This window comes from Cetorhinus maximus, chromosome 20 (genome assembly GCF_964194155.1).
Source record: "Cetorhinus maximus chromosome 20, sCetMax3.hap1.1, whole genome shotgun sequence".
Taxonomy (NCBI): Eukaryota; Metazoa; Chordata; class Chondrichthyes; order Lamniformes; family Cetorhinidae; genus Cetorhinus; species Cetorhinus maximus.
Window position 1 is genome coordinate 60111273 of NC_135898.1, and position 269506 is coordinate 60380778.

A 269506-nucleotide genomic window follows, 5' to 3' on the forward strand; every position below is an offset into this window, starting at 1 on the left:
ATCTCCATTTGTATCATTAATTTTGACAAATTACAAAGAGCTTAGAGCTCAAAAAACAAGCCACGCAGTCCATGCCAGCATTTATGCTCCATATAGACCTCTTCCCACTCCTTTTCATCCAAACACATCAACTTTCCTTCTATATCTTTCTCCTGTTTGTCCTCATTTGGCTTAGCTTGGACTACATCTATGCTATTCACCTTAATTACTCCCTTTAGTAGCAAAATACACATTCTAACTTGTCTCAGACTGAAGCAGTTTCTCTTGATTTCCATATTGGATTCATTAAGTATTTATTGAACATCAGTGTGGGCGGAAGAATGGGCACAAACCTGGTGCAAGTAGGCTCTACCCCAATTTCCCGTCTCTGCATCAAAGCCACCTAACCTCGACCACACAATTAAATACAAACTCTAGACTGTAAATTGCTTAAGCGTCCTCAAGGATATTAAAAATGCAACAAAAAGTATTTACATGATGTAATCATATATCAGAAGCTTTGACTTCAGCCCATTGTCTTTATCCTGAATATTTTTACACATTTAATACCCAGAATTATTATTTACTCATATCAATGTTAGGATTGCTCAAACCTACCTTCCTCTTCTTTCAACAGGGAAGGCACTTACGGTATTAACATTAAGTAGGACAGAAATTCCAAACTGTGGTAACTTCAGTGAAAAATTGGCTCTTCTTACTAAAATCCAAATTTTCTTTAAATAGACAACGGAAGGAATTTCAGCTCCAATATTTCTGTTTTCATTCAGAAATACCTGTTGAAAATTTAACATTGATACATCATTGCTTTTATCCTGCATCGAAAAATCAAATCTTAACAGAGAAGTTTTATCATCAAAAATAAGAACTTTATCAGTGCTGCATCCTCCTTGTACAATGACACTGAGGGGCACTTTAGCTGGGCAATGCTATGCCTAGTGATAGAGTTTTGAAATTATGCAGCTTCCATCCAACAAGATTAAGTGTTTTATTTCTTGAAAGAATGAAGGAATCCCTCCTCCATGTTAAGGTTGTTACCTTCCAAAGTAAACAGTCGCAGATTTGGAAACAATGATTGGACACAGGACTCTATAGTGCATAGACTGCCACAGGGGCGGGCGAGTGTTGATGCAGTCTGTTTACAAGGCCCACATTGGTTATCTGGGACTTTGTTCCAGTTGTCTAAGAACTTGTTCGACCCTCTAGCTCTCCCCTGTCACACTCCCTCAACCCCCATCACCATCCCCATGTCACCTCAAGCCTTTCATGCCACCTGCATAGCAACTCATCCAGTATCCACTATATGCAGACCTCAGGGGAAATTGAACTTCCAACAACTTAATACAGCTCTCAGTCCTACACACTTGATATTGAAATGCTACCCATTCATTAAATCCATGCAAAGTTTTTAAATCTCTTCAAATGGTTAAACTTTGATTAAGTTTTTTAAAATCTATTCTGTTTCAACATTAAAGAAAGCTAACCCTGCATTAGCCCCTTTGAGCTGTAAGTCAAACTGTGGTCTCAGAACACCCTGTTGTAACAACTGTAGACTTGGAAACTCAACCAAACACCTATCGGGGAGAATCGGCTGCGTGCCACCTGAGGTTGAAGCCCATGTCATTTTCAAGTTTAGGTTGAATAGGTGGAAAAGGAGATGAAGGGATATGATAACAAATTGTATATATGAATCGAATTATTTGCCTATGTGAGGGGTTGGGGTAAATATTGTCATGGGCTTATTGGGATGAATAGCATGTTTTCATATTGTAATTTCTACATATTGTATCTTTTATCTCATACCTGGAAAAAATATTTTTTCATTATTTGTTCATGGTTCACTAAATAATTTTCCTCATTTTAATCTGTACTTTTAGAAATCTTCACAACACCAACATCAGGTAACTATTTTTAAATGTTCATCATCTTCTTCTTTAAAAATCAACTTCAGGCAGAGGAGTTTCTGAACATAGATATATCAGGGCTGAGTTGACATGACCTCCCATTTCATGAACACTGTGATTGTGCTTGGGTACAGTTATGTACACAGAAGCAACCATCTGCTACTTCACCATGTTGTCACTCTTCATGTCTGAGCCTGAAATGTTGATGAGCTCAACAATGGAACCAATATTGTTAAAAAATTTGACTCAGCTGAGCAATGAAAATTTGACACTATTGGGGAAAGACTCAATATCAAAAGTTGAAATGCTAGCAATGTTGCAAGTGTTAGTAGGAGAAATGTCTTTTAAATACAGAAATCTAATGGTCTGCAGTAAAGTAACAAAAGGATACAAGTCATTGAAGAATGGGCACAGTAAATTTGATAAGAAATGTCACATTGCTGCAGAATGTCAGTTCATCAGCTATTCAATATTAACATTCTCATCTGAAAATCACAAAGCTCACCTTTTTATGCATGACGGAATAAAAAATCCGCACGTTGATATGTGGAATACTTTGTGTAATTTTTTGTATTTATATTTACATGTTAGAATATATATCTGGCTCCACCAAACACACTGCAAGCGTATTCAGCAAATTGCTGAACCACACAAACAGGAAATTTCCAGATTTGATTGCCAATTGGGTGATCTGGTTGCAACCAAAGCAATGGCAGGGTGGCTCTGGGCCTCAGAGCCCACATAAGCTACTGAAGTGAATAAAGAGGTCCTATCAGGCTTCCCACTAGCTGCCATTGGTAGTCCGTGTGTATGGACATCTGGTGCAATCAGAATCAGGCTCAGTTGTGATAGCCCAATAATTAACATGTGACCAATCACTGTCAATACGATCAACAGGGACATAAAGAAGGTGACTGGTGACCAGTAGCTGTGGAACCTTATAGGAACAATGAGTGAATGGTTTTAAGAAATATTATGAGAAAAGGAAGATTATCCACGATCATAATGAATGGCGAAGCAGGCTCCAGGGCCTCTATGTCCTATTCCTGTTTAAATTTCTTATGTGCAGGAAAATTGGCAAAGAATTTTGGTAGAGAATAAAAAAGAAATAGCTTGTTCTTTTATCATGTATTGCACTCGTGAACTTATCCATTTTCTTACTGTTGATAGGTGGATCTTGTGGAGGGTATCTTGATGCTGCCTATGGGTCTATTTTCAGTCCCAATTATCCATACCCCTATCCAAATAGTGCACAATGCTCTTGGTATATAAGAGGGGACAGAAACCAAATCATAAAGCTACAATTCACTTACGTTGAGTAAGTAAAAATATTTCACTTCTATAATTTAATTTAAAGAATGGCAGGAGTATTTGCTGCCAATTAACCATTGCTAAATGATTCACTTCACTTAAATTACAGCAAGGACGTATTCCCCATTTTGTTGACAAGAAACAATATTATAGAATGCTGTTAGGTCTTCCCAGTAAAATAAAACTCATATGACTAACTGAAAGATCTGATCTGAGATATTTCCCTGTCTGGAATAGAGATCAGCAGTCAGCTGTTACAAAATGTACTATGTGATCATGAAACAAGTGTAAATGTGTCTGGAATAGTTCAACGTGATATAGATCCTTTAATCAGGTAGAGGTGTGAAAGATGGACAAATCTTATTGAGATAAATATAATTTCATGCAATAATAACAGACTGGAGGAAATGGTGCAAAGATCGTACTTAGATCAAATATAATAAAAGCAGAAAATGCTGGAAACACTCAGCGGGACTGGCAGCATCTGTGGAGAGAGAAACAGAGTTAACATTTTGAGTCTGAAATACTCTTCCTCAGAGGTAAATGGAGGTAGAAATGTGTGAGAAATTACACAGTTGAAGAGGGAGGGCCGGGGGCGCGGGGGAGTGGTGGAGCAGTGTAAAAAATGTAGGAAGCCATTGATGGGTTGGAGCTCAGTAGAGATTTGACAGATATGTCATGGACACACGACAAAATGAATGTTAATGGTAGTGTTAAAGTCTAAAGAATGTACTAATAGTGGCGTAACGGTAAGATAGCAGAACATGTTAATAACAGAACAAGGGTTAGCGCTCTGTGAAAGCAAAGCATAAAAAAGCTACAAATGGCCCTGTGGGTAGTGAGAATTGGAAAAAAATTAGAAAAAGATCAGAATGGAGAATAATGGTCTGAAGTTGTTGAACTCAGTGTTAAGTCCAGAAGGCTGTATAGCACCTTATTGAAAGATGAGGTGCTGTTCCTCCAGTTTGCATTGTACTTCACTGGAACATATCACCCACACCACATGGGCTGCAGCGGTTCCAGAAAGCAGCTCACCACCACCTTCTCAAGGGCAAGAAGAGATGGGCAATAAACACTGGCCCAGCCAGCGAAGCCCACATACCGTGGATGAATAAGAAAAAAAATTATTGGAGGTAGCTTCTTATGGATGAGATGATAAACTGAGGTCCTGTCTGCCCGCTTGGCTGGATGTAAAAGATTCAATGATCTCAAAAAATAGCAGTGAAGTTATCCCCGGTTAATCAACATCACCAAAACAGATTGGTTGTTATCGTAATGCCGTTTGTGGAAATATGCTGTGCATTACTTGACTGCCATGTCTCCTGCATTATTGTAAGGGTTACACTTCCAAAGTGATTCGTTGGCTGTAAAATGCTGCTGGTCATGAAAAGTGCTACGTAAATGCAAATCTTCATTTTTCACTTGTCCAATATGTTCTCATGTTTTTTGTTTAGGACCTGAAACGTCTTCTAATGGTGCTTATAGATGCAGGCATGCTTATCATTATCTGATTTATTAAGGAAGTTGACTGTAAACAATGTTTTACTGCAACATTCATTTTCAAACTATGATCATTCACTCAACAGGCTGGAATATACATCAACGTGCTCATACGATTATATTGCAATATACGATGGGCCCACAACAAATTCTGTTTTGCTTTCGAAATTTTGCAATGGATCAGATGAGATATTTATATCATCATCGAACAGTATGACAATATATTTTAGATCTGATTCCAGTGTTACTAGACGTGGGTTTGCTGCAAACTACTCCTCTCTGCCAAACAATGATGGTGAGATTTGTTACATTAGTGTCATATTGCAATGTGCTTTAAACTAGAAGAAATGTAGAGAAATTAGGACTTGATGTATCTCAACCCATTGAAATCTCAACTAAAGCTCTTTATCAGTATGTTTAACCAAAAATCTAGCCAAAACGTTCAAAAATAAAGCTTTTCAACTTAGCGCCCAGGTATAATTCTGGCCTTGCAGTCGGACCATATAATTATAGCTTATTTATTATTGTAATTATTATAATTACAATTATAGAAGCCGCCTGATTGGTGTTTCCATTGATTTCTATCAAAAATAAGTGTCACATAACGGCAACGAGTTGAAAATGTATCCACATTTTCAAAGTAGTTGTAGTCAAATTTTGTCTTTTCCTGTGAACACTTTTCCTGGCTTTCTTCTTGATTTACTCAGAAAAGCAGCTTATAATTGTATCCACTCCTAGAAAAGATTGAAGGCCGAGTGTGTAGTTTTATATTTCATTCTGTTTGGAGATGTAGTTAACCGTTATTGTCGGCGTAATGACATAGTAAAGGTGCCTTTAGTAAACTGAAAAAGCTGATTTTGAGTGTCCTAATCTATTCCACCTCTGAGCTTCACATCCAGCACCTTACTGAATCCAACAATTCTCAAAGAAAATCATAGAATTAGTTGATGTAGAGTTTGGCTGCTATGGTGTTGGGAGCTTACAAAATGGTTGTCAGCTGAGACAATGAAAAGCCACTGGTCTGTGTCTGTTTGGCCTAAACACTGCTCTGTGCAAAATATGTTTCCATCTCTGCTGTGCAAAATTTCACTCTGGGTTCACCTAGACTGAAGGCAAAAAAAATGGAGCGAAAATGGCCAGATAGCAAATTATCTCCATTTGTGTCAGTTATTTTGACAAATCTCAAAGTACTTACAGCTCAAACAACAGGCCACTCAGTCCATGCCAGCATTTATGCTCCATATAGACCTCTTCGCCCTCCTTTTCATCCAAACACATCAACTTTCCTTCTATATCTTTCTCCTGTATGTCCTCATTTGGCTTAGCTTGGACTACATCTATGTTATTCACCTTAATTACTCCCTTTAGTAGCGAGATTCACCTTCTGACCAGTCTCAGATTTAAGCAGTTTTTTTCGATTTCCCAATTGGATTGATTAATTATTTATTAAATATCTGTGTGGGTGGAAATTGCTGAAGTGTCCTCAGAGACATTAAAAATGCAACGAAAAATATTTATATGATGTGATCATACGTAAGAAGCTTTGGCTTCAGCCTATTGGCTTTATTCTGAATATTTTTACATATTTAATACCCAGAATTATTGTTTACTCATTTCAATGTTAGGGTTGCTCAAACCTACCCTCCTCTTCTTATAACAGGGAAGGCATTTACTGTATTTATATTTATACTGTATCTATTCTGCATAGATTGCCACGAGGGCGGGCGTGTGCCAATGCCCTCTGGTTAGAAGGCCCACGTTGGTTGTCTGGGACTTTGTTCCAGTTGTCTTAGAACTTAGTCAGCCCTCTAGCTCTCCCCCCTCAGACTCCCTCAAACCCCATCCCCTACTCCATGACACCTCAAGACTTCCAAGCCACCTGCATAGCAACTCATCCAGTATCCACCATATGCAGACCTCAGGAGCCTTGTGGAGATGCAAGAAAATGAACTTCTAAGAAGCTAATTCAGCTATCACCCCAACACACTTGACATCGAAATACTACCATTCGTATAATCCAATAAAGTTTTTAAATCTCTCAAATTGGTTAACCTCTGATTAATTAAAAATCGCCTATTCTCATCCAACAACAGAGAAAGCCAATTCTGCATTAGTCTATTTGAGCGGTCAGTCAAACTGTGGTCTCAGAACGCCCTGTTGCAACAATTGTAGATTTTGAAACTCAACCAAACATCTATAATGTCATAATGATAGTCCTGGCAGAAATGTTAACAAAAGCTGTATTGAAAGCTGTATTCGAACCTCCGCCTATCAATGAAAGCAATCCAACAGAGGGCTTTTTTGAACTTTGACTGACAGCTGCAGCCTTTTTTTGAAGCTTAAAGAGCAGGACAAATAATGAAACTTCAGGCCATGTTCTTAGCTGCCCTTCAAGAGCATTTACGTCTTCTCCATCAATTTGTGACCCCCACACTGCAAGTTGAGGCCCTCACAACATCCAAAATGGGGTGTGTTTGTGTTTCCCTCCTGTGTGAATCACACCCTGCAGCCTTTCCACTGCCGGCAACAATTGGGTCATCGGAAATGGGGGCGGGACTTCCACATCCCAGGCTCAAAGCAGTGTTTTGTTTTATAATGCTCCTGTGAAGCACCTTGGGTTGTTTTATTCTTTCAAAGGTGCTACATCAATATAAGTTGTTGCTGGTGTTGGCTCTGTGCATGTTTTATCAAAATATTTCATAAATTTGAAGTCCAGTGCTGGGTCACCCCTCAGCTTTACCTTCTCAAGAGAGAAGGGGCCCAGCCTGTTCAACCATTCCTGATAAGTAGAGCCTTGCAGTTATGGTGCCATTCTTTTTTTGCACCTTCTACTGTCTCAATGTCTTTTTTAATAATATGACAGCCAGAAGTGTAAGCATTGCTCCAAGTGTGGTCCAAATAATGTTCAATACAGGCTTAGCATAACCTTTGTACTTCTCAAATCTACTCTTCTAGAAATACACCCGAGTGCTTGGTTTGAAGTCACCTTATTTAATTGTGTGGCTAGTTTTAGTGACTTGTGTACTTGGCAGTCTGCCAGACAGACTCCTGTCTTTTTCAGGGAGCTTGGAGGAGTCCAGCTCCAAGGTGGCACAGGGTGTCACGCCAGCCGGTGGGGCCATGTGACATCAGGATAGCGCTCCTTCTGAGGTTTCTACTGACTGCCTGGCTCACCTACAGGGGGGACTGCTCAAGAGGGTGCATCATGTGGGCCATAATGGAAACAGCTAGAGACTCTGTGTGTGCCACCAGGAGGGCACAAGGTGTGGGGTACAGTCAAACAGAAAAAGAATCAGATTAATGTGGTCTTTCTGCATCTTTGGTTCTAGAAAAAGACATGTCCGTGGGACCCAGAGGGGCACTCCAGCTCTCTCCTGGACTGGCAATTATGACCAGCATTTCCAGCATTTTTGAATGAGGAGTGGGATGGCAGGAGGTGCAAGGGGTGTATCTGGCTCCCCTTGTCCCCCATACTTGACCATGTGAACTTTACCCGGGGCAACGGCAGATTTCACTGGTGAGGATGTCACCTTCTTGAGGAATTTTCTGGCCAAAGTTTCTTGATCAATGTTTCTCAAAGGTTTACATCATGTTGTTGCTTGTTTAATTGTGAAAAGTGATTATGACCTTTTTTAATACTTGTTTTGATTGATATGGCGAGATTAAAAGGACCAGAAGGAAATTTAAATGCCTTCAACATTATGTCCTTTCCAGTCAGCAGACACTGGTTTTTGTCTATTGTCATGTAGCACAGAGCATCTTTTCTGAGCAAGATGTACCAAACATTTGTTGATAGATTCTCCTATTTTACTGAACATGTCAGATAGTAGATGGGTCTGAAAAATATTTTTTTTATTCATTGATTTTTTAAAAATATTTTAACAGGCACTACTAAAACTACATCTATAGGTACAGAAAATACCATTTAGAAAATGTTTGATCCACTTTTGAATGATAAATGTTCTTTTCATTTCTTTGTAAATTGTAATCTGCATCCTTGTTAACGATCAACATAATATCAGATCTAACTTGCCATTTACTGTATAACAGGACACGGCTCATGCAGATACAACTGTGGGGGATATTCATCAGGTTGTTCCTGTGATTACAGCTGTCAATATCATGGCAACTGTTGTTCTGATTTCTGTGACCACTGTTCTTACATTAATTACGGTGAGAGAACTTCCAGCAAATGAGCTAATATTTAAAGTTATGTTGTTAGTATATTATGATTATGAAAAACGACAGTCAAACATCAGAGTGGAATGAAGATTCAATGAAAATTGCAGTTCATATTGCGAATCAGTATAGCTGAGTTCTGATAGTGTGAGGTTTTTTCTGCAGTGTGTCTTGTGATCTGTGACATTATGGTCAGGACGGATCGGTGCTTTGCTATTTCAAATATTCAAACTGGGTCAACCTGAAATACGGTGACTGTAAAATCTCTCTCCATAGCGACCATATTTTCAGTGAGCCGTGCCTGGCCTGATTTTGACAAGGGCATTGGGTGGGCATTAGGAGCGTGTGCTGGAAGTATGCAGACAGATCGTGACATCAGTCAGCGTATAAAGCCAGTGTGATGCTCACTCTGGTGCATCTGACATCATTATTCCAGCTCATGTCGTCTCTTAACCTCACACAGCTGAACAGGCATTCAGGAGCCGACAGGACCACCCATCAACCCGATAGAAAAGGATCATCAACAACTTCCATGTTACTGTCAGGAGTGCAGGGGGGGTTGGCAGCAGGGCGGGGGGATGAGTCTTAGTGGGCTCCCACTTCCAGATCTCCTGTCCTCAATCAGACTCTGAGTGTCCATGATCGATGGAACCCCCTTTACCCATCACCACCCCAAGGGTCGACAAGCGGTCGCAAAGTTTTAGCTGCAACGCATGGTGACAGGGCCACATGCAGCTGGGTCAAGACCAACGGTGGGGGGATGAGGCTCTCAAGTAATCATTAATTGGCCCCTTAAGGTCTGTAAGTGGCTGTGGGAAACGGAGGTTGATGATGGGCCTGTCCGCTCAATAGTTAATTCTGTCAGAGGTAGGTGTGCGGTGAGATTCCCCTGCGTCCTTGCCACCTTAGAGCTCTCCACCAGCGAAAGCAGAAGTTTCCGGCAAAATTGTGTGAAATCTCTGTTTTCCAGAGCAGGTGCTCCTTGAAATCTATTGAGTCTGGCGGGCAGAGCTGCAGCCCCAGAGCAGCGCAAGGATGGCACTGTCAGTGACACTTTTAACAAACTCTCAGTTTGTCATGTACTGCAATGAAGGAGGTGACTGGCAGTCAGTAGTCTAGGGCAGGGGAGGTCAGTTGCTTCCATCTTGTGCACCTTGGCTTCATCAGGATAGCAGCTTTCCCCATTGTGCAGGGTGCCATTGACCGCACACATGTGGCTTTGTAGGTTCTGCATCAAAATGCAGAGATGTATCACGACCGCAAGGGGTTTCACTCACTGAATGTGCAGTGGAGAGCGGCCATCCTGAACACATTGTATTTTGTTTTATTTCTTGATGGCGGGGGGGCTGTATATCTTGTATACCTTGTGTGACAGGCTCGTTGCACCAGTGCGACTTTATCTGTCCACTTGTTCGTAATTGTCAATAATACCTGATGTTAATAATTTAATAATAATATTTCTATGAGTATGAATTATAGAAGATTCTTCAAAAACACTTACCAAAGCAAATAAGCTGTGTGTGTTCCTCTTAGGATACTGCAATGTTTCTTCAACAACAGGTCAGTAATATTTAAGCTCAATTTCTGTTACATTATCAGTTTGTATATTTTGTTCACCCTATATCAGTCAGAACAATTAACCTTAATGTCTGCACTCAGATAATCACCTCATTGATTTGGTAAAGTCTTCGTAAACTGCCGTATAAAGTCTGCATATTATCTCCGTAAACATGCGGTCATCCAAATCCCTGCTGCCCACTCACCGTTTGGGAGTTACAATTGGACACCAGACACATGAGGTGCATGGGCAGGGTGGATAGGGAGCAGCTGTTCCCCTTAGTTGAAGGGTCAGTCTCAAGGGGTCATAAGTTCAAGGTGAGGGGCAGGAGGTTTAGGGGGATGTGAGGAAAAACTTTTTTACCTAGAGGGTGATGACAGTCTGGAATGCACTGCCTGGGAGGGTGGTGGAGGCAGTTTGCCTCACATCCTTTAAAAAGTACCCGGATGAGCACATGGCACATCATAACATTCAAGGCTATGGGCCAAGTGCTGGCAAATAGGATTAGGTAGGTAGGTCTGGTGTTTCTCACGTGTCGGTGCAGACTCGATGGGCCAAAGGGCCTCTTCTGCACTGCGATTCTGTGATTCTGTGATAAGGATCCAGTGAGAGCTGCAGCCTTTTTTTAAGTTTAAAGAATGGGACATACAAAAAACTTCTGACCATATCAGTTATATGGGCCTTAGCCACAATTCAAGAGCACTTATGTCTTCTCCATCTATTTGTGACTCCCACAGTGTGGGTTGAGGCCCTCACAACATCCAAATGGGGTGTGTTTTATCTCAACCCTGCTGTGTTTGGGTTTCCCTCCTGTGTGAATCACACCCTGCAGCCTTTCCACTATCGATAACAATTGAATCGTCGCAAGTGGGGGCAGGAAACCTTTCTGCAGCAAGTTGTACCTAGCATGTGTTGATAGATTCTCCTGTTCTACTGAATGTGTCAGGTAGGGAATGGAGATGAAAAAATAATCTTCTTACCTATCTTATTTTTTTATTTTACAGTGACTTCTGAACCTACAACAGGTACGGAAAATACCTTCTACAAAATGTTTGATCCAATTTTGAATGATAAGTGTTCCTTATATTTCTTTCTAAATTGTAATCTGTATCCTTGTTAACAATCAACATAATATCAGACCAAACTTGCCATTTACTGTATAACAGGACACGGCTCATGCAGATACAACTGTGGGGGATATTCATCAGGTTGTTGCTGTGATTACAGCTGTCAATATTATGGCAACTGTTCTTCTGATTTCTGTGATCTCTGTTTTACTGAACTATGTCAGGTTGGGAAACAAAAACAGAATTACCTGGAAAAACTCAGCAGGTCTGGCAGCATTGGTGGAGAAGAAAAGAGTTGACGTTTCGAGTCCTCATGACCCTTCTACAGAACTGAGTAAAATTAGGAGGGGGGTGAAATATAAGTTGGGGGGGCGGGGTGGGGAGGTGGGTGGGGGGAGAGAAGTTTGCGGGGGGATGGTTGTAGGTACAAGCAGGCAGATAATCAAAAGATGTCACAGACAAAGGATCAAAGGGGTGTTAAAGGTGGTGATATTATCTAAGAGAATGTTCTAATTAAGAATGGATGGCAGGAGACTCAAGGTACAGCTCTAGTTGGGGTGGGGTGGAAAGACTGACAGGGCATTATAGGTATAGATTTAAAAATAATGAAAACAGGTGGGAAAAGAAAAATCTATATAAATTATTGGAAAAAAGAAAAGGGAGGGGGAAGAAACAGAAAGGGGGTGGGGATGGAGGAGGGAGTTCAAGATCTAAAGTTGTTGAATTCAATATTCAGTCCGGAAGGCTGTAAAGTACCTAGTCAGAAGATCAGGTGCTGTTCCTCCAGTCTGCGTTGGGCTTCACTGGAACAATGCAGCAAGCCAAGGTCAGACATGTGGGCAAGAGAGCAGGGTGGAGTGTTAAAATGGCAAGCGACAGGGAGGTTTGGGTCTTTCTTGTGGACAGACCGCAGGTGTTCTGCAAAGCAGTCGCCCAGTTTACGTTTGGTCACTCCGATGTAGAGGAGACCGCATTGGGAGCAACGAATGCAGTAGACTAAGTTAGGAGAAATACAAGTGAAATGCTGCTTCACTTGAAAGGAGTGTTTGGGCCCTTGGACGGTGAGGAGAGAGGAAGTGAAGGGGCAGGTGTTGCATCTTCTGCGTGGGCATGGGGAGGTGCCCTAGGTGGGGGTTGAGGAGTAGGGGGTGATGGAGGAGTGGACCAGGGTGTCCCGGAGGGAATGATCCCTATGGAATGCCACCAGGGGGGGTGAAGGGAAGATGTGTTTGGTGGTGGCATCATGCTGGAGTTGGCGGAAATGGCGGACGATGATCCTTTGAATGCGGAGGCTGGTGGGGTGATGAGTGAGGACAAGGGGGACCCTATCATGTTTCTGGGAGGGAGGAGAAGGCATGAGGGCGGATACGCGGGAGATGGGCCAGACACGGTTGAGGGCCCTGTCAACGACCGTGGGTGGAAAAACTCGGTTAAGGAAGAAGGAGGACATGTCAGAGGAACTGTTTTTGAAGGTAGCATCATCAGAACAGATGCGACGGAGGCAAAGGAACTGAGACAATGGGATGGAGTCCTTACAGGAAGTGGGGTGTGAGGAGCTGTAGTCGAGGTAGCTGTGGGAGTCGGTAGGCTTGTAATGGATATTGGTGGACAGCCTATCACCAGAAATTGAGACAGAGAGGTCAAGGAAGGGAAGGGAAGTGTCAGAGATGGACCATTTGAAAATGATGGAGGGGTGGAGGTTGGAAACAAAATTAATAAATTTTTCCAGGTCCCAACGAGAGCATGAAGCAGCACCGAAGTAATCATCGATGTACCGGAGAAAGAGTTGTGGGAGGGGGCCGGAGTAGGACTGGAACAAGGAATGTTCCACATACCCCATAAAGAGACAGGCATAGCTGGGGCCCATGTGGGTACCCATAGCCACACCTTTTATTTGGAGGAAGTGAGAGGAGGTAAAGGAGAAATGGTTCAGTTTGAGAACAAGTTCAACCAGACGGAGGAGTGTAGTGGTGGATGGGGATTGTTCAGGCCTCTGTTCAAGGAAGAAGCTAAGGGCCCTCAGACCATCCTGGTGGGGGATGGAAGTGTAGAGGGATTGGACATCCATGGTGAAGAGAAAGCGGTTGGGGCCAGGGAACTAGAAATTGTTGATATGACGTAAGGTGTCAGAGGAATCACGGATGTAGGTGGGAAGGGACTGGACAAGGGGAGAGAGAAGGGAGTCAAGATAACGAGAAATGAGTTCCGTGGGGCAGGAACAGGCCGACACGATCGGTCTGCCGGGACAGTTCTGTTTGTGGATTTTGGGTAGGAGATAGAAGCGGGCCGTCTGAGGTTGAGCGACTATCAGGTTGGAAGCTGTGGGAGGAAGATCTCCAGAGGAGATGAGGTCAGTGACAGTCCTGGAAACAATGGCTTGATGTTCAGTGGTGGGGTCATGGTCCAGGGAGAGGTAGGAGGAAGTGTCTGCGAGTTGACGCTCAGCCTCCGCGAAGTAGAGGTCAGTAAGCCAGACAACAACAGAACCACCCTCGTCAGCGGGTTTGATGACAATGTTGGGGTTGGACCTGAGAGAACGGAGTGCAGTAAGTTCAGAGAGAGACAGATTAGAATGGGTGAGAGGAGCAGAGAAATTGAGATGACTAATGTCACGCTGACAGTTCTCAATGAAAAGATCAAGAGAAAGTAAGAATCCAGAGGGAGGGGTCCAGGTGGAGGGAGAATATTGGAGGTGGGTAAAAGGTTCTGTTGAACGGGGACAGGACTCCTGCCCAAAGAAGTGAGCACGGAGACGAAGACGGCGGAAGAAGAGTTCAGCATCGTGCCGAGCCCGAAGTTCATTGAGATGAGGGCGTAAGCGTATGAAACTAAGTCCTTTGCGGAGCACTGAACTTTCAGCATCGGAGAGGGGAAGGTCAGGGGGTATAGTGAATACACGGCCGTGGCTGGGATTGGAAGATGGGGTGGGGAAGGAGGGACAGGCAGGGGTGGAGGGTCCAAGATGGGTTTTTGCAGGTAATTATGTTTTTGTTTTGGATTTCCAACATCCGCAGTAGTTTTTTGTTTTTATCTCTATGTCAGGTTGGGAATGGATATGAAAAAATATTCTTCTTACTTATCCTATTTTTTTTGTTTCAACAGAGACTTCTGAAACTACATCAACAGGTATGGAAATACCTTAAAGAAAATGTATTGAACTTTGGAATGATAAAACTTCATTACATTTCTGTGAAAATTGTAATCTGCATCCTTGTTAACAATCAACATAATATCAGATCTAACTTGCCATTTACTGTATAACAGGACACGGCTCATGCAGATACAACTGTGGGGGATATTCATCAGGTTGTTCCTGTGATTACCGCTGTCAATATTATGGCAACTGTTGTTCTGATTTCTGTGACCACTGTTCTTACATTAATTACGGTAAGAGAACTTTCAGCAAATGAGCTAATATTTAAATTTATGTTGTTAGTATATTATGATTACAATAATGACTTTTAAACTTAAGAATGACACGTCAGTGAAGATTGTAGTTCATATTGTGAATCAGTATAGCTGAGTCCTGATGATGTGAGATTTTTTTCTGCAGTGTGTCTTGTGATCTGTGACATTATGGTCAGGACAGATCGGTGCTTTGCTGTTTCAAATGTTCAAACTGGGTCAACCTGAAATACGGTGACTGTAAAATCTCTCTCCATAGCGACCATATTTTCAGTGAGCCGTGCCTGGCCTGATTTTGACAAGGGCATTGGGTGGGCATTAGGAGCGTGTGCTGGAAGTATGCAGACAGATCGTGACATCAGTCAGCGTGTAAAGCTGATGTGACCCTCACACTGGCGCATCTGACATCATTATTCCAGCTCATGTCATCTCTTAACCTCACACAGCTGAACAGGCATTCAGGAGCCGACAGGACCACCCATCAACCCGATAGAAAAGGATCATCAACAACTTCCATGTTACTGTCAGGAGTGCAGGGGGGTTGGCAGCAGGGCAGGGGGCTGGGTCTTAGTGGGCTCCCACTTCCAGATCTCCTGTCCTCAATCAGACTCTGAGTGTCCATGATCGATGGAACCCCCTTTGCCCATTACCACCCCCAGAGTCGACAAGCGGTCGCACTGTTTTAGATGCAATGCATGGTGACAGGGCCGCATGCAGCTGGGTCAAAACCAACGGTGGGGGGATGAGGCTCTCACGTAATCATTAATTGGTCCCTTAAGGTCTATAAGTGGCAGAGGGCAAGGGAGGTTGGTGATGGGCCTTCCCGCCCAATTCTTAATTCTGTCAGAGGTAGGTGTGTGTTGAGAGTCCCGTGCGTCCTTGCCACCTTAAATCTCTCCACCAGCGAGAGCAGAAGGTACCGGCAAACTTGTGTGACATCTCTGTTTTACAAAGCAGGTGCGCCTTGAAATCTATTGCCTCTGGCGGGCAGAGCTGCAGCCCCAGAGCAGCGCAAGGATGGCACTGTCAGTGACTGTTTTCACAAACTCTCAGTTTGTCATGTACTGCAATGAAGGAGGTGACTGGCAGTCAGTAGTCAAGGGCAGGGGAGGTCAGTTTGTTCCCATGTGCGCACGTTGGCTTCATCAGGATAGCAGCTTTCCCCATTGTGCAGGGTGCCATTGACCGCACACATGTGTCTTTGCAGATTATGCATCAAAATGCAGAGATGTATCACGACCGCAAGGGGTTTCACTCACTGAATGTGCAGTGGAGTGCGGCCATCCTGAACATGTTTTATTTTGTTTTATTTCTTGACGGCAGTGGGGCTGTATATCTTGTATACCTTGTGTGACAGGCTCGTTGCACCAGTGCGACTTTATCTGTCTACTTGTTCGTAATTGTCAATAATACCTGATGTTAATAATTTAATAATAATATTGCTATGAGTATGAATAATAGAAGATTCTTCAAAAACACTTACCAATGCAAATAAGGTGTATGTGTTCCTCTATAGGATACTGCAATGTTTCTTCAACAACAGGTCAGTAATATTTAATCTCAATTTCTGTTACATTATCAGTTTGTATATTTTGTTCACCCTATATCCGTCAGAACAATTAACCTAATGTCTGTACTCAGAGAATCACCTTGTTGATTTGGTAAAGTCTTCGTAAACTGCCGTATAAAGTCTGCATATTATCTCCGTAAACATGCGGTCATCCAAATCCCTGCTACCCACTCACCCGTTTGGGAGTTACAATTGGACACCAGACACATGAGGTGCATGGTCATTGTTGATAGGGAGCAGCTGTTCCCCTTAGTTGAAGGGTCAGTCACAGGACGGCATAGGTTCAAGGTGAGGGTCAGGAGGTTTAGTGGGGTTGTGAGAAAAAACTTTTTTACCCAGAGGGTGGTGACAGTCTGGAATGCACTGCCGGGGAGGGTGGTGGAGGCAGGTTGCCTCACATCCTTTCAAAAGTACCTGGCTGAGCACTTGGCATGTCATAACATTCAAGGCTTTGGGGCAAGTGCTGGCAAATAGGATTAGGTAGGTAGGTCAGGTGTTTCTCACGTGTGGGTGCAGACTCAAAGGGCCTCTTCTGCACTGTGATTCTGTGATAAGGATCCAGTGAGAGCTGCAGCCTTTTTTTAAGTTTAAAGAATGGGACATACAAAAAACTTCTGGCCATGTCAATTATATGGGCCTTAACCATAGTTCAAGAGCATTTACGTCTTCTCCATCTATTTGTGTCCCCCACACTGTGGGATGAGGCCCTCACAACATCCAAATGGGGTGTGTTTGAACTCAGCCCTGCTGTGTTTGGGTTTCCCTCCTGTGTGAATCACACCCTGCAGCCTTTCCACTATCGATAACAATTGAATCGTCACAAGTGGGGGCAGGAAACCTTTCTGCAGCAAGTTGTACCTAGCATGTGTTGATAGATTCTCCTGTTCTACTGAATGTGTCAGGTAGGGAATGGAGATGAAAAAATAATCTTCTTACCTATCTTATTTTTTTATTTTACAGAGGCTTCTAAACCTACAACAGGTATGGAAAATACCTTCTAGAAAATGTTTGATCCACTTTTGAATGATAAGTGTTCCTTACATTTCTGTGAAAATTGTAATCTGCATCCTTGTTAACAATCAACATAATATCAGATCTAACTTGCCATTTTCTGTATAACAGGACACGGCTCATGCAGATACAACTGTGGGGGATATTCATCAGGTTGTTCCTGTGATTACAGCTGTCAATATTATGGCAACTGTTGTTCTGATTTCTGTGACCACTGTTCTTACATTAATTACGGTAAGAGAACTTTCAGCAACAGAGCTAATATTTAAATTTATGTTGTTAGTATATTATGAATACAAAAAAATTACTGTTAAACTTAAGAATGACACATCAGTGAAGATTGTAGTTCATATTGTGAATCAGTACAGCTGAGTCCTGATTATGTGAGATATTTTTCTGCTGTGTGTCTTGTGATCTGTGACATTATGGTCAGGACAGATCGGTGCTTTGCTGTTTCAAATGGTCAAACTGGGTCTACCTGAAATACGGTGACTGTAAAATCTCTCTCCATAGCGACCATATTTTCAGTGAGCCGTGCCTGGCCTGATTTTGACAAGGGCATTGGGTGGGCATTAGGAGCGTGTGCTGGAAGTATGCAGACAGATCGTGACATCAGTCAGCGTGTAAAGCTGATGTGACCCTCACACTGGCGCATCTGACATCATTATTCCAGCTCATGTCATCTCTTAACCTCACACAGCTGAACAGGGATTCAGGAGCCGACAGGACCACCCATCAACCCGATAGAAAAGGATCATCAACAACTTCCATGTTACTGTCAGGAGTGCCGGGGGGTTGGCAGCAGGGCAGGGGGCTGGGTCTTAGTGGGTTCCCACTTCCAGATCTCCTGTCCTCAATCAGACCCTGAGTGTCCATGATCGATGGAACCCCCTTTGCCCATCACCACCCCCAGAGTCAACAAGAGGTCGCACTATTTTAGATGCAATGCATGGTGACAGGGGCGCATGCAGCTGGGTCAAGACCAATGCTGGGGGGATGAAGCTCTCAAGTAATCATTAATTGGCCCCTTAAGGTCTGTAAGTGGCTGTGGGAAAGGGAGGTTGACGATGGGCCTTCCCGCACAATTCTTAATTCTGTCAGACGTAGGTGTGCAGTGAGATTCCCCTGCCTCCTTGCCACCTTAAAGCTCTCCACCAGCGAGAGCAGAAGTTTCTGGCAAAGTTGTGTGACATCTCTGTTTTACAAAGCAAGTGCGCCTTGAAATCTATTGCGTCTAGCGGGCAGAGCTGCAGCCCCAAAGCAGCGCAAGGATGGCACTGTCAGTGACTGTGGCCACAAACTCTCAGTTTGTCATGTACTGCAATGAAGGAGGTGACTGGCAGTCAGTAGTCTAGGGCAGGGGAGGTCAGTTTGATCCCATGTGTGCATGTTGGCTTCATCAGAATAGCAGCTTTCCTCATTGTGCGGGGTGCCATTGACCGCACACATGTGGCTTTGTAGATTATGCATCAAAATGCAGAAATGCATCACGACCGCAAGGGGTTTCACTCACTGAATGTGCAGTGGAGAGCAGCGATCCTGAACACGTTGTATTTTGTTTTATTTCTTGACGGCGGTCGGGCTGTATATCTTGTATACCTTGTGTGACAGGCTCGTTGCACCAGTGCGACTTTATCTGTCCACTTATTCGTGATTGTCAATAATACCCGATGTTAATAAATTAATAATAATATTTCTATGAGTATGAATTATAGAAGATTCTTGAAAAACACTTACCAATGCAAATAAGCTGTATGTGTTCCTCTGTAGGATATTGCAATGTTTCTTCAACAACAGGTCAGTAATATTTAACCTCAATTTCTGTTACATTATCAGTTTGTATATTTTGTTCACCCTATATCCGTCAGAACAATTAACCTAATGTCTGTACTCAGAGAATCACCTCGTTGATTTGGTAAAGTCTTCGTAAACTGCCGTATAAAGTCTGCATATTATCTCCGTAAACATGCGGTCATCCAAACCCCTGCTGCCCACTCACCGTTTGGGAGTTACAGTTGGACACCTGACACATGAGGTGCATGGTCAGGGTGGATAGGTAGCAGCTGTACCCCTTAGTTGAAGGGTCAGTCACAGGACGGCATAGGTTCAAGGTGAGGGTCAGGAGGTTTAGGGGGGTTGTGAGAAAAAAGTTTTTTACCCATAGGGTGGTGACGCTCTGGAATGCACTGCCTGGGAGGGTGGTGGAGGCAGGTTGCCTCACATCCTTTACAAAGTACCTGGATGAGCACTTGGCACGTCATAACATTCAAGGCTTTGAGCCAAGTGCTGGCAAATGGGATTAGGTAGGTCACGTGTTTCTGATGTGTCGGTGCAGACTCAAAGGGCCTCATCTGCACTGTGATTCTGTGATAAGGATCCAGTGAGAGCTGCAGCCTTTTTTTAAGTTTAAAGAATGGCACATACAAAAAACTTCTGACCATGTCAGTTATAGGGGCCTTAGCCACAGTTCAAGAGCATTTACGTCATCTCCAGCTATTTGTGACCCCCACACTGTGGGTTGAGGCCCTCACAACATCCAAATAGGGTGTGTTTGATCTCAGCCCTGCTGTGTTTGGGTTTCCCTCCTGTGTGAATCACACCCTGCAGCCTTTCCACTATCGATAACAATTGAATCGTCGCAAGTGGGGGCAGGAAACCTTTCTGCAGCAAGTTGTACCTAGCATGTGTTGATAGATTCTCCTGTTCTACTGAATGTGTCAGGTAGGGAATGGAGATGAAAAAATAATCTTCTTACCTATCTTATTTTTTTATTTTACAGAGGCTTCTAAACCTACAACAGGTATGGAAAATACCTTCTACAAAATGTTTGATCCACTTTTGAATGATAAGTGTTCCTTACATTTCTGTGAAAATTGTAATCTGCATCCTTGTTAACAATCAACATAATATCAGATCTAACCTGCCATTTACTGTATAACAGGACACGGCTCATGCAGATACAACTGTGGGGGATATTCATCAGGTTGTTCCTGTGATTACAGCTGTCAATATCATGGCAACTGTTGTTCTGATTTCTGTGACCACTGTTCTTACATTAATTACGGTAAGAGAACTTTCAGCAACAGAGCTAATATTTAAATTTATGTTGTTAGTATATTATGAATACAAAACAATTACTGTTAAACTTAAGAGTGAAACTTTAATGAAAATTGCAGTTCATATTGTGAATCAGTATAGCTGAGTTCTGATGATGTGAGGTTTTTTCCTGCTGTGTGTCTTGTGATCTGTGACATTATGGTCAGGACAGATCGGTGCTTTGCTGTTTCAAATGGTCAAACTGGGTCTACCTGAAATACGGTGACTGTAAAATCTCTCTCCATAGCGACCATATTTTCAGTGAGCCGTGCCTGGCCTGATTTTGACAAGGGCATTGGGTGGGCATTAGGAGCGTGTGCTGGAAGTATGCAGACAGATCGTGACATCAGTCAGCGTGTAAAGCTGATGTGACCCTCACACTGGCGCATCTGACATCATTATTCCAGCTCATGTCATCTCTTAACCTCACAGAGCTGAACAGGCATTCAGGAGCCGACAGGACCAATAACCCGATAGAAAAGGATCATCAACAACTTCCATGTTACTGTCAGGAGTGCAGGGGGGTTGGCAGCAGGGCAGGGGGCTGGGTCTTAGTGGGTTCCCACTTCCAGATCTCATGTCCTCAATCAGACTCTGAGTGTCCATGATCGATGGAACCCCCTTTGCCCATCACCACCCCCAGAGTCGACAAGAGGTCGCACTGTTTTAGATGCAATGCATGGTTACCGGGCCGAATGCAGCTGGGTCAAGACCAATGCTGGGGGGATGAAGCTCTCAAGTAATCATTAATTGGCCTCTTAAGGTCTGTAAATGGCTGTGGGAAAGGGAGGTTGACGATGGGCCTTCCCGCCCAATTCTTAATTCTGTCAGAGGTAGGTGTGCAGTGAGTTTCCCGTGCGTCCTTGCCACCTTAAAGCTCTCCACCAGCGAGAGCAGAAGTTTCTGGCAAACTTGTGTGACATCTCTGTTTTACAAAGCAAGTGCGCCTTCAAATCTATTGAGTCTGGCGGGCAGAGCTGCAGCCCCAGAGCAGCGCATGGATGGCACTGTCAGTGACTGTGGCCACAAACTCTGTTTGTCATGTACTGCAATGAAGGAGGTGACTGGCAGTCAGTAGTCTAGGGCAGGGGAGGTCAGTTGCTTCCATCTTGTGCACCTTGGCTTCATCAGGATAGCAGCTTTCCCCATTGTGCAGGGTGCCATTGACCGCACACATGTGGCTTTGTAGATTATGCATCAAAATGCCGAGATGTATCACGACCACAAGGGGTTTCACTCACTGAATGTGCAGTGGAGAGCGGCCATCCTGAACACGTTTTATTTTGTTTTATTTCTTGACGGCGGTGGGGCTGTATATCTTGTATACCTTGTGTGACAGGCTCGTTGCACCAGTGCGACTTTATCTGTCTACTTGTTCGTAACTGTCAATAATACCTGATGTTAATAATTTAATAATAATATTGCTATGAGTATGAATAATAGAAGATTCTTCAAAAACACTTACCAAAGCAAATGTGTTCCTCTATAGGATACTGCAATGTTTCTTCAACAACAGGTCAGTATTATTTAACCTCAATTTCTGTTACATTATCAGTTTGTATATTTTGTTCACCCTATATCAGTCAGAACAATTAACCTAATGTCTGCACTCAGAGAATCACCTCATTGATTTGGTAAAGTCTTCGTAAACTGCCATATAAAGTCTGCATATTATCTCCGTAAACATGCGGTCATCCAAATCCCTGCTGCCCACTCACCGTTTGGGAGTTACAATTGGACACCAGACACATGAGGTGCATGGTCATTGTGGATAGGGAGCAGATGTTTCCCTTAGTTGAAGGGTCAGTCACAGGAAGGCATAGGTTCAAGGTGAGGGTCAGGTGGTTTAGTGGGGTTGTGAGAAAAAACTTTTTTACCCAGAGGGTGGTGACAGTCTGGAATGCACTGCCGGGGAGGGTGGTGGAGGCAGGTTGCCTCACATCCTTTGAAAAGTACCTGGCTGAGCACTTGGCACGTCATAACATTCAAGGCTTTGGGCCAAGTGCTGGCAAATAGGATTAGGTGGGTAGGTCAGGTGTTTCTCACGTGTCGGCGCAGACTCGATGTGCCAAAGGGCCTCTTCTGCCCTGTGATTCTGTGATTCTGTGATAAGGATCCAGTGAGAGCTGCAGCCTTTTTTTAAGTTTAAAGAATGGGACAAAGAAAAAACTTCTGACCATGTCTGTTATATGGGCTTTATCCACAGTTCAAGAGCATTTACATCTTCTCCATCTATTTGTGACCCCCACACTGTGGGTTGAGGCCCTCACAACATCCAAATGGGGTGTGTTTTATCTCAGCCCTGCTGTGTTTGGGTTTCCCTCCTGTGTGAATCACACCCTGCAGCCTTTCCACTATCGATAACAATTGAATCGTCACAAGTGGGGGCAGGAAACCTTTCTGCAGCATGTTATACCTAGCATGTGTTGATAGATTCTCCTGTTCTACTGAATGTGTCAGGTAGGGAATGGAGATGAAAAAATAATCTTCTTACCTATCTTATTTTTTTATTTTACAGAGGCTTCTAAACCTACAACAGGTATGGAAAATACCTTCTAGGAAATGTTTGATCCACTTTTGAATGATAAGTGTTTCTCACATTTCTGTGAAAATTGTAATCTGCATCCTTGTTAACAATCAACATAATATCAGATCTAACTTGCCATTTACTGTATAACAGGACACGGCTCATGCAGATACAACTGTGGGGGATATTCATCAGGTTGTTCCTGTAATTACCGCTGTCAATATCATGGCAACTGTTGTTCTGATTTCTGTGACCACTGTTCTTACATTAATTACGGTAAGAGAACTTTCAGCAACAGAGCTAATATTTAAATTTATGTTGTTAGTATATTATGAATACAAAACAATTACTGTTAAAATTTAGAGTGAAACTTTAATGAAAATTGCAGTTCATATTGTGAAACAGTATAGCTGAGTTCTGATGATGTGAGGTTTTTTCCTGCTGTGTGTCTTGTGATCTGTGACATTATGGTCAGGACAGATCGGTGCTTTGCTGTTTCAAATGGTCAAACTGGGTCTACCTGAAATACGGTGACTGTAAAATCTCTCTCCATAGCGACCATATTTTCAGTGAGCCGTGCCTGGCCTGATTTTGACAAGGGCATTGGGTGGGCATTAGGAGCGTGTGCTGGAAGTATGCAGACAGATCGTGACATCAGTCAGCGTGTAAAGCTGATGTGACCCTCACACTGGCGCATCTGACATCATTATTCCAGCTCATGTCATCTCTTAACCTCACACAGCTGAACAGGGATTCAGGAGCCGACAGGACCACCCATCAACCCGATAGAAAAGGATCATCAACAACTTCCATGTTACTGTCAGGAGTGCCGGGGGGTTGGCAGCAGGGCTGAGGGCTGGGTCTTAGTGGGTTCCCACTTCCAGATCTCCTGTCCTCAATCAGACTCTGAGTGTCCATGATCGATGGAACCCCCTTTGCCCATCACCACCCCCAGAGTCGACAAGAGGTCGCACTGTTTTAGATGCAATGCATGGTGACCGGGCCGAATGCAGCTGGGTCAAGACCAATGCTGGGGGGATGAAGCTCTCACGTAATCATTAATTGGCCTCTTAAGGTCTGTAAATGGCTGTGGGAAAGGGAGGTTGACGATGGGCCTTCCCGCCCAATTCTTAATTCTGTCAGAGGTAGGTGTGCAGTGAGTTTCCCGTGCGTCCTTGCCACCTTAAAGCTCTCCACCAGCGAGAGCAGAAGTTTCTGGCAAACTTGTGTGACATCTCTGTTTTACAAAGCAAGTGCGCCTTCAAATCTATTGAGTCTGGCGGGCAGAGCTGCAGCCCCAGAGCAGCGCATGGATGGCACTGTCAGTGACTGTGGCCACAAACTCTGTTTGTCATGTACTGCAATGAAGGAGGTGACTGGCAGTCAGTAGTCTAGGGCAGGGGAGGTCAGTTGCTTCCATCTTGTGCACATTGGCTTCATCAAGATAGCAGCTTTCCCCATTGTGCAGGGTGCCATTGACCGCACACATGTGGCTTTGTAGATTATGTATCAAAATGCCGAGATGTATCACGACCACAAGGGGTTTCACTCACTGAATGTGCAGTGGAGAGCGGCCATCCTGAACACGTTTTATTTTGTTTTATTTCTTGACGGCGGTGGGGCTGTATATCTTGCATACCTTGTGTGACAGGCTCGTTGCACCAGTGCGACTTTATCTGTCTACTTGTTCGTAACTGTCAATAATACCTGATGTTAATAATTTAATAATAATATTGCTATGAGTATGAATAATAGAAGATTCTTCAAAAACACTTACCAAAGCAAATAAGCTGTATGTGTTCCTCTATAGGATACTGCAGTGTTTCTTCAACAACAGGTCAGTAATATTTAACTTCAATTTCTGTTACATTATCAGTTTGTATATTTTGGTCACCCTATATCAGTCAGAACAATTAACCTAATGTCTGTACTCAGAGAATCACCTTGTTGATTTGGTAAAGTCTTCGTAAACTGCCATATAAAGTCTGCATATTATCTCCGTAAACATGCGGTCATCCAAATCCCTGCTGCCTACCTACCGTTTGGGAGTTACAATTGGACACCAGACACATGAGGTGCATGGTCATTGTGGATAGGGAGCAGCTGTTCCCCTTAGTTGAAGGGTCAGTCACAGGACAGCATAGGTTCAAGGTGAGGGTCAGGTGGTTTAGTGGGGTTGTGAGAAAAAACTTTTTTACCCAGAGGGTGGTGACAGTCTGGAATGCACTGCCGGGGAGGGTGGTGGAGGCAGGTTGCCTCACATCCTTTGAAAAGTACCTGGCTGAGCACTTGGCACGTCATAACATTCAAGGCTTTGGGCCAAGTGCTGGCAAATAGGATTAGGTGGGTAGGTCAGGTGTTTCTCACGTGTCGGCGCAGACTCGATGTGCCAAAGGGCCTCTTCTGCCCTGTGATTCTGTGATTCTGTGATAAGGATCCAGTGAGAGCTGCAGCCTTTTTTTAAGTTTAAAGAATGGGACAAAGAAAAAACTTCTGACCATGTCTGTTATATGGGCTTTATCCACAGTTCAAGAGCATTTACATCTTCTCCATCTATTTGTGACCCCCACACTGTGGGTTGAGGCCCTCACAACATCCAAATGGGGTGTGTTTTATCTCAGCCCTGCTGTGTTTGGGTTTCCCTCCTGTGTGAATCACACCCTGCAGCCTTTCCACTATCGATAACAATTGAATCGTCACAAGTGGGGGCAGGAAACCTTTCTGCAGCAAGTTGTACCTAGCATGTGTTGATAGATTCTCCTGTTCTACTGAATGTGTCAGGTAGGGAATGGAGATGAAAAAATAATCTTCTTACCTATCTTATTTTTTTATTTTACAGAGGCTTCTAAACCTACAACAGGTACGGAAAATACCTTCTAGAAAATGTTTGATCCACTTTTGAATGATAAGTGTTCCTTACATTTCTGTGAAAATTGTAATCTGCATCCTTGTTAACAATCAACATAATATCAGATCTAACTTGCCATTTTCTGTATAACAGGACACGGCTCATGCAGATACAACTGTGGGGGATATTCATCAGGTTGTTCCTGTAATTACCGCTGTCAATATCATGGCAACTGTTGTTCTGATTTCTGTGACCACTGTTCTTACATTAATTACGGTAAGAGAACTTTCAGCAACTGAGCTAATATTTAAATTTATGTTGTTAGTATATTATGAATACAAAACAATTACTGTTAAACTTAAGAGTGAAACTTTAATGAAAATTGCAGTTCATATTGTGAAACAGTATAGCTGAGTTCTGATGATGTGAGGTTTTTTCTGCTGTGTGTCTTGTGATCTGTGACATTATGGTCAGGACAGATCGGTGCTTTGCTACTTCAAATGGTCACACTGGGTCAACCTGAAATACGGTGACTGTAAAATCTCTCTCCATAGCGACCATATTTTCAGTGAGCCGTGCCTGGCCTGATTTTGACAAGGGCATTGGGTGGGCATTAGGAGCGTGTGCTGGAAGTATGCAGACAGATCGTGACATCAGTCAGCGTGTAAAGCTGATGTGACCCTCACTCTGGCTCATCTGACTTCATTATTCCAGCTCATGTCATCTCTTAACCTCACAGAGCTGAACAGGCATTCAGGAGCCGACAGGACCAATAACCCGATAGAAAAGGATCATCAACAACTTCCATGTTACTGTCAGGAGTGCCGGGGGGTTGGCAGCAGGGCAGGGGGCTGGGTCTTAGTGGGCTCCCACTTCCAGATCTCCTGTCCTCAATCAGACCCTGAGTTTCCATGATCGATGGAACCCCCTTTGCCCATCACCACCCCCAGAGTCGACAAGAGGTCGCACTGTTTTAGATGCAATGCATGGTGACAGGGCCGCATGCAGCTGGGTCAAGACCAATGCTGGGGGGATGAAGCTCTCAAGTAATCATTAATTGGCCCCTTAAGGTCTGTAAGTGGCTGTGGGAAAGGGAGGTTGACGATGGGCCTTCCCGCCCAATTCTTAATTCTGTCAGAGGTAGGTGTGCAGTGAGATTCCCCTGCCTCCTTGCCACCTTAAAGCTCTCCACCAGCGAGAGCAGAAGTTTCTGGCAAACTTGTGTGACATCTCTGTTTTACAAAGCAAGTGCGCCTTGAAATCTATTGCGTCTGGCGGGCAGAGCTGCAGCCCCAGAGCAGCGCAAGGATGGCACTGTCAGTGACTGTAGCCACAAACTCTCAGTTTGTCATGTACTGCAATGAAGGAGGTGACTGGCAGTCATTAGTCTAGGGCAGGGGAGGTCAGTTTGATCCCATGTGTGCATGTTGGATTCATCAGAATAGCAGCTTTCCTCATTGTGCAGGGTGCCATTGACCGCACACATGTGGCTTTGTAGATTATGCATCAAAATGCAGAGATGCATCACGACCACAAGGGGTTTCACTCACTTAAAGTGCAGTGGAGAGCAGCGATCCTGAACACGTTGTATTTTGTTTTATTTCTTGACGGGAGGGGTTGCTGTATATCTTGTATATCTTGTGTGACAGGCTCGTTGCACCAGTGCGACTTTATCTGTCCACTTATTCGTGATTGTCAATAATACCTGATGTTAATAATTTAATAATAATATTTCTATGAGTATGAATAATAGAAGATTCTTCAAAAACACTTACCAATGCAAATAAGGTGTATGTATTCCTCTGTAGGATACTGCAATGTTTCTTCAACAACAGGTCAGTAATATTTAACCTCAATTTCTGTTACATTATCAGTTTGTATATTTTGGTCACCCTCTATCCGTCAGAACAATTAACCTAATGTCTGTACTCAGAGAATCACCTTGTTGATTTGGTAAAGTCTTCGTAAACTGCCGTATAAAGTCTGCATATTATCTCCGTAAACATGCGATCATCCAAATCCCTGCTGCCCACCTACCGTTTGGGAGTTACAATTGGACACCAGACACATGAGGTGCATGGGCAGGGTGGATAGGGAGCAGCTGTTCCCCTTAGTTGAAGGGTCAGTCACAGGACGGCATAGGTTCAAGGTGAGGGTCAGAGGGTTTAGGGGGGTTGTGAGAAAAAAGTTTTTTACCCATAGGGTGGTGACGCTCTGGAATGCACTGCCTGGGATGGTGGTGGAGGCAGGTTGCCTCACATCCTTTCAAAAGTACCTGGATGAGCACTTGGCATGTCATAACATTCAAGGCTTTGAACCAAGTGCTGGCAAATGGGATTAGGTCGGTAGGTCTGGTCTTTCTCACGTGTGGGTGCAGACTCAAAGGGCCTCTTCTGCACTGTGATTCTGTGATAAGGATCCAGTGAGAGCTGCAGCCTTTTTTTAAGTTTAAAGAATGGGACATACAAAAAACTTCTGACCATGTCAGTTATAGGGGCTTTAGCCACAGTTCAAGAGCATTTACATCTTCTCCATCTATTTGTGACCCCCACACTGTGGGTTGAGGCCCTCACAACATCCAAATAGGGTGTGTTTTATCTCAGCCCTGCTGTGTTTGGGTTTCCCTCCTGTGTGAATCACACCCTGCAGCCTTTCCACTATCGGTAACAATTGAATCGTCACAAGTGGGGGCAGGAAACCTTTCTGCAGCAAGTTGTACCTAGCATGTGTTGATAGATTCTCCTGTTCTACTGAATGTGTCAGGTAGGGAATGGAGATGAAAAAATAATCTTCTTACCTATCTTATTTTTTTATTTTACAGAGGCTTCTAAACCTACAACAGGTATGGAAAATACCTTCTAGGAAATGTTTGATCCACTTTTGAATGATAAGTGTTTCTCACATTTCTGTGAAAATTGTAATCTGCATCCTTGTTAACAATCAACATAATATCAGATCTAACTTGCCATTTTCTGTATAACAGGACACGGCTCATGCAGATACAGCTGTGGGGGATATTCATCAGGTTGTTCCTGTGATTACAGCTGTCAATATTATGGCAACTGTTGTTCTGATTTCTGTGACCACTGTTCTTACATTAATTACGGTAAGAGAACTTTCAGCAACAGAGCTAATATTTAAATTTATGTTGTTAGTATATTATGAATACAAAACAATTACTGTTAAACTTAAGAGTGAAACTTTAATGAAAATTGCAGTTCATATTGTGAATCAGTATAGCTGAGTTCTGATGATGTGAGGTTTTTTCCTGCTGTGTGTCTTGTGATCTGTGACATTATGGTCAGGACAGATCGGTGCTTTGCTGTTTCAAATGGTCAAACTGGGTCAACCTGAAATACGGTGACTGTAAAATCTCTCTCCATAGCGACCATATTTTCAGTGAGCTGTGCCTGGCCTGATTTTGACAAGGGCATTGGGTGGGCATTAGGAGCGTGTGCTGGAAGTATGCAGACAGATCGTGACATCAGTCAGCGTGTAAAGCTGATTTGACCCTCACACTGGCGCATCTGACTTCATTATTCCAGCTCATGTCATCTCTTAACCTCACAGAGCTGAACAGGCATTCAGGAGCCTACAGGACCACCCATCAACCCGATAGAAAAGGATCATCAACAACTTTCATGTTACTGTCAGGAGTGCCGGGGGGTTGGCAGCAGGGCAGGGGGCTGGGTCTTAGTGGGCTCCCACTTCCAGATCTCCTGTCCTCAATCAGACTCTGAGTGTCCATGATCAATGGAACCCCCTTTACCCATCACCACCCCCAGAGTCTACAAGCGGTCGCACTGTTTTAGCTGCAACGCATGGTGACAGGGCCGCATGCAGCTGGGTCAAGACCAACGGTGGTGGGATGAGGCTTTCAAGTAATCATTAATTGGCCCCTTAAGGTCTATAAGTGGCAGAGGGCAAGGGAGGTTGTCGATGGGCCTTCCCGCCCAATTCTTAATTCTGTCAGAGGTAGGTGTGCAGTGAGATTCCCGTGCGTCCTTGCCACCTTAAAGCTCTCCACCAGCGAGAGCAGAAGTTTCTGGCAAACTTGTGTGACATCTCTGTTTTACAAAGCAAGTGCGCCTTGAAATTTATTGCCTCTGGCGGGCAGAGCTGCAGCCCCAGAGCAGCGCAAGGATGGCACTGTCAGTGACTGTGGCCATAAACTCTCAGTTTGTCATGTACTGCAATGAAGGAGGTAACTGGCAGTCAGTAGTCTAGGGCAGGGGAGGTCAGTTGCTTCCATCTTGTGCACCTTGGCTTCATCAGGATAGCAGCTTTCCCCATTGTGCAGGGTGCCATTGACCGCACACATGTGGCTTTCAGGTTCTGCATCAAAATGCAGAGATGTATCATGACCGCAAGGGGTTTCACTCACTGAATGTGCAGTGGAGAGCGGCCATCCTGAACACGTTGTATTTTGTTTTATTTCTTGACGGCGGTGGGGCTGTATATCTTGTATACCTTGTGTGACAGGCTCGTTGCCCCAGTGCGACTTTACCTGTCCACTTGTTCTTAATTGTCAATAATACCTGATGTTAATAATTTAATAATAATATTTCTATGAGTATGAATTATAGAAGATTCTTCAAAAACACTTACCAATGCAAATAAGCTGTATGTGTTCCTCTATAGGATACTGCAATGTTTCTTCAACAACAGGTCAGTAATATTTAACCTCAATTTCTGTTACATTATCAGTTTGTATATTTTGTTCACCCGAAATCAGTCAGAACAATTAACCTTAATGTCTGTACTCAGAGAATCACCTCGTTGATTTGTTAAAGTCTTCGTAAACTGCCGTATAAAGTCTGCATATTATCTCCGTAAACATGCAGTCATCCAAATCCCTGCTGCCCACTCACCGTTTGGGAGTTACAATTGGACACCAGACATATGAGGGGCATGGACAGGGTGGATAGGGAGCAGCTGTTCCCCTTAATTGAAGGGTCAGTCACAATGGGGCATAATTTCAAGGTGAGGGGCAGGATGTTTAGGGGGGATGTGACGAAAAACCTTTTTACCTGGAGGGTGCTGACAGTCTGGAATGCACTGTCTGGGAGGGTGGTGGAAGCAGGTTGCCTCACATCCTTTAAAAAGTACCTGGATGAGCACTTGGCACGTCATAACATTCAAGGCTTTGGGCTAAGTGCTGGCAAATGGGATTAGGTGGGTAGGTCAGGTGTTTCTCATGTGTCGGTGCAGACTCGATGGGCCAAAGGGTCTCTTTTGCACTGTGATTCTGTGATTCTGTGATAATGATGCAGTGAGAGCTGCAACCTTTTTTTAAGTTTAAAGAATGGGACATACAAAAAACTTCTGACCATGTCAGTTATATGGGCCTTAGCCACAATTCAAGAGCATTTACGTCTTCTCCATCTATTTGTGACCGCCACAGTGTGGGTTGAGGCCCTCACAACATCCAAATGGGGTGTGTTTTATCTCAGCCCTGCTGTGTTTGGGTTTCCCTCCTGTGTGAATCACACCCTGCAGCCTTTCCACTATCGGTAACAATTGAATCGTCACAAGTGGGGGCAGGAAACCTTTCTGCAGCAAGTTGTACCTAGCATGTGTTGATAGATTCTCCTGTTCTACTGAATGTGTCAGGTAGGGAATGGAGATGAAAAAATAATCTTCTTACCTATCTTATTTTTTTATTTTACAGAGGCTTCTAAACCTACCACAGGTACGGAAAATACCTTCTACAAAATGTTTGATCCACTTTTGAATGATAAGTGTTCCTTACATTTCTGTGAAAATTGTAAACTGCATCCTTGTTAACAATCAACATAATATCAGATCTAACTTGCCATTTACTGTATAACAGGACACGGCTCATGCAGATACAGCTGTGGGGGATAGTCATCAGGTTGTTGCTGTGATTACAGCTGTCAATATTATGGTAACTGTTGTTCTGATTTCTGTGATCTCTGTTCTACTGAACATGTCAGGTAGGGAATGGATATCAAAAAACATTCTTCTTACTTATGCTATTTTTTTGTTTCAACAGAGATTTCTGAAACTACATCAACAGGTATGTAAATACCTTAAAGAAAATGTATTGATCCGCTTTGGAATGATAAAACTTCATTACATTTCTGTGAAAATTGTAATCTGCATCCTTGTTAACAATCAACATAATATCAAATCTAACTTGCCATTTACTGTATAACAGGACACGGCTCATGCAGATACAACTGTGGGGGATATTCATCAGGTTGTTCCTGTGGTTACAGCTGTCAATTTTATGGCAACTGTTGTTCTGATTTCTGTGATCACTGTTCTTACATTAATTACGGTAAGAGAACTTTCAGCAAATGAGCTAATATTTAAATTTATGTTGTTAGTATATTATGATTACAATACTAACTTTTAAACTAAAGAATGACACGTCAATGAAGGTTGTAGTTCATATTGTGAATCAGTACAGCTGAGTCCTGATGATGTGAGGTTTTTTTCTGCAGTGTGTCTTGTGATCTGTGACATTATGGTCAGGACCGATCTGTGCTTTGCTGTTTCAAATGGTCAAACTGGGTCAACCTGAAATACGGTGACTGTAAAATCTCTCTCCATAGCGACCATATTTTCAGTGAGCCGTGCCTGGCCTGATTTTGACAAGGGCATTGGGTGGGCATTAGGAGCGTTTGCTGGAAGTATGCAGAGGGATCGTGACATCAGTCAGCGTATAAAGCTGATGTGACCCTCACACTGGCGCATCTGACATCATTATTCCAGCTCATGTCATCTCTTAACCTCACAGAGCTGAACAGGCATTCAGGAGCCGACAGGACCAATAACCCGATAGAAAAGGATCATCAACAACTTCCATGTTACTGTCAGGAGTGCAGGGGGGTTGGCAGCAGGGCAGGGGGCTGGGTCTTAGTGGGCTCCCACTTCCAGATCTCCTGTCCTCAATCAGACCCTGAGTGTCCATGATCGATGGAACCCCCTTTGCCCATCACCACCCCCAGAGTCGACAAGCGGTCGCACTGTTTTAGCTGCAACACATGGTGACAGGGCCACATGCAGCTGGGTCAAGACCAACGGTGGGGGGATGAGGCTCTCAAGTAATCATTAATTGGCCCCTTAAGGTCTATAAGTGGCGGCGGGCAAGGGAGGTTGGCGATGGGCCTTCCCGCACAATTCTTAATTCTGTCAGAGGTAGGTGTGCGGTGAGATTCCCCTGTGTCCTTGCCACCTTAAAGCTCTCCACCAGCGAGAGCAGAAGTTTCTGGCAAACCTCTTTGACATCTCTATTTTACAAAGCAGGTGCGCCTTGAAATCTATTGTGTCTGGCGGGCAGAGCTGCAGCCCCAGAGCAGCACAAGGATGGCACTATCAATGACTGTGGCCACAAACTCTCAGTTTGTCATGTACTGCAATGAAGGAGGTGACTGGCAGTCAGTAGTCTAGGGCAGCGGAGGTCAGTTTGATCCCTCTTGTGCACCTAGCTTCATCAGGATAGCAGCTTTCCCAATTGTGCAGGGTGCCATTGCCCGCACACATGTGGCTTTGTAGGTTCTGCATCAAAATGCATAGATGTATCACAAGTGCAAAGGGCTTCACTCCCTGAATGTGCAGTGGAAAGCGGTCATCCTGAACACGTTTTATTTTATTTTCTCTTATTTCTTGACAGCGGTGGGGCTGTATATATTGTATATTTTGTGTGACAGGCTCATTGTACCAGTGCGACTTTACCTGTCCACTTGTTTGTCAATGCCAATAATACCTGATGTTAATAATTTATTTTTGTCAAGTGTTTTGTTAATATTTCTGAGTATGAATGTTCTTCAAAATCACTTACCAAAGCAAATAAGCTGTATGTCTTCCTCTATAGGATACTGCAGTGTTTATTCAACAACAGGTCAGTAATATTTAAGTTCATTTTCTGTTACATTATCAGTTTGTATATTTGCTGACCCTGTATCAGTCAGAACAATTAATCTTAATGTCTGTACTCAGAGAATCACATCATTGATTTGGTAAAGTCTTTGTGAACTTCTGTCTAAAGTCTGCATATTATCTTCATAGACTTGAGGTAAACTAAAACTCTGCTGCCCACTCACCATTTGAGAGTTACAATTGGCCATGGGACATGAGGATCCAGTGGGAATACTCTCTGTACCATGTCTAAGGTTAAAGGGAAATTGGCACTTACCTCAAGTGCTAATCCACTGCCTCCACTTGCATCATCTTTGGGAGGCACAACCCTGATGGGCTCAGTTCACTTCTAGAGTCTGTGCTTGAGGTTGAAGCCATGTCAAAATTCAACTTTAGTTTGAACATGTAGAAAAGGAGATGAAGGGAAATGACAACAAATTATAAATATGAATATAATTATTTATCTACATGTGGGGGGGTGAATATTGTCAAGGGTTGGTTGTGACGGATAGCCTGTTTTCTTGTTCTAATTTCTACGTATTGCATCTGTTATCTTATAACTGTCAAAATATTTTATCATTATTTCTTTATGGTTAACTAAATCATTTTCCTAATTTTAATCTGTAATTTTTTACAAATCTTTTCAGCACGAACATCAGGTAACTATTTTTAAATGTTCCTCATCTTCTTCTTTAAACATAAACTTCAGACGGAGGAGTTTCCAAACATAGATATATCAGGGCTGAGTTGACATGACCTCCCATTTCATGAACACTGTGATTGTGCTTGGGTACAGTTATGTACACAGGAGCAACCATCTGCTACTTCACCATGTTGCCGCTCTTCATGTCTGAGCCTGAAGTGCTGGTGAGCTCAACAATGGAGCCAATATTGCTAAAAATTTGACTCAACTGAGCAATGAAATTTGACAATAATGGGGAAAGATTAAATATCAATGGTTGAAATGCTAGTAATATTGCAAATGTTAGTCGGAGAAATGTCCTTAAAATACAGAAATCTAATGGTCCTCAGTAAAGGAACAAAAGGATACACGTCATTAAAGAATGGGCACAGTAGATTTGATTAGAAATGTCACATTGCTGCAGAATGTCAGTTCATCAGCTATCCAATATGAACATTTACATCTAAAAATCACAAAGCTCACCTTTTTATGAATGAGGGCATTAAAAAATCCACATGTTGATATGTGGAATACTGTCTGTAACCAGCTGCTCAGAATCAAATTCTTATGTAAATTCTTTTGTTAATTTCTGTATCTCTGGTTCCACCAAACACTGCAAATTTATTCAATGAATAGCTGAATCATACAAACAGGAAATTTCCAGATTTGATTGCCAATTGTCTTACCTTTTTGCAGCCAAGGCAAAGCTAGCATTGCTATTAGCCTCAGTGCCCAGATAGGCTAGTGAAGTTAATAATGAGGGTCAATCAGGCTTCCCATTAGCTGTCATTGGTAGTCCATGTGTCGTAGTTATGGTTTTATTTAGTGTGTAATGTACCTTTAAGAATAATACTTGTTACAGAAGATCACATGGTCTGTAGTAACCATTAGGATAGTAGCGCGGGTTACCTCAGCGTCAGCGTAGAGATACAGTTGGAGTTGCAAGCTCACCTTAGTTGCTGAGTCTATTGTAAATAAACTTAATGTGCAGAATTAGCCCATGTCGGATGGGCTCAGCGGGGGCAAGCGGGGGCGGTCAGGAAGCCGACCGCCACCCGTGATCGAGGCAGGAAGGCGATTTCACGCTGGCGGGCCAATTCATGCCTGCCCAGCATGAAATGTGAGTGGCAGCGCTCAGAGCTGCCTATGCAGGCCAGTGGGACGGTTGGGGTGGGGGGGTGGTGTGGTGGTGGGGGGTGGTGCAAGTGGGGCGAGCGCAGGCTTTGCGCATGCGCGTGAGTGCCAGCTTCAGAATCTCGCTGAGTCAGCCCCGTGCCTCAGGGAGATAAAGAGTGTTAAAAAAAATTAATAAAGACAAGAAAAATGTATCATAACATGTCCTCATGTGACTCTGTCACATGAGCAGGGACATTTTATTAATTAAATTTTAAAACTTGTATTTTATTTTTATTTGCTTTTGGAAACCTCATCCTGCCCATGGATGAAGCTTCCAAAAAAATGCAAAGGCCACTTGGCCTTTTCGCCTGCCCACCAACCGTAAGGTTGGACAGCAGCAAAAAATTTAACTTAACTGATTCCTTAATGGCCTTACTAAGCCTTCTAACTGTCGGCGGGTGCGCTGTCAGCTCCGGCATGTGCCCACCAACCAAACTATTGTGTGACTGCGCATTGACGTCGGGACGCTCGTCTGTCATCAGTGCGCATCATTTCATACTTGAGCGGGTCGGGCACGTGCCCGCCTGCCAAGGTAAAATTTTTGCCCAACGTTTCCACCCGAGAAGTGTCTGCAGATCAACTCTATCAACAATAGTAGCAACTCGGCCACCCTTCCAACACCGTGTATATGGACATCTGGTGAAAGCACAATCAGGCTCAGTTGAGATGGCCCGATAATTAACCTGTGAACATTCACTGTCAAGATGATCAACAGTGACATAAACGTGGGGTAAAATTTTTAGCTCGGCAGACGGGCGCGCGCCCAACCAGACCGAGTGTAAAATGACGCACGATGACGTTGGGCAAGCGTCCCAACATAGTCGCACACTCACGCGATATTTTGATTGGAAAGTGCGCGCCAGAGTCGACAGCACACCCACCGACAATTAAAAGGCCTATTAAGGCCATTAAAAAGCTAATTAGAGGGAATTTTTTGATGCCTGTCAAACCTTACAGTTGGTGGGCAGGCGAGAAGGCCTCATCCATGGCAGAATGAGATTTCCAAAAGCAAGTAAAAACAAAATAAAAGCTTTATTTTTTTCATTAATAACATGTCCCTGCCCAATGCAGAGTCACATGAGGGGACATGTTTTATAATATTTATAAAATCTTTAACATTTTTTTGAAATCTGTTCATCTCCCCCTGGCAGCTCTGTGCCTCAGGGAGATTTGCAAATGGCACTCGTGCGCATGTGCGAAGTTCACGCTTGCCCCGCTTGCACTCCCCCCCCCTGCCGGCACAGGCAGTGCTGCCGCTTGCACTCCTCCCCCAGCTGCCGGCACAGGCAGTGCTGTCAGTGTGAAATCGTCCTCTGGCCCCGATCGCGGGCGGCAGTTGGCTTCCCGACTGCCCCCGCTGAGCCCACCCAACATGGGTGAAATTCTGCCCTTGGTGACTGATGACCGGTAGTTGTGGAACCTTATAACAACAAGGAATGAATGGGTTTAAGAAAGATCATGAGAAAAGGAAGACTATCCATGATTATAATTAATGGTGAAGCAGGCTCGAGGGTCTGTATGTCCTATTCCTGCTTAAATTTCTTATGTTCAGGAAAATTGGCAAATAATTTTGGTAGGGAATTAAAAAAAGAAATAGATTGTTGGGTAACCATGTATTACACAGGTGAACTTATCCATCTCCTTACTGTTGATAGCTGGATCTTGTGGAGGTTATCTTGATGCTGCCTATGGGTCTATTGTCAGCCCCAATTATCCACACTCCTATCCAAATAATGCACGATGCACTTGGTATATAAGAGGAAACAAAAACCAAATCATAAAGCTGGAATTCACGTACATCGAGTAAGTAAAAATCTTCCCACTTTCATATTTTAATTTAAAGAATGACAGAAGTATTTGCTGCCAATTAACCATTGCTAATGGATTCACTTAACTCAAATGAATACTCTAGGGAGACCAGTAATTTTAAATTGAGTTTCAGGAATTTTGGGCCCCAAGGTGATACTTTAAACTGAAGTATACCCTTCAGGGAAACAGCAAGAAGGTATTCTCCATTTTGTTGACAAGAAACAATATTATAGAAAGCTGCAAGGTTTCATAGTAAAATAAAACTCAAATGACTAACTGAAACATCTGATCTGAGATCTTTCCCTGTCTGGCTGATGCTCAGTTGAATAGAAATCAACATTCCACTGTTAAAACATTTACTGATATGATTAGGTAACCAGTGTAAGACAGTACGATTAATTCACTCTTGTGTGCTTTGCCTGAAGGCAGGTCCTTGGACTTTCAAAAGGCATTTGATGCAGTGCCACACAACAGACACGTGAGAAAAGCTATAGCTCATGGAATAAAAGGGACAGTAGCAACGTGGATACAAAATTGGCTGAGTAATAAGAAACAAAGGGTAATGGTCAGTGGATATTTTTCAGGCTGGAGGAAGGTTTGCAGCAGAGTTCCCCAGGGGTTGGTATTGGGACCCTTGTTCCTCCTGATATATATTAATATTCTAGATCTTGGTCTGCAGGGGATAATTTCAAAGTTTGCGGATGACTGGAAGCATTGTAAACTGTGAGGAGGACAGTATAGAACTTCAAAAGGACAAGTTGGTGGAGTGGACAGATAGGTGGCAGATGAAGTTCAATGCAGAGAAGTGTGAGGTGATTCATTTTGGTAGGAAGAACATGGTGAAACAATATAAAATAAGGGGTACAATACTTAAGGGGGTGCAGGAGCAGAGGGACCTGGATGTACATGTGCATAGATCATTGAAGGTGGCAGGACAGGTGGAGAGAGCAGTTAATAAAGCATACAGTATCCTGAACTTTATTAATAGGGGCACAGAGTACAAGAGCAGGGAGGTTATGCTGAATTTATATAAGACACTCGTTAGACCTCAGCTGGAGTATTGTGTACAGCTCTGGGCACCACAGTATAGGAAGGATTTGATCGCATCGGTGAGAGTGCAGAAGAGGTTTACAAGAATGGTTCCAGGGATGAGAAACTTCAGCAATGAAGATAGATTGGAGAGTTTGGAACTGTTCTCTTTGGAGAGGAGAAGGCTAAGAGAAGATTTGGTAGAGGTGTTCAAAATCATAAGGGGGCTGGATAGAGTAGATAGGGAGGAGCTGTTCCCGCTTGTAAAAGGATCGAGAACGAGAGGGCGCAGATTTAAAATGATTTGAAAAAGAAGCAAATACCAAGTGAGAAAAAGCTTTTTCACACAGCAAGTGGTTCGACTGGAATGTGCTACCTGGAAGTGTGGTGGAGGCAGTTTCAGTCAAGGCATTCAAGAGGGCATTAGATGATTGTTTGAATAGAAACAATGTGCAAGGTTATGGGGAGAAGGCAGGAGAATGGCATTAAGTCATAATGTTCATTTGGAGAGCCAGTGCAGACATGATGGGCCAAATGGCCTCCTTTTGTGCCGTAACAATTCTGTGATTCTGTGATTCTGTGATTGTCTGCTGATGCTTCATCCTGAGCTTGTTTTCTTGCCTGTTTTTGTCAGTGGTGGTTTGCCATTGCCTTCCACGTTCATGGGCAGGCCAAGAGGCAGGTTCTAAGTCTACCTCAGCCACAACAGGAAATGAACACACCCTCTTGGCATTATTCTTGAGCCACGCGCTAGCCATCTAGCCATTGAGATAACCGGCCGCTATTCAAAGTGATATCGACCAATTACTCAGAGAGAAGATGAGCAAATCTTATTGAGATAACTGCAAGTTCATGAAATAAAAAGAGAGCAGGGGATTGGTAGACAAATTTTACTTAGATGAATGTAGCTAGATATCCGCCTTGTCCTCCAGGTACCATGCCATAACAGAGCAACAGGGCACTGGCAACCATGAACTCCCATTGGAATGGTTCATGTTTATGGTTGGCAAAGTATTGCTGTGGATTGCCATTGCTTTTGGCTATATAGCTAGCCAGGAAACTCTCCCGTTCTTACCATGAGGCATATTGGAAACATTTACAGGCTGAAATTCACCTGTTTGGCCACATTATGCACTCACCTTTCGTGACCAACAAGTCCTGGGACTTCAAGCCAGAGCTTCTAGGCTCAAAGATAGGGATGTTACCACTGCACCATAAGACCCCTCAGCAAAACTGGAGTCAATGGGATTCAGGGGGAAAACTCTCTGCTGGTTGGAGTCATACCTAGCACAAAGGAAGATGGTTGTGGTTGTTGGAGGTCAGTCATCTCAGCTCTAGGACATCACTGCAGGAGTTCCTCAGGATAGTGTCCTCGGCCCAACCATCTTCAGCTGCTTCATCGATGGCCTTCCTTCCATCATAAGGTCAGAAGTGGGAATGTTTGCTGATGATTGCACAATGTTCAGCACCATTCGCGACTCCTCAAATACTGAAGCAGTCCATGTCCAAAGGCAGCAAGACCTGGACAATATCCAGACTTGGGCTGGCTAGTGGCAAGTAACATTCACGCCACACAAATGTCAGGTAATGACCATCCCCAGCAAGAGAGAATCCAACCATCGCCCCTTGATGTTCAATGGCATTACCATCACTGAATCCCCCACTATCAACATCCTGGGGGTTACCATTGACCAGAAATTGAACTGGACTACATATGTGGCTACAACAGCAGGTCAAAGGCTATGAATCCTGCGACAAGTAACTTACCTCCTGACTCCCCAAAACCTGTCCACCATCCACAAGTCACAAGCCAGGAGTGTGATGGAATACTCCCCACTTTCCTGGATGAGTGCAGCTCCAGCAACACTCAAGAAGCTCAACACCATCCAGGACAAAGCAGCCCACTTGATTGACACCACATCCACAAACATTCACTCTTTCCACCAACGACGCACAGAAGCAGCAATGTGTACCATCTACAAGATGCACTGCAGGAAATCACCAAGGCTCCTTTGACAGCACCTTCCAAACCCAAGATCACTACCATCTAGAAGGTCAAGGGCATCAGATAGATGGGAATACCACCACCCGGAAGTTCCCCTCCAAGTCACTCACCATCCTGACTTGGAAATATATCGCTGTTCCTTTACTGTCGCTGGGTCAAAATCCTGGAATTCCTTTCCTAACAGCACTGTGGGTGTACCTACACCACATGGACTGCAGTGGTTCAAAAAGGCAGCTCACCACCACCATCTCAAAGGCAACTAGGAATGGGCAATAAATGCTGGCCTAGCCAGCAGTGCCCACATCCCGTAAACGAATGAAAAAAAAATTAGGACACCTGGTGGTTGTGAAAGGTGCTATATAAATTCAATTTTTTCTGCATTTTCTAATGAGGAGATGGTGGGGTAGTGGTAATGTCACTAGACTAGCAATACAGAGGCCTAGGGTAATTCTCTGGTGTCATTGGTTCAAATCCCACCATGTCAGCGAGTGGTATTTAAATTAAATCCATAAATCTGGAATTGCTGTAATGATGAATGTGAACAATCTCTGCTTGTTATTTGAAAAAAAACACACCCATGTAGTTCACTAATGTCCTTAGAAAAGGAAATCTGCCATCCTTACCTGGTCTAGCCTACATGTGACATTCAGACACACACAAATGTGGTTGGCTTTTAACTGCCCCTGAAATAGCTCAAGTCGCTCAGTTCAAGGTAAATTAGGAATATCTTCTAATGGTGTTCAACCATGCAGAAATAGCTGTGGCTCAGTTCATAGCACCCTCGCCTTTGAATCAGAGGGTTGTGGGTTCATGTCCCACTCCCGGAAAACCAAGAACTGTGATTGTACTCGAAAGAGTTGCAATCTGTGACTGTTGATAACTCAAAAGAGTTTGATTGTCGGCAGTTAAGATGTTGCCAGGAGCGACCTCAAACCGGTGAATCAACCATGCAGAAATATCATCTGCTTTATTAAGTAAATTGATTATAAAAAACAATGGCTTACTGCAAAACTCAATCTCAAACTATGATCATTCTCTCAACAGGCTGGAATATACATCAGCGTGCTCATATGATTATATTGCAATATACGATGGGCCCTCAACAAATTCTGTTTTGCTTTCGAAATTCTGTCATGGATCAAATCAGAAATTTATATCATCATCGAACAGTATGACAGTATATTTTAGATCTGATTCCAGTGTTACTAGACGTGGGTTTACAGCAAGCTTCTACGCTCTGCCAAACAATGATGGTGAGATTTGTTACAATTGTCTTAAAATTGCAATGTACTTTAAACTAGAAGAAATGTAGAGAAATTAGGACTTGATGCATCTCAACCCATTTAAATTTCAAGTAAAAATTCCTTAGCACTACATTTAACTAGAAATAAGCCAAAATGTTCAAATACAAAGGTTTTCAACTTACCACCCAGGTATAACACTGGTCTAGCAGTTGGACAACCATTATAGAATCTGCCTGATACGCATTTCCATTTCAATAGCAACAAGTTGAAACTGTACCCCACGTTTTGTCTTCTCATGTGAACACTCTTTCTGGCTTTCTTATGATTTACTCAGAAAGCTAATGTTAAAAAGTATATACTACTAGAAAAGGTTGAAGGCTGAATATGCATTTTTATATTTCATTCTATTTGGAGATGTAGTTAACAGTCATAGTCAGTGTAATGACATAGTAAAGGTGCCTTAAGTAAACTGAAAAAGCTGATTTTGAATGTCCCAATCTGTTCCACCTCTGATCTTCACATCCAGCACCTTATTGATTCCACCACTTCGCAAAGAAAATCACAGAATTAGTTTATACAGATTTTGGCTGCTATGGTGTTGGGAGCTTACAAAATGGTAGTTAGCTGAGACAATAAAAAGCCAATGGTCTGGGTCTGTTTGGCCAAAACACTGCTCTGTGCAAAATACGTTTCCACCTCCACTGTGCAAAATTTCACTCTGGGTTCACCTAGACTAAAAGCAAAAAATGGAGAGAAAATGACCAGACAGCAAATTATCTCCATTTGTATCAATTTATTTGACAAATTACTTACAACTCAGAAACAGCCAACCAGTCCATGCCAATGTTTATGCTCCACACAAACCTCTTCCCACTCTTTTTCATCTAAACTCATCAACTTTCCTTCTACACCTTTCTCCCTTATGTACTCATCTAGCTTCCCCTTAAACACATCTATGCTCTTCCACCAGGTACCTTAGACCATAAGACCATAAGACGTAGGAGCAGAAGTAGGCCATTTGGCCCATCGAGTCTGCTCCGCCATTCAATGAGATCATGGTTGATCTGATAACACTCAACCTCACTTTCCTGCCTTTTCCCCATAACCCTTGATTCCCTTACTGATTAAAAATCTGCCTGTCTCAGCCTTGAATATACTTAATGACCCAGCCTCTACAGCCCTTTGTGGTAAAGAAGATTGACTACCCTCTGAGAGAAGAAATTCCTCCTCATCTCTATTTCAAACGGGCGTCCCCTTACTCTGAGATTATGCCCTCTGGTCCTAGACTCTCACACAAGGGGAAACAACTTAACTTGTCTATGTCCCTCTGTTGACTCTTTGCGTCATCCTCACCACTTGACTTCCCACCTATTTTTGTGTCATCCGCAAACTTGGCGATGGTACATTCACTTCCCTCATTTAAGTCATAATATATATTGTAAATAAGTGAGACACCAGCACTGATCCCTATGGCACTCCACTAGTTACAGGTTGCCATCCTGAAAATGCCCCCCTTATCCAAACTCTCTGTCTTCTATTAGTTAGCCAATCCTCTATCCATGCTAATATATTACCCCCAACACCATGGACTCTTATCTAATTAAGTAGCCTTATGTGCGGTACCTTATCGAATGCCTTTTGGAAATCCAAATATATTACATCTACTGGCTCCCCTTTATCTATCCTGCTTGTTACCCCCTCAAAGAATTCTAATAAATTTGTTAGGCATGATTTCCCCTTCATGAAGCCATGCTGAATCTGCTTGATTAGATTATGTATTTCTAAATGCTTTGCTATTACATACTTTAAAATAGACTCCAACATTTTCCCAATGACAGATGTTAAGCTAACTGGCCTATAGTTACCTGTCTTTTGTCTCCCTCCCTTTTTGAATATTGGCCGTTCTCCAATCCTCTGGGACTTTTCCGGAATATAAGGATTCTTGGATGATTACTACTAGTGCATCCACTATCTCTGAAGCTACTTCCTTTAATATCCTAGCATGCAACCCCAGGGGACTTATCGGCCTTTAGCCCCATTATTTTCCCTAGTACATTTTCTCTAGTGATAGTTATTGTATTTATTTCCTCTCCCCCCCATCCCCCCTTGCCTCATTATACATTACCGGATCCAAAATAGCCTGATCCCTAGTTGAATTCACAACATATTGTTCTAAGAAACTGTCCCAAATACACTCTATGAATTCTTGCTCGTGTCAACCTCTGCCAATTTGATTTTCCCAATCTTGCCTTAGGAGGGCATTGGCAATCATGGACTATCATTGGATTGGTCTATAATTATGCTTGACAAAGTACTGCAGTGGTTTTCCTTTAACTTCTGCAGAATGGCTGACCAGGAAACTCTCCCATTCTCTACCACCCCTGCCATCAGGTGTGTTGGTAGGATTTACAGACTGATAATCAACCTGTTCGGCCACATTATGAACGCACCTTCTATGGTCATCAAATCCTGAAGTGGGATTTAAACCCGAAGTTTCTAGCCTAGTGGTAGTGACACTACCACTGAGCCATAAGACCTCCTCACAGCTATGTGAATCCCCTTAATTATTCTGTTGGCATAAGAATGAGCAGAAACCTGGGGGAGGTGGGTTCTACCCTAATTTCCAGTCTCTCTGCCTCAAAAACACCTAACCTCCACCACAAAAAAGAATACAAGTCCTCGACCATAAATTTCTGAGGTTTCTTCATGCACATTAAAAGTGCAACAACAATATTTATATGATGCGATCATGTGAAAGTTTTTGGTTTTACTTGAAATATATTTACATATTTAATACCTACATTATTTTTTAATCATATCAATGTCACAGTTAACTCAACCTACACTCCTCTTGCTGTGAGAGGGACTGAAATTCTGAACTTCGGTAACTTTAGTGAAAAATTAACACTTTTCACTAAAATCGACTTTTTGCTAAAATTCACAATTAAAGGAATTTCGGCTCATATGTTTCAGTATTTTCTAATACAAACGCTGTTCAAAATTTAACACGAATAGATATGTTGCTTTTATTCTGCATATTCTGAATCTTAGAAGTTAAGTTATATTATTGATAATAAGAACTTTATCAATGCTGCCTCCCCTGTGTTTAATGGCACTGAGAGGCACTTGAGCTGGGCAATACTAAGCCTTGATAGAGTTTTGAAATGATATATCATCCTTCCAGCAGTAAATTTTTTTGAAAGAAAGAAAAAATCTTCCTTCATGTAGTTTCATTCCAAAGAAAACTATCTTAGAGCTGGAAACAATGGATGAACACAGGTCTCAAATAACTTGAGGTCCAATCATGTACTGATAAACTGTACTGCTGATTGATCGAGAATGTTACGGTCCCCGCAGAGACCCATAACTTTTAAAGAGGGATCTGAATTCCCAGTGACTGATTCAAAGGATCATACAAGTATTTACATTCTAAGACTTTTACTGAAACAGACTAACTAAAATCAACTCTGACTAAAAGTTACTTAGATGGCAAGTAATACATCAAACTACAGAAAATATATCTCCCGTTTGCTTCCTAACACCGCTGAAAACACCACACTCCCTTTATCCCTTACACTGCACTCTCCACAAAATTGTAGTCTTCTGCAGGAGTCAGTCCAAAGTTACTCCCAGCTTCCAAGAGGCTTGCTGAGTCGTTACATCCAGTGTCAGTCGAAAATTGTTTTCTTCGGTCTTCTGAGAATCTCTGAACTGACTTCTAGCAGCAAGACCCACTCTACTGGCTTCTTCCCCTGGCCATGCCAAGACAAATCGTCCATTGTCCTTAGCTCTTCATAGGTCATGTCTCTTCAACCAGTGAATGTATCCCCACCCGCATCCTGCCCGGTAGCTAACAGGCAACAGCCTTTTTCTCTGCTTTTCGTAGCAGCTGCTGTTTCCATGTCTCCCTCTCTTGGATTCTCTCTCTCTCTCTCTCTGTGTTCAGGATTTCTGAGTCAGTAATCCTGAAAGTCTGTAAGTTTGCCCGTTGCAAAGCCAGCTGCTCCCGTCTTTTGTGTTCAGCGGTTAAATCTGGCACTTGGGTATCAATAGGAATTGACCTGGGCCCCCATCCCCATGGCAATCAGGTCACATAGACTTATCATCAGGTAGAACTAATAGCAAGTCACATGTGCTTTTTCATTACTCTATTTTACCTTGAATTGAAGTGGCAGTTTAAAACAGTCATCTTGTAAAATCTTAAAATCATAACAAGTGAAATGCAGCAAAATGATAAATTTTAATGCTGGTGTCAGTACAGATTATCATTCTCTGAAACAGTTTCATTTTGATGCTTAGGATTCATCAGGCATTGATTTTTTTTCCAGATTTTTTAACCTGTTCAACAGATTATATGGAAGCAAAACTTAGTAGGTCCTATCTCCAACTTCTGGGTTTTAATATACACAGTCTTTATCTGAATGATCGAAACTGCAGGCCAACAATAACAGCTAATGACGTGGTGTTCAAAATACCACTCAATAGATGTGGTACAGAATCGCAGGTAAGGAAACAGTAGTGGGAGAGTTGGTTCCACAAAGTACAACCAATTTATTCTTCCATTTCCCATGATGATATAGTTGTAGAAATGTTCAAACTGAACTCTCTTACCCTTTCAAATACTACAATATTGCCATTGCATAAATACTTTCTAAAGTTATTGATGCTAATTTGTGCTCAAATTATGCACCACCTTTAGTTTTGACGTAACCATTCTGTTCTCAGACACTTTAATGAATTGTTAGCCATTGTGTTGAGGTCTTCAAAACCTCTGATATGGTTTGGTATTATGGCCTTCTAAACTATGGCCTCCTACCTCCCTTCTTCACCACTTCTTCTTTCAATTTATTTTTCTGCAGTTGATGGCTCATTCTTTGGCTTGTTTTCCATTCTCCCCATCTTCCCAGTGGGCTAACCTCTCCTACTCTATTCCTTTTTTTATATCAATGAGCTCATCCAGCTTCTTGCTTTTGATTTCACTCTACATTCATCTATTTTCTTCAGGCCACACGAACATTCACCACTCTCACAATGTATGTTGATGTCTTTCACACCTTTTGTATTCATGCAATGAAAATCTTATTACTTTCGATCCTTCATTTTAAGCATGGATGGGATTTTCTGGCCTCACCCACCACGGGAATCATCGTGGGTGGGATGGAAAATTTGACAGACCATCAAGAGGTCTGTTGATTTTGAGCGGGAATTTCCGGTCTTGCAGAGGGTGGGACTGGAAAATTCCCCCCAATGTCCCTCATAAGACTGACCAACAGCTCCCACCTCTCATCTTTGATGGCTCTACCATTAATCTCTTCTCACATATTGATGTTCCTAGCCTCAGGATCTTGACTTATTTCTGCCTAACCCAAAGGTTACCTCCAAGAAGAGGGTTTTCTTTTCTTTCATGCATTTTTAACAGCTTTTAACTTTCTGATAAGAAAATTTGTCCAAGAATTGAATTCTGCCCTCTATCTAGCAAGGTTATTCTACCCCCACCAACACTTCCCCACATGTTACACCACACCCCCTCACCGCCACACTCCTGGAGAGAATAAATGAAGAAACATCCTCTTAGAGGCGATCTCTCCCTCATCCTTAGCCTCTAAAATTCATTAATCACAACCTGTCATGTACTTTTCTCTTCATCTGATTTATTTTTATTCCTTGCTCCTCCTATGTTTTTGTGCACATCTTCCTACTCTCTAAAGCCTCAAATGAAACATAGTCAATGCAGAATTATAGTGCTAATGTTCCTGGCCCTGTGGCAGGGCTTTACAAGCAGGAGGAGCTGGGAAAATAATGGGGTGTCATATCAGGTTGGCTCCCTGACATATCCCTGCCATCGAGGATCTTTCCCAGAGACAGGATGGGAAGTGGGTCAGCTGCCTGCATTACAGAGGCAGGTAGCCAATTTGCGAAGTTATGGCCCCCATTAGGTGAAATTTTATGGCCTCTCTGCCATTTAACTGTGAGAAGACCAGTCTCCTCCTACATCGTGAGGCTACCTGCTCAATGGAGGCATCCTCCCTATGGCAGCCAGAAGCTCCATGCTGTAAAAGGAGGCTGAATTATCAAAAGGCCCCACAATCCAATGGAGTGGTTCCCCTTCATCTTGAACAACCTACCAGTCTATATCCTGAACATTTATGTATTGATGTGCAAACTAGTCTTGGTGTGGCACCTCCGTGGTCCCCAATCTTTGGCAGCAACACCTACATCGATATCCTGGGGCTGCCACAGCTCTAGAGCTGCCGGCCTGATTGAGAGGCCACCTCCAGGCAGGTTGCAATTCATTGCCAGCAAATTTATGCTCAGGACCCACATTTGGTCCTGACATCAGGGTCCCGAAGCCCATGGAAAATTCTGCCCATGGTTTTTCTCCTGTGACTAATTTTACTTCAGATCATAAACCACAATTAGTCATTTTTTTAACTTTGAAAGTATTAATTTGTTCAGTGATCACTACCATCTACTGTGCATCAAAATTTTCATCTCATAAAAGATTTCAATTCTAATGTGCATTCTACAGGGAAACAATGGCAGCATCATATATTCCAATACCATCCGATCTTCACCTTCTGACACAATTATAACTCGTGAATCAAACCTACAGTTCAATATTGGCTGTGAAATGCAACAGGACACAATGTTTAAAATAACGTATGTGACAAATGAAAATATGACAGGTGATATAGTGGAAAACGTAACAGAATCTGGCACGTTTAATGTCAGCATGACATTCTATGACTCGCCATCGTTTACCAGACCAGTGCTAGCTTCGCCTTACTATGTGGATCTGAGGCAGAACCTGTTCCTGCAAGCTAACCTGCACAGTTCAGACACTCATCTTGTAGTATTTGTGGATACCTGCACAGCGTCACCTTACAACTTTGACTGGACATCAAGGACCTATGATCTAATAAAGAATGGGTAAGAAATGTTAACCTTTCATCAAAATTAGAAGAAATATTCCTAATTGATTGAGGTATGTTGAAGTTTCTTCAGAATAGCTTAAGTCAGAACTGCAACATTCACTGTGCTGTTCTGTATGAGGTAGTATGTCATAAAAAGGGTTTAAAAGTTTCAAATTGAATCTTCCTCAACTAGCATTAGCATTAACACTCAAGGTGTGAACAAGCTTTTTTGTGTGCTATTGGAATTATGAGTTTAAAACACTGCTCTATTTTCCCTTCATTGCTGTCACGACCAATGGGTGTTACGCATGAATTTTAGTAAGCCATGAAATGTGTGCACAAACATAAAATAATTCCTAGTTTAGCTCTTAACTGCCTTTTGCAGTGTTATAGCAAGCAATTAAGTTTCTAGGGATGGACAATAAATATCAGCATTGCCAGTGATGCCCACATTCCACAAATGAACTTTTGACAATATTAACGCATTGTTATTGTGGTCTTTTCCTGCACTAATTAAGTAGTGCTTCTGAAATTTATGATCGTGAGCAAAATTTGTGTTGAACCATTTACAAATAGTTTCAAAAATTTAGACTTTAGTCCCAATGCTCAAATATTAAATGACAAAACACCAATTCTGCAATAGTTTACATTCTTTTTGAACAACAAAGAATAGTATTGTTTATTTTAACATACTCCACAAATCCCCATTATCAAAATCTACCATTTTATCCCACCTGCCTTTCTCCTCCAAGGACCTTGAAAGTTTCAATCCCACCCATCACAGGCTGATGCCCGAGTTGCTTTAACTCCTTGCAATATGGCTTCTAAACAATCCACTGACTGAAAACCACCCTAATTAAAGTCATTGGTGATAGTCTGTGTGGCTGAAACCATGATTCCTTGTCCCTCCCCAACACTACTGTTGACTACTTCAGTCTTCCCCAGCATCAATCCTTCACGGTTTACCACTATCTCTGGTGGTTCCACTCTAACTTGTCTCTGCACATCCCTTTCAAATGGTTTCTTCTCCCATGCTCACAATGTCACTTTTGGTGTGCCAGAAAGGTGATAAGTCACCAGGGCCAGATGGGGTACATCCGAGGATGCTGAGGGAAGTAAGAGTGGAACAAACGGAGGCACTGGCCATGGTCTTCTAATCCTCCTTAGAGAAGGGGTCATGCCAGAAGACTGGAGAATTGGAAATGTTACACCCTTATTCAAAAAAGGGTGTAAGTGTAAGCCCAGCAATTGCAGGCCACTCAGTTTAACCTCCATTTTGGGAAAGCATTCAGAAACAATAATACAAGGCAAAATTAATAGTCTTTTGGACAAATGTGGATAAATTAAGGAAATCCAGCATGGGTTTGTTAAGGGCAAATCATATTTAATTAATTTGATTGAGTTTTTTGATGAGGTAACAGAAAAGGTTGCTGTGATCTACGTGGACTTCCAAAAGGTGTTGATAGAGTGCCACATAACAGGCTTGTCAGCAAAGCTGAAGCCCATGGAATAACTAAAAAGGATGGTGACAGCGTAGATATGAAGTTGCCTAAGTGACAGGAAACAGAGGATTGGTGAATAGTTGCTTTTCAGCCTGGAGGACAGTATGTCGTTGGGTTCCCCAGGGGTTGGTGTTAGAACAACTGCTTTTCTTGATATATATTAATGACCTAGACTTGGGTGTAAGGAAACAATTTGCATGGTAGGGTTCATGACTCCTCTAAGGGGCTGTGAACCACAACTCTTTAAAAACCTGCCTGGCTCCATGAAAATTGCAGAGGAGTAGGAGATACCTATCTCCGCAATGGAGCCGGCCAGGTCAGGAAGGCCAGATGTGGGCTTCTGACAGGAAGTAGCCCGCACCTTTAAAGGCACTCCTGAAAATTGCACCGCCTGGGAATGGGGTTAAAAATCCTGGAATCTGGGCCCACCCACCATTTTTAAAGGGCTCCTGAGTCAACCCAACTCAGTGGAAATCCAGGCCTGAGAGTCTGAGCCTGGGCAGCTACATGACCAACTACCTCCTCCTTTGTGTCAAGATATTAAAAATTGCACCTGGTTTTGAATAAGTTTCAGTTTGATTTTCTACCTTCATAACAAGCAGGTCACATGGGTTTAACTCCAGGCAGATTCTGTAAGAGGTCCCATCCCCCTCTCCAAACTACTCCATTGTACCTTGAATTAAATGAGATAGTTTAAAACATAACCAACTTATAAAGTCCAGTATTTGTAACAGCTATAATATAGCAATGCACTTACATTTTCATTGAAACTCTAGTTTGGACTAGGATTTTATGCTCCAGAACTAATACTAAAAATTCTTTTATAGGTGTGTTAGAGATGGGACATACGTTACGTTTCCTTCACCAGCCAATGGTGTTGCGCGATTCAAATTCAGTGCTTTTAAATTCCTCAACCTTCACTCTTCAGTCTACCTGCAGTGTAAATTTGTGGTCTGCAAAGCTTATGATTATTCTTCTCGTTGCTACCGTGGGTGCATATCTCGACAAAAAAGGGCCACAAGTTCTTCAACGGGAAGCACTAATGTCCAAATAGGACCCATTGAACTGAAAAAGGATCTAGAATACTATGAAGGTAGAGGTGAGCCAATCATGTTCTTTACTGATTACATCACCAAAAAGCATAGTTAAATTGGAAACTTGAGTTTCAATAGCACACTGTAACCTTGTGGCTCCTGCTACTGGTATATAAGAAATAAGAAATTGTTTTGAATGTTTTTCAGGACTGGATAAAGAAGTGGATGAAGCTGATGAGACAACAATCCAATCCAGTTTTCCATTTGTTCTGTCTTTGTTGGTTCTGGTTGTGGTTGTTTCAGTTTTGGTTGCCATGGTGCTAAAACTATACAACAACAAATAAAGGGACAGTGCTTATGAGCAGCTTGGAAGCAATTTTCCAAATATAGCCTCTCACCAAATGGAATAGTTTGTGGAGTTCTGCTCTGAAGTGATCCTATCTACCAATAATCAAGATAATTAACTTGAACACTGCTTACCATTCCACATGAAACTTACTGCAGGGACAAAACTCAAGGGGTGATCAAAATGAATGTAAAGATTATCTAAAGCTACTAACTTGGCTGCTGAGATCAATAAATGAGAATAAGTCATCTACTGTATCACAATAATTGCTAATTAGAATATAACAATGCTTGAATTTATTTATTCAATTGTTTCAATTTTCATTAAATCTGTTGCAAAAACTTGTTACCTACAATTAATAGTAATGCAATAAAGTATTTTCTTCTGCATAGTTGTATTTTAAGTTTTTGCAAGAAGGTGACTACCATATACTTAGATGCCTTGGAACTTTCTTTCATGAATAAGTGTTTTGATCTATTGGGCCTTACTGCTTCCCTTCACCAGGAGGGAGAGTGTGGTAAAAACAGAAAATCTGGAAATCCTAAGCAGGGCAGGCTGCATGTGTGGAGAGAGAAACAAAATAATGTTTCAGGTCAATGACTGTTCATCAGAACTGAAAAAAATCAGAAGGTTTTAAGCAAGTAGACAGGGAAAGGGGGAGGGAAGGAAAGAACAAAAGGGAAGGTCAATGAAAGAGTGGTGGGTGGGAGAGATTAAACAACAAAAATGTTGATGATCTAAAATGGATGGCAATGGGACAAGGAAAGAAACAAAGGTGGATCTCGAGGCAATGTAAATGGCAAAAACAGAATCATTACCAGTAGATGCTGTCTGATAAGATGGGATAGTTGTCATGATCTGAAATTGTTGAACTCAATATTGAATCTAGGAGGCTGTAAAGTGCCTAATTGAAAGATGAGTTGCATTTCCTCAAGCTTCCATTCAGCTTCATTAGGACAGTGTAGGAGACGAATGACCTGGAACTCAGAGTGAGAATGTGCTGGAGAATTAAAATAATAGGCAACTAAAAACTCAGGGCCATTCTTGCAGACTGAACAGAAGTGATCTGCAAAGCAATCACCCAATCCCATGCTTGATCTTCCAAGTGTAGAAGAGACTGCTGGGGACACATGAGCTTCAGATGTTCTTTGCTGGTGTCACTGCACCAGAATTGTATTATCAGTTTAAAACCTGAGAATATGTACCAATACTGGGATCAGCAATGAGTAGGTTCTGCAAGAAGACAGTATGCTTACCAGTGAATACGGATATACTGTGCGTCAAATTGCTTTGCTTGATTGAAATGCATTCATCATTATAATGGTGTCCCATATGACATATCTGGGCTAAACAGAGGGCTGAATTTTTTGCCTGTCGGGCGGGCGGGCCTGACCCAATCTCCGGCGGGCGGGGAGCCAATCCCTGCCGGAGAAGCGTGCCCCGCCGCCATTTTAAGTGAGCGGGCCAATTAAGGCCTGCCCAATGTGACGTCCGCCGGAAAGTGCTATGCGCTTCCTGTGCGGGCAGGGGGGGGGAATTCCCCAAATGCGAGAGTGTGCTCTTTCACGCATGCGCACGAAAGAGCGCACATCTCCCTCAGGCTAAGTGCTGCCTCAGGGAGATCGCTGAAATGTTTTCAAAGTTTAAAAATAGAAAAATAAAAAAATCATTAACATGTCCCCCTCATGTGACAATGTCATGTTAATAAAGTGCACAAAAACTTGAATAAACTTTTTTTAAAACCGACATGAAACCTCATCCCGCCGGTGGATGAGGTTTCAGAAGCCCGCTGGGGCTCCTGGCCTGCCCACCAACCTTAAGGTTGGACGGGCAGATCCTTTAATTGTTTTAATTATCCTGTCAATGGCCTCAATTGGCCATTGACAGGTCGACGGCGGACAGTTGATTGTGCTGTGCCCCCATCTTCCTGAAGATTTAAATGGGGCGGGATGATGTCGGCGGTTCCCCCCGACATCATCCCGCGTCATTTTCGCGTCGGCGAGCAGGCCCCGCCCCCTTCTTGCTGATGGAAAAATTCAGCCCAGAAAGTGCTGAAAATACTCAGCAGGTCTGCAGTATCTGTGGAGAGAGAAACAGAGTTAACATTTCAAGTCAAATATGACTCTTCTTCAGTTCTTTAAAAGGTTTAAAACATGCACCTGTACAAATTGTGGGCCTTTTAAAGACCTTCCTGCCTGTAACATTGACCAAACTCATCACTTCCAACATCAGAATAACAATGGCAGCAGGTGCACGGGAACACCATAGCCTGCAAATTTACCTCCTAGTCATACGGCATCCTGACTTGGATATTTATCGTTGTTCTTTCATCATTGCTGGATTCAAATCCTGGAACATCATACCTAGTAGCATTTTGAGATGCCTCACTATATGGACTGCAGGAGTTCAAGATAAGGTTCTCCACCACCTTCTCAAGAACAACTAGGGATGGGCAATAAAAGCTGGCCTTGTGAGTGACTCCTATTTCCCAAGAATGAGAAAGATCCATTAGACACTTGCTTCCTGTCAAGTTTGCATGAGTTTGCTCTGTGTCCACCACTCCATGGGCCCTAAAATTAGACTGTGTCCTTCCGCGGCACTTTTTAAATATGCAAGAAGAATCTCCCACCTGTTTCAGTTAGAAGCTCCATGTATCAGAAAAACCCCTCATCCCTGGAAAATTGGATGGCCCAGAATGTGGTGTAAACTGAAGTGGGACTAAATTCTGCTCCATTTTCTGACTACTAATGCCCCATTCTTGGATACAAATAGGGCAGTTTAGGGACCAAAATAAATTGCTCAATATTTAGACACACTAAGGTATAAAATGCATTCTAACCCTCTACTCTGTCATTATATCAAAAGGCCTGATAGTAACCAGCTCATCTTAGAAACTCAGTGGCAATTATAATTTTTGCCGATAGCATAAAATTCACATTAATGACTCAGCCACTAATTTAAACACCTCTCCCAATTTTTATTTCTATTCAAATGAAAATCAAGAGGCATTTAAAAAGAGGTTAAACCAATAATCACACTCTACACAATCACTAAAATGCAAAATTAACCTCTTTGTGTCCATGTATCTAAGTACCATGTGTAGAGCTAAAAAGTTAACACAACACAAATAATATCATGATTTCCACTAGCCAGGAACATTGTAGACTTATGCAGAATACCCTACCACATTTTGTTGTCTCACTGAATATTTAATTTCATAAAGGTTTAGATGTCTCTGTTAAAGCATATAGATCCTAGTATGTTCTGACATTCAAAAAAATAGCTGCGATTATCATAGATGAGTGTATCCAAAGCAACAAATTAGCGAACATTTTGCTGATATTAGTAAGCTGTGTTGTGAATGCAACATAAGATAATCAATGGGTAAGGGGCCAAATATCAATGCACTGATAATATGGAGCTGTGTCCATAGTTCAAACCATATAAAAGCTTAAATATAATCTGGTATCACATTGAAAAGAATTAAAGCAATTATTGGGTGAAGAGTCATTTACCGTCCAGATAGTGATTCCAGGATTGTTTCTACCTGCCACCATTATTTTCCAGTTTGGATGGATTGTTGTTTACAATATATAGAATCATAGATTCTCACAGCAGAAAGTTACAGCACAAGAAGGCCATTTGTCCCATCGATTTAGTATTAGCTCTCCGTAAGAGCAATTTAGCTAGTCCTACTCCCCATCCTATACCCTGCAAATTTCATGTGTTTATCTAATTCCTTTTTGAAAATCACAATTGAATCTGCCTCCACCACATCCTCAGGCAGTGTATTCCAAATCATAGCCATACACTGTGTAAAAAGGTTTTTCCTCATGTCTCCTTTGGTTCTTTTGTCAAACGCTTTAAAGATGTCCTCTGGTTCTCCACCCTTCCACCAATGGGAACAGTTTTTCAAATCTTATATATAAGACAGAAGCAAGTTTCTGAAAATATAAATTGAAGCTCCAGCAGATTTATTGAAATGCAGATGTAAGAAAAGTACATTTAAAAAATCTGAATCACAGAATCACAGAATTGCTACGGTGTAGAGGAAGGCTATTTGGCCCATTGTGTCTGCAATGAGTATTTTAACTTAGTGTTAATCTCCTGCCTTTTCCTCGTAACACTGCACATTGTTTCTATTTAAATAGTCATTCAATGCCCTCTTGAATGCCTCAGGTGAACCTGTCTCCACCACACTTACAGGCAGTGCATTCTAAACCCTAACTACTCGTTGTGTGAAAAAAACATTTCTCACCTCACACTTGCTTTTTAGCAAAACACTTTAAAACTGTGCCCTCTGGATCTCGATCCATTTATGAGTGGAAACAGTTTCTCCCCACCTACTCTGCCCACACCCCTCACGATTTTGAAAACTTCCATCAAGTCTCCTCTTAGCCTTCTCCTCTCCAAGGAAAACAGTCCCAACTTCTCCAATCTTTCCTCAAAACTGAAGTGTCTCATCCCTGGAACCATTCTTGTAAACCTCTTCTGCACTCTCTCCAATGTGTTCACATCTTTAGTGTGCATAGTGTGGTGCCCAGAGCCATACACAATACTCCAACTGAGGTCTAACCAGTGTCTTATATAAATTCATCATAACCTCCGTGCTCTTGTACTCTATGCCTCTATTAATGAAGCCTAGAATACTGTATGCTTTAGAAACAGCTCTCTCTACCTGTCCTGCCACCTTTAATGATCTATGTACATATACACCCAGGTCTCTCTGGATGGCAGGGACCGAGCCCCCACCACCCAGGTCTCTCTGCTCCTGCACACCCTTTAGAATAGTATCCTTTATTTTATACTGTCTCTCCATGTACTTTGTTCCAAAGTGTATCACTTCACACTTCTCTGCATTGAACTTCACCTGCCACATATCTGCCCACTCCACCAATGTATCAATGTCCCTTTGAAGTTCTACACTGTCCGCTTCTCAGTTTATAATTCTCCCAAGTTTTGTGCCACCCATAAACTTTGAAATTGTCCCCTGCGCACCAAGATCTAGATCATTTATATATATCAGGAAAAGCAAGGGTCCCAATACCGACCCCTGGGGAACTCCACTACAAACCTTCTTCCAGCCCGAAAAATACCCATTAACCATTATTCTCTGTTTCCTATCCCTCAGCCAATTTTGTATCCACGTTGCTACTGCCCCTTTTATTCCATGACTTATAACTTTCCTCACAAGAGTTGTGTGGCATTGTATCCAATGCCTTTTGGAAGTCCATATACACCACATCAACGGCCTTGCCCTTATCAATCATCTCTGTTACCTCTTCAAAAATCTCCAGCAAGTTAGTGAGACACAATTTTTCTTGAAAGTAATTCATGTGTGAGCTTTATTTCCAAAAGTTATGCATGATCTCAGAAGCATTTTTAAGAGTCAACCACAAAGGTCAAATTGGAAAATATGGACAGGTAAGTGTAGAGGAGCAGTAATCATCTGAAAGTTTATGTTCGAGCTTCCTCTAGTGCTTTACTGATACTGCATCTCGTTTGCTGCACAGTCCTTGAGGCAAGATGTTATGTCCATTGATTTAAGCAGAGTTGGAAACCTGTTGTTAGATTGACTCTTGCACATTCCTTCAAGCTGGAAAACATTTCCCTCATCTGTTCCCATGACCTTTAGACATGAACGATATGCCAGAATTTTCAGGGTGGTGGGGGCTCGGTCCCTGCCATCCAAAGAGTCGGCAGGGATGCCTCCAGCAGCCCCGATGCCATTTCACTATCTAACGAGTATTGATTGGCAGAAGGTGGGACTTCTGCCCGTCACCAGGATGAGGTCCTGCCTTGGAGAGCGGCCAGCTAATCAGATTGGCCGACGGTCTCCATTCCCTCCAGGATCAGCGCTGCAGTGACCGGATGAGGCAATGCAGCTAGCTGCCTGGAACTAAGTACAGGGAACCGGAGGAGAGGTAAGTGGCAGGGGTCAGGTGGTAGCGATGGCCTGAGGGTTAGTGAGGTCGGTGATTAGGGTCTTGTTGCGGGTAAGTCAGGAGGGGGGAGGAAGCCTGCAGGTCACCGGGGCCTAAGGCAAGGGTGCTCCCAGTCAAAAGGGGGCTATTGATGGGGGCCCCGCCCCACTTCCCGCCCAAGATCGAACCTTGTTCAATTTCAGGATTACCCCACTGATCTATCATCCACTTACCAGCCTAAAAGTTGAGGTTGGGCGAGAAAAGGCCCTTAAGTGGTCATTAAGGGCCTTAATTTGAGCAAGGATGGGCTTCCCATCCATGGCCCTGCCCACCCCAGCATAAAACCGTGACCCCAGGTCCGGGCAGACGGGATAGAGGAGGGAATCCCATCCATGCAATTTCATGCTCCCCCCCCCAACCCCACCTTAGAACCCACTGGTATGGGGGGGGGGGGGGGTGGGATGGGGTGTAAAATTCTAGTCATAGAGTTGGTTGCATGAATCCCCTCCACTATATTTGCTTCATTTTGTGTGAAAAAGACGGTTCTACTTAACACTACACATGACCTGCCTCTTTTTCTGTACATCATATGGCAGAGCATCTAAACAGCTTTCATTAAAGAGAACTGTTTTGGAAAAGTTTCCTTGCTCACTGCTCACCGTGTAGATTTCCTGCAGCCAGTAGGAAAAATGACCTCAAGTGGGAACAGCAGCTCTTTAAAAACTACCGCTGTCTGAAAATCCTCCACAAATTCCTGTAACCATAAAAAATGATGTTTTAATGAAATTCATGAGCTGACCGAGCTAAATCCTAGCTGTCCATTCCAGTAGGACAAAACTTTGAGAGTGTAGGAGAGCAACATTTCATCTGGGACACCCTACAGAGCAAAATAGAGCCAATCATGATAGAAAGCCTGTCAGAACGATTCAGAAAAAGAAAGTGTTGCAGACAAGTAGAAGGATCGAGAATAAGAACAGAAAATTCTGGAAACACTCAGCAGGCTAGGCAGTGTGTGGAGAGAGAAACAGAGTTAATGTTTCAGGCATAGGACCTTTCATCAGAAGGATTGGATAGAGTTGGATTTAAATTATGATGAGGCTAACAGCATTATTATTTACATGAAAATCAACAGTAAATTCTCATGCCCACAGAGGTACAGTGAAACAAGGAAACTGAGAAGGTACCGTCTGAGATACAGTGTTCTTCCATAAGATTCTTAAAAATGGCATCCTGTTGTTTGGTTTCCTATTGAAATACCATGAAGTTCCTGTGCTTACCTCATAGGTTTACAAGAAACTCGCCAAAAAATATTTGGGCTTGTCCATTTCAGTATGCTTTTAATAGCTTGATTATTCTTAATTACTATCCAAGAACTTCTCTGACACTGAAAATTAACTTTTACAAGGGTGTAGTCTCATTTTTGATTTAATTTGTTTTACTTTTTTGTTCTGCATCTCCCATCTCTCTTCATCCAATCTTACTCTCCCTCGCTTTTTGTACCTGATTTGACATTGAATTGCTAGCCGACACTTCCGGCTTCTGACTCTCTGAGGCTCACTGCTGATTCTTCAGTCTGATTGGTTAGGGAGATACACAGTTACTTGTCCTGTTTTACACAGGTCCCAGAAGGTCCTTGGAAGGCTGTGCCTTTTGGATCCCGAATTTGTAGTCAATTTCAGTGCAAAACCCGATAGAAAGTCTACAGGCAAGTTCAAGTATAATGAATGGCTGCTGCTGTTCATTCACCATGGAGAGCAAATTCCAACTCTTAATAAGAACATAAGAAATAGGAGCAGGAGTAGGCCATTCGGCCCATCAAGTCTGCCCTGCCATTCAATAAGATCATGGCTGATCTGCCCCAGGCCTCAACTCCTCTTTTGTGTCAGCTACTCATAGCCCTCAACTCCCCGATATTTCAATAATCTATCTACCTCCTCTTTAAATACTTTCAATGATCTAGCCTCCACAACTCTCTGGGTAGAGAATTCCAGACATTCACTACCCTCTGAGAGAAGAAAGTCCTTCGCATCTCAGTTTTAAATGAATGCCCCCTTATTCTGTAACTATGTCCCCTAGCTCGAGATTCCCCCACTAGTGGAAACATCTTCTCAACATCTACCCTGTCAAGCCCCCTCAGAATCTTGTACATTTCAATAAGTTCACCCCTCATTCTTCTAAACTCTAATGAATAAAGGCCTAACCTGTTTAGCCGTTCTTGATAAGTCAACCCCTTCATCCCAGGAATCAGCCTAGAGAATCTCTTTTGAACTGCCTCCAATGCCAGTATATCCTTTCTTAAATACTGGGACCAAAACTGTACACAGTACTCCAGGTGCAGCCTCACCAACACCCTGTACAGTTGTAACAAGATTTCCCTATTTTTAAACTCCAACCCCCTAGCAATACAGGCCAAAATTCCATTTGCCTTCTTAATTACTTGCTACACCTGCATGCTAACTTTTTGTGTTTCATGCACAAGAACACCCAAATCCCTCTGTGCTGCACTTATTTGGAGTCTCTCTCCATTTAAGTAATAGTCTGCCTTTTGATTTTCCTACCATGACCTCAAACTTTCCTACATTAAATTCCATCTGCCAGGTTTTTGCCCACTCACTCAACTATATCCCCTTGCAGATTCCTTATGTCCTCGTCACAACATGCCCTCCCACCTATTTTTGTATCATCAGCAAATTTGGATACATTACACTCTGGCCCCTCCTCCAAGTCATTAATATAGATAGTAAATAATTGGCCCCAGGACTGATCCTTGCGGCACTCCACTAGTTACGTCTTTCCAACCTGAAAAAGACCTACTAATCCCGACTCTCTGCCTTCTGTGTGTTAACCAATCCTCAATCCATGCTAATACATTACAATAATTTAAGCTCTTATCTTGTGCAATAGCCTTTTATGTGGCACCTTATTGCATGCCTTCTGGAAATCCAAATACACTACATCTACCAATTCCCCTTTATCAACTCTGCTTGTTATATCCTCAAAGAACTCTAGCAAATTTGTCAAACATGATTTCCCTTTCACAAAACCATGTTGACTCTGTTTGATTGTGTTAAGCTTTTCTAAATGTCCTGCTATTTCTTCCTTAATAATGGACTCTAGCATTTTCCCAATGACAGATGTTAGGCTGACTGGCCTATAGTTTCTTGCTTTTTGCCTGCCTTCCTTCTTGAACAGGGGCATCACATTAGCGGTTTTCCAATCCGCTGGGATCCTCCCAGAATCCAGTGAGTTCTGGAATATTTCGACCAATGCCTCCACTATCTCTGCAGCCGTTACCTTTAAAACCCTTGGATGCAGGCCGTCAGGCCCTGGCGACTTGTCTGCCTTTAGTCCCATTAGTTTCTCAAATGCTTCGCCCCTCATGATAAAGACTGTTACAAGATCTTTCCTCCCATTAGCTCCTTGCTTATCTGATATCTTTGGGATGTTTATAGTGTCTTCCACTGTGAAGACCGATGCAAAATATTGGTCTAAATTACCTGCCATTTCCCTGTTCCCCATTAACAATTCTCCTAACGCATCCTCCAAGTGTCCCACACTAACTTTAGCCATTCCCTTCCTTTTTATAAAGCTGTAGAAGCTCTTGCTGTTTGTTTTTATATTTCTTGCCAATTTACTTTCATAATCAATTTTCTCCCTCTTTATTAGCTTTCTAGTCATACACTGCTGATTCCTAAAAAGATTCCCAATACCCTTGCCTGCCACTAGCTTTAGCCTCTTTGTATGCCTTGATTCGATGCTCTCCTTGACCACATTTGTTAACCACGGATGGTCATCCTTCTCATCGAATCCTTCTTTTTGAATGGGTTAAATTTTTGCTCAGCGTTATGAAATATCTGCTTAAATGTCTGCCACTGCTCAATCACTGACCTTCCCCTTAGTCTATTTTCCCAGCCCACTTTAGACAGCTCTTTCTTCATACCTCCGTAATTGCCCTTATTTAAGTTGAGGACACAGGTTTGAGACCCAAGTTGTTCGCCCTCAAACTGAATTTGAAATTCTGCCATGTTGTGTTTGATACCCCTAGAGGATTCTTAACTACAATATCTCTTATTAATCTCACCTCATTACACATTGCTAAATCTAAATTGGCCTGTTCCCAGGTAGGTTATGCAACATATTGCTCTAAGAAACAATCCCTGATACACTCTACAAATTCGCCTTCGATGTTACCCCTGCCGATCTGATTTGTCCAGTCAATGTGCAGATTAAAATTACCTATGTCAATTGCAGTGCCCTTCGTACACGCCTCCATTACTTCTCGATTTACACTTCGTCCTACAGTGAGGCAATACTTTGGGGGCCTATAGACGACTCCCACCCATGTTATTCCCCTTGCTATTCCTTAATTCCACGCAAACTGATTCCACATCACAATCTATTGCATCTATACACTACTCACCACTGCACTGATACCTTCTTTTATTAACAAAGCTACCCTACCTCCTTTTCCTTTTTGCCTATTTTTACGGAACGTCGAATACCCTTGAATATTGAGTTCCCAGTCTTGGTCACCCTGCCACCACATCTCTGTAATAGCTAACAAGTCATATTCATTTATTCCTATTTGTGCTGTCAACTCATCTATCTTGTTACAAGTGCTGCGTGCATTCAGATAAAGAGCCTTAAGCTTTGACTTTTTTACCATTATTACTCACCCTGGTTCTAACTTCTGCTGCACTCTTCTGCTTATACTTTCTGCCCCTTCCATTCACACTTTGATAATCATTCACCTCTTCACTACCCTGCACCTCTGCTCTCTCAGTTCTTATTGATTTTTTAAACTTCCCTTCAATTGAACCCTCTCCCGGCTAATTAGTTTAAAATCCCAGCTACAACCCTACTTATACGATTCGCCAGGACACTGGTCCCAGCTTGGTTCAAATGAAACCTGTCTCAATGGAGCAGCTCTCTCCTTCCCCAGTACTGCTGCCAGTGCCCCACGAATCGGAACCCATTTCTCCCACACTAATCTTTGAGTCATGCATTTACCTCTCTAATCTTATTTACCCTACGCTAATTTGTATGTGGCTCAGGTAGTAATCTAGAGATTATTACCTTTGTGGTTCTGCTTTTTAATTTAGCCCCGAGCTGCTCATAGTCCCTCAGCAGAATCTCTTTCCTAGTCCTACTTATGTCGTTGGTACCTGCGTGGACCACGGCAACTTGGAGGAAGAGATGGAAAGAATTTAAAGGCTGAGAAACAAATGAAAAGACAATTACAGATAAAGAAAAGAACAAATATTTAAAATCTTTGTTCATGAACTTTGTTCTTTCCTAACATCCACACTTCTGCAGTTCCAGCTGTGTTCATTGCATAGCAATTGGGAGAGGAGATTTGTCAGAGGCCAGGAATCCTGCGCCGAATAACTCACCTCCTGACTCCCCAAACCCTGTCCACAATCTACAAGGCACAAGTCAGGAGTGTGATGGAATACTCCCCACTTGCCTGGATGAGTGCAGCTCCCACAACACTCAAGAAACTTGACACTATCCAGGACAAAGCAGCCTGCTTTATTGGCACCCCAATCACAAACAATCACTCTCCCCGCTGTAAATAAAGTTACATATCAGATGGTGAATCTACGATCTTAAGGTGTTAATCCTAAGATTAGCAGCATCAGGTTAGTAACATAAAATGGCAGAATTGACCTTAGCTACTTAAGATGGTTGATAACTTGAATTATTGCTAATGTGTTTATAAAACAAAGGAATTAGGAAAGGTTTTGATAGCGGTGGATATAAAGATATTGTTTCCTCTTGTGGGGAAGAGAATAACTAGAGGCCATCAATAAAAGGTATTGGGAAATCCAATTGGGAATTCAGAAGAAACTTCTTTACTCAAAGAATGTGTAACTCACTACTACCTGGAGTGGTTGAAGTGAATAGTATAGATGGACTTAAAGGAAAACTAGACAAGCATGTCTACAATGGTAGGTTTGGATGAGAAAAGATGGAAAGAGGCTTGAGTGGAGCATAAACACTGGCATGGACTGGTTGGGCTGAATGGCCTGTTCCTTTGCTGTATTTCCTCTGTAATCCTATCACAGAATTTCCAAGGAGTTCTCCCAAACCTTTGGCATGGCTTTAGAGGTAACCTCCAGAAATGTTGCAAATATATGCCTTTTTTCCAGACTTTCTGCTAAACCCCTGCCGAAGATACGGTAGAAAGCCAGGAGAGCTTGCCCTGCCCAGTCCCACATATTACAGGCAATTGACCAGGGAAAGAACTATCAGGATGTAAACAATTGCCTCATTCTATACATAGTAACAATAATAACATAAGAATGAAAAATAATCCTATTATAAAACACCAAATCCTCTAGCTGATAGTAGTTACATATCATGGTAATGATGCTATGAACACAAGTCAACATTTGTATTGCTTTCTAACGTTGTTAAATGAAACCAAATCATTCCAATGATTACTTTATAAGTGATATTTTGTATTGATTTAATTTTTGTAGCTGTGCTGCCTTTATAGTAAGCAGACTAGACACTGATCTCTGAAGTTCAGTAATATTTGTTGTATGGGCAAATGTTTCATGCTTGTTGTTAGATCACCTGTGGCATTGCTCACAGTATGGGACTTGGAGTGTGTGTGCTGATGTTTACTACAATTTAAATACGATAAAAGCTCGTCCATTGCTTTAATATAGCAAATTTCCAAAGCAATGGAGCACATGATTGACACAAGATTAAAATGCTAGACATGTCACTGATACTGAAAGGTACAGGATTTAAATATATATTTGCACCTCTGGCCCAACTGTTTAGATCAAGTGTGTTCGGTTTATGTGAATCTGAGTTGTTTATAACCCTGTACAGTGCTACCGGCTGTGCCGGCTCTTTGATAGAGCTATCCAACTAATACTTCTCCTTTACTCTTTCCCCAGTGCTCTTTTGAATATTACTCTTGAATCTGCTTCCATTACCTTTTTAAGCAGTGCATTCCAGATCACAACTCACTGGGCAAAAGAATGTTTCCTTGTGTCACCTCTGGTTCTTTTTGAACCTGCTTAAATTTAAGTCCTCTAATTATGGACCCTTCTGCCATTGGAAACAGTTTCACCTCATTTATTCCCTCAAAACCGCTCATGATTTTGAACAGCTTTATTGAATCTCCCCTTAGTCTTCTTTGCTCTAAGAAGCTCTAACAACCCCATCTTCTCCAGCCTCTACATATAATATAACTGAACTTAAGAATTCTTCCACAATATTCACCTGGTGCATGTTACTTTCTGTGTGAGCAAATGAGGAGAACTGAAGGAGTGACTTTAATTAGTAACTGCCAATGGATAAACTCCCAATATAGGATTGTGTAAATTGGGAATTACCAAAAGTGAACATCACAATATGTCAAATCCTCCATTTCCAACTCATTAAAGAAACTTGAGTCTTGAACACTGCACCTGTTCATGCATTTGTCAGTCGCTGTATTTACAATTTCTTCACATACCTTCAGTAATCGCTGACACCACTTAAAGATGATTAAACAATATAGGTCCTTGTACTTTAATGTGCTGCAATCCATTCACTGAACACCTGTCTTTGCATGAATTAGTTGGCACATAGTAAGCAGCAACTTTGTAATTGGCAATCATGGTAGCAGTAAACAATTTACACCATTTTTCCAGTTTAAATGTGAGCTAAGTGTATTTACAAATGAATTATTAAAATGTGTTTAAGATGCGAGAAACTTTGTTCTTCCATTCATTAAACCTCTTTATTCTATCAGTCAAATTTCCCCGCCCGAGCTTGTCTCATTTGTAGTATTTGTTCATTTGTTCATTCATTCATATTTTCCAAAACCATTGTTTACAGTTATTTGGATGATGCTTTCTCCTCTTACTGCCAACAGTGAACTTGTAACTTTTCCTGATTCTGTCACAAATTTTCTAGTATAGACTTATCAATCACCATCACCATGAATTAGTCATCATTTGCCATGGTCAAAGCCTTCTTGACTGATGATTCCACTTGCATTTCCTGAGCTCAACATCTTAGTGCCTCATTAAACAATCCCTCAGATTCTTATACAATCATCAATCTCCTTGAAACAAAAAAATAACATTCAACCAAACATGTAATTTAATAGCTTAAAGCCTGTAAAGGTCTAGCAAAAATGAATTGTTTTTGTTCATTTCATTGCCTGCATCTCACACATATTCATAAATCTTGCACCTCACTTTCATGAAGTGTTTTGTCTCTTCTACATAAAGTACTATAGAAGGTGGTAAAACAAGAAAACAGCAAAATTTATTGACACAAATGACTTTTTCCATGTTATTCATATCTGCCATTGTTTATCTCTAAAATATCTGCCCAGGCTATTCTGTTGCACTTACTGCATTAAATGTTCCGCCAGATAAAGGTGAAAACTACAATTCCAAAGATGTATATCTTTCACACAGCATTTGTCTACAGAACATAAAACTTCCCACACAAAAACAGAATTACCTGGAAAAACTCAGCAGGTCTGGCAGCATCGGTGGAGAAGAAAAGAGCTGACGTTTCGGGTCCACATGACCCTTCAACAGAGCCCTTCTGTTGAAGGGTCATGTGGACCCGAAACGTCAGCTCTTTTCTTCTCCACCGATGCTGCCAGACCTGCTGAGTTTTTCCAGGTAATTCTGTTTTTGTTTTGGATTTCCAGCATCCGCAGTAGCTTTTTGTGTTTATAAAACTTCCCACCCTTGTTGTTGCGCTGATACATACAAACATACGAAATAGGAGCAGAAGTAGGCCATTTGGCCCCTCGAGCCCGCTCTGCCATAAGATCATGGCTGATATGTTTGTGTTTTGAATTCCAAATTCCCATCTACCCCCGACAACCTTTGATTCACTTGCCTAACAAGAATCTAGCTCTGCCTTAAAAATATTCAATAACCCTCCACCTCCACCGCCTTCAGAGGCAGAGAGTTCCAAAGTCACACAACTCTCAAGAGAAAAAAAATTCTCCTCATCCCTAAAAGGGAAGTCCCTAATTTTAAAACAGCGCCCCCTAGTTTTGGATTCTCCCACAAGAGGAAACATCCTTTCCGTGTCCACATTATCAACACCATTCAGGATCTTATATACTTAGTCAAGTCACCCCTCACTCTTCTAAACTCCAGTGGAAACTAGACCAGTCTGTCCAACCCTTCTGCATAAGACAACCCACTCATTCCAGCTATCAATCTAGTAAAGCTCCTCTGAACTGCCTCCAACACATTTACATCCTTCCTTATATAAGGAGACCAAATCTGCACACAATATTCGAGGTGTGGTCTCACCAATGTCCTGTATAACTGAAGCATAACATCCTTATTTTTATGTTCAATTCTTCTCATAATAAAGGATAGCATTCCGTTAGCCTTCTAAATTACTTGCTGTACCTGCATACTAACATTTTGTGACTCATGCACTAGAACACCTGGATCCCTCTGCACCTCAGAATTCTGCAGCCATTCTCTATTTAAGTAATTTTTAAGTGCTTTTTTATTCTTCCTGCCAAAATAAACAACTTCACACTTTCTTACATTATACTCCATCTGCCAGATTTTTGCCCACTCACCCAACCTATCTATATCCATCTGCAACCTCCTTATGATTATTATGTGAAGCAGAGAGTTAAGGTACATGCTAAAAATTATAGTTTGACAACAGCAAGGTGACAACCTCAATTCCCACAGAATTTATCAACAGGAAGCCAGGGCCCTCCCGGATGCCCGCCAAGATCATCCAAGGCAACAGGGCAAATAGGTCAGCAGGCTGCCTCCAACCCTGCTGTGGATGTTGGGGGAGCACCTAGAAGAAATGGTAGGGAACGAGAGATTAAGAAGCTATGATTTCACACGTGGCCAAAATTTTCCCTGAATTGCACTAAGTGCGCTGGCGGGCGTGAAAAAAGACATTTTTCCTGCCAGCCTCAATGGTGGTTTTTTGCGCCACATCGTCCGCTTCCCTCCTCATTAATTATGCAGCCACAGGAAACTCGCCATTACCTCACTCTTTCCTCACTCCGGGTGCCCTATCAAAACTCAGTCACCACACAGTTCTCAATGCTTGCAGCCCAGGACTGCTCCAGTGAAGACATGGCCCTTAAAGCCTAGAAGATTTCAGTGACCCTTCTCTGGAACGTCTTTTGGAGGCACGCCGTGATGTCCTCTGCCCCCATCTCTGGCCGCTGGAGTTCAGCAATCTCACCACTCTGGTTTGGGAGGTGGTGGCAGTGGTGGTCAGTGCCAACTCTGCACACAAGAGGTTGGCCATCCAGTGCAGAAAGAGGATGAATTATCTCATCCATGCCACCAGGGTAAGGCAACCATTTCATCATTCTAAACTCACATAGTCACAAAAGTGATGGAAGGGGTCATCAAAAGTGCTATCAAACAGCACTGGCTTAGCAACAGCTTGCTGACACTCAGTTTGGGTTCTGCCAGGGCCACTCCCTCCGCCACCGACAGTAGCAGTAGTATGTACCACCTACAAGATGCACTGCAGGAACTCACCAAGGCTCCTTAGGCAGCACCTTCCAAACCCATGACCACTACCATCTAGAAGGACAAGTGCAGCAGACACATGGGAACACCACCGCTTACCATCCTGACTTGGAAGTATATCGCCCTTCCTTCACTGTTGCTGGGTCAAAGTCCTGGAACTCCCTCCCTAACAGCACTGTGGTGTACCTACACCACATAGACTGCAGCAGTTCAAGAAGGCAGCTCACCACCACCTTCTCAAGGGCAATTAGAGATGGGCAATGAATGCTGGCCTAGCCAGTGATGCCCACATCCCATGAATGAATGAATAAAAAAGCCTCAAGGCCATCACACATTTATAGGCATCTTGCTCACTGCCAGCTCAAGGGACATCACTACTCACTCTCTCACATCTCCATCTGGCCCCATCTCCTCTAGAGACTGCCGCCTCAGCCCTCACCATCTTGACGCAACTTGCACAGATCAACATGTGCCTCCACACACATCCTGGGATACTCCCATTCCCCAAGCAAGCCCCAGCCCTGCAGCCATTGAAAAGCCACCCCTGCCTTACTGCTGATCTGGTAGGTAGAAACCTGCCTGTGAGCCCCCCTAAAAGTGATGTGGTGCTGCCTGTGAAGCCTGGCGCTGATGACTATGAGCGCTGCCCGAAGCAAAGTAGGCAAATGAGCCTCAAAGTCCTGAGCGAAGTGCAACTCGTCAGGTGCACGTCACTTACGAACAGTCATGAAACACGCCAGCGGCAAATCACCTGAGCTCATGATCCAGTGTGGGGGGATGATACTGGCGAGCAGGGATTATAATGAGATGCTAAAGTATCGAAATTAGGTTCCTGACATGTGGTGGCGGAAAGTGTGGCCTGCCATGGACAGGTGGAGCATACAATCGCAAACTGGTTGTAAGATAATGTGAAACTGATTTTTGCGATCTCCCGATATTTTCCGTTCCTGCGCACTTTGATGCCCGCTGCAAACAGGAGTGGAAAATCCTGGCTGTGGTTGCACGGGTGCGCTATAATTGTTAATGTGCTTACACTTCTGTAAACAGTCTACACTTGCACTTTAATGAGGTCTGATGTGGTTTAATTGTGATTCGTAGTTGCTAAGCCTGTGCATGTCCCCCCGCCCCCATCTTGGGACACCCCAAGGCTGGGTCTATGTCCCCCGGAATCATGCATGTGCAGGGAGACAAGGATCTTTGCCAGGGCCCATGTGAGCCATGTGCAAGAAGCCTCCTGCGCACACTGAGCCTTTGCCCTTCACATGCTCATCTGTTGAAACACCTTAACATTGTCAGTGCTACGTGCTGGGGTCCCCCTTCAGTTATTCAGTTGAGCTGACCTGTTGCTCTGCCACCCCCGACTCCCATACAACATCTTGAGATCTCCACCTCCAGGCTCTGGATTGTTGCAAGCGGCCATGGTATGTGTGACTTTTCAGGTAGAGTCCAACACCTTCCAACCTCCCCATTCCATAATCCACACCCTCCCCCCATAACCACTGACACTCCTGGTGCGACCTTAGACCTCCCCATAGTCACCCTACAACCCTCCCCCATCACCCTCCACCCTGTGCTGGTGAATTTCCACGTCCCTTACCTTACTGAGCCCACCCTCGTGACAATAGACAAGTCCCCCTCATCCTGCCAACTCCAAGATTTGGTTTTACTTCCATATCCATATTCACCTGTCCTAAATTACACTCAGTTTAGCAGTTAAACAATATTCGGTGCTCGGGCACATAAAGGAAGGCAACTTGGGCAGGGTAGTAAAGGGTGGTTGCTGTGTGCAAAATGCACCCCATTATAGATCACAATTTTCAGAAAATAAATCTTATGGGAGAAGGCTGTAGAGGAAATATTAAAGAAAATCAAGGTCACTCCTCCTGGTTAAATAAAATTAGATTGTTCTATATTGTTGTATTGAAATCCTTTTGCCTGTCTTTGAATCGAGATGATAAACATCTCGGACAGGATTTTCCACTCCCAACAGCGGCAAGTTTAATGGTGGGCAGCGGAGGGCGGCAGGAGGAACAATGCGGCGGGAGCTGAAAAATCGGTTTCCCGCGGCCGTAAAATGAAGGTGGGAACCTGCCCTCATGATGGGTTGCTATTTCTACTGGAGGCCAGCATGAAGCAATTTTGCATCTCATTAATGGGATGCAGATGAAGACCTGACTGGAATTGACACCCCCCGTCTAATCATCTGTGCCACCAGCGGGGGGTGTCAGATAGCCTGAATGGTTGTTCCTGTTTCAGATAGAGTCCTAGTAATTCTGCAAAAAGCACAAGGTGACCACAACATTTCCAATACTCAACTGGAAGGCAACAGGCCTCCTGTCCAAGTTTACTTTGTTCCAACAATGCAAAGAGCTATGTTTTCTGGACCTCAATATTTCGGAACCAGATAAACAAGCCATTAAAATTAAAATTGCTTTAGACTGAACACTTCAGGTCTGTCAGGCAATGACCTTAAAAGTCTAGATAAAATATGGTCAGCACTCAAAGATCAATTACAAGTGAAGCTCAACTTCCAAATCCACTATCTGGAATTCATGTCTTTTGGGCAAAAACAGAGACCATTGACCAACTCATCAATAGAGGCAGAGACAAGGGACAAGATTGTGATCTTATGGCTGCAAAGCTAGTTGACAGAATAATCGTGCTCATGATAACATCTACCCCAATAGAACTATTCCAAAGGATCTCTTAGACCAACCTAAAGATTACAGCACTGAAGCATGACTGCAAAGCAGATGCAAGTACAAAGCCATAATACCGGGTAGACAGAGGCAACAGGCTATGTGTAATTCATCCATTATTGGCATAATAGCCAATATAGGCAAGCCTAGTATGAACTGTGGGCAATGCAGTTTCATATGTGCACCCAGGAATTGCCCAGCTTTTAATGCTGTGTGCAAGGCATGTAGCATCAGAGGACACTAGAAGTACCAATGCAGGAAGCAAAGGCTGGAACAAGTGGTTCAACATTATGAGAAACCAGCCACAACCAAAAGCCACATAGGTACAGCTTTTCAAGCAGCCAAGAGCGTATACCAAACATTGTTAAAATAAGTATTGAGTATTGCTGAAAAATGAGACACGCTATTGAAGCTTTTTGCCTTGCCCTGATCAGTAAAGATGCAAGAATGCCAAATTTCAAAGACAATAATAATTTATACTGTATGAATAACCTACCTGTGAGTCAAACTATGTTGTTGATTTCTCCAATTTGGTCTTTGTTGTACCTCTGTCTCAGGTGTACAAATAGTCGCTAGATAGTACAAAAATGAAAAGAACAGGAATACTCAAGTTCTGTATCAGGTTGAGTTGTGGACACCAATGGTCCAGTGATCGCAGGCCTCCAAACATACAGGGACATGTCCTTGGTCACCATCCATGGTAACATCAAGACAATGATGAGGGCTACAGACCACAAGGAGCACCATTGGAAACACTGTGCTTACACTGGGAGAAGACCACCTAACTCTGCAAAGCAGATAATCAACTGACAGGCTATGCAGCACAGTTGAAGTACAAAATGCATTAACTGAAAAACAGGAGAAGATGAAGATGCCCATGACCAGCATGCGGGTAACAAATTATCCAACCTCAAAGTCAAACAAAAATCTTGAGTACAGCACCCAACTGATGGAACATGGAATCCAGCATATTCAGCGTATGCCCAGAGCCAAGATCGTATCAAATAAGAACACCAAATGTGCAACATGACAGTGCATCAAAACAGATGTTAAATCAGAACAATACCACAACCAGAAACACCAACTAATCCTATTGCAAATAGAACACGGTCTAAGAGGCAACACCAACAAAACACCCCTAACCAGCATTCTGACAACATACAGCAGCCTTCAACCAAGATTACTGTAACTAAGTCTGGGTGGATAAACAAACTGCCAATACATTTCAGAGACTTGTAAATTTATTGCTTTGCCTAATGGTTTATTCAGACACAATGTTATTTTCCTTCGCTGTCATGTAAATAGTTCAGTTCTTTAAGGGCAAACCTCTAGTTTGGAAAAAAGAGGGATGTTGTGATATGATGTGCATGTACGTTTAAGGGTATACATTTTAAATTGCTGTTAATCACTACCATCTTGACACAGAATGTGATGTATTAGTCCCATGATTCTGAACTCAGTCTACAGCAGCAGCTTGTGTCAGACATGCATACTAAGCCTCCCAGTTAACATTGTGCATATATATATACATAAGTCTAATTTTCAAACAGAGAACCCACATTATTGTTTCACCAATTCTTGCCATGTGATTGATACATTTAGTTTAAATGAAAGAACATAATGTGAATCCCCAGTTAATGCCCACTACTTGCATACAATTAAAACAATTAACATAATCATTCAGTGCAGTACTGAGGGAGTGCTCCACTATCAGAGATGGTGTCTTTCAGAAGAGGTTTTAAACCAAGGCCCAATCTGGTCTCATAGGTGGATGTAAAGATCCAATGGAACTATTTTGAAGAAGATCACAGGGGTTTCTCCCTGGTGGCCTGGACAATATTTATCCCTCAATCAACAGCACCAACACAGATTATCTGACCATTTTCATATTGCTGCTTGTGGGAGCTTGCTATACACAAATTGGTTGAAACATTTTCAACATCACTCCAAAAGTACTTCATTGGCTGTAAAGCATTTTTGGAACTCCTGAGGTTATGAAAGACATTATATAAATGTAAGCCTTTCTTTCATTGATTCCTAAATGTCACATTTTGTGACGGAGGGGGACAAAGGGCAATTTTCCTCAAATCCCCTCATATTATTGTGTGCAAAAGTAGCAGATGTTCCCAACTTCTCTATTTCCAACAGCCTCACATGGGGTGGAAAATTCTTTTGGCCCAATTTCAAATCTGAATGTTATGATCAATGCAAAAAATTTAATTTTGGGAGCACAAATTAGAAGGAGAAAGGAACCAGCCAGGGTTGAACAAAAGAAATTGAAGCTAGAAAAACATTCTGGCATCTTCCTCCATTACATTAAATATCAAAGAGAAATATAACAGAAAACTTCTACCAGAAGATTAAATAAATTGGGAAACATCGATGTTGATCAGTGGAAAGATTGTGCCTGATGAGTGAATGCCCAATCCTTTTTCTTTGTTTCTTAATGATCTAAATGGATATATGCTTTTTTTTTTGGTGGGGGTGGGGGTGGATTTGTATATGCTGCAGGGATTACGAAATAAATTGAAAATGAAAATGAATAAAATTACAGCAAAATACATTTTCAATCTATGATCATTCTACGGTATAGAATATGAAGCAGACTGCCATTTTGATCATGTTGAAATATATATGCGGCCTTCAAGAAATTCTCCCTTGACAGGATTAACATGTGCTATAGCAGAGAATGAATTTCTAACAAATTCAAACGCTGCGACAGTTCATTTTGCAACAGATCATGCTGGTGTTAGATGGGGATTTTCTGCAAATTTTCACATCGTTTCAGGTAAATCTGTTAAATTTCTTGTTTTGTTCAATTAGAATGAAAGAAAATGATTCAACATCTATAACTAATTTCAAAGCCATTAAGGGCCAACAAGGCTTCCATTCTTTATGTTTCACATAAATAAAAACTAGTTTTCTCTTCATCACCGAACAACAATAACTTGTATGTATACAGGGCTATTAACATAGTAAACTATCACAAAGCACTTCACCGGAGTGTTATGCTACATAAGGAAACATTAGGGTGGATGACCAAAAACTTTGTCAAATAGATTGGTTTAGGAGCTTCTTAGCAAAGGCAAGAGAGATAGAGAGCCTTAGAGGCTTAGGGAGGTGATTCCAACTCCTAGGGCCTTGGCAGCTGAAGGCACAGCAGCCAGTGGTGGAGCGATTGATATTGGGCTGTTCAAGAGGACAGAATTAGAGAAATGCAAGTTGCTCGAAACATTTAAAGAGCTTTGCATAAATAAATGATGGACATGTTTGCACAATTTTCCTCTCAGTAACACCTGGGAACTATTTCTTTCCCAAGCCATACAGAGAGAAAAAGGGATTGGGGATCCTATGCTCCAGATTTCCATCGCCATTGCTCTGCTTTCCAACATGCCTACAATTATTGTTCCTAAGCTTTGTTCCACCACCTCTATGAATCTACACAACATATGCTATAAAAGTGTATAAGGACCATGAAGCTGTCAGGTTGTTGTATAAGCCCAATTAGTTCACTAATACCCTTTAGCAATTGAAGTCTGCCACGCTTAACTGATCTGATCTGTATATATGACTCCAGTTCCACTGTAATGTGCTTAGCTCTTAACTGCTCTCTGAACTGGCCTAGCAAGCCACTCAGTTATATGAAAGCACTAGAAAAAATAAGAATAAAACCAGAAGGACCACTCAACTTAAATCAAGGCATCAGATTCAGACACAGGAAAGGTAGCTGCATCCCAGTTGACTCTGCAAATCCACCTCAATAACATATGAGGACTGGTGCCAAAGCTGGGAAAGCACAGGCTGATCAAATGACAGCCTGACATAATCATATTCACAGTCAACATCACAGACACCTCCACCACCATTCTTGGCTATGCCTTGTTCCACTGACAGGACAGACAACAGAGGTTGCGGCACAATGGTATCAGCCAGGACGGAGAAGCTCTGGGAGTCCTCAGCATTTGATCCGGTCAAACACAGGCAAGGAAATCTCCTGCTGATTACCACCTACTACTCCACCTTGGCTGACGAATTAGTATTCATCCATGCTGAACACCACTTGGAAGTAGCATTGAGAGTAGTAAGGGCACAGAGCATACTCTAGGTAGAAGAACTTTAATGCCATCAACAAGAATGATTTGGTAGTATGACCAAGCTAGCCGAGTACTGAAGGACATAGCTACCAGACTAGGCTTGTGGCAGGTGGTAAGAGAACTACATGAGGGAAAACGCACTTCACCGCTAATCTAGCTGTCAAGGATGCAGATAATCTAATGATCTGCAACAGTATTTGTAGGAGTGACCACCACACAGTCATTGTGGAGACAAAGTCCCGTCTTCACATTCACGTTCCCTCAGAGTGTGTTGGCAAGTTTTAAAAAGTGTGTCGGCCCTTTAAATTTCCTTGCACAGCTACACGCACATGGTCATTTAAAGGGGATGGCTTGCGTGCTGCATGCTCAGGAACTTTCAGACTGCCGCATGGCTGTGTATCTTAGAAGCAATATTGCTTCCATCATGTTGTGTGATGGGATAGATTTAGAACAGATCTAGAAACTCAAAACTGGGCATCCATGAGGCCCTGTGGGCCATCAGCAGCAGCAGAATTGTATTCAACCACAATCTGTAACCCCATGGGCCAGCATATCCCCCACTCTACCATTACCATCAAACTGAGGGATCAACCTTTATTCAATGAAGAGTGTAAGATGGCATGCCAGGAACAGCACAGACATACCTAAAAATGAGGTGCCAACCTGCTGAAGCTACACAGGACTACATGCATGATAAACAGCAGGAGCAGTATAGGATAGACAGAGCTAAGTGATTCCATAACCAACAGATCAGACAATAGCTCTGCAGTCCTCCATATCCTGTAGTAAGTGGTGGTGGACAGTTAAACAACTAACAGGACGAGGAGGCTCCACAAATATCCATATCAATGATGGGGGAGCCCAGCACATCAGTGTAAAAGACAAGGCTGAAGCATTTGCAACCACCTTCAACCAGAAGTGTCAAGTGGGTGATCCACCTTGGCCTCCTCCAGATGTCTCCAGCATCACAGATGCCTGTCTTCAGTCAATTAGGTTTACTCCACATGATATCAAGAAACAGAAGAGTGCACTAGAGACAGCAAATAACAATGGTCCCGACAACGTCATGATTGTTGTGCTAAAGACTTGTGCTTCAGAACTAGCCATGCCCCTAGCCAAGCTGCCAGTATACTAGCATTTGGCCAACAAAGTGGAAAAAAAGTCTCAAACATCAGCAAAGTGAGGGAAGGTGTCAGTGAAAATGCCATCAAGCAGCACGTAGCAATAACCTGCTCACCAATGCTTAGTTTGGGTTCTGCCAGGGCCACTCAGTTCCAAACTTGAGTACATCCTTGGTCCAGGCATGGGTAAAAGTGCTGAATTCCTGAGGTGAGAGTGTATGCCCTTGACATCAAAGCAGCACTTGACCAAGCAAAGCATCAAGAAACCCTAATAAAATTGAGGCCAATAGGATTCAGGAGAAAACTCTTTAATAGCTGGAGTCATACCTAGCACAAATGAAGATTGTTTTGATTATTGGAGGCCAATCATCTCAGCCCCAAGATATTGCTGCAAGAACTCCTAGGTCAATGCCCACTTCAACTGCATGAAGCTTCCCTCCATTGTAACGTCAGGAGTCAGAATGATCATTGATGATTGTAGTGTTCAGTGCAATTTGTGACTCCTCAAATAACAAAGCAGTCAGTTCTCGGTTGCATCAAGACTTCAGCAATATTCAGGCTTGGGCGAATGAGTGGCCAGAGGCTGGAAATTCTGCAGCAAGTAACTCACCTCCTGACTCCTAAAGTCTGACCGTTTGGCGGAACACATGTCCGTTCAGTCCGCAAGCTGGCCTTGAGCTTCCAGTTGTTTATAATTTTAATTCTCCACCTTGCTCCCATGCTGACCATTCTGCCCATGGTCTGCCAAAGTGTTCCACTGAAGCTCCAGGAACAGCACCTTATCTTTCAACTTGGCACTTTACAGCCTAAGATGATATCCGAGTTTTTTGTAAATTAAAAATATATATCAAATGTTTGAAAACATAATTCTTTAAATATCCTGCATAGCTTGAAAAATAAAACACTACTCAGAAGACATTTATTGAATCCAGGTGGCCATTTTCCTGTCTTTGATGCTTCTGGTAACATTCACCTAATCGTCAACATGGTACAAAAACTATCCAGGCGTCAGCAGAGAAAATATTCTTATCAGTGGCTGCGAGGCGTCAATCCCAGCAGCCAATCGCTAAGTGTCCATCATTGAAAAAGAATATATGGAATTCCACCCTTTTACAATTCATGCTCTTTTTATGAAGTGATCAACAGTTACAGGATGATGAAACACAGCACTGTTTACCAATCATGTAACAATTCATAGACAAATAGATAGATAACATTCGCCAGTTATCCGTAGAATTTGATAGCTTGTCTTGTTAAATTTTTTTAATGATCATAACTAAAATTTGAATAGTTTAAAACTTTTATAATGATCTTGAAATGATTTATAAGGAATCTATAATTAAGTTAAACTAAATAGGAATCATTTACAAATTTGCAGTGTTTCAATGATTCTGTCTTAGTGGTCCATTGTTGCATTTTACTGATACAATGGTTGGAACTAACTTGTTGAATCTCGAATGGCGTTCTGACTGCAAAAAAAACTGTTGTTGGAATAGGTTGTTACCTTTACTAGTAAAACAATAAATGACGTGTTGCATGACACATTCCGAGTGTCTATTTTACCCAAAGCTTAGCCTGAACAAGTTTGCATTATCATGGGTGACTGTGCATACAGCTATGCTGATATAGAATTACCTCAGTAATCCCCTATGCCTCTCCAGCTCCCTCTTCCCCTTTAACACCTTTCTTCAGTTCTGCTCATCATCAACTTGAAACGTTAATTCTATTTCTCTCTGCACAGATGCCGCCTGTTCTACTGAGTATTTCCAGCATTTTTAAAATTTTAGATTTGCAGTATCTGCAGTATTTCGATTTTGTATTAGAGGAATAACTTATTGTGTTTACCTTAACTGGAAATGAAATTTTGAATTTAGTGAAAATAACACTTATTACTAAAATCCACTTTTTACTAAAATTAGCAGAGGAATTGCATCTCCAGTATTTGTTTTCACTAATAGAAATTCTTTTGGAAAACTAGCATTAATAGATATTTTACTTTTATCCTACACAGAAATCTTAAATCGAAGAGCTGAGATTTATGCACAATAATAACTTTATCAAACTGAAATTGTAGTCTCTGGCTCCCTCATGTGTCATGACACTGAGAGACACTTTAGTTGAGCAACACTACAGTTACAGAGTGATGGAGTTTCTGCAAATTATACATCATCCTTCCAGCAGGAAAACATTTTTTGTTTTAAAGAAAGGAGAAATTCCTTCTCTATGTATTTAGTTTCAAAGGGAACTGCTCCTTCTCAGTGTCGTTGCATATGCAGGAGAGCTGTCAGTCTGAGTGTCTATGTGGTCCTTTTTTGAAACAATGGTTAAATACAGGTCTCTACTATAACTTGAGGTGTTACCTTGTACTGACAAATAATACTGCTGATTGATCAAGAACAATTAGGGTCTTTCTTTAACATAAAATGAGTAATTGCTGTCAAAGAATCTGGTCTCCTCATATTGAACATTTTTTCCCAGCAGCTTCTCACTCTCTGAAAAGTCCAAATAGGATTCACCTGCTGGGCCAAAGGATTGGCTCTGCAGGTGAAAAGCAGCTGTTCTTCCATTCCCCATGATGATAATTGTAAAAACATTCAAACAGAACCCTCTTACCTTTTACTCCATTGCACTGCTTGACTGACATATATGTCGAAAGTTATAGGGGTGAATTTTAATCCCCCAAAACAAGTTGGGGGGTCAGGTCAGGCATTAAAATTTTAAAAATCGAAAACCCAACCCCAACCCGCTGAAACCTGCCCACTTCTTTAACAGAGGTATGACAAGGGCCGGACAGCTAACCCACTCCTAGGAGGTTGGTTAACAGTTTAAATATTTTAATGAGACCGGCAGCCTCGCATTTAACCTGTTCTGCATCGTTAACATTGGCTGGCCAGATTTCCCAGGTCTCAGGAGACAAGGACAGCTTTGGGAGACAGCACTGTTTTTGGCCAGGAGGAGGAGGAGTGCCTCCCCCCACCCCAGTCCCTCAAACTCTGTCACATCAGAGCCATCACCCCCCCATACAAAGAGCCCTGAGATCAGGCATTGGATGTCCCCATGACCCCCAACCCTCACAACCCCCATACCCACCTCCTTGTGATTGGGTGTTGAACCAAGCTGCTCCTACTGTCTGCTCCCACCCAACTGGAAGCCAAGCCCATCAATCAAGCTGACTTCCAGGTAGAGAGCCTACCAGTTTACAAGTCTGCCCCACTGCACCCCATGCCCCAAACCCACTTCTACTCACCACCAACACAATGAACCCTGTTAATATTCAGGCTATAGACACTGCCGTTAGAGCTCAAATCATCTGCTGCCGATGGTTTTGGCTGTCAGACACTTTGATGATTCAGTGCTAAGCCCTTTTTATACTAAGCCTCCCGCCTATGTTCCTAATTACATCTTAAATCAATCTATTTTTCTGCAATTGATGGCTCATTATTTGCTCTGATTTGGAACTCCCTTATCTGACCTAAGCAAAAGCTGTGTCCAAGAGATGGGTTTTCTCTTTCGTATAGGAGAGTTTTTCCTCAACAGCTTCTAGTTCTCTTTAAAGGCCATATTTGACCAACCTTGAAAACTGCCCCCTTTGGGAAGGATTTTTGATCAAACAACCCCAACCCCCCTCCAACCTTGCACACCCACACCCCCACAACAGCACACCCCCAACAATCTCCAACCACACACACCCCCACCCTATCTCCAACCACACATACCCCCAACCCCTCTCCAACCGCGCACACCCCCACCCCCTCTCCAACCGCACACACCCCCACCCCCTCTCCAACCACACACTCCCCCTCTCCAACCACACACACACCCACCCCCTTACAACCACGCAACCCCACCCCCTCTCCAACCACACACACCCTCACCCCATTTCCAACCACAGACCCCCACCCCCTCTCCAACCACACACACCCCCACCCCCCTCTCCAACCACAGACCCCCACCCCCTCTCCAACTACACACACCCCCACCCCATCTCCAACCACAGACCCCCACCCCCTCTCCAACCGCACACATCCCCACCCCCTCTCCAACCGCAGACCCCCACCCCCCTCTCCAACCGCAAACACCCCCACCCCCTCTCCAACCACACACACCCCCACCCCATCTCCAACCACAGACCCCCATCCCCTCTCCAACCGCACACATCCCCACCCCCTCTCCAACCGCAGACCCCCACACCCCTCTCCAACCGCAAACACCCCCACCCCCTCTCCAACCACAAACACCCCCACCCCCTCTCCAACCACAGACCCCCACCTCCTCTCCAACAGCACACCCCCACCCCTCTTCAACTGCACAACCCCGCCCCCTTCCAACCGTGCAACCCCACCCACTCTCCAACCGCACACACCTCCACCCCATCTCCAACCGCATACCCCCACCCCCTCTCCAACCGCAGACCCCCAACCCCTCTCCAACAGCACACCCCCACCCCTCTTCAACCACACACACCCCCAACCCCTGTCCAACCGTGCACCCCCACATCCTCTCCAACTGCACACCCCCGCCCCCTCTCTAATTGTGCACCCCCACACCCTCTCCAACCACACACCCCCACACCCCACAACCTCACACCCCCATGCCCTCTCCAACTGCATACTCCAACCCCTCCAAGTGCCAATCAGGCGCTTAATTGGGCCGCAATGGGCATTCCTGGGGATCAAGGATCCACTGAGAGTTGCCAGCCAATCAGAGGCCGGCAGCTGTGTATTGCTCAGCCGTGGGAGCGTTACCTGCTGCTGGCAATCCACCCACCCGAGGCCCAGGATCACCAAGGGACCCAGGCCACAGGTGAGTGACGGTAAGAAGTTGACCACTCACATGAGGTCATTGAACTTCTTTGCATCCACATTCTAGGGGCTCAACCCTTGTCATTGATGTCCATGGCTATCTGCTCTCACTGCCTTTTGTGCATGTGCCTGGACAGCCTCTTGGGTCCCTGCAGGTCATTACACCCCCTCCTCTTTCCGCTTCCTCCACTGAGGCCTCCGGTGCAGTATCCAAAAATCTTCGAGCCATAACATACCACTGCTTCCCAAGTCAGATTTTCCTTCTTGCACGACTGCCAACATCTTCTTCAGCCACAATGCACCTCCCCTTTAAGAGATGCAGAATAGCTTTAAGCTGATTAATGCTAGCTAGTTACCATTTTGGTCCCTCTACTAATGCAAGAAGCCAATGAACAGCATGGTTAGTGCTTATATGCAGGAGGGAGCAGCAGGGAACTGGCGGAGGACAGCAAAGCTGCATGGTCTCGGCCGCTTGGGAGAGATGATTCTCACCTCTATTGGCATCAATCACTGGGGCAACGGCAACCAAAGATGCTGAAACCATCAGGATGACAATATAAAAGCCTTATTCAGGTTCTGAAATCTCACTTTATTGCCATCTCACAATTTTGTATGAAGTATAAGCTGCAGATGGGTGTTACTATGTTTTTTGCCTATCCCCAACCTTCCCCTTGTGCATTGAAGCTTTCAGGTACCCAACAACCTTCCATCTGGACAGCCAGTGGTTCCTGAGGCTAAAGATGCAAGAGGAGCAGCAGACTCTGAGGAAGAAGCACCGTCACTTGATCCGACACTGGCAGCCACCAGCTCGGATACCGGCACTACACATACCTTAGAAAGTAGCATAGAAGCAGAATCTGATGTGCCAAGTCACCGGGCTTGAGTGGGCTCAGCCAGGCCAAGGGGTAGGAATAGTGCATGTGCCAGTTCCCGGAAGGGTGAGGTCACAGATGAGTTCTGCTGCAGAGCTCAGACAACAACCTCAGTGAAGTACTGCACAGGAGAAAGTTAATGAGTGTTCACACCAAAATGCTTGGGACATTGGAAGGACTGCCATAGAGCCTCATGTCACTGTCAAGGAGCATAGGGGAGTCTGGTTCCAATCTGGTAGAGACTTTGAGCAGAGCTTGGAGTCCAGCCTTTCCAGCAATGAGGTGGTGGCCAACTCCATTGGAGCACTAGTACACCCAACACTAGTGGGGCCCAAATTGTTGCTATCATAGCTGTGGATAACAGTACTCAAAGGGACTTGTGGGATCTCACAGAAGTCCAGCAATCTATGCTCAAACAGATTACTAGGATTGCTGAGATGCTGCCCCTGGTTGGGGTCATACCCAGCACAAATGATGTTGTTATGGTTAAATAGTCGTTTGATAGTACAGAACTTGAGTATTGCTAAAAGATGTTTTGTTAAACATTTTGTCTTGCACTCATCAGGAAAATCGCAAGAATACCAATATCAGGGGACATTGGTGTGCTGTCCAACTTAAATATTTTCAACTGTATGAGAATTTCACGGTATGTATTTACAATTGCTGTGTGATATAGGAACATAGGAAATAGGAACAGGTGTAGGCCATTCGACTGTCTAGCCTGCTCCACCATTCAAACAGATCATAGCTGGTCATCTACCTCTTGCGTCATTTTTCCCCATTATCCCTATATCCCTTGATGTCATTAGAAGTCACAAGTCTATCGATTTCTGTCTTGAACATGCTCAATGATTGAGCTTCCACAGCCCTCTGGGGTAAAATTACAAAGATTCACCATCCTCTGGAGTGAAGAAATCCCTCCTCACCTCAGTCTTAAATGATCTGCCCGTTATTCTGAGACTGTGTTCTAGACTCAGTAGCCAGGAGAAACATTCTATCCACATCTACTCTGTCATGCCTTGTAAGGATTGTGTAAGTTTCAATGAGATCACCTCTCATTCTTCAAAATTCTATAGAGAATACAGGCCCAGTTTCCTCAATCTCTCCTCTTAAGACAATCCCGCCATCCTTGGGACTGGTCTGCTGAACTTCTATTGCACTCCCTCTATAGCAAGTACATCCTTCCTTAGATCAGGAGACCAAAGCTGTACACAATACTCCAGATGCGGTCTCACCAAGGCTCTATACAATTGCAGCATCTTTACTCCCGTATCAAATCCCCTTGCGATGAAGGTTAACATACCATTTGTCTTCCCAATTGCTTGTTGCATTATTATGGTTTAATGAAAGCTTTTTAAAACTGCAGGTCCAGTTCTCTCTTTTGTTACGCAACTTTTAATAAGTTGCTACAATCATATGATTGTTAACTAACCTAGTAAGGGGTGGGTTGGGGGGACTGCAGTTCTAAATCCTGCAGTCAATTGACAATTAGAAAATTACAAAAATGTATAGAACCTTATACATATACAGATTCTGGTACATAAGGAGAACTAGAACATGAGAAATAAGAACAGGAGTAGGCCATATGGCTTCTTGAGTCTGCCCCACCATTCAATAAGATCGTAGCTGGTCTTCTACTCCATTGCCACTTCCCCATCCTACCTCCCAGATTATACTCAACTCGCCTCTCCTCAAATCAAACCAGGATAAAAAGGCATACATCCACCTATTAAAAGCTCACGATTAATTTGTTGAATAAATTATCTCTAACAAATACAGAAACAATAAAGCATACTTGTGTAAAGCAGTAGGTCTAGCAACCACATTTCAAAAATAATGAACAAAAGAAATCTTGAGAAACACAAACTAACAGAGTGTAATGGAAATACAAAATACTGCATACAAAATTTGCTATAAATCTGAAAATGCTGAAACCATTTGGCAAGTGGAGCAGCCTCCAATAGCTCAGGAGTCTGGCAGAAGAAAAACTAAGTGATAACTTTCTTGGGATGGGATTCCCCATTACACCACCATTGGTAGGGGGGGACTGCATCCCTGGTACTGACTTCCATATTCTTTCCACCTGGGCACTGAAGCCTGTCAGATTTTCATGCTCCATCTCTCCAACTTCACTATTCACACATTCTTTGGCTGTTGTATGTCTTATTTTTTTCATCACGCCTCCCATTGTCCTACAATATTATCAGTTCAGTCAATCAAGTGGCTCCAGTTCTCCACCTGATCACTTTACAGCTTATTGTTTCTCTTGTTTTTAAGTTTTTCCTCTTTTCTTCGCTCTGCTTCTTACAAGCTATACATAGAAACTAGAAAGGTTACAGCACAGAAAGACCATTCAGCCCATCGTTTCTATTCCGGCTGAAAAAGAAAAAAGAAAAAACTAGCTGTCCACTTTTATCCCTCCTTCCAGCACCTGGCCTGTAGCCTTGCAGGTTACAGCACTTTAGCACTTTGTAATATATTTTATTTCTGACGAACGGTTCTGTCTGAAAAGATTAACATCACTTCTCCCCTTTATTGCTATGCCCGACTTGATGTGTTTCCACCACTAGCTGAACTTCTAAGTTCTTAACTCACCTAAGGGTGGGCTGACACGATGTTTATTAAATAATTAAGACTTTGTGTCTTTAAAGGTCCCAGAATACACTCTGCATTACATGATGAAATACTGGTCTCTTTAGCTATGCTATGGTAAGTGAGATTTTTAAGGTGATACATATGATTACATATTTTTGAGCACTAAGGATTAGAATTGCTGGTCATAAAGAGACAGATTAGATTAAGTTTTATTGCAACTTTGGAGCAGGTTAATACATTCTCTATTACATAGTGTAAAATTCCTATCATTGCAAATAGTCTATTGGCAGATTTGTGTATTTCACAGGAATATCATGCATCAGGACAATCGCAAGAATACCAATATCAGGGGACACTGGTGTGTTGTCCAACTTAAATATTTTCAACTGTCTGAAAATTTCAAGGTATGTATTTACAATTTCTGCGTAATATAGGAACAGGCTCGACTGTGGAGTCTGCTCGTGGTTGGTCATCAACCTCTTGCGCCATTTTTCCCCATTATCCCCGTATCCCTTGATGTCATTAGAAGTCACAAATCTATCGATTTCTGTCTTGAACATGCTCAATGATTGAGCTTCCATAGCCCTCTGGGGTAGAATTCCAAAGATTCACCTCCCTTTGAGTGAAGAAATCCCTCCTCATCTGAGTCTTAAATGACCTGCCTGTTATTCTGAGACTGTGTTCTAGACTCACCAGCCAGGAGAAACATTCTAGCCACATCTACTCTGTTTTGCCATGTAAAAATTATATATGCTTCAAAGATGGTACTTGCATAATGAACACCAAACAGTGTTTTAAGCACTGAAATTTTTAATAGTGTTTTATACCATTGACTGCAAATTCAAAATCCTATATCCAGCACAAGCCTTACAATATCAAGATCAGTTATCAGTCTACTGGTTAATATCTGACAATCTACTGACCAATAATTTGAAAATATGCTAGTTTGCTTACAATTTTGGTGTTAATAAATATTTTCTGCAAATTATACTGGGAGAAAAATGAACAAAGAGGAAGACATTAAATATATAATTACAGAGCAGGAGTTTAAGTTTAAAGAATATTTCTGTCACAAAAACAAGTTTATTACTTTCAGAATGACTTTCTGGTTCTTTAGGATACTGTATTCACATTCTAAATACAAAAGTTCACCCTTAAACAGATAATCTAATGAGCCACATTTTTTTCTCTTGTGCTTTTACTGCATCTTCAGTCTTCAGCATAGTCAGGATAAAACAAATTAATCATACAACAGTTTGAACACAATGTTATAATTTAAGTTTCATAAAAAACTTAATTTCAGACTTTTAAATTCAGACTGAATCTCTTTCATTAGCTTGTACAAACATATTATGGTTTATATAACTTCCAACTTGGCACAGTCACCAAATTCAATGTTCACATTACTTGCAAGAAACTGTCCTAATTACAGTTATAAAAATCTCTTCCAAATGCAGTTTACCGTTTCATCTAGAATTAGAGGGTCAATACATTGAACAAACTTTGAAGGAAACAGTTTAATATTTGGTTAAGCTTGTAGGCAATTACACCAATGTATACATTCCCGTTTCAGTTGCTCACTTTACATTTCATCTGACCAAGCTCCCATTAACTTGTATTTGCTCAGCTGACAGTGTAGTTTATGCATTACTTGCTATGTAACCATTATAATTACCCATTCATGCACTAGCAATACATTTCAACTCCTCAAATGGCAAGCCAACCAGACAAGAGAACTTAAAGTATTGGGAAATGGGTTGAAAGCAAGATTTCTCTGTTTAAGCAGCATACCCAAAGAAACCCACACACCTTTCCTGCTAGTGATACCATGATGCAATTCTACCTCGAGGCAGGTCCACAAAATTATGAAGTTAATACCGAAGTCAATGCAGTGTGCAACTGTAACGTTACACGCTGCTACCTTAGTATGAATGCCAATAGGATACAATTCATTTCCTAAAGTTCAATATGTACTTAATCACATTAACTTTTAGATTGTCGATTAATGGCAGTTATTGACAAGTCTTCCCAAAACAGTAGAAGTGAATGCTTGAAAGCGGTTAGGTAGCAAAAGTTTATAATTTTAAGGAGGTGTGCTAAATTACACTTGTCTTGGGAGTTTTAAATTTCTGCTGCAAGTGTCCAAAAAAAAGAGGCGGAGGGGCCAAAAATCATTTTCAGGGCCCTTTACTTCTTAACTCTTCAGGGGCTTAGTAACAACAATTAATAGGACATTAAAAATATCCAACACATTGTCTCAAAGTCACAATATTATTTTGAGAACATTTTGATTTGTAGTCATTTTGTATTTGTTACAAATAATTTCTTTTAAATAGAGAGCACGTTAAGCCCAAAAAATGCCACTAGTCAAAAAAATTATAGAATGGAATCAAATTATAACTGCAATGTTCCGTTTTCACTTTTATTTTCTGGTGATGCATTTGGTAGATTGGGAATGTCCAAGCTTTTTCTGTGGGCCAGTCAAGTGCATTCCACAGACATTCACGGGCCACATATATGGTTTTAAGTTCCCATTGACTTGCATCTATCTCAAGTTGCCAATTTTTGACAGATCTTGGTTTCCTGATTTATGATTCATCTATTAATGTGGCAACATATCATGGATCAGCTGCCTCCAAATCTACTGCCAACAAACCTCAATGGTAAAATAGTATGTGATAATAAGCACAGGTAAGACCGAGTTGCCTGGACTACATGGCCACGGATCACTTGCTGTATACGTGGTTCATGGAAAAACACACATCAACAAACTTAATGGGCCGGAACTTCCACTCCATATGGCCAGGGTCATAATTTGGATACCCTTGTACTAAACGCTACATTCAGGAAAACCGGTTCACAGTAGCTGTTCGAAGGATACGAAGAAAAATCAGTTAAAGCTCCCCATTTGTTAAGATGGTGTCACGTTCATAGCTTTTGGTTACAGTTCTGTTCAAAGCAATGTTTTCAAGCAGGTTGGTGAGTGAAACAAACTTCTCATCAAGGTCAACTTGCAGCATGTTTATTCGACAATCAATATAATCCTTCAATCTCTTTTCTATAGATTCCATGTGTTCAGCAATATGCTTTTCCAACTCGGAACAAAAATTCTGTTGATAATGCCTGTGAAGAAATTCAGCAACATGAAAACAAGCAGCAGGTTCTCAAAATGTACTTTAAAAAACTATACCCAAAAGATTTACTTCCAGAACTATCTATGGTTCATCAAAATCAAAGATTTGTAAGATATATGTTGTGGATCAACAGTTCATGGAAAATCACCACAAAGTACTGCAGTACTTATGAACAGTAGATACACAACTGGTTTAATCATAAACTATTGGTCTTTGATGCTCTTTTGTTTGTACATAAGTAGCCCATCCATAGCATTGCTCAAGGGCAGTTCAGGACCCGGAATATAGTTTCAGATATTGTGGTGCTGCAGAACCCGACAATGAAACAGCAGCTTACCCTCTCCAACAATATAGTAAAAATACTGCAGCAATTTATCACCTCAATAAAATGAAGTAAAATCATTTATTCTTCCCTACACCCTGCTCCAAAGCTTCTCTTCTCTGAATTATTTACATTGCTTTCTAAACCATTTATTTCTTCCCCTTAACTTCCCAAGATGGATTTTTAGTTTTTGTTGAAACTATTGTTGGCGCAGTAGTACATTGGAGACACAATCACCACTATCACTGATCATGTCCCAGGTCTGGTTGAAGATTTAATGCAGTCACATTGTCCGAGATTCCTCTCCAATTAGTTCCATTCATCAATTCAAAGAAAAAAAGTCTAAATCCAAACAGAACTAAGGAACAGGAGTAGGCTATTCAGCCCCTTGAGGCAGTTCCACCATTCAATGAGATCACAGCTGATCTGAATCCTAACTCCATCCACCCACATTGTCTCCATTACCCTCATATCCTTGACTAGCAAAAATCTATCGATCTCAGTTAAAATTATTGGTTGAGCTAGCAACTACTGCTTCGTGTGGGAGAATTTTCCAAATTTCTAATACTGTTTGCGTGAAGAAGTGTTTCCTAACTTCTTTTCTGAATGGCCTGGCTCTGACGATAGATCATGACCTGAAATGTTAACTGTTTCTCTCTCCACAGATAATGCCAGGCCTGCTATGTATTTTCCAGCATTTTGTGTTTATTTCAGAAAGTAAGAACCAGTGAATCCCTTCACTTTTAGTTTTTTTTCCAATCAAAATAAATGATTGGGACATACACACGGGGGGAGAACTTTCCTGTCGGCAAGCGGGGGCAGGGTCCGCTCACCGATGCGTAAAATGACGTGTGGTGACGTTGGGCGGGCGTTCCGACATCACTGCGCGCCATTTAGATTGTCAATTCGGCGGGCACGCAGCCGCATTGGCTGCACGCCCAAACTGTCAAAGGCCCATTAAGGCCATTAACAAAGTAATTAAAGTTGTTAAGGATGCTGCCCGTCCAACCTTAAGGCTAGGGGGGCAAGCGAAGAACCCAGGCGGCCTTCGCAAATCTCATGAAACCTCATCCACGGGCGGGATGAGGTTTTATGAAGGGTTTATTATTGAAATAAAAATTTTTGAAAAAGTTAATGGACATGTCCCAGCTCATGTGACAGTTTCACATGAGGGGACATGTCCTTAAAATTTTTTTCAACTTTATTAAATATTCCAGAGGTGCCTCAGGAAGATTTCTGCACTCTTTCATGCATATGTGTGAAAGAGCGCAGGCGCCGACTCAGGGAACCCCCACCCCACCCCCGCCCACACAGGGAGCGCACACCGCTTCCGGGTGTGTGTCACGTTGGGCGGGCCTCAATTGGCCCGCCTATGTAAAATGGCAGCGCGCACCTGATCGGGCGCCGATTGGGTTCGCGCCCATCCCCGCCCGCCTCCCGCACAGCAACCCCCCCAACCCCTAACGGGGGGGGAAACTTTTCCCATGGAATTAAAGTGGAAGCTGAAATATCAAAACCTTTTTTAAAAATGTATATTTTTAAAAATGTGAATTACTTCTATAACAGAGAAATTTGACATTCCACAAAAATCAGTATTTCAGGGTCAGTGAGGCTGCTTAGCCATAATTATGAAGTGCACTGTTAAAAACCCGGTTACAACTCATTCAACAAGGTATAATGTTTCCAAGGGTTTTACACTGCGACTAAGTATTTCCATCAGTTGGGAGGGAACTTCACCAGCGTACCTTGTGGAGAAGCATAGAAACTTTTGGGTTTCTACTTCTAACTGTGCATGTGCAGATTCCAAAAGACAAATGCTGACAATTTTGCTATCATTTCCAAAGCAAATTCTGGGCGCTAGTAATTGATGTCATCCTGTGTTTTTTTTTTATTCCATATGGCAGGTGCATGGTATTAAGTCATTATGAAAATCTGCAATAGCTGAACCATAAACCACCAAGTCACCCAGTGCAGAGGGGGGCCAGGAGGGAGGAGGAGGATCTCCTCGTGAACCTGTTCCTGGGCCTGGCCAAGTTAGCCATTAACAGGTCCAGGCAGCAGGCGATCAAGGGGTTCGTCTGACCCGACTGTCTGCCCCTCTTCCGCAGCTATGTTCGCGGCCAGGTGTCCCTGGAGAGGGAGCACACGGTGTCTGCAGGCACTGTCGAGGCCTTTCATGCCCGGTGGGCACCGCAGGGACTGGGTTGCTTTATCGACCCTGATAATCACATTTTGATTTGATATTTGTAAGTTTTCTTTAAAATTTGTCTTTGGTTTTACAGTTCCCTAATTTAAGGGCTGTATTTGTTTTGTCCATGATTTTGTTAATTTAGTTTATTTGGTGGACTCTTAAAAAAAAAGTTAAACCACCAAGTCTACATTCCACAGATGCTATATAGTGACCAACAGTGACCATGCCCAGGCTAGTTCAAGACTGCTATACTTTTCCTAGTTTCTATCAGGTGAAGGAGAGAATAAGAGCTAAACTGAAAACAATTTTCAATAGAATTTGCCAGAAAATTTTCTATAGAAACTATACATAGAAACAAGTTTCACTGCTGTGTAACACATTGCCAAAATTCATACCTGCCACAGTCCTCTGCTGCTGCAGTATTTTTAACCTTTTCTCCCATACGAAGTTCATTCACCTGGCTACAAAGGTCCTGAAGGAGAGGAAGCATTTCAGAACTAAAGGCATTTTGCTCTCCATTGCTTTGTTTGCACAGAAATGTTGACACAAGTCCTTTCAAATCTCCTCTAGCAAACTCTTGCTGATCTACATCTTGTGTGTTGTCTTCAGAATCCGAAGTTTTCTTTTTATTGTTTGTTACAGTGGGTGAGACGGAACCATCTCTTGTTCGTGTAGATTCAGCGTTAACCGTGCTTATCCCTCCAGGATCCTTTGTTTCTTTCAGTTTTGAAATGGACATTGGGTTAGTTTTGCTAAATACATGGGAAGAGGTCAGTCCTTCTTCAGTCTGTGGTGAACTTGTTACTTTTCCAACTTCTGTTAAATCACTTACTCCAAAGATACCCTGGAACACTCCTCCTATTGCTGCCTGATTCTACATGGAGAAATATCAATAAGGTTATAACAATCTCTATTATTGTTACCGATTACCTACAAAATCCATCATAAGCAGAGCTGCACATTTCCCCCATGCAGAAGTATCGAGGCCAACTGTAGCCACCCAGGTTGAGATCAGGTACCTCAGCATAGACTAGGAATCACACCAAGAACCTTAAGGTTGTATTCATTAGTTAAATGCAGCCTTTGCCAATCAAAGGACAAGGATTCTAATTTCCCTCCAGCTTTCTCCATCACAACTCAAGATACAGCCTTCATTACTGGAGTACAATCACAGGCAACCTACTGTACCATCCTTAGTATTAATCACTGAATTAATCTGGTCAAAAAATACAAGTTACCAAGCTCTCAATGCAGCTGCTTGAAAGTAGATTTACACTGTGAAGAACAAAGTGGAAATCTGTCATGGGGAATCATTCACCAAAACTAACATGTGGAATGCTCATTTTTCTTGATCATATCTCTATACTTAAATTGTTTTGTGCTCTGCATGCTTTAACCTTTACATTGGTGATTTATGAAAAAAATAGTGCCTTTTACATAATAAAATATCCCAGCACGTTTCACAGGAGCATTATAAAGCAAAAATCAGATACCAAACTACATAAGGTGATATTAGGGCAAATAGCCAAAATATTGGTCTAAGAGGTAGACTTTAGGGAGTGTCTGAAAGGAGGAAAGAGGTCAGAGGGGGTTAGGAAGGAAATTCCAGAGCTTATAATAATTCTAATTATGAAACATGAAAATGCAGCATCAATTTTCATTTTTGGAATTACTTTTAAGTATTTTCCTGTAGTTAGTCATGCACATTATGCTGTTCAAAGAATATATTTCCAAATTAGTTCACAGGGCTTACTTCCACCACCCCACCACATCAAATGCCTGAATTATGTCTACCATTCCTTAACATCTGTATACAGAGTAGGGACAAAGCAGTGTGCATTTCTTCTCAACTTTTCACAATGTATAACTATACAATAAAAATACAAAATATACATCTTGAAAAACAGTGACCACACAAGCATATGTTCTGAAGCATGCACTTTATTCCATTTGAACATTCTAGTCGCTTCATTTTGGCCTGATCTATCCCCGCACTTTCATTAGACAATTCCTCCAGATGAACAAATTGTTCCACTTTATAAAAGAAACATGTGCAATGGGGAGAGCAAAGAATGAATTATAGAGATGTTAAAAAATATTTTAACACTGAAAAATAAACATTGTAATAACCATATCTATGATCTTAAAGTTACTGCTGCCTTTTGGAAAAAAAAACTTTTATTCAACTCATTACTCTGACCAATACATAACTCACCTTCTGTTGGAACTGGACCATGTTAAAAAGTTGCTGAGCTCCAGGTGACAGCTTTGCTCCCATTGAATCCATCATTGTTTGTACTCGTTCCAAGTTAATGTTTTTTCCTAATGGAGAAAAGCCTCTTGAGGTCCTTACTGAAGGATGTTTTATGCCCAGTAATATTTTACCAATTCGTACTTTCTCTTTTCCACCTAAAGACAGCAGCTAAGAACAGAACATTCATCAGAAAATTCAAAAAGTAAAACGCAATCAGTAAAAAGCAAAAGGAAACCTCAACACCTTACCTTTAGTTCACAGAATGAACTAGGAAAATCCAATTTAAAACACTTCTTAAACAAAAGGATCTGTTCCTGTTCACTGAAAGACAATATAAAAATAGAAATATTAGTGTTTAGAAAGCACAATTACCTCGATGCATTCAAAATGTCAGTGGTTTCCAGGGCAGCAGATGTAACCAAAATGATCCCGATTAGGAGGTATATCTGAAGCAGGCTCTCATCCTTGTTTTCAAATCCTTCCATTGTGTTGCCCTTCCCTATCTCTGCATTCCCCTTCAGCCCCAAAACCCTCCAAGATATCTGCACTTCTAAAATTCTGGCCTCTTGAGCATCCCTAATTTTAATCACTCCACCACCCAGGCCCTAATTTCTGGAATTCTCTCCCTCAACTTCTCTGTCTCTTTACCTCTCTTTCCTCATTCAAGACATTCCTTAAAACCTAAGTCTTTGACTAAGTTTTTACTCATTTGCCATAATTGCAACTTATGTCAAAGTTTGTTTGATAATGTTCTTGCGAAGCACATTGGGATATTATATTACATTCAAGGAGCTATTTAAATACAAATTGGTGTTAGTTCTTCTATGTGGAGACAGAATTCTATAGCAAAAGCTGCTGTTTGGAACTAAGAGCTGGATTTTCACTATCAGGGTGACTTGGGAGGCTTTTAAAAGTAGTAGGCAGGTCCCAATTCGAGGATTTCCCTTCCTGGGCTATCTGATTTTCAGGACTGCCTTTAAAAGTGCAAGCTGGTTTGGGTCCAAAGCCCACATCCGGCAGTCTGACCTGCCTGGCTCCATTGCGGAGATAAGCATGTCCAACCCCTCCACAATTTTCATGGAGTCGGGCCAGGTTTTTAAAGAGTCATGGTTCACAGCCCTTGAAACCCAGTTTGCATGAGGGAACCTTTTAAAAGGCGAATTCAAAAAGGTCCTTCTCATGCCCCCATGCCAAGGTAAGGCCCCAAAACGCCTCCCATAGCCCCTCCTGCCCCTTGTGCCAAGCTATGGCATTTCCATGCCCATTGACCCACCATACACTGTATAGAACCAACGAACCCAATTGTAACAGTAGGATATGTAAAAAAAAAGCTTTAGAAAAGAGTCATTCATTACTTTATACTATATTAAAAAAAAGTATTTTCTCCACACAGCAATGAAAGTGTCAATCATCCAGACCCTCTAAAGTATCAAGAACAGAAACCACAAGCCCTTGAAACAATTTAACCTTGTGTAAACAGACATTGTGAAATTGACAGCAGAGACCAGAGAGCCAGAGCTGTCAATCAAGCAATGTTTGCTCTGGGGCTCATGTGTTTCAACAAGGGTAATGGATTTCTGAGCTCTCAGGCAAACCCTCATTATGTATGTCTTTTAACAGCCCATCTCAAGCACCCAACAGCCTTTATGGCTGTCTCCGACCTCTTTCCCAATCAGCTGAGCTGACTCCAGCCCGCACCTGCTCCCAGCAATTTAGATACCACCTTTGAGAGCACTTTCTTCCGAGGCAGGTGGACTGAGCCAGAATTTTCCCGACCCCTGCTACGTGTCTCAGTGATGTAAATCTAGGCCTGAGTCCGGTACTTACAGCAAAAGGTCACCACCCATTTATCTGCCACAATTTCAGCAGAAGAGTCATGGAAGCCTTGAAGAAACAACTGTGTTCAAATCCCAGCTCTTTGATGATGGTCTGAATCATCTCTCCTTTGACTTGGTGTCAACCATTTTTTTAATCTTTGTGAACGCTGGAAGATTTTGGGCTGTTTTACTACATTGAAGGTACTGTCATTGATGAAAATTTTATTGTTAAAGCCATAAAAATCAAGGATCTTTGGACATGGTCACCATTAAATAGGCCTTCACCCAACAGTGCTGAGATCACTTTTTTGGAGGCACAGCAAAAGCATCAATCATTAGCCTTAATGCTTATTAGCACATATTACTCAGTATCCCCTCTTAAATCAGAACCTAGCCTAACAAAGTAATTATATGCATTGTACAATTTAAATACCATGTTATTTGCATTGCATGCAACAAATAGCTGTTTTATAAAGCACTGTATGCTGCTACACATACCTTCAAGTGGACTTATTTTACCAAAATTCATTTATGAGACATGTACATCCCAGTTCAGGCCAACATTTCTCATTCATCCCTAATTGCCCTCAAGTAGGTAGTGAGGATCTGCTGAGGACATTAAGATTCAATGACACTGCAATGGGTCTGGAGTCACATATAGACCAAACTTGTTAGGATTTTCCATCCCTAAAAAGGACTTTCATGGCCACATTCATGAAACTAGCTTTTTATTTCAGATTTATTTAATTGAATTTAAATCCCCCATTTGTCATGTTGGGATTTGAATGATTGTCTCCAGATCATTAGTCCAGGCCTCTGAATTACTGTTCTAGCTAATATGCCCTATGTAGCGTGAATGATAGGTAATGTCAAAAAGCCACAATGTGAGGTTTTAAACATTTTTTTTCATGAAAATAACCATTATTAATTTTTGCAGAATTGCAAATACAAAATTAACTTCAATTCCATTCATAATTTGATTATTTTAAACAAAAAAGAATTTAAACAGGCAATAAATTAGGCCTTTTGAGAAATATCACAAGAACCCAACAGGTTATGAATATCAAAACTGGCATTGTCACTCAGGATTTGCTTTGTAACAAACACTATTAATCGCCACACTGCTGATTCAAGATTAAGATATTCCTATTCATGGGGGAGGCAGTGTTGTCGTCTCTGGACTAGTCATTCAGAGGCCCAGGGTAATGCTCTGGGGACCTGGGTTCAAATCCCATCATGGCAGATGGTGAAATCTGAATCCAATAAAAATCTGGAATTAAAAGTCTGATGATGATTACGAAACCATTGCCGATTATCGTAAAAACCCATCTGGAAATCTGCTGTCCTTACCTGGTCAGACCCACAGCAATGTGGTTGAGTCTTAAATGCCCTCTGAACAAGGGCAATGACGGATGGGCAATAAATGCTGGCCTAGCCAGCGACACCCACATCCCATGAATGACCAAAACAATATATTACCCATTTATTTGTAGGTTATCTACTCTTTGGCCTTGGCTTGTTCCACAGTACTCTCCTGTGTAAACCTCCATAGTTCTTGCTTCACTCAATACTTCTACAAAGGCTATGTCAGCAGGGTGTTGAGAAGAGCACTGTAGATACAGCACACATGGAGTTTCCAAAGTATTGGTTTGAGGCCGTTCCAAAGTAACAAGTTCTGCACTGAATCATAACAAAGGAAACAGTAAGTCATCTCTAATTTAAAGCAAGACATTTTTCAAAATCTTAATGTACTTTTATTTTTGGCATGTCACAAATGTTGCTCCCATTTTGAATAAGCCAGACTTTGCATTTTTAATATAATTTGAGATTTTCTTGATGCTTAGACCAAATATTGCATAATTACAATATGTCCTTTACAATTATTAACAACATTCAATAAAACAGCTAATAATTCTGGAGAAAATATGGCCCAGGGTTTCAGAAAAAAAAGTTGACTGACGCCTTCATGAGACTCAATGTAACACCACATTTAAACATCAGACATCAACAGTGAAAGTGCAGGCAAACACTCAAATGTCACAGCATTTGCAGAGACTTAGCATCACATCATATCACAAAGACTTTTGGCAATCATCAAAAGTGACAGAAAGGTTAAAGTACACATAACAAAGGCAGTTGGATGGGGATGGATATCACAACAGTTATGTCTATTGCCCATTTATAAGATATTGTCAGAAATGCAATTAATGAAAACTGGATTCCCAATTAACCACGTGTGACAAGTGGCCGATGTCATGGGCAGCACTGCACCACAGCATGATTTTTAACACATGCAGCAAGCACTTTGCAGTATTTGTGGGATCACTGCTCTGACAGCACTGGCTGCCAAATGAATTTACAGCCGCTGGATATAGCAACAGCCGCTAAAAGTCAAACCCAGAATTACAAAAAATAGTCAATCAGCATCTAAAAAATAATTGACATTAATGTATAAATTTAATCCACAGTTAAGCTCCTTCAGACCCCTAACTGTATAAGATGTTAGGCAGCGAGGGAAAAGCCCTTAACACGCCGCTCAAAAGCAGCAACGCCAAACTAACGCCAGTCCAACCAGCTGGGAGCAGCTTCAACAATCACACCCACCGACACCCGCTAACCACCGGCGGCCGGGCCTGACTGAGAGCCGGCGGCTGCCGGGGAATCGCCGCATCGAAGCCAGGCCCCAATCCCCGAGCTCACCCTTACCGGACACCAGCCTCTCCCCGCTCGGAGTTCCAGTCGATAATCGTGGCCCGCAGCCGCCCCGTGCCACAAGGCCAAGCGGCTCTAACCTCAACCGGCTCCATCCCCACCCGGAAACAGCCAGTGCGCAGCCGCACTAAGTAGGAAGGTTGTCCCATCCCCAACTCATCCCCGGTGGAAACAACTCAGTGACCAGTCATTGCCTGGTATCAGCATAAACTCAATTCACTAACCAGTCATTGCCTGGTATCAGCATAAACTCAACTCACTAACCAGTCATTGCCTGGTATCAGCATAAACTCAACTCACTAACCAGTCATTGCCTGGTATCAGCATAAACTCAACTCAGTGACCAGTCATTGCCTGGTATCAGCATAAACTCAACTCAGTGACCAGTCAATGTCTGATGTAACAAAAACAGAAAATGCTGGAAAAACTCAGCAGGATTAACAGCATCCTTGGAGAGAGAAACAGAAGACTGTCTGAAGAGTCATACGGGCTCGAAATGTTAACTCTGTTTTTCAGACAGATTTCCAGCATCCGCAGTATTTTGCTTTTATATTATTGTCTGATGTAATATCAGCATTCAATAGCTCTGCATGTTTTTCCCCAGTGTGTCAGAATTCTTTGGGTTTGTACCTATGTAAGCCTGTTACATCTCTACTTTTTTCCAGTTCTGACAAGAAGTCACAAACATGTTGACTCGATAAATTAAGAGACATACACTTTAAAAAATCAGAATTAGTTTGGGCATAGATAAGAAATAGCAAAGGTAAGGAGACACTTGTGGGAGTGGTTCATAGGTCCCCTAACAGTATACACCGTAGCACAGCGTATACAGGAAGACATAATGGGGCCTTGTGAGAAAGTTACAACAATAATTATGAGTGATTTTAATCTACATATAGATGGAAGAATCAGATGGCATTGGTAGCCTAGAAGATGAGTTCACAGAGTATTTTTGGATAATTTCTTAGATCAGCATTAAAGCAAAATACTTCAGATGCTGTAAATCTGAAATAAAAACAGAAAATGCAGGAAAAACTCAGCAGGTCTGACAGCATCTGTGGAGAGAGAAACAGAGTTAATGTTTCGAATTCCACCAACTCCGCCATTTCAAGGAAGTCCAGCATGATGCCACCACCAAACACATCTTCCCCTCACCACCACCACCACCCGCTCTTGCCCACCCCACCCCCATCAGCATTCCATGGGGACCGTTCCCTCCGTGACACCCCTGGTCCACTCCTCCATCACCCCAACTCCTCATCCCCTTCCCACAGCACCTTCCCATGCAATCACAGAAGGTGTATCACCTGCCCGTTTACCTCCTCCCAAATACTTCTTTCAGGTGAAGCAGCACTTCACTTGCACTTCTTTCAATTTGTTTTTGCTGTATTTGCTGCTCCCAATGTGGTCTCCTCTACATTGGGGACACTAAATGCAGACTGAGTGACCGCTTTGCAGACACCTTCACTCAGCCCACAGGCATGACCCAGACCTTCCTGTCACTTGCCATTTCAACACACCATCCTGCTCTCATGCCCATGTGTCTATCCTTGGCCTGCTGCAATGTTCCAGTGAAGCCCAATGCAACCTGGAGGAACAGCACCTCATCCTCTGATTAGGCACCTTACAACCTTCTAGACTTAACATTGAGTTCAACAACTTCAGGCCATGAACTCTCTCCTCCATCTTGGCCAGTCTTTAAATCCATTTTTAAATTTATTTATTTTTAAATTTTATTTTATTCTTCTATTTATTTGCTAATTTTTAAATCAATTTTCCCCAGAACCCCCCTCCCCCCACAGGGCCATCTGTCATTTGTTTTTATGTTTTGCTTTCACAGAGCACTGACCCTTGTTCTACTATTAACACCTTCTGCTTTCTTACCTTTATGCCGCTATTAGCACCTTCTTTATCACTACCATTAGCACACTCTTTGCCTTGTGTCCATGACATCTTTGTCAATCTCTCCTCAGCTGTCACCTATCCCTGATCTTCTATCTCATTCCACCTTCTCCACCCCCTCTTAAACTGTATAAAATCCACCACATTTCTACTTCTCTTTAGCTCTGAAGAAAAGTCATACAGACTCAAAACATTAAATCTGTTTCTTTCTCCATAGAGGCTGCCTGACCTGCTGAGTTTTTCCAGTATTTTCTGTTTTTATTCTTAGAGCAACACATTGTAGAGCCAACCAAAGATCAGGCTATTCCAAACTTGGTAATTGGCAATGTGACAGGATTAATTAATGACCTCATAGTAAAGGAGCCCCTAAGTAGCAGTGATCATAACATGATTGAATGTTGCATTCAGTTTGAGGGAGAGAAGAATGAGCCTAAGACACGCGTTTTAAACTTAAACCAGTACAATTCTCAATTGAAGGCAGATGATGAGCCTCTGGAGTCGTCCATTAGGCAGCAGATGCTGGATGTCCAGCGAGATGTGAGGGAGGATCTGGTAGAGATCCATGAGGGTATGCGTGCCATGGTCTCCGTTATGTAGGAGTCCATGCGGAGCATGAGCACTGCGTTGACCCTCATGGCCAAGCACACTGCCTCCTCCTTTGAGAGAGTGGCGACTCTCATGGAGAGGCAGCTCCAGGAACAGAATCAGGGGTTCCTGGGGTTGCGCTCGGACCTGTAAGCCCTCACACAGGCAATGACCTCAGGTTGTCAGTTACCAGTGTGGGAGATGGATGAAGCTCTTGGTATCCCAGCTAGTGCCTGTCCATCAATGGCAAGCAGGGAGGTCCAGAATGACCTCATGTTGGTGCACGAGCTGTTTGTCATCTCTGCGGTCTCCTCTCAGTGCGCTCCAGATGGCGGCAGCAGCTCCTCCACCCCTCCGTTAGTGACTATCGCATCTAATGAGGCTGCAATAACTGGGGAGATGCCAGCCGTGGCACTGGCCACACTCTCCCCCGCGGGGCCAGCACTGGCTCCACTGGCCAGGGAATGACCGCCAAGGTCATCAAGGCCAACAAGACAGCACAGTCAGCAGGCTACCTCCAATGCTGGTGCCAGTGAGGGGGGAGAACCAAGACGTAGCACTTGCAAACGTGAGCACAAGAGAAACAATTCACGGATGACTTTATGTTCATTTATGTTTGCTTTATCTATGCTGGTCTGGGAATGAAGACCAGAGAAGGTTATGTAAAAGGTTTATAATTGTCAAAATGAGATAAATTTTATTCCTGTCGTCATGGCCTGAGTATGCTTCACCTTTTTATTTTATTGGTGCAGTGTACGCCAGTATGTAATGCTGGATGCAAGTGGCTCTGAACTTTATTGCACAGGTACTGAGTGTTCATTGGATTCAAATGAAATGGTCCTTTCAGTCATCAAGGATGGAGGCGGCAGCCCTGGCATGCAGTTGAAGCTGATCTTTGGTAGCCTAGCTGAAGGAGCGTTAGATCAAGGCATCCCTGGTGTCCCTACTTCCCTGGAGGTTACCGAGATCTGCCTCCATGCCCTCAGCATTCTCTTCACCGTGCTCCTCTTCTGACTCGCTGCTGGACTCATCCTCTGTGGCCTCTGGAGTTGCATCAACATCCTCCTCTTCCAGTGGGTTCGCCCTTGCCAGTGCCAGATTGTGGAGAGTGCAACATGCAACCACTATCATTAACACCCACTCTGAGGGGGTATTGTAGTGCACCCCCCGAATGGTCCAAGCATCAGAAGCATATCTTGGCAAGACCTATGGTCCTCTCTACCACCGCCCTTGTGGAGGCATGACTGGTATTGTAACGCTTTTCTGCCTCTGTTCTTGGATGGCGGAGGGGCGTCAGGAGCCACCTTTTGAGGGGATAGCCCTTGTCATCCAGCAGCCATCCATCCAGTCGGGTTGGAGCACTGAAGAGCCTCAGCACCTGGGAGTGTCTGAGGATGTATGCATCATGGGAGCTGCCAGGGTACCTTGCACAGACTTGCAGAATATGCATCCTATGGTCACACACTATCTGCACGTTCATGGAGTGGAATCCCTTCCTGTTAACGAAGACACCTGGCTGATCCGGCGGCACTTTGATGAACATGTGTGTAGTCGATTGCACCCTGGACCTGGGGGAACCCAGCAATCACTGCAAAGCCTCTGGCTCACTCAGCCTGGCTGGCCTCGTCCATATAATAAAGAATAAAGATCAGTACCTGTCTGAACAAAGCTCCTGTCACCAGCTTCTCGCAACTATGGACAGCTGATTGGGACACTCCACAAAGATCCCCCACCTGGGAAGAGCCAGAGGCATAGAAGTTGAGGACCACTGTGACCTTCAGAGCCACCAACGTGGGGTGTCCACCCACACAGTTGGAGCTGATCTCAGGCCCAATCATTTGACAAATGGAGATCACGGTCTCCTTGAGAGGCGGAGCCTCTTTCGGCATTGCACCTTGGACATATTTAGGTTGCTGCATCGCCAACTGTAAACCCTGGCAACAGGATAGTGGCATCTTCTGCGGCTCCTTGGACTACCTGCTGACCCTGCACCCCTTATGCCTGCGCCTCCCCTCCCACCAGTCACTCCACCAGAAGCTGCATAGGGACACCTCTCCCTTCTGCCACTCTCTCCCTCCTCAGAGGAGGTAACACCAGCGGAGACCACAATCCCCATTACCAGGGTGATGGAAGGCTGTCTGATATCTGGACAGGTCCACACCATCTGAATCCTCTGGGGTCCATGCAGGAGTCCTGAAATGAAGCCTGGAAATGCCAACAATGAAGAGGTGAAGCTGCCAAGTGCCAATAAGTCACCAGCAGCCAACTATCTACCAATCTCCTCGCTACTCACACTGGCAATGCCGCTGACCCCTTTTATCCTGCCCGTGGATGAGGTTTTTGAAAATGCCAGCTGGCCGCCTGCCCGTTTTGCCCATGCGACTAGAGCGAAATCGCACAGGCAACGAAAAATCGACATCAATTGGATTGTTAATGACCTTAAGTAGCCTGTTAATTAATGGCGGGCACTGCTTTGGCATCCGCTTGTGCCCGCCGAGCGAAATATCACACCACTGCGCGATGATGTCGGGACGCTCACCCGACGACATCGCGCGCTATTTTACACCCGATCGGGTCGGACACGTGCCCACCCGCGGGACATAGAATTCTGCCGCAGGGCTGAGTGAACAAATCAAGGTGAAATGGCAGAAAGCCAAATTTCATTTTGACAAGGCTACCAAGCCATTGCCAGAGTTGAGCATTGGAGAGCCATTTCAGGGTACAAACTTTCAGTGCTCTCAACAGGAGTCAGCCCATGTGGAAACTTGGGACATGCGTAGAGCAGTTGTCACCTCAATCGTATGTGGTGGGCTAGAATGACCAAATACACTGGCACAACCGCAGGCATGTATGAACAACTAGAGAAGCTGTTCCCTCACTGCAGGCAGCCAAGCAGGAAGATGGGATCTCACCAGCTGCACAGAGTACTGAACGACCATCACTCCTAGAGGTCCACTGGCCCCCAACAATGGAAATGGAACAATAACAACAGTTACCAAGGCAACAACACAGGAACGACATTCCCCAGAGAGGGAACATCACACAAATGAACAGCCAATGACAACGTGCACGCATACCATAAAGAGACCTGCACAATTTAATGACGATGTTTGCAATGCATGTGCAGAGACTGACTAGAATAATGAACAGCTTGTTAATGCGTGAGAACAGTTGTGGTATACTTGGGTTACACACTGTTACACATGATGGTGCATACAAAATAGTCTTTTGTTCGTTATGAGAAATGCAATCGTGTACTAAAGGTCCTATCTGGATTGCCATTGTCATGTAACCTCTGCCATGAGGCACATTTCTGCAGGCAGGCATGTTACATTCAGTTCAAATAAAGACATTGTACTAGAAGCAATGTAGTCTTTGAACACATAAAACCTTTGTGACTGTGGGTCTACATGGCAATCTTCCTGCCGTTCTCAGTGTTCCTCCATGCAACTTCCCTCAGCAGTCAGACCGCCATCCCACACTGCAGTGGATATATGGCAGCCATGCTCCACTCCTGCCTCCTGGCTCACACCAAGCCCACCTCCAGCTGCCATTCATTTATCTATTGCCTAAATAATTTGGGGGCTTGCAGAAAATGTCTACAAACCCCTAGTGATCTGCACAGCCAGTTTGAGAAACATTGACCGAAAGCAATAGTGCACTTCTCTCTCCTCATGCAAATGCTCCCACTGCTTCAAGATTATCATGGTTGTAAAGACAATATCAGGCTCTTCATATTAACAACCCCCATTGACTCCACTATACTAGAAGGTACAGTGTATTGTTTGGGTGAGACCACTAAGTTAGGAATAGACACAGTCGAAATGAGTGGGCAAAACCATGCCAGATGGGGTTCAATGTGCAGAAATGTTTGATCATCCGCTTTGGATTTAAGGAAGAAGAATCAGGATTTTTTTTTAATGTTGAGAGATTATGAGCTGGGGAGGAACAATGGGATTTTAGGTATCCATCTATACAGATCACAAAGAGTTAGTGCACAAATGCAAAAAATCATCAACAACGATAATGGTATATTGGCCTTTATTTGGATAGGAGAGGAATTCAAAAGTGAAGAAGTGATGTTTCAGCTGTACAGAGCCATAATCTGGAGTGCTGTGTTCACTTTTGGTCAACAAATCTCGGGAAGTACATACACCCAAAAGGCTGTGAACACTAGGTCAACTGAAATTTTCAAGACTGATATTGTTAATTTTTTGGGGGTAAGGGTATCACAAACAACAACAACTTGCATCTATATAATATCTTTAACATAGCAAAATGTCCCAAAGCACTTCATAGTAGTATTTGTTAGCAGACCAGATTTGACACCTAGCCAACTAAGAAGATATTAGGACAGGTGATAAAAAGCTTAACCAAAGAGGTAGATTTTAAAAGCACCTTAAAGGAGAAGGAAGGGAGAAATTTAGAGAGGGAATTCCAGAGTTTAGATCCCAGACAATGGAAGGCACGGCCACCAATGGTGAGGCGATGGAAATCCGAAATGTACAAGCGGCTGGAATTGGAAGAATACAGTGTTCTTAGAGGGTTGTAGAATCGGAGGAGATTACAGAGATAAGGAGGGCAAGGCCATGGGATATGGAACAAAACAGCAGGTAAATAGAGAGGACATACAGATCAACCATGATCTAATTGAATGGTGGGACAGATTTGAGGGGCTGAATGGCATATTTGTGTTTCTATATTTCTGCTCGCCCCATCTTCAAAACCAATTATGGGGAGTTCATGGATTTTTATATCTCCAAGCCCAGCTGCCTCAGTTACCTGTTTCCCACTTCAAACTATCCAGCCACTATAACCTTGCTTCAGCCCCGTATCACAATACAGTTTACCCTAATTTTCCATCAAACACTCACCAAACTCAGCTCCCTCATCATACCTGCCTCCTGCTCCTTCAAACCTGCTCACAACATTATTCAGGCGATGTTGTATAGGCCACCTGTTGTACACCTGATGTTCAGTTTCATTGATTACTGTATTTGGAAATTTTCTCACAAGATGCATAATATCTTTCATTTCTTCTGAGCATGTTCCCATCACCTCTGGCTAGTTTATTTGTGTCAAATTCAATACTTAGTTTCTGCAAGGAAAGTATTGCCTGGAAGCATCTTTGTTTCGAAGTTATCATTTTCTAGATATTATATTAAATACCGGTATTACATTGTCTGGAAAGCTAAGCGCTGTTGTTGAACTATAAGGCCTACAGATGGCACCCTTAAGGTTCAGCAGTTTTGAAAGAAATACAGGTACAGAAAAGTGGATTCTTGCCATATTGCAGAGGAATAGTGAATACATCAATAACAAATAAGATGTGTGATGATATTATGAACAAATAATAGAACAATATTTTCCAGTGTAAATCATAGCATCCCAATGTGTATTTTCAAAACAATTATTTGCCAACTATATTTCAGATGTCCGAATAAACAATTAATAACATTGGAGTTTACTGATTGTGCCTCTCCAACTTTTACAGGTTGAGTTCAGTGACTGAATTATTCTTTGCCCATGAAAATGTCTGTTGTTTGTGAACTCATTCTCACTCTAAATCCCTTTCATTTTACTCATTACAATAAGCATCAAGCTTTGCCATCCTCTCTAGAACAATTTGCTTAATGTTATCTGTTTTTGAAATATTGTGAAGATGACCTTTAAAGATAATCTTTAGTGTATTGTATTTCTGAAAAAATAAAGGAAATGTACTGATTGAGACTGATCAGATCTCAACATCTAGATTCCCATTGAAACAATTGAAAAATTGTTGATTCACAACAGGAACTGGCAGTGGAGAGCTCCGTCATGCACAGATGCTGGTGAGAAGTGACTGAAGCATTCTGGGAGAAGTCATCGCAGCCACCGTGACTCAGGAGGGAACCGAGGAGAAGGACTCTTGCACTCAACAGGCGGAAGGGCATGCAACAGAGGGCGCTGGTAAGAAGTGACTGAAGCATTCTGGGAGAAGTCACTGCAGACACCGCGACTCAGGAGGGAATTGAGGAGGACCCACTGTCAAAGAACGGAATAGCCCCAAACATTACATTGCTGTAGTGTTTCTATCCCTCCCTCCTCCTCAAACCTAAAAAAAAAGAGAGAGGAAGAGGCAGTGCCTTCAGGAGAGCACCAGACCTACGAGGGACACTCTTCTGAAAGTGGGTTTTAAAGAAAAAGCAGCAATTGGTGAGTAAATCCTGGGAGCAGACTCAGAGGGAGGAGCACCAGTGAGTATAAATCTAGCTTACCTCGGGGATTTGCGGCCTTGTCTCCAGGGAGCAGGCTCGGAGGGAGGAGCACCGGAGCGGTGACCTCGGGGCACAGAGTAACTGAAGCCAAAACCGAAAAAGTGACATCACAGAAAAGCTGTGACCTGATTGGTTGGTAGGAAATCTGCGCCAAATTTGAAAAAAAAACACTGCAAAGCTAATTAATAAATTAATTATCTAAGTCGATATGGCTGGGCAGGTGATGTGCTGTTGCTATATGATGTGGGAGCTGGCAGATCCCATTGCGAGCCGCAGTGACCACATCTGCAGCAAGTGTTGGTTGCTGGAGGAACTCTGGCTCAGAATTGATGAGCTGAAGTCTGAGATCTGGACGCTGTGGCACATCCGGGAGGGGGAGAGTTACCTGGATGCTTTGTTTCAGGAGGCGGTCACACCCGGTAGATTAAGTACCTCAAGTTCAGTCAGTGGTCAGGGTCAGCAGGGTGTGACTGCAAGTGAGGCAGGTAGAGGGATCCTGTGTTCAGGAACAGATAGGCAGGTTGGCAGAGGGGGTGGGGTTGCTTTGTTAGTAAGAAATAAAATTAAAACGATAGCAAGAAACGACGTAGGGTCAGATGATGTAGAATCTGTGTGGGTAGAGTTGAGGAACCGCAAAGGTAAAAAACCATAATGGGAGTTATGTACAGGCCTCCGAACAGTAGTCAGGATGTGGGGCACAAAATACACCAGGAAATAGAAAAGGCATGTAAGAAAGACAAGGTTACAGTGATCATGGGGGATTTCAATATGCAGGTAGACTGGGAAAATCAGGTTAGTAGTGGATCCCAAGAAAAGGAATTTGTGGAATGTCTATGAGATGGCTTTTTGGAGCAGCTCGTGGTGGAGCCCACTAGGGAACAGGCAATTCTAGATTTAGTGATGTGTAATGAGGCAGATTTGATAAGGGAGATTAAGGTGAAGGAACCCTTAGGAGGAAGTGACCATAATATGATAGAAGTTACCCTGCAATTTGAGAGGAAAAAGCTGGAATCAGATGTAACAGTATTAAAGTTGAATAAAGGCATCTACAGAGGCATGAGGGAGGAGCTGGCCAGAATTGACTAGGAGATGAGCCTAGCAGGAAAGACAGTGGAACAGCAATGGCAGGAGTTTCTGGAAGTAATTTGGGAGACACAGCAAAAATTCATCCCTAGGATGAAGAAGCATACTAAAGGGAGGATGAGGCAACCATGGCTGACAAGGGAAGTCAGGGACAGCATAAAAGCTAAAGAGAAAGCATACAATGCGGTGAAGAGCAGTGGGAAATGAGGGGATTGGGAAGCCTACAAAGACCAACAGAGGACAACTAAAAAAGAAATAAGGAGGGAGAAGATTAAATATGAAGGTAAACTAGCCAGTAATATAAAAGAAGATTGCAAGAGTTTTTTTAGATATATAAAGGGTAAGAGAGAGGCAAAAGTGGATATTGGGCTGCTGGAAAATGACGCTGGAGAAGTAGTAGTGGGGAACAAAGAAATGGCGGAGGAACTGAATAGGTACTTTGCGTCAGTCTTCACGGTGGAAGACACGAGTAACATCCCCAAAGTTCAAGAAAGTCGGGGGGCAGAGGTGAGTATGGTGGCCATTACCAAGGAGAAGGTGCTAGGAAAACTGAAAGGTCTGAAGGTGGATAAATCACCTGAACCAGATGGATTACACCCCAGAGTTCTGAAGGAGATAGCTGAAGAGATAGTGGAGGCGCTAGTGGTGATCTTTCAGGAATCACTGGAGTCGGGGAGGGTCCCAGAGGACTGGAAAATCACTAATGTAACCCCCCTGTTTAAGAAGGGAGTGAGGCAAAAGACGGGAAATTACAGGCCAATTAGCCTGACCTCGGTTTTAGAGTCCATTATTAAGGATGAGATTTCAGAATACTTGGAAGTGCATGGTAAAATAGGGCAAAGTCAGCATGGTTTCATCAAGGGGACGTCATGCCTGACAAATCTGTTAGAATTCTTTGAGGAGGTAATGAGTAGGTTAGACAAAGGAGAGCCAATGGATGTTATCTACTTGGACTTCCAGAAGGCCTTTGACAAGGTGCCGCACAGGAGGCTGCTCAGTAAGATAAGAGCCCATGGTGTTAGAGGCAAGGTACTAGCATGGATAGAAGATTGGCTGTCTGGCAGGAGGCAGAGAGTGGGGATAAGGGGGTCCTTCTCAGGATGGCGGCCGGTGACTAGTGGAGCTCCGCAGGGGTCAGTGTTGGGACCACAACTTTTCACTTTATACATTAATGATCTAGATGAAGGAACTGAGGGCATCCTGGCTAAGTTTGCAGATGATACAAAGGTAGGTGGAGGGACAGGTAGTATTGAGGAGGCGGAGAGGCTGCAGAAGGATTTGGACAGGTTAGGAGAATGGGCAAAGAAGTGGCAGATGGAATACAATGTGGGGAAGTGTGAGGTCATGCACTTTGGTAGGAAGAATAGAGGCATAGACTATTTTCTAAATGGGGAGAGAATTCAGAAACCTGGAGTGCAAAGGGACTTGGGAGTCCTAGTCCAGGATTCTCTTAAGGTTAACTTGCAGGTTGAGTCGGTAGTTCGGAAGGCAAATGCAATGTTGGCATTTATTTCAAGAGGACTAGAATATAAAAGCAGGGATGTGCTGCTGAGGCTTTATAAGGCTCCGGTCAGACCACATCTAGAATATTGTGAGCAATTTAGGGCCCCGTAACTCAGGAAGGATGTTTTGGCCCTGGAGAGGGTCCAGAGGAGGTTCACAAGAGCGATCCCAGGAATGAAAGGCTTAATGTATGAGGAACGTTTGAGGACTCTGGTTCTATACTCAGTGGAGTTTAGCAGGATGAGGGGGGATCTGATTGAAACTTACAGAATACTGAAAGGCCTGGATAGAGTGGATGTGGGGAAGATGTTTCCATTAGTAGGAGAGACTAGGACCCGAAGGCACAGCCTCAGAGTAAAGGGAAGACCTTTTAGAACAGAGATGAGGAGAAACTTCTTTAGCCAGAGACTGGTGAATCTATGGAATTCATTGCCACAGAAGGCTGTGGAGGCCAGGTCATTGAGTGTATTTAAGACCGAGATATATAGGTTCTTGATTGGTAAGGGGATGAAAGGTTATCGGGAGAAGGCGGGAGAATGGGGTTGAGAAACTTATCAGCCATGATTGAATGGCGGAGCAGACTCGATGGGCCAAATGGCCTAATTTCTGCTCCAATGTCTTATGGTCTTATGCATGTGACCCCTTTGCCCTACCTCTATCCTTCTCTATCCAGTCTCAGCTGGAGTGTTGCCTGCACAGGATTGTCATTGCTGTCCTGCACCATTAGCTGTGCTTCCCCCTGCTCCCCACCCCTACCCCGTATCTGACATAGATTCTGCCCCACACTGACTGAAGGCATAGCATCTGTTTCAATGTGCATTGTGCTTTGCTTGCTCTGGGAGACTTTTGGAGGCAGGACTCAGGGAAGGTTGTCACATGCATCATCTATTTGGGCACAGTCCATATGACTTTTTGATCAGAATGGTCTCTTCTCCCACTGTGCAGGGCCATGCTGGTGTTGGAAGTGACCTGGGAGTTGCTGAGGGCTCACATAGCATCATTGGGCAGACCTTCATTCATGCGCATGGAGGATGTCAATGATGGTAAGATCATTATTGCAGCACCTCCAAGGTTGCATATCTTCCTCATACTCCATTAACTCTGTACAGCACATCACTGCGCATGTTCTCACATTGCCATTGACCTCTCTCCCAATAACTCTTTCTGTACTTCATCATCAAATCTTGCTTACCAGTTAGCTCCGAGATACCCTTTGGAACGTCCTCCAAAGTTAAGGGTGCCATGTAAATAAAAGCTTGTGGATGTTGTTGTCTGACCCTTTCTTCCACTCAACCTTCCATCCCATGAAGGAAGAGCCCTTCATCCCCCATGATGCAGTGGAACTCCCCAATCCCAAGGGGTGATAGCTCAGAGAGCCAGAGTGCCCTAGTCCATCGACGTATCGTTCAACATCAGCGGTTGGGCACACATACTCAGCTCCATTCCAATGACTGGTGATTGCCTGTCTCAATTGATGTCATTGACATCTGCTCTCTTCTTTGTTCCTCCCCCAGCAGGCTCTCCGCAAATTCACGATAGAAGAGATCATAGAATGGCTCAACTGAGTTGACAACGGACACCATGCACAGCCACTGTGAAATCTCGAACACACTCGCCGTGTTGGTGACAGTGATCAGGCAACACCTGGCGAGCGTCTTCCAAAGAGAGGAAAACTTCTGTACTTGATACAGGATATGCTGTACTCTGCATAACATGTTAAAGCAATTGGCTTTGATAGCTGGTACTCTGTTTTCTCTTGGCTCAGGGACATAAATAGTGTTCAACTCCCATTAAAATGAATAAAACTTGGTTGCTCTGTGTAATGTGATTTGTGCCAAGAGGAGGAGCAAGCAGCCTGAAGATCGCAATAATCATGATGCCCAAGATATGGTAGGCCTTCCCTCACTTCTATGTCTTTCTCTCTCTCTCTCCCCCTTGTCTATTCTCCCCAACAACGCCTCCCCTGTCACCTCCCATACACCCTGTCAAATACACTGGCACCCCCACACTCACATACCTGCAAAGGGCAGTGAGCTTGTGCCTGGACAGACCAACCCTCTCATGAGACACAGCCATCCACCTCAATTGCAGTATCCCTCAACCTGCCACTGCAGCTTGAAGGTGTTGATTTCATGGCACAAGAGCTGGAGAGCACATGACACGACCCATTGAGCCTGGTCTGCCATTCACTCCCGGTCCCCATATCTCATAACTCCCTAAGGACAAAAATCTATCTATCCTAGCCTTAAAGATATTCAATAATTGAGCATCCACAACCCTCCAGAGTAGAGAATTCCATAGATTCACAACACTTTGAGTGAAAGGTCTCCTTGTCGCAGTCCTCAATGATCAGCCCCTTATCCTGAGACTGCGACCCCATGTTTTAGATTTCCCGACCAGTGAAAACAATCTCTCAGCATCTACCCCATCAAGCCTCTTCAGATCTTTGTACGTTTCAGTGAGATTTCCTCTTGAAATAGGCAAGGGCTTCTACTTGCTCAATGTCCAGGTTGTTACGGCTGACCAGAAGCTAAAGCGGCAGATGTGTGAGTGATATCAGTCAGCAGCCACAATGTATTGATGTTGTGCCACTCAAAGGTGTCACAACTGTATGTCACAGAGTTATAGATGGATCAGCAGTAACAAACGCTTCAATCTGCAAACCTGGTTGATGAAACCTGTTAGAGACCCTCTCTGTGAGGCAGCAGAGAGGTTTGATGAGAGTCATGGCGCAGGGAGGGCCATAATAGAGCAAACTATTGGTCTTCTGGGGATGCAGCTCGCTTCAGGGTCAGCATGCAGGAAGACGATGGAGGGAGGGCTGAGGCAGGGAGTGAGGAGAGACGATGGAGAGTTATGCATATGTGGATAGCAAACAAGGCAAGGAAGGTTTTATGTCTTGGGTAAATGAGTCCATTGGCCAACCGAACTCTAACTGCATGCCTTCCTATGTTCTCATCAATTGCTGCCTGCAATCAATAATGGGGAGAGACTGATGTAAGAATAAACAGTGATGATTTATTAAGACATAGGGCAGAGCACGAGGTCATACGTGCTCACTCAGAAACATCCAGAAGTAGGCTTACAGTTCCCAGTTGCCCACTCTGTACAGTGATTCATCAGTGCTGTCACATGATCAGTACATTTGCATTCTCTTAAAGGCACTGGGTACCTCACTTTATCACAGAATGACAAAATAAATGGTGCTAAACTGAGAAGTTTAGGAGAATAGAGGAAAAGTGAAGTGTCTGTGAGGCAGGTAGGTAAAGTGGTTTAGTAGGTGTATAGCATACTTTCCTTTCTTAGTCGGTGCACAAAATATAAGAGAGAGGTTATACTAGAGCTGTATAAAACACTAGATTGATCACAGCCAGGGCAATGTATGCCGTCTGGGCACAGAATTACAGGAAGGAAGTGTCGAACTCATGAGAGTGCAGGGTGCTCACTGGAAATGCCACAGCCCGCAGAGCAACAGGCCAAGAGTTGGAAAGTGGGATTAAGCTGGAGCTGGATGGCACAGTTTTGGTGGAAATGGACATTGTGGGCGGATTGCCTCATTCCATGCTGTGAATTTACAAGTGGATGTATTTAACAAGTGATAATCTCACAAATGTTTCTGAAAAGCTGCAGTAGAGTGACAAGTAGGAAATTCCACTGTGCAATAAAACCTCACCCTTCTTGATGAAAAATCTTCCTGTTGGAGATTGGTATCTTTATTAATTGTTAATCATTATCAGCTCATGTTTTGTCTCAAGTATAGCAGAAATCCATCTCTAAATAACATTTGACATGAGTCATTAGCAAGCTTGCAGAGTGGGCCACTATGTGGCACATGAGGTTTGACAGTATTAAGTGCAGGGATCCTCAAGTGGATAAACTTGTAGGGAACTGAAGATCCTCACTGCAAATGGAGGTCAGTTCTTCTCCTCACCCCCATCCACCTCCTCCTCCTTTACCCCATTCCCCTCCTCTTTCTCACCCCCATCTCCCTCCTCTACCCATCCCCTCTTCCTCTACCCATTCCTCTCCTCTCCTCACTCTCACCTCTCACTCCATACCCATCCTCCTCCTCTACCCCATCCCCCTCCTCCATTCACCCTCATCCTCCCCTTTCTCATCCCCACCAAGATAGTGTGTATAAATGTGGAGCCTGTGCTTTGTATCTCAGATCCGACCAGCGAGTGGAAATGTGAGCGGACAGTAAAATCAACACTCCAGCACACACACACACAGAGACACACACACGCACACACCACACGGACACACACACATACACACAGGCACACTCGCACAGACACACACACATGGTCACACAAACACACACACACAGTTTGAGGCAGCACTTAGGGAGCTGGGATCTTAAGAAATGCACAGGGGAAAGAATGCCACATACTCTCGCACCTGGATTTAGCAATAATCAAATAGTCAGATCCACAATTCTGCGCTTAGCTTAAACGAAAGTATCCTGAGATATCCAGTTAAATTTAAAACTCATCAGTACATGTGGTTTATAGTATCAAACATATATAGTACTGTGTTTATGGTTATAGTGCACATTGAATATAGTAAATCTGTGTGAACCATAAATATATGGAATGATTGTGATTGCAGATTCTATTCTTATGCTTCCGATATATATTCGTGTTTGGTGTAGTTGCAATGCCTGCGCAAAGCATTACTGTTTACTTATGTGACTATAACAAATTAAATTGACATGGGCAAAGAATAATGAATGGGTATGTTGTCTTTCAATACAAAATGCAGATTTAGGGTTGAAAGTAATGGATGTGCCTGATAAATCAAAGCTATCAAAAAAAGGGGAGAAAATACAGCTGAGTTTATTTGAGTGGCGCCATTTTTGGTCCTGGTTGCTACCAACTCTGTTGCTCGCTATGACATAAGGAAGCAACAGAAATGATTGCACATGCCCGCCATTGGCTGTGGTGTTGGCAGCAAACGCAACCATCTTGTTTCATCTTTTTGCTTTCAGACAGAGCTGACCTTTATTCTGCTATTAACACATACTCTGCACCATTGGGCAGAATTTTTCCCTCGTCGGGTGGGCCTGAACAGGAGTAAAATAGTGGGCGAGCGTCCCGATGTCATCACACACTCTTGTGATATTTTACTCGGCGGGCACGTGCGAGAGGTGGCAGAATGCCTGCCGACAATTAAGAGGCCTAGTAAGGCCTTTAATCAATTAATTAATTTGAATTTGTTGCTGCCCGTCCAGCCATTCGGTTGGCGGGTGAGCAAATAGGCCAAGGGCCTTTACATTTTTTGCGAAACCTCATCCACAGGCGGGATGCGGTTTCAACTAGTGATTTAAAAAAATAAAAACTTTTAAAACTCATTTTTAACATGTCCCTGCTCATGTGGCAATGTCACATGAGGGGACATGTTTTCCTTATTTTTCCATTCTTTATTTTTAATGTTAAAAATCTTCAGCTCCCTGAGTCAGCTCTGTGCCTTCAGGGAGGTTTCTGTGAGCGCGCCCATGTGCATGCGCTGACTTCCACGCTCGCCCTCCTCCCCCACCATCCCCGCAGCGCTGAGCGTTTCAGCACGCGATTCACGCTGGCTGGCTGTTAATTGGCCAACCAGCATGACATCGCAGTCAGGGCCTGATCGCGGGCGGTGGAACGTTGCGCGGCTGCTCCTGGGCCCGCCCACTGCATCCGCCCTGCGAAGGGAAAATCCTCCCCATTGTTTCTTTACAACTACCATTCCCACTACCATTACTACTTTACCTTTTGTTCCATGACATCTTTGATATTTAATCTCCCATGCCCTCTAACCTATCCATGACCTTCCCTTTTGTTCCACCTAACCCCCTCCCCACCCTTTATCAACAACATAAAATCCATCGCATTTCTACCTCTCTTCAGTTCCAAAGAGGAGTCAGATGCCGCCAGACCTGCTGAGTCTTTCCAGCAGCTTCTGTTTTTACTTCTGAGGAAGAATGTCTGCTTTTAGCAGAGAGATTCTTCTACTTCTCCATAGACGTCATTCATTAAGATACTTCCACCACAGGGCGCATTCACCTCACAGGTGGGCAAAAAGGTGCATTCCATTTTTATTGAGCTGTAAGCTTTAAGAATCCACTTGCTAAACTGGATCTGACTCAACCTTGTCACATGATAGGTAGAATCTGACAATTGGCGTCGCTGATCAAAACTGGTTTTTCAGGTCTGTTTGGATTGCTGCCATGTTGGAATGTAAAGTAAGATTGGCAAGTAAAAGCCTAGTGTATGTATACGCTGGAGGTGAAGAATCAGGTGAAGTTTGGACAGTGAGTACTCAGTGCCTGCCCAGCAAGCCCAATGTTGCTGCCTGTGGAGCTTTTTCTGGTTGTCCTGGGCTTCTGCATCCACAGCAGGGCAGGTAAGTTTCATCCCAACCACTCTTCTTGTTGTACCTGCTCGAGACTGTCATTAGGACAGGTCAAACAAGTCAATCATTTACGACAGCATTTTCATTATAACCCAATCTTTGTTGGTGGAAGGGAAGTTGACTATATTATTTGTATAATTGCAAGTAAAATTACAACTTACTGTAGTAACAAAAACAGAAAATGCTGGAAAAACTCAGCAGGTCTGGCAGCATCTGTGCAGAGAAACAGGGTTAACGTTTCGAGTCCGTGTGACCCTTCTTCAGAACTTACTGTAGTGTTTTATCAATTTCATTTCGTCCCTGGTGTTCTGTAGTTATTTCCTCTTGAGCAGCTCCTCTGAGTGAGAACACACGGAAAGCTAGCATTCCCTTCTCCGTGCCTGCAATGTAACAGGCTCTGGGCGCAGAACTGCAGAAAATACCTTACATTGTTTCCTTGTTTAGTTACATTCACGTGAAAGATAAATAAAAAAAGCAAAATGGGACGATTGAGGCAAATATTCCTGAGCCAAGGTTAATGCTGCACCATGATTAGGAATGATTCTCCTCAGCATTGTTTCCAGGGTCTGAATCCCACCTTTGTCTCTCAGTAATCAAAATAGATACAGTAATCAAGGCTACAATTTGCATTACCACACCCCGTGGCTTGTTTTAGTTTTATTGTTCAATATTTTAATTATTTCCTTCTCTGTATCTAGAAGTATTCCTAGACTTAGTTAAGCTAGGAACAAAATCCATTAACACTTCTATAATAAAAGCAAAAAACTGTGGATGCTGGAAATCCAAAACAAAAACAAAAATACCTGGAAAAACTCAGCAGGTCTGACAGCATCTGTGGAGAGGAATACAGTTAAAGTTTTGAGTCCGAATGACTCTTCATCAGAACCTTCTAGATTAATACTTCTAAATGTTTTTCAATTTCACCTTAGCTACTTCAGCAGCATTCATGGAGTATGTATGTTATCTATTCATTTTTGAGTATAATACTTCATAAATAATTATTAAATTTTATCTGCCACTGTTCCACTTACAATTTTCCTGATTCATTCCATTGCTGCCTCTTTAAATTCATCTCTCTTCCTTAGATTGATATTGTTTGCAAATCTGGACAGTTTTCATTCAGAGTCCAAATCAAAGACACCACTGAAAATCAGAAATAGTATGGGTCCCAGTCACCACAATCCTAAAAAAAAGTTTCTTCCCACACTTCAACCAATTTCTTGAATTCCATTATTTTAATTTCAGAATCCACATGTATACTGATGACACCCAGTTCTACCTCACCACTATCTTTTCCGCCCCACCACTGCCTTTTATTTTATTCATTCATGGGATGTGGGCTTCACTGGCTGGGCCAGCATTTATTGCCCATCCCTAGTTGCCCTTGAGAAGGTGGTGGTGAGCTGCCTTCTTGAACTGCTGCAGTCCATGTAGTGTAGGTACACCCACCGGGCTGTTAGGAATGGAGTTCCAGGATTTTGACCCAGCGACAATGAAGGAACAGCAATATATTTCCAAGTCAGGATGATGAGTGACTTGGAGGGGAACTTCTGGGTGGTGGTGTTCCCATCTATCTGCTGCCCTTGTCCTCCTAGGTCGTAGTGGTCGTGGGTTTGGAAGTTGCTGTCTAAGGATCCTTGGTGAATTCCTGTAGAGCATCTTGTAGATGGCGCATGCTGCTGCTACTGTGCGTCGGTGGTGGAGGGCGTGAATGTTTGTGGATGTGGTGCCAATCAAGCGGACTGCTTTGTCCTGGACGGTGTCCAGCTTCTTCAGTGTTATAGGAGCTGCACTCATCCAGACAAGTGGGGAGTATTCCATCAAATTCCTAACTTGTGCCTTGTAGATGGTGGGCAGGCTTTGGGGAGTCAGGAGGTGAGTTGCTCGTCCCACAATTCCTAGCCTCTGACCTGTTCTTGTAGCCACAGTATTTATATGGCTAGTCCAGTTCAATTTCTGGTCAGTGGTAACGCCCAGGATGTTGTTAGTGAGAGATTCAGTGATGGTAATGCCATTGAACATCAAGGGGCGATGGTTGGATTCTCTCTTGTTGGAGATGGTCATTGCCTGATACTTCTGTGGTGCGAATGTTACTTGCCACTTGTCAGCCTAAGCCTGGATATTGTCCAGGTCTTGCTGCATTTGAACATGAACTGCTTCAGTATCTGAAAAGTCATGAATGGTGCTGAGCATTGTGCAATCATCAGTGAACATCCCCACTTCTGACCTATAATGAAAGGAAGGTCATTGATGATGCAGCTGAAGATGGTTGGGCCTAGGACGCTACTCTGAGGAACTCCTGCAGTGATGTCCTGGTGCTGAGATGACTGACCTCCAACAACCACAACCATCTTCTTTTGTGCTAGGTATGACTCCAACCAGAGGAGAGTTTTCCCCCTGATTCCCATTGACTCCAGTTTTGCGAAGGCTCCTTGATGCCACACTCGGTCAAATGCAGCCTTGATGTCAAAGGCAGTCACTCTCACCTCATCTTGGGAGTTCAGCTCTTTTGTCCATGTTTGAACCAAGACTGTAATGAGGTCAGGAGCTGAGTGGCCCTGGAGGAACCCAAACTGGGCATCAGTGAGCAGGTTATTACTAAGCAAGTGCCGCTTGATAGCACTGTTGATGACCTTTTCCATTGCTTTACTGATGATGGAGAGTAGACTGATGGAGTGGTAATTGGCTGGGTTGGTTTTTCCTGCTTTTTGTGTACAGGACATACCTGGGCAATTTTCCACATAGCTGGGTAGATGCCAGTGCTGTAGCTGTACTGGAACAGCTTGGCTAGGGGCGCGGCAAGTTCCGGAGCACAAGTCTTCAGTACTATTTCGGGAATGTTGTTAGGGCTCATAGCCTTTGCAGTATCCAGTGCCGTCAGCCGTTTTTTGATATCACGTGGAGTGAATCGAATTGGCTGAAGACTGACATCTGGGACCTCCGGAGGAGGCCGAGATGGATCATCCACTCAGCACCTCTGGCTAAAGACTGTTGTGAATGCATCAGCCTTACCTTTTGCACTGCTGTACTGGGCTCCTCCATCACTGAGGATAGGGATATTTGTGCAGACACCTCCTCCAGTGAGTTGTTTAATTGTCCACCACCATTCACGACTGGATGTGGCAGAACTGCAGAGCTTAGATCTGATCCGTTGGTTGTAGGATCGATTAGCTCTGTCTATCACTTGCTGTTTATGCTGTTTGGCATGAAAGCAGTCCTGTTTTATAGCTTTATCAGGTTGATACCTCATTTTTAGGTATGCCTGGTGCTGCTCCTGGCATGCCCTCCTGCACTCTTCATTGAAACAGGGTTGATCCCCTGGCTTGATGATAATGGTAGAATGGGGGATATGCCAGGCCATAAGGTTACAGATTGTGTTTGAGTACAATTCCGCTGCTGCTGATGGCCCACAGTGCCTCATGGATGCCCAGTCTTGAGTTGCTAGATCTGTTCGAAATCTATCTTATTTAGTACGGTGGTAGTGCCACACAACACAATGGAGGATATCCTCAATGTGAAGGCAGGACTTCATTTCCACAATGACTGTGCAGAGGTCACTCCTACCGATACTGTCACAGACAGAAGCATCTGTGGCAGGCAGATTGGTGAGGATGAGGTCAAGTATGTTTTTCCCTCTTGCTGATTCCCTCACCACCTGCTGCAGACCCAGTATAGCAGCTATGTCATTTAGGACTCGGCCAGCTCGGTCAGTAGTGGTGCCTCCGAGCCACTCTTAGTGATGGACATTGAAGTCCTCCTCCCAGAGAACATTCTGCACCCTTACCACCCTCAGTGCTTCCTGCAAGTGATGTTCAACATGGGGGAGCACTGATTCATCAGCTGAGGGAGGGCGGTACGCGGTAATCAGCAGGAGGTTGCATTGCTCATGTTTGACCTGATGCCATGAGACTTCATGGGGTCCAGAGTCGATGTTGAGGACTCCCAGGGCAACTCCCTCCCGACTGTATACCATTGTGCTGCCACCTCTGCTGGGTCTGTCCTGCCGGTGGGACAGGACATACCCAGGGATGGTGATAGTGGTGTCTGGGACATTATCTATAAGGTATGATTCCGTAAGGATGACCATGTCAGACTGTTGCTTAACTAGTCTGTGAGACAGCTCTCCCAATTTTGGCACTAGCTCCCAGATGTTAGTAAGGAGGACTTTGCAGGGTGGTCAGGGCTGTGATTGCCATTGTTGTTTCCGGTGCCTAGGTCGATGCCTGGTGGTCCATCCAGTTTCATTCCTTTTTTGTGTCTTTGCAGCAGTTTGTTACAACTGAGTGGCTTGCTAGGTCATTTCAGAGGGAATTTAAGAGTCAACCACAGATTTCCTTCCCTAAAGGACATTAGTGAACCAGATGGGTTTTTATAACAATCAACAATGGCTCATGGTCATCATTGCACTTTTAATTCCAGATTTTTATTGAATTCAAATTCCACCCGGGTCTCCAGAGCATTACCCTGGGTCTCTGGATTACTAGTCCAGCGACAATACCACTAGGCCATCGCCTCTGATGTGTCATGCTGCTTGTCCAGCATCCAATGCTGGATGAGCAGAAATTTTCCCAAAAAGGATATTGGGAAGAATGAAACCATTGTCTGATCCTGAGCTGAGCTTGTGATCCCATAATCCTCTCCACCTTCAAGACCGACAATTTCCACCTCCGTAATATTGCCCATCTCTGACCCCACCGCAGTCCATCTGCTGCTGAAACCCTCACCTCTGATTCTGTTCCCTCCAGACTGAAATACTCCAAAACACCCCTTGCTAACAATCCACCTTCCACTTTCCCTAAGCTTGAGTTCAATGAAACTGCTGCCTGTATCCTAACTCAGGTCAAATCCTGCTCACCCTATGCTCACCAAACTACATTGGCCTGACAATGCTTCAAATTTAAAATTTTTGTCCTTATTTTCAAAACCTTTCATGGCATCACCTTGCACTGTCCCCCACCCCCCACTACTATTTCTGCAGCAACCTCCACACCCATATCTCTGTATGGTCCTTCTAATCTGGCTTCTTGTGCTTCCCTGATTTCCTTCATTGGTGACTGTGCCTTCAGCTGTTTAGTACTTAAGCTCTGGAATTTCCTCCCTAAACCTCTCTTGCCTCCCCACCTCTTTCTCCTTCTTTAAGTTGCTCCTTAAGACTTTTTGGTCACTTTCCTAGTATCTTCTTATGTGACACAATTTCAAATTTTGGCTAGTAACTCTTCTGTGAACTGCCTTGGGAAGTTTTACTATATTAAAGATACTATGTAAACCCAAATGGTGGTTGGTAAGATTAAGCAAAGTTTTCACATCAAACTTTGTGAAATTTTGGCAGTTTAGTTGAAGCATTCACGGTATACTTATGCCACTCCTTCAAAAAAATTAAAGAGATTGGATGGATGAGATTTTCCCTTCCTAAAGCTGTAGCTCCCCTAATAGAATATGATATTTTACAGTAAAATGCAGTGAAATCACTCCAGACATCACTGCTGTCCAAATATTTTGTGCAGCATGAAACTTGAGCACAAAGTCTAGGCAACGCTTCAGTGCATTAGTAAGGCTGCACTGCCAGAGTTTTTGGATGGGATGTTAAACCAAGGCCCTATCTGCCCTCTCAGGTGAACATAAAAGATCTCATGGCACAGCATCCTGGCAAATGTTTATCTCTCAACTAATGTCACAAAAATAGATTACCTGCATTATCTAATTGCTGTTTGTGGGATCTTGCTATCCACAAATTAGCTGCCACACTTCTAACATTGCAAAAGTGACTACACTTGAAATGTACTTCATTGATTGTAAGATACTTTGGGGTGTCTTGAAGCTGTGAAAAACACGACATATAAATGCACATTCTTTCTTTATTTCGTTGCCATCACTTGTGATTGGAACTTGCAAATCAATCATTAAAAACTGTGATTTTGCCCAGCATAATTTCTACCTGTATGGTTTGAAATATACCTAACTGATAAAATGTTAATTCCCACAGCAATTTTGGCATAGAACATGGGCTAGAGTGGTATGTCCACTGAGAGGATTTAATTCTATTTTTATTGATGATAAAGTTTTATTTCAAAATGCAGGAACATTTAGGGAACTTCAATTATTAATCAGTAATGGACTTTAGGACATTTGACAGGACAGTGACTGAAAATTGCAGAAATCATAATTCAAATCTCAATTTCCTTTTTGTTTTATTCCATTAGATGCATCCTCCAATCCTCCAGAAATGTCTAAACTTTCTGCCTATGAAATCACTATTCCTAAACCTGTATGGGGACGTCAGAAACGACATGTTGGCCAGGTACTTGAAATGCTGAATAACCTGTAAGAGGCTATTCAGTTTTGCAATTCACATAAATTCCTCATTGTCATTGTTCTATACCATTAAATATATGGCATAATAAAATGTGAAAAAAATTATGGCAATGCCAAGGAGTATCGTCAACAGTTGTATTTTACTTTCATAATGGAGATTTTTCTCAATTGCTGACTTTATTGATTCCATAAAATGATAAGAATACATAATGTATTTTATGCAATATTGATCTATTGTACACAGTAGAGCTTGAATAAATATTGACAATAAAACATTGTACACCAGTGAGAGCTTCAACATTGTAACAGAGGTCCGATGTATTACAACAATTAAAGGCATTCTGCATTGGAATATAATTGGGTTGAAGTGGTTGTAAAATATTCCTAGGCTGATCTTTCTAAATTAGAATGCTATAGATTATTTGCTTAATGTAGCAAATGTGGTCTGTTCCTTAATGACTCATTCCAAAACAAAGGGGGAAGAAATTCAACTTTGATGGAGGTTTAAGATGAGTGGTAGAGGATCAACAGTCCATAATATGTCTAATTTTCCTTCCCATTGAAGATCCCCTACCACAATACCAACTTGTAACCCCACATTCTAGAAATGTCGATGCATGCCTGGCATACTGTTTTACTAGCATTAGTGGAGGGGCACTTAAAATTTAAAACCACTCAATCGCAGCATGATCAACGACATTTCCACTGTCCAGGAATTCTGAATGTTTTAAAATTTTCTCTTCATCCAGCCAGCCTCCACTACTGCAGAAACTGAAGGCCTGCCGCAGCATTATTCCTCCCTCCCCTGCATCCCCCCAGTGAAGATGAAGTTCACCTCCCAAGTCTCAAATTTCCTCTTTCTGTTGATGTCGTCCCACTAGAGTTGATTTCTTCACAAGGGCAGCTTTTGAGCTCTTGCCTTTCTTCTTACCATATAATGCATATAAATACTAAAGTGGAGGTTTTCATACAAAAAAGAATATCAGAACACCAATATTAACTTAAATAATTAACCACCTCTGGCCTTGGCAAACAAGATGGAAGAGATAATCAACTTACACCACTCATTTTTTTCCAATTGGCTTTAGGCCTTTGAATTTTGCCACAGCCAAACTGCACTGTTCAAACAGTGGATGCCATACTCAGATTGTCCAGATGCCTGTTGAGACAGATGCTATGTCTTTAAGTATGTAAATAAGGGTGCCATTTTGCATGTAGGACCTTGAAAGTGAAATTCAGATGCAAATGGGCAGAGCCTGTAAATACACACACACACACACCAGCCATTGATCAGCCTAAACAGTGATCCTTAAAGAGAATGTTGGAGGCCACTCATTAACAATTCTTGTTTTTATGGGGAGCCTACCTCAGGAGAGGGAGGAACATTGCTGCATGAAGCCTGAGGTTCCTGAAGTGGTGGAGGATGGCCAAGTGAGGAGAAAATTTTAAAGCAGAGTTCCCAGGCAGAGCGAATATAATTGATTATTCTGCGATTGAATGGATTTAAATTTTAAATGCCCCTCCAGCAACAATAGTAAAACAGGATGCCAGGAATACACCAACATTTCCAGAAACAAGTGTTGCACGTCGATAATAAGGGAAATACATCATATGGTACTTTCCCATTATTAACATGTTGTTGATATTGTGATGAAACCTAAACTCACCTTCTTTAGGTAGGAGGTCTGGAACTCCGATTCCCAATGATCCTTAGACCTTGTGCGCATTCGCCCACTGGGAACTGGCCATGCATGCACAGTACTACTTTTTTACATTCTTCAGGTCAAGGACCAGCTCTGCGTGCCTGTACAGAAGAAAGAGGAATGGTGTGAAGAGGCAGGTCAAGTGACCTGATATGGAGTGCCAATATCTAGTAGGTGTCCCAGGGAGCAGGTCATGGAAGGGGGACAGGGAGAGGTCCCAAACCAGGGAGGTGGATAGGGAGAGGTCCCAAAAGGAAGTCTCAGGTAAGGGATAAAGACAGGGGACAGAAATAAGTCCTGATAAGCTAGTTAAAAGAAAGGAACAGAGAAATGGGCTCCAAATTAAAGAAAGAGCTGCAAGGAACAGACTTTAAGCAAAGTGGGCATGAGAGAAGGCCTGAACGTTCAAGAAGGCAGCCGAAGGTTGGTGACTCCGTGCTGTGGATCGTTGGGGCAAAGGTACCCCATTGGAATAGTGGTGTTCTGCTTGGCACGGCTGAAGATCTGAAATTGGAAGGTGATGTTTGACTGTACTCGGAGATCCAGGGGAAAAGAATCTCAGACTGAAACCCTATGAGGTGGGTCATTGTTAAACCCGTTCGAGTAGGAGCAACTTTGGAAGAGAAGTCCAAGGCGAGATCTTCAAAGGTGGAGATTGAAAACCCTTGTCTGGGTGGGTTGTTGAGAAATCCATGGAATTAGATTTGGTCGCATCTGTCATTATTGCGTAGTGTGGTGGGTTTTTAACCACACTTTGCCTATTAATTCACATGTACCTCATACCCTGAATGTTAGAGTATAAGATAGATATTGTAAATTGTTTTATCTTACTGAACTTGTAGAGTAAAGTTTATTTTTCTTTTCCAAACCTGTGGAATCTTGTGACTTTATTCATTTAGTAAGTGTCTTGAATCTCAAACTTTTTCAACTTTAAGCAAAATGTTATTGGTTCCTAACTGGATCTCCCCCCATGACCCAGGGTCTGGCCAAGGATCAGAACAATATACACCTACCCATATTTGGGTGGTTTTATTCTGTGCCCAGCATCACTTCTAGTGAAAATTTCACAAGTGCTAACAGGCCACAGGGAGGCAGTAAAGTGGCTCCACGACCAATTTTCTCTCCCTACCTTCTGGGTTTACACTGGGAAGCTCTAAGAAACGATTGAAATGTAGCTAGTCAGAATTTGGTCCCAAACCTAACATCATAAAAAGATTATTTTCAAAGCTTGAGGAAGGAGCTAGTTTGAAGCAAACATAGATTGCGTGATTTATTCAGTTAGTTCTATGGTAGTAGTCCTCTAGTTCTGGCAGTTTTATTGATCCAGGAAGTCCCGGTATCTGTTTTTGGGGATATTTAAGGAGCTCAGCTGTTCGAGTCTGACAATCAGTTTGGAAATTCCAAGTGATACTGTTCAGACTAGCACAGCTCCCACAATAGTAAAGGATGTAAGGTAAAGTGAAACAAAACTCATCTGTAAAAGAATAACAGCATTTTGACTGCAACCTTTTATTGTTTCCTTTCAAGCGACTAAGTAGAAGAAATTTTATTCTATGTATGTGTGCCATGCAGTACTATTACTTAGAATCATAGAATGGTTACAGCACAGAAAGGGTCTGGGCTGGTTCTCTGCTGGAGCAGGTTAGCTAATCCCATTACCTATCCCTTTTCCAACAGCTCTGTTTTTTTGTTTTTTCTTCCAAGTTCCTTTTGAAAGCCATGATTGAATCTGTCTCCACTACACTTGTGGGCAGTGCATTCCAGATCCTAACCACTCATGGCATACCAAATGTTTTCCTCACATCGCTGTTGGTTCTTCTGTCAATCACCTTAAATCTGTGGCCTCTGGTTCTCAACCTTCCACAAATGGGAGCAGTTTCTCTCTATCTGCTCTGTCCATATCCTTTATGATTTTGAGCACCTTTATTGAACCTCCTCCCAACCATCTCCTCTAAGGAGAACCCCAACTTCTTCAATTTATCAACGTAAACCATTCTGGTAGAACTTTTCTGCACCCTCATGTCCTTCCTAAAATGGGGTGCCCAGAATTGGACACAATACTCCGATTGAGGCCAAACCAATGCTTTGTAAAGGTTCATCATAATTTACTTGCTTTTATACTCTCTCGCTGGGACTTTTTTTGCACCCGCCCACCACCTCGATCTTCCGGTCCCGCCGCAAATCAATGGAGTTATGGCTGGGGCGCCACCTCGCCCGTGGCGGATCCCGCCCGGGACAGGGCCGGGAAATCCCAGCCATTATCTCTGTTTATAAATCCCAACATACCTTTTTAACCATTTTCTCAACCTATCCTGCCACTTTCAACAATTTGTACTTATATACCCACAGGCCTCTCTGTTCCTGCATCCCCTTTAGAATGGTACCCTTTGTTTTATATTATCTCTCCTCCTTCTTCTTACCAAAATGTATCACTTCACACTATTTAAAGAACTAACATCTGTTTCAGGCAAGCACCTGGACAATCTGAGATAATATGACTTTCCACCATCTCCATCTATGGCTTCTTGAAATTTATCACTGTCCACTTCACAGTTTACATAACAGTTCCAAGTTTTGTGTTATCAGCAAATTTCAAAATTGTATCGTCTACCCCCATGTCTGGGTTATTAATATATATCAAGAAAAGCAGTAGCTCAAGGAAACCCCACCATGTACCTTCTTCAGTCCAAAAAACAACTGTTTACCACTACTCTTTGTTTCCTGTCGCTCTGTCAACTTTGTATCCATGCTGCCACGTTCCCTTTTATTTCACAGCCTTCAACTTTTCTGGCAAGCATATTATGTAGCATTTTATCAGACATGTTTTGGAAATCCATGTACACCACCTCAATCGCATTACCTTCATCAACAGGGCCGGGAAATCCCAGCCATTATCTCTGTTTATAAATCCCAACATACCTTTTTAACCATTTTCTCAACCTATCCTGCCACTTTCAACAATTTCTGTGTTACCTCATCAAATAAGTTAGTTAAACACAATTTGTCTTTAATAAATCCATGCCGTCTTTTCATAATTATTCTGCATTTGTCCAAGCGAATGTTTATTTTGTCCCCGATCATCATTTCTAAAAGCTTTCCGTGACATTAAATGGACTGGCTCGTTGTTGCTGGGTTTATCATTACGTCCTTTTTTGAACAAGGGTGTAATATTTGCAGTTCTCTAGCACCGACCCTGTCTAAGGAGAATTGGAAGATTATGGCCAATATCTCCACAATTTCCACTCTTACTTTCCTCGAATGCCTCCTCTCCGGTCCTGGTGACTTATTAACGTTTAAGTACAGCCAGCATTTCCAATATCTCCTCTTTATCAATTTTTGGTTCATTCAGTATCTAATTAATTACATGCTCAGCTTTTATTCAAATAAATTTACTTATGAGTTTAAAGCTAAAATTTGGCCTGATATTATGATGTCCATCCGAGGTGGGTGGGAGATCTAATGGAGGCATTGGATAATTTGTTTTCTGAAATAATGGGATGATTTGTGTATTTCTGTTTGTGAATGTTACTGAAAGTCTACCTAAATATTAAAGCTATTGAAGATAATCTTAAATGCCTGGGAAATTGGAACTCACCTAAGATACAGGAGCCAAAAGATCTAGGGTAAAACATGTGGAAAAGACCCAAAAACAATACAAATCTCACTGACATAAAGATCTGATTAAGCCAGAATTTCTTCCAATTCAACACCTGAAAAATGAAAACAACCATGTGCAGCCCTAACGAACAACCCTATTTCATTGTTACAAAGTCTATTCCATTTCCAGCTTCTCAGTTCAATCCAGAGCCAAATTTAATGTCCATCACCAAAATCACTTAACTCTGTCTCGCAACATTTGCCTGCCTCTGCCCTTATTTCAGCCATTGAGACCCTTATCCATGCTTTTATCACTGCAAGCTTGATTTTCTTTTTCAATGTTCATCTTATTGGACTCCCATCCACCACCTTCAATAAACTAACTTAGCTAAACTCTCCTACCTCTATCCTATTTCATAACAAGACCCATTCTTCCATCATCCCTGTCCTCGTTGACCTTCTTAGTTCCCTATATCCCAATGGATTAATTTTAAAATTATTGTCCTCATCTATGAATCCCTTCCCAGCCTTTTACCCACTTTACTTCTGCAGCTTCCTCCAGTCTCACATCTCCTCCAGTGTACATTCTGTGCATGGCCCTCTCCATCTGCTTCATTATTGGACCTTAGTTATCTCTAGCCTACTTTCTGGTGCTCCTTCCCTAAGCACTTACTCCACTTTCTCTTTGTCATTAAACACTTACTTAAAATCAATCTTTTCTAACACGCCTTTGGTCACATCTCTGAACTTTCCACCGAGGTTTGATGTTCTATGCAAAGTGTCTTTGGGCTTGTTGAGTGACATTTTACCAGCCCTCCGGTGGCAGGCTTGGGGGCAGATGGGGGGTAAAATGCCAGTGAGCCTTGTAGGGAGGGCTTCCCAATACATTCCTGCATGAACTCAGACCTGCATATGTTCCTGATGTCAAGACAAACACATTACTGGCAAAATCCCAACCATCGTCTTTCTATTTTAAAAGTTCTATAGAAATCCAAGTTTTTCTATTAAGATAATACAGAGCTAATAAATTAGACAAAACCGAATCAGTCTTTTGTAACCTATATTAAGATTGAAATTTATTTTTATTGTTATTACTGCAGGGAGAATGGATGGATCAAATGTCTTATTCAATTAATTTGGAAGGTGAAGTGTATATGCTAAAACTGGAAAGGAACAAGTAAGTTTTTTTTTATTCTTTCACAGGATATGGGCATCACTGGCTAGGCCAGAATTTGTTGCCCATCCCTAATTGCCCTTGACAAGGTGGTGGTGAGCTGCCTTCTCGAACTGCTGCAGTCCATATGGTGTAGGTACACGCACAGCGCTGCTAGAAGGGAGTTCCAGAATTTTGATCCAGCAGCAGTGAAGGAACAACGATAAAGTTCCACGTCAAGATGGTGTATGAGCTGGAGAGGAACTTGCAGGTGGTGGTATTCCAATGCAGCTGCTACCCTTGCCCTTCTAGGTTTTAGGGGTTGCAGAATTGGAAGGTGCTGTTGAAGGAACCTTCATGAGTTGTTGCAGTGCATCTTGGTGGATGGGGTGCCGATCAAGAGGGCTGCTTTGTCCTGGATGGTGTCAAGCTTCTTGAGTGTTGCTGGAGCTGCACTCATCCAGGCAAGCGGCGAGAATTCCATCACAATCCTGACTTGTGCCTTGTAGATTGTGGGCAGGTGTTGACAAGTCAGGAGGCGTATTACTCACCTCAGATTTCCTATTGCCTTGAATGTTGTCCAGGTCTTGAGCAACCGACTGTTTTAGTATTTGAGAAGTTGCAAATGTTACTGAACATCGTGCAATCATCAATGATGATCCCCATTTCTGACCTTATGATGGTGGGAAGGTCTTTCATGAAGCAGCTGAAGATGGTTGGCCCTAGGACACTATCCTGAGGAACTCCTGCAGTGATGTCCTAGCACTCTTCATTGAATCAGGGTCGATCCATCGGCCTGATGGTAATGGTAGAGTGAGGGATATGCCGGACCATGATTGTGGTTGAATACAATTCTGCTGCTTCTGATGGCCCACAGCACCTCATGGATGTTCAGATTTGAGCTGCCATATCTGTTCTGAATCTCTCCCGTTTAGCATGGTGGTAGTACTACTCAATACAATGGAGGGGATGCTGAGTGTGAAGATTGGACTTCATCTTCACAAGGACTGCGTGGTGGTCACTCCAACCTATACTTTCATGAACAGATGCATCTGCAACAGGTAGAGGACAAGATATAGTAGGTTTTCCTTCTTGCTGGTTCACCTGCCACAGGCCCAATCTGGTAGATATCTCCTTCAGAACTTGGCCGGATTGGTTAGTAGTAGTGCTACTGAGTCACTCTTGTTGATGGATATTGAAGTCTTCCACCCAGAGTACATGCCGTGCCTTTGCCACACTCCGTGCGTCCTCCAAGCGGTGTGATTCATCAGCTAAGGGAGGGCAGTAGGTGGTAATCAGTAGGATGTCCATATTTGACCTGATGCCATGAGCATTCATGTGGTCCGGAGTCAATGTTGAGGACTCGCAGGGCAACTCCCTCCCAAATGTATACCACTTCTGCTAGGTTGGTCCTGCTGGTGGGACAGGACATATCCAGGGATGGTGATGGTGGTGCCTGGGACATTGACTGTAAGGTATCATTTGGTGAGTATTACTATGTTGCATGATTAGTCTGTAGAATATCTCTCACAATTTTGGCTCATGCCCCCAGATGTAAGTAAAGGGGACTTTGCAGGATCAACAGGTGCCTAAGTTGATGCCAGGTGGTCTGTCCAGTTTTATTCCTTTTTTGACTTTTCTGTAACTGAATGGTTTGCTAGGCCATTAAAGAAGCCAGTTAAAAGTCAACCTATTTCTGAGAGTCTGGAGTCACCTGTAGGCCAGATCAGGTAAGGACAGTAAATTTCTTTCCCTAAACGGCATAAGTGAACCAGATGGGTTTTTACAACAATTCAATAATTTCATTACTGAGACTAACTTTAATTCGATTTTTTTTTTTACAATGATTAATTGAATTTAAATTCCACCAGGTGCTGTAGTAGAATCTGAGCCCAGGTTCCCAGGGCATTAGCCAGGGCCTCTGGATTACTAGCCCAGTGGCATTATCACTACACTACCTTTTGCACATGACAGGAACTTATGATCAGCACTGAGATGAACAGTTAACCTGTTTTGTTGGCATGAATTAAAGAAGCACTGATGACCAGAAACACTGGAAAAGCTCAGGGCTTTTGAATGTCCAGCATGGACAGATGGAGCTTCAGTTTAGTTCTTCCTCTAAAAGAATGGGCCGTAACCACCGAGCTCCACAGCGTCGGATTTGGGGTTACCCCAAAGATGCGCTGGGGAATCCCTCTCGGAAGTTCCCAGGTAAGGGTTTGCACGGCAATTACCCAGAAGTGCATGCTTCCTCTGGACAATTGCCCTGGAAACCATCCAAAAACGTGGTTTAAATCGCAAACTTTGGATGGTTCCGCCACAGTTACACCAATAATTACTCAGAAAAAGTTAGAAGAATTAAAACCTCTATGTAACTATTGAAAAGACCCAGGCCGACCCCATGGGACTCCCCCAGCAACCCCACAGCTCCTCCCACACTCCCCGAGCCCTCCACCCCTGACAGCCCCAGCCAACACCACCCACTGATCTCCCAACACCCACCCGCAACCCTCCCAAAACTACTCTGCTTACCTCCCCAACCCCCCCACACCCCCGATCTCTGACACCCCCACCCCCCGATCTCCAATCCCCCATCCCAACCCCCCGACTTACAACCGCCCCCACCCGCGACCTCCAAATCCCCAGCTCTGACCTCCGACACCTGCACCCCTCCTACTATAGTGTCATAAAAAAGGGGCATGGCCTCCTTGAATCCGCCAGAGCTACACTTCCCCGGGGCCTGCACGGAGTCTTTCAATGCAGGCTCCAAGCAGCTCTGGCAATGGGAAGGGTCAGCATAATTTACAAGGGCAAGTAAGCAGGCATTTATTTCTTCTAATTCCTAAGGGCCAACACTTTCCAATGCTAGTTGGAAGTTACGGCACTGGAGGGCTGCTGTTAAAATGTGCTGGGGTTCAAAGCTGTTCCCTCTCCTTCACTACAGCAAGATAGACCAAGGAGATCTGGAGTAGTAGAGGTTTTTGAGCTGCATTGTGTACTGCAGGACTGGAATTACCAAGTGCCTTACCAGTTTAAAAAAGCACAGTCATTGTGTGGTGAGTAGAGTCACTGCCATCAGAAGAGGAGGACAGGAAATTGTGAGAAAACAAACATCACTGTTACAGTCGGTGTTTGTTTCCTCACTGCTTAGACATTCAGCCGAATATATACTGTAGTCACCGTCCAATTGATTCATTGTAATGAGATAAAGTTAACCGCCTTTAAATACTTTTTTGAAATATAAGAGCTAATTTTACAACACCACATTCTCATGGAGCCTTTCGTGCTGACAGGGTCTATTGGGTTTTTGGACATGCAATTGCAGGCTTTCTGTCCATTTAACATACAAAATATTGGGTTGAGTGTAATTTCATAAAATTACCTTAAATTACTTCTAAAACATTAGTATAGTAGGACAGACTGAAGTATTGTGCAAACATTTTCCCTTATTATAACACAAAAATAACTTAGTTTGTGCCCTGAGGACAATTCATCATCTCCACCTGATTGAAACACAGAAGAATGCAGCCAAAAGAATGTGCTTGTGTGTTTTTAAAGTCTAAGAGGCAGATGATAATTCTAGCCCTGTGACACACAGTATGGTTCAAAGGACTCTACTGTTCTATATCCTCTTTCCCTAAGGGCTGAATCGTCCATGCCCACTGTTGTCAGGCATACTCCGCAGTGTGAGCAGACAGTATGGCAAGAAGGCCAAAAGTCAGTTTTGCAACATCATGAAACCAGTTTGCGATCGTCCACTCAGCCATGAGGCTGCTCTAAAGCTAGGTCTCACTGAGGTGTGTGTCTCTGCACTGATGGAGGGTGTGGGTGAGCGCTATGACTGGTCATCAAGGAGGGTTTCAGCGGATTCCTTTTCTGAGCTTCCCTCGGGGTTTGATTGGAGGCCATGGGTCATGGACTCTCTTGGCAGTTTCCCAGGTGTGCCTGTGAAAGCAAGGAGAGATAATTAGTGCATCTCAGTGGCCTGTGAAACAGGACACATCAGTCACAGAATGGTTGTCGGATGGATGTTGCACTGCTGAATCCTCGCTTGGTAGAGCAATGCCAACCTCACCGTCAGCACAGGAATGGTCCAGATCTTCACCGGCCAGCTGGATGGCTCTGTTTTCCAAGGCTCTGAGGACCTTGATTTCAGGCATTCCTTCACCAGTCTGTGACCTCTCCCTTCTGTTGTGTGCCAGCTTATCTTGCATGAATAGAGATGGAGAGAATGTAAGCAGGATGCCTGCCAGGCCAGATGATAAGTATGCCTGGCATGTGTGGGTGGTGAGTGGTCCAAAGGACGGGATGAGGCCAGTGAAGGTGTGTGTGAGAGAGTGAATGGTGATGTCCCTTGAATTGGCAGTGAGTGAGTGAGATCCCTGTGGATGTGTGATGGTTTGTGAGTGTGCGAGTTGAGAGTGATGAGAAGAATGACTTACCCTGGAGGAACAGAGGAGATCATTCATCCTCTTGCAGCACTAGGTGGCTGTCCTCTTTTGCAGGGCATTGGCACTGACCACCGCTGCCACTGCCTCCCAAACCAGGTTAGTGATGTTGCTGCCCATCCTGCGACCAGAGCGGGGGCTAGAGAACATCACGGCAGGCCTCCACTGCATCCACAAGGCGCTCGAGGGATGTGTCATTGAACCTGGGGGCTGAAGATTTCTTGCCTTCTGTACAGCTGTGCGAATGAGAGCCTGCCCGCCATGGAAACTGCGTGTTTCCCAGGAATGCATAATTAATATGTCAGGTTTGGGATGATATGGCGTGAAAAGCTGCCATTGCGGCCTGCGGGTAAAACGTCATATCTCCCACCCGCTTCTGTGCTTAGTGCAAATCTGGGACGATTACGCCCAAAGTTTTCAAGGGCAGGAGAGGGAACAGTATTAAATCCCAGCATTATAAATATCCCGTAGTCATTTGGGCTACAAATAGAGGCTTAGAGACAAGGGTCAGAATTTTAGCAGCCCTGTGGAGACAGGCTTATGCAGAAAAGCTAGTAAAATGGCATCGAGAAGGCAGCAAGTGGGAAACCCAATGTCTTCTTGCTGTCATGGCATATTATCAGAGGCAGGCAGCCAATTATTTCAATTGTGGTTGATAAATGGCCGGTTTCCACCCCTGACAACACTTCACTGGCATTAGGATGAACCTCCATTGAATGGAGACACCGCCAGGTACAGTGAATTGACTTTCCCGTGGGTTACCAGAGAGGGTTTTCTTTATGGCCTCTCCATGGTCCACAGAGGGGCCCCGTAGCAGCAATGGTTGCCCCCACAGCTCTGTGCCGATGCTGGAGGGTTCATCCCTTGGATTGCTGGGCCTGGTTGTCTGGCTCTGGTACATTAAAAATATACTTACCTGCCCTTTGAGGGTGGCTCAACATGGAGGAACCCTGTTCTACTCCCTGCAGCCTCAGCAGAGGTTAGGCCATCTCTATCAGTGGCACTTCTGAGGCTGCTCAGCTATCGGCCCTCTGATTGGGCCAGCAGCTCTGAGAAGCGGATCGCCATCCTTAGTCCTGGAGGTGGGAATCCCTACCTTCAGCTTTCCCTTTCACAGTTTTTGTGCGACAGGGACATATAATGGGAATTTAGATATGCTTTACGCTTCTGCTTTGTTTCAGATTTTCAAGTATTTGCAGTATATTGTTTTACTTGTGGTTATTAACCTCATCATTGATTATTCAACCTTGCTGTATGTAACACAACAATGACTGTACTTCAAAAGTAATTTGTTGGTTTTGAAATGTATTGGGACATCCTTATAAGACAAATGCTAGCACTTAAACAGAAATTCTTTCCTCCTTAGCGTACCATTTACTCAGTATGGCATCAGTCAAGTCGTAAGATAATATTAATTAGTGCAACAGTATATAAATTTTATTTTACAGGAATCTGCTTGCTAAGGATTTTGTACAATATACATATGACAAAGAAGGCAAAATGAAGGCATCTAAACCCAAGATTCGGGTAAGTGCACAGCAATTGGCAGTTAGCTCTCTATTCTCAGCACATAGGACACTGTGAGGCTTATCACAGCCCCCAGAGACATTCATATATATTTATCCATGCATGCGTTATCAGTCTGTGGGTGAAATATTGTTGAGACGTCAGGGGTTTCGCCTGCCAACAGGTGAGCCAGCGAGAAACCCGGCTGCCTCTTTTTGGTATGGCCCACTGAACCATAAACCAATTAGGTAGTGGCAAAGCCAGCAGCAGGCCTTCCCCTGGACTCAAGACCTCAGGGCAGAAGTCTCGCCCACTGAAATCTGCCAGCCAATCAGAGGCCAGCAGCTCTTGTGCTCAGCAATGCCACTTGGGAGGCCATGGCTGCTGCTGGAAGGACAGGCAGTGGAGTCCCAGGATCGCTGTAAGTATTGTTGGGCAGTGGAGTGTTTCACAGCATGTGGATCCTGGGGAGAGGGGTGCAGGGGGGTCAGCAGCAAGAGCAGAGGGCTGGCTCTCAGTGCCCCTCCCCACCCCGCTTCCTGATGTCCTGTCCCTTGATCAGGCACTGAGTGCTTTTGATCGAGGGAACCCTCCAAGAGGTGACAAGCTGGCTGCATGGTTTTAGTGGATGAGCATGCTACATGGTGACAGCCCTTCCTCCAACTGGGTTAATACCAGTGGTGGTGGGGTGAGGCCTTTAAGTGGTCATTAATTGGCCACTTAAGGGTCTCAATAGGTGGTGGGATGGGAAGGTCGACCAAGGACATTCCCACCAAGAAATAATTCTGGCGGAGGCGGGGTTGGTGGCAGGATTCCAGTAGGCCACCATTCCACCTAATTACATGCACTTCCTGCCCCCAAACTAGCCACCAGCAAGAGCAGAAGATTCTGCCCTGTATGACCGCATGGCAAGTAAATTCATTGTGTTCATTGAACATATGCAGTCTTTCAGAAAGATTGTATTCATTATTGCCAAATTCAAAGTTTGGCATTTTTCAGGTTACATACAAAAGAGGAGCAGGAGTGGGCCACTTGGCTTCTCGAGCCTGCTCTGCCATTAAATAAGATCACAGCTGATCTGATTGTACCTGATCAACCCCACATTCCTGCCAACCCCCAATAACCTTTCACCCCTTGTTAATCAAGAATCTATCTAGCTCTTAAAGACTCTGCTTCCACCTCCATTTGAGAAAGAGAGTTCCAAAGACTCACTTCACTCTGAAAGAAAAAAATTCTCCTCATCTCTATTTTAAATGAGCAACACCTTATTTTTAAAAAGTGACCCCTTGTTCTAGCTTCTCCCACAATAAGAAACATGTAGATTGGGCTTTAAACTAATTAGTGGGGGGAAGGTTCAATAGAAGGAAAGTTTAGAAGAGTAGTGAAGAGGCGAATGATAATCAAAGTGTGACAGGAAGGGGCAGAAAATATAAGCAGAGGGGTGCAGCAGAAATTAGAACCAGAATGAATAATAATGGTAAAAAGTTAAAGCTTAAGGCTCTTTATCTGAATGCACACAGCATTTATAACAAGATAGGTGAGTTGAAATGGATATGACTTGACAGCTATTACAGAGATGTGGTTTCAGGGTGACCAAGACGGGGAATTCAATATTCATGGGTATTCATGGGTACAGAAAAATAGGCAAAAAAGACAAGGAGGTGGGGTAGCTTTGTTAATAAACGAAGGATCAGTGTGGTGGTGAGTAGTGATATAGGTGCAATAGATCATGATGTGGAATCAGTTTGGATGGAAATAATGAATAGCAAGTGGAGGAAGTCACTGGTGGGAATCGTATATGGGCCCCCGAACAGTTGCCCCTCTGTAGGACAAAGTACAAATGGGAAATAATGGAGGCTTATAAGAAGGGTGCTACAATTGTCATGGGTGATTTTAATCTGCACATTGACTGGACAAATCAGATTGGCAGGGATAACATGGAAGACGAATTTGCATCAGGGATTGTTTCTTAGAGCAATATGTTGCAGAACCTACCCGGGAACAGGCTATTTTAGATCGAGTAATGTGTAATGAGGTATGATTAATAAGAGATCTCATAGTTAAGGATCCTCGAGTGGGTAGCGATCAGAATATGGTAGAATTTCAAATTCAGTTTGAAAGTAAGCAACTTGGACCTCAAACCAGTGTCCTCAACTTAAATAAGGGCAATTACAGAGGTATGAAGAAAGAATTGTGTAAAGTGGGCTGGGAAAATAGACTAAGGGGAAGGTCAGTGGATGAGCAGTGGCAGACATTTAAACAGATATTTCATTACGCTCAGCAAAATTTGTCCCAGTTAAAAAGAAGGACTTGATGAGAAGGATGAACCACCCATGGTTAACAAAGGTGGTCAAGGAGCATATCCAATCAAAAACTAAGGCATACAGAGTGGCGAAAACTAGTGGTAGGCCAGAGGATTGGGAATTCTTTTAGGAACCAGCAGCGGATGACTAAAAAGCTAATAAAGAGGGAGAAAATTGATTATGAAAGTAAATTGGCAAGAAATATAAAAACAAACAGCAAGAGCTTCTTTGGGTAAATAAAAAGAAACACAGTAGCTAAAATGAGCGTGGGACCCTTGGAGAATGCGATTGGAGAATTAATAACAGGGAACAGGGAAATGGCAGATAATTTAAACCAATATTTTGCATCGGTCTTCATGGTGGAGGACACTATAAACATTCCAAAGATATCAGATAAGCAAGGAGCTAATGGGAGGAAAGATCTTGTAACAGTCTCTACCATGAGGGACAAAGTATTTGAGAAACTAATGGGACTAAAGGCAGACAAGTCACCCGGGCCTGACGGCCTGCATCCAAGGGTTTTAAAGGAAGTGGTTGCAGATATAGTGGAGACATTGGTCGAAATATTCCAGAATTCACTGGATTCCAGGAGGGTCCCAGCAGATTGGAAAACCCTGTTCAAGAAGGGAGGCAGACAAAAAGCAATAAACTATAGGCCAGTCAGCCTAACATCTGTAGTTGGGAAAATACTAGAGTCCATTATTAAGGAAGAAATAGCAGGACATTTAGAAAAGCTTAACGCAATCAGAGTCAATATGGCTTTGTGAAAGGGAAATGTTTGACAAATTTTCTAGAGTTCTTTGAGGATATAACAAGCAGAGTTGATAAAGAGGAACCGGTAGATGTGGTGTATTTGGATTTCAAGAAGGCATTCAATAAGGTGCCACATAAAAGGGTATTGCACAGGATAAGAGCTCAAAGTATAATGGACAATGGATAATGTATTAGTATGCATTGAGGACTGGTTAACACATAGAAGACAGAGAGTTGGGATTAATGAGTCTTTTTGTGGAGTGCCACAAGGATCAGTCCTAGGGCCTCAATTATTTACTATCTATATTAATGACTTGGAGGAGGGGGCAGAGTGTAATGTATTCAAATTTGCTGACGATACAAAAATAGGTGGGAGGGCATATTGTAATGAGGACATAAGGAAACTGCAAGGCGGTATAGACAGGTTGAGTGAGTGGGCAAAAACTTGACACATGGAGTTTAATGTAGGAAAGTGTGAGGTCATGCACTTTGCTACGAAAAATCAAAAGGCAGACTATTATTTAAATGAAGAAAGACTCCAAAAGAGTGCAGCACAGAGGGATCTGGGTGTTCTTGTGCATAAAACACAAAAGGTTAGCACGCAGGTGCAGCAAATAATTGAGAAGGCAAATGGAATTTTGGCCTGTATTTCTAGGGGGTTGGAGTTTAAAAATAGGGAAGTCTTGTTACAACTGTACAGAGTGTTGGTGAGGCTGCACCTGGAGCACTGTGTACGGTTTTGGTCGCCGTATTTAAGAAAGGATATACTGGCATTGGAGGCAGTTCAAAAGAGATTCACTAGGCTGACTCCTGGGATGAAGAACAGCTAAACAGGTTAGGACTTTATTCATTAGAGTTTAGAAGAATGAGGGGTGATCTTATTGAAATGTACAAGATTCAGAGGGGCTTGACAGGGTAGATGTTGAGAAGATGTTTCCACTAGTGGGGGAATCTCAAACCAGGGGACATAGTTACAGAATAAGGGGACACTCATTTAAAACTGAGATGCTAAAGAATTTCTTCTCTCAGAGAGTAGTGAATATCTGGAATTCTCTACCTCAGAGAGTTGCGGAGGCTAGATCACTGAAAGTATTTAAAGAAGAGGTAGATAGATTTTTGAAATATTGGGAAGTTAAGGGCTATGAGGAGTTGGCACGAAAGAGGAGTTGAGGCCTGGGGCAGATCAGCCATGATCATATTGAATGGCGGGGCAGGCTTGAGGGGCCAAATGGCCTACTCCCACTCCTATTTCATATGTTCTTATCCTCTCCACATCCACCCTGTCAAGATCCCTCAAGATCCTAAAGGTTTCAGTCAAGTCGCCTAACTCTTCTAAATTCCGGTGGATACAAGCCTAACCTGTCCAACCTTTCCTCATAAGACAACCAACCCATTCCTGGTATTTGTCTAGTAAACCTTCTCTGAACTGCTACTAATGCATTTACATCTCTTCTTAAATAAGGGGACCAGTACTGTACACAATACTCCAGATGTGGTCTTGCCAGTGCCCTGTACAACTGAAGCATAACTTCCCTACTTTTGTAATCAATTCCCCTCACAATAAATGAATTCCTAATTACTTGCTGTATCTGCATACTGGCCTTTTGTGATTCATGCGCTCGGACACCCAGTCTCTCTGAATCTCAGAGCTCAATAATCTCTCACCATTTAGATAATAAGCTTCCCTTTTATTCTTCCTGCAAAAATGAACTTTTCACATTTGCCCACATTATACTCCATGTGCCAGATCTTTACCCATTCACTTAACCTATCTATGTCAGTTTGTAGCCTCCTTACGTCTTCTTCACAATTTACATTCCTGCCTATCTTTGTGTCATCAGCAAATTTAGCAACCATTCCTTCAGTCCCTTCATCCAAGTCATTCATATAAATTGTAAAAGTTGAGGCCCCAGCACTGATCCCTGTGGCAAACCATTTGTCACATCCTGCCAACCAGAAAAAGTCCCATTTATGCAAACTCTGCTTCCTGCTAGCTAGGAATCTTCTATCTATGCCAATATGTTATCCACTACACAATAAGCTTTTATTTTCTGAAATAACCTTTGATGTGGCACTTTATCAAATGCCTTCTGGAAATCTAAGTACATCCACTGGTTCCCCTTTATCCACAGCACATGTGACTCCTTCAAAGAACCCTTTCACAAAACCATATTGACTCTGCCTGATGGCCTTAATTTTTTTCAAGTGCCTGTTTTAACATCTTTAATAATAGCTTCTAACATTTTCCCTATGACAGGTGTTAAACTAACAGGCCTGTAGTTTCCTGCTTTCTGTCTCCTTCCCTTTTTGATTAAAGGAGTTATATTCACTATTTTCCAATCTAATCGGAGCCTTCCCTGAATCTAGGGAATAATGGAAAATTAAAACCAAAGAAATCAACTATCTCACTAGGCACTTCTTTCAAGACCTTAGGGTGAAGTCCATCTGGACCTGGGGATTTGTCAGCCCGCAGCCCCAACAATTTGCTCAATACCACTTCCCTGGTGATTGTAATTTTCCCGTGTTCCTCCCTCCCTTCCAATTCCTGATTTACAGCTATTTCTGGGATGTTACTTGTGTCCTCTATAGTAAAGACTGAAGCAAAATTCCTGTTTAATTCATCCGCCATCTCCCTACTTTCCATTATCAATTCCCCAGACGCACTTGCTATAGGACCAACTCTCACTTTGTTAAAAGCAAAATACTGCGGATGCTGGAAATCTGAAAGAAAAACAGAAAATTCTGGAAAATCTCAGCAGCTCTGACAGCATATGTGGAGAGAAAAACAGAGTTGACGTTTCAAGTCCATATGACCCTTCTTCAGAGTTATGTAGCTCTATATATGACTGCTTAGAATAATACTGATTGGCAGGATGGGGTTTCTCATAAAACTAAAAGCAACAAACTTCAAAGCCTGCAAATCTTTAAAAAAAAATCTGAAAAAGCTGGTTACATTCAGCAGGTCAATTAGCATTTGTGGAGAGAACAGAGAAACTAACATTTTGGGTGTATCCCTTTATCAGAACCTGTTAGCTGTAAGGCTTCTAAATGTAATGAATTTCACCAGCCCTGTTTAGCATGAGCTTGCTAAACAAAACACTTGTAATTTGGCAGAAATTAACATTAAATTGGAATTCCTACTCCGATACCAGCTTTAAGTACTGGTTTGTATGAAGTTACAAACTTGAAGTTAACTTGATTAGTAGGTGCACTTGTTAGGGCAGAGAAAATCAGCTAGAGTATATGATCACCATCCAATGACTTCTACTGAAAAGTGTGTAGGTATCAGCTGAGTACAGAATAACCCATTGTAATGTGTTTATAGGTAAACAGCCTGTGAATAGTCATTGTCCTAGGTCACATATGAAGAATAACACAGACACCACCAGCCAACTTCCCTCCGTGTTACAGGGTACCTTGAGTTATCAACAGTCACAGATTGCAACTCTTTCGAGTGCAATCACAGTTCTTGGTTTCCGGGAGTGGGACATGAACCCACAACCCTCGGATTCAAAGGCGAGGGTGCTATGAACTGAGCCACAGCTGACACATATGAAGAATAGTCAGTTGAGCTGGGGTCTGGAGGGTGATTCCAGCCCATGGACCTACACTCTAACAAGCAAGAGGAAAATGGGGGGGGAGAAGAGAGGAAAAATCATTGCAATTTTCACTACACCACTCCGCACTTCACTAAAACCAAAGATTACTCAAAATGCTAACACCCTAGCAATAATGTCATGCTTACTTATACTGTAAAGTCCAATCATTAATATCTACAATGAATCATTCATTTCAGATCCACTGTTACTACCACGGGGTTGTGGAGGGCATTATCGATTCCACAGTTTTGCTCAGCACTTGCTCGGGTATCAGGTATTGTATTAGAACTGTTTTTTTATTAGAACGGTTTTTGTTTTACAACTAAACATGGTTTCATATAACCCTAAATTGAGCTGAATATCTCACTGAATTGAATGATTTAAATCTTATGAATTATAATTTTCTTCTAAAGCCATTTAGAAAGAAACAAAATGCACCTTTTCAAATATCTCAGAACTTGCCATATCATAGAATTGTCTGATAGCACTTCACATTCACTGAGTTACTTTTTGAAATGAAGCAATTTATTTCCTTGGCAAATGCTACAGTCAGTTTGTGCACAGCAAGGGAGGAATATTCACTAAGACATCAGCTTCAACATTGGCATCTACCTAGCAATATGGAAAATTGCCCAGGTATGTCCTGTCCACAAAAAGCAGGACAAATCCAACCCGGCCAGTTACTGCCCCCATCAGTCTACTCTCGATCATCAGCAAAGTGAAGGAAGGTATTGGCAACAGTGCTTTCAAGCAGCACTTACTAGGCAATAACCTGTTCATTGACGCCCAGTTTGAATTCCACCAGGGCCACTCAGCTCCTGACCTCATTACAACCTTGATCCAAACATGGACTAAAGAGCTGAACCCCAGAGGTGAGGAGCAAGTGACTGTCCTTAACATCAAGGCAGCATTTGATCACTGTGGCATCAAGGAGCCCTAGCAAAAGTGGAGTCAATGGAAATGAGGGGGGAAAATTCTCCAATGGTTGGATTCAGCTCAAAGGAAGATGGGTGTGATTGATGGAGGTAATTCATCTCAGTCTCGGGATATTGCTGCAGGAGTTCCTCAAGGTAGTGTCCTAGGCCCAACCATCTTCAGCTGCTTCATCAATGGCCTTCCCTCCATCATAAGGTCAGAAGTGGAGATGTTCACTGATGATTACACAGAACAGGTCAGAGACTGGTAATTATGCGGTGAGTAACTCACTTCCTGACTCCCTAAAGCCTGTCCACCATCTACAAGACACAAGCCAGGAGTGTGATGGAATACTCTCCACTTGCCTGGATGAGTACAGCTCCAACGACACTCAAGAAGCTAAACATCATCAAGGACAAAGCAGCCAGCTTGATTGGCACCCCATCCACCACCATAAACATTCAGTCCCTCCACCACTGATGCACAGTGGCAGCAGTGTGTACCATCTACAAGATGCACTGCAGCGACTCACCAAGGCTCCTTCAACAGCATTTTCCAAACCCACAACCTCTACCACCTAGAAGGACAAGGACAGCATTGGAACACCACCACCAGCACTTCCTCAGTACTGCACTGGAGTATCAGCATAAGCTGTGTGCCTAAGTCCTGGAATGAGACTGAAACTCACAACCTTTTGATTCAGAGATGGGAGTGTTACCAACTGACCAGGTTGACCACTATTTTAGCCAGGAATTCTTAAATAAATATGATTTTATCTGCCAATCTCATGTGTTAGACCAGTCAGTTTAACTCAGGTGATGGGGAAGCTTCTAGAAACTATAATTTGGGACAGAATTAATAGTCACATTGACAAATCAGATTAATTAAGGAGAGCCAGCGTGAATTTCTTAAGGGAAAATTGTGTTTAACTAACTTGCTGGAGTTTTCCGAAGAGGTAACAGAGAGGATTGATGAGGGTAATACTGTAGATGTGATGTACATGGACTTCCAAAAGGCGTTTGTCACAATGCCGCACAACAAACTTGTGAGAAAAGTTACAGTTCAGGAATAAAAGGGACAGTAGCAGCATAGGAACATAAGAAGATAGGACTTAGGAGCAGGAGTAGGCCATTCAGCCCTTGAAGCCTGCTCCACCATTCAATAAGCTCATGGCTGATCTAATTGTGGTCTCAATTCCACTTTGCCATTTGTCCCCCTATAACCATTGACTCCCATGTCTATCAAAAATCTGTCTAACTCTGCCTTAAATAAATTCAATGACCCAGACTCCACTGTTTTCTGGGGAAGAGAAAGAGGTCTAATGGGCTCCAGGATATCCTGAGGTCATAAAAGATGCTAGACAAATACAAGTCTTTCTTTTCTCACAAACACACAACCCAAGACTCCAGAGCTGACGCTCACACACCCCAGATACTCCAAGACTGACTCTCACATATCCCAGAATCCAGAACCAACTCTCACACATCCCAGATATTCCAAGACCGACTTTCACACATCCCAAAGACTCCAGGACTGACTCTCACATATTCCAAAGGCTCCAGGGCTAACTCATGGATACAAAATTGGCTGAGTGACTGGAAACGGATAGTAATGGTTAATGGATGTTTCTCGGGATGGAGGAAGGTTTGTAGTGGAGTTCCCTAGTGGTTGGTATTGTGCCCTTTGCTTTTCCTGATACATATTAATGATCCAGATCTTGGTGTACAGGGAAAAATTTCAAAATTTATAGATGAAACTTGGAAGCATTGTAAACTGAGGAGGACAGTGTAGAACTTCAAAAAGACATATACAAGTTGGTGGAATGGGCAGATAGATGGCAGATGAAGTTCAATGCGGAGAAATATGAAGTGGTACATTTTGGTAGGAAGGACATTGAGAGGCAGTTTAAAATATAAGGTACTACTCTAAAGGGGATGAAGGAGCAGAGGGACTTGGGTGTATATATGTGTGAGTCATTGATGGTGCAGAACAAGCTGAGAGAGCAGTTAATAAAGCATACATTATCCTAAGACTTTATTAATAGGGGCATGTAGTACAAGAGCATGGAGATGATATTGAATTTGTATAAGACACTAGTTAGACGTCAGCTGGAGTATTGCGTACAGTTCTGGGTGCTGCATTTTAGGAAGGATGTGAAGGCATTGGAGAGAGTGCAGAAGAGATTTATGAGAATGGTTCCATGGATGAGGAACTTCAGTTATGAAGTAAGATTGAGACTGGTTTGCCTACAGAAAAGAAGGTTTGAGAGGAGATTTGATAGAGGTATTCAAAATTACAAGGGGTTTGGACAGAGTAAATAGGGAGAAACTGTTCCCACTCATAATAGGTTCGAGAACAAGAGGGCACAGGTTTAAAGTAATTGGCAAAAGATGCAAAAGTAAATTGAGAAAAACTTTTTCACTCAATGAGTGGTTGGGGTCTGGAATCCACTGCCTGAGACTGTGGTGGAGGCAGGTTCCATCGAGGCATTTAAGAGGAAATTAAATGATTATTTGAAAAGAAACAATCTACAAGGTTACGGGGAGAAGGCAGGGGAATGGCATCATCATTCAGAGAGCTGGTGCAGACACGATTGGCTGAATGGCCTCCTGTGTTGTAACAATTCTGTAATTCTGTTATATGCAGGGAATGAAGGCTAAATGTCATCTTAAATCAGATTGGTGCCAACAGCACAGGGTTTGGCCCCTGTTCTGACTGAGATGGATTTGGGATCTGCCTCCTTGCCCTACCCATGGTGGAACATGTGGCGCTGTGGGTTGGACCTGCCTTTGGGCAGAGAACGGAAGAAGAAAAAGTAGTCTTTAAATGAGCTGGGATTAGGGAATAGTCGTTAGTGAACCAGGTTGTACATATATAATTCAGTCCACATTTTATTTGTAATGTGGTCCTTATTTTAGTGTAGCATTTTAATTTTAAGGACAGAACTTTCATTTATGTAACAGTTTTCAGACTCCAGGGTTCCCAAAGCACTTTACAGCCATTTAAGTACTTTTAAAATGTATTCAGTGTTGTCTGAATTTGCATACAGCTTGGTCCTATAAACAGCAATGAGATACATGATCTGGGGCATTTTAGTTGTGTTGGTTGAGGAAAAAATATGGGCCAGGACAGCAGGGAAAGCTCCCTTCCTCTTCTTCAAAAAGTCACACAGGATCTTTTATGCCCACCTGGGAGGGTAGGTGTGGCAGTTCCAATTGTATATGCGAGGAGAAAAATTTTAATCAAAAAATTTAGTACAAAAAACCTGACAACAGGAAGTAAGGTTTTGCGGATAGGAACAGACAATAGACATAAAGGCCTAGAAATTTGTTAGTGCATTGGTCTGGTTTTCCAGAATGAAGTCAGCGCAACCCAATTTTGCACAGGGGTATTCAAACAAAGATTCGGATCCTAACTCACATATGCAAAGGGCCTAATGCCTCCTTCAGACGTAGGCCCTGGATACCTTTATTTTCAACCTATAACAATATGGCAGTTGGCATACCTCCTGCTCATGATGAGCACACCATTCTTGCCTGCCTCATTGGAAACTTAGGCATCCATTTAGTGGTGTCATTGAATTTCAAGGCTCAGATTTTTAATGCATTACAGATACATAGCATACACATATAGGGCAGAATTTTACGTCTCACGGACGGGTGCGCATCTGACCCGATCGGGAATAAAATAGTGCACGATATTTCAGTCGGCAGACGCACGCGAGAGTCGGCAGTGTGCCCGCCAACAATTAAGAGGCCTATTAAGGTCATTAAACTAGCAATGAATTTGTATTTTTTGCTGCCCGTCCAACTTTACAGTTGGCAGGTGGGTGAATAAGCCAGGCGGCTTTTGCATCTTTTAGGAAACCTCATCCACGGGCGGGATGAGGTTCCCTGTTCATGTGGCTGAGTCACATGTGGGAACATGTTTCCCTTATTTTCAAAATCTTTATTTTTCATTGTAAAATTCTTCAGCTCCCTGAGGCAGCTCTGTGCCTTCAGGGAGCTTTCAGTGAGCGCTCCCCCATGCATGCGCATACTTTTAGAGCTCACACTCCTCCCGCCCCCACCCCAGCAGCGCTGAGGCTCTCAGCACACATTTCACACTGGCTGGCCAATTAATGCAACATCGCGGTTGGGGCCTGATTGCGGGCAGCGGTCTGTTTCGCGGCCGCTCCCGGGCCCACCCGCCGTGCCCGACTGACCAAGGGAAACTCCTGCCCATAGATCTTTAAACTTAGTAGTGGCATGGATTCAAATTACAACCGGATGAAATTTTTTAAGGAGATATTGGCCAGAAAAATCTGTGGGCTGCAGTTCTGCAGAATCATCCCCACCACTGCTCTCCAGTGCTGGAGTTTGCAGGGTCTTGGGACAGTATCTAATTTATATGGGACAAGCGGGCAGAACTTGCATTGCAAGCATATCTCTTACCCACCAGCAACGCAATACCAGAATACAAAGTACTTTGGCTGGGGATGAGGAAGCATTCTTCAGGGGTCTGCTTCCTTGGCCTTTAAACATCCCACACCAGTGTAGCTCATGACTGCTCATGTGGAGGCCGGTATACCATATCTCACTCAGTGTACCAGCCTTCCATAGAGCTTTGGGTTCCAAATCCTCCAGGGAAGTAGGAATTCCTCTGTAGGAAGACCTTTTCCCTGACACCGCCCCCTGACCTTTGTCTTATATGAAGTGGGCAAAGGTGCTATGTAATCTGATATAACTAGGTTCAAGCAGTTTATTGGTAACTTCCACTATTTTCTGGTGGATTGCATCATTTTCCCACTAGAGATATGGGGCCGCTGTACTTTGAGACAATTACAATTCAGGTTATTTTATCTTACAATTAATCATTCTAGTTTGTATATTTTTGCCATGGAACTGAACTAATTATGGAGGCTTAAGTGCCCTTAACAGGAGATTTACAAAGGTAAATGTGATCTGAAATGCTTTTGCCACAAGCAAACACTTGGGATGTTGCTTCTAGGCATTAATGTGAGTTTTATAGTTTTTTGCTCACATTAATAACCAGAGGAAAGTACACTCTACACTTCTAGGCTAACCAGGATAAATTAATGCTGGAACTTTCTTCAAGTGCAAGTGAACATTAAGGCAGTAATCACAGTGGAATGTTGTGGACAACACCCTCAAATTAAGGGTACCCTAGAAATTGAGAAGTAGTTATCAAATTTGAAGCACTGGCATTACTTTAATTTGCAAGGAAACATAGGCCTGAATTTTTAGGTCGGCAGGCGGGTGCAATCGGCGGGCCCAGGATCAGCCGGGCAACAGACCACCGACCGCGATCAGCCCCCGAACGCGATTTCACACTGGCTGGCCAGTTAAATGCATGCTGAGAAGCTCATCGCTGCCGGGGTGGGGTGGAACAGAGAGCTGTCTCAGGGAGCTGAAGAGCTGAAAAATTAAAAATTAAAACTTCAGAAGCTGAAGGAAAGTGCCCAAGTATCAAAATAAATCACCTGAAAATTTAGCTACTGAAAATGCTGACCACAGAAATTTATTTACATTTTATTTCATCATGGAAACCTCATCCCGCTTGTGGATGAGGTTTGATGAAAAATGTAAAGGCCGCCTGGCCGATTCACCTGTCCGCCGACCATAAGGGTGGACCAACAATGAAAAATTGCGGACAATTGCACTGTTTTACCCTCTTAATTGTCGGCGGGTGCGCTTCCAACTTTTGCGCGCAAGCGCCAACCGAAATATCGCGCCAGCGCGGGATGACGTTGGGACGCTTGCCCGACGTCATCCCATGCAATTTCATGCCGGATCAGGTCGGGTGCGCGCCTGCCCAATCAGCATAAAATTCTGCCCGTAGAAGACAAGGGTTTTTTTTCAACTTATATTAGGCGCATGTATTTTAGTACAAGAGACAAGTGCTGTAGTCTGATTAATATCAGACACCAGTTTATCTAACTCTTTAGGGTTGGAAAGGAGAATGGCAGAGAGAGGGCGTGAACATCTGGATTTTTTTTAAGCTGATCAGCAAAGGAATGAGAGGGAAGATAAGGAGAATTTTTTTACACACTGAATTGCTATGATCTGGAATACACGTCCTGAAAGAGTGGTGGCAGCAGTTTCAATATAACTTCAAATAAAGAATAGAATATTTATTTGAAAAGGAAAAGAATTGCAGGGCTATGGGGAACGAGAAATGAATGGGACTAATTGGGTAGCTCATTCAAAGGGCCAACATAGACACACTGGTTTGCATGGTCTCCTGTGATGTATGATTCTATGGATTGAACAGTCTGAACAGACCAGCAGTGCTGTCCCCCTTCTTGTAGCAGAATCAGTCATGACCTCCCATATCATAACGTGACTTGGAGCACAGCCATCATATCACTCTCAGAAATCCCTGTCACCTCTCTTTGGATCTCAAGTTTGTGAAGTTTCTGGCTCAGTTTTCCAAATCCTGGGTTTGACCCCTCACCCCAACCACCCCCCTCACTCAGCCAAACCTACCAGTGACACTGCTTCTTTGTTATTTGTCTGTAACCCCACATAACTGAGAGCAATAGATATCAGGGTGTTCAAATTCAAATTCAAATTCAAAAACATATACACTATTGCATTGATTTTAATCTATACTGATTTGTTGCAATGATAATCTTGAATTACTTTCAACTATTTATAGTGAATCTAAATGCCTTGGAATGTCAGGTTTGGTGTTGTTTGAAATGTCTTAATTGCAAATAAGAAATTTCTATGGCGAGCAAGTGTAAGCTTTTGTGCGCCAGGGCAGCTTGCTTAATTGGATTGATAGTGAAAATAGACAGGAATTTCAGAATTTTAGTAAGGTTTACATAAAGGACCTTTGTGGATAGTTTAAAGAGAGTCCAGCTGTGAAACTGTTGACCGCAATGCATAACTGGAGCGAGCCGTTCAAAGTCCATTAACTTCGGTGAGACCGTACCATCCCGCCGGCATAAAATTCCATCTTATGTGTCTGCGTGTGTGTGTGTGTGTCTGTGTCTGTCTGTGTGTGTCTGTGTGCTTATGTCTGTGTGCTTGCGCGGACCCATTCCAAAAATGACTAGATGTTCACTCGAAGTCTAGTTCTATGAGTCTGGCTCCCTTCTGGAAGCAAGGCATCATGGAAGTAATCCTTTCATTGCTTCATTACAGCAGCTGGACAATGAGTACTTCTCATCCTTCTTGTGTATTTATTGCAGAGGAATTATTTTGATTGGTGAAAAAAGTTTCAAAATTGAGCCACTGGAAAGCTCATTTACATTTGAACACTTAATTTATCGACTAGAGGACATGCAGGCGGAACCCTTTATGTGTGGAGTACCTCACCATAGTGGATCAACAAATAATGATCATCACTCGGGCTTTGGGAGTTTGGTGCAGCACCTGAGGGTAATCACAGCTTTATTTCATTGTTTCATAATTTAATAACAAACAAATTATTGATTCTAGTTACAAATTATATAACAGGTTCCTGATTATTTTAGAATGAGCTTTTATCCATGTCTCTAATTGGGTGAAACCACAGGTGATAGAAACCAGACACACATTTCTGAAGAGTACAGATCCTATCAGTTAACACTGCGCACACCCTTCGTCTAACAAAAACTGGAACTTAGGGCTGAATTTTTCCAAAGAGGATCAACTCCTGCCATTGGGGCTGAAAGCAGGAGCCAACCCTGGGGCAGTATTTTAGCAGCAGTGGCCAATTAAGAGGCCACCACACAGGACCAATTGAGGATGGTAGCCTGTCTCCCAGAGCTTCCAGCCCGATCAGAGGGCCAGCAACTAGGCAGCCACTGCTGAGGCTACAGGATGAAGGAAAGGGCACCTCCATGCTGAGGCCTCCTTCAAGACCAGGAAGGCCCAAACAATCGGGAGAGGTGGATTCTTATTGCGGTGGCCATGCCCTAATATGTAGGGGAGGCCATTACTGCTGAGGTGGGGGGCTCCCTCTATGGACCATGGAGCAGCCAATATGGAGGGCCCATCCCTGGAATCCGCTTGGTGGCCACGAGTACAAAATGCCACTGGGGGTGAGAGGCAGCCCATGATTGGTCACTTAAGTGGTTCACTTGGCCTCCCAGTGGCAGCTATTGAGGCTCCTGCTGTTGGGAATATACTATGACGGCAGGAAGACATCTGGCTGCCCTCCCGATGCCTTGCCCTGCCATATTACCAATCCTCCCGTCTCCCAGCCCATTGCCATAGGGCTGGGAATACTCAGCCTTCAGTATGCTATCATAATAAAGAGGAGAAAATAAACTTTGAGGGTAAACCAGCAAGTAATTTAAAAATGGACAGTAAGAGGTTCTTTAAAAATATAAAAAGGAAGAGAGACGCCAAAGTCAGTATAGGCCCCTTAGAGAATGAGGCTGGGGAAATAATAATGGGGAACCAGGAAATGGCAGAGGAGTTGAATAAATATCTTGCATCAGTTTTCATGGTAGAAGAACAAAAATACTAACTAATCACTAATACTAACTAATCACGGGGCAAAAGGGGTGGGAGGAAATAAATATAATAACTATCACTAGAGAAAAAGTTCTAGGGAAACTAATGGGGCTAAGGGCCGATAAGTCACCTGGACCTGATAGGTTGCATCCTAGGATATTAGAGGAAATAGCTGCAGGGATAGTGGATGTGCTGGTAGTAATCTTCCAAGAGTCCTTAGATTCTGGAAAAGTCCCAGGGAATTGGAAAACTGCCAATGTAACACCCTTATTCAAAAAGGGGAGACAAAAAACAGGTAACTATAGGCCAGTTAGCTTAACATCTGTCATTGGGAAAATGGTGGAGTATATTATAAAGGATGTAATAGCACAGCATTTAGAAATGCATAATCTAATCAAGCAGAGTCAGCTGGCTTCATGAAGGGGAAATCATGCCTGACAAATTTATTAGAATTCTTTGAGGAGGTAACAAGCAGGATAGATAAAGGGGAACAAGTATATGTAATATATTTGGATTTCCAAAAGGCATTTGATAAGGTACCACACATAAGGCTACTTAATAAGCCCATGGTGTTGGGGGTAGTACATTAGCATGGAAAGAGGATTGGCTAACTAATAGATGACAGAGAGTTGGGATACGGGGGGGCATTTTCAGGATGGTAACCTGTAACCAGGGATCAGTGCTGGGGCCAGAATTATTTACAATATATATTAATGACTTGGATGAGGGAAGTGAATGTATTGTTGCCAAGTTTGAGGATGACACAAAAATAGGTGGGATGGCAAGTGGTGAGGATGACGCAAAGAGTCTACAGAGGGATATAGACAGATTAAGTGAGTGGCAAAAATGTGGCAGATGTAATATAATGTGGGAAAGTGTGAGGTTATGCACTTTGGCAGGAAGAATAGAGGAGCTGAATATTATTTAATTAGAGAAAAACTGAAGAAAGCTGCAGCACAGAGGGATTTGGGGGTTCTCGTGCATGAATCCAAAAAAGCTAGCATACAAGTTCAGCAGGTAATAGGTAAGGCAAATGGAATGTTGGCCTTTATTTCAAAGGGAATGGAGTATAAAAATAGGGAAGTCTTTCTAAAATTATACAAGGTACTAGTTAGACCACGCCTAGAATACAGTGAACAGTTTGGTCCCCTTATCTAAGGAAAGATATACTGGCATTGGAGGCAGTCCAGAGAAGGTTCACTAGGTTGACCCCGGGGATGGAGGGATTTTCTTATAAGGAGAGGTTGAGCTGGTTGGGCCTGTACATATTGGAGTTTAGAAGAATGAGAGGCAACCTTATTGAAACATATAAGATTCTTAGGGGGCTTGAAAGGGTAAATGCTGAGAGGTTGTTTCCCCTTGTAAGAGAGTCTAGGACCAGAGGACCTAACCTCAGAGTAAGGGGGCACCCATTTAAAACAGAGATGAGGAAGAATTTCTTTTCTCAGAGGGTAGTCAATCTGTAGAATTTTTACAGCAGAAGGCTGTAGAGGCTGGGTCGTTAAGTATATTCAAGGCTGAGATAGACAGATTCTTAATCAGTATGGGAATCAAGGGTTATGGGAAAAAGCAGGAATTGTGGAGTTCAGGATTATTAGATCAGCCATGATCTCATTGAATGGTGGAGCAGACTCAATCGGCCAAATGGCCTACTTCTGCTCCTACGTCTTATGGTCTTATAGTCTTATGCACATTGATTAAGCAGCCAATTTGTTTGTTAGTGCCCTACTAAAACTATGGTGGCAATCTAGCAACCGGACAGTTAAGTCCTCTCAGTTACCTACCTTGGAGCTGACCTGCCTCGACTTCCACCACAAGGCAAGGACAGCTTCACATAGTTCTTATTGGGTTTTGCATGTAAATCTTTCTTTACCAGTTCTTCATTCACAGTCTTCCCATTCTGGCAAAGCCAACAAATAAATGCCGTTTAGAATATATATGTTTTCTATACTTGGAATTAATGTAAATATACACATGCAGAAGTTTGTTCCAACATTCTGTTGTCCAAATGTACCTTAAACTGAGTACTGCTGGAGACATCTCCCATTTTTGATAGAAATCTATAAAACGATATATTATTTTTCAATCCCTTAAAGGTTCTTTGTCTTATATTCTACAGTCACACATGCTGACTAGGAAGAGATAAGCAGGGAACCATTAAGAGCCTTGGCTTTACAACTTAAATAAATTTTACTAGTACTGTATTTTCAAACGCTATTGCAATCTATATTTGTGTAATACAGTTCCCCTGCCACAATCGCAGTGAGTGTGGTGGGTACAGGGATTTTTTAAAAAAAATTTATTTTTAACAGTTTCTGACTGTTTTAGGACGTCACAATTAGGTGTTTCAGAGGAATACCGTTGTTGGGCTGTGCTTTAGTCAATACTGCATTAGGGGTGATAAAAGTTAATGTTCAGATCAATTTTAGGTAATACACTTGAACCATTTTTATATGAAAACTTAGGAAAAACTAGTTTCCTGTTATATAACTGAGGCATAAATTGTTTTTCTTTACAATAAAAGTTAATAACATGGTCAAAATATATGCATTTTACATATGTTCTGATATTGTAGCTGTAAATTGAAAGTTACATGTAAAAATATTGCGTAAATTATGCAAATGACAGAGTTAAGAGTCAGGTGCGCTCAGATATTTCCAGGAAAAAAATTGATTCAATTCTATCTTTATGTTTAACCATTAGAAAAAGCGAGCTGTTTTACCAAGAACCCGTTATGTGGAGTTGGTTTTGGTTGTTGATAATGACAAAGTAAGTGTCAATTTATTCAAATTAGTTCAAAATTAAATTCAAAAGGATATCAGTCTCACTAAAGTTGCTTACTTTTGGTCATGTTTTGTGTTTTCCAGTATAATTTGCACAATAAGAATGAAACTCTGATTCAGGATCAAATGGTTGAAATGGTTCATATTGTAAATGGAGTATGTATGAATTTTTGGTCAATTTTCAGTTATCTAATCCAAATGAAACATTTCTGACTTTGAGCATTCATATAAATTTTAGAACCTTAATGAGATACAAGTTTCCCTATGGTGTGGATTTAAAGCAGGGATGGTTAGAGGCATGAAGATTACAGGTCTTGTGTAAAATCACATCAGGTATGATAGGGATTATAGATGGCAGGCCAAACTTGGTATGGTCTAGAGGAAGTAGGCTGGGTGTCACATGGATTAGAGGAACCAAGTAGTACATTATTTGGGTTAGAGAAATCTGGTCAATGATTGCGGTGATTACTATATTATTGGTGGTGTGCATCATGTCCCTCTATCCATTCTGTGCCTCATTGATTATATTAGATACTTTAAAACAGATCCATCTGCATATGTTCCAGAGCATATCCATTGACTTACTGAAAGTGGGCACTTTAGATTGACTGAATGCCAATCTGCAGGTCCTTGAGCTAGGAAAATGTAGTATCAGAGCAAAAGCATGGGTAGCCAGCTGATAGTAACTAGTCTGTTTTACCCAGACCGCTAGAAAACCAGCTTTCAGAAAAGTGAGGAAGCTGCTCTGGTATATACCTTTAAATCAACATCACTGGGCTGACATGGTGATGCTCCATAACTAAAAATGATTCATTGAAATCTAGTTATTAACTGGGAGAAACTTAAGCCCCAAAGTTAATGCAGGGCAGGAATCAGGGGTGTTGAACCCAAAGCAGATGGTGACCCTCAGACTTGAATTTTCCAAAGCCGACTCCTGCATGAAGCTGGCAGGGACGACACAGACACCAGCAGGAGTGTGTCTTCAAGGGGAGAATTTTCTCCCCGTCAGGGGGGATTGTGTGGGTTTGGCACGGGCAGGTGCGCAGCCAATCAGCGCCATTTTATGTCGGCGGGCCAATTAGTGCCCGCCTAGCGTGACGCGCACCCGAAAGTGCTGAGCACTCCCTGTGCGGGGAGGGGGAGTAGGCCAAGTTGGGGAGTGCGCTCTTTCGTGCATGCGTACGAAAGAGCGCAGAAATCTCCCTGAGGCTGAGAGGTGCCTCAGGGAGATTAATTTCACATATAAAACATTGATTAAAGGGAGAAAAAAATTTTAAGAACATGTCCCCTCATGTGAAACTGTCACATGAGCTGGGACATGTCCATTAAGATTAATAAAAAATTTTCCAACACTTTAAAAATGTTCATGAAACCTCATCCCGCCTGTGGATGAGGGTCCATGAAAAATACAAAGGCCGCCTGGGCTCTTCACCTGCCCGCCAACCTTAAGGGTGGACGGGCAGCTCAGGTCAATGATTTAATTGATTGTTAAATGGCCTTAAAACGCCTTTGACAGTTTGGCGGGCGCGCAGCCAACACTGCTGCACGCCTGCCGAACTGAAAATCTGATTGACGCGCGGTGATGTCAGGATGCACGCCCGATGTCACCCCGCGTCATTTTATGCCTCAGCGAGCGGGCCCCACCCCGGCTCGCCAAGCCGAAGATTCTACCCCAAGTCTCCACCGGGAAAATGAAGAGGTTCCCAATAAAGTATGGGAACAGGGGGTGCAAGGGGTCTGGCCCACTGTGGCCAGGCTGAAGCAGGGAAAACCCAAGGCAGAGGAGGTCCACAGCTGCTTTGTCTGGGCAGGAAGAGGATTCCTGCTCCTGCTGGGCCACAGGACTCTTCTCGGAAATTTTAAAATATAACATTTATTTACCTGGCACTCTCCTGGCCCAATGTTGCTCGGCACCAGCCTTTTGCTGACAGTACAGAGACAGTGTGAAGTTCACACATCTCTCAAATCAATTGGTGATGGGATTTGAATGACATAATTGGGCTGAAGAATCAATGTTCTGTTTAAGCTATGCAGATGCCATACAGCAATGCATAATGTGCTGTGCAGTGCAACAAACAGGCCAAGCACGACAAAGAAAAATTGGTGGGAAGATTGCTGCCAGTATTTACGAGACCCCGGTCTTCATGCACTGAACAGCCTCCAGGCTCCTAAGACCAGGAGTTTAAATTTCGGAGGTGCATGAATGCGACAGGAACATAACCATTTCTGTTAGTGTATTCTGCTCAGCCTCCATTTTAACCAAGGGCTCACACCATTCCCATAAGGTAATCAGGGTTAAAATTGACTGTATAGATTTTGTAAGTTAATTATGCACATAGAGAAAGCACTTAATGCAATAGCTCTTTTCGGGCAGAATCTTCCCAGCCCCTCAGGGGCATTCTTGAAGATGGAGCCAGGAGGAATTTCAAAGATGTGAATACCAGGTTAGCGGGCCGACGTGTTCCTACTCAGCAGTAGCAGGTATCCAATCTGCATAATCATGAGTGGGTTGATCTTCCCAGCAGCAGACGGGTCCCTACTGAGGGCCAAGCCTGGCAGGTCCCTGAAGGCAGCTTGATGGCGGATGGGCTGGGAGTTACGCGAAGCCTCGTACAATCACCCCCCTTCCCCCTGCCACTGGAGCCGCAGCTATCAGCAGAACGACAGCTGTGGCTCCCAGCTATCCTGAGGATGGGTTTCCCATCTACCTGGGTGGCTTCGCAGCTGTAGCCCTGTTTATTTTCAAAACCCCTTCAGAGAGTGCCTCAAGGTGGAAGCTCCCTTGCATTCTACCTTTGGCAGTGGGGCTGTCATCCTTCCAAGCCCCTAATTAGGCCTACAGTCTCAAGGACCCATCTACTGTCCTTAATTGGATGCCAGACCTGGAGATGGCCTCTTAATTGGTCACCTCCTTGGAGGTCCTGCAGGTAGTCACTCTGAGAATGAGAGCGGGGTCGGGACCCGGAAATGATCCAGACTCACGCTCATATCCTATGAACATAAGATTCCGATCTTCCTCTCCTTTAAGCACATTTTGTTATTTTATCACTAAACAGAAATCCAATCATCAATAGGAAATATTAACTGGCCTTTTCATCATCTTTTAGATGTACAGCTCTCTGAATGTCCGTGTCATACTGACTGGTCTTGTGCTCTGGAAAGATAAAAATCAAATTATTATCAATGGAAGTGCTGGGGACGTTTTGGGTAGGTTTGTAAGATGGCGTGAACGAGTCCTGATCCCTGAGAAGAGGCATGATAGTGGACATCTAATTCTGTAAGTTTATTTATGTGGAAAGTTCATCAGGGCTTCTTCTACTCTGTTGCTGTGACTTTTGAGGGACACACCTTTAGATGTATAAGTGTGTGATCCACAATTTAAATTCTTCTTCAGTGTTGCATTATGCAACTATAGTGTGAAGCAACCTATCAGGTGCGCTGCTTAATATTACCTGGCGCAATAGAATTGAACATGATTTGTCAACAATATCCAACAAGTTACATATTTTTCATCTGGCCAGGGTTTACCAAAATGGTTCCAGGGATAAGAAATTTTAGTTGGGTTGGAGGAGCTGGAGTTGTTCTCTTTTGAGAAGAGAAGAATGAAGGAAGATTTCATGGCAGAGTACAGGATTATGTCAGGCTTAAATAAGGTAGACAAAGCAAAGCAGTTCTGATTAGCTGATGGTACAAGGACCAAGGGACACGGATTTAGGTTTTGGGCAAGATGTGAGGAAGGACCTTTTTACACAGTGAGTGGTAATGAACTGGAACTCACTGCCTATGAGATTGGTGGAAACGGAAACGATGAATGATTTCAAAAAGAAATTGGATGGACACTTGAGGGAAATAAACTTACAGGGCTACAGGGATAGAGCAGGAGGTATGGGCCAGATTGGATTGCACTCCAGAGAACCAGTATGGGCTTGATGGGCCAAATGGCCTCCTTTTGTGCCACTATGACTCTATAACTTCAAAACTATGGAGCTCTTCGGTCTTTCGTTCACTCTACAATTCAGGGTCTTTTGAAAACAAAGCCTGGCATCACTTAGAGATTTGCTTCAACTTCTGCACTATGGGTCTTGTTCCTCATCTGGGTTTCTGAATAATATTTTTTTCAAAAGCTCGCTCTCACTCGCACTTCTTGACCTAAAACAAAAGCAAAGCACTGCAGATGCTGGGAACCTGAAACAGAAACAGTAAATGCAGCAAGTCTGACAGCACCTGAAGAGAGAAACAGAGTTAACATTTCAGGTCGGTGACCTTTCATTAGAACTGGAAAAAGTTAAGAGGTTTCACAAGTTTTATGAGAGTACAGAGGCAGGGAGAGGGGAGTGAAAATAAATGGGAAGATCTGTGATCGGGTGGAAGAGATTTAATGACAAAAAGGACGATGGTGCAAGGCCAAAAGGTAAGAGGACAAGTAAAGGAAAAAAAGCAGAATCCAAAAGAGGTATAAATGGAAGTCATGGGATTTTGAGGGGTTGGTTAGCTTAGCTAGCTAAATGGCTGGAGTGTGATGCAGAATGATGCCAGCAGCAAGGATTCAATCCCCGTACCACCCGTGGTTGTTCATGGAGGCCTGCCTCCTCACAATCAGCTCTGATATATTAACGAAGAATTATGGTTGTCGGTGAGCAAGTAAAGCCATGGCATTGTCTGATTTTCACAGCCCTGACCCAGCATGAAGACAACAGTGAAGCAAAAATGGAACTGCACCTCAGGTAGCTCCATTGCTACTCAGTCTAGTTACTAACATTTCAATTGGGGTCTTCAGATTGACAGTCCAAGCTGAATTGTTTTAATCTTGGTCTTTATTTTTATTCTTTTAAAGGAAATGCTGCAATACTTTGAATCATTTACACCATATTTTGTTTTTAGATTTTCCATTCCTCTCCTGGTGATATTGGATAATGCTGAAGTACCTGAATCTGGGATTTGATAGCTCCCTCACCCTAGGAATGGCCATTATTCAATGAGCCTACAATAGAATGTTGCCTACTTATTTAACATGGGTGACCTAATCCTGTCCTCAGCATCAGCTGCTTTTCAGCAGGACTCACTGAACAGTAACCTGGTTGGTTTCCCTTTACTGAGCTTCAAAAACACAGGGATGGATTTTCTCAGTTGGGTCACAGTCCTGATATCAGCCTCAATTCAACCTCCAGGTGTCCTGTCCAGTTAAAGATGGCGGATGGACCAGGAAAGCAGGAGACCCAATAGGAGAGCCCACTGTGCTGTCCAGCCGGCAATCCCACCGGGAATGGTGGGTGCTGCTGAGGCTGGCAGGAGAGTGCGAGGGTGCCTCGAAATGGAGTTGCTCCCAGCAGCATTGTGAAAAATTAAAAATCCTGCATGGTCACAGGTGTCAGCCCAACATTATGGAGGGGGATCCCCACCACAGGATGGCTTGCAGCTGTGGTTGTGGCCATCGTATCCCAGTAGGTCTGTAATGGGGTGAGTGATAGGAAATATCAATGACCCTCTAGCTTGCTGTTTGGAGGCTGTCTCCAGTTAAATGCTGGGCTTTGACCCCAGAAATCAGGAAAACTCAGGGCTGGAAGGCCCGTTTCAGTACCCTTATCATCATTCCAGCTCAAGATCAGCCAGCTTAGTATAAACTCAGATATTGATCATGGGCCTTATCAAAGCTGACCTGACATGTATAATTAAGCAACTTGTGATACAAAACAAATGTGTTCTTATCAGGTTTAGGTTACTTTAAAATACTTCAGGGAGAATTTTCTCCCCGTCGGGGGAGGGGGGGGTTGGGCGGGAGCTGGAGCGGGCGAGCGAGCAGCCAATTGCTGCCCGCGATCGTCTGCGCACTGCCATTTTACATGGGCAGGCCAATTAAGGCCCGCCCAGTGTGACACGCACTCAGAAGCGCTGAATGCTCCCTATGAGGGCGGGGGTGGGTTACCTGAATCGGGGCCTGCGCGTGAAGGAGCACAGAAATCTCCCGGAGGCACAGAGCTGCCTCAGGGAGATTCATTTAAGTGCAAAAAAATTTAATAAAGGGAAAAAAAAATTTTAAGACATGTCCCCTCATGTGAAACTGTCACATGAGCTGGGACATGTCTATTAATTTTATTAAAAATTTTTACAACACTTCAAAAACCTTCATGAAACCTCATCCCGCCCGTGGATGAGATTCCATGAAAAATGCGAAGGCTGCCTCAGCTCTTTGCTTGCCCGCCAACATTAAGGTTGGATGAGCAGCTCAGTTTATTGACTTAATTGAGAGTTAACTCGCCTTAATAGGCCTTTGACAGTTCGGTGGGCACGCACCCGAGTCGGTTGCGCGCCCGCCGAACTGAAAATCTGAATGACGCACCGTGACGTCAGGATGCACGCCCGACGTCACTGTACGTCATTTTACACCTCGGTGAGCGGGCCCCAGCCCCGCTTGCCGAGCCGAAGATTCTGCCCTTCAGCTTTAAGAAACGAAGGCCAACTTTATATTAATGGAATGGGTAACATGGGCACTGGTGGGAAAGCAAAACAGATGGAATCCGTATTTGCCAGAGATTATACAGCATGCCTGATTTTCAGTTCTATTAAAGTCAATGGAGCTGAATATAGGGTGAAGTGTATAACAGGCAAGTGATATGATGCCATAAATTTACATCACTGCCATCTTCAACGTCATCCCCAATATTTCCAAATAACTTGGGCTAAAAATATATGTTTCAATTATTCTTCTGTAGAACCAACATAAATGTGTTCTTAATTTTGAGCAGTCAGATAATCTGTAGAGTTAATTGTCACCAAATCAATTTTTCTGGGTAGCATTACAGTGACTTCATTTGCTTCATTGATTTTTTTGTATTTCAGAGGTAAAGCACAGTTTAGTGGAATTCTAGGCCTTGCCTTTGTAGGTACAGTCTGCTCTCCCAGGCTTGGAGGTGGAATTGATGTTGTAAGTGATCTGCTTTGTTACTTCAAGCTAACTGTTGAATAAGTGGAATATTTAGGGCCAGATTTCCACTCCCGGGGTAGGTAGCTCAAATCTCATCCACCTCGGGGGAAAAGTGTCCCAAATGGTGTAATTGTTGTTCCAGAGGGTGGGGGTGGGTATGGTTATGGGCCCTCTGCACCCGGACGCAGATCGAAGAGGGCCACAGTGGCTGCCAAGTACTGAGATGGGCTGTTTAAAAGGACTGCCTCTGTTCCCTGGGACTTTACCCAGTTGCTTTCTGAAATATTAGCCTCTCTAGCATTTACCCTTCACACCCCGTCACCCCAACCCACTCCCCATTGCCCCTTATACCCTCCATGCCCACTATCCAATCCCTCATGGCCCCTTATAGCCCCTTTGCCAACTAATGCCCACTCATGTCCTCCCTCCACCTACCCTCATGGTCCCTTATAGCCCCATTGCCAACTCATGGCACTTACATGATCACTCACCCAGTATACACTCTGTACAGATCCATTGAACCCTATAGTAATATTGGCCAGGATTTTCCCCTTGGCGATTTGGGGGTGGGACCTGGTCGCCGAGGGGAAAATGACACGGGATGACGTTGGGAGCAATCTCCGACGTCATCCCGGTCCATTTAAATTTTTAGGAAGGCGGGCGGACAGCGAAATCAGCTGTCCGCCCGCTGACCTGCAACGGCCAATTGAGGCCATTGACAGGCTAGTTAAAGTAATTAAAGACATTGGCGGGCAGTGGGCTCCAGATTATTGATGAAACTTCATCCACTGGCGGGATGAAGTTTCACGTCCGTATTTTTAAAAATTAATAAAGTTTATGTGGTCTTTATTAACATGTCCCATCTCATGTGACATTGTCACATGAGGGGCACATGTTAATAATTTTTAAATTTTTGTATTTTTAAAGTTTATCGGATTGTCACTGGTCTCCCTGAGACAGGACTTTGTCATAGCGCTTCCCATTGGGGATGTCGCTGGCCTGCCCACTCAAAATGGCAGTGGGCCCCGTTTCAGTGGCGGGGGTTGGCTGCCTACCCACCGCCAAGCCAGTGGGGCCCGCCCGCCATCCAAGGGCAAGCTTCTGCCCATTATGTGGAACTGCTTAAAGAAAACATCCATTCATAATTTTATTTTTTAAAAAACTGCTGTTACTACAACCTTATAAAAGTGTCAATCACCAGACATTTATCAATAACAGAAACTATAAGGATTCAACACTTCTTATCTTGTGTAAATAAACATTGAGTCATTGACAAAATCAATCTAAGAGAAAAAAGTTTGTAATTCTGTCAATCAAGCAACATTTCCCCTTCTGGGCACTTGTGTCAACAAGGTAAAAGCTTTTATGAGAGTCTGGACTCTCAGCCAAGCTTCATTATGCATGGGTGAATGCATGGCTTCCATACCTAGGGAAACTTCCCTAACGTATTTTACACACTACTGCAACAAGAAAAAGCTTATAGTATAACTGGCAATCCTTTTTTCATCTCTAGCCTCCATCTTCTATATAACCATCACAACTTTTCTTCTCTGTATTTCATTGCTGGCATGGTTATTCCTCTTTAGAATATTTTCACTTGCTACTCTGAAGCTCCAAATATGTTACCCTATATGGCTTTTCTACCTCCCTAAATCCTAAGTACTGAAACAAGATTCACCAAACTGTTTCTGACACAACACATTTTTTTCCCAGAAAGACAAAACTACAAGATTAATTTTTTAAGCGTTCCTTAGCTGCAATAATCTACAGGATTATAAAACACGAGTTTGATATCATCTATTTCCTGCTTTTTGATTTATTTTTTTCTTGAGTCCTATGTACCTTGACCCCTCACATGGATTTCTCAATGAAAAGGCTACAATCTAAATGGAAATTTTGATGCAATGACTACAGTGCAGTTGTGCTTAAATTTTCTTTTCACCAGAAGTAGTATTTAATATTAGATATTGAGAGGGTAGTTATTTGCATAGCTAGTTCACTAATTCCAACAACCCTTCTACACTAGTTAATTATAAAGTACTGTGCCTTTTTGGATCATTTAAAAATTATTCACACAAAGTCCCATGCACCCATCACCCCTGTGATTGCTAACCTACATTGGCTCCCGGTCTGACAACGCCTCCTTTTAAAAATCTTCTTTCCTGTGTTCAAATCCCTCTGTGACCTCGCTTTTCCACATCTTTATAACCATCTCCAGTCCTCTGAGATATTTGTGCTCTTCCAATGCTGGCCTTTTATACATCCCCGATTTTAACCGCTTCACCACCGGTGGCTGTGTCTTCAGCTGCTTAAGCCATAATCTCAGGAATTCCCTTCTTAAACCTGTTCAGTTCTCTCTTCTTTAAGATGTTTCCTAAAACCTACCTTAAGCCAAGCTTTTGGCCATCTGCCCTAAAATTACCTGATATGGTTCGGTGTCAAATTTTGTTTGATAAAACTCTTGTAAAGCGCCTTGAGATGTTTTATTACATTAAAGATGCTATATAAATGTAAGTGGTTGTTGTTCTAAGAGTCTTTTCCTCTAAGCAACCAAATCTATCTCTTTTACCAACTAGTTTGGCGACAGTAATGTACCACGGGCTGCAATAGTTCTTGCTCATGAGTTAGGACATAATATGGGCATAAATCATGATGATAAACGATCCTGTGTTTGTCCAACTAAGCACTGCATCATGTACAGTGCAATTACGTAAGTACAAAACTGGCTGATTTAATATTTTTTATGTGGGTGTGAAAAAAGGAAATTATTTTCCATTGTTTCATTGTAATGTTCAATATTGAATTATAAGAATAAACACAAATAAAAATTATAAGGAAAGCTTATTGTTAGTATGTTACAGTTTACGAGGGAGTCTGAGTTGCCATGGCAACATGCACTTTTACATGCACGTTGCCGTCTGGAGCTATGGATAGTGATGGTAGAGGCGCCAACATTATTTCCACCACATTGCTGACCAGGCATCTAATTTATTCTTATTGCCTGCCATTGGCACGTGTGGAAGGATTTGCAGGTTGCTTAATCAACTTGTTTGGCCGCATTAAAACACCTTTCTTGGCCATCAAGTCCTGGGGTGGGACTTGAACTGGGAGCTTCTGACTCAGGGGCAGGGATGCTACCCACTGTGCCAAGGAATGCTTAAGGAAATGGAATTGTTCTCTCAAGGAAAAGATGTGACTGAGTTAACCCAATTGATGTTTTCAAGATTATAGAGGGAATTGACAAAATAATCCAGGCAAGTTATCTGCTACGATGAAGGGTTTTAAATTTCAGGAACACATTACAAATGAAGAAGTCAGGGAGAGAAATGTGGAATCAATTACCACAAAATGCCATTAAAGCATTTAATATAAGTAGGATAAGAGGTCGCTAGATGTGGTGGAAAAAAGGACAAACCTTATAGAGTCCTTTCTCGTTAGTAAAAGATCCTCATTGAATTGTAAAATGATTCATCACAGAAGAAGGCCATTCAGCCCATCATGCTTGTGCTAACATTTTGAAAGAGCTATCCAATTAGTCCCTTTCACCAGAATGTTTCTATTTCAAGTATTTATCCAATTGCTTTTTGAAGGTTATTATTGAACCTGCTTCCATCATCCTTTCAGGCAGTGCATTCCAGATCATGACAACTTGCTATGTAAAAATATTTGTCCTCATCTCACCTCTGGTTCATTTTGCCAATTATCTTTGTCTTTTAATTACTGACCACTTCTGCCACTGGGAACTGTTTCTCCTTATTTGCTCTATCAAAACCCGTCATGCTTTTGAACACCTCTATTAAATCTCCTTTAACCTTTGCTACTCTCAGGAGAATCAAGTCTGCTTCCTTAGTCTCTCCACGGAACTGATCTGCAGTATTAATTTAATACACCAAGCAGTAGTAATTACAGCTGTCCTTTAAATAAATATGGTGATCAATGTCTTGAATGTCATTGTTCAAAACAATTGCTTCGGGTGAGAATTAGTAGGAATGAATTACTTATGTATATTTCAAATGTCATTTTATTACAGGGGTTCCAAGAATTTCAGTAGCTGCAGTCAGGGTGATTTTGTAAAGTTGATTGAGAGAGGAGGTGGACTATGTCTTCAAAATGAACCTAACCCAGAAGATCAGTATTCCCTACCTTCCTGTGGCAATTATATTGTTGATGAAGGAGAGCAATGTGACTGCGGTACACCACAGGTTAAATTTCAATCTCATTATATTTTTTTCCAATTCATTTTTTAGAAACCACTTATTTTGTCCACTTCAAATTTAAGGACAAAATATAGGCCCTTCTATTTATGATTTTTCCAATGCTCTCTTGACCAGCCTCCATTCTTGACCCTTCATAAATTTAAACTCATCTAAACCTCTGCTGTTCATATCCCCTCCTCACCCTTGTTCTTGATCAACTATATTGGATGCCAATCCCCAATGCGCTAAATTTAAAATTCTTCTCCTTGTATTTAAACCTCTCCATGGCCTCATCTCTACACCCCCTCAGCTGTACAACCTTCATGAGCCCTACAAATCCCTTCACCCTCAAACTCTCTCTTGCTCTGACTCTGCCCTTGGAAATTCCCTTCTCGCTTTGCCTCACTCTAGGCATCTCTGGCTTAAGCTGCCAAGGCCTAGGGAATTCCCTCCTTAAACTCATCTGCCTTCCCATCCGCTCTCTTCCTTTAAATCCATCGTTAAAACCCACCTCCTTGACCAAGCTTTTGACCATCCCACTTAAGAGCTTCATCTCTTTTCCTTCTGCCTCTGTAAAGTCTCATGGGACATTTTTCAATGTCAAAGGCACTATCTAAATATACGCTCTAGTTGTCAATGTGATAGTGAACAGAACCTAAAGAAGATCAAAAACTGAACTGACTAATCATCAAGAAATGATATTGAAAAATAGTACCTTGCCAATTCATCCAAGAGGGATTAAACTGTTAGTTCAACCAATAATCAAACAGAGCAAGCAATTAAATATAAAACTGTATATTTTTTGTACCTTAACTGATGATATTTTATTAAATGAAATTGGGTAATCTGATTTGTGTTATTTCCTTGTTTCTTCACTGCTGCAGTATTGTATATGACAGTCATATGGTATGTGCAGTGACCCCACTGTAGAGTTTAAAAAAACTTTGTTAAGCTCAAACACTTAAATGCAATTTACAACTAGATCATATTTTAGGAACTTTATAAATCAGTCTTCTCATTTCCATTGTTATTACCTTTCACTTTCTTTTCTCTAGAAATGCAGTAATCCTTGTTGTAATGCAGCCACTTGTACTCTAACATCAGGGTCACAATGTGGAGATGGGAAGTGCTGTGAGAACTGCAAAGTAAGTAAACTGGATCTGCTGTAAAGGTAACAGTCTCAGACTTGTAAAGTTACAATAGAAAAATATGCTTTTTATATTTTGATGGATAGACACTGAGAATAAGGCACTCACCAGATTTTCCTCACAGATGCAACTTTCTTCCATCACAATGCATTTATCTACAACCTCACAGAAAACTCACAACAGTGCAATTAAATTCACACTTCCTGTAATAAAATATAATTCCCATTATAAGAGACCCATGAACAGATGTAAAGAGGGAAAGAAGTTTTCAATATAAAATTTTACAAGCATTTTCTCTTTTTGCTCAAGATTTCCAGCATTGGCACTTTTCTCCTTTATACTTCTCATGATAAAATAATGCTGCTTTAACTTATCTGGCTTTGAATTATTTTCCTTGTCACATCACTACTCTGCTTCTCAGCATAAGCTTTCAAAATTCAATTTTCCTGTTGTAGAGACAGTTAAAGGATATATTCCCAGTAACCAGAGTCAGTAGTTGGCATATTCAAAGCAATACCTAACTTGACCTCCTCCTATTCCCAAGTTGTACACTGGATTGTTTTGCCTGGCCTTCCTTTTCATTATGCTTTGTGTTGCTTATCATTAGCAGAAAAAGCAAATACAGAAACTTTAGAGACTGGCTTTTCCTTCAGGATGGGCATTGATTGGTCATGGTGCTTTGCCAACCAAGTTAAGCTTGCCATGACCCCAGGCCATTTTTCTGCATTGTGGTCAATCTCAGGCACAGGATCTCTGCTCGCTGCAGAGGGAGTTTGCCACTTCCATGCAGGAAATTCTTGTGGTGATGCACAGAGGGCTCGTTAAATCACTGGAAACATTTATTTTGTCATGGTGCTTTGCCAACAACTCCCACATCCCATGAATGAATATTAATTTTTTAAAAATCATGCACCAGAGACCCCTCAAATGCTTTCAACTGTAGAGATTTTGATGACTCTGAATGAACTCTGTCAGAGCCTGTCAGGATTTGGAAGGCACATGAGAGAGAGAAGTAACCCATCCTTCTAAAAATTTCTCATTCAACTAACCGTTGTTTGTCTCTGTCATATATTGCTGATTCCAGTCTTGCTGTGTGTCAGAGGTACTGAGGGGAGAAGGGGGAAAGACTGTGAAATAAGCTGATGTCTGAGGTTCTGCCCTCTCATTATCATTGAAATATGACAAGGTAGTCAAAGAGCAGAAAGCCAACATTCCTCCTAATGCGACGGGGAGAAAACTTTGGAGGCTAAAATCAAGGGCAGGGATTTGGCATTAGGCCTCCCTGCCTTACTTTTCAAGTTAAAGTACTTTAGTACCACCTAAGACTGGATAACCATCCTGAGGGTAATCTACAACCAAACAAAAGCAAATAAATAGAGTGTTAGCCAAATACCTTATAGAATAATAAGTGTAATGCAGAACAATAAACTGGCAATTTTCCAGAAAGTATATCTTCCCTTTGATATTAAACAATGTAGTCAAGGGATATAGGGTTAGAAATTGGTAGTGTTATGATCACAGCAGATGTTATTGTTGAGCAAGCCAGACCCCAGAGTGAAGCCTGTCTCACTGATCATAAACCTTTTTTATTGTGAAAATGAGGAAGCAAAGCTACTGACCTCAAAAACATAGAACTCCAGTAACACCTTTAGAATTCTAAAACTAAAAGATTTATTAAAAAGTAAAAAATTTAAGCATACAAGATTAAAGTTACACAGTCAAAACAGACTTATAGAATAACCCCCAATAAACCTGCTTGGTCAAAGTACACAATTAAACTATCCTCTTGGCAGCAAACCTCATAATTTTTAACCATAAAAATCCAGTAATATTACCCCAAGTCAAGGAATTGCTGTCACCTTAATAAAGGTACAGCTCACGACTTCTCAAACACTTCCACTCTGATGTGGGATTCCAAAAGAGGTTCAGAAACAAACTGTTTCCTATAACACAGATTTTCCTGACTTAACACTGGGTGATTGCCTCCAATTCAAAACTTTCACAGCTTCTCAGCATCCCACACGAAGGAGCTGGTCTTCAGGGCTTTCCCCAACAGGCACCACCAACTCAGTTAAACATCCTTCCTTAAATATCATTTTTCATCTTTCATCTCAGATTCCTTTGTCCTCAAACACCTCTTTGAACTCAACTTCTCCAAATATAAAAATCTGTTATGTTTTCTATTTTGTCTCTGCTTTCGGGTCAATAACATTTTATATACCTTCCCCCATTTACTCATGAAGCCTTTGTAAGATGCAGATGTACCTTTCCACCTCTGAAATCCCTTTTGAAATTCAACAGCTGAAAAATGAATTTTCCCATTTATCTCACAATGCAAATTTAAAATCCACCCTATTTATTTGTAACTAAAGTCCACCATAACCTCTCACTACCAGTGGATCAACATAACACCTTTAACCTTTCGTCTCTTAGCCCTGACAAACAACCTGTCTCTAATGACCAACACCTGTTTAACTAGCCCTGGACACGGACACACCCCCACGCCCCTCTGCACACATGCGCACGCACGCGCATACACACACACCTTTCTTTATCTACACAAAATACCAACATAATCCCAAAAGAATAAAAGAAATAAAACTCTCATCACACCTCCCTCAAAGCAAAAAATGAAATATCATATTTGTAAAGATGCTTTCATTTTCTTAACCCACTTCTTATTACTTACTATATTTATCTATGCAAAAGACTATTACACTATTGTGTACATGAATCCCATATGAAAATAGACACAAGTCTTTGGTAAGAATAAAGCTCGTCCTAGTCCATTTTCAAATTCCGACATCTAAGTCCTTTTGAATTTAAACTTTTAACAATGCACCTGCAATTATATTCTCTCATCCAGCCACGTGTCTAATTTTCAAATTGAATGGTTACAATAATAAATTCTACAAAAACAGCCTGGCGTTTTTAACCTGAAATTTCTCCAGGAACTTCAAAGGGTTGTGGTCAGTATTTGCAACCATCTCTTTCAGCATACACTTCAAAATGCTGCAGAGCCAGAACCAAACTTAAGGGCAGAATTTTGCCGTCAGCATGCAGGGGCAGGCCCGAAACGCCGATGCGTAAAATGATGCGCAATGATGTCGGGCATGGGTCCCTATTAAGGCCATTCAAAAAGTAATTTAGCTTGTCAACAATACTGAGGGGGCATGTTTAAATAATTTTTTACTTTATTTATGAAAAAGTTTTTTTGTCTACTTAATCTCCCTGAGGCAGCTCCATGCCTCAGGGAGATTGCTGCACACTTTTGCGCGCATGCGCGGAAGAGCACAGGCCCCAACTCTCCCTCCCCCCACCCCCGCCCATCCGCACAGGTAGTGCTGAACACTACCGGCCGCGCGTTACACTGGGCAGGCCTTAATTGGCCCGCCCGCGTAAAATGGCAACACGCAGCCCACCCCCGCCTGTTCCCATTCACCCAGTCCGCCCGCCATAGGAAAAATCCAGGCCCATGTTACTTTGCTGACATAATCTAGAAACAGCAAATGTTACTTTAACGTTGATTTATACTGAAATATTTTAAAGGGTTCCTGTTATAAATTGATCTACACTCCATGTCTCCATTCAAATCTTCTGTTCTTCTTTAACAACCCAGTTAATGGAACAACTACATTTGCTGAAATTTGGTACAAATTTTCGATAAAATCTACTCATGCCAATAAATCTCAAAACTTCCCATTTTGTTGTAGGCAATGGGTGCTCCACAATAGCCTTTTAATTTTGCATCCCATGGGACTACTTGACCATGTCCAACAGTGTGGCCCAAATATGTGGCTTTTGTCTTCGCAAATTCACTTTTAGCCAAGTTTATAACTAAAGTGGCCTCTTGTAGTCAGTCAAATAGTTCCTACAAATGCTGGAGATGTTCTTCCCTGGTCTGACCGAACACCACTAAGTGATCAATATAGACTGCACAATTGCTCAATCCCTCAATCACTTTGTGTGTTAGTCTCTGAAATGTTGCTGGTGCATTTTTCATACCAAAGGATATTACCTCACATTGATATAGACCATTTGGAGTTACAAAAGCTGATATCTCTTTTGCCCTTTCCTATAATGGTACTTGCCAGTATCCCCAAAGTCAATTTTTGTAATAAATATTGATTGTCCAACTCTTTCAATGCAATCCTCCAACGGTGGAATAGGATACAAATCTGCCTTTGTTACTGCGTTTACTTTGCGATTCTTAAGTACTTTGCGATAATCAATACACACAGTCTGCGATCCATCAGGTTTTGGCACCATTATGATGGGTGAACTCCAATTACTGTGACAATTATCTATGATGTCATTTTGAAGCATGAATTAAATTTATTTCTGCACTTGAGCCAATTTTATTGGATTTAATCTATACTGGTGTTGCCTTATTGAAACTGAATCCCCCACATCAATGTTATGCATAGCCAAAGTTGTCTTTCCTGGCCTATTCCCACAAATTGCTTTGTGTGACTACAACAGTTTCTGTAAGTCACTTCGGTAGTTTTCTGGAAGGCAATTTAATATCACATTTAGATTCTTACGTACTTCCTCATTTTCCAATTTAATCAGAGGAAGATCAATTTTAGAATCTTTAATTTCTGTTTCCTCCACATTACCTACAGCTACTAGTACCTCCTTCTGTTTATCCTCCCTGTCAAAGTACCATTTGAGCATGTTTACATGGCACACTTGCTGACTCTTTCTTCTATGTGGGTATTCGCTACACAGTTTACCTCATTCAGTTTCTTCTCGATCTGATAAGGTCCACTAACCTTGCCTTCAATGGTTCACCTGAAACTGGCAACAATACCAGCACTTTTTCCCCAGCCACAAAATTATAAGCCTTTGCCCGTTTATCCATTTTTGCCTTCATTACTTGCTGAGATACTTTTAAATATTTCCTAGCTAACTCACATGTCCCACTTAACCTTTCTCTGAATTTCATCACACAACCTAGGAGAGTAGTTTCAGAACTCTGAATCGCTAATTTCTCCTGAATCAGTTTGAGTGGTTCCCTTACTTCATGACTATAAATTAACTCAAAATGACTAAACCCTGCTGACTCATTAGGGGTGTCCCTAATAGCAGACAACAAGAATGGAATTCCTTGATCTCAATCATGCAGGTAGTCTTGCTCTAATCATGGTCTTTAAAGTTTGATGCCACTTTTCCAAAGCACCTTGTGATTCAGGGTGATAAGCTGACAACCTGAATTGCTTTATCCCCAGGCTGTTCATTGCTCCTTTAAACAGCTGTGACATGAAATTGAAATCTTGATCCGACTGTATTTCTTTTGGCAATCCGTATCTTGTAAAGAATTTGGTTAACTCTTCTGCAGTCACCTTTGCAATGACTTTACTTAAAGGCATTACTTCTGGAAACCTCATGGACACATCCATGATTGTTAGTAAATACTGATTCCCACTTCTAGTCTTAGGGAGGGGTCCTATGCAATCAATTAGGGCCCTGTTAAAAGGTTCCTCAAATGCTGGAATTGGAAATAAAGGTGCAGGTTTAATCACTGCTTGAGTTTTTCCTATCACTTAACATGTGTGGCATGTCTGACAAAATTTAACTACATCTTTATGTAGTCCAGGCCAATAAAAATGTTTTTGTATCTTAACTTGAGTTTTCCAAATTCCCAAATGTCCAGCCATTGGGATTTCATGAACCGCTCTGAAAATTTCATTCTGGTATCCAGATGGAATTACTACCTGGTGAAATATGGCCCACCTCTCATCCGCATGGCAGCAGTCTCCATTTCCTGATTAGCACATTGTCTTCAGGTTAATAACACTCTGGAATATATTCTGCCTCAGTTTCAGAATAAGCTGTCTGACACAACTATTTTAATTCTGGAACATTTTGCTGTAACTTCACTAAATTCAATTGGCTAAACACCTCAGCCTCATTCTTTCTGGGCAGAATTGTCCAGATTTGCACTAAGTGTGGTAGCAGGCGGATAAAACAATGTTTTACCCGCTGGACGCAATGGCAGCTTTTCACCCCGTATCCCAAAGCCAGCAACATTAATTATGCATTCCTGGGAAACACGCCGTTTCCATGGTGGGCAGGCTCTCATTCACCCACCACGCCCTCACCTCACGGCTTCATCACACCGGGCACCACAGTTAAAGTCCAGCCGCGTGCACATCTCTCAGCGCTTCCAGCCCACAATTGCTGCAAAGAAGACATGGCCCTGAAAGGCAAAAAGGCTGCTGCCCCCAGGTTCAATGATGCATCCCCCGAGTGCCTTTTGGACACAGTGGAGGCTCGCCGAGATGCCCTCAACCCCTTCTCTGGCCGTAGGATGGGCAGCAACATCACCAATCCAGCTTGGGAGGTGGTGGCAGCGGTGGTCAGCGCCAACACCCTGCAAAAGAGGACAACCACCCAGTGCCGCAGGAGGATGAATGATCTCCTCCGTTCTGCCAGGGTAAGTCACTCTTCTTATCACTCTCAACTCACACACTCACAAACCCATCACACATCCACAGGACCCTCACTCACTGCCGGTTCAAGGGACATCACCTTTCACTCTCTCGTGCACACCTTCATTGTCCTCATCCCGTCCATGTGATCATTCACCACCCACACAATCCAGGCATACCTATCATCTGGCCTGGCAGGCATCCTGCTTACACTCTCTCCATCTCTATTCACGCAGGACAAGCTGGCACACAAGAGGGAGAGGTCTCAGACCGGTAGAGGAGTGCCTGAAATCAAGGTCCTCATGGACTTTGAAAACAGAGCCATCCAGCTGGCTGGCGAGGATCTGGACCGTTCCTCTGCTGACGGTGAGGTCGGTGATGCTCTACCAAGTGAGGATCCAGCAGAGCAACATCCATCAGGCAACCATGCTGTGAGTGATGTGTCCTGTTACACAGGCCACTACCATGCACTAAATGTCTCTCCTTGCCTTCGCAGGCACATCTGCCAAAGAGCCAACGGAGTCCATGACTCAGGACCTCCAGTCAAGCCCTGAAGAGATCTCTGAAGAGGAATCTGAAGGCACCCTCCTTGAAATCCTGTCACAGCGCTCACCCACACCCTCCACCAGTGTAGAGACCCACACCTCGGTGGGACCTAGCTTTAGAGTAGCCTCATGATCACAATCTGGTGAGCACATCGCACTTTCTGATCAGCAGCAGGCGGCTGTAGGGACTCCCCAGATCTCTGGCACTCGGAGGACTGCTGGAAGCCAGAAATTTGCTGAGTCCGAGTCAGATGATGAGCCCCTGGACTCGGTCACATTATAAAGGCAAGTTCGGGAACATCAGGAAGGGATGTCCACTGTATTCCTCAGATTGCAAGGCACGATGGAGGAGTCCGTGCACCTTCTGGCTGAGGTGATAGCGCCGGCATGCCAATGCACCGAGGTCAACATTGGTAGGATGGAGACCTTGGTCCAGGACGTCACTCTTCCACCTCCACTGTGGATGTCCAAGGAGCAACAAGACATAGCGGCAGGGTTAGCAATGTTAAGAAGATGTATTTGCACAGTCTGGGCATGGGTGTTAATCACGTGTACATAATGTTCATTAATGTAAATAAATTCCCAAGAATGTCTGCCTGCCTATGCCTCATTGTTCTGATGAGTAGTGCTCGTGTCACTCAGATGTGAAACCTTTCTGCACAAGATAAAGGCAGGTATCTCAGTCCAGGGCTTTTCCCTGTGCTTTGTGCAACCTTCAGGCCAAAGTGATGGTTAGGCTTCACACTTCCTGGACACATTACTGATGCCTGCACCTCAGCGGTGCTTGTCATTGCTGCCAGAATTTCGTGGGCAGGTGTCACAGCGTTCTCTCATTCTCTCTGTGTGCTCTCAGCACCTTTAAGATGGGGCTGGCCCCCATCTCTTCAGCATCTGTGACTAGTGACACGGTGCTCCTGAAGAGCTCAGGTGCTGAAGGTGGACAAAGAATTAGATGCTCTTAAAGTTTCTTGGCTGCTTCTCATTTGATATGACCCTGATCACAGAATGCAAGTGAGCTGCCCTCAGCTAGACTGGAGTCAGACATTCTCAGAGGCTATATGAAGATCTATGGAGTGTCCTCACTGCATGTCGCCATCATCCTCCTGCAATTGAGCGACTATTAGGCCTCCATGACAGGAGGGTATGTGCGCTGCCATAAGCCAGGCTGGAGTCAAACGTTCATAGATGCAATGTAAGGATCTTATGGTGTCTCCTCACTGCATGTCGTCACCATCCTCCACAAATCTAGCAGCTATGATGTCCTCTCCAGCACGCCTGCCTTGTTTGGCCAGTGCAAGGGCCTCATTGCCGTCATCATTGCCTCCGAGGACCTCCTCAGCCTCATCACCGCCGATGTCTTCCTTATCGGAGGAAATCTCCAGCTCCTGCATCTCCTCCTCAGCCAGCTCGTCTCCCGTTGCAGCGCCAGGTTGTAAAGGGCGCAGCAGGCAATGACGATGTGTGACACCCTCTGTGGACTATATTGCAGGGCTCCATCAGTCCAGTCCAGGCACAGAATCTCATTTTCAGCATCCTGATAGTCTGCTCCACCAAGTTGCAAGTTGCAGCATGAGCCTCGTTTTTCCTTTGCTCTGCATTCAGTCTGAGGCCGCCACACAGGTGTCATCAGCCACGTCCTCCGCAGGTAGTCCTTGTCCCCGAGGAGCCATTCCTGCAGCCTACGTGGACCCTGGAAGACGTCAGGGATCTGTGACTGACTGAGATTGTAGGAGTCGTACACACTCTCTGGAAACCTTGTGTAGACCTGCAGAATGTGTTTGTGGTGGTCGCACACCAGCTGCACATTCAGCAAATGGAATCCCTTGCAGTTGACATAGTTGACTATGTGTTGCAATGGAGATCTGAGCGCCACATGAGTGCAGTCGATAGCACCCTGCACCTGTGCGAAACCTGAGATCTGGGAAAATCCAACCGCTCTTGCATCCTGGCTCTCTTGGTCCTGGGTGAAATGCAGAAAGTTGTGTGCCTTCGCGAAGATTGCATTCATGACCTCATGGATGCATTTGAGTAGAGGCTTGTGATATCCCACAGAGGTCACCTGTAGAGCCCTGAAAAGAGCCACTGGCATAGTAATTGAACACCACTGTCATTTTCACAGCCACTGGCAGTGGACAGCCTCCATGCCCACGTGGTGCCAAATCCTGCAGTAGCTGGCAGATATGACTGACCAGTTCCCTAGACATGCATAGTCTTCAACGACACAGGTTCTCAGTCATCTGCAGGAATGACCCTGGGTCCAGCTAAGCGCCGACCAGCGACGGCTTGCTGTGGCTCTTTGGCAGCGTGTGCAGGAGCCCCAGCCGACCCTTCTTCCAGAGGGCGCTGCCCCTCCCTCCGTGCAAACAGGCAGGCGCCTCAGTCGCTCTCTTCTCCGTTGTCTTCACTCTCTGTACACCACGAGGCATACAGCTAGTTCACCAGACTCCATGATCCGGATGTATTCCTCCTGCAGAGGAAAGAGTGGCACGTGGGTTAGCATGGGTGTACTAAGAACCTCTTTTGGTTAAGTCTGAAGGCCCCTTAAAACATCCCAGAGATTGCTGGCAACCACTTGGATGGCCAGAGATTAGTGCGTTGCATGGCTGCCCGAAACCCACCTTCCTCTGCCCCACTCCACCTGACCATTTGGCGGCAGCTTTGGCCATTGGACTGCATGCTGTGTTCTCAGCTCAGGTGCAGGCATTCTCCAAACCGCACTGCAAGGCTGCACTATTAGCTTGAACCATGGGGGAGACTGATCCAAACCAGGATTATGACATTGCAAGGGGCTATGAGTGCCTCCACCAATGACTACTCCATGGACAGCTTTGGCAAGGAGATTGTACAATGTGCCCAGTCATCCAACTGTTCTGCAGTCCACTAAAATGCTCATTAGTTTGCAGTCTGTGCCCGAGGGATGAAAAATTCTGGAGCACTTCGATGCCTCTGCATTGGATGAGTGGGCAGATAAGCTGGAGGCTCGACTCCAATCATATCAATGTGACTGCACCTGAACTGGTTCAGCTGCAAAGGAATGGTCACTTTATATAAGGTGTTCCTCCACCTCACACGTACTTGTGTGCTACCTTCAACATCAGGGCACCCTTTGCCCCCCACTCCACAAGTCGCCTCAACCACAGGGCGGACTTTGGCCCAACCCAACATGCCTCAACCTAGAAATCCAACAGGTGTCCCTCGCGAACACTCAGCAACATTACTATGCACTCACCTCCGAGTTCTCCTCAAAGTGCAGCCCGCCAAGTGCACGCCTTTTATATGCTGTTGTGAAACACGTCGGCGTGACTGGGGCGGCCAATCCAGTGGGAGGGGGAACGAGTCTGGCAGGCTAGCCTTATAATGATATGCTGATGTATTACAATGAAGTTAAACGATGTCCGATGGCGGGAAACGCAGCCCGCCATTGACAGGCTGAGTGGATGATCGCAAACTGATTTCACAACATTGTGAAACCAATTTTTGCCTTCTCACCATATTGTCCACTCACACTACCAAACACACCCGACGCCAGTGGTCACAGAAAGTTCCACCATCTGACTTTCTCCTCATGAGAATCTTTTCAAAACTAAATCCAGCCAGCTGAGGTACAGATTCCTCTCCTTGTCCTTTAGATTCTTCCTCTTCCTGTCTAACATTGTGTGTCTGTGACCTCATCACCACACAATCCAGGATGGTCTTCTTGTAAAACCTCTGTTGAATGTATTTCACTAGGTTTTTCTGTCACTTTATGAGTAGTCAATATTTGAGATCCAGCTATGTCATTTCCTAAAATGAATCGAACTCCTATAATGGGCAATTTCTCTGCCAGTCCAATAATTACCTCTCCTGTTTTCAAATCACTTTTGAAATTTATTCTGTATAGTGAGATAGGACTAAATCTACCATATATTCCACTAACTAACACTTTCTCCTGCAATAACCATTCTGGACAACAAATGGCACTATCCCATATCATTTATGATTGACTGCCACCTGTATCCCTTAAAATTTTGACAGACTTTGCTTCTTTTCCCAAAAAAAAGGACATATTTTCCCCTCACATATAAAATCTTTCAATATCTCTGTAAGTTGCCCTTTAGAATTTCCTTGGGTGGGTTGTGAACATATTCCCACCTCTCGGGCTAATTCTAATTCTTCTTTTCTCACCTGCACGAATGCTACTGGTTTACCTCTCACTTGGATTTCAGAGCCCACAGCACTTTTATTTACAGAACTCTTCTGAGTTCCTATCACTGCAATCGGTCTCCCATTTAACTTCCAACAATTCAACCTCATATTCAGTCTTGTTACAATGATAACATCCTACCTTTTTCCCTTCACTTTTGCCTTCTACCTTTTCATCTTTAGTAGACTGGCATCCTTCAGCTTGCTCCTTGTTACTAAAACTTTTACCATCACTAGGCTTTCTGTATCTACAATTTCCTTGCTGATTCCCATATAATCCTTTTCCCATACTCAACTGCCTGTGTGAAATATTGTAAGTATCAGCTAAAACAACAGCTTCCCTGATCTTTTACTTTGCCTTTAATTTAAATAAGTTCTGATGATTACCGGAATACTATTTCTAAATTCTTCCATAATCATAGTTTCTCTTAAATTTTCAATAGTCTTTTCTAATTTCAATGACCTAAACCATTGATCCCACAGAGTTTCCTACTCTCTTGCAAACTCTACAAATGTCTGATTAGGTCACTTTCTTATGGTCCTAAACTTCACCCTGTGAGCTTCAGGGACAAGCTCATAAGCATTTAGTATTGCCCTTTTAACTACCTCATAGTCTGCAGATTTTCCTCTGATAAGCTAGCATACTCTACATGGCTGTACCTGACAAAACACTCTGTAACATGATAGTCCAAGCATCTCTTGGCCAAATCAATTTCATAGCTATCTTTTCAAATGAGGTGAAATATCTTTCAACTCCATCCTCCTTAAATTTAGGCACTAACCAAAGATTCTTAGTTAAATCAAATTCCTCAAAGGAATCAAAATCTCCATCTGAATTATTATCTCTCCTTTCCTCCTTTACTCTAAGCTTCACTTTAGACAATTCATGCTGTCTGGCTTCTTTCTCTCTCTGAAGCTGTCTATCTCTTTCCTTATCCCTTTTCCCAATTGCTAACTTCTCTCTCTGAAGTTCAAGTTCAAGCTTTCACATTTCTATTTCTTGCAATCTTTTATTTTCCTTTTCTTGCTCCTCTCTTTCCCATTGAAGCTTTTGTATTTCTATTTCTTTTAATCCATCCTTTTCTTAAGTTTTTTTTTTAAATTTCTCTTCCTTTCTCTTTTTCTTTCAATTCAAGTTTCTGCCTTTCCCTATCTTTTTCTATATCAAGCTTCCTATATCTTCATCACAGTAGGAATGGTGACTCTCTGCTATTTGACCACCCTGTCATAATTAAATGATAATGAGAGGGTGGAATCTCAGACATCACTTTACTTCACAGTCTTCCCCTATCCCCTCTCAGTATCACTGACACACAGCAAGACTGGAATCAGGAATGTATGACAGAGACTTTAACGGTCAGTTGAATGAGAAATCTTTAAAAGGTTGGGACCTTGTTTGGCTCCTTCTCCCTCTCATGTGCTCTCCAGTACTAGCAGGCTCCAACAGAGTCCATTTAGAGCCATCAAAATCTATACATTGAAAGGGGTAGGGTGGGAATGTAGTGTTGAGGTAGGGGGTCAGCCACGACCTTACTGAATGGTGGAGAAAACTCAAAGGGACATGTGGCCTACTCCTGCCTTGTTTGTTATGTTCCAATGTTAGATATTTTCTGATTTATATTCATTTTACAGCTTTCTCCAATTCTCACCTGATTGTGGTGACTCTTGCTGGTTTTCGTTTCATAGCGGGAGCAAATCCCCTGATAAGGCCTCGCAGAGAAGGCTGGTGGAGGCCTCCATCTAGGTTACCACCTCCATCAAACTGCATGGCTTAGTCCCCAGCAAAAGGCTCAGAAAGCATTCGTTTTTCAAACGCAGTCCTGTGAGGTCCAAATTCCCAATCTCCTTAGCCCAGAGAGACTTGGGCTGCTCCCCTTGGACAGCACCAGTTGCTTCTATTTATTTGTGCTCTGTCCCCTGACCACTACTCTATGCTATACCTCACTATCTCAGTCTCCAGGTTGGATAAATCTGGTGCTTGTGAGAGATAGAGTGATTCAGCTTCCTCTGGCACACCTAGCTAATGAGAAGGGGAAGAGAAATGACCAAGGTCTCCTTATAAGAAGCCTTCAAGTTTTGTTATGATATGGCAGGTGGTAATTGCCGGGCTGACAAAATTCCAAAGGGAAATTTGGTCAAGCTATCACCAATGATTTACAATTCGTATTTATTTTAAGAAGGAATGTGTACTGAAGTCAGAAGTATAAATTCTGCTACTGCTTTTGGAGATTTTAAATATTAAATTAAAACATTTATTAACAAAAGAAAACTTAAACACACAAGATTATAGTTACAGTTACATTTAGTCTTACAACATTCCCCAAAAGATTTTTACTTAGCTAGACTCACAACAAACACCCTCTTCCAGGCAAAAGTCCCTATAGATTTTTAATCTATAAAACATCCAGCAAGGCACCCACTGTTGCTATAAGGGAGGTATTTCACAAGCTTCTCTCTCCGTCTCACTTGACAATGGAAATCCAAGGCTTGTAACAAAACCTTGCTTTCTGGAACAACCAGACACTTCTCTGGAGTGGCTAGAAGCTGCTTCCTTCACAGGACTGTGCTTGCACAGCACACTCTTCAAAATCACATGGACACACACCCCTCAAACAGCTTTCAATCTTTCCTTCCATACATTTTCCCCCTTTTATCTCTAAACCCATTGTTCTTAACTGTCTTTTGAAAGTTACCTTTCCCAGAATCTAAAAATCTTTTATGTTGTCTTTATGGCCACTATTTCAGGAAAAATAAACTTAATAATTTTGCTTTATTCATTTATGATATTTGCCAGTTGTAAAACTTCCTTTCATTTCTCTTTAAATTCAACAGCTAAAAATTCAACTCCTCACCCATCTCCTAATGCAAATTCCTATCCATGTTGTATTTACCAGTATCCTATCTTAGCTCACTCATCTCCACTTCAAAAATGCTTGCTTTATACCTAACTCTGATGGTTTAAACATTGCAGTCTGACTGTCTTCAGTCTAATTAAATTAGTCTCACAGACACATATATACACACACACAGAGCAAGTGAATGAAATAATAAAATGAAGAAAAAAACAGCAGGAGAAAGTAATAACCACAAACCTTGAGCTGGTCTCTTTCCTCTGAGGCCTACCCCATCTCCATCCATGGCTTCTCTCCCCAGAATTTGCAAGGGTTTCTCCTCATACAATATTAGTGTACAAATGTTAGGGAGTCCTGTATATGTTCTCTCTCTTCCTGCTGTAACCAGGATAGAAAAAATGTGAGGTTGCTATTGTCATGATGATATACAGTGATACCTAAGAGTCAGAATGTAGCCCACAATGGGCGTCGTAACATGTACGTGCCTCATGCGAATGCATGTTACAATGTGGGTGAGGGAACACCTCCAGGAAAAGGCCAGTGATGCGAGGTGTTACTAGATACTTAATTGGTATTTAAGGCAAACATTGAAAGTAATTTAACCATATGTGAGGTGGGTAATTTTAAATGTTATTGGTGATTAATAGTGAAATAATAGAAGAATGGGTTTGCTTACCTTGGCAGATCTGATAAACATATTAGAAATCTACCTACACTGCCTCCTCATACACAGTATGTTGTTCCTGATATTCATACTGATTGCCATTTCCTACCATTCTTATTGGGCAGTTTGTCTGTGGGACCTTGCTCTATTCCATCTTCATTGGGGAAATGAGGCATTGTGTGACCTGCAGAGCAGCTTGCACATGTGCTTGCAAATTGCAAGTGCCTGTCCCCTTAAGCTGCAGCAGGCTTTTAAATTATGTAGCAGTATAATTTACCAGCCAGCAATGGGAAAGAACTCAATCAAAGGCATTTTCTATGCCGCAGCTCACCTGAGTTTATGCAAATTACATTGAACCTTAGAATGTGCATGAGGTTGGTGCACGACAGGTTGAATAGGTGTTCTGCTCATACCACTCCACTAATCTACATTTCACTCACGCCACATTGGAAAAGATGGTAAACTGTTTCTTTCCCATACCAAAATGAAACAAATGTAAATAAGACTTGTTTTTTTTTGGCAATTTATTGCTTTAACGTTACTCTAAAATCCTACATAGGGTGGGATTTTCCCATCCTGCCAGTGGCAGGCATCATCACAGGCAGGACAAGAAAATTTGGAGAGCGGCCAAAAGTCAATTCTCTCCAAATTTTCCCGTCCTGCCCATGACAATGCGCAGCGTTACATTTCTCCAGTTATTCAGTACTATTAATTTTCTGAAAGCTCAGGAACAGAAATGTGTATTTTGTAAAAAAAATGAACAAACATCAGCATTAATAAACATTGACTCATTCTGAGACTTATTGTTCTATGTAGTTCCGCCCCACAGGGACTTTATGCAGAGGAGCAGTGAATATCTGTGACCTCCCAGAGTACTGCAATGGCTCCTCGCGCTTATGCCAACCTGATGTCTTTATCCAAAATGGTTATCCGTGTGCAAATGGTACAACGTACTGCTATGAAGGTTTATGTCAGACCTATGATGCACAATGTCAGGCACTCTTTGGCTCTAGTAAGTATAACAGTTATCATTCCTAAAGATCACAAAAAATACAAGTCTTTATTCTAATTTGAAAAGTTCTTATTTGAAAAATATTCATACTTTATTTCAGAATAAAAATAAAATTTTAATCTAAAGGCTTGTGGCTGAAATTCCCCCATGGAAAAGGCCCAATACTAACCTTCACAGGCCAAAAATATTGTTATAATCCCCAGCTGAGGTTAACACTGGACAAGCCTGATCCCAGGTTGGAATCCAGCTTGATAGATCCTAACTTTTATTTGTTTGTTCAGGTATGTGGAGAGGGGCTATTGAATAGAGTCACTAGAGTCAGCTAATGAACTTTTAGCAAAAGAATAAAACATTTATTAAACAAGAAAAGATGAACTATATTACAATACTCCTTCACCCACAACTATACCTTTTACAAGTATATACAGGTTTGTAAGGGTAACACAAGTTACAAAGCTATCTCATACTCTAATGTTCACAGTAAGTACACAGTCCATATAAACCAATAGGCACCCTATGATCAGACACACCACACTCTGAAACCAAGTGACAGATGCCACCTCAACCAGATGCTATGGGTCTCTCCTCAACTTTCCCCAGACACATGTCATGCCATGAACTAACCGGTCTCACTGCACTCCGCCTTTCACATGAGGGTTCCAATCTCCGCTTTCCAAGAACCCGCTTTGGAACCTTCTCCCAAACGCTTTCTCTCAGATGCCTTCCACCAAGGGTTCACCTTCAGGGTTTTAAACTCTCCTTCCGATGTTCCTCTCCACTGGTTCACCACATGCATTCAAGCTGACTTCCACACACTCTCTCTCTCTCACCAACTCAGCTGTCAACAGTACACCACTGCTTCATATACCCATAGCAAAGAGTTACAGACCTTCAGTTGTCTCTTTGGACCTTCTGGCCTCTTGCAAGCTGTTCTCACTTTAAATACCTCCCTGCAGTTTTTGTCTCTTTAAATCTGACACTTGGAACCTTTCCCTCTGCCCCTCACTCTTCACTTCAATAACAGGACCTTTTCAAGGTTCCTGTCCTTCCTTTGACTAGAAGGTCTTTCCCCTGTCTCTGTCTCACTCCTCTGGCCTTGGGACCTTTTGTTTTTTTTGAGAAATCCGCTCTCACTCCGTAGTTCCCTTTCCCAGTGTCCAGTCTCTCAAAGTGAACTCAAAACTTGTTTCTTTAGTTTTATTATGTGGGTCTGTAGGAGGGGCCTGCCTCTCTGGGCCCCTGTTGCTAGGCAACAGCCAAGTTTCCCTACTCTTGTTTGTTTAACTTAGCTGCAACAGTTGCAAAACTCTCATTAGAAATGCAGACACTTTTTAAAGTGAAACTAAAACTCAATTTGACCTTTCTTAACACAGAAATATAAATCAAATTTAAACTTTAAAACTAAAACTCATTTCTAGTACCCACAAATGCAAATATAACTTACTTAAACTGTCTCTGTTTCCTAACAATATGACCTTGCCAGCATTGCTCAAATTCCAAGGACAAACGAAGAAAATCCTACGGACCTTTAGAGGAAACAGATGTGCAACAGGGTTGGATTTCCATCTGCTGCTTTTCCCACCACTGTTAATGTGAAACATCTAATTATTGTATGACATTGTCAATGTCTGAATTATTTTGATGATAACAAAATATTAAATACTGAGTTTTGTACCCATTTATTAGATTGCAGAAAGCATTATTCCAAAGACAAATAACATTGTCCCTGTGATATATTAACAGCTTCACAGCGTGCACCAACTGCATGCTTTAGACATGCAAACCGACAAGGGGACAGGTTTGGGAACTGTGGATTCCAAAATGGCGTATTCAAGAGATGCAGCATACGGTATGTTATTGTCTATAAAATAACTAAATGCAAAAAAAAATCACTCTGACATTTTTTTTAACCTGAGAAGTTGCCTTGTAATCTTCTCCTTTTCAGTGATGCTGGATGTGGTAAAATTCAATGTATAAAAGTGAAAGAGAAACCTTTCGGTGTTGACACAAGCACTTCGAATATTGATGGTATTGAATGTGTGAACGCTGACTTTCATGTGGGTACAGATGTCACCGATCCTTCTTATGTGAACAGTGGCACTGGCTGTGACAATGGCAAGGTAATAATGAGCCAATATACAGCAATAGAATAAAGAGGTAATGACCAGATATCTTGTAAGATTTGAAGGCTCAGGTTATGAGCTGAATGTTTTTATGTTCAATAAGCTACTGATGGAACGGCTGTCTATATCATGAATTACAAAACTTTTCACTACTACATTTTCCTATTGTTACTCACTTCCATGGAAGTTGCACGGCGCCCAGAGGTTTTGATGTGTTTTGAGGTCAGGCCCAGACTCAGTCATTTCCAGCCATTTATCTCCAAGACCAGGGGCAGCATTTTCCCGTCGGTGAGCGGGGGGGCATCCTGACGTCACCGCACGTCACTTAGATTTTCAGTTTGGCGGGCACGCAGCCGAGTCGGCTGTGTGCCCGCCGAACTGTCAAGGGCCTATTAAGGCTATTTAAAGCCTAATTAACTCAATTTAATGAGCTTCCCGTCTAACCTTAAGGTTAGCGGGCAGGCGAAGAGCCCAGGCAGCCTTCACAATTTTCATGAAACCTCATCCATGGGCGGGATGAGGTTGCATGAACTGTTTTAAAATCTAATAAAAATTTAAACATTTATTCTTTGACATATCCCAGCTCATGTGATAGTGTCACATGAGGGGACATGTTTTAAAAGTTTAAAAATCCTTTATTTAAAAGTTTAACACTGAAACAAATCTCCCTGAGGCACCTCCATGCCTCAGGGAGATCTCTGCGCTCTTTCGCACAGGGAACCACTCAAGGAATCCCGCCCCCGCCCGCACAGGGAGCGGTCAGCGTTTCTGGGCACACATCACGATGGGCAAGCCTTAATTGGCCCGCCCACGTAAAATGGTGGCACGGACCCGATTGGTGGCGCCAATCGGGTTCGCACCCGCCCCCGCACAACCCCCCTGATGGGAGGAAATTTCTGGCCTAGGAAAATGTTGAGCATAATTTATTTGTATGCATGTGCTTTGAACATTAGCATAGACAATGAGGTCCATGGCCCTCTATTCCCATTTTCCCTGCATTCGTGTATGGTTTTTCTAGCGCTCTCCCTTGGTCTATCCTTGATCTCATGCTGCCTCTTTGCCCCTTTTCCTCCTGCAGTAGCACTGTCCACTGAGTTTGAAGCTGGCTAGCCCTCCATCACCTTCTTGAATCTAACTTTCTAATCCCATCATCATATCAACTCTGAAAGCCACTCCCTAAACTTGCTTGCTGAAACATACTGGGGCCGATCTTTCAACTGCCAGCCTATCATTTTTCGCTTCAACAATGGACAGTCTGTTGTTGAAGATCGAGGGCACTTCAACCAAGTTACGCTGCCCAAGGCTTGTCTGCTGCAATTAACAGGTGGCCTATAATGGTGGCCTATGTCTTATGAGGCGAGATTGAGCAGTTTAGGCCTATACTCACTAGAGTTTAGAAAGGTGAAAGGAGATCTAATTGAGGTATATAAGGTGCTAAATGGGATAGACAAAGTATATGTGGAGCGGATGTTTCCCCTTGTGGGACATTCGAGAATGAGAGGCCATAGTTTTATGCTAAGGGGTGTTAGATTTAAATCAGAGATGAGGAGGAATTACTTTTCTCAAAGGGCCGTGAATCTGTGGAATTCACTACCTCAAAATGCAGTGGATGCCGGGACGCTGAATAAATTTAAGGAGAAGATAGACAGATTTTTAATTAGTAATGGGTTGAAAGGTTATGGAGAGAGTGCGGGAAATTGGAGTTGAGGCTGAAATGAGATCAGCCATGATCGTATTGAATGGCAGGGCAGGCTTGAGGGGCTGAATTGCCTACTCCTGCTCCTAGTTCTTATGTTTTTATGTAACCCATTCATCTGTTTCCAGCATGATTCTGCTTAAATCTGCAAATTGGAGTCCTAGGTGGGTTGTAGGGCTCTGACTGCAACTTTCAGGTACAAAAGAATAGAACATGCATGTTCCATCCCTTTGTACCTGGTGAAGCCTAACCATCAGTTCTTAAAGAAACTACTAGAGGCCACATAAAAATGGCCCACAAAGAAAATTCAACCCACTGCCACCTCATGTGAGGCCCACCCACCCACTGCAGGATTACATCCTCCCCTAACTCCCCTATATTGTCACTGATAAAATGTGCCTGCCATTAGCCCATGAAGTTTTTTGTGCATGTGAATTACTGTTATTGGGTTTTTCTAAATACGTGGGATTTTAACTCTGTGCAAGTGGATGATTTTTGAATGAGTTAAAATTCCGCTCACATAGAATGATGTATTCCAAAAATGCAGAGCGGCACACATTAGAGACAGGAGCCTTGAAAATCTACAGCTGTTCTGGTATTTCCACCATAAGGTTAGTGGGAATAAGAATCTAATGCCTAGAAACTAGGCCAGGACCTAGATACACCAAGATTTGCACAAATCCAAAACATGGCCATTAATTTTAAAGGTGTGGGAACTCCAAACTGAAAATTACTTTCCCCTGTCTCTGTGGAACCTAGCGTATAGTTAAGGCAAGAATAATGACCAAACCAATGGCACACATGAGGACCAGCTAATGCTCCAGATCGTGACCAAACCCCTAAAGACTTTTAACTATATTTTATTTTTGACGTGGCTCCCTCAACAAAAACGCTGCTGGGAGCACCCATAATATCCTCTGAATATGCACACTCCCCAAAACTGCACACCCCCACCCAACCACCCCACTGATGTTCAGTATTAAATGATCAATTCCTACCCAAATGGAACAAGATATTCTTAATTGTGCTATAGGTAGTGAAGTGAAAAATTAAGTGTATGTTAATTTGTTATATTTTAATTGCTCTAATTTATTTCCTGTATTTTTTCAGGCCTGCATTAGTTTTGCATGTGTGAATGCTAGCAACCTGGGATTTGATTGTGATATCAAAGGGAAATGCAATAACCATGGTGTAAGCATTATTCTCTTCCTATTCACAGTGTGAACCTTATTGTTTCCCCATTGATTTATCTTTGTTATGAAGTTGTAGTGAGTTCTGTTTTAAAAATTAATACTAAGCAGAAGTTGGAATTGATTTATTTTCTCAAATAAGCCAAATTATTTTATTTATTTGTATTTTATTGGGACTACATTATAATCCAAGTTATTTTCCTTGGCTATGATGGAGTGATTAACTATATTTGTTAAACTAGTGACATATCAGCTACCAATATTGCACAGGCCAAATAAACTAAGTTTTATTGTGGTAGGACCAGTGATAGTATCACTGTTTGAAGGAGAATTGACGGAGTTTATTCACAAATAAAGCCTGTGGTCCTGAACAATGCTTAGTAGGTGATACTGTTCTGAATGGCAACAAAATCTTAGAATGAATGATGAATTGTTAAAGTCAATTCAGCACAAGCATCTGTATAACTGTAATTAGTAGCAGTACCACTACAGGCTGCGGTGACCAAAATATTAGAATGATGGTAATAGGGTGAGAGGTAAATTACCTTTCTGTTGCTGTAGTCATTTATCAAAAGGTTCTTTATATCTTATTAGATTTGCAACAGTAACAAGAACTGCCACTGTGATGATGGATGGGCACCACCTAATTGTGACACCCATGGTTTCGGAGGAAGCATAGATAGTGGGCGCACTCGCAAAGGTATTTAAAAAAATAAAGATGCATTGTTGCAAACCAGGTTTATTTCTCATATATTTATACGTTAACTGCATTTAAAGTGCACCTATTCTGAAAGCTAGTAAAATATGCCAATTGATTTTGCAAGGATTTTTGTAAAGAGCATATCAGCTCCTTAGTATTAAACAGATCAGTGTGAACTGATTTTTTGGCCCAAGAACTATAAAATAGATTGGAAGTTGGGTGTGTTTAGTCATGATTTTCAAAGCAATTTATTAATTCATGGCCAGTGTGAATCCTCCATTACCTCCCCCACTCATTCTTGTGACATTTGACAGTTTAATTTCCACTACAAATTAGTGTATCATGCTCAAAACCATGTAATATAGCACCCTGATTTCTAAAGAATGGCCAACAATTTAGGTTGTACTTGAATCGAAATTCCTGAAGAGAAGGGCAGCAAGCCAGCCAACTAACTACCCAAAACTATCTAAAGAGGCATTTACTTATCCAATCTAATTAGTACATTTTCAGTGATAAGAGTTAAAAGACTTTGTAGAATAAACTAAAGGGTATGACCAGGAATTTCCTTGAAACGTCTCCCACTACCAAACAGTAACCCTGACAGAGGTTTGCTGCATCCGCTGAAACAGGGTTTCTGCTGAAGTCAGGGTGGAGAAATGGGAGAAGCCGTGAGTAAATTTCCATTGCAGATATTATGAAGCAATCATCTGGCAGTTCTTCTCATCACAAATACGGTAACTCAAGCTATACTCTTACTTGATTAAAAACGTTGCCTTGTCAGTCCATTATGGAAAGCTTTGAAATAACTTCTTTGGATTTTTCAATATTGCCAACAACATAAATCATTGAATCTTAATCACCTTTTTGCGAGCATTGAATTTATCATTAATAACATGCAAAGTAATTTATTGTAGGGAAACCAGTTAAGAAGTCTTTTCTTTTCCTTTAGATACTTCACTTCAAGATGGCTTGCTGATATTCTTCCTTTTGGTGGTCCCTGTGCTTACTTTGATTGGTTTAGCCATTTTTTTCAAACGTAATGCAATAAAGCGACTCTGGAGAAGGAGGAAATCTCCGCCTACGACGTACGTAAGATTTGAGTTCACCTCCAACTTTTCATAGAGTTTTTATTAGAAAGAGAGTTATTCCCTTTATGACTTTGCTTCTTGTTTAGTTCACTTTATTTTTTATCCACTGATATTTTACTTTGATTTCATTCTATAGTTTCTCCCATTCTCCTGAAGGTGGTGGCTCCTGATGCGTTATAGTTCCATGGGCACTGACTGCCCTTAAGTACCCTGCCTAACTCACCAGTCTTCATGGGTGAATTCAGACAGCAAACATTGACAAGCCATTTCTCTTTGAGGCATCAAAGCTGAGCCTGATTCTGTCCTCACTAGATGGCCAATTCTGCACTTGCTATCAGGAGTCACCGGATAGCTATCAGGAGTTGGAACCCGGGCTGAAGTTTCCTCTCCCTAATGGTACAATGAGTATTAGCTACTCTGAACATGGAGACTATGAATGTAGCAGGATTGGGTGAATGAGGTTTATTGTAACTATTTACAGAATAAAGAATGCACTGATCATAACATGGGCTGGGGAGGTGATCACAAGTTAAAACATTTAGAAAATGTATTGTTCCCTCATGATTAAAACCTGAAATTAGAAAACTGTATAACCTTTGTGATATTGCAAAATCTGCAGCTGATCATTTCTAGCCATGGGGTTTCTTATGGATATGACTGTTTTATTTCACAGAACACAGAGTAGAAGACAACCACAGAACACTTCCTCAAACCTAGGCGTTCAGAGAAATAATCCAGTAAGAATCATTGATTTCAGTAACCCCTCTGTACCATTGGGTGAAAGCCATAAATATTCCAGGATTACGGTATTTTGTAATCACATTATCATACATGTAAAAGTGCTTTCATACAGCTATTGCTACTACTAAATTCCTGTCAGTCAGATCAACCATGATAATGGGGCCAACATTTATATAGATATTTTGTGAAGTTATCATAGTTTCATATTTCCTAAAGCCATTGTACAACTAGGATACTATTGATGTTTATTCCAATTTGTCCAGAACTACATCTTGCCAAAGCACACTTTATAAACTTTTATTATATATCTAGTTTGTGCCTCCTCTACGCCTCATTCCATTTCTTCCTTCACCCGGCAAGACAAAGGGCTTTGGGAAATATGTTCACCACAGACAAAATTAATGGCGATGACTGTCTCACAAGAAGCACATTTTTTGGGTAGAATGTGCCCTGACATTCTTTTTTAATTTACTCTTTCATGGGATATGGGTGTCACTGGCAAGGCCAGCATTTGTTACCCATCCCTAATTGCCCTTGGACTGAGTGGCTTACTGGGCCATTTCAGAGGGTAGGTAAGAGTCAATCACATTACTGTGAATCTGGAGTCACATGTAGGCCAGACCAGGTAAGGATGGCAGATTTCCCTCTCTAAAAGGTATGAATGAACCAGGTGGGTTTTGATGACAATTGATGATAGTTTCATGGCCACTATCACTGAGACTCACTTTCAAATCTAGACTTTATTAATTGAGCTCAAATTCCACCAGCTGCCATGGTGGGATTCGAACCCATGCACCCAGAGAATTAACCGGAACCTCTGGATTACTAGTTCAGATGGAACTATCTGTTGTCTCAGTCTTCTCCACTGCTCAGTCTTCTCCAACCAAGGAAATGGGTTAATATATCTGTTAAAACAGCACACAAACAAATTTCACACAAATGCATTAATATGTTCATTTCTCATATTGCATAGAACAATTTCACCCTAAATGTGTTTTATTCCATTCATCATAAACCTCATGGCTTTGTATATTTTAGTATTACAAAGGTAAAGAGTGAAATAACAACATACTGGTTGCTTTTTCTGTACTTGTAGGTTATTTCTACTGTGCATACAAATGCCTATGCAAATGTTACTCCACAAAGGTATGTATGTTTAATCTAAGTGCTGCTAATGCTGTCAACTTTTGCACTTTGTGCTTAGCTTTATTTCACCAAATGGAAATAATAAATGAAATTTCCAAATGGAAATATCAAAAATAATCATGGTCATGTAGTCTCCATGATAGAATTAGTAACTGTGTACAATTGCCAAGAATTATGCTATTTCAATTGTTCAATCTCAAAGTGAGCAAGAGTAGAATTATCTTGGCTTGGTGGTTGTTATCTCAGCTATGAATCATAAGGTCATGGGTTCAAGTCTAACCTCAGCACTTGAGAACATAATCTGTTCTGATCCTTCAGTGTAGTCCAGATGAATAAATGATCGTTCAGCTAAGACTAGCAGGAGGGTCTGACCTGGGGAGCTAATCTGCTGGTGCGGGGAATACAATTAGGCTCATTAATGAGCCGCTTAAAACCAATTATCCGTGAACCCACCAGGATTTAATAGTGGCTCAGGGATTTGGTCTCCCATGTTTCTAGAGAACACAGCAAACCCTATCAGGTTTACTAGTGGCTTACCAGGGGAGTCCCTTGTTCACAGGCACTTGATGCTTGATCGAGGGACCTGACATCATGAAGATGGGCACCTCTGACAGCCACCCCCTGTTCTTAAATCCAACCACCATCCTCCCCCTCACTGGCGATCCCCTCCCCATATTGTCCGACCTACCTCACCACCGCAATTAGGAGACATAGTAAGTATCGCAGAATGGAGAAGGAAGTTACAAAGGATCATAAACAGCTGGTAAATGGAGCTCAATTTGGGCATAGGTCATCCACTCTGGATCCTAGAGAGACAACTTGGATTATTTTCTAAATGATGAGAAACTAGAAACCATGAAAGATCAGAGATGTTTGGTGTCTATGTACACAGATCACAAAACTAATGGACACATTCAGAAAACCAAAACAGCTAATATAGTGTTTTCTTCAACTCAAGACAGTTGAAATAGAAATGGGCAGAAGTTATGCTTCAGTATTATAGAGTCTGTCAGACCTCATCCAGAGTACTGCGTTCAGTTCTGAGCACTGCACCTCAGGAAGGATATATTGGCCTTGGATGGGGTGCAGCAGAGATTTGTCAGAATAATATCAGGGATTGTAAGGTTAAATTATGAGGTCAGTTACATAAACTTGACTTGTTTTCCCTTCTATGAAGATTGAGGAATAAACTAGTTGCAGTGTTTAAAACTTTTGTCATCATAATCTATCTATTGCTATAGCTTCTCAGTCATCAAAGCAGATCCCCTGGTTTTAAAGATGTCTTTACAGCACATGTACCTTTCTCAGGAATACTGCTGGTTGTTACCATTTGCTTTGGAGCCTAGTGTTCAGTGTATGAATGATGTGGCCAATCCAATGAAGCTGTGCTTTGTTAAAGGATACTTCATTGCCAAGTCTGCTTAACAAAGCTTGCTGGTGATTTTGTCATTTGATACATATTATCAATAATAAATAACTCATGGAACTTGTCAAGTTCCATGAGGTTGCTTGTATTTCTTACTGGTGTACAAAAGTTGGCTTCACTATTGTATCACACCATTCAGCTTGGTCTTAAACATGGACCATGCAAGTATATAATTACTATACTCCCAGCTTATTTGTATAATGAGCAATGGAAATTGTACAGAGCATCTTTAAGTTTATCTTATCAGAGGCTAAAAATCTTCTTTGTTTTTAGGCAATATGCTTCAAAAGAAAATCCAGCACCTAAACATCAAATTCCTGTTCCACATCCTCGACCTACTGTGCCTCCTCGACCTACCGTGCCTCCTCGACCTACTGTACCCCCCACAGTCTAAGTTCAGCCTCAGAACCCAATGAACACAAGCTATGCCTTATGTCTATTGATATTCGTGATCAGATATATACCTCAGAAAAATATTAAAAAGGAACCTTCTTTCCTTATAATCATTACTTTTAATTCTTCCTGTGAACAAGTGGATTCACAACACATTTTTAGAAACCTTACTCAGTACTGATGAGGTTTCAGTGGCAGTGCAACACTTTAACACCAAGGCTAGTTTTACACTAGGCTCTGAAAATCTCAAAGCTAAAGTCTCAGGTTTCTTTTAAATAAGACTGGGCAGAGAAAACTGAAATTATTAATAACAGGACTTTACAGAGGATAAATTCACACATAAAGTAAGATTTCCAAATTTATGATTGCAAACTGCCATGCTCGAACTGTGCCAGAAGTGCGCCATATGGCTTGGGCAACTTTTAAATATGCCTGAAAATAAGGTAAGCATTTAAATATGCAAATCAGTGTGTTATGCCAGATCTAGAACCCACAACTACAAAACTCATAAAGAAATGAATACTGCTTACTCCATGCTTGCTCCAACTAGTTATACCAGGTGTTGACTGGCCTAACCTTAAAAGGGGGCCACTTGAGAAAAATTCAGGAAATCTTCCGTTTTATTTTTGTGGGTTTAGAAAAAGTAAGAGGATCATCCTGGCCCCTCCAAAATACTCTAGGGCACTGCTGACATTTTCATGGCATTCCCAGGACATGAACTTTAAACTGGATCAGTATAAGAGCCAACTCCTCTTCTGTCCTCTCTGAATGCATGTTGGTTGCATCCCAAAGCCAAATTTGACTCAAGCTGATGCAGACCAATGCACAAAGCCATTGCTGTGTTGACTCTAACAAAAACAAAAATACCTGGAAAAACTCAGCAGGTCTGACAGCATCTGCAGAGAGGAATAATGTTTTGAGTCCGTATGACTCTTCACCAGAACGGAAGGTTTTTGTGAAGAGTCATATGGACTCGAAACGTTAACTGTATTCCTCTCTGAAGATGCTGTCAGACCTGCTGAGTTTTTCCAGGTATTTTTGTTTTTGTTTCGGATTTCCAGCATCCGCAATTTTTTGCTTTTAGCTGTGTTGACTCTGTCCGCTTTGGGCACAAGCTGAATTTGTTGGAATACATAACTAATATTTGTCTCTGTTCATGTTAATCTTAATAGAAATTGATTTGTGTTTATTTGCTTACTGGATAAAAGAAATGTGCATGTCTCTTCTTGACGTCAATAGGTTTGACTACAGTTCTGGTTCTGTGGACCTGCTAGGTACTAATGTTTCTTCATCTGAACGATTCACAGTGTATGTTTGAAAAGCATCAATTCAGTATAATTTTACACCAACAAGTAGAAAAAGTTGCTAATATTTTGACATAATTGGAGACACCAAGGGCATGATCAACAACTGAATATTTATTGGGAAGACAGTTAGGTTAGTATTCTGGAAGAATGTGATCAAATCGGCTTTCTTCTTCATGCTACTTTGCTGACATCTAGAAACAGAAAATGTTACTTTAATGTTGATTTATGCTGAACTATTTTAAAGGGTTGCTGTTATAAAGTGATCTACTGTGAATGCTTCACTCGTCCAACAGCTAAATTATTAAGCACTTTGCATCACATAATGCAAAAAAAATCTAGGAAATCTTAGCATTAAAACATATGAAAACATAAATAATCCTAAACTATTTATAATTTTAAAATCATCAATCCTTACATCAACACTTTCCAATTTCATATGAACTACAAATGAAGAATACTATTACAATGTTCTCTGAGAAGCTGAATTGCACTTTAGTCTATTGAATTAGCAATAAATGAATAGCCCAAAATACAGTCTGCTATTGAGATTAGACAGTAGGATATTGTTCTGTCCCACTTATTGGACCTCCACCTATAATGTCTACTACAGTTTGATAGCCAGGAATTTATTAATTTACTAGCCTATTCATCACTTTCAGCGGGTTCTGAAGTTTGAGGGCATGTGAATTATAGATCAGCAAAAATGACTGAAAATGTGAGAACTAGAGAAAAGAATCAGTTTATGGGAAAACGAGTACGCACACAAATTCCATACAATAGAATCAGTTGTGGCAATTTTATGAGTAGAATATGCACAAAGTAACTAAATACTTGCTTTGGGAAATAAAATGTAATCCACATCGAAGTGTTCCTATGTAGAACACTGTGTTTGAAAAGGGAAGTACACACAGATCTGCTTCTGTAATATCAACTAAACAAGAGCCTCTCAAAGCACACTGGCATTCTATCTTTGAGACTGATGTATTTGGTTTGTTTTCTGGCCAATTGAAAGCTTTCTCTTTTTAAAAAAAGCGTCTGCTGGGTACTTGCATTTTTTTTTATCAAAAAGGTCAAAACGAACTCACTGATCTGGAATCAGACCTCATGTACCAACATCAAGCTTAGGAAATGAATGCACTTCAAAACGATTGATTTGGCTTTTGTCAGGTTGCTATATCCATTTACTTTTGAGGTTATTTGGTTTACTGACATAATAGAGGTTTGATTTCATTATTCTAGGTATTCAAAGCTTGTTTTTTGACATCTTGACTGTTGTAAAAAAATTACCTGGGACACATGGGGGAGTGGGGGTTATGTCCTTAAAGTGCCTACCCCTTGCCCAATAAGTAGTTTACCCATAATTAACTGAAACTACTATAAGATTGACTGCCAGTAATCCTATTCACACAGTGATTCAATTGACAAGCTATGAAAAAGTGAACAGAAAGAACTGACCTTAAATGACAACCTGCTCTAGATTTTCATATTTTCAATTTTAAACAGGTTTGATTGAATTGATTTTAACTATGATATTTTATGCTGCAATCAATTACAACTGCTTTTCAAATGCTTGCTCTTGAACCAGTTAAGAGAGGTGCTTCAGTTGAATCAAATATTCTAAGTAATACAAAGAACTATTAAAATAATGAGCTAGCCTTCTATCACTTTGGTATGAATTGCAAATTCATTAGTTTTATTTTCACTAAGTAATAGTTACACATTCAGGAAATTTATTTAATCCTGTCTATTGTAAAGAACATCAAGCATGTAGGACAATATTTCAGAGTTCTTGTGGGCTTTCACATCAATGTTCAATGTTTTGTTGCCTGGTATACACTGTCAGAATATGATGTCTTTTATTAATACTGATTTTGGGGAAGTATAGTTTAGAATTTTAAATGATTTGTGAAATGTAGCTACACAAATTATCTGCCATATTCTAATACCTGTGAATGATGTTTGCTAAATGAAAGAAATGAAAAAGCAGCTAAGAGGAATTTATAGCGATACTACAGAAGTGATTCCAAGATCACTTACGACTGAACTAGTGATTGTTTTAACATCATTCATTTCTGCTCACTTTACCTGCTCTAAACAGGTACCACTCTGTTTCTATATTTACTATATACTATAATGATGAAAATGTAACCTCAAAAATCACAAATTAAAAAATATTTTTGGTGATTTATTTTGTCTTTATGGAGATATGAGCATTGAGAATTAAATACATTTGCATTTGGGGGCCAAATATTAAGCAATCCCAGGTCATAATTGCTACAAGCATAAGAATGATGATGCTCCCCTACTCTCTCTTGATCAATTTGTCTTAAGCAAAACCTATACGATCGCACTCTATCAATTCTCAGTTCTATGTACATATATTCAATTAGAGATTTAACAGTTGTATGAAATATCATTGGATGGATAGGAAAAAGAGCAACTAAAAGTCCACTTTCAAAGACATCATACTTAAAGATGTTGATGAAATTTTGGAACATGCCAAAGCATGAGACTGATAGCATTGCCAATGTTGTTAGAAGTAGGAGAGGAACCATGAGAGAGTAATACCATAGATGGGGATCATTGAGGAAATGAGTGGAGGTTGATAGCCTGGGCAGCAATATTAAAGACTATTGAAAGGTCAAAAAGAATTAATGTGGCTCGGTCATAGTTACTCAAAGGAGACTCATTGCTATGAGCAGGACAGAAACCAAATTGAAAGCATTTAGACAGGGTGCTATGGTGACTGAAAATAAAGCTGGGTACCAACAATGCATTTGAGAACTTTGAGACAAAGTGGGGATTAGTGAAAGAGGATAGTTTGAGAAAGGAGCTTTTCAAAGTGGGAGCTAATTGCAGTAGTTTTGAAGAAAGGAGTCTGTGCCTATTGTTATGATCCTAGAACAGAGCCCAAGTTTTTGGTACGATCTGGTTAGGGACCAGTAACTTTTTGTTTCAAGTAGACAAAGTTTGAAATGCCAGGTATTTACGCCAGCGAATAAAGCCACAAGATTCCACAGTTTCTGAACAAGCAAAATAAACTTTACTATACAAAGTCAGAAAAGTAAAACTATTTACAATATCCATCTTATACGCTAACATTCAGAATTAGCATGAGGTACATGTGAATTAACAGACAAACTGTGGTCAAACACACTACGTTGCATAATACATGGCAGATGCGACCAAGACAGATCTCGTGGATTTCTCAGCAACCCATTCAGACATCAGTATTCACTGTGAGTTACATAATCTCGTTAAAACTTTGCCTCCCTTATGAGGGGTTGCAAGTCTTCACTCTTCCCTTTTTAAGGTCTAGCCTCAGAATTCCCTCCAAGAGTCCCTCGAATTCGGACTGCCTCAACAACTGCTCAGCTCCCAGGGTTTCAATCTCATCTCCTGAGACTACGTTCCCGTGGATTCCCGAGTCTGCACTCCAGCACCAACTCAGAGGCATAACTTCAGCTCTTCGGTCACAAGCAAAACATCACTGCTCCAAAGGGTTACCTTTGACCCAATGGCCCAGAGTCACCAACTTTCGCTGCCTTTTCAGCTCTCCAAGAACCCTCACTACTTGGAGCCTGCCAGCTGCAGTACTTTTACTGCTTGGAGCCTCTTTCTTTGCACCTCTCCCCAATGGTTCCTCCTGGTGGCCTCTTCCTAGTGGTTTATTTCCCAGTCCTCTGTCTCTCTCTCTCTCTCTCTCTCTCTGGGATCTCTTCCTGTACCCTCTCCCTGGGTTCCCTCTCTGGGTTTCCTTTACCTCTCTCGGACCTCTTCCTGTCCCCTCCTTGTCCTCTGTCCCGGGACTCCTTATGGAGCTCCACTTCTGAGTCCTGTGATCAGGTTTTTGCACTGTTTCTTCCCCACATGGATACCCTGGGCACATGCCCCTGGCCATGAAGATCTCGCAACGCAGAACTGCGCTTGAGCAGCCCACTCCCAATTTGAGCATATGAGGAAACACCCAGGGTATGTTGGGACTTGTAGTTTCTGACTTCCACTCGGAAATCAGGTAAGTTCCTATTTCTTTAAACCCTTCACCTAGGGAAAAGGAAAGCTTCCCCCTAGTGAAGGTATATAATTTCTTTACATGAAATACTTAACATCATAGACTTCTAACAAATACCTTATTACATACTGTGCAAATAACCTTTTCATTTTGTTCCACAATTACACATTTAATGTCAAATTATAAAGGCTTAACTCAAACAAAAACAAGTACAAAGAGGATTGGCAGGATTCAAACAACATAGAAATATCATGACACAGAACCTGTCTTTTCTCCTATATCCTTTCTTTAAACTCTGGACAAATCGTCAACAATGACATGGGGCAGAATTGTCCCAGATTTACAATAAGTGCGGTAGCAGGTGTGAAAAAGGTCCCTTTACCAGCATTGGTAGATTTACCCGCCATTTCGCCCCCTTCTGCCTCATAAATTATCCAGTCACAGAAAGCATGCCAGATCGCTGGTGACAGGCCTCTGATTGACCTGCCACGCCATTACCTCGCTGCTTCCTCACGCCAAGCACCATATTTAATATGGAACCACATGCACATTCTCAATGCTTGCAGCCCAGGACTGCTCTGCTGAAAACATAAACCCAAAAGCCAGGAAGATTGCAGCCCCCCAATTTAGTGACGCATCTTTGGGACATCTTCTGGACACCATGGAGGCCCACCGTGAAGTCCTCTACCCCAACTCTGGCCGCAGGAGACCCATCTCACCACTCCAGCTTGGGAGGTGGTGGCACAAGTGGGCAGTGCCAATGCTGCACACAAGAGGTCAGTCATTCAGTGCAGAAAATGAATGAATGATCTCATCCATGCCGCCAAGGTAAGTCAAACATCTTATCAATCTCAACTCAACCACTCACATGTCCATCACGCATTCACTGGGATCTCACTCACTGCCAGCTCAAGGGACATCACCACTCACTCTCTCACACACATCCTCACATCTCCAACTGGCCTCATCTCCTCTGGAGATTGCCTCCTAATCCCATCCATGGCTCCACTCACACATGCTTGCCTGTCATCCTTCTCATTTGGCCTGGCATGCGCCTTGCTCACACTCTCTCCACCTATCTTTATGCAGGAAAAGATCACGCACAATCACTGGGAGAGGTCAGAGACCGGGAGTGGAGTACCAGACATCAAGGTCCTCACTCCATTCAAGAGTCAAACTTTGGAGCTTGCTGGAGAGGACGTCGACCGTTACTGCAGCGACAGTGAAGTTGGAGGCGAACAGCCATGTGAGGATCCTGCACCACACCATTCCTCTCTCAACACTGCTCCGCTGTTCTGTGTTCAATTTGGCTGCTAAGCACTAATAATCTCCACTTTCTCTCCTAGGCACATCTGACACGTTGCCCTTAGGCAACCTTGACCCCAAACCCAGAGCTGAGAGCACCTTGGATGTCGACCCTGAGGGCAGCACCATTGAAGACCCGTGAACATCCACACCCTCCACCAACACAGCGACACACACCTCACTGGGACTTAGATGTAAAGTAGCCTCGGGATCAAATCTGGTGAGCACACCATACAATCTGTTCCATAGCTGGCAGAGGCAGGAATATCTGAGTTTGCCAGCACTCGGAGGACTGCTGGGGGAAAGGAATCTGCTAACTCTTGAGTCAGAAGATGAGCCTCTGGACTCGGTTCTCAATCAGTTGGTGGAGCTGCAAAGGCAATCACGGGAACATCAGGAAGGGATGTCTGGTGCACTCCTCAGATTGCAAGGGACATTGGAGCAGTCTGTCCACTTTCAGTCCAAGGTGATAGCGCTGGCATGCCAACGCATTGAGGTCAACACAGGCAGGATGATGGCCGCCATGGAGACATTGGTCCAGGGCATCGGCCCTGCATTGCTGCGCAAGCTGAATTCCATCGCTGATGCCATAGTAGGCCTCCAACAGTGTCAACGTGAGAGGGATGCGGGGCAGCTTAATCTCACTCCAGCTTTTCCTTCTCCCCAAGGAGTCAGCCAGGGGTCATCAGGCACCCATAGGAAGGAGGACCCGCAGCTTGACACCCCAGGACCATCCGCGCAGTTGACTCTGGGAAAGCCCAGCCAATCCAAACCCCCTCTTCCTGTGACCCCCCGCAGCTCCAGCTCAACAGGCTGATGGGGGTGCAGCTGGCCCACAACAGGATACCCAAAGTAGGCAGGGGACCCTCCAGATCTCGGCCCTCTAGAGGACACCTGCCAAGGTCATCACAAACAGGGCATAGCAGTCAACAGGCTGCCTCCACCTCAGCTGTGGATGTCGGGGGAGCACCAGCTGTAGCGACAGGGTTAGGAAGTTTAAGAAGATGTAATTGCACAGCCTGGGCAGAGGTGTTAATCACTTGTACATAATGTTCACTATTGTAAATAAACTCCCAAGAATGTCTCCTTGCCTATGGCTCCTTGATATGCTGAGCAGGGTTCCTGTCACTCAGAATTGAAACCTTAGTTCCTGCACAAGATAAAGGCAGGTGTCTCAGTCGAGGGCCTCTTCCCTGTTCAGTGTATAATCTTCATACCAAAGTGATGGTCCAGCTTCACAGTTACTGGACACGTTAGTAATGCCTGCACCTCGATGGTTCTTGTCATTGCTGCCAGAATGTCATGGGCAGGTGTTACAGGTGTCATTCTCTCTGTGAGCTCTCAGCACCTTTGCAGTGGAACTGGCCCCCCATCTCTTCAGCATCTGTGACCAGTGATGCTGTGCCTCTGAAGGGCTCAGGTGCTGAAGGCTGGCAAAGGATCAGGTGCACTTAAAGTTTCATGGCTGTGTCTCCATGATATGACACTGATCACAGAGTGCAAGCAAGCTGCCCTCAGCCAGACAGGAGTCAGGCATTCACAGAGGCTATGTGAGGATCCATGGAGTGTCTTCATTGCATGTCGTCATCTTCTGGAATCTAGCGATTATTAGGGCCTCCGCTGCATCTCCATGACATGAGCCTGAGCACTGAGGGTATGTGCGCTGCCGTCACACCGGAGTCAAATGTTCATAGATGCAGGGTGAGGATGTCAGGACTGTCCTCACTGTATCTCATCATCATCCTCCACGAATCTTGTGGCTATAAGGAACTGCCGAGTGCGCCTGCCTTGTCTGGCCAATGCGATGGCCTCATCACCGTCATCCCCTTCAATGCATCGTCATTGGAGGAGACATGCAGCTCTTCCATCTCCTCTTCAGCCAGGCCCTACCCCCATTGGTTGTGTAGTGCAGCAAGCTAAGATGATGCGCGATGCTCTCAGTGGACTGTATTGCAGTGCTCCTCCAGACTGTTGAGTCTCTGGAACCTCATTTTCAAAATGTCTATTGTTTGCTCCACCAAAGCCTGGGTCACGGCATGACCCTCGTTATACTGTTGCTCTGCTGCAGCCTGAGGCCGCCGCACGGATGTCATCAGCCACATCCTCTGTCCCTTGTCCCTGAGGAGCGAACCCTGCAGCCTTTCTGGACCCTGGAAAATGTCAGGAATCTGAGACTTGCCAAGGATATAGAAGTCATGCATGCTTCCTGGGAATGCTGCGCAGACCTGCAGGATGTGTCTGTGGTGGTTGCAGACTAGCTAAGAATTTAGAGTTGATGTTGACGTAGTTGACATGGAGATCTAAGTGCCATGTGAGAGCAATCGCTGGCACCCTGCACCTGTGGAAAACCAGAGATCTGCACAAATCCCAGCACTCTTGCTTCCTGGCTTTCCTGGTCCTGGGCAAAATGCACAAAGTGTTGAGCCTTCGTGAAGATGGTGTCCGTGACCTCATGGTTGCATTTGTGAGGGGAGGCTTGTGATAACCCACAGACGTCATCTGTGGAGCCCTGGAAGGAGCCACTGTGTAAAAATTGAGCACCGTGATCACTTTCACGGCCACTAGCAATGGATGCCCTCCATGTCCCCGTGGCGCTAAATCCTGTAGCAGGTGGCAGATGTGACCGACCAGTTCCCTTTGGCGACACTGGTTCTCAGTTATCTCCAGCAATGACAAACGCTGTCTATAGACCCTGGGTCGAGTGAAGCACCTATGAGCAACGTCTCTCTGTGGATCTTCAGCTGCTTGCACATCGGGCCCTGCCGCCCCTTCACCTTGAGGGAGGTGCTCCTCCCTTTGCCGAGACAGGCGCCTCTGCCACACTCGTCTTCTTCTTCTCTGCTCCCTGTAAGCCATGAGGCAGACTGCTAAATCACCAGACTCTATAATCCTAATGTTCTCCTCCTACAGGATTAAAGAGAGAGATGAGTGGGTTAGCACATGTGAGCTAAGAACCTCTCTTGGTTAAGTCTGAAGGCCCTGTCACGCATGCCAGAAAGTGTTGGCCACCACTTGGACGGCCAGTATGTAGTGCGTTTCATGACTGTCTGAAACCCCACCCACCTCCACCCCACTCCACTTGGCAGATTGGCGGCAGATTCAGCCACTGGACTGCATGCTGTGCTCTCAGCTCAGATGCAGGCATTCTCCTAACCCACACTGCAAGGCTGTGCTGTTAGCTTGAACCATGAGGGACACTGGCCCAAACCTTAATAAAGACATTGCAAGGGGCTATGAGCACCTCCACCAGTGACTGCGCCATGGCCACTTTTTGCAAGGGGATTCTACAACTTGCCCAGTCGGCCAATTGTTGAGTTGCCCCCTAAAACGCACATTAATTTGCAGTCTGCATCCAAGAGGTGATAGGTTCTGGAGCATTTGGTGGCACTTTCGTGCTTTTGCGTTGCTTGACTGGGCAGAAAATCTTTAGAGGCCCGACTCCAAGCATGTCAATGGAGCTGCTGCTGAATGGTCTTGGATGCAGGAGAATGCTCACTTTGGATAAGCTTTTCCAAGTGACCACTTCCCTCAACAACAACCCCCCTCCCCGCCCCCGTCATGTGTTTGTGTACTTCCTTCAGTCTGTGTTGCCTTTCCCCCAAATTCCGCCCCCCCGCAACACCTCAGTGGTGACTTGCCTGTGCCCCCTCCTCCCAAATGCATGTGCCTCTTCCTTGATTTCCTACAGACACTACTTGCAAGTGCTGCACACGGTTGTGTGAACTCACCTCCGAGTTCCCCTTGAAGTTCAGGTTGCCAGGTGCACACCTTTTAAAGGCAGTCGTGATGCACACCGTTTGGAAGTTACACTGACGTGGGCAGTAAATTTGGCATGGGCGGATGATTCCGGTGAACAGGGCTTATAATGAATGCTAAAGTAGTGAAATTAGGTTCCTGTCATGCGGCGGTGGGAAACACGACCTATCACTGACAAGTGGAGTGGGCGGATGCAAACTGGTCTCACGACAGCGTGAAACTGATTTTTGGCCTTCTTGCCATTTTGCCCCCACCCCACCCGCCATGACACCTGCCATCAATGGGGCCGGACAATTCCACCCATGAGGCAAAATCTTCCCCCCAAGCAGGAGTGGACAGGTTCCTGATCGGCGCCCACCAGGAAGTGCTATGCGCTTCCTGTGCGAGTGGGGGGTATTTCCTCAGCCAGGAGTGCACTCTTTCGCGCATGCGCGTGAAATAGCGCACAGATCTCCCTGAGGCAAAGTGCTGTCTCAGGGAGATTGGCTCAGATTTTCAACTTTTAATAAAGGGGTTTAAAAATTTTCTCTGCCAAGTCCCCTCATGTGACACTGTCACATGAGTTGGGACATGTCCATAACTTTTATTTAAACCTTTCATTAAAATTTAAATACCCTCATGAAACCTCATCCCACCAGTGGATGAGGTTTCATGTTTTTTCACAAGCCCCCCTGGGCTCCCGGCCTGCCCGCCAACCTTAAGGTTGGACGGGCAGGTCCATTAATGAGCTGAATTGGTTTTCTAATGGCCTTAATAGGCCATTGACAGGTCGGCGGGCCTTGCCCCCGCTTGCTGACTGGAAGATCCTGCCCATGGTTTTTTCTCCCATAATCTTTTCATAGACAGCCAAAGGCAATGAAGATACATTAAAGTTTTCTTTAGAAACATCCTGACCAGCTTGTATTTCTATTTAGTACCACGGGTTTTCTGGTGAAACTGCAAAACATTACTCTAGCGGTCTTCGCCTCCTCACATATGGATGCATGTTAGTCAAGCTATATGATACAAATGACTTTGGTAATTTTAATACAGAAGAACATAGGGTTTTTCTTACTCTTCCTCTCTATTAATGGAAACTTGCCTTCAAGGGGTCCTTCAAGTTTGCTATGGAAACTGTGTATGTCTGATTGACAACAAGCTTCAAAATTATCTTCCTCACTCACTTCCTCCACACAGATTTTGTCATTTCATTGTTTTGATCAACACCAGATGAATGAACCTGAACAAAGGGAGTCATTCTCCCTTTGCTCAAGTCATTTTCTAGCTTATCCAAGGTATGTGCCACAGCCTTCTGCACATGTCCATATTCTTCTCATTGATGCTTGAAAAATAGGAACTTCATCTCCACTTCTTTCACAATAATCCAAATATTTGTTTACTCTCTTATTTTCCAATTCTTTTCCAAGTTCATTATTTTTTTCATTCAGCTCAGCATCTGCTCTGATGAGTTTAGTTGCCTTTGTTTCAGCGTTATCTGCGGAACCCTTTTACAAGCTTAACAACATCACATGGGCATTTAGTTCATTTCAGAATTTTTCTTCCATGGCCTTAGGCTCTTTCAATTTACTCGTTAGATCCTCAATGTGTTTCTTAATATTTACCTTAGCTGCTTTTAAAATCTGGATCTGCTATTCCATACCACACATCTCATCCTTTTTGTTTGCCACATGGCATCAGAGTTCAAGGATTTCATTGCTCCTTTCATGACAAAGTTCCAACAGTTCATCAGTCTTGGTTTTCAATTCTGCATTCAACCAATTGTTCTAATTCATCAGCAATTCCTTTTCCTGCTCAAAGTGTTTTTCACAATAATTAAGAGACTTCCGACATATAAATTTCACCAAGTTTCAATTGAAAATCTACCTTCGTTGAATTTGCTTGCACAAGTTTATCATTTAGACATTTCAAATCCTCATTCGAGTGTTCCACTTCCTGTGACTGACACTCAAGTATTCTCACCAGTTCTCATTTTTCATTAGCAAACTTAACTTTCATGCATGGAAGTTTTTTTTCTGCACTGATCAGTTTTTCCATGGTAGAGCCTAATTCCTCATGCAGCCTTTGACATTCTTGCAGTTCTGACACTAATTTTTCTTGGTCCTGGGCAAGTTGTTTTTCCACTTCATCCTGATTAGCCTTACAAGCTGGGCTCTAGCTACTATGCAATTGGTGAACAATGCAGGTATTCCTCCTACAAAACCTGTTTCTCTCACCTCAGCTGACTCTCAAAACTCTCAGAGATGCTAAAAATTTCAAACCTGCCAAATCATTATCCAGCATAAAATGTATCCCTTGCACAGGTAAACTTGGAACAATTGCCACCATCGCAATTCCATTTACTAAGTCATTTTGTAAATTAAACTTACACAATTGAACAAGTTCACAAGTTCCATAAAGACTCCTTATTAATATTTTTTTCTTTCAGCAAACCATCTGGACTTCAAATGATGTTGTCAGCCACCATCAATGTCTGAACTCCCCCAGTGGCTCTCAAAATATTAATGTGTTTACTTGGTTTGTTGAAGGAATAAGGACCACTTCTCCCTTAGAGCTAAAACCTCTATAACCTCCAGCAATCTGACTCGCTTTAGCAGTATTCAAGGAAGAATCCCTTGACAACCTGAGCTACATCCCCCATCCTAGTAGGTTCTGAGGGAACATTTTTCAACTGTAACTTGCCACTGATTTAACATCTGTTTCCTTTACTGGCACTGTATTTTCTATAGACTCCTTAAGCATCCCTATTACTGCCTCTGGTTTACCATTCAGCTTCCAACATTTTTATATGCTTTGTCTTATGGCAATAAAAGCATACTGGTTTCTTCATATCACTTTCATTCTCTACACTATCATTTCTGTTGACTGGAACAGCTTTTCTTTGACCATGTGTTCTAAGCTTTTCTTCAGCCTGTTTGTACTGTTTGATTTCTTTCTCTCTTTGAAGCTCTCGCATTTTCCTTATCTCCTTCCTCCTTTGCTAACTTTTCTCTCTGGAGTTCAAGTTCAAACTTTCAGATTTCCATTTCTTTTGTCTTTCTTTTTCCTTTTTTTCCATTTTAAGCTTTTTTATTTTTTCCTTTTTTCCAAGTTTTTGCTTTTCCCTATCTCTTTCTATCTCAAGCAGCTTCATCTGCAACTGAACTCTGGTTAACTCAAGCTGTTCTTCTAATTCCAGATGTTGTGCTATTACCTCAACTATCTGTGCTTTTATAGCCCCTGCTTTTAATTCTAACTTCAACTTTTCTGCTAATGTGGCTAATCTAACCTTGGTTAATTGTTGCAAGTCTCCCAGGGATGAATCTTCCCTCTCTGGAGAAGTTGTAGCGATTGACAATGCCATTCTGTTTTTCAATAAGTACAGTAAAAGTCACTGTGTAAATTTTATCAGCCCTAACTTCAGCAAGTCCCAGCACTCGTATCTGCCTGTGGATTCAAAATCTCGCAAAAGCCCTCATTTATGTTATAATCCTGGACCAGACCCCCAAGCTTTTGGTACGATCTGGTTATGGACCAGTGACTTTTTGTTTAAAATAGACAAAGATCCAAAATTCTTACTAAGAGAATAAAGTTACAAGACTCCACATTTTCTGAACAAACAAAATAAACTTTACAATCAGAAAAGTAGAACTATTTACCATATCTATCTTATACACTAAAATCATGAATTAGCATGAGGTACATGTGAATTAACAGGCAAACTGTGGTTGAACATATTACATTGCAAAATATATGGCAGATGCTACCAAGGCAGAACTCATGGATTTCTCAGTAACCCACCCAGATGCCAGTGTTCATTGTGAGCTACACAATCCCTTTAAAGCTGTCTCCCTTATAAGGGATTGCAAGTCTTCACTGTTCCCTTTTGAAGATCTAGCCTCGGAATTCCCTCCAAAGGTTCCTCCAACTTGGGCTAACTCAAGAACTGCTGACTCCAAGGAATGGATTTCAGAGTCTGCACTCCAGCACCAACTCAGAGGCACAATTTCAGCTCTTTGGCCATGCCGAGCAGAACACCATTGCTCCAAAGGGGTACCTTTGTCCCAACAGTCTACAGCATGGAGTCACCAACCTTCCACTACCTTTTCAACTCTCCAGAGTTTCTCCTGAGCCCTCACTATATGGAGCCTGTCAGCCGCAGCACTTGCACAGCTTGAAGCCTCTTTCTTTGCTCCTGTCCCCAGTGGTTTCTCGTCTCAGTAGTTCCTCCTGGTTGTCTCCTCCAGTGGCTCCTTATCCAGTCTCCTCTCTTTCTCTCTCTCTGGGGCCTCTCCCTATGCCCTCTGGGTTCCCTTTACCTCTCCTTGTACCTTCTCATTGTCCCCTATCCCAAGATACCTCTCCTAATGCTGCCCCACTCCTGGGTCCTGTGATCAGGTTTTCATGCTATATTTCCCACATAGGCAAACTGGGCACTTGTCCCCAACTCGAAGATCGCACAAACTTGAACTGCACATGCACAGCTGCTCCCGTTTCATGTGTGTGTGGGAACATCCAGGGCATGTCGAGGATTGTAGTTCTGACCTCCGCTCAGAAATCAGGTAAGATACTATTTCTTCACACTATGGAAGAGGAGGTTTTTGAGTTATAAAACTCATTAGATCAAGGAAACAGAGGTCAAGGATCAGGAGCTGGGCTGGGAAAAGAGACAGAGGTGAAAGAAAGTTCTAATTTGTGTTTGTCCTTACCTTGTAAGATGAGAATGGAAAGTAGAAAGAATTTGATTGGAGAAGATGTGGTAGCAGAATACTGCATTGGTCTTAACCTATAGAGTGAGCAAAAACATTTATACAAATTCTCTATATCAGCAGGCAGATATATGTAAAGGCCAGGTGCTTCCCACAGGGAGGGAGGAAAAGGGGTTGCAGATCTTGTACAACTACAAAGGCATGTAAGAGTGCCATTTCCTGTACGAAGCCTGGAAACCTATCAGTTGCGCAGGTCACCAACCGTCTCGGGTTTTATGGATAAAAACAGAAAATGCTGGAAAAACTCAGCAGGTCTAGCAGCTTCTGTGGAGAAACAGTTAACGTTTCCAGTCCGCATGACTCTTCTTCAGATTTTATGGGATCGTCCTGTAATTGGGCCAGCTGTCCCAGTTTATTTGAGGCCATATTTGCGATGTTCGAGCTTAAAGTATACTTGGAGTACTGGGCAGGTTTCTTGTAAGAAACAGCAAACTTTATTTACAGAGCTCCAGGTGAAGCTACATGCTTGTACCAAGACCAAGGCAAGGAAACTCCGCCCCCTAAAATTACCCGCATTTAGGGCTGCTTTGTCTGTACAGTCACATGATCCCCACAACAGTATAAAAGGTTTAACTTACATCTATTACATTCCGGCCCCTTTAATTTTGTTTTACCACTCTGATTTACAAAAATATCTTAACCCATATCATATACAATTATATACAGTTCATTCAATTATAAATTTAGTCTTTGAAGAGGTTTTCTGATTCGAGTAGAGCGACGCAATTCTACGACTTGAGATTCTTCCGCTGGATCGACTTGACCAGGAGCTACAGCATCAGGGACATCCTTAAACAATGACAGTTCAGAATTATTTACTTCAACAGAGACATCAGGTATGTCTATTCTATGTCAATCTGGCACCTCAACTTTAATTTCAGGTGAAGTAACTGGTTGTTGGAGTGTGTCTTGACTTCTGAGGTGATCCACGTGTTTCCTAACAATCCTATTTACCACTTCCACTTGAAATGACAAAGGTCCTGTTTCAGAGACGATTGTACCAGGAACCCATCTTGGTCCAATTGCAAAGTTTCTCACAAGAACTGTCTCCCCCACAGTAAATTCTTGACCTTTACTGTGAACATCATGATTCATTTTCTGACTACTCTGTTTCTCTCCACCTTCCCCTCTAAGTTAGAGAATACTAGACTCAATCTTATATGAAAGTGGCGCTTCATTAGCAATTCCGACGGTGTTGAACCCATGTTGCATGAGGAGTCATGCGATAGTTGATCAGAAATCTTGAAATTCGTATTTCTAACCTTCCGTCTGATAATTTCTTCATGCCTGTTTTAAAGGTTTGTATTGCCCTTTCTGCTAACTCATTGGATGAGGGGTGATACGTGCTGTTCTGATATGTTTAATCCCACTTAGGTTCACGAATCTTTGAAAGTCAGTACGAGTGAAATCAGTACCATTATCCAACACAATAACTTTTAGTAGGCCATGTACACTGAAACATTGGCACAAGTTTTCAGTAGTTGCACACGATGTAGGTGATCTCACTTGGTATACATCCATTCATTTTGCATGCGCGTCGATGATCACTAAAAACATGGTACCTAAAAATGGACCTACATAGTCTAAATGTAGTCTAACCAAGCTCTGTCAATACTGGTTCTCTTTCTTGCAAAGCGATGAAGACTCTTGCTCCCCATAACAAGATACCATCTTGACAACTCAGTTCAGATTTACGGGCATAGAATGGCTTTAATTCTTCAGAGACTTGTGTATTTGACCATCCTTGCAACACCTCGGACTCTCGAAACAAACTGGTGGGGAGTCCAAGAAATTCAACACAAATACAACGTCTTGAGGTACTGGAGCATATGTAATGCTATCTGGAAAAGGAAGATGACTGAGGGTGTCTGCATTTGCTATATGCACACCCAGATGGTGCATAAAAGTGTATTCATATGCCGACAAAATTAAAGACTATCTTTGAATTCTGGCAAAAGCTATCAGTGGGATTGCCTTATCTTCACTAACCAAATCCAACAGTGGCTTGTGATCTGACACTATGGTGAAGTGTCGACTAAACAAAAATTGATGGAACTTCTTTACTCCAAATATGACGGATAAGCCTTCTTTTTCAATTTGTGAGTAACCTTTCTCGGCTGCAGAGAGGGTTCTGGATATATATCCTATTAGTATTTCAGATCCATCTTCCATCTTGTGTGACAATACGTTCCCACTCTGTAGGGAGATGCATCACAAGTGGATATTAATTCATTTGACCCAAATACATGACTTCAGTTGCTTGGAAAGTGCACTACTCTTTTCAACTGTATGCCAGCCTCCAAAAATCTCTTCAGGACCTCTCCTAGGTTGGCCAAGTGTTCTACTTCCGTTGATCCTGTGATCAGGGTGTCATCCAGGTACGCTGTAACTCGGGCAAGTCCTTGTTGTAGGTTTTCCATGGTCCTTTGGAAAATCGCACAGGCTGATGACACACCGAAGGGCAGGCGTGTATATTGGTACAGGCCCTTGTGCATGTTTATGGTGACATACACTCTTGTTGTGTTACCTAGCTCTAGCTGTTGGTATGCATGGCTCATGTCCAGTTTAGTGTAGGATCTTCCTCCTGCAAGTTCAGTGCACAGATCTTGAATCCTTGGGATTGGGTATTTGTCTAATTTAGCAGCCTTGTCCACAGTTAATTTGTAATTTCTGCAGATGCAAATGGCTTGATCTGGTTTCATCACAGGGACTATGGGTGCTGTTCATTCTAAAAATTGGACTGGCTGGATTATTCCTAACTTCTCCAAGCAGCACAATTCCGGATCCATCTTCTCCTTTAGGGCATATGGTGCAGGACTTGCCTTAAAAAACCGGGATGTTGCTTCAGAATCCATGTATATTTTTGCTTGTAGACTTTTATTTTGCCAACTCATCTCAGAATACTCTGTCATACTTTTTTAACAACTCAGGAATTTCTCCAGCTTGGACTTGAAAAATTTCTGACCAGTTTAGTTTAATTTCTCTCAACCAATCACAGTCCAGAAGGCTAGATTCATCACCTGCTACAAAAATTACCGGCAGCTGGGCTGTCTGTTGCCTTTCACCTGTATTGCCTCTCCAGTATACATTTTTAGCTGAGCTGTGGTTTGTTCCAAACTCAATGGCTGGATACCTTCTCTGAAGTATTTAAAGATGTGTTCTCCCACCACTGTGGTTGATGCTCCTGTGTCAACCTCAATGATTACAGGCTTTCCATTTACTTGAAGGGTAAAGGTGATTGGTTCAGTTTTTCTGGCCTTCAGATTGTATAAGGAATAAATATCAGGATCAGCAGCTTCTTGTTCATCTATATTGTGCACTTCATTCAACGTGACCTGCTGCCTGAATGCCTGTCTTGATCTTGCCCTGCCTGTTTAATAACATGCCCAGTTTTGAGACAGTAGTGGCATTCTGCCTCTTTAAATCTGCAGGTTTCTGGTACATGATTACCCCATATCCATAATACTTTAATTTCGGAATTAGTGATGAGCTGCTTCCAGTATTTCTTTTTGTTCTTCTAGCGATATGGACCGTGACTCGCTTCGCGGTAGCCTCCCAGATCTTTGCGGCACGCCTGGCGGCAGATTCCTGTCCTAACTGCAGAAATGTGCCATGTTGCACACTCTGCAAAGCCTACAAGTCCCTCTCAGCACTCTCTCATGGCACACTTCAGGTCTATATTAACTTCTGCAAGTAAACGGCACTGAATGGCATCGTCATCTACACTGCAAACAAAACAATCTCACAACATGTTGTTTAGAGTATCACCAAAGTCAGTGTTCCGTTAACTGTTTTAACTTCACAACTCACCAGGGGCCCTTACTCGAGAGTTGGACTTGAATCTTTGCATGATCACTGAAGGCTTAGGCTGAAAATGTGCCTTCATGTGGTCCACCAGCTCATTGAAGGTTTGGCACGTTCGGAGCCGTCAAACTATGGATTATGTTTTATGCTTTGCTCCTACTGACACTTAGGAGAATTGCCTTCTGTTTCTCCTCCGCCGTTATTTTGTCCGTCACAAAGTAGAAACCTAAGCGCTCTATGTACTGACTCCAGTCCTCGATGGGTGAGTCATATGGGCCAATTCTGATAAAGAGTGGCATCGCTGGTGAGTATTCTTTCCTTTCTTCCCTTAAAAATTGAAATACTCATATTTGTGAGGTGAGGTGCTGCATCGGCGCTATTTATCCTCGCTGCCAATTGTAATATACTTGAAGTACCAGGCAGGTTTCTTGTAAGAAACAGCAAACTTTATTTACAGAGCTCCTGATGAAGCTGCATGTTTGTACCAACACCAAGGCTAGAAAACTCCACCCCTAAGATTATCTGCGCTTAGGGCTGATTCATCTGGACAGTCACATGATCCCCATAACAGTATGAAAGGTTTAACTTACAATTACAACAGAGCTCTTACAAGTTTGCGCCAATTTGTGCCACCGTTTAGTGCCCATTAAATTTTTCGCTGGGAATTGGTCACCCGTGGTTGCATGCCTCCTTGGCAAGGGATTGGTATGCTGTACAAACTAATGTTTGGGGTAATTCTGACAATTTAGTAAGAAGGATTTATCCTTTTTTCTGTTGGAAATTACTACTTACAGTGCCACATGGAAGCACTCACTGTACAGCTACATTGCATTTTGCAATGCTCCAATTCTGAAAGCTTGGTGACCTGCGATATAGACATGTATGAGTCTTTATGAAATATAGAAAGATATTAAAATAAAGTCCCACATTGAACATTGTGAAAGCAGGAACCTCATCTAAATCAAATGAGGATGTGTACAGTTTTGGGACCTGGCTTTCTAAAGGGAAATGGCAGTTTCAGTTGCTGTTAAAATATTTTTGTGGTTTGAATTACATTTGGCTCCACGCATTAAACGTTTTTGTTAGTTTAATCCACCTATTTGAATTTTGGGATTTTCATCTTGCCAACATAAAACAAACCTGTTTGTTGATGTCATTTAAAATCCAACCATACAAAGTGATGGCGATTGCGTATTTTCTTGAGAACCTCTGAATATGGGGTATGGTTAAGATTTTTTTTTGCAAAAATATACTTTATTCATAAAATATCTTCAACCACATTCCAAAACATTTCAAAAACACCATTACATAGGTACAATCAGGTTCAACTTTTACAACACGTATCACAGGTGCGTCAGTACAAACAATGAACATTACAATCCTTTGCAGACATTCATTTTGAGCTGTACAGCCCGAGGGGATTTAAGCAGTTCTCAGTGCACTGTGGCAGAAAGGTCTTAAGCAGCAACCCTGATGCACTGGACGCCTCAGGTTTTCTGCACACACCTTGGCACCTGCGCCTTATACTCCAGTCCCAGTGATCCGCCCCGCCCATAAACCCCTAGATTGGTGCTCTCCAGCTTGCAGCCGACCCTGACTGGTCAACGGGGCCTGTCAATCAGGTGGCGTTGACTTCCGGCTTCTGCGCGTGAAGCGTTGACCGCTCGGTTCCGGCGCGCGCAACGTTGGAAATCTGGAGGCCGGGTTTGGAATCGCAAAGGCGCCGCCGCCGGGTCCTTGCGCCACCCGAGCTGGAGACGCGCGGGAGGCAACGGGGGCCCTGGGAGACCGGCCTGTGTCTATGTCTGGTGGCCGGCCTTCCGGGAGCCGGGAAATCCACATTTGCTCGCCGTCTGCTGAAGGTTCTGCAGCCAAAGTCCGAGACGTTGCTGCTCTGCTACGATGACCTTATCCCGGGCGAAGCTTTTTCGCTGACAGGACAGGCTGATGGGGATTGTTTAACGGATAATCCTGCAGCAACGGTCAGGCTTCCAGCAGCAGCATTTTAAATATCATTATAAACTGCCTGCGAATTACCAATCAATGGGTTGCATTTTAAGAATTATTTATCATTTATGTTTGTGTATTTTGATTGCAAGGATTTTCCCGGTTTACCGCTTGGAGAACCTGGAGAAAATGTTATTTCTCTCTGGTTTCTGTCAGAGTTGGACTGTTAAATTAGCTGTAGTCCACGAATGATCAGATGCATCCCCCTCCATTGGAGAGAGACAATTGGTTGTATAGCTTGAAGGAGCACCGTTCTACATCAAGCATGGGGCAAGGACAGGAAGGAAGCCTGCATGAATGGAAGCAAAATACTACGGATGCTGAAAATCTGAAATAAAAACAGAAAATGCTGGGAAAAATCTCAGCAAGTCTGACAGCATCTGTGGAGAGAAACACGTTTTGAATCTGTATGACCCTTCATCAGAGCTGAATGGAGGTTGAGCTGGTACAGGGAATGAACCCAGGCTGTTGGCACCTCCCCTCCCCCTGCACTGACCCCAGAGTTACAGGTGGAGATTGGTCCTTGGAAATTCCAGTATTTCTGTACTTGGTGGGCTGAATTTTCAGTGGATGGTGGCAGTGGTTCTGGAGACACTGTGGGGTGTGGCAGGGGGAAGAACAAAACAGGAGGAAATTCCCATTGTGCTGACTTCATGACAAATTCCTACCCCTGTGGGATTTTGAAGGAGAAAGATTGATAATAGTTACCAGCCTGGCCACAATAAGGGTTTACGTAAGGGCACTTTTGCAATGGCTGCGACAGTATGGCTGCCAATCCTTCACATCTGGAAGACCTGCTATTGGCCCTCCAGGCTCAGGAGCCCACTTGCCCTCCTTAATTGGACATCTCATAAATTTCCCTCTGGACCCTGGAGTGGGTGGGATCAGGATCCAGGAAAGAAATTCAGCCCAATTTGTGAAAATAAAAGTGTTAACTGCGTACTCTTTCTGCAGACAAATGCTAGTAATGCTCATAATAATGGTGATACTAATGGTGCCAACAGAAAAATCGCTGTGAAACATACAGAGATTGTGCGAATGATGTAGCAGTCTTGCATATGCAGTGAAATTTATAATTAAATGCACAGAATTCAGTTTGTGAAAGCCAAAGCTCAGCCCATCCAGTCAATGTTGGTCCAGATCTCAATGATGCTACCTATTGCCAGAGGCAAAAACATTCAGAGAAAACTTTGTGAAATTCCTTTCTAACTTCCTAAAGCAATCAATCAAACTCCTGAAGATCATGTTTGCCTGTGGACGTCATACCCACAACTAACTAAGGTGTATCTAAGTCAGAAGATTGTTTATGGGTCATTAAATTATGGGTTCAAGTTTCAGTTCAGAGACTTGAGCACATAATCTAGGTTGACATTTCAAAAGTACTTAATTGGCTATAAAGTGCTGTGAATCATCCTGATGAGTGAAAGATACTAAATAAATACAAATTCCTTCTAACTGGGAATCCTCTCTTCTCCATAAAATGGAAAATTTTTAATCATCTTCTCTCAGCCCAAGTTTCTACTTTAAAAAATAATTCTCCTCACCTGTGATATGTTTATTCAAGAAGCAATGAATCTGAGAAGAAATACTTCCAGTTATCCAACATTTTTGTCTACAGATTTTATATGCATGAGCTGTAGTTCTATACTTATTCAATCCAAAAACCTATTTAACTTGACTGATATACAATCCCTGTCTCATTTATATTCCCTTCAAGTCTCCCTTCCTCCAAAGTAAATGACACTAATTTTTGGAACCTCCCCCCATAACTAAGAGCTCTAATATTTGCTATTATTCTGGTTGTCCTTCACAGCTTCTCCAAAGCTTCAATGCGTGGGGGAACCAAAACTGAATACAAACCTCCAAGACTCCAGACCAGTTCAGTTACAAACAATTTTAAAGTTTCCTCATTCTGTAAACTATAATATTAGAAAAGTTGTTGCTGCATGCATGTGTTCCTGTTTACAAAGCCTTAGTATTGCAGTCATGACTGAATAATTTTTCATGAGGTGCACAGAATCTGAACCGGGAAATCTAAGTTGGAATTGTTAATTCAATGGTAAGCCATTACAAAGTATGTACTTCAGAATTAGGCTATTCAGTCCAACAGGTCAATGGCAACGTTTATATTCCACGCGAGCCTTCTCGAACCCCTCTTCATTTAATCGCATCATCAACAACAGGAACAACTTGCATTTATATAGGGCCTTTAACAAAACGTTCCAAGGCTTTTTACAATGTTATCTAATAAAAAACTGACACCGAATCCCGTAATGAGGTATTAGGCCAAGTGACCAAAAGCTTGGCTAAAATAGGTTTTTAAGGAAGGTCTTAAAGGAGGAAAGAGAGGTGGAGAAGTTTAGGGATGGCATTCCAGAGTTGAGGGCCTTGGCAGCAACAACATGTCCTTCCAATTCTTTCTCCCATATGGCATTTATTTAGCTTCTCCTTGAATGTGTCTATGCTATTTGTCTCAGTTACACCCAGTGTTAATGAGTCGCACATTCTAACCACTCTTTGGGTAAAGAAGTTTCTCCTGAATTGCCTATTGGATTTATTAGTGACTGTCTTTTATTTATGGCCTCTAGTTCTGGTCTCACTGATGTGGAAACATCCTTTCTCTGTCTACCTTATCAAACCCTCATAAACTTGAGTACTTCTCACCCTCAGACTCTCTTGTTTTGAGAAAGGAACACCAGCCTGTTCAATATTTCCTAGGTATAACCTCTCAGTTCTGGGCCATGGTAAATTTCTTAGATTGTAATCCCACCTCTGACATTCTTAGAATATTGATTTTTATTTTATGAAAACACAACCCCTGGCTCTGTATACTCTCTGTTTTCAATCTATTTGGTAAAAAAAATGTCAACCCATGTTGGATCTGTATTTATTTCAATGGAATACCATTCATGCAGGTATCATGTTGGGTAAATCTTGTATCTGCCAAAGAACGTTTTCTTAAAATGTAGATAAAAGCAAAATACTGCGGATGCTGCAAATCTAGAACAAAAACAAAAATACCTGGAAAAACTCAGCAAGTTTGACTGCATCTGCAGAGAGGGATACAGTTAACGTTTCGAGTCCAAAACGGCCGTCAACACCTCTTTGTCCTTTTGTCTATGACATCTTTTGGCAGTCTCCACCTATCACTGGCCCTCTATCCAACTCTACCTGTCCCACGCCCTCTTAAACCAGCTCATATTTCACCTCTTTTCTATTTTTCCTTAGTTCTGATGAAGAGTCATTCGGACTCGAAACATTAACTGTATCCCTCTCCGCAGATGCTGTCAGACCTGCTGAGTTTTTCCCGGTATTTTTATTTTTTCTTAAAATGTGTTGGATAGTACATTATTCAGCTGAGAATAGAATAATGATTATCCATTGTGAATGAATCGACTCTACAAGCGGACTAAACTGAGTCAAACATAAAGATGTATTGATAAGAATAAAAGAAATAGGTGCAGCAGTAAGCCTTTGCGCATGCTGTACTATTCAGTAAGATCATGGCTGACCATCTATCTCAATTCCACCTTTCCATACTATCTCCATGTTCCTCCATTCCCTTAGTATCCAAATATTATTGATCTCTGTCTTGAATATACTCAATGTCAGCATCCACAGCCCTCTGGGATAGAAAATTCTAAAGATTCACAATTCTTTAAGCGAAAAAATTTCTGCACATCTCAGTCCTAAATGGTTGACTCCTTATTCTGAGGCTGCAATCCCTAGTTTTGGACTCTACAGTCAGGGGAAACATCCTCTTGTTATCTATTCTGTCAAATCCATTAAGAATTTCATATGTTTTTCTCACTCTTCTAAACTCCCTGGAATATAGGCCGAGTCTATTCAATCTCTCCTCATGGGACAATCTCCGATCCCAGGAATAAGTCTAGTGAACCTTTGTTATGTTCCCTCTAAGGCAAGTATATTCTCCTTTAGGTAAGGAGACCAAAAATGACAGTCTAAGAGCGAGATTTTGCGGCCCCGCCTGCTGGTGGGATCTTCCGATCCTCCTGAAGTCAGTGGATTTTTGGCTGGCTTGCTGCATCTGCCATGGCGGGACCTGCCGCGTTAGGGCTGGAAAAACCCGTTCTAAATGTACCTTTTGCATTTTAACATTTATTTATTTCCATTAATCAAGGCAAATTTCATCCATGTTGTCAAATTAAATTTATATTCATGTTGCTCTGAATGGCAAACATTTTTTCAATTTTTACTTGTTTGTTTTTAATTTGTGTTTTTGGATTCACAGAGTTCACTGTGGAAGCTGTACAGGCATAAGCTGCTGGAATACGTTGAACACTTAATACAGGCTATTTATGGGAATGGCTTCCTGTCTGTTTCAGACAGTGAAAGAGATTCAACGTGGGAGTGTTTCATTCAGTCACTGAAACAGCAGCATATCATCTCAGGAGAAACCCAGCATGGAGTGCAACAATACTCAGTTTGCAACACGTATTCAAGACCCTTAGTTATAATTTTAGATGACAACTTCTACTATCAGAGCATGAGATATGAAGTTTACCAGATAGCAAGGCGAAGTAAGTCTCCTATAGCAAGCAATATTTGTTTACCTACATTTACATTTAATGTAAATTAAGATTATACAAGTATTGGACAACTCTCTTCAGCACAAGAAATAGCGTATTTTGTAACTGCTTTGCTCACTACCTGCTTCCCAAGATAATTTAAACATTCAGGGGCTCTACTGATGTTTTTTAGCCTTTCAGTGTAGCATTTTATTGTAAATTGATTACTTTGGCAAATTCTGGTTCAGTGCCAAGAAGCAAGTAGCTTAAACATATATTTTGGCATTAACACAAGTGCCTTAAAAATAGAATTATGATATAAAATCAGTAAATAACATAGTACTGGCCAATTTTCAAAGAATGGAAACTGTCATTGCTATCTAATCAAAGAACTGCAGAATAAAATATGGCAAGGAAAGGCTGTGTTTTGCTATGGGTAGTAACTTGGAAGCTTTGTTAACGGGCATGGCGTAGACAGTTTACCGTATATCTGAGGCATAGAATCATTGAATTTTACAGCATAGAAGGAGGCCATGTGTTTGTGCTGGCCAAAAGTGCTTATACAACCTAACCCACTTTTCAGCTCTTGGTCCATAGCATCTTAGCTCATGGCACTTCAAGTGCATGTCCAAGTACTTTTTAAATATGAGGTTTTCTGCTCCACCATGGCTAGGGACACAGAGTTCCAGACCTCCACTACACTCTGGGTAAAAAAACAAATTCTCCTCAACTCCCTCTAACCCTTCTACTAATTTCTTTAAACCTATGTCCCCTGGTTATTAACCTCTGTGCTAAGGGAAAGAGTGTCATCTTATCCACACTATCTAGGCCAGCTAATTTATACACTTCAATTAAATCTCCCCTCAGTCTCCTCTGTTCCAAAGGAAAGAACTCAGCCTATTAAATCTTCCCTCTCAGCTAAAATTCATCAGTCCTGACAATATCCTTTTAAATCTTCTATTTATCCTCTCTAATGCAATCACATATTTCTTTTAATGTGGTGACCAGAACTGCATGCGATACTCTACTTGTAGCCTGCCTAGTGTTTTATACAGTTCTAACATAACCTCCCTGCCCTAATATTCTATAATACAGCTAATAAAATTATATTCTGCATGCCTTCTTAACTACCTTCTGTACCTGTCAGGGATCTGTGCATATGCACTCCAAGGACCTTTTGTTCCTACACTTGTTAGTATTCTGCAATTTCTTGTGTGTACCCTTCGTTTATTTGTCTTCACCAGGCAGTGATAGATTGGAGAATGTTCCAGTGAGATTTTGCTGTACTATTAAAATGATTAGGATTGCAAGAATTCTGCATCCTTCCTGATCATGTCCCTAGCCATAGTTTGGTTTGTGCATACTCTCATCTTAAGAACGCTTCAGAATGGTGGCTGGAGATTCTAGGTGTTGGTTACCATTTCTAAACTGAATATCCCATTCAGAGAAACCAAACCTATGTGAGAAATGCACAGTTCAGAATGGTGCAAAGCAGGAATGCACATTTATTGGATCAGGTAGACTTTGTTTTACGCTGAATTTAATGGGTGCTGTACCTGGCTTGGGAGTGCTTGCTGCTACTACTATCACTCCCAGTATGTTGTATTGTTCTTCATAGAAACTCAAATGTTCACTAATATGATATATTCTGGGGTAGAAACCCCACTTCTGCACTTGCCAGCCAGTGATTTTAAACCATTCACTTTTGTGGAATCAAAATCCCAGACTGGTGAGTGCAGAAGTGGAATTTCTACCTCATTGTCTTTCTTTTTAAAATAATATGCTTCATTATAACTTTAGAAATGATACCTAAGATCAAACAATCAGCAGCTACATATTTCTTTAAAAGATTCCCTAGGCTTCTTTCAGCTGTTTCTGGAGTGCCCAATTGAATTATGCCTGGAAAGAAATCATGAGCGAGGCTGTCCGGTAAATGATGAAACAATAGTGCTGATGTCAGCAAAAATCCAGCCACCTGATCCTGCAAAAAATTCATGGGAAAAGACCAGTTTGATAATGAAAAGTGCAGAAAATGTACTGGAAGAGGATATGTAAGTGTTTTAAGTGCTAATTGTCTAATTACCATGAATCTATGTTAACACTTGTTTTAAAGGAAAAAGACAAATTTTACTTGAGTGAAATTATATATAAATGCTTTTTTAAAATTAATTTTCTTCAATTAATTGTAATTAATTGTTGGAGTGTGATTATTGAGGACATTTCAGGATGCTGGATTTATATTGATCCCATTGACAGGCCTGTCCATCTTGCCAATGGAACTTTGCTACATATGATGGAAGCTCAAGGTGTCAGATTGAAGTGTGCTAAAGAATTCCTGCTTTAACGCAACCTGGAGAAAATCAAAACTTTGCAATCTTGCAAACTCTGCATTATACAAATTGAAGTAATTCTATTTTGGGTCTTGTCTTCAATCTTTGACGTAACCTTAACCGTGAATTATTATGTTGCTTTGGTATAAATTGTGACAATAATGCACTGTTTTTTTTATTCTTTCATGTGATGTGAGTGATGCTGGCAAGGCTAGAATTTTTTGCCCATGTTTAATTGCCCTTGAGAAGATGGTGGTCAGCTGCTTTCTTGAAACGCTGCAACCCATCTAGTGTAGGTACACCCACAGTGCTATTAGGGAGAGAGTTCCAGGTTTTTGCCCAGCAATAGTGAAGGAATGGCAATTATAGTTCCAAGTCAGGATGGTGTATGACTTGGTAGGGAACTTTCATGTTCTAGTCTTTCCTTCTAGGTGGTAGAGGTTGCGGGTTTGGAAGGTGCTTTCGAAGGAACCTTGGGGAGTTGCTACAGTGCATCCTGTGGATGGCACACACTGCTGCCACTATGTGCCAGTGCTGGAGGGTGTGTATATTTAAGGTGGTGGATGGGTGCCAATCAAAGAGGCTGTTTTGTCCTGAATGGTGTTGAGCTTCTTGAGTATTGCTGCACTCATCCCAGCAAGTGAAGTATTCTATCACACTGCCTTGTGGCTGGTGGACAGACTTTAAGTTGATAGGTGGTGAGCTACTTGCTGCAAATTCCCAGCCTCTGACCTCCACTTGTAGCCACAGTATTTATATAATTGGTTCAGTTATGTTTCTGGTTAAGGATAACTCCCAGGATGTTGATAGTGGGGGATTCAGCAATGGTAGTGCCATTGAACGTCAAGGGCGATGGTTAGATTCTCACGTTGGGGATGGTCAATGCCTGGCACTTGTGTGGCATGAATGTCACTTGCCACTTATCAGCCCGAGCCTGAATGTTGTCCAGGCCGTGCTGCATTTGGACATGGACTGCTCAGTATCTGAGTCAAAAATGGTTCTGAACACTATGCAATTGTCAGCAAACATCCTCACTTCCGACCTTATGATGGAGCAGCGTCATTGATGAAGCAGCTGAAAAAGGTTGGGTCTAGGGCACCACCCTGAGGAACTCCTGCAGCAATGTTCCGGGACTGATAAAATTGGCCTCCAACAACTACACCCATCTTCCTTTGTGCTAGGTATGACCTCAGTCAGTGGAGAGTTTTCCTCCTGATTCCCACTGACTGAATATTGCTAGTGTTCCTTAATACCACGCTTGGTCAAGTGCTGTCTTGATGTTAAAGTCAGTCACTCTCACCTCACCTCTTTTATCCATGTTTGGACCGAAGCTGTAATGAGGTCAGGAGCCAAGTGGCTCTGAGCATTGGTGAGCAGGTAAGTGCTGCTTGATAGCACTGTCAATGTTAACTTCCATCACTTTGATGAGATTGAGAATAGACTGATGGGCAGTAATTGGCCAGGTTGGATTTGTCCTGCTTTTTGTGGACAGGGCAATAGCTTGGCAATTTTCCACATTGCCAGGTAGATGCCAGTATTGTAGCTGTATTGAACCAGCTTGGTTAGGGGTGCTGCTAGTTCTGAAGCACAAGTCTGGCATGTTGTCAGGGGCCCATAGCCTTTGCAGTAGTCAGTGCCTTCAGCCATTTCTTGATATCATGATACGAATTGGCTGAAGACTGGCATCTGTGATGTTGGAGATCTCAAGAGGAGGCTGAGATGGATCGTCCACTTGGCATGTCTGCTTGAAGATGGTTGCAAATGCTTCAGCCTTTTCTTTTTTCTAAGCTATCATAGATTCTGTATTTATTGTGAAGTTCATGCAGTCGGTCAGTCAATTTATGCAGCAGGTAAGAGTCATACAGAGCAGGAATGTTGCATCCCTAATTTGCACTGAAATAGTTGGTCTCATTGTAATTGTGTCAGGGCACTCTGGGTTAAGGAATAGAGAACTGGCTAGGGTTTTCACTCTTAATCTAATATCCAACAACATTTGAAGAAAGTAAGTGTGATCAGGCCTCACTGATCATTATCATTATCAAGGCCACTTGGATGAGGTACCAAAGGGCAACAAATGCAGTAAAATCATAAACAAGCAAGGAATCAATGTTTTTAGGAAGGCAGGATAAAATTAGAATATTTTAAAAAGAGGAAAACAGAACTTTGAAAACAAAGTAATATCTATGTCGGGATGTATTTTTTACAAAATCAAAATAATGCAGGTGCTGGAAATCTGAAATTAAAACAGAAAATGCTGGAAACACTCAAGCAGGTTGGCACCATCTATGAAGAGATCTCCACAGATGCTGCCAGACCTGCTAAGTGTTTCTGGCATTTCTTGTTCATAATTTTTACAATGTTAGTTCCTTCTCAGACACTTCTGAGTGTAAATAATGGCTAAGGAATGTTAATTCTAATAAAACGCCAAAAAACTGTCATGTCATTTTTTAAAAAATGTATGTTAAAGTCTAAAGCAGGGTTAGATACAGCAATGTTACGTTCACTGTCCGCTTTCACTTTCATTCATGTTTGACAGCCAGAAGGTGTTTGAACTACTTGATGTTTCTTTAGAAAATCCAGAGAAGCCATTTGAAGAAAACGTTGAACAAAAGGTAAATGCAATGGTTTATATAGTTTAATGTGTATCCTAAATAAAGTTGTAGTTTTTAAATGTGGCACACGAGCGAGAATGTAGGTAGAACTAAATGTTTCTTGTGTCATTGCTTTTAATAGTAACCTTTGGAAAGGCTTCACTGTAGAGCCCAGTTGGAATTCATTATTTGAACAAAAAAGTTGCACTCCACTGATTTTAAGTGGAAAAGTCTATAATAGAAGCATTTATTTCTGTACAGTTTGTAATGTCAATGTTGACAAAAATCTATGCTGGAAGTCTGAAATGAAAGCAGAAAATTCTGGAAGCAGTCAGCATGTCAGGTAGCATCTCTGGAGGAATAAACAGTGAATAGTCTTTCATTAAAACTGGAAGATGTTATTTTTAAAAGTACTCCTGTAAGCAGAATTCACTTGTTAAAAATTTTGTTGTCTTTGTAATAGGTAATGTAAGCGATGTTGGAGAATGATTTTCAGCTGCTGAAAATGCATTTGTTGACTAAAAAACAGGTTACCAGCAGTTGAAAATCAGGGGAGCACTGGATTGCCCTTTTAATGCTAAGTACTCACGATACAATTTTCAGATGGGCCAGTATATAGGAAAATAGCGCACTCACCTGTTTCTAGTAGGATACTGCCAGTCACAGGACACTGATTGCAACTTTCAGGTACAAATTGACGGAACATACACCACATACACCGTTAGCTGGCACCAAACATTAAGCGGCCTAACCAGCTGTCCTCAGGAAAAGGCGCAACAATTTGTTTGGGAGAATTTTCCCTCCTGGCTGCACAAAATTATTGCAGGTCACTGTCAATCTGTGGTTGACCCCCTCTGGAATCAGCTGTACCCCAACCCTACCAAGCCTGATCTACTGTCCTACTCAGCCTGGGAGGAACGTGATCTGTTGCCCTCCTACAACCAGTTAGCTCCAACAGTATCATAGGGTGCCCACAGTTTGCATTTAAATGAACACAAAAACACAAAAATTGACTTCAGTTGCACTGCATTGCAACTCTGCTGACCTCACCCGTTTCAGGTAGAAGTTGTTCTCATAATCTAGGCTGATAACCAGTGTCAGAGGACTGAGTTATGAAAACAAGGTTAAAAAACAGAGTTTTCAAGCTTGAAAGGAAGCAAATGATTTAAATAAAATATTAAGTAGAATAGAAAAGTCAAATTCAGAGCACTGTTTCAAGTTAAACCATGGCTATTGGATTATGCAACATAGAAATAAGCTAGTAAAAGGCTAATTCTTGACTGTTGTCAGGAAGCACGTCTTTACACAAAGATTGATTGATAATTAGAATGGCCTTCTATGTAAGGGAGTTGGAGGCAAAATATTATAATTGTTTAAGAGGAAACTCAATGCCATCGTAGTGGGAATTTCAGTTGCTTTGGAAGAACGAGCTAAGTTGGATCAATGGCTATCGTCTATATTTATCTTTATGATAAGGTGTAAGTAATTCATTTGGAAGTCCTTCTCTCTACATTTTTTATGTAGACACTACACAGTGCAGAAAAGTAGGTAATCTCAAAGGCTGCACTGTTTTGTTTAAAGATAATACTCTCCTAATATATATTTCTCTATAACAAAACCAGATAAAATTGTATGAACTGAACTGTGTTCTGCATAGCCAATTTTCATGAATTGGTCACCATTAACACATGGCAATTATAGATAGTAACACAAAGTTATGTACTTGAATGAGATGTATTCCCAGATCCATATCCATTTTATACATATTCCAACAATTAAAGGTGTGTTACTGATCTTCAATGCATTCATTTTTCTTTACACCTCAAATTAATAATTGCCTGGGAGCTGAAACTGTTTTGATTGCAAATGCAAATGTGCATGTATCGAACAAGTACAATGATATTTTAGGCACATCTACCAGCTTAGGTTTAATTCTAAGTTTCAAGCATACAATTAATCCAATAATGATTGTTTGCATTGATTTATGCAAACTTTAAAATACCTGTTTTTGGCTATTACATAGGAAATAGATCGTGCCATTTGTGCAGCAAATGTTCTTCATCAGGCTGATCAAGCCATCCGTCGTTTGGTATCCCAGTCGATGAAAACTGCGAAAGGTACAACTAATATACTATGAATACGCAAAAACTGTCATTTATGTATTGTTGGTATTGTATTTTCAAAAGGCCTTCAATAAAGTATTGCATAGTGAAGTCAAAACATGTGGGGTCAGGGGACAGGTAGCAGGATAGATATCAAGCTGGCTACAAAGCAGAAAACTGAGAGAAGGGGTTTAGGCAACTACTCAAGACTGCTGTGAAGTGGCATTCCACAGGGACCAGTGTTGGGACCACAGTTGTTCACAATTTACATTAACAATTTTGACTCGAATCAGAAGTGCAATTTCAGAATTAACATGACACTAAATTGGGGGATGTAGTTAATACCAAATAAGAATGTGATGAAAGTCAGTAGCAAACTTTCAGAATATATGTGTATTTGGTAAATGAATTTCAATATAGCGTATGGTGGTGCATTTTGGTACAAAGATTAAGGAGACTTGGATAATAGGAGTCTAAATGGGGTAAAGAGCAAAGGGATTTAGGGGTACAGATACACAAATCACTAAAAGTAGCAACACAGCTTAATAAAGCCATAAAAAAGCAAACCAAGCACTATGGTTTCTTTTTATATAGAAGGGTAGAATTGATAAGCTAAGGAGTTAAACTCGTATAGAATCCTCGTTACACCACACTGAAGTCCTGTGCACAGTTCTGGTCTCCATATTATAAAAAAGATTTGGAGGCACTGGAGAAGGTGCAAAATACTTCACAAGGATGTCAGAACTGAAAGGATGCACTTATCAGGAAAGGTGCAACATGCTAGGACTATTTTCTCTATAAAAGGCTAGGGAGTGCCCTGATATAGATCTTTATGATTACAAAAGGGTTTGATAAGATGGATGTAGAGAAAATATCTCGACTTGTTGGGGAAGTTTGAAACTAGAGGTCATAAATGTAGGATAGTCACTAACAAATCAAATAAGAAATTCAGGAAAAAACTTCTCATCAAAGAGTAATAAGAATCACAGAATGTTACGGTGCAGAAGGAGGCCATTCGGCCCATTGTGTCTGCATCGGCTCTCCAAATGAGCTTTGTGACTTGTTGCCATTCTCCTGCCTTTTCCCCGCACCCTTGCACATTGTTTCCATTCAAATAATCATCTAATACCCTCTTGAATGCCTCAATTGAACCTGCCTCCACCACACTACCAGGCAGTGCATTCCAGATTCGAACCACTTGCTGCGTGAAAAGGTTTTTACTCACATCACATTTGCATCTTTTACAAAACACTTTAAATCTTGTTCTCGATTCTTTTACGAGCAGGAATAGTTTCTCCCTATCTACTGTATACAGCCCCCTCGTAATTTTGAATATCTCTATCAAATCTCCTCTTAGCCTTCTCCTCTCCAAGAAAAAAAGTCGCAACATCTCCAATCTATCTTCTCATCCCTGGAACCATCCTTGTAAACCTCTTCTGCACTTTCTCCAATGTGTTCACATCCTTCCTATAGTGTGGCGCCCAGAACTGTACACAATACTCCAGCTGAGGTCTAACTAGTGTCTTATATAAGCTCAGCATAATCTCCCTGTTCTTGTACTCTTTGTCCCTATTAATAAAGCCCAGGATACTGTATGCTTTATTAACTGCTTTCTCCACCTGTCCTGCCACCTTCAATGATCTATGCACATATACACCCAGGTCCCCCTGTCCTTGCACCCCTTAAGAATTGTATCCCTTATTTTATATTGTTTCTCCATCTTCCTACCAAAATGCATTACCTCACACTTCTCTGCACTGAACTTCATTTGCCACCTATTTGCCCACTCCACCAACCTGTCTATGTCCTTTTGAAGTTCTATACTGTCCTCCTCACAGTTTACAGTGCTTCCAAGTTTCATATCATCCGCAAAATTTGAACTTGTCCCATGCACACCAAGATCTAGATCATTAATATATATCAAGAAAAGCAAGGGTCCCAATACCGACCCCTGGGGAACTCCACTACAAACCTTCCTCCAGCCCAAAAAATATCCATTGACCATTACCCTCAGTTTCTTATTACTCAGCCAATTTTGTATCAATATTGCTACTGTCCCTTTTATTCCATGAGCTATAGCTTTTCTCACACGTCTGTTGTGTGGCACTGTATCGAATGCCTTTTGAAAGTCTATGTACACTACATCAACAGCATTACCCTCATCAGCCCTCTCTGTTACCTCTTCAAAAAACTCCAAGTTAGTTAAACACGATTTCTCCTTTAGAAATCCATGCTGGCTCTTCCTAATCAACCCACATTTTTCCAAGACACTATTAACTCTATCCTGAATAATTGTTTAAAGAAGCTTCCCCACCACTGAAGTTAAACTGACTGGTCTGTAATTGCTGGGCTTAATGTCACAAACTCTTTTGAACAAGTAATGTTTGCAATTGTCCACTCCTTTGGCACCTCCCCTGAGTCTAGGGAAGATGGAAAGATTATGGCCAGTGCCCCTGCAGTTTCCTCCCATACTTCAATATCCTTTGGATGCATTTCATCCGGTCCTGGTGCCTTGTCAACTTTAAGTACCGATGGTTTATCCAACACTTCCTCCTTATCAATTTTGAACCCTTCTAGTGACAAGAGTTTCCTCTGTCACCATGGCCGGTGTAGCATCTGCTTCCTTGGTAAAGACAGGTGCAAAGTATTCATTTAACACCTCAGCCATGCCTCCTGCCTCCATGTGTAAATCCCCTTTTTGGTCCCTAATCAGCCTACTCCTCTTTTTACCACGCTCTTACTACTTGGGTGCCAATAGAAGACTTGAGGATTCCCCTTTATGTTGGCTGTCAGTCTTTTCTCATAACCCCTCTTTGCTTCTCTTATTTGCTTTTTCACCTCCCCTCTGAACCTTCTGTATTCTACTTGGTTATCAATTGTATCTTCTACCTGACACCTATCATAAGCACACATTTTCTTCTTTATCTTAATTTCTATCTCCTTTTTCATCCAGGGAGCTCTGGATTTGTTTGCTCTACCCTTCCCTTTTGAGAGAATATACCTTGACTATGCTCGAACCATTTCTTCTTTGAAGGTAGCCCATTGTTCAACTACAGTTTTTTCTGCCAACCTTTGATTCCAGTCTATCCAGCCCAGTTCCATTCTTGCCCCATTGAAGTTAGCTGTCCCCCACTTAAGTATTCTTACTCTGAAATGCACCACCACAAGACATAACTGAGGCAAATACCATTGATGCATTTAAGGGGAAGCTAGGTAAGCACGTGAGGGAGAAAGGATTAGAAGGATGTGCTGATAGGGTTAGATGAAAAGGTATGGGAGGAGGCTCGTGTGGAGCATAAATGTCGACATAGACTAGTTGGACCAAATGGCCTGTTTTTCTCTGCAGTGTTGTCAATAAACTTTAAAAATTGTAATAAACTATTCTGGCTAAACCCTCTTGAAAATGTTGCATTGCACATTTTAGGGACTGAAATACTTTTAAGCAATATTTTTGTATGAAATTCCTTATTTTAATCACATTAAAACTACAGGGGATTTGCATGCAAACTTTTTTTTAAACTAATCACATAGTGCAGTTTCAATCCATTGGGGACATTTTTACCTACATCGTGATAATCTAGTAAACATCAGCCGAAAATAAAAATTGCTGGAATTATATAGCAGTTAACCAATCTGTAACGGAAAAGAGAGGGTATCGTTTCAGGGTAGGGTATCTCCTTGTCAGAAATGAAAACGAAAAGATAAGCAAGCATTATAACAGGACTGGAGAAAATAAAGCAGAAAGGGAGAGAAACAATAGATTTCCAAACACAGAGAGGAAGTTACTGGGTTGAAAACCTGTAAATGTGCTTATTGAAAATGTTTCCAAGATATAAGAGATGATTTCAGTGAGGCAATGGAAAGACATAAAATAACGAAAATAACCAAAACAGTGAAAATCCACGAGAGAGGCCCACAAAAGAAAAGAAATGAAGGAAATTGGAGAAAGCACAAAATAAACTGCAGACACAGGCCATCTGAAATTAAAACAGGAAATGATTGGACAGATATCACCATTCTTTATTGTCAGTGGGTAAAAATCTGTAAATCCCTATGGGAGTCCTTTCATTACGTAGACTGCAGTGGTTCAGGAAAATGACCCGTCACCACCTTCTCAAGGGCAAATAGAGATGGGCAATAAATGCCTGCATTACCTCCACTGCCCACATCCTGAAGATTTTTTTTTAAAAAGACTAGGCTCTGAATTGCCACCTTCCTGGTCTGTATTGCCCCATATTGTGCATTTATTTATTGAACTACATGGGGAACTTCACATGTATTTTTTGTTCTAACTGGCATTTTTAAGCAGGTGCTTTTGTATACCACATTTACATTCTAATGTAGACTTTTGTAACTTAGGTAAATTAACAGAACAAGAAGTAACCACTTGTGAAATAGTCATTATGGCACAGAAGGATGCAATTCAACCTATCAAGTCCATGCCAGCTCTCTGTAGGGCAATTCAGTCAGTCCCAATCCCTGGCTATATCCGCATAGCCTTATAAGTTTATTTTCCTCCAGTGCCTATCCAATTTTCTTTTGAAATTATTGATCATCGCAGTTTCCACCTGCTTCGCGGGCAGCAAGTTCCAGCCCATTATCATTTGCTGTGTAAAAAATAATTCTTGTTCACATCCCCCTAGTATCTCTTGCTTTAGATAATATTTTAACAGATGGTTTAAAATCCTGGAACTACCTCCCTAACAGCACTGTGGGAATACCTACACCATGTGGAGTGCAGTGGTTCAAGAAGATGATTCACGACCAGCTTCTCAAGGGCAATGAGGGATGGACAATAAATGTTAGACTCTCCAGCGATGCTCACATCTCACGAACAAATAAAAAAAAGTACTGTAACTGCAATGTTTTTTTTTTGCTGTTATAGCACTTAACGGCAGACAGAAAAAAACACATAGGAAATGTGTTAGTTCAATTTTAGCAGAACTCAAGCCCTGCCAGAATTTAGGAATCCTTTAAATTCATCTTTTAGCGCTTTCCAAGATCTGGATAGTGTTAGTGTTTTGCTTTCACAATAATTCTCATATTGTTAAATTATGTCTGTTCTAGATAAAAAACTATCAAAATGTAATATGAAGTTACTGTCTGAAGAACTTAACAAGCTTAAAATTGTGATTTTGGAGGATCTTCGACGTGTCACTTTCCAAGGCAATCCAATAAAGCTGTGTGGTGATGTTAATGCAGTTGTTGAAGAAACTGCACACGAATTTGATCAGAAAAAAGAAGAAATTCTAATGAATTTTCTAAAATCCCAGACTTCATAGTGCCTAGTCCTGTACAATATGCCTATAGCCCATAGCTTGATATTTTATGTCTCAGTGCTGAAGCTTATTTATGAGACTTTGAATTTTACAAGTCAAATTATTCTCCTGGAAAACTGTGGGACCTTTTACATGATGCTTGCAAAATTGATATTACCTTTCTGTTGTTAGAGAAGTACACTGGAGAATAAATAGGAAACAATTGTGCAATTTATAACAGCCATAAACCTGCTGAAAGATAAAACAAATCCACTGTATTATACCTAGATGTAATTCAGAAATTTCAAGATTACATGCTCTTTATTTATGTAAACTTGAAGAGGGTTTCTTCAAGCTATAAAGTCTTTGCAAGAAGTTCCAGTGCAGATCATTATATGAAAGTTTCCATTAAAATTGTATTTTATTTAGTGGGAAGTGCAATATTTTCAGTTCCTTTTCCCCACTCCAGCTTACTTTCTTCTATCCTGGAGGCAACAGCAGTCCTCTGGTTTCTTCATAAAGTGGTCATTTAACATAAGCCTAGAGAGTGAATTGTCAACTTGTTTTCAATTGTGGGGCATTACTGCCGAGTTCAATTTGGCTCTTATACAATGTTCATACACAATTCGGGGGGCACTGTGTAGCAATCTGAGGAGGACATCTTCAAAATTTTGATTTCCCCCTCCCTAGCTGGTAATACTGAAGCTAGTTATAGCATCCCAAATGTGATCAATTAACTGGGACCTGGGTGTGGATAATTTTAATAAATATTGAAGAAAAATTTATCATCATAATTTTGTCATTTATAAGACCTTTTATGGGTGGTTGAGTTCCATTTACCCTTTTGAAGAATACGATGTTTTTTGTTTGCAAAGGTTTTCTTACAGCTGTAATTATTGCACTTTTTCTGAAGGGATATTGTTCTGAAATTGAAAAGTTGTAATAAAATGTATTTGGAGAACTTGCAAAAAAAATCTTAACTCAGAAGACACTCGAGTGGTCCTCATAGCCTATAGGTTTTAAAACAGGGGTCCTGTGAGAGGAGTCATGAATTTCTCTATTTTTTCTCTTTCTAACATACTATTTCTATTGGTATGTAGTAATAAAAATTATTTCTGCATGAAGCACACTTTCTTTGGGTAATTCATGATGTCTTTCAGAGATTGGTTGGGGGACCCTGAGTGTTTCATTACTTTTATGGGATACCTGCACTCAGAGAATCACTGATATGTAATTAGAACCACATTTCAAAAGTACTCCTGCACTTTTACTTGGCTGCATATAGTTGGCACCATGAGTACAGGCCAGAATGGGAATCATTGGATAATTCCCCCATTAATCACTTATTGCTGTAAGTGACTGGGATTGATTTGATGCACATAATTTGTGTTATGTAACTATCCTCCACTTACTGGAGAAATAATTCTGATGTACTTTTTGTTATGAAACTATAATATTTTTCACAATATTGTTGTGGTTTATTGTAATGTAGGTTTGTGGGTGTGTGTAGATGTTTCTGTCTATGTGATTTAATTGAATTGGCATCAACTAGACTGCAAGCTTGAAATTATCAAAAGGAGTTAGGTGTAGAAATGTACTTGAAATGAGAATGAGTAAACATGGATGAGGACTTAGCATATAAGGTGTGAAGGAAATTTGCATTTTTGTTTAAGTGAAGGAGTTGTTTGGATTTCAAAGGGATGGCAGGGCGTTTACAACTGGCAAGATAAGCAAGGCCAAGCAGTGTGTTTATTTTTACCAAAAGGAAAGATGTCATATTGGCAACATTAAAGATTTTTTTATGGGAAAAGTAAATTTGCAAAGCCATATGGAACAATAGAATTTACAGATTAAAGAGAGAGAAACATATGTAATGGGGAATGAAAGACCATGGTGGGGGGCCATGTAAGATCTAACAGGAGTGTGTGAAACAGCCTTCAGGAAGCCTCAAGCCATTTTTGTAAAAGTCTGCTGTGCATAGTAACTAAAGTTGGAGAAAAGCCTTTGGAATTCCACTGTCGAGTGGATGCTGTGGTAACTTGCTGGCTTGCTTTTTAAATGTAAAATCTATTTTGGACTGTTGCCTCCAAGGGGGTGCATAGTTGGGAGTCAAGTTAATTAAGAATTAGAACTTTAGGATTTGTTATAGTATTAAGTAGCTGTAAACTTATGTATGTGCTTGAAATCTTCTTTTGTTAATAAAATATTTTAATTTTTAACATCTCTATAGGTCTTAGTGGACTCATTACTTCTGAATTCAATGCACAGATCTTGTAATAAATACAAATTGCAAAACCATTGTGGCAAAGTTTCCCTTATGGATTTGGTCCGCCTGGCACACATCACCTGCCACGTCATAACATTTTTAAAATTAAGTTATAAATATGGGCTTTGCTGGCTAGGCCAGCATTTATTCCCATCCCTAATTTTCCTTGAGAATGTGGTGGTGAGCTGCCTCCCTGAACCGCTGCAGTCGCTGTGGTGTAGGTACAGTGCTGTTAGGGAGGGAGTTCCAGGATTTTGACCCAGCGACACTGATGGAACAGCGATATATTTCTAAATCAGGATGGTGAGTGGCTTGGAGGGGAACTTCCAGATGGTGGTGTTGCCATGTCTCTGATGCCCTTGTAGATCTAGATGGTAGCGGTCTTGGATTTGGAAGGTGCTGCCTGAGGAGATTTGGTGAGTTTCTGCAGTACATCTTGTAGATGGTACACACTACTGCTACTGTTTGTTGATGATGGAGGGAGTGAATGTTTGTGGAATCAAGCAGGCCGCTTTGTACTGGATGGAGTCCAGCTTCTTGAGTGTTCTTGGAGCTGCACTCATCTAGGCAAGTGGAGAGAATTCCATCAAACTCCTGACTTGTGCCTTGTAGATGGTGGACAGGCTTTGGGGAGTCAAGAGGTGAGTTACTTGCTGCAGGATTCCTAGCCTCTGACCTCCTTTTGTAACCACAGTATTTATATGGCTAGCCCAGTTCAGTTTCTGGTCAATGATAACCTCCACGATGTTGATAGTGGGGGATTCAGCGATAGTAATGCCATTGAATGTCATGGGACGATGGTTAGATTCTCTCTTGTTGGAGATGGTCATTGCCTGGCACTTGTGTGGCGTGAATGTTACTTGCCACATGTCAGCCCAAGCCTGGATATTGTCCAGGCCTTGCTGCATTTGGACATGGACTGCTTCAGTATCTGAGGAGTCACGAATGCTGCTGAACATTGTACAATTATCAGCAAACATCCCCACTTTTGACCTTATGATGGAAGGAAGGTCATTGATGAAGCAGATGAAGATTGTTGGGCATAGGACACTACCCTGAGGAACTCCTGCAGTGATGTCCTGGAACTGAGATGATTGACCTCCAACAACCACAGCCATCTTTCTTTGTGCTAGGTATGACTCCAACCAGCAGAGGGTTTTCCCCCTTATCCCCGTTGACTCCAATTTTGCTGGGATGCCTTGAGTTGCCACACTTGGTTAAATGCTGCCTTGACGTCAAGGGTAGTCACTCTCACCTCACCTCTGGAGTTCAGCTTTTGTCCATATTTGAACCAGGACTGTAATTAGGTCAGGAGCTGTGTGGCCCTGGCAGAACCCAAACTGAGCATCAGTGAGCAGGTTATTGTTAAGCAAATGCCACTTAATAGCACTGTTGATGACCCCTTCCATCACTTTACTGACAATGGAGAGTAGACTGATGGGGTGGTAATTGGCCAGGTTGGATATGTTCTGCTTTATGACTACAGGGCATACCTGGGCAATTTTCCACATAGCCAGGTAGATGCCAGTGTTGTAGCTGTACTGGAATAGCTTGGCTAGGTGCGTGGCAAGCTCTGGAGCACAAGTCTTCAGTACTATTGCTGGAATATTGTCAGGGCCCATAGCCTTTGCAGTATCCAGTTCCTTCAGCTGTTTCCTAATATCACTTGGAGTGAATCGAATTGGCTGAAGACTGGCATCTGTGATGCTGGGGACCTCCAGAGGAGGCCGAGATGGATCATTCACTCGGCACTTCTGGCTGAAGATTGTAGCAAATGCTGCAGCCTTATCTTTTGCACTGATGTGCTGGGCTCCTCCACCATTTGAGGATGGGGACATTTGTGGAGCCTCCTCCTCCAGTGAGTTGTTTATTTGTGCAGCACCATTTACAACTGGATGCAGCAGGACTGCACAGCTTGGATCTGATCCATTGGTTGTGGAATCGCTTAGCTCTGTCTATCACTTGCTGCTTATGCTGTTTGGCACACAAGTAGTCATGCCTTGTAGTTTCACCAGGTTGACACCTCATTTTTAGATATGCCTGGTGCTGCTCCGGCATGCCTTCCTGCACTCTTCATTGAACCAGGGTTGATCCTCTGGCTTGATGCTAATTGTAGAGTGGGGGATATGCTGGGCCATGATTGTGGTTGATTACAATTCTGCTGTGCTGATGGCCCACGACGCGTCATGGAAGCCCAGTCTTGAGTAGCTAGATCTGTTCAAAATCTATCCCATTTAGCACGGCGGTAGTGCCACACAACATATCCTGTAGTTTCAGTCCTGAGTTCTATTTGTTGTGGTTTGTAGGCACTCTGAGGCCATAGTTTGATAGCTCCCGTGTTCATACATTGTGTCCTGAGCTGGCTTTCATTGTAAAAAGAAAACTGTAGTAATAAGGGAGCAGTGACCGATAGCACACTTTGACCTACATACTAGGGTTTAAAAGATATAGCTGCAAAGATACAGGATGCCATGTTATGATTTTCCAAAATTCCCTTGATTCTAGAACATTCCCAATGGATTGGAAGTTAGCAAGTACAATATTGCTATTCAAGGAACATGGGAGAAAACGGAACTACAGGCCAGTTAGCCTGACATAGTGATACATTCTAGAATGTATTTAACTAGAAAATTAGAGTATGATCAGTGACAACATGGTTTTACAAAAGAGAAATTATGCTTGACAAAGTTATTATAGTTTTTTGTGGATATAACTGCTAGGATAGACAAAGGGGGGCCAGTAGATATAGTATACGTAGATTTCTAAAAGGTATTCAATAAGATAACGGCTTAAGGAGTTGGGGGTACTGTATTAGCATAGATGGAGGATTGGTTAATGGACAGGAAGCAGAGGGTAAGGATAAATAGGGCATTTTCAAGTCGGCATACTATAAATAGTGGAGTCCTAGGCCCAACCATCTTCAGCTGCTTCCTCAATGCCGTTCCTTCCATCATAAGGTCAGAAGTGGGGATGATTGCAAAATATTCAGCACCATTTGCGATTCCTCAGTCCATGTCCAAATGCAGAAAGACCTGGACAATATCCAGGCTTGGGCTGGCAAGTAACATTCCTGCCACACAAGTGCCAGGCAATGACCATCTCCAACAAGAGAAAGTCTAACCATTATCCCTTCACATTCAATGGCATTACCAACACTGAATCCCCCACTATCACCATCCTAGGGGTTACCATTGACCAGATCTTGAACTGGACTAGCCATATAAATACTGCAGCTATAAGAGCCGGTCAGAGGCCAGAAATCCTGCAGTCAGTAACTCATCACCTGACTCCCCAAAGCATATCCATCATTTACAAGGCACAAGTCAGGAGTGTGATGGAATCCTCTCCACTTGACTGGACGAGTGCAGCTCCAACAACACTCACGAAACTTGACACCATCCAGGACAAAGTAGCCCACTTGATTGGCACCCCATCCACAAACATTCACTCCCTCCACCACCAACACACAGTGGCAGTAGTGAGTACCATCTGCAAGAATGCAGGAACTCACCAAGGTTCCTTAGGCAGCAACTTCCAAATCCACAACTACTACCCTCTCAAAGGACAAGGGCTGCAGACACATGGGAACACCACCACCTGGAAGTTCCCCTCCAAGCCACTCGCCATCCTGACTTGGAAATAAATCGCTGTTCCTTCACTGTCGCTGGGTCATAATTCTGGAACTCTCCCTAATGGGCGTAACTACAGCACATGGACTGCAGCGGTTCAAGAAAGCAGCTCACCACCACCTTCTCAAGGGCAATTGGAAATGGGCAATAAATGCTGGCCTAGCCAGCAAAGCTTACATCCCATGAACAAATGATAAAATGATCAGTGTTGGGGCCTCAGCCATTTACAATCTTTTTTTTTTAAAGTGTGTGCATGGTCACAGAGCCAGACAATACGCTTGCCAGCTGCTAGTTGGAGTTCTTTAAGCCTGGCTTCAAGTTTAGTCATGGGACATTCCTCGACAATGAGAGTCATTGTTTGGACTGCATGTGTAGCCTGGTGACCACACTGATGTTGGGTACCCTCCTTATAACTGACTTCGGTGAAGAGACAGAGTGTCACGTATCAAATTTTACTGATGATACAAAGCTAGGTGGGATTGTAAGCTGTGAGGACGCAAAGACCACTAAGAAATATAGGTTAAGTGTATCGGCAACAAGGTGACAGTAGAGCATAATGTGGGGAAGTGAGAGGTTATTCATTTTGGACATAAGAATAGAAAAACAGCATACATTTTAGAAGATTTGAAACTTTTAAATATTAATGTTCAGAAAGCCTTGGGTATGCCCGTACAAGAAAAACAAAATGTTATCATACAGGTACAGCAAGCAATTAGGAAGGCAAATGGCAGTTTGGCCTTTATCGCATCAGGGTACAAGAATAAGGAAGACTTGCTACAATTGTACAGGGCTTTGGCGGAACCACAATTTGGTCTCCATATCCAAGGAAGCATATACTTGCATTGAAGATGGTACAGTGAAAGGTCACTAGATTGGTTCCTGCAATGAGAGGAATGGCCTTTGAAGAGAGGCTGAGTAAATTAGGTCTATACTCTCTGGAGTTTGGAAGAATGAGAGGAGATCTCATTGAAACTTACAAGATTCTGAAGGAGCTTGACAGGATATACAGAAAGGTTGTTTCCACTGTCTGAGGAATCTAGAACAAGGAGGCACAGTCTCAAGATAATGGTCGATCATTTAGAGCTGAGATGAGGAGAAATTTCTTCACTCAGTAAGGTTATTAATCTATGGAATTGTCTACCCCAAATGGCTGTGGCTGCTCCATTGTTATGTTCAAGGCTGAAATAGGCAGATTTTTGGTCTCAGGGAATTAAGGGATATGGGGACTGGGCAGGAAAGTGGAGTTAAGGCAGATCAGCCATGGTCGTACTGAATGGTGGGGCAGGCTTGAGGAGCCATATGGTTTACTCCTGCTCCTACTTCACATGTTTTTTTATTTTTGAAATTTCTTTCCCAGACACATATAAGCAACTACACTTTTAGCTATGTGGGAGCAGTTCATTAAAATGTGATCCAAGGAATGTTCTTTCATTTGATCTGCCATGACATGAGAAAAGCATTTGTATATCTATGTGGGAAACAAAAAAAACAGCTTTCTTTTAGAAAATGTAAACTTTTACTTTTATTATACAAAGAGAAACCAACACCTTCAGTTACACTTTATACTAATTAGAGCAATACAAGAAGGTATTGTACAAAATGCAACTCAAAAACTGAATTTGCCAACTCTTATATTTTACACGATCTAACTCAAAAACAGAAACAATGTTTAAACTGTTCATAGCACTGCACAGTGCATTTTGCCACTGCAACTTCTAGGGGCATTGAGTTTAGATAATCTCACATCAAATATTAAGGAACTTCACTTTTATAATATACATTTTTTATTGAAGAACAAACACTGTGGCTAGTTTAAGCACTGTTAGCATTTTTCTATCAAGCACTTGTACCAATATTAGCAATAGTTTAAATTAAATGGCTATTTATCAATCACATTAACATATTATTCACATTTTTACAGCACCTAAATTTTAATTATGTATTGAATTTATATGCACATTAATGTGTATACATATATACAAATGGCATTGCTAGAAAGACAATACAATGCGCAAACAAAAATGACATTTTATATTAGTTAAAAATATGTAACAAAACTTCCAATGTACAGTGTCAAAATGAACCAAATTAAATCTGGGCTTATAAAACTTAATTTAACAAAGCATTATTAATCACAAAGGCTTGGAATAATCAAGCCAACAGCTCAACCCCACTTCTTCCACCAAATTCCTTAATGTTCTACTTAATAAAGTGCTATCTCAGTGGTGTCTGTCATCACATTAATAGATATTTATGTATATAGTCACATACAACAAATCAATGATGGAATACAGGACTCAGTTTGGTCAGACTCAGTAGAGGATACTGGACTGCATTTGGTCAGAAATGCTAGAGGATGATTGAGGAATTGGAGAAAAGTTACTACAGTAAAGATCTGATTGAACTCCTGACTTTATTGAAGATTTAATACGTAGCTAAACACTAATATCCAAAACTACAAAATACCACATCTATCAAAGTTAATTTTCTGACTGTATGTTCTCAGGTGACTGAATAATTAAAATGTCATCACATGGCATTCCAGGGCTTTGCAGGTATTTTGGAGGTTACATGTAATTCTGTCCATTTATAATTTAGACCCATTTCTATGATGACTGAATAACCTAAATTCCATTTTAAATGTGATCACTAGATCTTCCAGGACTTTTACTGGTGTATGTTCTGTGTATGAATAGAGGCATAGACTATTTTCTAAATGGGGAGAGAATTCAGAAATCTGGAGTGCAAAGGGACTTGGGAGTCCTAGTCCAGGATTCTCTTAAGGTTGCAGGTTGAGTCGTTAGGAAGGCAACTGCAGTGTTGGCATTTATTTCGAGAGGACTAGAATATAAAAGCAGGGATGTGCTGCTGAGGCTTTATAAGGCTCTGGTCAGACCACATTTAGAATATTGTGAGCAATTTTGGGCCCCGTACCTCAGGAAGGATGTTCTAGCCCTGGAGAGGGTCCAGAGGAGGTTCACAAGAACGATCCCAGGAATGAAAGGCTTAACATATGAGGAACGTTTGAGGACTCTGGGTCTATACTCGATGGAGTTTAGAAGGATGAGGGGAGATTTGATTGAAACTTACAGAATACTGAAAGGCCTGGATAGAGTGGACGTGGGGAAGATGTTTCCATTAGTAGGAGAGACTAGGACCCAAGGGCACAGCCTCAGAGTAAAGGGAAGACCTTTTAGAATAGAGATGAGGAGAAACTTCTTTAGCCAGAGAGTGGTGAATCTATGGAATTCATTGCCACAGAAGGCTGTGGAGGCCAGGTCATTGAGTGTATTTAAGACCGAGATAGATAGGTTCTTGATTGTTAAGGGGATCAAAGGTTACGGGGCAAAGGCGGGAGAATGGGGTTGAGAAACTTATCAGCCATGATTGAATGGCAGAGCAGACTCGATGGGCCGAATGGCCTAATTTCTGCTCCTATGTCTTATGGTTCTGCAATTCTGTCCATTTTTGCATAAAAACTGAATATTAATGGCCTTAACAATGTGATTGTCCTAACTCAAGTTATTAGTATAAATAACTGGCAAACAGACCAGGAATGTTTCTTTAAAGATCTGTGCTCAGTTAAACCCTCCATAAAATTCAGCTCATCCAAAGCTCTGCTGGCCCATGTTCTGACTCGCACCGTCCTGCTCACCCACCAGCCCCATGCTGTCCTCTTATATTAACTTCCCGGCCAGCAGCAGTCAAATCAAAATTCTCGCCCTTATGTTCAAATCTCAATGTGGCCTTATCCCTTCTATCTTTAAACCTCCTCAAGTATTATAACCCTCCCACAACTCTATATTGCTCCATTTCTGGCATTTTGTGCATCCTCGATTTCCTTCATCTCTCCACTGGCTCCATTTAGCTGCTAGGCCCCAAGCTCTGAAATTGCCTCTCCTTTCTGCTTTTCTTGCCTCCATCAAGACTCTCCTCAAGACGGACCTCTTCCCAAAACCCTTTACTTGGCTTCATGTCAAATTTTGTCTGATAATGCTTTTGTGAAATGTCTTGGGACATTTTACTATGTTAAAGGTGCTGTGGAATGCAAGTTGTTGCTTGACTGATCTTAGCCAGAATGGCTGTAGGGATTCTAAAATTCATCTATCTGCACTTGGATTTTGAAAAAAAAGCCAGATTTTCTGGCTTTGATTATTATAGAGCTACCCATTTAGAACCATATGTGAACATTAAATCAGGTCTGGATCTGGATCAGCTATGACAATATTACAATTAATGCCCACTTTCTAAGTTCATACATTGCTATGACCATTGGGGTAAGGTGCTAGAGGATTACTGCGCATCTTTGAAAACTTTACTAAAAAGATTAGTATTTTTAGGAACAGATTAAATTAGCTGGGATGAGATGAGATGCCTTAAATTTCCTGTTCTCACCCTGCAAACACGAAGGATGAGCTGAATTTTCAAACTAAATAGACCTGTATTTGTGTTTTAAAATGTTATATGCAACAAGTGTGCAAGTCAAAACAGACTCAAGTTAAATGGATCCCATTAGATATCGGAGTTGTCCTGGGTTGATATCCAATATAATTTTAACAAGTGTGTCTATATGGTTAATAAAGATGCTTGAAATGGGTTTGTTATTTTAAGCCTTGGTTCTCAGCAGCTAAAAAAAAGAACTTGCACATACATTGTTCCTTATGTGTCTCACAGCTCTTCACATATAATAACTACAGTAATTTTAAATTGCGGTAACTTAGATAGGCACAAATACTTACATTGAAATTAACAGCTTTTTGGTGGAAAAATGTCTGTAGTTGAGGACAGAGTTAACAACTAGCAGAATAAGGCTTTCCAAATTCCATGTTTTTATGTCACTGCTTGCTTTCTATTTTGCATGCACGGTGCTGAAGTGTTCCAAACCAATATTAAAATTAGCAAGAAACTTAAATTGACTGTTTCAGCGCATGTTTCGAGTGAAGCAGACAAGATGATTTATAATGCTTGCATTATAAACTTCCTTCACACAACGCATTACTTTTAGAATGTGGCAACCGATAAGTAGATAAATGCGATGGCCATTATGCATTAGTAACATCCAACGAATAATGAAATTAATGACTAGGTAAAATATTTTTTTAATTGAAGAAAGCATTATGGTTGATACATCTGGGAGAACTCCTCCCTGCTGATCAATTAGTGCCATTGGATATTCATTCTCAGGGTACAGACAGATGTCTAACATCTCATCCAAAGGATTGCATCTCCAATTATAAAACACTCAGTACTGAAATACCAACATAAATAATGCAGTCAACTCCTGGTGTGGATTTAACCTATAACATTCTGACCCAGAGGCAAGATTGTAAACTGAGGCAAAGTGATGCACATTTGCAATCACCTTGTGAAGTCAGTATAACTGCTTTAAAAAAATCCAATATTCCATCATCAAAACTCCATATTTAAAAATAAAATATTCATTTGTGTAAATATTTTATAACAATATATGGAGTTACCTGACATAATTTTGAAAAATGCTTAATAGATTATCTTCTGACTTAATGTGTATACTGGAATCCTGAAAAATGACAACATTTATGTATTCCAGATGTATTTCTTAGGCACCTCTGGTTATTAATTTTCAAAATTTAGGCTACAGTTTATGCTTATTGAAATTTTGTACTACTAGCCAGTAATACAGATCAGAATTAACTGAATTTGTTAAATGTAAGCCCCTTCTTTCCCAATGACCACTATAACCAACTCTTTGTCAATATCAATTTTGAATCAATAAAACAAAATAAAACAGACAAGTAGGCAACCTCACCTCAGACTTACATAATCTACAATTCCAAAGTGACATGAAAGATAACGCCGTTGTTTTGCCAAACAACAGGACATAGCTATTTTGTGCTAAATACTAACCAAATGTATTTAAAATCAAGTTATTTTAAATAAAAAGTTTGGTAAATTTGATCAATTTCAGCCTTGAAGGCACAAAAGGTGTGTAAATTTTATTTGCTTTGGTGGCAAGCACGCTTAATGGAGTTTTAAAAAAAAGAACAATCTATAATTTTATAAATTAACCTTGCACTATTGCCATATAGCGATAAGTGTGGCCTGTGATGGAGAGAGACATTTTTAAAATGTATGTTGACTAGTTGAGCTACAATATTTTTTTAAATAGTACCTAGTGTATGTTGTAATGGAGTCATTCCCTTACTTTTGCAAGAACTGATAATTCACTTTGCCTAACCTATTTGCAGGGAGATAATTCCTGCTGGATCTGAATGCAGGTCTCAGCACTCCCAGAACACAAGCAGCTGCAAACTTCAGGAATGCAAGTATGAAGTTCCCTGCATTTATTTTTACTCCAGAAGCTGATTAGCGTACCCATATTTTTGTGGATTTACAATACTGTCAGTTACTGGAGTAAATTATTTACACTATATTAGCCAAGAGGGAGAACTGTGAATCTACAGCCAGTTCCACTCCAGCAATATAAAACAAAAGTGCATTATGTATTCTAAAATCTAACTGTGAAGAACAGAAGAGTTTTTGTAGGTTATACATTGAGGTCACTCAGTTCAAAATGATGTATTTTACTTGAAGTACAGTATTAACATAAAACAATCTAATTGCTCCTTTAAATCCCATAGCTTTGAACTTCTTACATGCAATAAAAATCACTAAATCTAACAGCCTTATGGTGCAGTGGAGAGGAAAATTCCCAAAGAAATTCCAAACAAAAAACTCCACCTGTAAGATCTACAAAAATGTTTAAAAATCAAGGGGTAAAATTGAATGGTGATTCCCCAGCCTGTCTGCCTTAATTTTAACATAAGAGCTTCAGAAGTCCCAGAAAACATTGTAATTACATTTTATGCCATTTTCCCAGAGTTTCTGCAACTCTTTTGTTGAAATTATGGTGGACAAGTGGAACAGCCTCTATGAAAATCCAGCTTCTAACAGTGTAAAAGATACAAGCTGTTAGGAATTGCAAGAAAAGTAAAACAGTAGTTCACAAGGGACTTGTAGTGCTGTAAGTAAAAAGCTGGGAATAGAATGCTGAAAGAGAGAATTAAGTGGTAACAGGTCTGTGAAAGCGACTATAATTTAGGGACAAACAGATGCTGGAGTGTGAGAAATGCACGAAAATCAATAAGCAGATTACATCAGATGGGGAATTTGTCTATATGACTGCTAGTGTGCTTATGCACTAACCTTACATACTGGAAATTTAAAAAGGTGGAACACACCAGGAAACTGTAGAAGCTCTAAAAGTAGTGTTGCCATAAGTAATCAAAGGGTTTAGTTCATAAACTCCTAATGAGTTTGTTATTTCTACGTATCAAAGTGCCTATTTCATTAGTACTGCTAATTACTGTTGGGTTTATATTGATTTAGTAAATAAAGATTATCAGACAACTCTGTTGAGTGCATGTCTCTGCATTAAAGTAAAAGGATGAGGATTGTCCTAACATAGGTCGCAACATGAATAGTTTTGCTGTTGTCAGATCATCCACCGATACTGTCCACATGCAATGAAGACATGGGTAGTGCCTACTAGGTGTGGCAGATATAGCAACTTTGGAATTGCAAAATTGTACTAAAGCACATTACATTTTTGTAGCATTGAATCTTCGATATTTGACATTGATGTCAAATCACTGGAGAAATGATTCGCCAGTCCTCATAATTAGCATACAGACATCTGTAAAGATTTTAAAGGACAACTGCTTGGTTTAATTAACTAATATCAATTACATAAACTAGATTTTGCAATGAAAAGCTTTTAACTGTTGAATAATAAGATATGAATGCTTAGAACTAAGGGAGTATTTTATGTTGCATTTGTCAAAGAATTTACTTTTTTCAGTTCTGCCTCTTGCTGTCCATGTTAAAACATAGAACCTTTGAATGGGTCATTAAAAAGGCAACTTAATTTGGTCTCAGTATTTTCAATGCAGAAACAAAAAAATGCATTCAAATCATATAATTTACACATTATTTGCTATTTCAACTTACTGTAGACTATTGATAGAGAATATACCTGGGGCAAAGTAATTGGAATTGACATCTTTTTCAGTTATCTGTGCATAAAGTTTTTCTCTCACTAATAACGGTTAGATACTAAACAAGATCAGCACTTGACACACTGGTATAACCAAAACATATTCCACTCCAAGATCACTGCAATTTATGAGGAGATAAGAAATTATGCTATTGCCAAAATTTACATTTTACTAGTGCTGTAGATGTATCAAATGGTGCTGCACCAATATACTTTGAAGTGGCTTGAGCCTAATTCATAACTACTTCAGAAGACTGTGAAGAAAAGCATTTTAAAATGTTCACAAATGGAAAAAAAAGGTGAGGCAAGTAAATCATTCCCTCTTAATACATATTTAATATTCTCAATATGAAACAACATTAGTCCAATATGTATTGAAATTGAATACCAGTACTTATTTGGGTGCTGTAGTGTTAATTCTGCTTATGTTGACCCCGAGCAAAATGACAAGCAAAGTCATATTTGTCTCTACATTTGCATCCACATATGTTACATTGGAATGGGTTCTTATAACCATGGCACCCCATGTGAATAGTATAAAGGATATTGTCTGCAAAATACATATCACAGTGTTGGCAATGATGCAGAAGCTGGGGATCCTGGACCTGAAGTGCAGGAGCAGGTGTGCTAGGCTGGCTGTTCGTCACGCTGGGTGTACTTGTGTGAGCACTGTGCTCACTACTGGGCCCTGCCACAGGACTGAAGTTCTGCTGATTGTGCGTGGGACATGCATCTGGACTGATAGGGGATGAGCTTTGGGCCACACTGGAAGCTACCGTGGAAACGACTGGTGCTGTAGACTGAGAGATCACATATGGTTTTTCATCCCTGCAGGTTACCACCTCAGGAGATGCCGGAGCTTGGTTTTCAGGTGGAAGGCTGGACAACTGGCCTGCTAAGGTAGAAAGCTGGTTTAATGGATTATCCACCATAATATGTTGGGTGTCCCTCGAGATCCCACCAGACTGTACTTTTTGCAAACCCTCATAGGAGTTAGCTGACATATCATGAGAAAAGTCATTGAGGTAATCTGGCTTCTGTACCACCATGGAAGTAGGATTTAGATTAATCAGAAGTCTTGTCCCATAACTCAGGGAGTTGCTAGTTTTTTTCTGTAAAACGCCCAACATTTTCTTATTGGCCAGGCAGGTCCTAGAACCTTTCAAGGGAAGAAGTTTGTGCCTACGTCTACGGTGATGGGACAAGTTACTTCGATCACTGCAGCAGAAGGAGCAAAGCTCACATTTGTATGGTTTTTCACCTGTGTGTGAGCGCATATGTGCTTCGAGGTGCCGCTCATACGCTGAAGCAAACGGGCATAGGTGACATCTGTGGGGCTTCTCACCTGTATCAGAAAGAATAGATCAGCAAACCTTGCCACTTTTTTCCTCCCATTTTGCATTTTTCCTCATTTTGCCTCCTCTAAGCATCCTGTCCTTCAGCTGGGCGTGCTAAAGAGCAGTGGAACTCTGAGATCATTGTCAACAATCCCATCTGGTTGTCAACTGACAGGCAGTGTGCTTGCCATGTAACAAGACTGGATAGTTTTGCTTTACTTTCCTCATGGTGAGACAATTCAGATGTGGACTTTTTCTGTTGCGGGTCAGTTACGAATTGATGAAACTCCTCCCACGTAGCTGAGGAATTTGTGTCAATTGGATTAGTGCCCACCCCACCCCATTCAGAGCTGGAATTTTAGCTAACTGATGAAATATGACGAGGTGATTTAACAAAATTATCTCAACTACTCAGCTACTAGGTTATCCACCATCTGTTTTAAAATAAAATCTCATTAAAAATGTTGAGTAAGGAATACATTTCCAATTAGAAAATCAACAGAAAATAACTCATCTCTTGCAGGATGAATCTTGAGAAGGAAGAGGTGACAGCACTTCCTGGATTTCCACGTCACAACCCAACATATATTGTGGTGCTGCCATTCTCTACTCTTAAAAATAACTTCTCAAATGTAACTACAATCGAAACTGTAGCTGCTTTATGCTGGTTTTACAGCATTATATACCCTACTTAGAGGAGCAGTACTGTATTATGCTATAGTTGTCTTGACCAGATGTTAATACTTTAATCCTTACCTGCTTTTTCTTTAGTCCTGGCCCTTTTCACTTTAAACAGGGAGACTCACCATCGGTACTCCTTTTAAAAAAAATCAAACTGTTACAAAGAATTGTGACCAAATTTAACAACTTTTTGTTTCTTTTTTGTGAGAAAATTGGTGTTTAAAAAGGGAGAATGACAGTTTCTGGAGAGAGCCCTGCAAAAAATCACTGAGCCTACCTAACAATGTGGAGAAACTGAATCAACATCAACAGCATAAAAACAGCAGCAGGATCACTGATCTAATCTGAGTTAATAAATGTATCTGTTGATGCCAATCTAACTGTCTTACAATGCCAAACAGCAAATGGTCATAAACTAGTTTCAATGAGGTTATCAACACTCAATTTTAACCAAAGAAATCCAATGCTAACATTGAAGAAAATACAAGTTAACTGTATTTTAAGGGGGCACTGATGGTGAGACTCCATTTAAGCCTATCTATGTTAAGGAATAGTTTTGCACGCCACACTCCTATTACAATGAATACCACAAGCTTGAAATCAACCTGGATGGTGAATGCTCTCTAAATGCCCCAGTTTTGTGTCTTTTATAATTGAATAGTGTTGTCATAAATAATTTTCTTCATTAAAAACAGCAACATTTACATCATGAGCAGAGCTCCCCTTTTATTATACAATCTACCATCTCTGTATCAATCTTTTATCAAAATAAGTCCAAAGGCTGATCGACTCATTTCCAATTGACATTCCAGAATTCAGATTTGACATTGCTGAGCGTGTTGATTAGATTGCTATGTTTTCACTTTATTGTACAGTACTGCTCCTTTAGGTAGTTTAAATAGAAACAAACACACCAGATAAATACTTGTATTTTAGATCATTTAGAAGTCAACATTATATAGTCATTACCTGTGTGCATTCTGATGTGTTCCATCAGTCGTGCAGTCCCTTTGCTAGCATAGTTGCAGTATCGACACTTCAGTTTTCCATCATATGTTCTTTCCAGCCCATCAGCCATAAGCCCAGAGCCATCATCCAATGAAACTTCAACTGAAGCATGATGCATTCCATTCTGATCATTTTCTGATCCTGTAGTAATAAATCCCAGAAAGTGAGCAAGATTTAAAAATACGACTTCCTGCAATTTGAAATAAAAGGCAATCCCTATTAGAGAAGAAAAACATATTTACAAAGCAGGTATCACTAACATTTCATGAATGACAGTACATTTTCAAGTATATATTCATTTTCTACATTTAAATGGTATATAAGCTAGTGACTATTAAGAACATAAACTGCTGTATGAAAGACATTTTGAACCCAACTGTTTCACTAATGTCCTTTACGGAAGGAAATCTGCCATCCTTACCTGTTCTGGCCTACCTGTAACTCCAGACTACAGCATTGTGGTTGACTCTTAACTGCCCTCTGAAATGGTATGGTAAGCCACTCAGTTCAAGGGCAATTAGGAATAGGCAACAAATGCCAGCCTTGCTAGCAACGCCCACATCCCAAGAAAGAATAAATAAAAACTAAATAAGCCAAATTCCATTTTTATTAAATGTTATTGAGAGAGAATCTTACATGCTCAGATGTCACAATCTGAGTTCAGCTAACTGACTGAAACAGACAAGGTGACACCTCTAATGGTGAAAGTCCCATCATAGTACTACCAACTGCCTCAACGTGTAACAAAATACATGAATTTAAGAGATTTCCCAATAAGACAGAGCTTACATTTATATAGTAACTTCCATGATCTCTGAATATTTTCTAGTCAGTTAATACTCAGTTTTCTCTACAATACAACAGTGACCACACTATGTCAATTTGTACACAGCAAGATCCAAACAACAATGAAATAAATTTCTTAGTGACGGAATTTGAGTGATAAACTGTTGGCAAGGTTAGCCGGAGAACTCTTCTGCCCTTAAAATAGTGCCCTGGAGCTTTCACATCCACCTAAGAGAGCAGAGGAGATCTCAGTTTAACATCTCATCTGAAAGACACACCAATGACACAGCAGCACTTCCTCAGTATTGCACATGGAAATGTCAAGCTACATTATGTGCTTAAGTCTCTGGAGTAGGGCTTAAATTCATGATGTGATTCAGAGGCATTATTCTGACCACTTAGACAAGATTGACAGCTTAAGAGTCGGTTTACAGAGCAGCTTTCAACAAAACATATCGCCCATGTATCAAATCTCCCACAGCACTTCATATTGCAGGGGAGGCGATGACATAGTGGTGTTGTTGCTGGACTAGTAATTCAGAGACCCAGGGTAATGCTCTAGGGACCTGGGTTCGAATCCCACCATGGCAGATGGTAGAATTTGAATTCAATAAAAAAATCTGGAATTAAAAGTCTGATGATGACCATGAAACCATTGTTGATTGTTGTAAAAACCTATCTGGTTCACTAATGTGTTTTAGGGAAGGAAATCTGCCGTCCTTACCTTACCTGGTCTGGCCTACATGTGACTCCAGACACTCAACAATGTGGTTGACTCTTAAATGCCCTCTGAACAAGGGCAATTAGGCATGGGCAATAAATGCTGGCCTAGCCAGCGACACCCACATGAATGAAAAAAAAAAGTAGAATCTCTCTTCTACCAGTATCTGTTTTCTTTTCACTAATGCTTGTCTCCATGTCTCTCTTCTTCTGCTTGCTTTTCTCTCTCCTTAACTCTTTTTGTTTCTCACTGACTTTTTCTTTTTTCCTTTCAGATGGTAGGTGGTATGGAGTGGTGTAGTGGAGTAAGGAGTCACCAAAGGCCTTTAAATAAAAATTACAGGGAAAATGAGGCTTTTAGCACTTCCCTTCCTAACCCTTCTCTTTCTCCCATTGCCCCACTATCAATCGTGCTCACCTTCTCACATCCAATGTGCTCCCTAGCCTTTTACCTTTCCACACCGTCTGTTGCCTATCTCCCACTTAGTCCATTATCATTCACCTAATCTATAACACTCTTATCTATTCCTCCCCCTTATAATTGACCTTGCCTCCCACTTCATCCAGGACAGTTGTTGAGAAGCCAGAGTTTCCAATTTGATTTACCCTCAACTTGTTTTCTTCCTTCCATGTTTTTCTCTCAAAGAGGCATTCTTTACTTTGAAAACACACTAGAACAAAGAAACTTGTCTGCCTGCTTCTCACAGGCTTCCTAACTGTCAACAGCACACAGAGGAGATAATTATTTGACTTCAAAATTCACCTGCAGTTGTTTTTGTTGAAAGCTGAACTATTAGCAGAGGACGTCACAAAACAACAGCTACAACAGGTGTGTAATCAGTTCATAATATGAAGTGTAGTTGAATAAAGCTTTTGAAGTTTGTCCTCTAGGATTTCTTCAATTAACTAGAAAAACAACTGCAAGAGATTAAAGAAAAATGCAATATAGTAGAATGAAATGGCCATGGTCTGGGAGGAAGTATATGGAGTGTGCAGGTGAAAAGCAATAGTTTTAAAAACAGATAATGGCCAGGCACAGCACTGATACCGAATTTTCCATCGATTCCACACAGTGCTATCTAATGGGGGAGAGAACTGGCACAAGTAACTATAGCATACAAGTAAGCTTCCAAGAGTGACATGCTAGTGTACACTAATTGCAAAACAATCTTTATATCTGTCTATAGTGTAACTGAACATGGTCTTACCAGTCTGTAGAGACGCTGGCAGCTTCTCTCCACCAACAGACCCAGATATCATATTCACATGTTGGGTTTGTTGAGTGAGATACTCCTGGAAATCCTTGACAAAATCTACGGAAGCAGCTCTCTTTTCATCCATTTTCTTACAGTGTTTCAAGAAATTGCTTTATTTCCTTGAAAAAATGAAAAATATTTTTTAAAATACTAGATGTGGTGCATATCATAAGCACAACATTGAAATTTCATAAAATTTGGATGTTGCAGCAATAGGCATTCATCAAAATATGCCTCTGTGACATCCATCAGAATTTCAAATTAGGTGAGTAAATGTGATCCCATCAGGACATAAGACAGTTGCTTCGACTGAATGGTGAGGAGTTGTAAATGCTCTGTAGTAAAACTTAATACTGCATAACATACTATAGCATAATTTAGAGAACTGTTTCCTACAATGGTTCTGCAATTACAACTGCCAGTTCCTCCATACAGCATATTTATAATAGCATACAACCTGATCCAAGATAGCAGACCTGGCAGCAGCCATTTAGCATTGCAGTTGGCAGAAACATTTTTTTTGTATGAAGCATCAAAGAGGAACAACTGTCCCAGGGGTTTTGGTGTCTCAGAGCACGATGACTAGATCCTTTATATTGGAAAATTACCTCCAACAAAAAGCAGCAACAACAATCCAATGTCAACTTGATAAACCTTATACCCCCTTCATTTAACCAGGTTACAAAAATATTAGGGGCAAACAATAATATAAAGGTGGGGATATGTTTATCATGCCAACATTGAGCTGATGTTATCAGTAACATTGTAAAGTAAACATGCATGCAAATATCACTTATTTGTAAAAAGTGTTGCCAGTTAAGATCCCTCATGGGACTTTACATGTGCTGTTGTACATGTGCCTTTGGTGTTGCCCAACAGGTGTGGAATGTTAAACCTCATTGTGAAAGCTACATGGACTGTGCAATTTTGTTTTTCAATGTTGCCTGTGGCACTATAAGCCATACCAAATAAGATCTGTTGTACAATATAATGCACTGCACAGATCACCTGTAACATTCTTGGTGGTTATAGTATTTTCTGAAAAGGGGGTGGGGGGGGGGGATTCAGGGGGTGACGGTGCTATGTCATGTAGGACAACACAGACAAAGTGGTGGCATAGTGGTAATGTCACTAGGGTGGTAATTCAGAGACCCAGAGTAGTGCTCTGGGGATCCAAGTTCCAATCTCACCTTGGTGATGGTGGAATTTGAATTCAATAAAAATATCTGGAATTAAAAGTCTAATGATGACCATGAAACCATGTTGATTATCTAAAAACCTATTTGGTTCAGAAATGTCCTTTATGGAAGGAAAATCTTCCATCCTTACCTTCTTTAGCCTACATGTGACTCCAGACCCACAGCAATGTGGTTGACTCTGGATGCCGACTGAAATGGCCTAGCCACTCAGTCATATCAAACTGTTAAAAACAAGTCAATAAGGAATGAAGCACCTGGCATCAACCTAGGCACCGGAAAAGACAATGGCAAACTCAGCCCTGTCAACCCTGCAAAGTCCTTACTAACACCTGGGAAATTGTGCCAAAATTGGGAAAGCTGTCTCAGACCAGTCAAGCAACAGTCTGACATTATCTGTAAGGTATGATTCCATGAGTATGACGATGTCCCAGACACCACCATCACCATCTCGGAGTATGTCCTTTCCCATCGACAGGACAGACCCAGCTGAGGTGGTGGCAGAGTGATATGCAGTCGGTAGGGAATTGCCCTGGGAGTCCTCCACATCGACTCTGGACCCCATAAAGTCTCATGTCACCAGGTCAAACATGGACAAGGAAACCTCCTGCTGATTACCACGCACCATCTTCCCTCAGCTGATGCATCAGTACTCCTCCATGTTGAACACCACTTGGAGGAAGCACTGAGGGTGTCAAGGACGTAGAATGTACTCTGGGTGGGAGACTTTAATGTCCATCACCAAAAGTGACTCGGTAGCACTACTACATCTGTCATAGGGAAAATGTTGGAAGCTATTATTAAGGATGTTATAGCAGGACACTCAGAAAAATTCCAGGCAATCAGGCAGAGTCAGCGTGGTTTTGTAAAAGGGAAATCATGTTTAACCAATTTATTGGAGTTCTTTGAAGGAGTCACATGTGCTGTGGATAAAGGGGAACCGGTGGATGTACTGTACTTCAATTTCCAGAAGGCATTTGATAAAGTGCCACATCAAAGGTTACTGCAGAAAACAAAAGCTCATGGTGTAGGGGGGTAACATATTGGCATGGATAGAAGATTGACCAGCTAACTGGAAGTAGAGAGTTGGCATAAATGGGTCTTTTTCTGGATAGCAGGATGTGGCGAGTCATAGGGATCAATGCTGGGGCCTCAACTTTTTACAATTTATGTAAATGATTTGGATGAAGGGACCGAAGGAATGGTTGCTAAATTTGCTGATGACACAGAGGTAAGTAGGAAAGTAAATTGTGAAGACAATGTAAGGAGGCTACAAAGTGACATAGATAGGTTAAGTGAATAGGCAAAGAACTGGCAAATGGGGTATAATGTAGGCAAATGTGAAATTGTTCATTTTAGCAGGAAGCAGCTTATCATCTAAATGGTGAGAGATTGCAGAGCTCTGGGATTCAGAGGGATCTGGGTGTCCTAGTGCATGAATCACAAAAGATTAGTATGCAGGTACAGCAGGTAATTAGAAAAGCTAATAGAATCTTATCATTTATTGTGAGGGGAATTGATTACAAAAAGTAGAGAGGTTATGCTTCAGTTGTACAGGGCATTGGTGAGACCACATCTGGAGTATTGTGTACAGTACTGGTCTCCTTATTTAAAGAAAGATGTAAGTTTGTTAGAAGCATTTCAAAGAAGGTTTACGAGTCTAGTACCAGGAATGGGTGGGCTGTCCTATGAGGAAAGGCTGGACAGGTTAGGCTTGTCTCCACTGGAATTTAGAAGTGTCAGACTTGACTGAATTGAAACCTTTAAGATCCTGAGGAGTCTTGACAAGATGAATGTGGAAAGGATGTTTCCTCTTGTGGGATAATCTAGAACTAGGGGCCACTGTTTAAAAATTAGGGGTCACTCATTTAAGACGGAGATGAGGAGAAATTTTTTCTCAGAGGGTGGAGTGTCTTTGGAACCCTCTTCCTCAAAAGGCGTTGCAAGCAGAGTCTGAATATTTTTAAGGCTGAGCTAGATAGATTCTTGATTAACAAGGGGGTGAAAGGCTATCGGGGGGCAGGCAGGAATGTGGGGTTGAGGTTACATTGAGATCAACCATGATCTTATTGAATGACAGAGGAGGCTCGAGGGGCCAAGCGGCCTACTCCTGCTCATAACTCATATGTTCGTATGTACAGACTGATCTGGCCAGGTCTTAAAGGACATGGGTCTGCGGCAGGTGGTGAGGCAACCAAGAAGAGGGAAGAACATCCTCACCAACATGCCTGCCGCAGATGTACCTGTTTTCTCTTTAATTCATTCATGGGATGCAGCATCAATGGCTAGGCCAGCATTTATTGCCCTTGAGAATGGAGTGGCTTGCTGGGCCATTTCAGAGGGCATTCAAAAAGTCACAAGAGTGGTCTGGAGTCACATGTAGGCCAGACCAGTTAAGGACAGTAGATTTCCTTCCCTAAAGGACATTAGTGAACCAGATGGGTTTTTACAACAATTGACAATGGTTTCATGGTCATCATTAGACTTTTAATTCCAGATTTTTTATTGAATTCAAGTTCCACTATCTGCCATTATGGGATTCGAACCCAGGTCCCCAAAGCATTACCCAGGGTCTCTGGATTAGTAGCCATGTGACAAAACCATTAAGCCACCACCGCCCCATCTGTCTGTGACAGTATTGGTAGGAGTGACCACCGTACAGTCCTCGTGGAGAAAGTCCCGTCTTCACATTGACAATACCCTCCATCATGTTGTGTGGCACTACCACCGTGCTAAATGGGATAGATTTCAAACAGATTTAGCTACTCAAAGCTTGGCAACCATGAGGTGCTCTGGGCCATCAGCAGCAGCAGAATTGTAGTCAACCACAATCTGTAACCTCATGACATACCCCCCCATTCTACCATGACCACCAAGCCAGAGGATCAACCCTGGTTCAATGAAGAGTGCAGGACAGCATGCCAGGAGCAGCACCAGGCATACCAAAAAAATGAGGTGTCAACCTGGTGAAGCTACAAAACAGGAATACTTGCGTGCTAAACAGCATAGGCAGCAAACGATAGACGGAGCTAGGCAATTCCACAACCAACGGATCAGATGTAAACTCTGCAGTATTGCCACATCCAGTTGTGAATAGTGGTGGACAATTAAACAACTCACTGGAGGAGGAGGCTCCACAAATGTCCCCAACCTCAATGATGTGGGAGCCCAGCACATCAGTGCAAAAGACAAGGCTGAAGCATTTGCAACAATTTCCAGCCAGAAGTGCTGAGTGAATGATCCATCTCGGCCTCCTCTAGAGGTCAACAGGGTTACAGATGCCAGTCTTCAGACAATTCAATTCATGTGATATCAAGAAACGGCTGAAGGCACTGGATACTGCAAAGGCTATCAGCCCTGACAAATTTCCGCAATAGTACTGAAGACTTGTGCTCCAGAACTTGCCGCGCTCCTATCCAAGCTGTTACAGTACAGCTACAACACTGACATCTACCCAGCTATGTGGAAAATTGGCCAGGTATGTCCCGTACACAAAAAGCAAGACAAATCCAACCTAGCCAATTACCGCCCATCAGTCTACTCCCGATCATCAGTAGAGTGATGGAAGGGCACTTGCTTAGCAATGCAATAACCTGCTCAATGATACTCAGTTTGGGTTAAGGCAGGGTCACTCAGCTCCCGACCTTATTACAGTCTTGGGTCAAACATGGACAAAGGAGCTGACTCCAGAGGTGAGGTGAGAGTGACTGGCCTTGACATCAAGGCAGCATTTGAGCAAGTATGACATCAGGGAGCCCTAGCAAAACTGAAGTCAATTGGAATAAGGGGGAAAACTCTCCACTGGTTGGAGTTATACCTAATCCAAAGGAACATGGTTGCAGTTGTTAGAGGTCAATCATTTCAGTTCCAGGACATCACTGCAGGAGTTCCTCAGGGTAGTGTCCTAGACCCAATCATCTTCAGCTGCTTCATCAATGACCCTTCTGCCATCATAAGGTCAGCAGTGCGGATGATTGCTGACGATTGCACAATGTTCAGCACCATTTGCGACTCCTCAGATACTGAAGCAGCCCATGTCCAAATACAGCAAGACCTGGACAATATCCAGGCTTGGGCTGACAAGTGGCAAGTAACATTCACGCCACACAAGTGCCAGGCAATGACCATCTCCACCAAGAGAGAATCTAATCATCGCCCCATGACATTCAATGGCATTACCATTGCTGAATCCTGTACTATCAACATCCTGGGAGTTACCATTGACCAGAAACTAAACTGGGCTAGCCATATAAATACCGTGGCTACAAGAGAAGATCAGAGGCTAGGAATCCTGCAACGAGTAACTCACCCCTGACTCTTCAAAGCCTGTCCACCATCTACAAGGCACAGGTCAGGAGTGCGATGAATACTCTCCATTCGCCAGGATGAGTGCCGCTCCAACAACACTCAAGAAGCTTGACACCGTCCAGGACAAAACAGCCCAGTTGATTGGTACCCCATCCACAAACATTCACTCTCTCCACCACCAACACACAATGGCAGCATTGTATACCATCTGCAACATGCACTGCAGGACCTCACCAAGGCTCCTTAGACAGCTGCCAAAGCCTGAAGCTCCAGAATTCCCTCCCTAAACCTCTCTGCCTCTCTTTCCTCCTTAAAGACACTTGTTAAACTTCTCTCTTTGACCAGGTTTTTAGTCATCTGCCCTAACATCATCTTATGTGGCCAGGTGATGAATATTGCTTTACAAACACTGCTGTGAAGCACCTTTGAACGTTTTATTACATTAAAGGCGCTATATAAATACAATTTGTTGTCGTGGTTACTTGTATCAGGCTCAGGTGAGTTTTTTTTTAAATGGACAAGCCAGCCAGAAAGAGGCTGTCTAGGTTGCCCTCCCCTTCCTCTTCCTCCTGCTCCTCAGCTACTCATCATATAGCTAATGGAAAGGGCTATCCCTTCATGAAGCTGTGCAGCATGCAACAGACCACAACAAATCCTGAACATGCTCTGCCAAATGTTGCAGGGCTCCTCCAGAGCAGTCCAGGCAGCGGAAACATTGTTTCATTACACCAATGATCTGTTCTATCACATTTCATGTGGCAGCGTGGCTTTCTTTTTCTGCATATTACATAGATGTGTGTGTGGGTTAAGTACCAAAGTCATCAGCCATGTGGTCAGCAGACAAACCTTACTGCACAGTAGCTACCTTTCGGTTTGCTATGGTAACTCAAATACAAATGCCACTGGCCTGGTAGACTGCTACATAATGAATTCATCATGACTGCTGCCAATGTACCTGCATAATTCACTGTGTATGTTCACACTAGCTGGATGTTCAGTTCCAGGGCTGTCATGCACTGCCTGCAAAGAGTTGTGTGTGCAGCCTATGGCATCAAGCCTGGAGGAAGCCAGGTGCACAAAAGTTGATTGCCTTGGTCACCTTTACAGTTACGGTCTTTGTCATGCTCTGAGGTTGTATTTGTGGCCATATCAGGTGGGCAGATTTCAGTGAGGACATTCTTACTGAAGTGCAGATATCCCACACTATTTTCTTGCAGAGGTTCAGTAGCAGAATTTCACCCCGATCATCCGAGTGGATATAGCCTCCTGCTGAGAGCCCTTCCCGCCCCCGCCCCCCTCTTCCAGCAACTTGTCCTGCTTTGTGTGCCCTCTGTTCATTCTCCAAGTCATGCTTTATTCCAAGGGAATGCCTGCTTGTGCACCCATCTCTGGGAGCAACTGGTTGATGCAGAAGCCCTGAAGTCAGTAAAAACTCCTTCAGGTCCTGCCATGTCACTCCCTGTGGACTTTTGCAATTTGAAACAACTATACAAAGCACCAAACACTTGTAGATTCTAAGCAACAACCAGAAGCAATTAACCAGCACCTAACTTGCAAGTAATTGATGTTCTCTTTAAATAGTGATGAAATGGGGTCATCCCTCCAGCGGCTGGATGCATGTTCAACTGTGCAAGGGTGAAAGAGAACGTTAGCCACAGTGTTGAACCTCAAAATGGCATAAGTGGTGTTAAACCAGCTTTGCGGGCAGATTAACTTCATGATCTGCCTGCTCTGGATACTTCTGGTGGCCATTCACTGCGCACGCTGATGCCCTCACATCTGTAGGGTCCGGTCCAATTTGCTCCAAAAGTGTGCAAGCTCAGGTCCCAATTTGAAGCTCTAAGAGCACATGTAAACAATTTCTGTTTGGTGCGTGTGTGGCTTTTTGAACTGTATGGTCCCTTTCAGATTGATGCACGGCCAAGCAAGCATGCATCTAAAAGGGAATGTTGCTAGTGTTTTTGTTTACTGTGAAGCACATTCCCAATTGCTGCACAGCCGAGCATTTTAGAGGAAATATGGCTTGTAGCACCCCAAAACGGGTACAGTCAATCCCAATTTTCACCTACAGACAACGGGAGTGAATCATATGATGTTTATAATTCATCCAGGTGCCAAGAATAGGTTCCATTAAAAAACAAATCGGTTCAGGTAGTTTTTATCTGTATCAGCAGCATCCTGTGCTGTGGATCATTGATGCAAGATAGTAGCCCAAATGTTCCTGTATGGGCAATTTTGGCGATGAATTGCATATGTTAGATCGCTGTACGCACCAATTGTTCAGTGAAAAATTTTACTTGAAAGCCGATCTTATTATGCCGCAGCAAGGCAAATCAGAAGTGGCACAGTCAATGGCCAATGAAGGAATTTTGGTTTTTATTTTAAAAGAAATAATATTGGCTCTCTCCAATTTTCTTCATACAGACTTGATTTTTTTTTAAAACATTGAAAACAACCCCAAGTCCAATGTAAACCTGTAGAAGTTGAACAAGTTGTTAGCTTCACTAAAAAGGCTACTTTGGATTGTAATTTTTGTTAAGCTGCTTCATTTTCTACAATTATAGAAAAAATTTAAAAGTTGGAAATTTGAGGCTTGTTGGTATTATATTCCATCTATTTTGTTATACTTTTATTGAGCAATTGTCTTTGAGCTACAAGGTTTATTCAAACTTAGTTTTTAAAAAAGCGAGCTGAGAAGAATGACCATTAAATGATGTTCTCTGAAGCTGCTTTTAGTTTAAAGTTTAAAAAGGGATAATAATAATCGTATATCTGTTAGTCAAACTGACTGTGGTGTTTTATGGATGGTTGGTACTACTTAAAACATCACAACTTGTTGCTTCAGCTTCAGATACTTAGTTGAAAACAGCATTCTGTTCTATGACTTTGGTTCAGAGATTGTTGTTCCTTGCAATTTGAAAGGAAACAAATTCTTCAGGAACTCAAACATTATTTTCAGCATCATTTAGCGAGGTAAATGTCTGGTTCAGTGAATGCAGAGTGATTGTATTTGCAAAACCAAATCCAGAATCCAGGGTGCACAGCAAAGTAGCCAGGATGGAAAAATGTAGGTTGCCAAGTAAGTTTTCTTTTAACAGCCTATATTTACTTTTTGCAAATGCAAAACAAATGTGCATATAATTACCATAGATGTGACATTATGAACTTTGGTAGATGTTCCCTCCATGCAAAATGGAAAATACTGACTGGCATATTTAACATAATGCAGATGGTTCTTTTCTGATTGGTCATAAATATGGAAAATCCTTTTAAAACTTGTTGTTAAAGCAGCAATTACACTTTTTTGTCAAAGCATTTTCACTTTACACCGAATCTTAAATATACATGTATTCTTTGTCATAAGCCATTCAGTCAGCATAATGGCTATGACAATTGCACTCATGCTGTACAATCTAAGCTACAGTAAATAATAATTTTTTGTTCTTTATTCTTTCATGTGATGTGGCAAGGCCAACATTTATCCCTAATTGCCCTTAAACTAAGTGGCTTTCTAGGACATTTCAGAAGCCAGTTAAGAGTCAACCACATTGCTGTGGCTTTGGAGTCAAATGTAGGCCAGATTGTTGTCAGATTTCCTCCCCTAAAGGACATTAGTGAATAAGATGGGTCTTTACAACAATCATGAAAGTTGTCATGGTCACCATTTCTGTAACTATCTTTTGATATTCAGCTGCCGTGGTGGGATTTGAACCCATGCCCCGAAAGCATTAGCCTGGGCCTCTGGGTTACTTGTCCAATGACATTACCACTATGACACCATCTCCCACCAACCCCCCAGAATAATAGAAACATTCTGGATATTTCTCTCTTGACAATGTTTTATTTAAATAGTTAGTAAGATATTTATATCCAAGGTGACTCACACTACATACTCTGTGCTGTATCTCACATATGTATTCCGACAAGAAATTAAGTTAGGGTATTTGTTAATGGGTTTTATGAACCAGGGACTCTTCTGGGGACAATATTTTCCAGGGTACACAGTGCCTCATCCGGGGACTGTCCCAAGAAAATGGGGATATAGGGTCATCTTTTTATGTCACTTATCACACTGCTGCTAGGTCACCAGCTACATTATTCTTGTCCAAATAACAGAAGTGTGAAAACTGACTTAAATGGTGATTGTTTTGCCTTCCCATTGAAATCAATTCCAACGATAAGTACATAACTGTCTTCAACTGGGGCAACAGTGGAATCGAAGTGTAAGGAAAATATAGGGAGGAAATTATGAGTGCACTTCACTTTGTCTATAATTTATTTTCTTTTGCACCATTCCTATGCCATAGGTGTGTTAACAGGAAAATCTGAGCCAATATATAGTGCCAAACGGATATTTTGTTCCACTGCTCAAGTCAGATGGTAGACTTTATGGGCCGGACCTGTATGTATATATTTTTAAAATATTATATATATATTCTACTTTCTAAAATTATATATATGTTTCTTCACAGATGCAGTCTAACTGTTAAGTGAACACAGGATAATAACAACGTAATAAGTAGGTGCAGGTGTAGGACATTCGGCTCCTCGAACCTGCTCCGCCGTTCAATATGATCATGGCTGATCTTCTACCTCAATTCCACCTTCCTGTACTATCACGATATCCCTTAATTCCCTTTGTATCCAAAAATCTAACTATCTCTGTCTTGAATATAGTCAATGAAAGAGCATCCACATTTCTCTGGAGTATAAATTTCCAAGGGTACACAACTCGAGTGAAGAAATTTCTTTTCATCTCAGTCCTAAATGGAAGATCCCTTATTCTGAGACTGCCCCCTAGTTCCAGGCTCCCCAACAGGGGTAAAACATTCTCTCAGTATCTACCCCATCATGCCTCTTAAGAATTTTGTATGTTTCACTGAGATCACCCAGATTCTATTAAACTGGAGACAATCCCTTCACCCAAAAATCAATCTAGTGACCTTCAATGTACTCCCTCCAAGGCAAGTATATGATTATAGGCTATTCATTTGGTCAGTTCTGAATCACTTTGACGTCGTCTAATAGAAGTTTTTCCTTAAAAAACGTAAGAAAGCAAACTTTAACTCAAAGGGATCATCACTGATGAGCCTTTCAAGTATGAAGTTCCAGTTTCCAAGATGTTTCGCAGAAAACGTTCCACGATTTCTATTTCACGTGTATTTTGTTTTCTTTCGATACAGGACGATTACTTTCACGGTTGAATGCTGGTTAGCCTTAGATGTAGGGTGGCAGTGTCGCTAACCGGCACAAACAACACTTTGTTCCCAGTGAGTGAACCCCACTCACTCCTCAACCTAACCTGCTGGGGAACGGGGCGGGTCTCGGCACCGCCACCCGACCTGCTCGTGCCCTCTCCGCCGACGCCGATTGGTCAGTCGGGCAGGCTACCGATTCTGATTGATCGAGCCTAATGTCAATAACCGGCCGGCCGTCCAAACAGCAGGTTCGGCCGCGCTGAGGATTTGAAGATGAAGGAGGAGGAGAAAGCGGCTGGGGGAATAAAAGCCGCGTCCCTCAAGAGATTGGGATGAGTACATGCAGAGGCCCCGTTACCGGAGCCGCTCGCCTACCACTGTCAAGGGGTTGCGGACTGACATCTCCAGGAACCGTTAAACCGTCGCGTCGCGCGGCCCGCCCCGAACTCCCAATTTAAAAAAAATTCATCGTCCTAAAAACACTAACTCCGTATGTCTGCCCACATCTGCTGTCCGACCTGCCGAGTGTTGTCCAGCAATTTTTAAAAATATATTTTTTAAAAATCATAGCCGCTCGCTTACCTTCTAATTTACGTCTAGCCGGAAAACACCTTTTAACCAGAGTAACATCCCGGCCGGGCTGGCGGAGGTGCAGACGGCCTTTCGAACGCGACCAGCTGCATCATCGTCGGCGAGGTATTTTAACGGATTTCTAATTTAAATTCTATTTTTTCCACCGAACGAATCTTCACTGGAAGATTGAAGCCAGCGACCGAACAAAAGCCCGGGGGGGGGGGGGGGGGGGGTCAGAGTTCGGGGAGGGAGGAATCAGTGCGACGGCTTAACGAGTCCCCACGGAAACTGTCACCTTAGAAACCACAGGGCCAATAGGGGCCAGCAAGCTGCTTTCATGGCAATGACTGACGTACTGATTTGTTAACAAAACAGATAGCGCTTTTATATCACTTTAGGGTGGACTTCAGTGAGGGTGAAATACTAAACGGAGAACGTGCTTCCTGTACAACCGGGTTCCTGTTATGTTTTCGGTACAGGCTTGGATTATTTGATCTGCATCTGTCGTCCCAACAGACCCATGGTTGTACTTACTCAATTAGTGTTGATCACCCAACTGTTTAAGGGGGTCGGAACTCCTAAAATGTGGTGAGAGTACATATACTTTTACAGCTATAGCGGAGAGTCCGAGATGGTCTAAAGCAAAAACAGAATTACCTGGAAAAACTCAGCAGGTCTGGAAGCATCGGTGGAGAAGGAAAGAGTTGACGTTTCGAGTCCTCATGACCCTTCAGCAGATGGTCTGTTGCCTCCCTCGGGTCAGTGTAAGGACTATCACAGAGGCGTGCAAATATTTTGGAGAAGTAAGGGTAAACAGTTAGAATGTAGTAGTTATGTTGGAATAATTGGCATAAGAAATAAAGTAGACTTTCTGCAAAGGAAGTTTCAGTAATTAGAAGACAGCTTGAATCATAAAATGCCTTGGGGATGGTATTCTAAGAGTTATTCTCAGTTCCGAGGTGGTGTAGTGGTATTGTCGCTAGACTAGTAATCCAGAGATGGTAAAATTTGCATTCAATGAAAAATCTGGAATTAAATGCCTAATGATGAACATGAAACCATTGTCAATTATCGCAAAAACCCACCTGGTTCTCTAATGTTCTTTAGGGAAGGAAATCTGCCATCGTTACCTTCTTACATGTGACCCACAGCAATGTGGTTAACTCATCACTGCCCTCTGAAATGGTCTAGCAAGCCACTCAGTTGTACCAATCTGCTAAAAAGCCTAAAAGGAATGGAACTGGAGGAACCACCTGTCATCGATCGAGGCACTGGAAACAACAATGGCAAACTCAGCCCTGTCGACCCTGCAAAGCCCTCCTTACTAACATCTGGGGGCATGTGCCAAAATTGGGTGAGCTGTCACACAGACTAGTCAAGCAACAGCCTGACATTGTAAGGTATGTTTCTGTGAGCATAACTATGTCCCAGACACCACCATCACCATCCTCTGTGGCAGCATAGTGGTATACAGTTGGGAGGGAGATGCCCTGGGAGTCCACAACACTGACTCCGGACCTCAAGAAGTCTCATGGCATCAGGTCAAACATGGGCAAGGAAACCAACTGCTGATTACCATGTACTGCCCACCACCCCCCCTCAGCTGTTGAACCAGTACTCCCCCATGTTGAACACCACTTGGAGGAAGCACTGAGGGTGGCAAAGGCGCAAAATGTACTCTGGGTGGGGGACTTTAATGTCCATCATGAAGAGTGGGTTGGTAGCACCACTACTGACCGAGCTGGCCGAGTCCTGAAGGACATAGCTGCTGGACTGGGTCTGCGGCCAGTGGTGAGTGAAGCAACCTGCCTGCCGCACATGCATCTGTCCATGACAGTACTGGTAGGAGTGGCCACCGCACAGTCCTGTGGAGACGAAGTCCTGTCTTCAAACTGAGGATACTTTTCATCGTGTTGTGCGGCACTAGCACCGTGCTAAATGGGATAGATTTCAAACAGATCAACCCTGGTTCAATGAAGAGTGCAGGAGGGCATGCTAGGAGCAGCACTTGGTATACCAAAAAATGAGGTGTCAACCTGGTGAAGCTACAACACGGGACTACTTGCATGCCAAACAGCGTAAGCAGCAAGTGATAGGGATGAGGAGAAATTTTTCATCTCAGAGGGTAGTGGGTCTTTGGAACTCTCTTCCTCAAAAGGCGGTGGAAGCCAAGTCTTTGAATATTTTTAAGAAACAGCTGGATGTATTCTTAACGAGGGGATGTAAGGTTATCGGGGGTAGGCAGGAATGTTGGGTTGAGGTTACAATCAGATCAGCCATGATCTTATTGAATGGTGGAGCAGGGCTGAGGGGCCGATTGGCCTATTCCTGCTCCTAATTCTTATGTTCATATGTAACTAAGCGATTCCACAACTAACAGATCAGATCTAAGCTTTGCAGTCCTGCCACATCCAGTCGTGATTCGCGGTGGACAACTTGCTACGCCACTAGCTAAGCTGTTCCAGAACAACTGGCATCTACCCAGCTATGTGGAAAATTGCCCAGGTATGTCCTGAACACAAAAAGCAGGTCAAGTCCAAACCGGCCAATTACTGTACCATCAGTCTATTCTCCATCATCGGTAAAATGATGGAAAGGGTCATCAACAGTGCTATCAAGCAGCACTTGCTTAGCAATAACCTGCTCACTGATGCTCAATTTGGGTTCCACCAGGGCCATTCAGCTCCTGACCTCATTACAGCCTTCGTTCAAACATGGACAAAAGAGCTGAACTCCAGAAGTGAGGTGAGAGTGACTGTCCTTGATATAAAGGCAGCATTTGTCCATGTATGGCATCAAGGTGCCCTAGCAAAACTGGAGTCAATGGGAATCAGGAGAAAACTCTCCACTGGTTGGAGTCAGACATAGCAAAAAGAAGGAAGGAAGTGCCACCAGCTGCAGCTACTTGAGCTCCGAGTTTTGGAGCTTGAGCAGCAGCTGGAGGCGCTGAGGTGCATTAGCGAGGCTGAGAGTTTCATGGATAACACGTTTTTAGACAGTTTACGGAAGTGCAGACAGAGAGGGAATAGGTTACCATCAGTCAGAAGAAAGGTGTCAGCAGGTAGTCAGGAAATCCCTAGGGTGCATCTCGCTCGAGAACTGTTTTTCTGCGTTGGAAAATGGTGAGAGTGACGGTTCCTCTGGGGAGTGCAGCCACGCTCATGGCACTGTGAGTGGCTCAGCTGCACAGGGAGGGAGGAAAAAGAGGGGAAGAGCAATAATGGTAGGACACTCGATAGTAAGGGGAGCAGGTGTTTCATGCTGCCGTAGACGTGACTCCAGGATGGTATGTTGCCTCCCTCGTGCCAGGGTCAAGGATGTCACTGAACGGCTGCAGGGCGTTCTAAAGGGGGAGGGCAAATAGACAGAGATTATGGTACATATTGGTACCAACAACATAGGTAGAAAGAGGGATGAGGTCCTGCAAGCAGCATTTAGGGAGCTAGGAAGCAGATTAAAAAACAAGACCTCAAAGGTAGTAATCTCTGGATTACTTCTGGTGCCACGTGCTGGTGAGTATAGAAATAGGAGGTTAGTCCAGATGAATGCGTGGCTGGAGAGATGGTGCAGGAGGGAGGGCTTTAGATTTCTGGGACATTGGGACTGTTTCTGGGGGCGGTGGGACCTGTACATGGCAGATGGGTTGCACCTGAACTGGAATGGGACCAACATCCTTGCGGGGAGGTTTGCTAGTGCTGTTGGGGAGGGTTTAAACTAACTTGGCAGGGGGATGGGATCCTGAGAGGAGGTTCAGCAGGGGGAGATGCACAACCTAAATTAGAAGAGAGAGCAAGTCAGTCTGGAAGGCATAGAAATTATAGGCCAGTTAAGGCATAAGGGAGTTTGGCAAGGTTGGATGGTATTTGTTTTAATGCAAGGAGTCTGACGAATAAGGCAGATGAGTTGAGGGCACAATTTAACACATGGAAGTATGATGTCATTGCTGTCACAGAGACATGGTTGAGAGAGGGGTAGGATTGGTGGCTCAATATTCCAGGATATAGGGTCTTCAGGCGAGACAGGAGGAGGTAAAAGAGGAGGGGGTATCGCAATATTGATGAAGGAATCAATTACAGCAGCAAGGAGGGATGACATCTTAGAAGGCTCCTCAAATGAAGTCATATGGGTAGAAAAAAACAAAAAAGGAGCAGTCACATTGCTGGGAGTGTACTATAGGCCCCCAAACAGTCAGAGAGAAATAGAAGAGCAGATATGTAGGCAAATTTCAGAGAAGTGTAAAAATAATAGGGTAGTAATAGTGGGGGATTTCGACTTCCCCAACATTAACTGGGTTAGTTATAGTGTGATAGGTTCAGAGGGAGCGGAATTCTTAAAATGCATCCAGGAGAGCTTTTTAAGCCAATACATAGAAGGTCCTACAAGAAAGGGGGCGGTCCTGGACTTAATTTTAGGGAATGAAGCCGGGCAAGTGGTAGAGGTATCAGTGGGGGAGCATTTTGCAGATTGTGATCGTAGCTCCGTTAGATTGAAGGTTGTTATGTAAAAGGACTAGGATGGGCCAGAAATCAGAGTTCTAAATTGGGGGAAGGCCGATTTTAATAAGATCAAATATGATTTGGCCAGAGTGGACTGGGAGCAGCTACTTTTAGGTAAATCTGCGGTCAGAGTAGTGGGACTCATTCAAAAAGGAAATATGGAGAGGACAGGGCCAATGTTTTCCAGTAAAGATAAAGGGTAGGGCCAACAAATCCAGGGAACCCTGGGTGTCGAGGGATATACAGGATTGGATAAAGAGAAAAAGGGAGGCTTATGGCAGATACCGAGGGCTCAAAACAGTGGAAGCCCTAGAGGAGTATAGAGTGTGTATGGGGGGGGAGATCTTAAAAAGGAAATTAGGAGAGCAAAAAGGGTGCATGAAGAAACACTGGCAGGTAAAATAAAGGAAAATCCAAAGTTATTTTACAAGTACATTAAGAGTAAGAGGATAACTACGGGAAGAGTAGGGCCCATTAAGACCATAGTGGTAATTTGTGTGTGGAGTCGGAAGATGTAGGTAGGGTTCTAAATGAATACTTTGTGTCGGTGTTCACAAGTGAGAGGGATGACGTGCATATGGAAATCAGGCAGAAGGACTGTGATATAATTAAAGAAATTAGTATAGAAAGGGAGGAGGTTCTAATTGGTCTGGCAGGCTTAAAAGTAGATTAATCTCCAGGCCCGGATGAAATGTATCCCAAGCTGTTGAGTGAGGCAAGGGAGGAGATAGCGGGGTTGCAGGCAATAATTTTCAATACCTCTCTGGCAACAGGAGAGGTGCCAGAGGACTGGAGGACAGCCAATGTGGCACCATTATTCAAGAAAGGAGCAAGGGATAAACCAGGGAACGACAGGCCAGTCAGTCAAACCTCAGTGGTGGGGAAACTACTGGAAGCAATTCTGAGGGACAGAATTAATCCACACTTGGAGAGGCAGGGATTAATTAAGGACAATCAGCATGGTTTTGTAAAGGGGAGGTCATGTCTGACCAATTTGATTGAATTTTTCGAAGAGGTGACCAGGTGCATAGATGAGGGCAATGCATTTGATGTAGTCTACTTGGACTTCAGCAAGACTTTTAATAAGATCCCACATGGGAAACTGATAATGAAGTTAAGAGCCAATGGGATCCAAGGCAATTTTGCAAATTGGATCCAGAATTGGCTGAGTGGCAGAAAGCAAAGGGTGATGGTCGAGGGGTGTTTTTGTGACTGGATGCCTGTGACCAGTGGGGTTCCACAGGGATCGGTGTTGGGTCCCTTGCAGTTTGTGGTATATATAAACGATTTAGACTTGAATGTATGAGGGTTGATCCATAAGTTTGCAGATGACACAAAAATTGGTGGGGTGGTAAATACTGAGGAGGATAGCCTTAGATTACGGGAAGATATATATAGACGGGCTCGTCAGAGGGGCTTATCAGTGGCAAATGGAATTTAATCCGAGTAAGTGTGAGGTGATGCACTTGGGCAGGACAAACAAGGCACGGAAATACACAATGAATGGTAGGACCCTGGGAAGTACCGAGGATTAGAGGGATCTTGGTGTGCATGCTCACCAGTCCCTTAAGGTAGCGGAACAGGTAGATAAGGTGGTTAAGAAGGCATATGGGATACTGTAAGGGAGTGAGGAACTCAGGAAAATTAGGATCACCAGGGAAGTGGTATTGAGCAAATTGTTGAGGCTGCAGGCTAAGATGGACTCCAGGTCCAGATGGATTTCACCCTAAGGCCTTGAAAGAAGTGGCTAGTGAGATAGTTGATGCACTGGTTTTAATTTTTCAAAATTCCCTAGATTCGGGGAAGGTTCTATTAGATTGGAAAATAGCAAACGTAATTTCTTTGTTCAAAAAGGGAGACAGAAAGCAGGAAACGACAGGCCTGTTAGCCTAACATCTGCCATAGAGAAAATGTTAGAATCTATTATTAAAGATGTTATAGCAGGGCACTTAGAAAAATTCAAGACAATCAGCAGCGCTGCACATAGGCATCACTTGAATAGGGACCAATGTACTCACTGAGTAACAATGTTAATTGCAGTTAACTTCTGCCCAATAACTTAAATCAATTTAAATGACCTGTTAAATTGCTATGCTAACTGTACAGAGATTGTTTATTTAGCAGCATATATTCTATATTAAGCTAATTATAAACATGAAAGATGCATGGAAATTCACAGGCAGGATATGAAGGAAATGGAATTCCAGAGGCTTTAGTCAAAAGGCCAGTTCTTAATCTCTGAGCAACCAGTAGAATAAGGAGAAGGCTTAGGGAGGTCTTTAAATTATAAAAGGGTTTGACAGGGTAGACGTAAAGATGTTTCCACTTGTGGGAGTATTAAACTAGGGACTGTAAACATAAGATACTCGCTAATAAATCCAATCAGGAACTTAGGAGCAAATTCTTTACCCAGAGAGTGATTAGATGTGGAAGGTGCTACAAAATGGAGTGGCTGAGGCGAATAGGAAATATGCCTCATACATTCAAGTCTAAATCGTTTATATATACCACAAACTGAGGCTGAGGCGAATAGGAAATATGCATTTAAGGAGAAGATAGACCAGTACATGAGGGAGAAAGGAATAGGAATGCTGATAGGGAGAGATGAAGTGGGATGAGAGAAGCTCATGTGAGGCATACTGGAATAGATCTACAAGATCAAAATGGCCTATTTCTATGCTGAATATTCTATTTTTTTTAAAAACGTATTGAATAATAAAGGGAACTGCCAAGTACATGAGTGAAACCTTAATATGATCGAGCTGGGAAACAGCTGAAAAATCTGTTCCAAAGAGCCATCCGGTGGTCTTATCATGCAATTGCATTGTGATATCAATATAAAAAATTAAATGGGAAATGTGGACATTTGAATTTATAATGGGAAATGCAAGAGTGCACTTTTATCAACAGCCTAAGCCACTAATCTATCCAAATTTATTTAATTTGCCTCTGGCTGTTTCTAGTAAGCAATAATCTCCAAGCCCTGTTGCCATTTTCTCGAGAAGATGCATATTTGAACGAGGTCCTGTCTGTACCCATGGGTGGAACTAATATTTCCCATGGCATTTGCAAACTGCCTATGTTTCCCTTTATTAAAACATGGAAAATCGGAAATGTAAAAAAATGGCTTTCTGCACTCTGGCTTTTGAAATAATTACCTAATAGATACTACCACTACTACTTTCTCCTACCAAGTGGAGAAACTGAACTAAATTAAATAATAAAATTTATACCAACATTTCAAAACCCTTGTCCAATATAAAATTAGAGAAAAAGGCACGCAACAGTGGATTAAAATGAGATTCAGCCAATGACATGAGAAACCATTTCCATATTGTCACTAGTCCTTTATAGGTTATAATAGAAACTTCATCTAGATTTCCATTCAAGTATTTTCCTAGTTCAAGTTACTTGAAATACCATAGGTAATGTAGCCTAACAGAACAAGATTAATATTTTGACTGGTTGTCACAAGACTTCATTTCATATAGAAAACATGCATGTTTTGTATTCAATTCTGGTGTAAAACTGCTGAGAAATTAATACAGCTAGGTATCTCAGTCTGAATCCTACTGCCAGCCTACTAATATCAGTGGGGTTAAGTGCTGGTCTCCTATTAAGAGGTCCAAGTCTTAGGGTTGCTACCACTGAAATATGGTTATACATAACTAAGTTATTTTAGTCAATTCTTAACTGGCCAGTGCAGAGAAGCAAAGTATATTAACTCAGGGCAAAAAAAAAAATCACATTGTCCTATTAATTTCACTTCAGTCTTATCTTATCAGTCAGTTAGGGTTTTTTAGCTGACCGTACTGGAGGATATCCTGTAAGGAGACAAAAAAATATAGATTCAAGAATTACTCGTATCTGAATTTTTTACTGTTTAGCTGAAACAGACGCAACAGGCACTATGTATTAATATATGTAGCTTCCAGTACACACGTGTCACACTGCGAGCCCGACTGAATCTTAAATTGATTGTCAGCTAATTCTTAGCACACTGAAGATTATTTAGCAAACGTTATCCAATCGCAGAATCACATCTAATGTTGAACATTGTTTTCACTTTTGCAACCATGGGCTGGTTGGGTTTGGTCTGTACCTTGCTAATTGCAAACGGCGTCTGGAACATACTATTTCAGTTAAACAAAATAAGTGATAGCCATTCACTGACTCATTCCTCAGGGCAATGCCTTGACCAGGGTCAAGTTGCCTGGTCTAAATTTCAAACAATGCTTGGCAGTTAACTGTCAGTGACCATCACTGGTGCATTCTCCATGGCAAGACCTCCGCCACTTGCCAACCAATCAGCACTCTCTTCTCATACAGTATAAGCTGTTGTTTTCCCATTATTTTGGTATTCTTGCAAAGTGTCCTGATGAGTGCAAGACAAAAAAGCTTCAACATCTCTTTTTTCAGCAATACTCAAGTTAATTCCCCTCCTTGATTCCTATGCTAGCCAAGAGTCAATGGTTTCTGTTCTTCAGGCAGAATCTTGAATTATTTCCTCTATTTTAAACCCTTCCTATAGTTTTCAAAGCACTTGATAGTTTACTACATCATTTTCCTCCACTGCCTTATGCTATCCAGGTTGGTGGAATTGCCTTGTCCAGGTTTAATTCCTACTTATCTGAATGCAACCAGTGCATCTCTAGCAATTACTCCTCCTCCCAGCTCAATTTCACCTCCAGGATTCCACCAAAGATGCCCAGGCCTATCCTTATTTACATGGTGATCTTCAGTAACATCATTCATTATTTCTCTGAACTTCTAAACTGCTTCTGTCTGACAGCAGGTCCTGAATAAGGTGTAAGCTACTTTAGTTCAACTTAAGGACAACTTGTTTCTCAAGTCTACCATAAGCTTCACTTTCTTGTCACAAGCTCCATCCTTTCCACTATTGCCTCAGGCTAAACCAGTCCATTTGTAATCATTTGACCCTGAATTAAGCTTTAAACTTCAGCCATCCATCACCAAGATCCCTTATTTCCACTTCTGCAATATTGCTCACCTCCACATATATACCAGTAACTCTTACGCATCCTATTCCTGCCCCCTATTTTAACAATCTCCTTGCCGGTATCCCATTGTTCATCTATAAAGTTAAACTTTTCCAAAAGCCTGGCACATTTTCTGCTTGTTAATTATTCTCATCCATAACTTATATTAGCTCATTACCTCCAAAATAAACTTAAAATCTTTGTTCTTGTCTACACAGCCATTTCTGCTCTCTCCTCCAATTCTGATAGTACCTGAAGACCTCACTCTTATGATTCCAACCGTCTGCACAGTTCTGTTGCTATGAGTGGCAGAGCTTTTCTTCATCCAAGATTTCTTTTATCCCTTCTAATCCTTTCCTCCTTAATCTGGAGTTCATTTGCTTATGCTTATTTTAAAACATTCTGGGATATTTCTTGATCATAAAGGCGCAAAATGCAAATTGTTGTCTGACACTTGCATAGAAAGGTCTAATAGCTGCTTTCAGTTCAATTTTTTTCTAAACTACAAAATGGATCAATTGAATTTTTAAATGTCAAAACACTAAGTTTACAGGGAAATATCAAACTACCTTACAACCTCACAAACAATTTCCAGTTTTACACCCAGGAAACAAAACATTATAGATCATGACCAGCTGGTACCTGTAATTGCTGCACTTGACTGCAAGACTCAGTCTATGCTTACTACATAGGATATTTACTCCTATAATTTCCTGCTCTTCCAAGTTTTAAGATTTTAAACAATTTGCATATAAAAATTGGTATTGGGAAAAAATGTTTCAGCAGTTCCATTGTATAATCAGTGGTACAGCATAAGTTTGCACCACATTAACACAAGTAACAACAGTACTGATTTCAGCAAAATCAGCACTGTTGTTACTTGTGTTAGCTTGCCACCAATGACAAGTTCAACTGAAAAATATTGTTA

The 269506-nt window shown here is 42.3% G+C and overlaps 5 protein-coding genes and 2 long non-coding RNA genes across 14 annotated transcripts in view; 5 read left to right on the forward strand and 2 right to left on the reverse strand.

The window, feature by feature from the left end:
* LOC144694420 (scavenger receptor cysteine-rich domain-containing protein DMBT1-like) overlaps positions 1–51990 on the forward strand; it is a 126628-nt gene extending 74638 nt beyond the window's left edge. For all 3 annotated transcript variants that reach the window (XM_078564801.1, XM_078564802.1, XM_078564803.1), the window contains 6 exons: positions 3072–3219; positions 41606–41814; positions 46134–46309; positions 48335–48735; positions 51049–51320; positions 51463–51990. In XM_078564801.1, the coding sequence (XP_078420927.1) occupies positions 3072–3219; positions 41606–41814; positions 46134–46309; positions 48335–48735; positions 51049–51320; positions 51463–51599 (1343 nt within the window). In that variant the 3' untranslated portion in view covers positions 51600–51990. The remainder of the gene's footprint in view (positions 1–3071; positions 3220–41605; positions 41815–46133; positions 46310–48334; positions 48736–51048; positions 51321–51462) is intronic.
* LOC144694724 (uncharacterized) lies at positions 8761–16479 on the forward strand. Its single transcript, XR_013579819.1, has 5 exons — positions 8761–8885; positions 10425–10451; positions 14619–14642; positions 14781–14903; positions 16438–16479. It is a non-coding gene; the product is annotated as an uncharacterized LOC144694724 (long non-coding RNA).
* Positions 23276–25986, forward strand: LOC144694422 (uncharacterized). Its single transcript, XR_013579749.1, has 3 exons — positions 23276–23401; positions 24936–24962; positions 25965–25986. It is a non-coding gene; the product is annotated as an uncharacterized LOC144694422 (long non-coding RNA).
* Positions 51991–85000: 33010 nt separating the features above from the next.
* Positions 85001–96774, reverse strand: c20h10orf88 (chromosome 20 C10orf88 homolog). Of its 3 annotated transcripts, none has more exons than XM_078564805.1 (6): positions 96635–96774; positions 95408–95603; positions 92360–92432; positions 92073–92279; positions 90253–90731; positions 85001–87333 (listed from the first exon to the last, which is right to left on the reverse strand). In XM_078564805.1, the coding sequence occupies exons 2-6, from the start codon at positions 95476–95478 to the stop codon at positions 87105–87107; spliced, it is 1059 nt and encodes a 352-aa protein (XP_078420931.1). In that variant the 5' UTR covers positions 95479–95603; positions 96635–96774; the 3' UTR covers positions 85001–87104. The 3 variants fall into 3 exon arrangements, with proteins under 3 accessions (XP_078420931.1, XP_078420930.1, XP_078420932.1); XM_078564804.1 differs by having other exon boundaries at positions 95408–95608; positions 96635–96754; XM_078564806.1 differs by having other exon boundaries at positions 95408–95608; positions 96629–96749.
* Positions 96775–114209: 17435 nt separating this feature from the next.
* Positions 114210–191248, forward strand: adam9b (ADAM metallopeptidase domain 9b). 2 transcript variants are annotated; one of them, XM_078565263.1, is made up of 22 exons: positions 114210–114354; positions 120564–120661; positions 127076–127152; positions 133025–133103; positions 139935–140011; positions 147851–148040; positions 151806–151871; positions 151970–152041; positions 154993–155162; positions 158723–158807; positions 161384–161517; positions 162838–163009; positions 164059–164148; positions 179645–179840; positions 181584–181689; positions 181786–181960; positions 184770–184850; positions 185444–185549; positions 186499–186634; positions 187311–187374; positions 188475–188524; positions 190224–191248. In XM_078565263.1, exons 1-22 carry the CDS (start codon positions 114294–114296, stop codon positions 190342–190344), a joined length of 2406 nt encoding a protein of 801 aa, XP_078421389.1. In that variant the 5' UTR covers positions 114210–114293; the 3' UTR covers positions 190345–191248. The 2 variants fall into 2 exon arrangements, with proteins under 2 accessions (XP_078421389.1, XP_078421390.1); XM_078565264.1 differs by lacking the exons at positions 187311–187374; positions 188475–188524; positions 190224–191248 and adding an exon at positions 186142–186217 and having other exon boundaries at positions 186499–186572.
* A 5231-nt stretch (positions 191249–196479) lies between these two features.
* Positions 196480–229213, forward strand: pstk (phosphoseryl-tRNA kinase). The gene is made up of 8 exons (XM_078565200.1): positions 196480–196490; positions 205124–205261; positions 210927–211254; positions 215532–215820; positions 217658–217859; positions 220675–220750; positions 222753–222846; positions 227899–229213. The coding sequence occupies exons 1-8, from the start codon at positions 196480–196482 to the stop codon at positions 228111–228113; spliced, it is 1353 nt and encodes a 450-aa protein (XP_078421326.1). The 3' UTR covers positions 228114–229213.
* A 13122-nt stretch (positions 229214–242335) lies between these two features.
* On the reverse strand, positions 242336–259286 carry LOC144694425 (zinc finger protein Pegasus-like). 3 transcript variants are annotated; one of them, XM_078564820.1, is made up of 4 exons: positions 259092–259286; positions 247760–247926; positions 245007–245186; positions 242336–242914 (listed from the first exon to the last, which is right to left on the reverse strand). In XM_078564820.1, exons 2-4 carry the CDS (start codon positions 247890–247892, stop codon positions 242433–242435), a joined length of 795 nt encoding a protein of 264 aa, XP_078420946.1. In that variant the 5' UTR covers positions 247893–247926; positions 259092–259286; the 3' UTR covers positions 242336–242432. The 3 variants fall into 3 exon arrangements, with proteins under 3 accessions (XP_078420946.1, XP_078420944.1, XP_078420945.1); XM_078564818.1 differs by having other exon boundaries at positions 242336–243364; XM_078564819.1 differs by lacking the exons at positions 247760–247926; positions 259092–259286 and adding an exon at positions 247315–247451 and having other exon boundaries at positions 242336–243364.
* Between the last annotated feature and the right edge of the window lie 10220 nt (positions 259287–269506).

Bases quoted from the DNA above. Each gene is read 5' to 3' on its own strand.
- pstk (XM_078565200.1), top strand. The intron at 215,821-217,657 runs GTAAGTCTCCTA...TTTCTTTAAAAG, and splicing joins TTACCAGATAGCAAGGCGAA to ATTCCCTAGGCTTCTTTCAG. The intron at 217,860-220,674 runs GTAAGTGTTTTA...CATGTTTGACAG, and splicing joins AATGTACTGGAAGAGGATAT to CCAGAAGGTGTTTGAACTAC.
- LOC144694425 (XM_078564818.1), bottom strand. From the start codon at position 247,892: ATGGATGAAAAGAGAGCTGCTTCCGTAGATTTTGTCAAGGATTTCCAG. The intron at 245,187-247,759 runs GTAAGACCATGT...TTATTACTACAG, and splicing joins GCCAGCGTCTCTACAGACTG to GATCAGAAAATGATCAGAAT. The intron at 243,365-245,006 runs GTAATGACTATA...TTTCTGATACAG, and splicing joins ACACATCAGAATGCACACAG to GTGAGAAGCCCCACAGATGT.
- c20h10orf88 (XM_078564804.1), bottom strand. From the start codon at position 96,735: ATGGAGCCGGTTGAGGTTAGAGCCGCTTGGCCTTGTGGCACGGGGCGG. The intron at 92,433-95,407 runs GTAATATATTGT...ATTGTCTTTCAG, and splicing joins GATAACCTACAAATAAATGG to TGAACAGGAACAGATCCTTT. The intron at 87,334-90,252 runs GTATGAATTTTG...ATTTCTTCACAG, and splicing joins GCAGCAGAGGACTGTGGCAG to GCATTATCAACAGAATTTTT.
- adam9b (XM_078565263.1), top strand. From the start codon at position 114,294: ATGTTGCTGCCTGTGGAGCTTTTTCTGGTTGTCCTGGGCTTCTGCATC. The intron at 127,153-133,024 runs GTAAGTTTTTTT...TTTATTTTACAG, and splicing joins CTAAAACTGGAAAGGAACAA to GAATCTGCTTGCTAAGGATT. The intron at 185,550-186,498 runs GTATTTAAAAAA...CTTTTCCTTTAG, and splicing joins TAGTGGGCGCACTCGCAAAG to ATACTTCACTTCAAGATGGC.